Raw genomic sequence first — 288358 nt, forward strand, 5'->3', positions numbered from 1 at the left:
CAAGGTTGTAAACTGAATCGACTGCGCCTGAAAATTGGCCGCGCCAGTCGTGTGTGACCATACATGTTTGTTCTGTTCTAATCTGTCTGCATTGAGCAAAACAGCGACAGACCTGACCTAAACTTTCGCATATTTTAGCCCTCATAACGGGACTAGCCAGATATACTATAAGCACAGATAACAATTCAGTCATTTAAACGATGACGACGCGGCGTCTTTCATCCTTTCTGTTTTGTGGCTCGGTATAGAGCCATGCGATTAAGCTCACTATAGCGCAGTCATCAACCTGCTGTCACGGGTTAAGATATTATTACTGAAAGCCAAAAAGCTAGAAGACGAAAAACGACCGGTGAAAAGCATCGGAGACAGCGCAGCAATGAATCACGCGAGTGGTTTCCCGCCTACATGATAATTATCGAACGTGGGAAAGCAAACACGGAAAACAAAACCGCACTGTCTCTGCTCGCGCTCACGCTTGCTCACGAAGGGGTAGCGAGTCCCCTCTGAAGGACTGACACGCACGCGGTCCTGTCCGGCGTTGGGCATGCAGTGGTGTTACGTGTTTGCCGCATATAATCCTCCGGTGTTTGCCAGTTAGACGTCACCTTCTCCGCGCACGTCGAGAGAGAAAAGAACGTGGCAAACGAGCGGCTGCGAAGTGGCGGGGAAGGTGAACAAAGAGTAGTCGAAAGCGATTACGTCGGGCTCCCGAAAACCGGAAAGTCAGCCGGCCAGCGCGCTGTAGCATGTCCCAGCGGCAGCGTTATCCGGAAGACGCGATGCCGAGCGCGTAGCCCCGATGCTAAACTTAGGTGCGCGCGAGCGAGCGGTGGCAGCAGCCGGCGCGAACACCGCTCCACCCGTTTATTTTTGCGTACTGTTGCTGCTGCTGCGGCGCGGCAGCGGCGGCGTGCTCTTGTTCGATTTCCGTCGGCCTATTAGGCGAGAGCGGCGCGCGGCTCTCTCCGCCGCTCACTTTCTCCTCTCCGTGCTGCTGCTGGCCACCGGCAGCCTCGAGGACAGGCCCGGCGTAGTGACCCAGAAGCCTGGACTCCCTGGCAGTCCCCCCGCCCTCCCCATCCTTTCCCCGCAGCACCAGAGCACGTGGACCCGGGCAGAACGTATAAAAGCCACATCCGGCCGCATCACCGGACACAGACACAGCTTCGCTTCTCCCAGTGGATATACCTCCCTGACCAAAAGTAGACGCCGGGTGAGTCGCGGACGCCGGCCGCACCGCGACTGACGGGCTCTCTCCTGGAGCTCGTGCCCGTCAGGCTCGGTGTTGTGCGCACGCCCCCCAATGCCGCCGCCGTCGCCGCTACAACGGGATGCGCGAGGTGACAGCTCGGGACGCGCAACGTGTGAACGCCGCGAGTGCGCGACGCCTGCGATTACCAAACGGTGGACTATGCAGCCCCAGGAAGCGTCCGAAACCGCTGTGCTAAACAGGAAATCATCGGAGAAGGCTCCGCATCGTCAAGACCCAAAATAACGTGCCTATACGTTGTCTAACTAGACCACCAAACAGAAGTGAATTGGGTCTGCGCCCGACACGCGGTCGATACGCGGTGTTATTTCAAGTGACGACCAATAGGCAATCGCGTTGCGTGATTCGAGAACGTAACAGGACAACAACGTACGCCGAAAGGCTTTCGTTATAGCTCTTTATCACGGTCGTATCAGCCGCGCGTATATATGTATCAAGCCGCTCGCGATGTTACGAGGCCAACTGGTCTGCGAAAGGGTAACGCGCTTGACAGATTCGATGCGATACGAGAGAACGCTCAGCTGAAGCGTCGATATCTCAACTGACCGGGATGCGACGATTCGGCGAGCGCTTCCCGTTCACATACAGGAAGTGTGATTACAATCTTCTGCCTACAAGGCGCTGTCACGTTTCGCAACCGTGATAGGCTAGCATACAATGGCCAGGTTATAGGGCGGAGGTCCCTAAACGCTGGCTCTTACAGGCCGCTGTGCATTGATGCGCTGATCCTTTTTAATACTGTGCTTTCTTATCTTTCCCGTGATCTGACAGCTGATTTATTACAATGTGTTGCATTTCTCTTTTTATCAAAGTGAATAATGGTAAAAATATTTATTGGCTGTGTTAGATGTTTCTAACACTCAACCGTGCTTTTACCTGAATTATGTTCATGTAGTTCATACAATAGGCATCTTGGTTTATCATTGGAATCAAGAGGCGGAATTCCTTCTGAGCGAACTGCCGCACATAATGGCGCGTACGATTAACAACACTCAGCTTCACTACTGCAACAAAACGGGTATTAAGGAGAGGTATGACGAGATCCGCAGTTTACTAGAATTCTTATCATCTCAATCGTTAGCTTGTACAGGCCTTCCGTAATATTAATAAAAGTATTCATTGGGTCGTCTTTCTTTCCCTTGACCCCTCTTTTACCGTTTACCAGAGCTTGTAATTCTGCAGCGTAAGTACGGCAGCCTTGAAGTTATATTTGACCTAGGAACCGCAAATAAGGTGAACAGCCCATGCGATAGCAAAGGTGCAGTTGCGCGAGTGCGCAAATTTAGGTTTCGTCTATAACAGTGACAAAGAATGTTACTAATAGCGTTAAAATTGTTATGGGTTGACGCGGTCATCAGTAGAAGGCCCCCGTTTCTTTTTTTTTTCTGACCCATAACTGAAGCAAAAACAATAGACAAGTATGGTGTTGACGTCCAAGCTAACGCATCCCTTCCATTCCCGCATGCATTTCTGCAAGCATTGTGCGCAGCACTTCTTTCTTGCGCAGGCGTCTTAAGCAGTGCCGCCAGTAGCAGCAGTGGTAGCCTGCTCCGATAATTGCGCACCCTCTTCCGCAGCATGTCTTCGCAGTTACGGCTGGGGGCTGTGGCCCTGACGGTGCTCCTGATGGCCTGCCTCGTGCCACCCACGGAGCAGAGCCATAAGATCAAGAAGCTCAAGCTGGGCGCTGCTGCGGCCGCCGCAGTTGTGGGCAAAGTCACTCCGCTGGTCGCGGCAGCCGGGGTAGCGGGTGCCTCGCTCGTCGGCAGCGCGGCCGTCTCGCACCTCCTCCACTCACACCACCACCACGGCGGCCACCACCACCACCACCACTTCTTGCCCGTCCACCATTCGCACCCGGTCCACATACCCATTCCGTGAGTGCGTCCGTGAGTGCGACCGTGTCGCGCGCCTGCGCTGTGCACGGCACCTTTTGTGGCTTAGCCATTCATATGTATGTCGCTTGCTGAGCTACTGTGTCAAGAGCGTCACTCGACCATGAATTGTTTGTGCCAAGGACACACATTGCGGCTTGCTTCAATGCTCGATGAACGTGTGTGCGCTTGGTGCATTCTAGTATGACGTTGATACAGGCGTTCCTAAAGAGTATTTCAGCAATACTAGCAGGGAGTAAAGTAGTAGTAGTACTTATTATTCAAGCCATTTAGAAGCGTTTAAAGTAAGCTTTAAGGACAGGCTTTTAGAATGTCCTTTTTGAGACCCGCCGTCGGGACGTAGTAGCTTTGGCGTTACGCTTCTAAGCCCGAGGTCGCGGGATCAAATCCCGGCCACGGCGGCCACATTTCTATGGGCGTTAAATGCAAAAATGGCCGTTTACCGTGCGTTGGGTGCACGTTGAAGAACCCCAAATGGTCAAAGTTAATCTGGAGCCCCCACTACTGCGTGACTCATAATCATATAGTAGCTTTCGCATTTAAAAAACCCAAAACTATAGTACTTGACTTTCTGAGTTTTCTAGTAGCCAAGTTAAAACTTAAGGCGCGCCTTTCATTCGTCCCGCTGAAAAGGTCCCAGTTCGAATTAGTTGGGATAGCTAAGCAGTGAATGTTCTCTTGCGCTTTCATGCTTTACTGACTGCATTAACATTATGAATATTATGACAGTGGAAAAAATTCAAAACTGACAGTAGTGAATAAACTTGATCCAAGGGCACCGGAAGCAAAGACTCCGCCTGAAAGATTTTAACGTGGTACCGACCTTACTGAAGGAACAAAACAATTTTGACTAGATATAGATAGATATAATTTATTGATAGGAAAGACAGAGAAGTGTGAGCGGATCAGGCATCCTGCTAAAGCGCTGGAACTAAAGTTTGAGGTAGAAAGAGCTGGCCACTTGCGGCACGATACAAATACAGTAAAACGACTTTATAACGAAGGGCTTGGGGCCTCCAAAATCCTTCGTTATACAGGTCACATAGTTGTAAACGGCGTACCCCGTACTTCCCACACTAGAACAGGCTAAACACGTACAGCAAGAGAAAACCTATATTTGTCATGAACTCAAGAGAGTGAAATAAGCGGTAATCTTTTGTGAACACTTTGTTTGACGGAATGTGCGACTGCAGCCGACCTTATTGCACCGAGGATCATGGCATGCTCCGTGGCGAAACGCAGGAGTGACCGCAAGATAAAGCGGCACATGGCCAAATATCGTTGTCGCCTCTTTTCCGATAAAATTCTTGGTTCGTTTGCAGGTTTTTCATCACTGTTGCTTTCGTTGACATTCGCGTCCGTCCCGCTACAGATAGCTTAGAAGACCTACGCCAGTTACGATTACGTCACCACTTCGTCAGCAACTGCGACGTAATCGCCAAGCGTCGCACCCGCAGCTGTGTAACAAGTAGCGTACTAATTGAGCGATTCCCGGAGCAGTGCAGCAGGACTGTAACTCTCGTTAACATCGGCACACTCGTCCCTTACGTCGCTAGCGCTGCTGTTATCATTGGCGCAGCTCAGTGGCGCCTGGAGAGGGCAGTGACGGCACCGTTAAGTAGCGTTCGTTGTAAAGCAACTAATCAGCCCGTCGGGGACACTAAAATTTCAGTGTCACAATACATACGAAGGATAGTAATTTGGCCGCGACATAATCAATCCATCGGTATACAGGGAATTTTTTTTTTTGTAGAGGCGTTTGAATTATTCACGAAAGTAAGCATTTACTTGAACTGTAACTAGTTATTTTTCCCTGCATAAATTATCATACAACCTCTGAATTAATTGATTACAATTCACCAATTCTTCACATCATTGTCATTTTAAGCGTGTTTTTCAACATGGTAATTGTGCGTCCCACGCATTGACTCACGTACTCGAATACCAAAATACATCCGACGGAATTTCTTCAATGGTGGCTGCTTTATCGTTTTAATTTCCTTCGCTACTTTTGAGCGTAGACGAGTGAAAAGTGACATTGGGATAGCTACGACGGCATGTGCTACGCTAAGCTATCTTCAACACATTATGCACGTTATTCGCTGGCAACGAGGTAACACTGTCGCTATTTGCAGACTCCGAATCGCGAGTACATTTCGGGAAGGATGCCACTTCAGTACCAATAACATAGCCAGTTGTCCGAAAAAGAGAAATTTAAATGATGCTGATATGAAAAGAAAGGCTAAACGATGATATATGTATTGGTGGTTCATCGACAAGTCTCAAAGGAGAGACTGTACTCTTTGAAAACTGCGGCACGCATCTTATGGTTTCACCGCCACGAATATATTAATTCCCCCGTTTAAATGAAAGGAAAACTACCAGGAGAAAGACGGGAAAGTGGGAGACGACGGCGGTCACACCGCGCTGGTGCTCCTGTAAGCTGCTCTCTGCCGTCGGTATAGGTTGCAAGTGGAAAAGCCAGCTTCTCGTGCTCACGGCTAACGGGCTTGTACTCTCTTTTGCGCATTATGAGCACGATGCTCCTTATTCTTTCTTTCTGCTTTCCTTGAGTAATGACGTTCTTCAGTGAGACAGCAAGAGTGGCTGGAAAGAGTGGCATAACACTGCAGTTCCCTCTGAAACTTGTAAGATAAGGCCACCGAGATGGATACAAATATTCCAAGATGAAGTAATTATTCCGGGCAAGTGTTCATGATTAATAATTTATAAAAGCTAAGCGGCAAATGTTCATAAAAAGTGGATACGGAGGTTGTGGGGTCGCATATTGTTCAAGTTATTCCGATATATTTTTTTAATAGTTCTTCGTCATTTGCTCGCACGACGCCGAGTCCCCGCTATCGCCATGATCGGCCACGCAGCAGATCGGATGCTAAGAAATGAAGAGAATCGGTGGAAAAGAATCCTTACAAGCAAAGCCCCTGGTTTCTTCCTTGAAAAGCTAGGAATCACTTAGTTTGCCGCCATTATGTTTAGATGAGTGCAAACAAAGAAATTACTTGTTGGTCATTAAACCACCACGAATGCGGTCTGAGGAAATGAGAGGCAGCTCGGTGTGCTGGACATATCAGTCGGAAGCAATAAATGTGCGGGTAGAAGGAAAGGGGTTCGGAATGATTGGCCATGCACACAGACAATCCTGTCGGTTCAGTCGCGAGCAAGCAACATTTGTTGACTCCCTTCATCTTTCGGTCGCGAAGCGCTTCGAGGTTGTGCATTAAACAGGGTTCGTTCAAAGCTTACCGATATTTTTGTCTATGAGTGAAACACCAGCGGGAAATTAATGATAAAATTGTCTGACCATATGACACCATCTTTGTTCGGCATTCCATTCACCGCAGAGAACATTAGATGGATGCGCCGCAGTTGCAGGCGTTGTGGCAGTGAACTATGTTCAAAATGACTTGTTGCTGTGCAAGTTGGTGCGGTTTAATATACATTCTTTTTATGGCGCAAAGACATACTACATGGTGCCTGTGTGTGTCGTGTTAAAAAAGTATGTATAGGCGAACAATGCGTCGGCGAATGACGGAGGTATATGACGAATGAATTATATGGACACATTCGCTTAAAAAAAAAGAATAAAAGTTACGGTAGAACCCATCTAGAATGATTTTCTATGTTATGCGAGAGCATTCGAACAACACACATACTTTGTGCAGTTACCATTACAACCGATACAACCGTTCGGCTTCATCGCTTTTTGCAACTAAATGTCCTTCGCGTCTCGATTAACTAAACGTCTTGATTAACTAAACGTCTCGATTAACTAAATGCCCGCGTTCGATTTCTTGCTGGGGCTAGATTTTCTTGATTCTTTTTACGCGGTCATCGTATCGAAGCCACATAGAAAGACCAAAGTGGGGTAATGTTTTGCCTTGGGAAGCTATAGTCCTGCGCAGGGCTGCTACAGAAGCACGGGGCCGAATTAACAAAGGTTTTCGTTCGTATGTAACCTTTGCCAATGGTTGGCCGCCTTCACTAATATTATTTCCAGCGTCAGTATTGGCTGAAATTTTATCTTATGAACAATTCTAGCGGAAGAGCATTTTTCTAAATACGGGCTATGGTTCTTTCTGAACCGATGAAAGTTGTCCAAACGGTGCAACTGATGTCAATACGCAAGTCAGGCATGCTTAAAGGCCTGCTAGCGTCCGTATTTCAGCATCGATCTATTTCATTTTCCCTTCTTTTTTTATCATTCATTTCGCCAAGTGGTCGATTACAGCGATAACGGCGGCGCAGCGTTATCCGATGTAATGACAGAGGTCGAAAAGAAGGCAAAATTAAATGAATTATTATAAAATACAGCCCTTTGTTTCATAAAGGTAGCCGATTTTGGATCCATTGTAAAAATAAAAGCCCTTGTCAACCTTGAGCGATCCTCGTATTTACCATGTTATCACCAAGATCTCAAGCTTGACCCTCCGTCCGCGTATGCATCGAGGCCGGTGAGCTCATCGGGTGACAAAGTAAGGCTGATAAATGCATCCAGTCAACTTCAATTTTTTTTCGAATCATCATAGTGATCATCACCATCATCATCATCGCGATTTCGTGCCTATCTTTTTGTTCCCCTCTCTCCTTACCCCAACGCTGAGTAGTTTAAAATAAAAGGCCGAACCCTCAGCTTTTTTTCCTTATAATAAATATTTCTCTCTCTCTCTCTTTCTCTCTCTCTATTTGGACGGTCCTTTCCATCTATTTACGCTAACCATCCAAGCGACGCGTGCGAGGAACAGTCATACTTGTAAAGTGCTCGCTATATACTCCCACACTTCTCCTGCAAAATGTACCTCACCGAACGCAGGAAACAGTTCACGATCTAAATATATCCCACCGCTTCTGACCGAGTGCGGCTTTTCATAAACGGCAGCATAACGATTAGCGGAATGTTATACATAGGCGCTTTTCCTGCTCTACATATTCATTTACCTACTTCCTTTTCCTCCATTATATCAGCCGCATAGGCTGGCTTCCTCAAACAGCTTTCATCGCCCTATTATCACTCGTGCTAATCACGGTTCGGTAATTTCCCCGTTACTCCGTAATTGTTGTGGTATTTTAGCGTATTCCGTGATAACTTCAGGTCTAGCACTGTAAGTCACTAGAGCTCCTAAGCTAGTGACACACATTCAGGACCACGGGCAGATAGATAGCTGAGCTTTCTCGGTAAACCAAGAAATATATATGTGGTTTAATGACACTACGCGTCAAGGCATTCTATGCAGACCAATACAGCGCAGCGGCCGCCTTTGTGGGATGCCCCTTAAACCACCTGTTTATTTTTTATTTTTTTTCGGAAAACTAGATATTCTACGTTTCAACCACTTTAAAGCACTTGCTTCTTGGTTAGCGGTCAAGTAATGTGAAAATTGTCCATTGTAAAAGCACGAGCTATGCCATTCAAAAAACATTGAAATCAGCAATTATTACGTTTTCAGAACATCAAATTTCAAATGGATCGGACAAATACGTGCGGAACGACTGCAGTTAGACACAAATGGGCTGCTTTTGACTAACGATGCAAGCTTCGCGGAGTTTTCACACCTTATGATTTGACACTTGAAGCTGTTGAAACTTAAGTTGTTATATGTTACAACGTTGCGCGAAATGATATCTTCGCGTTGGGGAATGTTGTTGTGGTCGCATCATTTGACGAACGAGAGAATAGAAAGAAAGAACGAAAGAAAGCAAAGAGAAAGAGCGATCTAAAAAGGTAATATACTAGTTAACGAAGAAGACTAGCCTGAGTCTCTGTGCTCTAGTCTAGAAGGGCCTACGAGGATTCATACGTACAAATTTCAAAATATTTCGACATAAGTTACGCAAATCACGCGTAACAAAAGCGCCGTGACAACTTACTTGACATACTACATCCGTCGCTGGTCAGCCTCGTTTATTGGCCTCGCTGGCGCTGCTTACTGTGGTTTGAAAGTTTTTTGTTCTGGTGTGGAAAGGCACACGCCACTATATTCACCTAAATGGGAACAGGAAATTAACAAACAAGCTTCCATATTTTCTGTATGTTGCGAGCGCAATCTCACGTGCATTGAGTTCATGGCATCCTCACAGAACTTGTTCGAATTATATTTTTATTTGTACTGATATTAAAGGGGTAAAAACAATTGCTAGGATTATGGCGGTTATTTCTTCTGCATGTGAGTTTGATTACATTGTACTTCAAGGGGTTCTCGTTAGTTCTGTTTTCATACTCTTTAGGTATGCAGCAAACTTTCGGTTCGAAGTAACTATCACCTGACATCCACTTACCTTTCAATTAATTACAGCCTCGTGCCATTTAGTTCAGTGACCCTCATTGGTGTCTTCTGATTTAGCTTACTCTAACCCAAAAGATGGTCGAGTAAGAACAACTCGCTTTTTGAGAGGATTAGTGGACGCAATCGAGATCTCCATGCGCACATGCTTTCCACTGACATCCTCGAAGGCATTGTGACGCTATTCTTTGTCGACGTGGCATCTAAACACGCTAAACATATGAAAGACATAAAGTAACATCGTACTATCTGTCGCGAAATTTCCCAGACCAACTTGCTCGAAACTAAAGTGTTAACATAAACTCGTCTGCCGCGGAATAGTTAAACTGCCCGCCTTGAGCGAGACGGTTACGTTGTACGCCGCAGAATGTAGTCCCTACCGCCCCCCTCCCCCCCCCCCCCTCCTTCTTCTTGCTTACTCAAACACTTAGCTTGCCAGCCTTGGTCAGCTTTGTGCGTGTTGAGATGTTTCTTGAATGTCCAGAGGTATCTGTATAGTATTTGTGTAAAGCCAGCGCGGGTGACATAGCTTCAGGTCTGCTCTGACCGCGATTTCACTAGCCTCAGAGCTTCCACGGCAGATATAGAATGATTACTATACCACCAACTAGTTAGTCGCGGATGGGTATGAAATACGTGTTACTCGTTTGAATTCCTCTAGGTAATGCTGTTAGTGAAGCGCATCGATCACGCCTTGCTTGCCCCCTTTCTAAAAGGTGACTATACTAAGCATACATGCGGCCCGCAGGTTCCACGTGCACTCGCACAGTGATCACCACCACCACCACCAACACGGCCTGGTTGATTTCGGCTATGCTGATCACGGATTCGGTCATGGTCACGGCCATGGCCACGGTCACGGACACGGCTTCTTCGCTGACTACGGCCACGGTTTCGGCGGTGGCCTCGTGGGTGGATTTGGCTACGGCGGACACGGAGACTACGACGGTTGGTGGTGACCTCCCGGAGGCAACTAAGGGCCTCGACACACGGCCGGCGTCCCGCCCCGGCGCCACACCATAGAGTCGCTGGGAAACGTGTCCAGGGCACCACTAAAAATTGCACAAAAACGCTGCTGAACAATCATCGGGCGTGGTTAAGACGTGGAGCTCTCCAGCTCAAGTGTGTCGACACAACCTTAAGTTATTCTAGAAAAGGCAGAATGATTGGTTAATATAGAGCTAGCAGATGGGGGAAACTGATGAGAAGGGACAGGAATCATGTGGATTCACCCTTGAGCCAGAAGCCTTGAGTGCTTGCTCCAGCCTTTCACCAAGAGCTCAGGCGCGCTCGCTTTTTGATGGTTAAAGTGCCGGCGGTGAAAAACTGAGGTCGAACACAGCTCGGCTGCAACAAGACATAGCCGCGAGACTAGACGCCATTGGTGGTCCCAGCATGTCAGCTGCGACTCTCTGCAAACAACTTCGCAGCGGCTCTAGGCTGCTCCACCCTGGGAGCGGACGCGTGTGGGCGGGATGGGGAGGCAGGTAAGGCTGGAGTTGAGAGATATTGTGTTGGGAATTTTTATTATCCACAAAGGGAGGGAGCTTGGCGGCGTGTCGGTGCCGTTTGGTAATGAGGAATAAGTGTGGTTTTGTGGCAAAGTGCTGAATGTGTCTGTGGTTGTTTGTCTCGTGTGACCCCCTCCGTAACATGCATGTGTCATTGTCACACTGCCACTCAGGTGAATATATTCGTGAGCAACTAGGTTGTAAATACTTGTACATAACACATCTCGTTGGTTTCAGTATAAAGACGGCTCATATACGTATCTTCGCAGCCTTTACATACCTTTTTTTTTTTTCTTCTTAACCAAATAATAAAAGAAAAGGTTGTTAATCTCTCACATCATTTCTGTACCGTTGGGCATGTTTTTTGTCGTTGTTTTCGTGCATTTCGTGTCGTTGTTTAGTGTCTTACAACAATGTTCTCACGGAGTGAGTGCGTACCCTTACCACTTATAGGATTTGTTTTTCTTCTGAATATATAAGCGTTTTCGGCAAGTGTCTAAACATTTCACATTGTCACTGGCAGTTTTTGCGTAATCATGATAAGAGTGGCTGGCATTGTATGCAAACTGGAAAGCTTTATTCACTCCTTGTGTTGTTTTAGCTTTTCTTTGCAATATTTCTGCTACAATAAGGTCTTACAGTTTACAAACGCCCTGCGTTCCCATGCGTAGAAAAAAGAACGGTTTGTCACAAACACTCCTAATCCTCGTTTTGTGATGTGAAGTTTGTGCCACCGTGTAAGCGTTTTTCTGTGTATCATTGACTGTGAAGCCACATCTTTCATGATCGCGTTCAATAGTGACCCTTCTTAGTCAATAAAGGAAGTCTATTTTTTTTTTCACTGTTGTTCAGCGTTTGTTATTTCATGAATGTTTTAAATTACCGCATTGTCTATATACAAAAAAGAAGCTAAAGAATTACGAAGTACTTGTGGTAATTAGCTCCTTAGACGCATGTCACCTTTGAACTGACTTCCACAAGTTGTCTCACATGTGCGACGAGGTTCATGAGGACCGGAATCGGAAAATAAAAGCTTTTGCACAATACGATGGTACAACCAAAGCTACGAGCGAATACGTTGAAACAACCAGACACCACTTTTTTGTTTGCATTTTTGCATAGTCCATAACGAGGGCTGTGTCTTCGCCTATCTTGAATAAACGCTTACAACCTACCTCTAAACCAGAAGTGTGCAATTTCCTTTCAAGCTTTGGTATAACGTATACATTTGTCGTGTATAAAATGTATCAGTTTCTCTTACCAGTTACCTACGTATCAATAGTAAGAGCTTTTATAATGACAGCATGCACAAGTATTGTGTGGTAGATAATAATACTCTGTATAGTGCACAAAAATTTGCGCTATTATAGCAATCATACAGTAGTGATGTAGTAACAATGAAGGAGATGCTCCTGAAGGTGCTGAACACTTCTCAGTAGCCTGTATGATGGCGTGTGTTCAAAGTGAGTTAAGATGAACCACAGACAAATGTTCAATGCAAAGGCCTGGCATGTTTCGGAGAGCGCAACAAATATTTCAGTTTTATACGCTATACTCACAAAGTTGCATGAAAACTTGTATTGAGTGCAAATGTTTATGCGTTGACGTACGCAGTGCAAGTACCTGGCGCTGCTTGAGTCCACCTTGCGAAATGTCACATGCGCTGCATTGATCTTGTAAGGACAGAAATCGTGGTTCATCGCATGGTGACGCAGCCTTACCTATATTTAGAGAGGTAGTTCACTTCACTTGAGCAATAACAGAGTAAGGTGTTGAATTCGAGCGCAATTATTGTTATTTGCGCTATTATGAAAATACAAACTTGAATGTTTTTAAAAACAGACGTAAGGACAAGTTAGTATTGTGAGATTCTGCCAGAGCCTGCTTATCACACACAAAAAAAAAAACTTGTGAAGTGCTGCCGACGAGAATGAAATGGCATGGGCGCCGGGCGAGAAGAACGAGGAACTTCAATAAAATGGACGAACGGCTTTATCTGTCTCCGATGAGTCTCACCATTCGACAGGATGGTGAGAAACGCAGAAGAGATACTGACAACGTATACTGATGACATCTGTGTTGGAGACATCGCCGTTTGCGTCACCTACGATAGCAACTGTGCCTGAGGAGGACGGTACTTTCAGGTTGTGCACAAACTATAGCGATTGATAAACCGACAGACTTAGTTTCATTTTCTGTGTCATGGATCGGTGACATAATCAATGAAACTGGAGGATTTGAGTGGTTTTCGTGAATTGATCTCTACAGAGGCTATTGGCAAATCCCTCTCCAAAAAGAATACAAGAAATTCACAGTTTTCGTTACACCGTTTGATGTGTACGAATTCAACAGACTCCCATTTGACTGGAAGAACGCGGGTGCATGGTTTCAAAAAATGGTGGACAATATGTTATCTGCTTTTACTGGTCAATTTTGCAACGTCTACGGGGACGATATTATTGTCTACTCTAAATCAGAGGTCCAGCGCGTAAGTACTTTATCGCAGGTTTTCGAAGCGCTCACTGAAGCCAACTTGAAGATAAACGTAAGAAAAAGCGAATTATTCAAGTACTTTATGGTATTTCTGGGCAGAGTATTTGACGGTCACACGAAAAGTACCAAAGCCGAGTCTGTCGACAGCATAAAGACCTTGCCTAGCTCGCACGATTCGCATTCTTTGCGAGTCTTTCCAGGTCTCGCTGGACACTTTCGAGCCTTCATACCACACTACGCCGTTTATTTGGAGTGAACATTGCGAATTAACATATCATGAACTTGTCAAAATCATTTCTTCCGACCCAGTCTTGATACTCCTGGACTATGAAATGCGTTTAAAGCTCTTCACGGACGCATTCCTTTAAGGAACTCGGGCTGTTCTCTGCCAACGGGATGGCTCACAACCACCGGGGCGCCACCTCAAGGCTGTGGGTTACTACTCGCACACTCTTACGAAAGCGCAAGAAAACCCCACTACCACTTAAAATAACGTGCTTGCAGTGGTAATGGCTGTCAGGTATGTCAGAACATACCTTGAAGGTCGACAGTTCGAACTGTTTACGGACAACAAAGCCCTTACATATCTTCTCAATATCTCGCAACCCAAAGGTAGAATTGTGAGGTTGACCAACGAATTGCTGCAATCCACATTTGAAGTGACCCACAGACCAGGCGACAAGCTCCCAGAAGCTGATGCATAATCGAGACTGCACATTTCATCAGCAGCAAATACGGAAAACGTGTGCGCCATCGACATCTGGGAGGGCGCAGAGGAACTTCGACCGCAGGGCAAGAAATTCTACGTGCCAGAGACATGCCGGCCAGGAATTTTCGGACATAACCACGACAGCTCCGAATCGAGTGGGCATGACAAAATTTCAAGAGCGTTCAGGAAGATAAACCAGCGTTTTACCTGGGAAATTATGAAACAAGATGTGCATGATAATGTCCGTACTTGCCACTTGTATCAAATGACCAAAGACAAATATAAACCTAGAGAAAACGAGATGGTCATTCCCAAATTGGCGAGGAGGACAAACTGTCCTCCTCGACTTCGCTGAAGTGAAAAAGAAGGGAGAAGGAGTGCAGAAGAGGCAGGTTTTCCTTGTCGCGTTAGACGGATGTACAAGAATGGAAGCATGCAGCTAAATTGGTGAAAGAGGTTGCCAACTCTGTAATTGCCCTAATGGAACAAGACATCTTCAAGGCAACAAATGTTTTAGTCTCCGATAACGGACCTGGGAAAAACTCCGAAAATGGGCACAATAGGGAGGCATCACAGATTTTTCACGCCATACCACCCGGAAGGCAACGCTCTCACAGAAAGGTTAGTTCGCGAACTCAAGAACTATTTTGATTTATACCCTACCTTCCGTGGTGGGTGAAAAGGTGCCTGGAAGCTGCAGTGACTCACCAAGATAACACCTACACAGAGAGCTTGGGCTGCAGTCCGAACTTTTCTGCAATTGGGACACGTCCTTGGCTTCCTGCAGATCATCAGTTAGGAATCGCCGGTCCTGTCACTCTTCTAGAGACACCCAAGACAGCCGAACACCAAATGAAATATAAATTTGGAATCAAGAGGAACTTCGACAATAGGCACTATCACAAGTCGCCTGCGATTGAACCTGGAAATTTCCTACTCGCAAAAAAAGAACTCGGCAGCCCTAAGTGTCAAGATAGTGGTCCGAACACGGTCACTAATAGGGCAAACCAACAAGGAGTCCTCAAGTCAGTTGACTACGAAACTCCGGCCGAGACAATCGAAGCTAGCTCCGTTGGGAACGTCATCCCGTACCATTCCAGGAGGGATGGAGTCGGAGGCCCCGGAGAAGTGCTGCCAAGACTAGGACGAAGTGGCGCGGGTCCCGGGGGAAAAAAAGAGAACGAGCAACTTCAATAGAATGGAGAAACGGCTTGATCCGTCTCCGTTGAGTTTTTTTACAAAGCATATAACTGCCATTACAGTGAAAAGGCGAATGGAGGGCTGGCAAATCTTCTGAGAGGAGCAACTGCTTGTGACGGGTTCAACGTTTTTTTAGAACCCCTTTACTTTCAGAATGAAGTCCACTCATTTTGATTGAGCACAGTAGGAATAAATTTAACGAGCTTCATATGGGAGTGCGAGAACTCATTGAAATAAAGTTAATATATGAGAAATACAGTAACGCAAAAGGATGGATAGATGGGCGAGTTGGTACGGTAACATATTCTTGGTATAAGCGCGAAGAAGACACGGACGGTGGCAGAAGAAGACAGGACAAGCGCTCCCTCACAACTAAATCTTTATTGGAAAGGACAAACATATATAAGTGATTGCAAAAACCGTAGCAAAGAAACATCACATGGTCGAAAGGAAAACAGTTACCAGAAAAAAAAACTAATCAGAAAATGGTAAAGCCGCTAAAATTTTTAACAAGAAAAAGCACTACTTCGCACTGACGCACGGGCTGAGCAAATATTGAAATTAACCTTGTGACAAAGATAATGATGCCTTGCTAACACAAGTTTCTCCTAGTCTTTTTATGTGAAATGCCTCAATTATTTCGCGTGTAGAAATTATTTGTGTCTAGAAAGGACTTTTGTGTCCTCGAACAATGGCCTACAACCGCACGTAAAACAATGTGAGGCTAGATGAGAAGCATTGGGATTGTTTATTTGTTTATTTGTTTATTTGTACATACTGCAGCCCTATCGGGCTATGGCAGGAGTGGGTGTGAAAAGCAGAGGAATGACAAAAAATAAACAATAAAGGCAATACGAACAAAACAAATCAAAACTATTCAATGGCTGCTAAGAATAAGTTTAAAGGAAGAGAACGAGTAGGACCAGGCAAACAATTCCAGTATTCAATTACACGAGGAAATAAACTGTATTTAAAAGTGTCCGTACGGGCAAAATAAGGCGCGATGTTTAGGTGATGGTAACTTAAGAGAATGCTGATGTTCGTTTAGTCTAATATCGAGGCACCTGACGCTCTGCCCAATATAATCTTTACCGCACTTGAGTGGAATGTGATAGACTATGTCTGTGTCACAATGTGCTAAAAGGGACACGTGCCTAGCGCCACAATAATTTTTTTAACACGAAAGTGTTTAATGCCGGGGTCCACCAAGACTTCACTGACGTATTTCCGTCACGGAAATACGTCACACGAACATACACGAACATAATACAAAGAAAGAAACCAGAAGAAAAAGTTCCACAAACATGCAAAATTTGGAAATCGAACCCACGACCTCTCGGTCCGCGACGATAGATCGCCGAGCGTTTAACCCATTGCGCCACAAACGCATTTGCAGAGAGCTACACAGACGCGCCTTATATATCTAACACTCCGTGTACCCGCGCTCTTGTTCGGGGCGGTGCCGCCGCCTACGAGCAGAAAAGAGAAGTACTGCATTATGACACTAACGCGCACCGACAGTGAACGCTTCGGTGTTCTCAGCACTACGACGCCTCGATGCCAGCATTCGAAGGGACGCTGGCATCAAGAAGCACTACCAACGCGTTCTCGCAGAAGCACTACTAGGTGGCGTTCACCGTACTCAGCACAGCGGAGCGTGGCCTCCGCAATTAGCTCTGAAAATGTTTCTGAAGTTGATCGCGGAGGCTGCAATTACGACGCGCTGTACGCGCTGATTTGACTCGGTGACGATTCAGTTACGTGCTTTGTCTTGCGCGTTGTATTAGTGTGTCAGTTACGTGCTTCGTCTTTCGCGTTGTGCTAGCGTGTGCAGCGTAGTGCAGCTTCCATATGCACGACGGTTGCTCATGGTCATCGACGTTGGTAGTCGTGATGGAGGAGACGTGCCACCAGGCGTCAGCGTGGGTGCATCAACGCCTAAGGGCGCTTTAGCCACAAAACACCAATAGACATTATATATCAATGTGCAATAAACATTACACTACTTCTGTGAAGACACGTTTCACTTTCGTGTTCTATACCGATTCCTATATAAGAGGGATCAACCACATTTTTCTTTTTACTCCCCCCCCCCCCGCTCAAGTTTTCTTATTATGATAGGACACATCCTTGACAACTTACAGGGAGCCGAAAAAACCGTATTGACGTCGTATCTACTGGCTACATTCCGTAAACCATCTGACAACCTGTGCACATATAGGGCACCACCGCAAACCGTTCTTTTTTCTGTTTTTCTTGATGTTTTTTTTTTGCAGCATTCTTGACCCATTTTGAAAGCTTCTCACAGGTTAGTGGTAACAAATGTGCCGGGTATCCAGCTTTTTTAGCCTATCTAGCTGTTGTGAAAAACTTTGTTGCATACAGTGTGTACATGACTTAGCGATAGCGGACCTAAGTGCTCTGTAAAATATCCCCTGTTTTACAAGTTTGGAATGGCAAGAAGAAAAATCAAGTAGTGATTTTTTTTTTGCCCTTAGCGAATAACATGACATGACATGACAATGACTTTATTTCCAACAAACATTGTTGGGGGTCCTCCAGGCGAAAAGCTGCGACATACAGCTTGAATCTGCGTGAAGGCCCTCACATGGCAGCAGTAAGTCCCCTATCGGCATACGTACAACATATCAAACACTCATCTGTTAGGATAAACAATTACAGTGTAGCAGAACAAAAATACAACATGTAAAGAAACATTCATATTTTCAGATAGTTATATAGCTTTTATAAAAAAAATAATTACGCTAGTGAACAACAAAGCTAAGACGCATTTTGTATTATACATCCCAAATGATGTCTATCAAATTTAAAAAATAAGCACAACAATCAACATGTCTAGATGCACCACATTATGATACATTGGATTATGAAACACAGTGCAAACGCATATTACATACAGTAAACAATGCAAAAAAGAAATCACTTTTTGCTTTGTTTATTGTGTATTCAGTCCAGTTTACAAAAATATGCTCTAATTTGTTTTCGAGTCAAGGTGCTTACGATAACATTTTCTTTCCCAAATTTATTTAACAGTGCAGGTAGGGTCTGTCTTAGTGACTGCAGGAGATAATTTGAGAATAGTACCAACAGACATGTTCCTGTTGGAACGTAAGGCATAGATCTAAAAACTGCAATGTATTATTCTGGATAAGCTCAAGCGTGAAACCCAGGCCCCCACCACATTCCTTAAACACTTTTAAAATATCGGTAGCTTTTTTGGTGTAGTTATCACTTGAACAAAACACAAGGTAATCATCTAAGTATCGAAATGTACGTACTGTCAAGTCCTTTAGATTGTCCTGTAGCTTCCAATTGACGCGACTTAGGTACAGATCACTCAAAAATGGTGCAACTTTTGAGCCAATGCAAACTTCGGATTTTTGTACATACATAGAACTACCCCATTTTATCATAGCATTGTCTAGGTAAAACAACAAAAGTTCCAAAAAAGTTTCTAACGGTAACTCCCGCACTAAAATGTTGCCCACAGCCCATTGTTTGTAGACTTTTGAAAGCAAACCTAGAAACACGTTTTTATTTCATTAAAATTCCCACATTTTAAGAGTGCATGGGACACCACCCATTTATTTGTGAGAAACAGCATTTTAATACATGAATAATAAAAAAAGACGTTTGCAGACATTATCACGCTGTTTTATACATGTAGGTGAATACGAAAAAAAATATTGAACATGAATCAAATGCAACCAGAGGAATGAATAGCTCCAGTTGAGCCACCCAGTACACGTTGGTTTCGGCCATTTGAGCCCGGTAAAAGAGTATTATTGATCAGGTTTTATGTCCAGTAGTTTGTTTGTAAGAAAGAGTGTATGTGTGTGTGTGTGGGGGGGGGGGGGGGGGAATCGGATTCATTTCGACAATCGGATGTTCATTTGCGTGTACTGGAATCTCAGTACATTTACGCTTCTGCATCCCGCTTCTATCGGATTGGCACTGAAAGGGAACATTATTCGAATTTCGTCATGTAAAGAAAACAGGGGTTAATTTAGTGTCAAATCGAAATAAACTCCGGAGTTTTACGAGAGAAAACCACGATATGCATGATTATGAGGTACGCCGTAGTGGGGAACTCTGGATTAATTTTGACCACCCGGGGTTCTTTAACGTGCGCCCAATGCTCGGTACACGGGCGTTCTTGCATTTAGCCCCCATTGAAATGCGGCCGCCACGGCCGAGATTTGATCCCACGGCTACGGGCTTAGTAGCGCAACGTCAAAGCCTTTACGCCACCACGGAGGGCTGGTTTGAGTGCTCCGACCCTTGACCAGCCCTGTTGCTTACACTGTAAAAAATACGCCGTTGTTTTTACTGGACTTTTCCTGTCAGCATCGGCTGCCAACTATTTCCCGTATAGATGTACAGACGACCGTAATGTCATTCCACATCCCTGCAATCCCTGCAATCCCCAGTCCTTATTTAAAGTATTTTCCCGCAAAGAAAAATGCACAAGTCTGGGATTTCATTCCAGTATAACAGGCCGTTATATTTATAGCATTTGCCCATAAAAAAATACTGGCTTCGGTAATTTCATCGCGCGGCACCACAGTGACATGCCTTCATGTTTACAAGAATTTTAGCAGTCTTTTTCTCTAAACTCTAGCACTTTCCAATGAAAACGAACTACCTTCATTATTCATCATTATTAGAGTATCCCGTTTACTCGAAAAATGTCCTTTATTACCCTTGCTTCAGTCTTCTTGTTTTACCAGGTACCAGTTACATTAGAGTTTACTAGTTATACAGCTCATCTTAAGCGCGAAAAATTTACAACCTGAAAAACATATTTGGTAATAAAACCAAAGCAATAGTTGATGCCAACATAAGAGTATATTAGCCCTTATTTGAAGTAAACTTGAAGTCACTCTAGCTCAAGAAAGAAGACTGGAAGCTGTCTAAGCACATAAACGAGGCAAATCGATAGAACAAATAATGAACAAGTGTTAGTGTTAGGCTACGGTGCAGCACTAAATAACAATATATCTGAATGGCAAGCTACGTTCGAGTATACATATAGAAGGACGTGTAATGTGTCTACCAAACGCCAGAACCACGTAGCACAAAGATGACACAGCTTATTGCTCTTTCATGGCGTGTTTTTACATTTCTTTATGATCCTACAATATACAAAAATTAACGGTAAATTTGGACAGTAATCTTGGTATGTATACGCCCTACATACTAGCTACGATGAAAACATGAATAAGCACCTTATTCTGAAATACTGACGAGTGACGTTTACATCAGCAGAAATTCTGCTTACATAAACTACTATGGAAAATAAATGATAAGGTAGAAAGTAACTGGTTTATTGCACAAAACAAGTTTGCTGGCAGAGTTGAAGCGAAAAAAAATGTATTAGAGGCTATAGTTTCAATATTCGTGAAGTTCCCGCTGGAGAATGGCAGGGTGCTTGAGCTGGGGGGCAGAAAATGAACACAGAGTATAAGTTCTGGAGTGTGGAAATGTTTGCGCAGTGCGCTCTGTATACGCCCCACTTCACTTTAATTTTGTCAGTCGAAGATGCTTGAGGTGGGAAAAAAACGTGGGAAGCTTGCACTAGTGTTGCAAGGCTGGAGTAAACAGCGGAGCTGGTGATCGACCTAGCTTTTTCTTCCAGGTTTTACTACGCTTGGTTAAATTTTGCTAGGAAATGCTAAGTGCTGCTAGGCGCGGTATTCCGAATCGACTCGCCGGCGACGCGCAGATTCTCGCTTGGCCGTGCGACGCGCTTCAAGATGAGCGTCTTCTTCTTCGGGTGTCCGGATCTTCTTTGGTCGTCCCATGTCAAGGCTACATGTACTAGCTCTGCCGCCGTCGCGGTGGCTCTGAGCTTTATCTCCCCGGTGACGTCACAGTCAAGCTGCGCCTCCACACTTGCCGGGGCGTTGCTGGTCGAAACCTGCCGAGCCGACGCCAGGGGCGCCTGCTGCAGTCACGGACACCGCGCGCGTTCAGCGCGAACGCGGGGAAACGCGGACGGCGTCGGCAGCAGCTCTGCGCGTTGCCTCGTTGGTGATGATGATAAGTGGTTCTTGAGGGAAAGGGAAAGGTTGGCGCTATCTTCTGCAGCCCTTGAGGGAGCACGGCTCAGCACCTCGTTGGTGCTGTTACAATTTCTTTCTCTCTCTCGCTCTCATTTCCTCTTTCTCTCTCCCAAGCCTAGCGCGCCCCGCGCGCATGCTCTCCTTCCCTTTCCTTAACGTCCCATGTCAAGGCAACATGTGCACGGCACGGAGAGGAGGCGAAGCACACGCCGCTCCGCGAGGGGGTTGCTAGGCAACCCAGATGACTCAACGCTCGGCGAGGGTTGTTTTTGGATTCAGGAGACACATTACGCCCGGCTTAAACAGCTCCGCTGTTAAAATATATCATACGAAAATGTCCCAGTGGGCTTCTATGATGCGATGCCCCAAGGTTAAACACCTTATTATGACCCGGTGGTCTTGACGTTTATTTTGTGCCAAGGCCTGGTTGAATCCAAACGAGTGCTCTGGAAGGAGTTGAACTAAATAGAATGAAACTTATAGCCGAATGTTCTTACATTTGTTAAATAGGCGGAAATGTGGTAAAATTTCAGCTCTTGCATAGAAAGCCCGATGAAAGAAAACAATGCGCATCAAGATGAAAGACAGACAGCTGATGCTTTGAACAATGCGCTGACCTCTTTGTTGTCAAAAACTGTTACGCTGAACTCTTGGTTAAGCTACACTGAGGGACCTAGTTTACTCCCCATTGATACAGTAAACTTATGATTTCGGATAAGACGAACAAAATTACAAATTTCCTTCAAGTGCAAAAAGTTTCGATAGCATATGCGCTTTATCATTATTCCACAAACTCGAACATTCATGTTAAAGTGTAAACAACTGCATTCGTGAACTTCATTTCTGTGAATGCGAAAAATATAACACGTCAATGCAGCATAAGCCACAATTTCGCGAGAGCAGGGAGCAAAGGTGCAAGGTATTCTTGTAGAACTGCTCTCGTCACCAAACAGACGAGCATATCCCACACATGTGTCTGCCTGAAACTGTCAAGTTCTCGTGATGTTCCCCCGCGTGACATCAACTACAAATACAAAAAAATCATGGATGCATGCTCCGAAGCTAGCTACGCGTAGCGGTGCATAATGCGAAGAAGAAACGGGAGCGAGCACACGTGCTGGTGCAGCTCAACACCACTAAATAAATAAAACAAGAAAGTAACGCAAAATACTTGCGCTGCTCTACGTGAACAATCAATAACGCGGCATGGTATAGTGACATAACGCCTTCCTCACCGCCAGTGATGTCCTCGAGACACGCAACACCAACGCCCAGTTCGGCCTGCACGTGTGTTGTATTATACAAATGCAAAATATAGCTTTTTAAGCTCACTAGCCCCAAGGTGTTTTATGTAAGCGCAGTTCTCAAAACACTATCAAACTAAAAGCTGATTCCCCCAACTGTAGCTGCTTGGCAGACGGAAGACACAATCCTAGATCCAGTCAAGCAGTCAAGTGGCTAAAACAATAGAAATCTCTTTCCGCCACCGCTTGCACGCTCGGTCACTCTCTTTTAACGCGATAGCGTTAAGGGCCCCGTGTCGCAGAAAATCCGGCGTCGGCATCGGTGTCGGCGACGGTGTCGGCTTCGGCGTTAAGCAGCGGCGTCTGGCAGAAATAATCATGCCGAACCACATAATCCCGAACCACCCCGACCACACAGGCCCTCCGCGTGGCGCAAGGCGTTAGTGAACAAAAATTGAATTTCTCAAAGTAAACTTGTCAGAAAAATCGTAAGGTATGACTTAACCACAACCTACAGGCATGATAGGGTCAGATTGTAATTTGAATATATGAGAAAAAAGCCTGATAAGCAGCCAGGGATATTTGAATGCTATCGCGTTCCACTCTTAAAGGCGAAGCTTAAGCGTCCTCCAATTCTGATGGTGTTTCGCGGTACTTTGGTTCTAGGCAACATTGAGGGGAATGTTGAAAACCGAGCCTTTCAAAATTTTGGACACGCGCGTGCCTCGGGGCAACAGCAAACAATTAATAAAATAATAAAAAAAGGTCCTAGGGCCTTCACATTTTCATTTAAGACGGCTTAAATTGCTCCTGTAAAAGTGTCTTCCCGAGCAATGCATTTATGTTTAAAAGTGAAGCCGACTTTAAGGGGATCAGTGTAAGCTTGGTCTTTGTCAGCTGGATTTCCCACGTTGTCTATTGCAGTGAAGCCAACTCATAAAGAAAAATGCGATGCGAACGGGGCCCAATAACGCTATCGTGTTCCCCTCTTAAAGCGAAGCTTAAGTGTCCTCCAATTTTTTCTTACCCATGAGCAGACACTGCAGAACGCTTCCTGCACAGTGCATTTTACAGTGTATATATGCTCTCGGTCGAAGCATTAAGTTCTTGAGAGACACGTCGCACGCTTAAGTGCGGGTGTAAAAATTCGCGGCTCCATTGATCTGGATAAAGTGGCTGTGAATCCATGAGAACTTGTACGTCTTAACACCGCCTGTATTTCATGACTATCTATACGTCCTCTATTCAGCGTTCTTCGAAGTATACCAACATTATCACTAGAAGTCTTAGGCCTGATCGATTCACACAGCCGTCATCCGTCAGGAGAGAGCGTTTGCTCGCCGGTTCCTCCACAAAAATGGGACGCCGGCGACGTTTAGGACATTGGCGAACGTCACCAGCATCCTTAAAAAGAAAAGAAAAAAAGAAAGAAAAAGAAACCGGCGCGAAAACGCTCACTCCTGACGCACGCCGGTGCCGTGATGGTGACGGATGACGGCTGCGTGAATGAAGCCTTACAGACGCGAAATACGCACACGTTATCCGCGAATAATATGTTCTGTGAAATGGAAAGTCCCTAGTTTATATATATATATATATATATATATATATATATATATATATATATATATATATATATATATATATATAAACTAGTGACTGAATTAGTGAATGCATGAAGTCTCGCCAAAATCACTGCACAAAGTGAACAAACACAGCAAACAGCGCAAGCACATTCAAAGAGGCAGCTCTTCTCTATTTATGTAAAGGAATTCAATCGTTCGGCTCACTGTTTTTATCCTGTCGCCTGTTCATTATTCAAAGGAAAAGGCTTCTTAAAGCTCTTCGTATGGATGCTTTGAATTTAAGTGTTTTGGGCTTACTCCCAACCCGCAACGGTAGCTCAGCTGCTATAGCGTGGCACTGCTGAGGTATAGCGGGTTTGATCCCGGCAGCGGCGGCCGCATTTCGATGGGGGCGAAATGCAAAAGCGCTCGTTTACTTAGATTTAGGAGCCCGTTAATGAACCCCAGGTACTCAGACTTAATCCAGAGTCCTCCACAACGGCGTGCCTCATAATCAGATTGCTGTTCTGGCACGTAAAACCTCATAATCTAATTTTTAAGTTTCTTACTTTCACTTGGGGACACGGTATTAATAAGATTTTGCCACAGCAATGCGTTTGAAGCTGTATGCGATTTTCTTTAATATACAAGGTTAATAAATCATGTGAATTTATTTCTTTTTGCTGTCCTTATTCTCTTCCTAATCATTTTTAGTTTGAATCCCTAACCGGATCTTCTCTCTCTTCTTTAAATGTAATTTTCCATTCAATTGGTATCAATTGCGCACTATTCTTATGTTCGTTTTTTTTTTTACTTATGTTCCCTGTTTAATCTTTTCTTACCTCTTTCTTTCATTCCCATTGTTATTAGTATCATTTTATTGTGCACTTCCTAGAACTGCCCGATTCTTACCCATCCCCCCTTTGTGGGTACTAGCCATGTATATAAAGCTCATCATCATCCGCAGCAGCAGCAGCAGCAAGGCTGCACCAGCCATGTCGTCGTCACCGACGTCGCCGTCGCCTCCCTCGTCGCCACCGTTGTCGCCGCTGCCGCCGTTGCTGCTGCGCGCGTCTTCCGATGACACCGGCGCCTGCACCGCAGCGTTCCGGCCCAGCGAGGCGAAAATCGGCGGCGACGCGGTCGCACGCGTGGCGTCCGCGGAAGGGCCCCGGCGCTTCGGCCGCCACTGGCCACTGGCGACGATCGTGCTGGCCGCGCTGCAGGTCTTCTTGCACTGGCAGGCGACGTACCGGCACGACCACAGCCGCTGCGCTAGCCTGGCTACGATCTTCGAGGACGGCCACTGGAGCCGCGTCGTGTCGGCCGCTTTCCACCACGACAACCGATGGCAGCTTGGCGTCAACGTGGTCTCGTTCCTCTGGAAAGGTGCGCTGCTCGAGTCGACCATCGGCACGCCACTATTCGTCGTGGCCATGGCCAAGCTGGTGCTGATGGTGGGTGTGGCCAACACGCTGCTCAACCTCGCGCTCGACCTGGTGCTGAACAGCTCGGCCAGATACGACGACGCCTGCATGTGCACCTTTGCGGGCATTCTGGTGGCGCTCAAGGTCATCAACGAGAAGCGGCCCACCTTCAACGCGTTCCGCTGGTGCATCTTCGAGCTGGAGCTACCACCCCCCCGCATCACCTGGCTCGAGCTGATCGTACTCCACTTGACCACCTCGCGGAGCCTGATAACGCTATTGAGCGGCCTCCTCGTCGGACTCCTTTTTACGGAAAGCATCATCAGGTACCGGAGTCGTATATAGATGAGCTGTCATATTCGGCGTCATGGTGTCATGTGCAGGCCGTAGAAATGAAAGCCTGTGCCCGCGTTTTGAATACTTCTAATTTTTAAGTGTTTCATCAGCGGCAACACTCTCACGAAAAAAAAAGTGTTGCGATTAAGGGCATTTTTAACTACCTATGGAAGGCGCACAATTATTTATTTATTATTATTATTTATTTATTTATTTATTTATTTATTTATTTATTTATTTATTATTGCGATAGCAATTATATGGACACTTCAACCGGATTTCTGCCGTCGGCGTTGCCGTCTCCGTGAGGTTCCGTGTAAAGTCCAAAGCGATAAAATCGTCGCCGCGCTCAGTATGCGCGAGCGAAAGCGCGCGGGGGACGCGCGCTATCACAGAGAGCGAACGCACGGCGGAAAGCAAACGCGACCGTCGCGCGAAAGGCCGTGGGGGTATGGGAGGGAGGGAAGCGGGGCGACGCTGTGCTCCGGCCCCAAAGGCGTATCTTGCAACCGGGCGTAAGGAAAACTTGCCACTCAATCTCCCACGCGAAAGCAAGAAAGCGGGAAGGCAGCGCGCGAGGCAGGGGGGGGGGGGCGCAGCTTCCACTCTGCCAACAACTGCGCTCGTACTTTGCCCGCGGCTGTGGCGGTCGCCCGCACCGTCTGTTATCTCCACACGGCTCTGAGCTTTGTATGCGCTGTGCATTCGCCGCTCAGTTTCCGTTGCAGCGATAGACCGCACGAACCTTCGCCCGCTGCGGCAGCTGCGCTTGCTGCCAGCGTTTTGACAGTCGTTGTCTGCGGTCATTCAGTGTGATCTATTCATGTTTGCTTGTGCACGCTGACACCACGCTTGTTAATTCAGTTAGTAAGCGAATGTGTCCAACTACTATCCCTATTCCGAATAGCTCTCTACTAATTTGCTTATCGCAATTGATGCTTCGCCTTTCGGCGAAACTGTGACATTTTTATTTATTTATTTATTTATTTATTTATTTATTTATTTATTTATTTATTTATTTATTTATTGAAATATTATTACGGCCTAGTAGGGCGTTACAGAAGGGAGTGGGGGCATCAAATACTACAAACAAAAATATCAGGTCACAACAGGTGTGTTCAAATAATTAAGGTCGGCCGGGCATGTTCAGTGAACACATTTAATATGGATGAATTTATTTTTTATTTTGCTGCCTAAATGCCAAGCACAACGAAATATCTTAAGGAGATGCTACTCGGAAAAGTTTTTCTTTAAATATTTGTGACAACTCAATGAAAATTTCACCACTCACAGAGTTTAGGCTCCTCTTTTCAAATCTGCTTTTATTTCTTTGATAGCTAGCTCATTTGGTTAATTTTTTGCACACCATACGTTAGTAAAAACAATGCATTTCTGTGCGAGCTTTGGCGATAACAGTCAGCACAAGAAAAGACTAAGAAATAGCTCATATGGCTCCCAATGAATAGTAGAATTCATTAAAGCAAGAAAATATAGTGTAACGTACATTTGTGTTTTAGTCTAGAAAAAAAATTCCAACGCTGAGTTTCAGTTTTACCATTCTCAACGAAGAAACTTTTGAAATTATCTTGCTGAATATATTTGTGGAAAGCTCTGAAAGTTGTTTCTTTGAATTCTGCACATGTTAAAGCATAAGCATGCCAAATTTCATCATGATCAGACTACATAAAGGGATCAAATTTTAGTGCACAAATTTTAGTGCAGAAACTCTAGAAATGCTACAAAATGAAGAACTGAGGAAAACACGTTTGAAAGTTTTTTTTTGTTTTGTTTTTTTTTTTAAAGGGAAGGAAAAATGTGGATAGCTTGCACTAGTGTTGCAAGGATGGAGTAAACAGCGGAGCTGGTGATCGACCTAGCTTTTCTTCCAGATTTTACAAGGCTTGGCTAAATTTTGCTAGGAAATGCTAAGTGCTGCTAGGCACGGTATTCCGAATCGGCTCACCGGCAACGCGCAGATTCTCGCTTGGCCGTGCGACGCGCTTCAAGGTGAGCGTCTTCTTCTTCGGGTGCCCGGATCTTCTTTGGTCGTCCCATGTCAAGGCTACATTTTTTTCTTCGGAATTTCAGCAAGAATGCGGTGCTGGCGAAGTGTGCTCTGGGAGAAGAGGGTTAGGCGGGCCTGCATCCCCGCGAAAATTCAAGAGCAGGCAACGCCGCGGAGCGAAATGCCGCGCGCGCGAAATTCGGGTAAATTCACACTTTCATGAGCCACCGCGAGTGATCTTTGCATTTTAACTAACTTCTAGTTGATTCTCAGCTTTTATTATTTAATACATAAAAGAGGAGGCCTGGATGAATACAAAACACAACAAAACACAAAATCGACATTTTTGTGAAAAAAGAATCGCGGCATTTCGACCCTCCTCTCCCCTTTATTTTGCGAGAAAAGCATTTGCCTTCATGTAATATATATATATATATATATATATATATATATATATATATATATATATATATATATATATCAGCTCCCAGTCATCCGGAAGCACTTTTTCCGTATTTTCCCGAATCCGCCTTTTGGTTAGCTCATTTGTTTGGTTTGGCTACGGCTCTAAAAATGTTTAAAGAAAACCGAAGGTGCCCTTTAAAAAGAAACTTTAAGTACCCATAATTCATTACCATGCCCGAGTTTGAGTGCTTTTCGTGAACGTTTTGTGCCAATGAAGGCAAAGCTATATGCCTCAAATGTCAGCGACTTTCGTGGCAACAAGCTCACGAAACTTGAAAACCGTACTCCTTATATAGAGACGGAGGAATAAATCTGGACTTTGGCCATCGATATTGTGCAATATTCTGTTTTCGCAATTTTTTTAAATATCATAGTGGTGATAATCCGTGGTAGTTGGCTAGAATCAATGCTATTGACCCGCAGTAGATCTATTGCAAAATATTTTTTGAGCCGTAGCGCAAGTTTTTCTTTGGGCGCTAAACAAAAGGGGGATGCCGCAAAATCCTCAGAAATGGCTTCTGTACGACCGGGTGCTTCTGTATTTTTTTTTCGTGAAGACAATTTTTGTCTTGAGAAACAAAGATTGATTTCGTTGTCCTTGTCACTCATTGCAGCAATATAGAACTTTTTTCCTCAAAATTAAATATGGTCACCGGACATACCCGAGGAACTTATCTAAAGACACCCAACATGCTCTTCAAGAGCATTTTAATGTCACTCGGATCTGTAATAGAAACAATAGAGATAGACAAGTGGTTCCAGTCATTACATGTTTGAGGAATGAAAGAATGAAAGTGTTGGTTTGTAGGAAAACGAGGAACAGACACATTATGATGATGGAAACTAGCTTGGGCTACTGGCCCAACATTTTTCTGCGCACACATTTTATACGCTTTGAAGGAAATAAATGAATTTAAATTAAATTAAATGAACTGGTCACGGTGTAAGATATATACTCTTTAGGTGAGGACACTCGCCAGACTCGATCGACCAGATAAAGTAGCAAAGGCGCGCGCCGATCGGCCCGGTGACGGCAGCGGATACCTATCGGCAGTACGACGCAACTTCAACACAGAAAGCTTTTTATTGGTTTAATCTCCCGTCGTTATAGCAACCGGCGGTTGGCGGGAAATCCGAAATGATTGAGTGACGCACGAAAGTAGGTCACCGGGGAGAGGGCATGCGCGCGTTCCTTGTCGGCGCACGCTCTCGCGTGCGTTCTAACTGAAGTTGCGTCGTTCCGCCGATAGGTATCGGCTGCCGTCACCGCCCCGATAGACGCGCGCCCTTGCTACTTTATCTGGTCGATCGCGTCTAGCAAGCAAGCCGAGAAGTGTCCCCACCTAAAGAGTATATATCTTACACCGTGGAACTGGTCGATACGAGATTATATAAATGAAGGATGGGAAAGTAACTCTTTCTTAAGATGAGGATTTTGATAATAAATGTCATAAAATAAGGCGAGAAGTGATTTTTTTTCTCGTGAAGAAAGCGATGGGAGGTTTAACGCTATTTTCATTGATGAAGCCATTGAAGGACAGGAGTAGTTTAAGGAGCTGAAACGTGCCCTACGATTCTGTACAGTTTCAGTGTTACTAGCGAGACTTTGAATGAATGGATCCCACAGAAGAGGCATATTCTACTTTGGAACGAGCAAAAGCTTTATAAAGGAGGAGTTTAAGAGAAGGGGCCATTGAAAAATTACGGCGAGGTGTCCTAGCATGCGGTTAGCATTATTAACAACATAAATAATGTTCGGCTGCCGAGGGAGGTTAGCGTTAATGTGGACTCCTAAGTATATGTAAGTAGTCACTTTCTCGATAATGGCACCATCAAAGTTATAACTGCAAGCGTTGGCAGTATGTTTACAAGAAATACTCATTAATTCGCACTTCTTGGCATGTTTCATTTTCCATGTTGCCCCAACCAGTAATGTTGGGAAGGTCAGATTGTTGTAGTGACGTGACAGTACTAGAACAACACACGATGTGTACTACACAGTCGTCTGCAAATAGTATAATAAAAGAGATAATACAAATAGGTAAATCGCTTATTTAAATGATAAAAACAAGGTGGCCAAGGACTGAACCCTTGGAGCACACCTGAACTGACAGGAGAGAAAGAAGAATCGTAGCCATTATCAGTTGCAAATTGCTGTCGGTTAAACAAAACGTTTTTTATACATGCAAGTACGTTAGGCTCAAGATTTAGTTACTCAGTTGAAGATACAGTAGTTCATGGTAGACTAAGTAAAAAGCTTCAGAAAAATCTAAAAATGTACAGTCGATATAAATTCCCGAATCCGGGGCTACCATGAGTTCATTAGTAAATGAAACTGGCTGTGTTTCACAGGAAAACGTCTTATGGAAGCCGCGTTGATGAGATGTGAAAGAAGAATTATCTTCAAGAAAGTTAACGAGATAGCAATAAATAACATGTTCAAAGATTGTACACGGAGCACTAGTTAATGATATTGGTCTGTAGTTTAGTGCAAAATGATTTTCACCAGATTTAAACAATGGCACTACTTTGCCCACTTTCCAATCAACTCGTGTTCATCTTCCCAACAACTTGTGTTGAGTGGCGCACTATATAAGTGAAAGCAGCAGCGGCAACAACGGAAAGAAGTCCGTTGCGTTCAAACTACTTTTAAGTGCAATTCGCACGTGCCTAAAGCCTGTTTCACATGAAGCGACTTTACACTGCGTTTTCCGCAGCTGCGATTTCTGTACAGGCGAACTTCGCGATACCGTTTCGCAACCACCAACAGCCGCGTCTAAGATTTTCGCATTTGCGAGCACCTAGTGGAAGACTGAATTATTCGTGCTGTCAGTCCGCTTCGGTGAAAGCAAAGTAAAAACACGAAACATTTTTCGTGCAACGTTTTTCGTATTTGAACTCGTTACTCTACCAAAACAAATATTAAGCATTCGGGCCACCGTGACGTGCCTGACGATCCGCGTTGTCATTAATTGGTTCCCCGTTCACGCCGCATGTGCGATTTTGCAGAGAAGTTCAGCGCTCCGAAACATCGAAAAATCGCATGCACAAGGAGCCCGACGGCTGATTTCCCGCACCAGTGAATAGGCAAGTGCGAAATCACAAGCATCGTCGCACCAAGTGAAACAGGCTTAATGCGAAATTGCAACGACACATTCAGGAAGCAGTTGTACAGAAGTGTCTTAGGGTCAATACCGGGTGTTTTAGCCAGCAGTCGCAGCGATGTAATTCCTAAAAGCAGTGAAATAGAAATTAAGTAAGTTTTTCGGCGAAACATTATTCGCGCCGGTGGACATCAGAAATGGTGCCTTAGTCATTGATTAAATATATAATTAACTAAAATTCACAAAGAAACACTTCAATTAATCACTTTAGGCAAGATGTTGGAATAGTGATCAGTGATCAGTGCTCAATGCATGTTCGTTTAGGAGGCATCCCGAGATTAACACGTTTCGATATATCCACCCGCAAAACATCCGGCGAAACGCACTGGCGTTCTACTCAATATTTTCCCAGAAAGCCTTCCTTACTCACTGTGCGGCAAAACTATGTACGCATTTCGCGAGAAATTTAGGGGATGTATCCCTAGAAATTGCGCGGAGTCAGTCCTAGGGTTCATAAATTCGTGTTAAGTAAAAATGCCTTGAGTTTCGGCCGGTTTCAATTCAGCAGTTGCAACATGTTGCCTGAAGTAATGAATAAAAATGTAATAGGTTTAGTTGAGGTTATTTAAATACTTAATCAGTGGTTATCGTAGAATTTATTACATCTGCCAATAGAACAATGTGTTGCTGGAAAAACTAGGTATAACGTGATACACATATAAACTGTGCAATAAAATCCAAGCCATATAAAGCAATAGAAAATGCGATGACAAGGGTATATTTCGCTGTGAAGCCTAGGAAATGGAACTTATTATTTTCAAAAGACAGCAGTACTATAGTTTCTCAGAACAGAAGCGATCACTGTACCTGAAATTGAATCTGGTAGCTGAGATGATGCCACAATGCAGGCAGTGAGCAAACAATGGCATCACTACTATACGCGCGTAGAGCGTGAATTGCTGCATACAATTTATTTATTTATTTATTTATTTATTTATTTATTTATTTATTTATTTATTTATTTATTTATTTATTTATTTATTTATTTATTTATTTATTTATTTATTTATTTATTTATTTATTTATTTATTTATTTATTTATTTATTTATTTATTTATTTATTTATTTATTTATTTATTTATTTATTTATTTATTTATTTATTTATTTATTTATTTATTTATTTATTTATTTATTTATTATACCCTGAAGATACGTAGGCACCTTACAGAGGGGAGTAGAAGTAAAATAAGCGCATCAAAAGAAAAGTAGGCAGTTTAGACCAAAAAAAAAAAATGAGAACAGTAGTAACATGTAAATAACACTTCAACGAGTCCCGTTGCAGTCTTTGCCTTTGGGACCCTCGTCTGTATGCTATCTTTTACATAATCATTGTATTGCATGGATAAGAAACTGAAAACTGAAACTGAATGTAATGCTGAAGTAGTGCCACACAATAGCAATGCCAATTCTAGAAACAAGGCATAACGTTAATTAACAGGCTAACTCGTTATGAGAACGGGGTCAGTGCATTTTTTAAATCTATGGGGTCTATTATGCTTGTTCTTGGCCTCGCAAGGCAGTTCGAATCTTTGGAGGTCATCTAAAAATTGTTTAAGTTACGTTCACACTGGGGAATCCGGCGTCTATGGTGACCGGAAATCATCTGCCGCCACTTCAGCGTATGTGAACCATCTGCGAATGGTCATGGCGGGTGGAGATCTAAGTGGTGCATGACGAATCCACCGTGAAGGCGAAGTGAAGTTGTGATATAACATAATATATCTTTTTACCATGGGTGAATGACCCAATTGTTTTATGCAACTGGAAAGCGATGGTATATTTGTAGTGACGCCTTCATGGAAGTTACGCTAATGTAAGACGATTAGATCAGGTGAAACCAGCTGCGCGCTTTTTTGTATTCATTAATTTTGAAATGTTTGAAGATTGCTCTCACCTAGGCTAATGAGGATCCCACGTGGATGAGCCGTGTTCAAGTAGCAGAACATGTGGTGTACACTAACAATTTTTCCAATGATGGTAGTATGGAAAAGTTACGGTGTAGCTAGGTGACCTAACGTGTGGTTTCCTTTGGATGCAATATGGTCATTGGGTAGTTTCCAATAATTTTTAATAAATCCACATCAAGGTAGTGGTAAGAGGTTACCGATTCGAAAGATTGATATGAAATACGCGGGAAAAAGTGCATTAGTACTGAAAATTTGCATAACCACATCAATAAATTCACATTTATTGATGATTAGTTTCATAGGTCAAGTACGACACTACTCATGAACTGTATTCAAGTCAGTCTGAAAAAAAAGTGTCAGAAGCATGAGGTATCTTACGGTAAATCATGTAGTCGTCAGCGAATAGATATATCTGAAAGATGTTAACAGGTAATTGAATTATATGTATTACGTTATAAATAATAATGGCCAAAAAACTTACCCCTGCGGTACGTCAAACTGGTTGGATGCCATGGATATGTGGCATCCTTAGCAACAACTTGAACGCGTAAAGTAAGAAAAGCCTTAATCCAGTTAATTATGGCAAGATCGGTGTTTAATACGTTTAATTTATCTGAGAGAGCAGAATGGTTAACTTTATCAAACGCTTTAGCACACCGAAAATAAATGCTGGCAAAAAAAGAAAGATAAAAGTATGCAGAAACTCCACTGGAGTTGTCTAAGCATGAGTAAGCATACCCCCAAATTTCAATTTGTCCCACCAGGAAATTTCAAGTTGGCCCACCCCAAAATTTCAAGTTGGACTAGCCCCAAATTTAAATTGGCCCACCACTACTATAGGCTTCCTCACGCATTTTCTATGGAGCCCTTTGTATCTCTAGGGGTATTCCCTCTGATCAATGTTTTTTTGGTTTCGATTGCTCCTTATCGCTTATAAAACTACCAATCATCTACATCTACAGTATTATAACGATTAAATGTCTTCGCAAATTACGCATTTTTGTGCAGATACAGGGCATTACACCTTTCGCTTGACGGACAGATTTTGCTGGGGTACTCGCCAAAGAATGCTTACGCATGAAAAAACGTTTACCATCATTCGACTTTTGCTCAGGTTACTTTCTTGGTGGTATCGCGCAGCCTTAAGCAAGGCGATGAGGCAGCGTTGTTTTTCAAGGCGCCACTCCTGCCGACCACGTACGGAATCACGGGCCTGCTTCTCGCCACACATTTCTTCTGGCCTGACCTGGACCCGTGCGTCAGCTTCCGGGTGGTCTTCGAGCAACGGCGTTGGAAGCAGCTCTTGTTGCCTTCGCTCTACACCTTCAGCTCGTACCATCTTGTCTACGTGGTGCTGTCGCTTCTCAGCCTCGGTCGCCAGATGGAGCTCCGATACGGCCACTACAATTTCCTCCTGCTCGTGCTGTTCGTGGTGGTGTGCGTAAACACGACGCATTGCCTGCTCGCGTGGATCCTGTCGCGCCACCCAGTGGAGCTGCTCAGGCCGCTGCTCCCGCCTTCCCTGCGCGACACCTGCTTCAGCGGCTTCACGGGCTCCCTGCTCACGCTCAAGATGCTGCGGTACAAAGAGCGGCCCGAAGCCGACTACGACTTCGCCTCATTCCAGATGGCCGTGCCACACTGGTTCGGCCTGGTGACCGAGGTAGCCCACCTTTACATGTACACGGCGCGCGCCTGGCTCCTGGGCCACATAGCCGGCATCGCAGTCGGAATGATGCTGACGCTTGTCCACTTGCCGGTTCTCAGGCCCAACCAGAACATCGGGCAGGCGATTCTGGACTGAATTCTCATAAAGTGAGAAAGACGTAGGCAAAGTTCTTTCAGGGCGAAGAAGCAGCGCTTGAAAGCAACATCTGACCATTACGTTCAGCATGCCATTCAAGCCGAATATATATATATTTTTTGACAATAACTCTCCACATCAAAATCACCGCCCGCTAGGAGTTGGACTCGTCCAGGTGGTGGAAAAAACACGCTGCTGCACAATGCCATCCGCAAGCCAAATTATGCACGCCTTTCAGACGAATCGTCAGCACAATACGCGTTGTATAGCATTCAAATGAGCGCGAATGGCGTAAACATGATTGCTTAGGCTTACCAGAGTGTCATTGTGGGCTTGTACGTGACATCGTAATCCATTCACATGGCGCGAGCAGGAAAACGTAGATACACACACACGGAGCTAACTCCCAGCAACAGCTTATTTTCGCGAACCAGTCGCACATATATCAACTCCCAAAAAGCTTCACAAGCACTTGCACAAGCCTAATGAAAACTCAAAAGAAAAAATGCTGGTTACCAAGATTAATAATGCAGAAACTTCCTTGAGCACCAGTCGAAGGGGGTAGCGATTTAGTGCCTCCGAAAACGATAGCAGGCCAGAATTGACGCGTCTTCTCGCTTTGAGAAATACACTAAAGAAAAACCATAATTAGTTTGCACTGGTACAGTAATCCTTAAAAACATTGAAGGTTGATTATTATAGGAGAAATTGAAGGCCAACCTTCGCTTTAATTTCGCCCCCAAACTGCAGTATGGTTTACGTTGTTGTATAGGCATCAGGGATGCACAGCATTTCTGTGTGCATATACGTTACCCATTTTTAAGCTAGTGTGCTGAGTCTGGTAGCTTGCGAATGTCGTAGAATTTTCATTCTATCTTCTAAAACAATTAACTGGTCCCTAGCGGCCGCTTTCAACACCCATGATGTCACAGAGAGCCGGTGCGGAAATATCAAGGAGTCGCCATCCGGCTTTGCGCTCTTTCTGACATAGCCCCATCAACCCCCCGCTCACTTTAAGATTGACCTATATCGTCAGTGTAACCTAACGACATTTCCCTTCAGTGTCTCTTTAAACGCTGAATTTACTTCAACCAAGATTAGATTTGCCTCGAAGCGTCATTTTGACGTATGTACTGCATTGGTGCCAGAAAACGTTAGCCAAATGTTTAAAAAATTTTTTTTAAGTTGTTCACCAAACACTTGTATGAAACCTACGATGTTCGGTCATCGATCCTCTCCCGCCAGCAGAATAATTTTTGTGTACTAATTATCTGGCTCATTAAGAAAAATTTATCAACATATAGTCTTTAATTAACGGTGCCACTTCCGATGGGAAGGCTGTAATCGTGTCATAATACGTCAAATTCAGTCGTTATTAGAGCGTTGTCGTGCGTATTTAATTTTTCCCTCTTTACTGGTAGTGGAGGAAATTTGTTGACTGGCTGTTCCTTAGTGAAATAGCACTACCCACTCTGGAAACTGCCATCAAACAGGCGGTGCAAGGGTTAATATAATAAATTAAAGTTAGCAACTACAACTTGTGTAATTAAATGTTAACTGATATAGATGTGAATTCAATAGTAACTAAATACTAGTGTAGTAAATAAGAATGTGAAAGAAAAAGTTAAAGGAAATTTTTTATCCTGGAATCCTTTTTGTCATCACACAAAATTGCTGAGGGCGTCACACAGAGGGTTTCGGATGGCAAAAACCAGTTCGGTAGCCAAAGGAAAAGACTACCGGAAGATCGCGTCAAGTTCAAGCCAAGCTTTCGGAAAGTTTCTCGCAAAATTAAGAGCCACGTGATTACGCGCCCGCGCACCGGGACACCGCAGTGGCCCTAAATGTCATTCGAATAAACTATAACTGTCTGGAATCGGCAAGCTGTCGGTGTCGGCGTTGGCTTCCGCTGATTGCGAGCTCCGTGTTTTCGTGTGACGATCGCAGCTGACGCGATGACCAGGCGGTTGCCGAGTCAGGCAATGAGCGGAGTTCGTTGATCCAAATCACCTCTGGTGTCGCTGGTGTCGCGGCGCCAGAGCGTGTAATCACGAGGCCTTATTCGTATTTCGCGCGCCACGAGTAAAGCGCGGAAAAAATCATTACGCCGACTGTGGAAAACGACTGAATGGAAGGTTTTAGAACGCGACAACAGCTTTGTCATCGAAAGTTACGCCCTTATTTCAAAAACTAAAGATGTTCATTGATTAATGTTCTATAACTATCCAGGCAATAGGAACGCAAAAATTATCCTGGGGACGGAAGAGGACTGACAAGCGATTACCGTAGGCCACACACGCACGCACGTACCCCACCCCGACATGTTTGTGTACTAGAGATACCTGGCATAAAACGACAGCACCCGCCATGTCCCGGCCCCATGCCCCGGTCAAGTGCGTATGCGACCCCCCCCCCCCCCCCCCTCACACACACACAAACGCAAAAAAAAGGTCCTGGCTACGCCACTCAAGCCAGATAAATCATTTTTTTTCTTGCGCTAAGTATAGTAGGACGCCACAGGGATGGAACAGACACTGAAATGAAGCGGACACGCAAGTGACACACGGGTGCGCAAACGTGTGTCATTTGCGTGTCCGCTTCATTTCAGTGTCTGTTCCATCCTTGTGGCGTCCTACTATACTTAGCGCAAGAAAAAATGAATGCACACCAACTAGCCCATTTCATAGCTCTTCTAAGCCAGATAAAATATGCCACTGCGTCTGGCCACGTGAAAGGGTCACGGTTAATTGAATACAGAAAGATGTAGCTCAACACTGGAGCACACACAGCCCAATGCATATCCCTTTTAGCTGAACAAACAGCTTGTCATTAAAAGAAATAGAAGTACTGTTGAAATAAAATTCCAGGAGTGATCTAATGTCATGCAGCGAAATTCCTAAATTCTGGAATTCCATATCAGCATTGTATTCAATACAGGCTATGATTCAAAGAATAATTAATTGTGTGGTACGTACCGAATAATATATATATATATATATATATATATATATATATATATATATAGGGAGGCCACGGACCCGAGCACACGGGGGTTGGACCCTCCCACGCGTAGCCGTGCGTGGCTTAGCCGTGTCTGGGGAAAGGGGGATCCTGGGGGTTGAGCCGATGCCGGGTGTTTTGGACCTTTAAGGCCCCCCGGTGGAGGCAACACACCTCTTCGGCCTCTGCTTCACATAGACGGCACCCCCCCGCAGGGGCGTCTGCGCAAGCAGGCGTTTGGTGAGTTGCGCCACCACGTACCCCAGCACACGAGGGTTGGACCCTCCCGCGTCTAACTGTGCGCGGCTGAGCCGTGTCCGGGGAAAAGGGGATCCTGGGGGTTGAGCCGATGCCGAGTGCTTGGACCTTTATGGCCCCTCGGCGGAGGCAACACACCTCTTTGGCCTCTGCTTCACGTAGACGGCACCTCCGGGCTGACCCACCCGGGGGAAATCGGTAGTTGCCTTTTCCCATCTCTCTCTCACTCCAACCTTCGTCTTTCTCTATCACTTTCAATCTTTCCTGTCCTCTCCTCGCTTCCTCTGACTTCTAATTTTTCCAGGCAGCAAGGGTTAACCTGGTGTATTTTATCCAACCTTGGGTATTCTATATTAGGTTATAGTGGCTACGTACAGCTGGCGTCTGCGTTTCCTTCGGGTCTCGTAGCGTCCCCTTGTTGGGCTCGGTGGTGGGCGGCTGGCATAGCTACCGAAATTAGAGTAACTTATATGGCTTTTTCGTCGTTCCCCCGACTCCCCGATCGCCCTCTTTCCAAGAGAGGGCGCACCGATGACTTGCTGAAACTTCTCGTCCAGACCAAAGAGATATACCCAAAGTACCACGTGTTAAGTTGCCAAAACACTGATAAAACTGCCAGAACTCTATCACCATTTGTTGTTGCGAAATGCCTCACTGAGAAATTAGGTCCCGGCTATAAGGTCACAAAAATGGCCAGCGGTGACCTGTTGCTAGAACTAAGTGACAAGAATCAGTTCGAGAAACTGTCTGGACTTGCTGAAATTGGCAATACACCTGTCTCGATGAACCCCCACCGTTCGCTGAACAGTTCACGCGGAGTCATATCGGAACAAGATTTCCTTGACTTGAGTGAAACCGAGCTCCTTGAGGGCTGGAAGGAACAGCACGTGACAAATGTCCAAAGAATTAAGATCAGGCGGGATGACAAAGAGATCCCCACTAAACACTTAATTTTGACGTTTTGCACAAGTACATTACCAGAATATATTGAAACAGGCTATCTGAAAATCAAACTTAGACCCTACATTCCAAACCCGCGCCGCTGCTTTAAGTGTCAGCGATTTGGTCACGGCTCTCAAAGCTGCCGGGGCCGTACCACATGTGCAAAGTGCGCGTCGCACGATCATCCTGCCGACAATTGTACTGAGACACTACACTGCGCAAACTGCGACGGTGACCATCCTGCATACTCTCGCTCATGTCCTTCCTGGAAGAGGGAAAAAGAAATAATAACGTTAAAGATCAAAGAAAATATCTCCTTTCAGGAAGCGCGAAAGCGTATTTCCTTCCTACATATCGCAGGGTATGCTGGTGCGGCGCGTAAGGGGGCAACGCCGCAGCAGACTCCGGCATCGGTCCGGCCTACAAAGAGTGTGGCCGCGGCTGTGCCACCAGCCCCCCAGGCGACAGCAGCAAGCGCTGCTGCGCCATCTATTAAGGAGGGCCCATCAACCTCTGGGTTGGTGGCCTCCAAGGCCCTGCTTTTTGAGGCAAGGCCTACCCTGAAGACACCCCGCTCGAATGAGCGGAAGTCCAGCGGCTCCCAGGAGTCGATGGACGCAACTACAAGCCAGCCGGCGCACCCAGCGCCTCGTGAGCGGCGCGAATCTCGCGACCGCTCCAAGAAAGACAAACCACGGATTACGGGGCCTGGAAAGGCTCCGTAAGCCAACTTGAATCCTCTTGACACACAGCACAAGAACTCAAACAACATGGATACACAAATATTACACTGGAACGTGAGAGGTCTTATGCAAAACCTCGATGACGTTAAAGAGCTTTTACACAAATACAATCCAAAGGTGCTGTGTGTTCAGGAGACACATTTAAAGCAAACGCAAACAAATTTCCTGCGGCAATACGCCATCTTCCGCAAGGATCGTGATAGTGCTAACACTCCGTCGGGCGGTGTAGCAATAATTGTTGACAAGTCAGTAGCTTGTCGGCATTTAGTCCTCCAGACGCCTCTCGAGGCAGTATCAATTCGAGCAATTATTTTCAACAAATTGGTTACTATCTGCTCCATTTACATACCACCAGATTACCACCTCAGCAAGACAGAACTCTACAGCCTAATAAATCAGCTCCCTGAACCCTACGTCGTCGTCGGCGATTTCAATGCGCACAACAGTCTGTGGGGAGACTCCCGGTGTGACTCGAGGGGTCGACTAATAGAAAACTTTCTAGTGACGTCCGGTGCTTGCCTGTTCAATAAGAAAGAGCCGACATACTACAACATACATTACAATTCATATTCTTCAATAGATTTAGCTATTGGCTCTCCAACTCTTTTCCTCGACCTGCAGTGGAGTGTCATAAACAATCTTTTTGGAAGTGACCACTTCCCTGCGACATTAAACTTAGCAAAACAAGAAAACGGTCCTCCGCATCCTCCTAGATGGAAACTACCAGCGGCAGATTGGTCGTGTTTTAAAGAGTTAACATGCATATCGCCAGACTTTATCAGTGACCTTAACATAGACGACGCCGTAGCGTATTTTACTGCTTTTATTGTAGACGCAGCAGAAAATGCATTCCTCAGACAAAGGGCAGCTCATCTAAAAGACGGGTTCCCTGGTGGAACGACGACTGCAAGGAGGCGCGAAAGAAACAAAACAAAGCATGGAGCATATTCCGCAGATTTCCAACTGCTGAAAATCTCGTTGAGTTCAAGCACGTCAAGTCACAGGGAAGGCGGACGCGCAGACAAGCAAAGAGGGCAAGCTGGGAGAGGTTTCTCTCAAGCATAAACTCTTACACGCAGGAAGCGAAAGTCTGGAATGGGTTGAAAAGACTGAACGGCCAGCAAACCCAGCCATTACCTCTGGTCGATGACCAAGGGAATACATTGAAAGACCAAGCTGACGCTCTTGGCGAGCATTTCGAGCGCGTATCCAGTTGAATTCACTATTCCGAGGCATTCTTAAAATATAAAGATATAGCAAACACAACGTAATAAACCGTAGATGCAACATAACTGAACCTTATAACCTCCCCTTCTGTATCGCCGAGCTGAAAGCTTCCCTGACTGCTTGCCTCAGCTCTGCACCCGGACCTGACAGAATCATGTACGACATGATTAAACACTTTCACGAAGACACTCTAATGACACTGCTTGCACTGTACAATGCAATATGGGCTGCAGGACACCTCCCATCTACATGGAAAGAAGCCATTGTCATCCCGGTCTTAAAACAGGGGAAGGACCCATCCGCTGTGACAAGTTATCGCCCAATTGCGCTCACTAGTTGTCTATGTAAGCTATTCGAAAAAATGATCAATCGTCTTCTACATTTCCTGGAATCAAACAGACTGCTTGACCCTTACCAATGCGGTTTCAGAGAAGGCCGGTCTACAACTGACCATCTCGTGCGCATCGAAACAAACATTCGGGATGCTTTCATACATAAACAGTTCTTCTTATCTGTATTCCTGGATATGGAGAAGGCGTATGACACAGCGTGGCGTTACGGAATCTTGCGAGACCTGTCGGCAATGGGCATTCGCGGGAACATGCTAAACGTTATAGAGAGCTACTTGCAGAATCGCACTTTCCGTGTCAAAATAGGTAATGCGCTGTCCCGTTCATTCATACAGGAAACTGGGGTACCTCAGGGAGGCGTGCTCAGCTGTACGCTCTTTATAGTCAAGATGAACTCCCTCCGAACATCATTGCCATCAGCCATATCTTATTCCGTGTACGTCGACGACGTACAGATAGGTTATAAATCTTGTAACCTTACAGTGTGCCAACGACAGGTTCAAGTTGCCCTGAATAAAGTCTCTACATGGGCCACAGAAAATGGCTTTAAAGTAAACCCAAATAAAAGCTCGTGTGTTCTATTCACACGAAAGAGAGGGCTCGTAGCAGACCCTGAAGTGGAACTACACGGACAGCTCATACCGGTAAACAGAGAATATAAATTTTTAGGCACAATTCTAGACTCTAAACTGACTTTCATTCCCCACATAAAGTACCTTAAAACGAAATGCTTAAAAGCAATAAACATTCTTAAAATATTGTCGCACACCACATGGGGCAGCGACAGAAAGTGTTTGTTAAACTTATACAAAAGTCTCATTCGTTCACGCATAGACTACGGTGCAATAGTCTATCAGTCCGCCGCCCCCAGTGCTTTAAAGATGATCGATCCTGTTCACCATTTAGGCATCCGCCTGGCAACCGGAGCCTTCAGAACAAGCCCTGTGCAAAGTCTTTATGTGGAGTCAAATGAGTGGCCCCTATACCTACAAAGGTCCTACTCTAGCTTTATGTATTTCCTGAAAGTAAACTCAGACTGCCGACATCCTTGTTACTCCATCATAAATGACACTACGTGTGCCACACTTTTCCATAACCGACCTACAGCAACGGAACCCTTCTCACTGCGGGTGAGGAAACTTTGCGAAGAAAGCGGTGTTCCACTGCTTCAGCATCATGTAATGCCTCCAGCAAAGCCGTTACCGCCTTGGCAATGGCAACTTATAGAATGCGACACATCCTTTGTTGACGTCTCGAAGTATGCCCCGGAAGTACATATCCGGATGCACTTTCGTGAACTCCAATCGAAATATTCTTGCCCGGAATTCTTTACCGACGCATCAAAGTCACACGCTGGCGTGTCGTATGCGGCAATCGGTCCATCCTTTTCTGAATCCGGTGAAATGCATCCAGAAACAAGCATATTTACGGCTGAGGCTCAAGCCCTATTGTGTGCAGGGAAGCATATAATGAAAACCAAGCTTCAGAAATCTGTTATATTCACCGACTCTTTAAGCGTAGTAAAGGCATTAATGTCTCCTCGTAAACACAAAAACCCTGTGCTCAGTGAGCTCTATTCAGTGCTATGCACAGCATATTCGTCTAACCAACGTGTCACTATATGCTGGGTACCCGGCCACAGAGGTATTGAGGGCAACATGCTTGCAGATGAAACTGCCGTTTCCCTTGTAAGGAAGGGGAACACCTCCTCTATAGCTGTCCCTGCAATAGATATGAAGCATCTCCTGCGCAAAAGCCTTAGGAGCTACTTGGCAGCACTTATGGGATGCGGAAACAAGAAATAAACTTCACGTCATTAAACCAAAATTAGGGAATTGGCCACCCACTACGAAAACACGACAAACCGAAGTCATTCTTTGCCGCCTCCGAATTGGCCACACGTATGGCACGCACTCTCACCTGTTGACTGGTAATGAACCCCCTTCCTGTAGCAAATGTGGCGAGACACTAACTGTAATCCACGTCTTAATAGAGTGCAAGGAATTAGAGCCTCAAAGAAAGAAATACTTCTCCTTAGCATACAAACAACACATCCCTCTACACCCAGCAATGTTTCTGGGCACAGAACCATTTTTTGACTACAGGTTAGTTTTAAAGTTTATTGAAGATGCCTGTACATTGCGAGTCATCAGCCCCCTGCATTCGTAGCACATCCTCTCTTCAGAGGCTGCTGCTGCGACAGCAATATTGTAGAGCACGCGCCTCTCAGGCCTTGCGTTCAAGGGCCCTGTTGAGGCACCGTGCTACTTTCACGTACACATTTTATGACATCATCACTCCAGAACAAACCATCAATGGTCACTGCCCACATCTCTAGTCACTGCCATCATTTTAATAGTTATATATTTTACGCAAGTTACAGCGACTGATTTTAGGCCTATTTACAGCCATTCAACATCGACCATTCACAGTACATTCCTCTATCTCATAAACAATTCATTGAAAACTCATTACCATGTATGTGTATGGCGCTCTTTGGCCATATCTGGCCCTTGCGCCATAAAACCCCATACATCATCATCATCAGGGTGCCCCAGCTCTCACGCAGCACGATTTAAAAAAAAAAAAAAGAAGAACGGCGTTACGCGAAGCAAACCTAGTGCATATTGTTTCCAGTCCAGTGGAGTAGCCGCCAGTAATTCTTTTCGTTACTGAGATTTAATTAGCTAATTGTAATCCTTGTCTAACTCGAAAGTACTGTCCTAATTATCAAAGTGTCAATGAGACAATTGTAGAGCAACATGAAAAACTACCGATACAGCTTTCTGTTGCTCAGCTCGTGCACCATAAAAGTGTTTTTCCGAGCGTGAAAGAAGCCCACGAATACAAGCAAAGTGCCTCCAGCGGCCAGTCGCGGGGCAATTCTGCGTGTATTCGCGGACTCCTTTCACACTCGGAAAAACACTTTTATGTAGCACGTATTGAGCACCAGAAAGCTGTATCGGGAGTTTCTCATGTTGCTCTACAATTTTCTCATTGACACTTTGATAATTAGGACAGTACTTCTCGAGTTAGATCATTAATTACAATTACCTAATTAAATCTCAGTAACAAAAAAATTACCGGCGGCTACTCCAGTACTGGAAACAATACGCACTATAGATTTGCTTCGCGTAACGCCATTCCTCTTTTTTTAAATCGTGTTGCGGGATAGCTGGGACACCCTGTATATATATTGAACGAGAATAAAGGAAACCGAGGGGGTCCGATGTTTATTAGTCATATCACAAGAAGCCTACAAACAAAGACACCAATGACACCAAAGTGCCTCGAGCGGCCAGTCACATGGCAATGTTGCATGTATTCGCGGGCTTCGTCCAGCTCGGAAAATCACTTGTATTGAGCAACAGAAAGCTGTATCGGGAGCTTTTCATCTTGCTCTGCAATTTTCTCATTTACACTTTTCATCAAATTATAATATTTCAGAAGTTGAATAATTAATTATGTATAAATATGTAATTAGGCGAACTGCATAAACTAATCTGAGTATATCTAAGCGACGGCAAACAACATTACCTTGGTTCTGTCTAGCTACGTGGCATTTGCATATTTTTAAATCGTGGTACATGATAGTTGGGACAATCTTTATGATGTAAAGCCAACAGATAATGAAGCCAAGGAAAGCATCGGGGAAATTAAGTGTGGTTGAAATTGAAATCCAGAAAATAATGAAAATGGAAATCTAAGTGGACAAAAAGACAACGTGCCGCTGATGGGAGCCGAACCCACAACCGCCGATTTACGCGTTCGTTGCTCTACCAATTGTGCTACGGACACGGGTATTATTCCGCTGACTAACTAGGTTATCTATGTTTTTTCAAGACCTCGCCATATGATGGTTAGCTAGCGCCACTTGGAGCCGTGGTGGGCGAATGTACATTCCTCCGATGGCATCACGTAACACGCAAACTTAGGAGAGCAGGCACGTGGCTAAAAACCCTCGTATGCTGCCTAATGACATTAGGCCACTTTCATTTCCTTTTTCTTTATTATTTTCTACATTTCAATTTCAACCACAGTTACTTTCCCCGATGCTTTCCTTGGCTTCATTGTCTGTTGGCTTTGTATCGTCATGATTCACAAAAATCGAGTCCTTCGGTTTCCCTTCTTCTCTCGTTCATTCATAGCGAGGGTCTCAATTCGCAAGCCTTGATGGCATTAGGTAGCACGCGAGGACAGACAGACAGACAAAGAACTTTTATTCAGGTCCTGAGGAACTGCGTTTGGACGCCCCCTTTCAGGGGGAGTCGGTAGCAGTCGTGGGCCGCTCCCACGCAGGGACCGGAAGACCGTGGCCCTCCGCCCTCTCGCAGGCCCTCTGGACAGCCCGAAGTTGAAGCGAGAGGTCGCCGCTTTTAAGGGCTTCCTCCCAGACCTCTTCGTTGTTGAACTCTGTGTCGCGTAACGCAGGACATTGCCAGAGCATGTGAGCTAATGAGCAGTACGCCTCTCCGCAGTCCGGACATTGCGGTTCGATGTTGGGCGAGAAGTGACTAAATCTGCCCCTCGAAGGGAAAGACCCCGTTTGGAGCATCCTAAAGGCCGTCGATTGCGATCGAGTGAGTCTAGGGTGAGGAGGTGGAAAAGCCCTCCGCGAAAGATGATAATGAGTCAAGATCTCGTGGAAAGTGAGGAGCGAGTCCCTGTACCTCCCGGCGTCCCCGCCTTCGAATCCGCCGGCACCGCCGCGGTGAGCGAAACCTCGCGCACGGTCATGGGCAAATTCATTGGCGTTGGGAACATCGGGATGTACGTTGGCCCCCATGTGGGCCGGGAACCATTTTATAGTGTGAAACCCGGCAGCCCCCTCGCTGCCGAGGATGGCCGCTGCTTCCCGCGAGATCGAGCCCGAAGCGAAAGCCCTAGCTGCGGACCGCGAGTCCGTGAATATATTTGGACGCGACGGGTCCTTCATTGCTATAGCGATGGCCATTTGCTCGGCCACCGTTGCCGAAACATTTCGAACCGAGGCAGAACATAGGAGTTTGCCAGTATGGTCGACAGAAACCACTGCGAAGCAATCGGAACGCTCGTACTGGGCTGCATCGACAAAGGCTGCGAGATCCCCACTATCTGCAACCGATTTTAATAATGAACGGGCCCGAGCTATGCGGCGCCCTACATTGTATTGCGGGTGGACATTTCTTGGAAGTGGAGCTACCGTAAACGTACCTCTGATTGAGGATGGTAGAGTCACTTTACGCTGGTTAGTCTCCGTAAGACCGCAGCCTATGGATTCCAGGATGCGCCTACCAGCCCGCGAGGACGATAGACGCACGACCTGAGCCATCTGCTGGGCCTCGATCACCTCCGCGAGTGAGTTATGCATGCCTAATTGTATGAGCTTCTCGGTGCTGGTGGTGATAGGCAAGCCTAGAACTCGCTTTATACTTTTGCGCATTAGTGAATCGATTTTTGCCTCTTCCCTTTTGGACCAGTGCAGCACCGAAGCGACGTAATTAATGTGGCTCATGAGAAACGCATGGTAGAGCCGTAGGAGATTGCTCTCGCTCAGCCCTCCCCTGCGGTTCGAGACCCTGAGTATGAGCCTAAGCATGTTCTCCGTCTTGGAGGTGATGCGGGCTATTGTCTGTGAGTTGCCCCCTTTGGACTCCAAGAGGAGTCCGAGGATCCTGATGGAGTCTACCCTGGGGATCATCAGCCCATCCCGTGTGTATAGAGCTATGGGAATCTGCTCTAAAGGAGTGAAGTTCCTCACCCCTTGTCGTGTGGGTCTGTACAGTAATAACTCGGACTTAGCCGGTGACAGGCTCAGGCCCGAACCGACTAGAAAGTTCTCCGTGATGTCTAGTGCCTGTTGAAGCGCCTGCTCTACCCCGGCGTCGGACCCTCCCATGCACCACACGGTGATATCGTCCGCGTAGAGAGCATGGTTAGTCCCGCGCACCATGGCGAGTCGCTCCGAGAGGCCCTTCATGGCAATATTGAAGAGTAGAGGAGATATGACTGCCCCCTGAGGGGTGCCTCTCGCTCCCAAGGCAAATTCCTCGGATTTGACTTGACCGATCTTGATGGTAGCCCTGCGATCCCTCAGAAAGGAGCTAACGTACGCGTGGAAACGTTGTCCCAGCCCCATATCCGAGACCGCCTCAAGCACAAACTTGTGCGAGATATTGTCAAAAGCTTTGGCCAGGTCTAGAGCTAGTATGCCTCTAGTATCCCTGGTGTAGTTGTCAATAATCTGTCTCTTGATAAGGAGCATGACATCCTGTGTGGATAGTGCAGGTCTAAATCCCACCATATTGTGTGGAAATAGCTCTTTGCACTCTATGTACCGGGATACCCGATTGTGAATCGCATGTTCAGCCACCTTGCCCACGCAGGACGTAAGCGAGATGGGCCGCATGTTCTCCGGCGCTAGAGGTTTACCTGGCTTTGGGATGAGCACAACCGAGGCCGTCTTCCAGGATTCGGGGACCAGCCCCGTCTCCCAGATTTTATTGACTTCCTCAGTGAGCTTTTCGATGGATTTACCGTCCAAGTTGCGTAAGAGCTTATTTGAGATTCCATCCGGGCCCGGTGCAGAGCGCCCGTTGAGCTCATGGAGGACCTCCAGAATTTCGGGTTCCGTAAAAGGTGCGTCCAGCTCCTCAACCGGTCCCCCCCGGTAACGAGGATAGTCCGCATCCCCGGAAGGGCCCAGCGGAAGATATCTGTCCGCTAACTCCTGCAGGAGGGCCTTTTCGGACACCCCCTTCGCCTTTTGGCTATGAACGATTCTGTCAATAGCCAATCTCTGATTTCCCTTGGACTGCGACTCATCAAGTAATTGTTTGAGGAGGTTCCACTTGCCTCCCACTCTCATCTGTCCGTCAACCGAAGAACATACTTCGTTCCACTGCTGTTTCGACAGTTCAATAGAGTATGCTTCAATCTCGCGATTCAGCTGCGCAATTTTCTTTCGAAGCCTGCGATTTAATCTTTGCGTCCTCCATCGGGCTAGGATGGAATTCTTGGCCTCTAAGAGGTGCGCGAGACGCGCATCCATCCGATCAACCCTCAGGTCCGTTTTGACAACCTTGGTCGCAGCATTAGCATCCTCCTTGAGCCTTGCAAAGAGGCTGTCTAAGCTGTCATATTCATCCTGGTCCTCCTTTCGCAATTTCCGAAAGGCATCCCAGTCCGTCACTTTAAATTCTTTGAGGGGAGCTGCATTGACTGCTAGGGTAATAGCCAATATGAAGTGGTCGCTACCTAGGTTCTCTTGTAAATTTTGCCACCCTGCCCCTGGGACGTTCTTGACGAACGCCAAGTCCGGAGTTGTGTCTCGAGCCACCGACGTGCCAGTTCTCGTTGGGTATTGCGGATCCGTAATAAGTTCCAGCGAACAGTCCGATACCGCCTTTAGGAGATTTTTACCCTTGGGGGATTGCCTATGGTAGCCCCAAGCGTCGTGCGGAGCATTAAAGTCTCCCGCTACCACGATGGGGGCTCCCTTGGCTAGAGCCACCGCTTTTGCCATGATAGAAGCGAACGCCTGCCGGTTGTCCGACGGCGAGCTGTAGACATTCAGGATGAAAACGCTGTTTTTGAGCCAGCTGTTGGGGATGATTTCGACCATAATCACCTCCGCCCTGGTTTTGCCCAGTTGTAAGATGTGTTCCTGAAAGGAGCATTTTCTTGCGACCAAGGTTGCCAAACCACGCTTCCCCTCCTCGCGCACCGAGACTACTCGATAGCCCGGGAAGGTTAGCACGCGAGGGTTTTTTCTTCATTAGGCAGCATATACGAGGGCTTGTTTTCTTCTTCCTTTACAGTGTTTGGCGCAAGCAATCTTGTGCTTCTAGTAACTGGTGATATCTCGTAAGCTTTGTACGTAAGGCGATTTGAGCCAATTATTTTCCGAGGTCTGTCCCTGCTGTCGTCACTTTCTACATTCTGTGGTTGCTGTGCATGGTCGCGAACGGCGCGCGCGGCGTCCTTTAGGGTAACTACGGGCACCGAAATTTCTCCTCACTGAATGAAATCATGAAATGTAGTAAAACGCCTGATAGCTTTTTTTTAATGTAGAAAAACATCCGCTAAATAATCTGGAAAGGATCAGGTTAATGAAGCTTTGACCGATTTTGTATCATGCTAAGCTTTTCAGGAAGCAGGTGATGACCTCGCTAGTGGTATATATGCTAGTGGGAAGAGAGGGCGCTTTTCTGTGAATGAGTTCAGTAATATTTTTTACAGTTGCTCTTGGTGCTGAGCGCGCACAGGACCCTATTTAATATATATATATATATATATATATATATTATTATATTTATGTCCGCGTCTGATTTCCATTCACAATGATTTGTTTCTCTGCACCATTGTTTTCACAAGCAGCGATGTCAGGTGTAGGTGGCGGAATATCAGGCCGAATTTAGATAAGCACAAACTACGTATTGCATTACGAAAAGCACCTCGCTCGGTAACAAAAAAAATGAAGCAGATGCAAGGCAAGCGTTCGCTGAATTACGCGGTTGATGCGCCGATCAGAATTGGAGTGTATCTATTTTTATACAGCTCTCAGCTAAGCTGTACATTCCAACGACAAATCTATTGACAGTTTCAGCAGCGCTGCCTCGACAGCAACCATATCGATAGCATGCTAATCACTGGAATTGCACGTACCCAATTAACAATTACCATCTGGCCGTAGGGCCGTACGGCCAGATGCTTTTCGCGCGACTAGTACTGCGTCGTAAAATCTCTATGAATAAGTGACAAACACGGGCTCATCACTTTTCTTCCTTGTAGAAGCATACCAACAGCGCGAGAATCGTTTTTCTTTATCACAGACATCGTGCCGTTCAAATCTGGCACTCCCTAAAAGTTTTTTCTGGGACTTTCAGGAAATTTGATCAGTAGGTGCACTTGTTGAGTGCTTCTGCAGCTGTTTTTCGAAGCATTAACGCCAAAACAACGCGGCGCCACCCATTTCTGCCCGTTATTCGGCGTAGTCCCTGCGAAATGTTATGCTTTACGCCTTGCGGCCAGCTTGCTTCGAGACGACCGATTACTACCGCTCCACGACGTCGGTGGCGCCACTTGTTCGCGTTCAAAGCGCGTTTTTTGATCAACACTTGCGCTCGTTCACGAAAAAAAAAGTACCAATCATGGCCGCTCAGTGAAGCCGCGGTACCAACTAGCCCAACATGTCCCAGTAAGAACCATTTTGGCAGAATCATATCGGGGCCTTTCAATAAAAGTATTGAAGGCTTAAAAGGGCCCTGGCAAAGGCACCACCATGTTGCTACGACTCATATTTGCAAACAAGCATTAACACGTAGCACATACCCATGGACAACGTGTAAAGATAATTGCGTATACTTTTTCTGAAGGACCAGATGGCTATTTCGAAAATTTTCAGCTAAAATTTACGGCGCGTGAGCGGATGCGTTTCCAGGCGCCTGAACTAGATGGCGCCACCATACTGAGAGAGGAGGTGTAAAAAAATTCTGAAGTGGTAGCCTTCGCAGATTCTTACCAGCAGAGGAATCTGCGAAGGCTACCACTTCAGAATTTTTTTACACCTCCTCTCTCAGTATGGTGGCGCCATCTAGTTCACGCGCCTGGAAACGCATCCGATTCTTACCAGCAGAGGATTGGCGCTGAGCCGTGCTCCCTCAAGGGCTGCAGAAGATAGCGTCAACCTTTCCCTTTCCACAAGAACCACTTACTACTACCAGCAGAGGTGAAGTCAAAGCTTGCCCCGACTTCACCCTTGAAAGCGGGCTGAACTATAGATGGAGAATAGTTGCAGTTCAACTGGTCTTGTTCTGGTAATATAAATATAAGACTAATTGGAAAATAGCCTCTTGTTTCGGGGTAAAATATTACCATTGGCTGAGTAGTGACATTATGATGTCCCATGCAAGTTGCCAAGACCTTCAAGCTTTATCCTAAAACCAGCGACACAGACAGACACAACGAGAAGCATCTGTACGCAAAATTGGCCTTGTCAAAGCTTTTGGAAGTGAGAAGAAAACCTTCCCTGGGCCGCTATCTTGTCATCATCATCAGCCTATATTGACGTCCACTGCAGGACGAAGGCCTCTCCCTGTGATCTCCAATTACCCTTTGTCTTGCGCTAGCCGATTCCAACTTGCGCCAGCAAATTTCCTAACTTCATCACCCCACCTAGTTTTCTGCCGTCCTCGACTGCGTTTCCCTTCTCTTCGTATCCATCCTGTAACTCTAATGGTCCACCGGTTATCCATCCTACGCATTACATGGCTTGCCCAGCTCCATTTTTTCCTCTTGGTTCTCCACAAGAAAAGTAGAAAGATACCTATCAAGAAAGGGGTCAGGCAAGGAGACACAATCAACTAGATTATCGTCTAACCCCGTTTGCTCTCTGATCCACACCGCTCTCTTCCTGTCTATAACCGTTAGGCCTAACATTTTTCGTTCCATCGCTCTTTGTGCGATCCTTAACTTGTTCTCAAGCTTCTTTGTTAACCTCCAAGTTTCTGCCCCATATGTTAGCACCGGTAAAATGCAATGATTGTACACTTTTCTTTCTTTGTACACGACAGTTGTAAACCCCCAGTCAGGATTTGGCAATGCCTGCCGTATGCACTCCCACCCAATTTTATTCTTCTGTAAATGTCTTTCTCATGATCAGGGTCCCCTGTGAGTAATCGACCTAGATAAACGTACTCCTTTACAGACTCTAGAGGCTGACTGGCGATCCTGAATTCTTGTTCCCTTGCCAGGCTATTGAACGCTATCTTTGTCTTCTGCATATTAATATTCAACCCCACTCTTACACTTTCTCGGTTAAGGTCCTCAATCATTTGCTGTAATTCGTCCCCATTGTTGCTGAATAGGACAATGTCAATTGCAAACCGAAGGTTGCTGATATTCGCTGTTGATTCTCACTCCAAAGCCTTCCCAGTCTAAGAGCTTGAATACTTCTTCTAAGCATGCCGTGAATAGTATTGGAGAGATTGTGTCTCCTTGCCTGACACCTTTCTTGATAGGTATCTTTCTACTTTTCTTGTGGAGAACCAAGGTTGCGGTGCAATCCTTGTAGATATTTGCCATGATATTCACGTATGCCTCCTGCACTCCCTGATTACGCAATGCCTCTATGACCGTTGGTATCTCTACTGAATCAAATGCTTTTTCATAATCTATGAAAGCCATATAGAGAGGTTGATTGTACTCTGCAGATTTCTCTATTACCTGATTGATGACATGGATATGATCCATTGTAGAATATCCCTTCCTGAAGCTAGCCTGTTCTCTTGGTTGGCTGAAGTGAAATGTTGCCCATATTCTATTGGAAATTATCTTGGTGAATATTTTATACAATACTGAAAGCATGCTAATGGGTCTATAATTCTTCAATTCTTTAACGTCTCCCTTCTTATGATTGAGTATAATGTTGACGTACTTTCTTCCAGCCTTCTGGTACATTTGAAGTCTTAAGGCAAGTTTTTCAAGCAGGATATCTCCTCCATCTTTGATTACATCGACTGTTATTCCATCTTCTCCAGCAGCTTTTCCCCTGGTCATGTCTTTCAAGGCCCTTCTAACTTCATGCTTGTTATAGAAGGAGCCTCTGTATCCTGTTCATCACTGCTTCGAATGAAAGTAGCTTGGCAGCTCTGGGAACTGTACAGGTCAGTATAAAATTCTTCCGCTGCTTTTACTATATCATTGAAATTGCTTATGATATTACCCTGCTTATCTTTCAGTGCATACATTTTGCCTTGTCTTATGCCAAGTTTTCTGCTCACTGATTTCATACTGCGTCCATATTTTACTGCTTCCTCAATCTTTTCCACGTTATAATTTCGGGTATCCCTTACTTTCATCTTGTTGATCAGTTTCGACAGTTCAGCGAATTCTATTTGATCTCTCGAGTTTGACGCTTTCATGTTTTGCTGTTTTTTTATTAGGTCTTTTGTTACTTGGGAGAGCTTACCTACTGTTTGCCTTGGTGCCTTACCTCCCACTTCAATTGCTGCTTCTGAGATCAGCCTTACGGTTTCATTCATTACCTCTATGTTGTCTTCATCCTCCTGTTCTAAAGCTGCCTATTTGTTTGCGAGAACCAGCCTGAATTGGTCTGCTTTTACCCTTACTGCGTCTAGGTTGGCCTGTTTCTTCTTGACTAATTTATTCTTTCTATCTTCAAATTGAAAGAAATCCTAGACCTCAGTAACCTATGGTGACTGCACTTTACCCTATTTAACACTTCTACATCCTGCACTATGCTGGGATCGGCAGAGAGTATGGAATCTATTTCATTCCTTGTTTCTCCATTAGGGCTTTTCCAGGTCCACTTCCTGTTGCTGCGCTTCCTGAAGAAGGTATTCATTATTCGGAGCCTATTCCTTTCCGCGAATTCTACCCACATCTCTCCTCTAGTGTTCCTAGAATTGATGCCATAGTTGCCAATTGCGTGCTCACCAGCCTGCTTTTTCCACACTTTTGCATTAAAGTTGCCCCTGAATACAGGTTACTGAGTTTGCACGTTTCACATTGCTAATTCAACTTCTTCATAATACTGTTTTATTTCTTCATCATCGTGACTGGAGGTTGGTGCGTAGGTCTGTACTACCTTCATTTTATACCTCCTATTAAGCTTTATTACGACTGCTACCCTCTCATTATTGCTGTGGAATTCAATAAAGGTTGCCCACTATGTCCTTATGGACTAGAAAGCCTACTCCGAATTCGCTCTTATCTGGAAGACCTCTGTAGCAGAGGACGTGGCCGTTAGTCAGCACTGTATAAGCCTCACCAGTTCTTCTAACCTCACTGAGGCCAATCATATCCCAGGCAATACCTGATAATTCTTCAAATAGCCCTGCTAAGCTAGCCTCACTCGATATAGTGCGCGTGTTGAACATTGTCAGGTTCAGTTTCCAGTGGCGGCCTGTCCGGATCCAGAGATTCTTAGCACCCTCTGCCGCCGCCTTGGTCAGGTGATCCGCAGCCGCTGTGGACTGAGGGCCATGGGCCTGGGCAATCTCACGTGATTGCCCAGGCCGCGCCGATATCTCTGCCTATAGGCCAGGCCAATCGCGGGAGGCGAAACCAAACGTCGGACTTTTCGAACGCGTACAAGATAGCGGCCCTGCTCTCTGCCGCATGCTAATGTTAATCAGTTCCCCTAGTAAGATGGCGGCGGCCGGCCTCGCCTTTAGGACATCATCTCCACTCTAGAATTCTTTTTTTTAAACCTCCTTGTGCTCGGGATCGCGTTGATTGCGCATCCAGCCCTTATAGAATATAGTCGCCTGCGCCTGCGCGCCTGCACAAAGTTGCAACATGGCGGCGCCCTTTTGCTTGCCGATTTATCTAGCATACAAAAATGCTAGATAAAAAACATAGCGCTATTTTTTGTTTACCTACGCTGGCTACACGAGAGTAGCTAGTGTAGGAAGTCAGCATTTTGTTTACTCAGAGTAAAAAAGTTTAGCTCCGCCCACCTACATGAAGCCATTTTTTACAACTGTAGTGTAGCATGAAAACTACGCTTTCTACAGTGCCGTTTCGCTGAGTGTAGGCAGCAGACGACAAACAACAGGCAGGCGTAGCAAATGCATGGCACCATTTTGTCTGCGACTGTCAGCGCTGAAATAGCGACGATAGTGAATATTCCTGCACGGACGGTAGTGAATTGCAGACGTGACCATGTGTCACAGAGGAAGGTGCGCTAGTCTTCCAAGAAGGTAAAATTATCTTGCTCACGGATGGTGCGGGCTGTTTCCAACTCCGCGCTGTATTATACGCATTGAGAAGTTGTCTTCGAGCACTGTGCACTGGCGATGTATTTCGCTGCACTTTGTCTAGATTTGTTGATGAAAGGAAACTCGTACATTGGCATTTAATTTCAGGCAACGGCATATACGCAGCCAGTCATACGGAGTGCGGAGTCAGGCGCTCTTCGTCTGGTGATGCAGAAGACGACGTGCTGTGTTTTATATATTTTATTTATTTAAAAATACCTTACAGGCCTCAATTGAGGCATTGAGTAAGGGAGGCAGTACATAGAAAGCACACAGAAAATACATAGAATATTTGACATACGTAAAACGGAAGCAATTGACATAACACAACCGGATCCTCAACCGGAGTACTAACGCGACACAGTCATATAGCAGTAAACACGGCGACATAACTGTACCATCGCTACAATAAGGTGCAAGAACGTAGTGTAAATACAAGAATGCGTGGTGCGACAATCATAAAATTTCACATTTTATTAGACATATAATCTATCAAGGCGTCACGGAATGAATCATAGTTTGACAGGCATGCGATGGTATCCGGGAGAGAATTCCAAAACCTGACGGCACGAGGAAGGGCAGAGTATTGGAATGCTTGAGTAGTACCGTAAATGCGGGCATAGCTGAAATGATTATGAAGCCTGTGTGACGTGGAGTAGGGTCGTTTCAAGCATGCCGGTGCTCGAGTGGAATGAATGAATTTCTGAAACAGTATTAACAGGGCAATGTCTTGGCGAGTGTTCAGGGATTGTAATGAAAGTTTTATTTGAGTTACACTGGACTGGTAGCTGTAATCGTTTAAGATGAAACGACTTGCCCTATTTTGAATCCGTTCTAGCAGTTCAATTAAGTATTTTTGGTGAGGGGACCAAACGGGAGACGCGTACTCCAGCTGAGACCGAACGAGAGTTACATACTCTAGCTTGCGAACATTGGAAGGGACATTTCTTAAGTTGCGTCGCAGGTATCCCAACGATCGGGAGGCGTTAGCTGAAATGGACGTGATGTGTTCTGACCAAGAGAGATTCGATGTGAATATCACTCCTAGATACTTATATTGATTAGCCGTTGCATACTCTGGATATAGCTCACTGAACCAAGTGCAGCATACGACGTCATAGCCGTCATGTATAGCATAGCTGATTAAATCATGCAGGTTAGGTGACTCTTTCTCACCGAGTACGTTTCAAAGGGGATGCCATTAGATCATCATCATCAGCATTTCAATGCATAGGCGCTATGGGGAGCGTTACCTCTAGAGTTGTTTATATTGTTACGTTGCGGAAGTCACATATAAAGATGTATTTACAATATTTAGAGGAAGGCAACGATATACAAACAAGATGGCTGTCGAGACCGGTTACACCTCGACACGTCAAATCGTCGTCTTCTGACTGTGGCGCCACTCTTGGTTACGCCGTAACATAACCCCCGCCTGTAAAGGCGCCGTCTCGGCGCCAGCTATAAAGTATAAAGCGCATGCAAGCAAGCGCGACAGCTACAAGCGACGCAGTTGAGATGGCTATCGCGTTCGCTCGTCGCCTATAGTCGTACACCGCACGCGAGCGACGACTTTGAGCGGCGTCTCCCGGTGTTGCCGGTATGAGGGCAGCAAATACGCGCCGAAACTGGCGTGACGCGTGCTTTATTAAATTAAGTTGATGTGTTTTACTGTAAAGAGCAGCATAAATATTTCTAAAGGTCTTGCACTAGGTTCTTATCCTTGCACGCATCAAAATTTAGTCGTTTGCTCGTTCCGTGCGACAACCGGTAGTACTTGACTGATGTAGTATCGACCAAAAAAGTTTACGGAACATGGGATCTCAGAAAACGCTAAATATCCGAGCAGCCTTTAAAAGTAGCCAGTAAAACCGTACATCACTATGTGGTTCGCATATACCAGTAGAGGCTGGAAATGGGAATACCAGGCTGCGTTTTGAGGCTGAGGAGATATTCAGCTTTTTGTCAGATCCCTTGGTCCGTAAACTTTTTTAGCTCGATAGTACATTGTGTTCCGGCTTCGCGCTATTGGCTAGTCGCTCATAGCACTTCCGGGCGACGAGCGACGAATTTCAGATTTCCAGAACCGAGCGATCGAGCGACAAGAATTCGCGCGACGGCCCGTTTCGTCGCTAGTCGCCGTCGCGCACAAACTCGCTCTCATGCGGTTTAGGCTTAATGGAGGCGAACTCGCGGCAAAGTAAGGCTTCAGCCGAGACACATGCAAAATGTCAGTGGGGACAGGCGAATATAGTTAACATCGCTAAGCTACAGCAGTATCGTGTGGAGCCCTGTGTAGCTCGGCAGCAGCTTTTCAGAGCCGATGCGGCGACATGGCGTCCATATATGGGAGGACAACGGAGCCAGGGGAAAGCTGAACGTCCCGATGTCGGCTGTCGTAGCGGATCTTCTGCGTGGCCTCAGACTCGGTGAGCCGGGAGCCGGCAATCTGGCGCGCCGTGTGAGCCCGGGCAAAGACGTCTTGAGTATATTCATTGGGAGTGTTCGTCGAGGAAGGAAGCAGTGTGTCAAAGGGCAAAGTAGGGTGGCAGCCGAACAGAAGGTAAAAAGGTGAAAAGCCAGCGGTATCGTGACGGGACTAATTGTAAGCGAAAGTCACGAAGGGTAACAAGTTGTCCCAATCATTGTTTGTCAGAAACGTACATAGACAGCATTTCTGTAAACGTGCGATTTAGCTGCTCCGTGCGTCCGTTTGTCTGCGGGTGGTATAGGCGGTGGAAAGCTTGCGCTCGGCAAAACAGGAACGAAGTAAGTCTTCAACGACGCGTGCAGTAGCGTACCAGCCATTTCTGGAGTGTGTGTGTGTGTGTGTGTGTGGGGGGGGGGGGGGGCAAACCGCAAACGACCGGACTCTCTCTTTCTCTCTCTCTCTCTCTCTCTATATATATATATATATATATATATATATATATATATATATATATGCATTGTGCATAATCAGAACATACATCATATATATATATATATATATATATATATATATATATATATATATATATATATATATATACACCAGAAAAAAGCTATTCTGGGTCCGGGTAAATATTCACAGTGAAGTAGACGCACCTATGAAGCGGTTTATTGACGTTTAGGCTGGAGTCCGTCCTAAACGTCAATAACAATAATACAAGAATACAATGCATGGCGTCAGTACAGTTTATATACATGTGCATATCAACCGAATGAAGATATGTTTACATGAAAAACGATAAAAATGGGCGAACAAAATGTATGTCGATCGTTCAAAGGACAGCTGATACGTGTATAAACAGATGGCGTTTGCAAACACATCATCTAAAAATACAAAGCATAAAAACGCACAGAAATGAAGTGCAAAAACTAATCGTCAGATGACAACAAAAAACGTCACCCAATAAGTGCCGTGTTACCAAGCAAACAGACAAAAAAAAAGTATTAGTGACGTGCTAGTAGAAATTAGAAAGAAGTGACGGGCTACGAAGACAGACAACTCAATTTTCCTACACTTTCATTCAAACCACACGCGACGGTATGAAACTTATAGATAAGGAAGTATTCACGGGCTTCGCTATCGTCTTCTTCTTTCTGGGGTTTTACGTGCCAAAACCAGTTCTGATTATGAGGCACACCGTAGCGGAGGGCTCCGGATTAATTTTGACCACCTGGGGTTCTTTAACGTGCACTTACAACGCAAGCACACGGGCGTTTTTGCATTTCGCCTCCATCGAAATGCGGCCGCCGCGGCCGGGATTCGATCCCGCGATCTCGAGCTCAGCAGCGCAACGCCTTAGCTGACTGAGCTACCGCAGCGGATGCTTCGCTATCATAATTTGAACGAAATCCAGATACAAGTAACGTGGCTTTCAGTTGATCAAATGTGTGGTCAGGGAGGTGCACGTGTCTTGAGATGGGCAGGTTGGGCAACATGTTAGCGTGGGATTTATGATTGTTAAAGCGCAATCTAAAAGGCCCTTCTGTTTGTCCGATGTACCGTTTTTTGCACACCGTACATTCAAGCATATATATTACGTTTTTAGTGTCACGGTCGAAATCGCCTTTGATTTTTAAACGAAAATTTGAAGCCGTACTAGTCACCTGTTGCGATGTGCACATGTGGGGCACACTTTACATCGCGGTCTTCGGCAAGGATGGCATCCGATGGCATCAGGGCAGTCAGTCTTAGATGATGATGATAGCATATCTCGAATATTTCTTGCTTTACGGTATACTGCTTTAGGTGGTTCAGCGAAGATGCTTTTGAGGCGTTCACTTTGCATTAAAATATTGTGGTGTTTCTTCAGTACATGCGAAACACGTGAGACTGACGGCAGTCAACACCGGAAACGTTCGCCAACATTATTAGATGGATTAAATCACCAGCTAACTACTTGGGCGTACCACTCGAATATTACCGTCGTAATGAGGACTACTGGCTCGAAGAAGTTAAGCAAATCAAGGGAAAAAAAAAACAAATTGGAAAGGCACTCATATCTCAATGTTTGCGAGAGCCACTATATGCAACTTGTTTGTAATAAGAAAGATATGGTACGTTATGCAAGTTTTCTGTTGTTCTCGTATAAATGTGCAAAAGATTCACAGAGTTTTTGCTGTGTTCATTTAGGCATCAGAATGGGAGAGATAGCCGTATGAACTTGTTTAAGCGAATCAAAGACAGGGGCCTAGGCTTCTCACATCTTTTTGTGAAACAGCTAGTGAACAGGTTTACTCTCTGTCGAGACGTTCGTGACCCCCTCTGAGCACAATGTGCCAGTTGCGACTAAGCAAGCATCTGCCGGCTTACGTGGTAAGCGATAGTGTCCGTTTTCTGTCCGTACGTTTTTCTAATGATTACCTTTTTTCACTGTCACGGAAGAAATTATACAGAGATACACTTGACATGATCATACCTGTTCCTATATATATATACGCCAGAATAAATCTATGAAATGAACTGCCTATCCATGTAGTTGTACAGGAGGAGGAAAGAGATAGGCAGAAGGCAGGGAGGTTAACCAGAATAACGTCCGCTTGGCTACCCTACACCCGGGAAAAGGGAAAAGGGGAACATAAAGATGACAGGGAGAGAGAGGAGGGAAGGAAAGAAGGAAAGTAGCGGTGAGTTCGCTAATCGGCGTGTTATTGCACTAATAGTCACACACGTTGACAGAAGCCCGTCATCCCCAAGAAGCAAAAAAGTGCCTTAACCACTTTATGGGCCGACGACCGATGGGGGCGGTGTTCCATCAGCACCTGCACGGAAAGTGTCCGATTGTCCAGTCTTTTTTTTTTTTTTTTTTTTTTTTTGCGCCCGTTAGCAAGTTCTTGTCTTTCTGGGGCATACCGTGGAAAGTGGCACAGCAGGTGCTCGATAGTTTCGTCGGTGCCGCAGACCTCGCATACTGCACTGTCGGTCACTCCAATTAATGTAGAGTATGCTTTTGTGAAGGCAACTCATAACCAAGGGCGACAGTGAAGCGAAGCTTCACGTCGAGGAAGTCCGAATGGAGGTCGGAGTTGCAGTGAGGGGTTTAATCGATGCAGTCGTGTAAGTCTTAAGTTTGGCGAGTTCCACTAGGTCAGTGAGAGACTGCGTGCCAGGTGTCGAAGCTGCCTTGCGGCGTCTCTCCTCGAAAGCGGAATTGAAAAGCTGTGCTCTTCTTGGTGTGATGTGCGAGCGCGTTATCTGCGGAATCATTGCCACTGATTCCACAATGACCAGGTACCCATTGAAAAACAACCTCGTGGCCTTTTTGTTGGACGTGATGGTGAAGTTTCGCGGTTTCATATGTCAGCTGTTCATGACATCCGCGTCGGAAAACTGACTGCGTGCACTGTAATGCCGGTTTTGAGTCAGAAAACACAGCCCATTTTCTAGGTCTTTCAAAATCAATGAATTCCAGTCCACGACGCAGAGCCGTTAGTTATGCCGCCGTTGAGGTCGTGACATGCGATGCCTTGAACCGCAGTGTTCTTCCTCGCGTTGGTATAACCACCGCACCACCAGAACTGGACGACGTAGTCGATCCATAGGTATAGATGTGCACGTGGTTGTACTTTTCATGCAAAAGGAGTAAGCTCAGTTGTTTCAGAGCAGGGGCCGGTAGATCTGACTTCTTCTGTAGTCCTGGAATCATTAGATGTACTTGTGGACGGCTCAAACACCACGGAGGAAACACTGGCTTGGCCGCAGGTGCGTATCCTGAAGTAAACGATGCACGATGTGCACTGACAGTAGCGCTAAATGTCGAGCAGGGCCTTTCAGCAGTGAGGCTCGCCAGGTGGTGGGAAGGGGTCCTAGCATAGTGTCCGAGATGCGTACGCATTGTCTCAATGGTAATGTGCGTCGTGATTGGGTAATCTTGCGCAATGGCAATGGTTTCAGCCGTTGACGCATTGCGTGGTAAGCCAAGACATATCTTGAGGGCTTGGGCTTGAATGCTCTGTCTGAATCGTACGCAGGTTAGTCTTGCAGGTGTTGGATATTGCAGGCAGGCTGTACCGCAGGAGTCCAATGAACAACACCATGTACAGCTGTAACATACTATGGATACTCCCCAACTTTTTCCTGCAAGGAACCTGAACAGGTGACAGATAGCAGTCAGCCGCTTTTTCGCGTAATTCACGTGCGGAGTCCAAGACAGGTCTCTGTCAATTACGACTCTCAAGAACCTATGAATTCTGCTGTATAGTATAAGTTGTCCGCTAATTGATATGCCGTAAGCATTGGCTTCCTGGTGAATGCCACCATTGCGCACTTTCCACATGAAATTTCAAGTCCTTGTTGACGAAGGTAGCAAGATGTCATTGTGGCTGCCTTCTGAAGCCGAGTGCGAAGTAGAAATCATGTTACACCTGATGCCCAAATGCAGATGTAGTCCGCATAGATGGAAAGTCGTATGGTGCTTGGCAGGTTGTCAACTAATCCAATGAGGGTTAGATTGAAAAGCATCGGGCTAAGCACCCCGCCTTGAGGCACTCCTCGGCTACTGTAATGCTCGGATGTCGGGCCACTTTCGGTGTGCACGTAGATTGATCTACTCTGTAAGTAGCTGCACACCCACATATATATCTTACCACCAAGTCCTACTACTGCTTCTAACGCGCTAAGGATGGCTTCATGGGTGACATTATCGTAAGCCCCTTTAACGTGTAGAAACAGAGCAGCAGATAGTCGTTTACAGGCCCTCTGGTGTTGCACAAATGTTACCAAGTCAACAGTGTTGTCTGTTGACGAACGGCCACGCCTGAATCCGGCCATAGCATAGTTATACATTCTACACAGTATGGCTGCCGGCCTGAATTTGACAAGTGTCAAGTAGCAGTACGAACTTCAGAAGAGTAGATTTTTGGCCATTTGGTGATGGATATTAGAGTATGTTGAAGCGCAATAGCCCGGACGAGCGCTACCGACAACTGTTCACGTTTATTTGAAAGTTTCGCTGCAGCAGGACAATGTGTGCATGCGCCCAAGACACCCCGAAGCCAGCAACAAACAGAGCAGGAGCAACAAACGAGGAAATATGGCAACCATTGCTAACAACGCGTGCACAATCTCTTCGCGAAACGTGGTGATTAGGAAGCATGTGCATACGCTGTCAACTGCACACAACAGGCACAAGTGTCGAAAAAACATAACAGAAGTAGAACCAGCTTAGCTGTGGCTATACCCATAAATCGCGCTTCTTTGTTTAAAAGAGCCACAGAAGCCACGCTAACGCACATATGAGATCCAGAATTTTCTATTAACACCGCTTCCAAAAGCACATGTTCTAATTTTGCTTTTCCACGGCCTACAACTTCCACATTCTTCAACCGCAGATAGCAACCACAAATGTTGCAGTGCAAGGCAAGATCCCACCCTTCTCCTCATTTCAAACACCTAAAGTGCTGTTGCAGCCTGTCTTTCTGGCACTGGCCAGTCTGTCCCAAGTAAACACGACCGCAGCTTAAAGGAATTCTGTTTACGACAGAACTAGCGCATGGGACATACTGATACTCGTGTTCCCTCGTACAGTATTCCTGTACGTCTCTCGGTGTGCTGTCGGGTGTCGGAGAGGCGTCCGTCCGTCCGTCCGTCCGTCCGTATTCGGTTGTAGCGCCCTCTGTTCACTGAACGGAGCCTATATAAGCATTTTAGCTGGATGGTTGGATGGATGGATGCTATGAGCGTCCCCTTTGAAACGGGGTGGTGGGTTGCGCCACCAAGCTCTTGTTATTATTTTGCCTTAATGCCCTACCTTTAAATTCAGGCATGCGAACCAACAACATTGATTCGCATGCCTTTTGCATATTTTAGGCTCAGCAATAAATTATTTTACGCATAGAAAGGTCGTTACATTTTGTGGTGCGTTTATTCACGGCTGGACTGCAAGCGGTGGCTCCGGCCGTAGTTTATACGCTGTTTTCGCCTAATTATTGTGGGACATTGACTGCACGCTAAGTGATCGTTTTCTTTTGTTTCTTTTTTTCCCTAGGGTATACAGTATATAGCTATATAGTACCACTTTTTTATTATTCGCTTGGGTTGCCACGCGGCAGAACTTTAAGATGGAATTAAATGTAAGCCTGAAGGCCAAGCACGATTGAGTACTTAAGATAAAACAATAGCTATATAGGGAGGTTTATATCAAGACTATCTGGTATGTGACAAGTAGTGGCGTAGCCATATTTTTTTTTTAATTGGAGGAAGCTCGCACTTGACGGGTAGAATGAGGAAGGGTGGTTCGAAGGCACCATTGGCGTAGCCAGAGAGGGAGCGAAACTCCTCCCCCTTTCCCCTTTCTTATGCAACAGAAAATTTCAAGAGGTGAGCTCCGAGAGAGAGAGAGAGAGAGAAGCAACTTTATTGACATAAGGATTGTGCTTGGTTACTGCGGGTGGAGCCCCTCTTCTAGGGCCCCACTGGCTATTGCGGAGCGCAGGGCCTGGTCGAGGGTCGCCAATTGGCTTCCCAAGTGCACTTCGGAGAGTCGCGCCTCCCACGACCAATTACTGAGTGTGTCGTTAAGTAGCGGCGAGACGGCGTCTGCCGGACGCTGCGTGCATTGGTAAATGATGTGTTTTAGTGTCGGGGTGGAATCGCACCACGGACATCGGTCGCTGTGGTTGTCAGGAAACATTTTGTGGAGTATATGTAAGTGTGGGTAGGTGTTTGTCTGTATTCGGTGCCAGTACCTCGCCTGTCGCCTGTTGAGCTTGGGGTGAGGTGGAGCTTTGGTTCGTCTTCCTAGTCGTTGTGCATCAAGTATGTCTCTCGGTGTGCTGTCGGGTGTCGGAGAGGCGTCCGTTCGAGCGGTATGCATCGCGGCATCGCGGATCGTTGCATTCCACTCTGGTGTGCGGGGGACACCAGGTAATACCGTGGTCCATTTGAAGGCTTGGTCCCAGTATGCGGAGAACCCCGGCCGGTAGGACTCCCCGAAGGAAGAGCCGGCAGACGTCTTGCGAGTCTGTGAATATATAAGCCGACTGGCTCTTGGCCTCAGTGTCTCGGATGGCCAGGGCTATGGCCGCGGATTCCGCCGTGGCGCTTCAAGTCGTGCGTACGGACGCTGCTACGATCGGTCTGCCCCAGTTCGTCGCGACCGCTGCATAAGTAGGAGTCGCTGTCTCACCTCGGGGATATAGTAGCCCGCGTCAGTAAGGTAGGTGCCTGCGTCCTCCTGCCTTTTGCGCAAGATGGCTGCTCGGGCTTGTCGCCGCTTCGCGTGGAAGTGAGGGTTCATATGACGTGGCATGGGGTTCACATGGATTCTTGCTCGTAGATCAGGTGGCATAAGTGTGGTCTCGTCTCCGCAGAACTGTGGCGTTAAGGGATATCGTGGTCGTGTTAGCACGGAGTGCCCTGGGGTGTTGCTTTGAGTCTTTCGCGCTGATCCATAAGAGCGACATGAATGAAAGGGAAAGCTTCAATCTAAGAATTTTGAAAGGGAAAGCTTGAAAAAAAAAAAATTTAAGGAGGCGAGTGGGGTGATGGATGTCAGCTGATAATTATGGACATAGAGAGAGCGCGTCTCGTCACTGCCCGATCGCTCAACACCAGACGGCCGTGAACAGTCGCCTAGCTGAGGCTCACCTACCCTGTCGTAATTAACACGTGCTGCTTGATGCGGAGAGCCCATCTTAACTAAACGTCACGGCAATTGTCAGAATAGGCGGATGTCAGAAGCCACGACACTTTCAAATCTCTCAGAGCTACTGGCCCTAATTTTACTGCGAACTACGGATGCCGTAATTTGCACAAAGGCTTTTAAACAGGAAGCAGCCCTGCTTCGGACTGTCTGGCTCATCAATTCCTGAGTGTGATCAAATAACAATATGCGTCGCGTGCTGACTACAATGCCATGATCGCAAGTTATTTCGAAACATCTCTTCAAACAAGTCGGACAGAAGGTCCCCGAAAGTGAGTGAAACTTGCATCATATGATACTATCGAAGTTCTAGCGAAAAGCTTCGTTCCTCCATTTCCAAATCTAGAATAATCTACAAGCGAAACCTTACGCACATATACAGGGTGCCGCAGGGAAGTATGGGGTGGTGGATCCTGCGTTTTCTGCGTCATGCAAGTTGGCACAACTGTGCAAACACGTCACGGATAGTCAAGTAAAGGAATACTGTACGAGGGAACACGAGTATCAGTATGTCCCATGCGCTAGTTCTGTCGTAAACAGAATTCCTTTAAGCTGCGGTCGTGTTTACTTGGGACAGACTGGCCAGTGCCAGAAAGACAGGCTGCAACAGCACTTTAGGTGTTTGAAATGAGGAGAAGGGTGGGATCTTGCCTTGCATTGCAACATTTGTGGTTGCTATCTGCGGTTGAAGAATGCGGAAGTTGTAGGCCGTGGAAAAGCAAAATTAGAACATGTGCTTTTGGAAGCGGTGTTAATAGAAAATTCTGGATCTCATATGTGCGTTAGCGTGGCTTCTGTGGCTCTTTTAAACAAAGAAGCGCGATTTATGGGTATAGCCACAGCTAAGCTGGCTCTACTTCTGTTATGTTTTTTCGACACTTGTGCCTGTTGTGTGCAGTTGACAGCGTATGCACATGCTTCCTAATCACCACGTTTCGCGAAGAGATTGTGCACGCGTTGTTAGCAATGTTTGCCATATTTCCTCGTTTGTTGCTCCTGCTCTGTTTGTTGCTGGCTTCGGGGTGTCTTGGGCGCATGCACACATTGTCCTGCTGCAGCGAAACTTTCAAATAAACGTTAACAGTTGTCGGTGGCGCTTGTCCGGGCTATTGCGCTTCAACATACTCTAATATCCATCACCAAATGGCCAAAAATCTACTCTTCTGAAGTTCGTACTGCTACTTGACACTTGTCAAATTCAGGCCGGCAGCCATACTGTGTACAATGTATAACTATGCTATGGCCGGATTCAGGCGTGGCCGTTCGTCAACAGACAACACTGTTGACTTGGTAACATTTGTGCAACACCAGAGGGCCTGTAAACGACTATCTGCTGCTCTGTTTCTACACGTTAAAGGGGCTTACGATAATGTCACCCATGAAGCCATCCTTAGCGCGTTAGAAGCAGTAGGACTTGGTGGTAAGATATATATGTGGGTGTGCAGCTACTTACAGAGTAGATCAATCTACGTGCACACCGAAAGTGGCCCGACATCCGAGCATTACAGTAGCCGAGGAGTGCCTCAAGGCGGGGTGCTTAGCCCGATGCTTTTCAATCTAACCCTCATTGGATTAGTTGACAACCTGCCAAGCACCATACGACTTTCCATCTATGCGGACAACATCTGCATTTGGGCATCAGGTGTAACATGATTTCTACTTCGCACTCGGCTTCAGAAGGCAGCCACAATGACATCTTGCTACCTTCGTCAACAAGGACTTGAAATTTCATGTGGAAAGTGCGCAATGGTGGCATTCACCAGGAAGCCAATGCTTACGGCATATCAATTAGCGGACAACTTATACTATACAGCAGAATTCATAGGTTCTTGGGAGTCGTAATTGACAGAGACCTGTCTTGGACTCCGCACGTGAATTACGCGAAAAAGCGGCTGACTGCTATCTGTCACCTGTTCAGGTTCCTTGCAGGAAAAAGTTGGGGAGTATCCATAGTATGTTACAGCTGTACATGGTGTTGTTCGTTGGACTCCTGCGGTACAGCCTGCCTGCAATATCCAACACCTGCAAGACTAACCTGCGTACGATTCAGACAGAGCATTCAAGCCCAAGCCCTCAAGATATGTCTTGGCTTACCACGCAATGCGTCAACGGCTGAAACCATTGCCATTGCGCAAGATTACCCAATCACGACGCACATTACCGTTGAGACAATGCGTACGCATCTCGGAAACTATGCTAGGACCCCTTCCCACCACCTGGCGAGCCTCACTGCTGAAAGGCCCTGCTCGACATTTAGCGCTACTGTCAGTGCACATCGTGCATCGTTTACTTCAGGATACGCACCTGCGGCCAAGCCAGTGTTTCCTCCGTGGTGTTTGAGCAGTCCACAAGTACATCTAATGATTCCAGGACTACAGAAGAAGTCAGATCTACCGGCCCCTGCTCTAAAACAACTGAGCTTACTCCTTTTGCATGAAAAGTACAACAACCACGTGCACATCTATACCTATGGATCGACTACGTCGTCCAGTTCTGGTGGTGCGGTGGTTATACCAACGCGAGGAATAACACTGCGGTTCAAGGCATCGCATGTCACGACCTCAACGGCGGCAGAACTAACGGCTCTGCGTCGTGGACTGGAATTCATTGATTTTGAAAGACCTAGAAAATGGGCTGTGTTTTCTGACTCAAAACCGGCATTACAGTGCACGCAGTCAGTTTTCCGACGCGGATGTCATGAACAGCTGACATATGAAACCGTGAAACTTCCCCATCACGTCCAACAAAAAGGCCATGAGGTTGTCTTTCAATGGGTACCTGGTCATTGTGGAATCAGTGGCAATGATTCCGCAGATAACGCGCTCGCACATCACACCAAGAAGAGCACAGCTTTTCAATTCCGCTTTCGAGGAGAGACGCCGCAAGGCAGCTTCGACACCTGGCACGCAGTCTCTCACTGACCTAGTGGAACTCGCCAAACTTAAGACTTACACGACTGCATCGATTAAACCCCTCACTGCAACTCCGACCTCCATTCGGACTTCCTCGACGTGAAGCTTCGCTTCACTGTCGCCTTTGGTTATGAGTTGCCTTCACAAAAGGCATACTCTACATTAATTGGAGTGACCGACAGTGCAGCATGCGAGGTCTGCGGCACCGACGAAACTATCGAGCACCTGCTGTGCCACTTTCCACGGTATGCCCCAGAAAGACAAGAACTTGCTAACGCGCAAAAAAAAAAAAAAAAAAAAAAAACTGGACAATCGGACACTTTCCGTGCAGGTGCTGATGGAACACCGCCCCCATCGCTCGTCGGCCCATAAAGTGGTTAAGGCACTTTTTTGCTTCTTGGGGATGACGGGCTTCTGTCAACGTGTGTGACTATTAGTGCAATAACACGCCGATTAGCGAACTCACCGCTAATTTCCTTCTTTTTCTTCCCTCCTCTCTCTCCTTGTCATCTTTATGTTCCCCTTTTCCCTTTCCCCGGGTGTAGGGTAGCCAAGCGGACGTTATTCTGGTTAACCTCCCTGCCTTCTGCCTATCTCTTTCCTCCTCCTGTACAACTACATGGATAGGCAGTTCATTTCCTAGATTTATTCTGGCGTATATATATAGGAACAGGTATGATCATGTCAAGTGTATCTCTGTATAATTTCTTCCGTGACAGTGAAAAAAGGTAATCATTAGAAAAACGTACGGACAGAAAGAGAGAGAGAGAGAGAGAAAATGATTTAATGAAAGGCAGGGAGGTTAACCAGGACTGAGCCCGGTTGGCTACCCTACACTGGGGGAAGGAAAAAGGGGAGAGAGAGATTAAGAGAAGAATAGAAAGTTCACTCTTGATATCGCCGACGTAGCAACAGATCTCTGTTCTATCACTGATTATCACTCAGTCCGGGTCATAGACGGTCACTCAGTCCTGTCGTTTTTAAAAATCGCAGCAGCGCTTTTGTGGCCTTTTGCAGCTGTGATATTCGAGGCCATGGTCCCAAGATCTTGCTCAAAGTGAACGGTCTTCTATCTAGCCTATTGAGAACGTTGCAGAGGTTATGTCTTTCGCTTTGAAAAGATGGACAGTAGCATAGTAGGTGTTCTATAGTCTCATCGACACCACAGGCATTACACTCGGCGCTATCAGCCATTCCAATCAAACACGTGTAAGCATTGGTGAATGCAACACCCAAGCGTAAGCGGCACAGCACGGACAGAAAACGGACACTATCGCTTACCACGTAAGCCGGCAGATGCTTGCTTAGTCGCAACTGGCACATTGTGCTCAGAGGGGGTCACGAACGTCTCGACAGAGAGTAAACATGTTCACTAGCTGTTTCACAAAAAGATGTGACAAGCCTAGGCCCCTGTCTTTGATTCGCTTAAACAAGTTCATACGGCTATCTCTCCCATTCTGATGCCTAAATGAACACAGCAAAAACTCTGTGAATCTTTTGCACATTTATACGAGAACAACAGAAAACTTGCATAACGTACCATATCTTTCTTATTACAAACAAGTTGCATATAGTGGCTCTCGCAAACATTGAGATATGAGTGCCTTTCCAATTTTTTTTTTTCCTTGATTTGCTTAACTTCTTCGAGCCAGTAGTCCTCATTACGACGGTAATATTCGAGTGGTACGCCCAAGTAGTTAGCTGGTGATTTAATCCATCTAATAATGTTGGCGAACGTTTCCGGTGTTGACTGCCGTTCGCCATGCCAAAAACCCAGACACTTACTCCAATTTGCAGTGCTCCCTGTAGTGTTTCCAAAATGTTTAACAATGGTTGTTACTCCTGTAATGCTTTCTTTCGATGTACAGCCCACCGCTACACAGGGAAGCTAAATTTTCTTCCTTAATAGAGTGGCCACGTAAGTATTGCTTTTCTTTACTACGTGTCCCCTGCTTGGGCAGCGAGGATTGTCTTTTGTGCCTCCTCGTGACGCGCTGTAGCGAACGACGCGCGGGCTTCGCCATAAATGCTTTCACATTGCGGAGAAGGCCTGGCACTAATCAGTTCCCGCACTCACAATATATATATATATATATATATATATATATATATACCACTTGGCTACCACTTGGTTATTTCTACGGACGCTACACAAAATGCAGAGAAGGCCGGAGTGGGCATCTTTTCAAATCAGCTTAACAGGTCTTTTGCTCCTCGTCTAGCAGATTACACCCCAATATTTCTTGCAGAATTTCAGGCCATCATTCCAGCCATTAGAAAATTAGGTACCCAGATATCGAAAGTAATAATTGTTACCGATGCGCTGTCGGTTTGTACACATTTAACTTCTACAAATCATTCACACCTACTGAGTATATTTTCGACTCTTGTTCCAGACAATTTGTCTGAAGTCCGCTTTGTATGGGTCCCCGGTCATAGTGGAATTTCTTTAAATGAATCAGCTGACTCGCTCGCATCATTGTCCCTAAATGGTCCTGTCTTAAATATCCTTCCTGATTTCGCGTTTATAACAGGTGCTAGATTTAAACGCTTTTTATTTCTAAATTGTACTAAATCATCCCTACTTTCCGCAGAGGATTTTCGACATCTAAATTTCCGGTGGAACACGAGCAAATGCCTTTCACGACAATGCGAGGTGACATTATCAAGCTTCCGTTGTAGAGTTCCCCGCCTAAATTTTTACCTTCATAGATCTGGTTTGTCTTTAACTAACCTTTGTTCTTTTTGTAATGAACCAGAAACTATGGACCATTTCTTTCTTTCTTGCCGCCGCTTCTCCTCCCTCCGCAGAATGTTCCTTATATATCCTACAATTAAGCTGGGTTTAGCGCTTACTACACCAAACATTTTGTCCTTTGGTGCGTGTCAATTAGGCACAAGCCATGGGTCAATGATTTCTGCTATCCACAAGTTTATTGAAGCGTCAGGAAGGCTTCACTGCTAGGGTACCGACCGTGGGACACTTCACTTTATTTTTTTCCCCTAAATTTATGAATATGCCCTCTCAAATTTTCTGTTGGCATTGAGTTGAATATTGCTTTGTATTAAATGTGCCTTTCTCCCATTTTGTTTTGTTAGACGCACATTTCAAATCTAATGTGGCCAATCCCCCCTGTGGGTACGAGCCATGTTTTGAGGCAACAACAACAACTGCTCGGGTGCTCTTTGCGCTGGACATAACGGGATTAAACGCCAATAAACCCCATATCATTTGGTGGAAGTGCTGGGTATCCTAACTATCCTAACAACTCGCCCTGGAACTCCGCAGCCGCACTCTGCCCTCCGCTACCCCCACGACCATGCCAGACGACGCCGGTGAGCGACCCACTTCGTCAACTGTGCAAGTCACCTGCGGTGCGGTTCGTGAACGAGACCCGGCTGTGTTCAGTGGCACCGCTGATGCCGACGTCGACGACTGGCTTTCGTGGTACGAACGGGTGAGCAACCATAACAAATGGGACGATCGGACAAAGCTCACCAAGGTTATTTTTTATCTTGCGGGTGTCGCCCACCTATGGTTCCGCAACCATGAAGCAACCATTGCAACCTGGAATGACTTTAAGACTGCATTCGCGGAGGTATTTGGCCGTCCTGCGGTGCGAAAGCTTCGCGCTGAACAGCGCCTTCGCCACCGAGCGCAACAGCCGGGCGAGACTTTCACTAGTTACATCGAGGACGTCTTAGATCTCTGCAACCGCGTGAGCCGAACGATGACTGAGGAAGATAAGATTAAAGAAATCCTCAAGGGCATTGATGACGACGCTTTTCAGATGCTCATGGCCAAGAATCCTACCACCGTTGCAGCCGTAGTCTTGCCAAAGCTTCGATGAATTACGCCGGCAACGAGCGCTCGCCCGCCAAACTGTTCCTCAAGTGGCCTCCCTTTCCAGTTTGGTGACTGCTCACGGACAGGCCGATGACGGGTCTCTGCTGCCTCAGATCAAAGCCTTCATTCGTGAAGAGGTGGCCCGCCAGCTCTCGCTGCTCCCTCTCACCCAGGAGCCTGTCCAACCTTTGTTCTCGGCCGTGCAGCAGGCCATCCGCGAGCAGGTTGCAGAGGCCCTTCCACCAGTCCAACAGATTGCTGCACCAGCTCAGATTGCTGCACCTTTGACGTACGCTGAAGTCGTGTCGCGTCCTAGACCAACGACACTCCCCTACTCGGCGCCGCCACCGCGCCCAGCGCTTCTCCCTGTCCCTCAAATGCCCCCTCAGTACTTCCGGCCGCAAGATCCATGGCGCACGCGGGACAATCGGCCGATATGCTTCTCGTGCGGTATCGCGGGACATGTGGCGCGCTTTTGTCGCCGTCGCCTGCCGCGTCAGGACGTCGTCGTTGAGCCACAGGTACCTGCATCCCACCAGCATGCTGATTCGAACCCATCGCCGAACTTCTGGAGCGGTCGTCAGAATTTCAGCACCCGTCGTTCACCATCACCGCGTCGCCGTTCGATATCGCCGATGAGTCGTCGCCCGCCTTCCAACGAGGGAAACTAAATGCTGCAGCTTCGGAGGCAAGAGCTGCACGCTTGTCGAAATGCCCAAGACCTCCGCTATCGCCGCAAAACATTATAGAAATACAGGTTGAAGGAGCCGCTACATTCGCACTCATCGACACGGGCGCTGCAGTTTCCGTCATACGTGACACCCTTTGCCGTAAGATTAGGAAGGTCACCACATCACTTTCTGGCCTTGTACTTCGTACTGCCACCATGGAGCCCATCGAACCTTCAGCCGCATGCACGGCTAGGATCGTTATTCAGGACGTAGTTTACACAATTGAGTTCCTTGTTCTGCCTTCCTGCTCCCATGATGTCATCCTGGGATGGGACTTTCTGTCGCGCCACCGTGCCGTCATTGACTGTGCCCGCGCCGAAGTTGCTCTGTCTGTCATTAGCACCACTCTGCCTGCCGCCTCTCCCGCCCCCTTAAAGATTATTGTCACCGCCGATACTGATCTGCCACCAAGCACTTCAACACCAGTCGCTTTGTTGTGTCCATCGACGCCCGACGCCTCGGTACTGTTCACGCCTTCATCTGTTTTTCTTCACCGCAAATCTCTACCATTTCCATTCGCCGTTCTTGACGTAGCCGCTGGTACAACAATTATACTAGTGGACAACCCGTTCCAATACCCTCTGACTCTGCTTCGCGACGAGTGCCTCGGCTGTGTCGAACCTATTGACATGTCTGAGTGTTTGGACGTGCCTGGCTTCTCTTCTGGCCTTTCGCTCGACGCCATGACACCATTTCCGAAAAGCTCCCGATTGGCTACCGAAGTCTTTGATTCATGCGTTGACGCCAACCTTTCCCTCGAGCACCGCGAGCAACTCCTGTCTCTCCTAGATACTTTCCGTTCTTCGTTCGACTGTACGGAACACGCCTTGGGTCGTACGAACAGCGTTTCCCACCACATCGACACCGGGTCCCACTCTCCCCTCAGACAACACCCCTATCGCGTTTCAGCGGCGGAGCGTCGTATAATCAACGACCAAGTGAATGACATGCTGGAGCGTGGCGTCGTTCAACCGTCCCAGAGTCCGTGGTCTTCTCCAGTTGTGCTAGTGCGAAAAAAAAGATGGTTCTATTCGTTTCTGTGTCGATTACCGCCGCCTTAACAAAGTCACACGGAAGGACGTCTACCCTTTACACCGAATTGACGATGCACTCGATTGTTTACAAGGCGCTGAGTACTTCTCGTCATTAGACCTACGATCTGGCTACTGGCAGGTTCCCATGGCCGAATGCGATCGACCGAAGACAGCGTTTGTCACCCCTGATGGGCTATATGAATTTACCGTCATGCCATTCGGGCTCTGTAATGCGCCCGCAACTTTCGAGCGCATGATGGATAACATACTTCGCGGTCTCAAATGGAACATAAGCCTATGCTACCTTGATGACGTCGTCGTGTTTTCTTCAGACTTCTCGACGCACCTCTCACGTCTCCACCAAGTTTTGACATGTCTTAAGAACGCTGGTCTTCAGCTGAATATCAAAAAGTGTCGCTTTGCAGCTCGCACCTTGACTATCTTGGGCCACGTTGTGTCCAAAGACGGCGTCCTCCCTGATCCTGCGAAACTTCGAGCTGTCGCCGACTTCCCTAAGCCGACGTCACTGAAGACCCTCCGGAGCTTCATCGGCCTTTGTTCTTATTTTCGTCGCTTTGTGCGCGATTTCGCGACCGTTATCGCACCTTTGACGCCACTTCTCACCGTTGGCACCGACATGTCTCACTGGTCTCGTGAATGTGATGACGCATTCCAGACGCTACGCCAGCTGCTCACAGCTCCTCCGATTCTCCGGCACTACGATCCCCGGGCGCCTACGGAGGTGCACACTGATGCAAGCGGCGTGGGCCTTGGTGCGGTGCTCGCGCAACGGAAGCCTGGCTATCACGAGTATATATATGTTGTCGCCTACGCGAGCCGAACCCTCACAAAGGCCGAGACCAACTATTCAACCACTGAGAAACCAATGATATGGGGTTTATTGGCGTTTAATCCCGTTATGTCCAGCGCAAAGAGCACCCGAGCAGTTCCAGCCAAACGCTAGCGCGAGGCAAAACCAGCGACACCGATCCTTTCGTCTTTCTCTTCTTCACTTCAGGAGCCATGCGACCACAGCGACGCTTGTGCTAACTTCGTCATTACAATATATATATATATATATATATATATATATATATATATATATATATATATATAATAGCGGTCACGTTAAACATTGCAAGTCGAGCGACGAGATGAAGGCCGGACCCCGGCCGAAAGGTCAATAAACCGCTTCATACGCGCGTCTACTCCACTGTGAATATTTACCCGGACCCAGAATCGCTTTTTTCTAGTATATTGAAACAATGGTTCCGGAGAAGACCGCGTTGAAGCACGTCTACTGGAAGTACCCGAAGAGTGCGCCGTCATTGACCGTCGTAGGTGACTCCCAGACGAAACACATTTACCAGTACTTCGATCCTGCGGTGAACGAAACGCCCGCGTTTGTGTCTCAGTGCGGTGCATCAATCAGTGACGTGCCAGCACTATTGAGTTTCGTTCCCCAGAACACCACAACAATCGTTCTTCATGTAGGCACCATCGACCTAGCTCGAGTATCAGCCCGAAAAGCCTTCGACATGCAGTTACTGTGAAGTCATTAACCACATCGCCAAGGAACGTCCTGAAGTCACCAGATTCTATGCCACTCTCATACTACCAAGGACCAGGAATTGCCGACGAGGGTACCCCAGTGCCAATTCGTACGTTGCTTTAACCAAGAAGCGTGTTATTTCAACACCCTGCTGAAAAAATTCTGCAGTCGCTCTCGACTGGTCTTTTTCCTGGACCATGGGTTCGAATGGCTGCCCCCGCACCGCGTGCTGGCAGCTGATGGTTTACACCCGAACTTCGAAGGCGTCTCGCTCATGGTCTGTCACATTCGGCACCTCTGTTACAAGCCGTCCAGTGCTACGTACCATTCTTGGTTAGACAGTGCACCCAGCAATCCGCCTCAGAATTGCACTAAGGAACCATGCGTTGAAGGCCCATCTTCTGACCCGGTGCTATTGATGGGACAGACAACGAATGGTAGTCCCTCTCAAAAGGAATCATCACCCCACAATCGAAAGACACAGGGCCATCGCAAGAAGGCTGCTTCAAAGAATCGCCCAAAGAACACCGCAGCGACAGCTTCGTCAGCTGAACAGTCGCCTTCAGCACAGGACGCTAAGGATGAAGTGGTAAGCTGTGCATGTGTACATGCACATGTTTTCAGCATCATATGCCTTATTTCTGCTTTTCAATATGCATTCACAAATAACTGTACATTCTCAAAAGTCGTTTAGTGCAGGAAGCCTAGGTCGACTGAAATGGGACTAACTTAAAGGCTCACGAATTTATCACACTTATAACAAAATGAAACCTGTAGTGTTGGGCACGAGATTGCAATCCCTAATTGGCGTCCGTTAATTCGTAAATGCTTTTAGAATGTGGCCGAAACTTCCTACATGCATGCACGGAAATCGCTAACTTTTCTGCGATTCTGCTCTGCGATACCGATACGAATGCTTACATGCCGCCGCGGTGGCTCAGCGGTTACGGTGCCCGGTTGCTGACCCGAATGACGCCGTTTGGGTCCTGGCTGTTGCATTTCGATCGAGGCGAAATGCTAGAGGTCCGCGTACTGTGCGATGTCAGTGCACGTTAAAGAACCATAGGTGGTCGAAATTATCCGGAGCCCTCCACGGCGGCGTCCGTCATAGCCTGAGTCGCTTTGGGACGTTAAACATGATAAACCAGTGCGCACATGTACCTAGGTAGTAAACTGCAGAAGAAACCCGCTAAACAATAATTTAAACTCATGTTCGTAGCATGGCGATCCACGCCGGCAAGAAACTGGACGAGCGGGCAAACTCGGGGCGAGAGTCGAGCTGCTCTCGCGCGAGTTACACGACATACGGCCAGACCAATCGCGCAGTAGCACTTTTATTATTCAGCATTATAGCAGTCTGGCGCTACTCCACGTAGTAACGTACCTTGGATGAAGTGAGCAGAGCAAATCTGGGAGCTCTTGGTAGGCTCCCAGATTTGAAAAAACACCGTTGAGGAGTAAACGTAATGAAAACAGTCGATGCTCCAAGAACTACTCGCCGTCACGCAACACACTGAATGCCACAAGTCGCACTTATATCGATATACCCGAAAAATAACACAGAATATGCGCAGGACGAGCGCGCGAGCAAAAACGAGCAAAAGGAACGGCTACCGGCTACCGGAAGGAACGGCTACCTAGGGGCGCCGGATGCCGGCGCACAGCGTTGCCAGAGCGCGGTGGCGCTGGACTAGAGTGTACTAGAATATGGTCGAGTGGGACGAGCGGCTGGGGCGGCGCATGCTTTAAAGTCCCTAGGGACTTTAGCATGCTTTGCAGTGAGGCGCCCGACGTGGAAAAATACTGGGGCGGCGCTGCGGTCGAAGTGGATTGGGCCGCATCAAGGTCGCGCCGTTGGAAACTGCTGGCGATACTGCTCGGTAGGGTTAGGGTGGCTAGAATTGGGAGGTGTCAAAAGCGGCCGCGGAAACCGGTCCCCAAAGCGCGCCGGTGCCGCAAGGGGCGCTGTACGCGGGGGCGCGGGGACACTGTACGCGGGATCTATGGAAAACAGATGCAGACGAAATCAGCACTGGGAACATACAGAACTTTCAAGCACGAAATTACCAAAGAAAATATCTACGATAATTCTAGGCGAAGCTCTTTGTTGTTTGAAGTCAGGACGGGAGTATTGTTGTTGTTGAAGCCAGGACGGGAGTAGAGTGGAGCAGACGGCGTACTGCGTAGCAGTGCTCGTGCCCGACGAATCTCGCTCGTGCTACTTTGTGCGCACCAGTTCTGAGTATTAAGTTTTTTTTCTGAGCTTCTGCACTAACATATGGCACACTCTAATCGCGCAGCTTGTTCTTCTCGGATGCCCGTGAAAGCATGCGCGTCGAGAGGGGACGGAGTGAGACGTGGCGCGCACCAACGAGAAACTGGATTTGATGACGTGGTTCGACACGCACAAGAGCACCTGATTTAGAAGCGAAAGTGTATCAGAGAGCTACACATTCATTCGGATCGTGTTAGGCTCCTCCTTTCAGGTGCAGAAATGTCAGGACACGGATCTTTCTTTGCATTCCGCAATGTAAACATTTAGCCAAGGGTTGAATGCACCACCTTTTTTTTTTTTCTTTGCGGAAACATGTTCCGCTGAAAAAAAAAAAAACACCAATAGTGCAAATGAAAGAATATATTAGCTTATGCATTATAGTTACAGCTATAGAGAAATTAACCAAACTTTTATGTCAGGCAAAAGCTTTATTCCAGACTCTCTATTCAGAACTTTTCCAGATAGCAACTTAGCATTAATTTTAATTCCAATGTACTTTAGTGTCATGCCGTTTTCCCCATTACAATTATGAATCGCTGCAACTAATTCAAACCATGTTTTTAATGTTTAGTCCCATTGTTAAATGCTTGCCTGCTCCTTTGCAGAAACATGTATTTAGACCCGTTACACGCCACTGGTCTCAAAATTGTGTGTACATTTTCTCTGCACACAGGAAAATTGAAATAAAAGAAATCCAGAGCCCTTCCACTATTGTGAAGATGGAAGCCAGCGAAGCTGTGACTATGGTGGGTCTGCTGTAGTGAATATTGCTATAGTGAAATTATATATTATCTTTATTGATTATCTTAATTGTTACGGGGGAAAAGACGTAAGCAATATATTTACAGGATATTTACAATAATTGTAGCGGCTGACAAGATGGTAGTTGTTGGTGTCGCCTAGCTCGCGAAATTAAGCGCATCGTCTTCTTTGGAGTAATCGTACACGTCTTGTTCATCAGCCAGTCACAATATTGAGCGTCTTCGGCATGTTCGTCAAAGAGCAAGGACACCGCGGTGTCTTGTTTTCGCCCGGCGCGATGGCCAAATAGTGCGTTTGCTGCGTCAAGTCCGCCCGCGACGCCGACGAGATCTCTCCCGCTCCTCTTCTCGGCAGCTCATGCCCACATATCCCCAGCAGCGCGGGTATGAGCCACACGTGATTTCTTTCTTAGCTTCCTCCTTTATTTCGTGCTCTCTTTATTTATTGTCCCTGGCTCATACCCGCACATATCCAGTGCGGGTATGCGCCACACGTGATTTTATTATCGTTAATCGTGACGTAACTGACGAGCATGTGATGTTGTTGATCTCATGACCTATCAGTCATGTTACTCACCCGTTTTGAGAACTGTGAGAGCAGCATTCCGGGCAAGTTGGTAATCCATTACTCAAGTATTACTTGAGTAATGGATGTCATGTAACGAAGTAATGGAATGCAAGTATTACTTGTGTCCATTACTCAATAATACTTGAGTAATTTGACACCTGTATTAAGGCACTACTGCGGGGAAACCGCCACGCACATGGAGCCGAAATGCTGATAATGCTAGTTTTCTTTTTCTTTCTTTCTTTCTTTCTTTCTTTCTTTCTTTCTTTCTTTCTTTCTTTCTTTTTTTTTTTTGTTTTTGTTTTTTACAAGCGGACACGATCCCCCCGCGATAGCTTTGCTGTAAAACACATGCATGCAGGAACAAGTTTATTTGAACTTTGCAGAACTTTCCAAGAGAAGTTTACTTTCTTCTCTTGGAGTTGCCTGTCAGATCTCGGTATTGCGCGAGCCCACTTTTGAAACACGTCCTTTGCACGCCGGTATAACGCCGGTGCTGGGAACAAATACTTTTTCGGCGGACGACCGGTACCCAGAATTGCACTCAGGAACGAAGCACCAGCGTTCAGTTTTCTTCTTCGTTTTAGAGTGCATCTTTACTACAGCTCACAAATGCATGACCCACGTAAATAAAAATCACGTAACCGATTAAAAAACAAAAACGACGCAACAGCAACCCCGTGATGCTGTCCTACAGGGAATCTGCGACGGCGGTGGCGGCACGGCCCCGCGCCCCCTGCAGCAGCGCCCCTAGCGGCAGCGGCGCACCGAGGGACCCTGTCTGGCAAGGGAAACGCGCCGCGCTTTTCACACCTCCCAATTCTAGCCACCCTAGTAGGGTCATTCGTACTACTTCGCGCGCTGGTATATGCGTTCAGACCGCTCAAATGGTGTTCATAATTGCATATGACATGAATTTATGCCTTAAGAATAAATTCCTTTGTTTCTCTTTTTTTTATTTTTTATTATTTTTTTAATAGCGCTCGGTGATTGCGCGTGCATTGCGGCCGCAGTGTCGGCTTTCATTCTGCTATGTTATTGTGCGGTTCCCTTCGGAGAACAAATATTTTTCTCGTTGTTCAAGCAGCATGTATCTCTCGTGTGTATTGTTGCGCATAAAGTTTTTGATCAGTAGGTCCTGCGAAACGCAGAAGGAGAAACATATGCAACCTTCCTGCTTGCCACTTCAAACAAATAAAACATAGCTGCCTCATCCGGCGCCTTGTCCTCAGATTTACGGGAAGTATTGTTATAGAAAAAAAAAAAAAGCTGCAGCGCAACATTCCATTCAAATTTCTGCCTTTCTCGCGTAACATAATGCGGAGTAATTGGTACGGGGTCATTTATTGCAGTCGGACCTCGAGCGCCGAAAACGGTTTTAGTTAATTAAACCAAATCAAAGGGGAAGTTTATTACACAATAATATAAAAAATGCATACAAAGATATTTGGTCCCATAGCCTAAAGCGGTCATTCAATGCTAATCTTTGGCCGTAAGCCGTACGTGGAATTTTTTTTTCCAGTCGATACTTCAAAAAAAAAAAAAAAAAGAAAGAAAGAAAGAAAGAAAAGAAAAAGAAAAGAAAGTCTGCGCGGGAGCCTAATTAGTGGCTATATACTGTATAGTGGATACGGTCTTGAGCTCGCGGGTTCAATCCAGGTCGCAGAATTCGATGGGAACGAAATGGAAAAAGACTCGTGTACTTCTATTTAAGTGCGCGTTAAAGAACCCCAGGTGGCAAAAACTATATAAGCCGGGTACCTTAGTCATATCGTGGTTTTGCCACGTAAAACCCAAGAATTTGCTTATATTAAAAAAAGAAAAAAAAAGCAGGTGGCTGCGTTCTTCGGCTTATTTCTGGGGGTGTCAACAACAGAAATTATTCTCGAGTCTGATTTCCGAGAAAAACATGTTACGCTTATCCTACATTTCATGCATAAATGTAATTCCGTTCCCAAATGTATGACCGCTCAACTCAGCAGCTTGTATATTATAAACGGCAGCTTTCAGTTATTCGGTGCGCTATCAAACGATCATAATAAAACAATTAAAGGAACGGCATGTCTCACATACACTTAGAGATATGTCTGCAGATATGTTGCGTTCGTTGAAGAAGATAAATGTGGTACCACACGGGGCACTCAGTTTTAATGGGTTGAAAACATGGTGAGACTGTCAAAAATCCTTGTCTGAATCAAGTTAGCAGATTTACAGGCTGCCCCAAAACAGGGCGTTTATAGTGATTGAGAGCTAGGAACTTGTTAAGCAGGACTTATTACCACCCATCCGTTAATTCTCTCAGGAACTGCGCCTCTGCGCAACAGCCACGACTCTCCGGCAGCAAAATCATTCGGAATAACAGTCCTCACTTGCATGCAGTCACTCACCTTTGAGATTTCAATAGTGCTGTTATGCGTTACATTCGAACGGAAAGGACTATTCGGCGTCGTACACACACACACACACACACACACACACACACACACACACACACACACACCACACACACACACACACACACACACACACTCATATATACACACACACACACACACACACACACACACACACACACACACACACACACACACACACACACACACACACACACACACACACACATATATATATATATATAAAGATGGTTTTGCCTGCTATGAATATTATTTCTGCGAATGCGAGTTTTATCAGCAGTATTCACTAGTAAGTGTGTTTGTTACTGCAAACACGTGCGCTTATATCCCCCCCCCCCCCCCGGTCGGGAGTTCTCACTTTTTCAATTATTGCATTTAGAAGATTTGTTATCTTTTCCTTTACATATATATCGATATATATCGTGAATATATATGTCTATGTACCCTTTGATTTAATTACCTAGAAACACATTGGTCATTCTTCACGCCACGCACTTAATAAACCTGGTTTATTTCACTCTAATATTGTTTTCTTCGATAATTGTCCCTGATCTTATCCAGCAACAAGAAGCGCGCGCAAGATGATACGATTAATAAAATTTTCAACGTATAGCCTTCATGGTGCGGAGATACCAGTTACTCTTAGAGGACAGCAGTTCACCTGGCTAAAACTACATTTGGTACCGGCCGTCAAGAGTCATGGGAACACCGAAGCAACTAAAACATTAAAAAAAAAATGTACTGCACAGAGGTTCTGCGAGAAAAACTGGGCGTCTCGCGCTCGCTAGCAGACGACGCACTTGACAACGACAGCAAAATTGAATACGTCGCGTTGTATAATCCCTGTCTGAAATATATATGTTTGGCAGAATGGTGTAAACATAAATTTGCAGTTCAAATAAAGCACTATTTTAAGAGCGTACTATGCGCAATCGGCCTCGGCGCCCGCAGCGAAAGTACGTTGAATATGCCGCGGAGCGCGTCTCCGCCCCAATCCAGTTCGCTCGCAGCGCTCTCGCACTATTTTTCCACACGCGGCGCCTCAGCGGCAGAGCGCCGTTCGGCCCACTCGACCATATTCTAGTACACTCTACGCTGGACCATAAAGTTTCACACTATAAAATAGTGAGAAACTGTATGCGCTGGACATGGAAACCATCTACTCTTTCCTCCGCCGTCTCCTCTCCTAAAGCGCTTTTTTTTTTTTTTTAACTTTTTGCTTGCGAAAGCAAGTCGACGGTGGCGCCCCTAGAAAGGCCAGGCCGGGCGCGCGCCGCGGCCGCCGCCGGCGACTGCTGCTGCGCAGAGTGACTTTCAACATTGCTTTGAGGCGAAAAAAAAACAAAAACAAACATAAGGAAGTGATAGCGCGCTTTATCATTGTCCAATCGGAGATACAGGAGAGAGAGAGAAGCCGCGTTGATCAAAGGATGGCGGTACTTTTCTTATATATGTACTTATGTAGAATTAGCCGCAGGGGCCTATGGAAGTGTCCTCTCTTATCCTTGTATATGTTACTCTATGAGCTGGTGGCGTCGGAATGACGACGAGGGACTGTTGCAAACAGCAAGAGCGTCATTGTTTGCCTGTTGGGCGTCAAATGAAGGCTGGTAACGACGCGGGCTCTGTTCGGGGCGATAATAACTGGCGAATGGCGGTCGCTGAGGGAGGGAGGCAGTACGGTTGTTACAATGGTGAGCAACGTGACCAATACACCAGCAGGCAAAACAGATTGACCGATCGTCTGCCGTTCACCACTCGGCTGGATTTCGGTAGTGTGCAGGATACCGCTGACCATTGGATGGGCGAGGAGCACTAGACAACTGTGAAGCGGCTACGGCGCATACGGAATGAACTCCAAGATTGGCGAGTTCTTCGCGGACTATTGCCTGCACAAATGGTACTGCAGGTATGTTGTTGGGTTCACTGGGGCGGGAAAGAAAGCCTGCAGTTGCCATTGCTTCAAGTTCTCGCCGTACTATCTTTTATGTCGTCTACGGCGGCCCGGGCGGCGGCGGAGGCGCCGCCTAATGGCACGGAGGCGTCTGTCGTGGCGCACCACGACAGACGCCTCCGGTCGTCTGTCCTGGTGCACCAAGCCAACGGGATCCTCCCATATTCAATGGCACTGACGATCATGACGTAGAGGACTGGCTGTCATCGTACGACCGAGTGAGTACCCACACCATATGGAATGACGCTGACAAGCTTGGTTACCTACCATTCTACCTTTCTCGGGTCGCCCATCTTTGGTTCCGCAACCATGAGGCTGACTTTTCTACCTGGACAGCATTCCGAGCGAAACTTCAAGAAGTATTCGGTCGCCCTGCTGTGCGCAAACTTCGGGCTGAACAACAGCTTCGCTGTCGTGCCCAACAAAAGGGCGAAAACTTTACCTGCTACATTGAAGATGCAGTTGACATTTGCCGGCATATCAACCCAGATATGACCGAAGATGACAAAATCAAGAACATCTTGAAAGGCATAGACGATGACGCTTTCCAAATGCTCTTGGCAAAGCATCCTCAGACGGTCAGCAACCTCGCAACGCTTTGCCAGAGCTATGAAGAGCTACGCAAACAACGACTTTCTACGCGCCGAGCTTCCGCTCCGGACGTCGCGCTTTCAGCTCTGAGTGACGGTGTCAGTGCTACTCCTTCCAGTTCAGCAATATTCGACCAAATCAAGCAATTTGTACGAGAAGAAGTGGCACGCCAACTCTCTCTTCTGCCAGCCAGTCAAGCGTCAGAGTCGCCCTTGTCTGCCGATCTCCGTCAGGTGATACAAGAACACGTCGCTAACGCCGTACCACTTGCTCATCAACCGCCTCCTACGCCTGTTCCACTTACGTACGCTGCCGTTGTCGCGAATCCAAGGCTTCCGTCTGCAGCTATTCAATCCAGACCTACCAGCGCCTTTCCCTCATCTCCGCAAGTTGCTGCAACATATGAACCTACAAGCAGCTACACTCTAATCTTGGTAACCTATAAGTATACCTATAAACATCAGTAACTATAATAAAATAATGGTTACATCGTCCGTGCTTTTGATGTTTTCATTATATTGCTCATACTAAGGGTTACAATGACGAAACTGAGTGCGACGGGAGCTGTTTATTAGTTACATTGATCTGCTGCCAGCATATAACATCTATATTGTAACCTATATAATTTTAAGTAACCTCCGAGACCCCACGGAGACATTATATAGGGAGTGGAAGTAGGCAATTTACACAGTAACAAAGCGCAGGATAAGTAACCTGCGTGCACACGTGGTTGATCCACTTGATAAGCACGTGTACGGGTGTTCAGCCGCAAATTTTGCCTGAGAGCAATTACTCATTGAGCCGGCAGAGCCGCATATCGGAAGTATACGCCGCGGGAAAAGAATGTTCTGCAAGAATAATGACAATTCTTGCCGGAAGTGCAATCACCGAATGAGCAAATATTATATACAATTAGCGCTTTTCACAGGCCCTACATGTGTCCTGCAGAAAGATATCTCATTGCCGCCGCATGCCGCTGCCGACACACGCCGCCGCGACTGTTTTTGTTGTTTGTTATGAGTCTCACATTCACGGATTGGGGAGCACTTTTGACATATGTTTAGTTTATCTCGTGACAAAATAATGCTCCTCTGGCACTTCTGCCTTCTTCATGAGGCGAGAAAAAAAAGAAGCATGATTATTATTATATGGTAGGAACCTGGAAGGCCATTTTGCCGTGTTTACTCAGTGCGAATTTGGTTGGGTGCATTCATGGAGCAAGCTCAATCGCAGACTGATGTACCAACGTTTTCCTCATATTACAACCATCCAGCGCAATGCGTCGTTGCCTAGAAAGCGTCCAAAGAATTTAATGAGTGTTGCCCCAACGGAAGGTATATTAATTGAGCATTTTTTAGCAAACAATCTCTACAGCCGAGGTGCGAAATTGGAGTAAACAAAATGCAATCATTAAAAGGCTTGGCACGTTTCCCCCATTATTATTCGTGTACTCAGCACCGGTACGAGTAAACGTCTGCAACACGCCACATTTCGCTATATTGTACAGCAGCAACACGGTTGGTGCAACGCGCCCGATGCATGTCAGCGCAGCAAACCCAGCACGGAAAAGCCGCACACAGCCGCTCCGGGGTACGCGGAGCCTTATAGACAGATGAAAGATGCAGTTGTCTGAAGTTCCACCACCATGATGGCAACAAAGAATGATTGTGTTCAATGCGGCAATGTTGTTTCCAAGAGCGCACTATGTCCATGAATCTGTGTTTTTGTTTTACCCTCAACGAACATGGTTTTGTTTGAATATGTGCAGCAGGATCTGAAATGTCCGAATCGTGCTTCAGTTACTGTACTTCAGTGCAGAAGCAGCGGCCATGTTCTTATGCCATCTCTCCGCGTTTCGTTATATAGTTCCAGCATTGCATGACGGGACGTAGTTGCAAATGGCGTTATGAGCTGTGCATGTGTGTTTTGTGGCTGTTTTCGCGCCAATTTTGTCGGTGGCAATGACAGTGACGAACCGGAACTTATTTGGGATAGCGCGCGGACGCTGCAAGGAGCAATTTTGTGACTGTGAGCGCTATGTGTTCTCAGTTCGGCGAACATTCGCTGTGTCTACTGATACCACTGCCCCGGATTGCATGGAAAATTAGACGAACTTGGTAAGTGTTCTTGCATTGTGCTGGTTTGTCTGTATTCAGTATATAACTAGGCTGCAGCTTTTCTTTCATTAGAGGGGAGCGACGTGAAAAAGAGATAGCAAAGGGGTAATCAGCGATTTGCGCGAAAACGCATCCGTGTTAGGCTCAAAAAGAAAGCTTTAGGCTCGTCCACGTTACCGGCACGGCAGCCAGCCGCGTGCCGTTCGCGGGCGCCGCCGTTCGATGGCGGTTTTCCTCGCGAACGGCGAGATTTACTTGCCGTAGAGAGGATGTGACCATATGATGTGACCGGGACCCATTTGTGCGGCAGCCGTACAGCGACCGAGGAGTAGTCGTTCTGGCAACGACGGCAGCCTATACCGCCGCTCATCGCTCGGCGGCGCCGATATCGTCGTTAGGCCTTTTCCGGTTCACCTCAAAGCTAAAGCTGATGGCGCTTCGGAATGAATCACCGACGCTCACAAGCCGCAATATTTTATACCATTGCTGTCGCTCTTCGCAATAATTATACACAATGCAGAAAATACGCTAATATTAGCGGCGCCGTTGGTAGCGATGCGAGCACAGCCGCGCCCGTCGTCTGCCGTCGGTAAGCCGTGCAGTGCAGCTGAGCTGGACAAGTATCGGAGCTCTCGTTCGTGTTTAACGTTTGACAGTGGATATCGTTTTTCGTAACGTATACAATGTATGCATCACTTTATGTAGTGGAAATTATTTTGCGGGGATTTGCGTGGAACAGAAGCTGCAGCCGATGTTTGCGTTGCCGGTGGCGGAGGAGCGCAGCTTCGCGGTCGTCGATTGGCCCGTTGGTCGGGCGGCGGCAAGGTGACTTTGGCGGCGGGCGGTGCGCCAGCCGAATTTCCGTCTACATTGGACACCTCTCGCGCGGCAGACGTTCTGCGGCACTGGAGGCCGGTTTGCCGTGAAGGGATATTTACCGCTAGCATGAACGTGCCTTTACTTGATTTTACTCTCAAGCGGCTTGCACGCGATGCTGATGATCGCTGCCTGTCGCTGCCTGTGGCGTTCGCATTTAATGCGTAAACATTGTTAGGCTACTTCCCCAACAAATATGTCCGTAACTTAACGCCTTTCCCATAGGAATACACAGAGCTTCATAGAAAATACATAGGATACATACGAGCACACAACCTACAAAACATGTCGGGGCTCGAACCCTCGACCTTCCAAGTACACAGGCTGTCAAACGTACCCTCGACCTCCGAAGTAAATAAAAACTGGTACCCCAAACGTCCCAAGTATGCAGGGTATCGAACTCTCGACCTCCGATGCATATATTGTTTGAACCCCGATATTTTCCGTGTGGTGTATTGAACCAATGGTCAGTACTGATTAAGCAAAGCTCAAGTGATGGTCAGTTGTGGTTAAGCGATGGTCAGTAGTGCACAATGGAGATGAGCAAGTCATCGTCTGACTTCAGGTAGCCATAGGAGTATTCGTCTTCATGATGTAACCCTTGGAGGTACTTTTCGATCACCTTCTGTCGGTCAGGAGGATCGCTCATCGTTGCATTGCGCGCTTTCACAAGCGAAACAAAACAACGCACGCCGCGAATATGATACGCGCGCCAACTTCTCGCTCACGTGGAATGAGCTGATCCGAACTTAGGCGCCGCATACCGACCGCGCCGCCAAACAGAGAGGGGAAAAAAAGAAAATGGTGATACATCATCGAGGCGAGGCCACGTCATCGAGGCGAGGCCCCGCCCCTGCACGGGTTTGTTGTGAAAACAGTCGCACCCTCAGTAATGTAAAAGTAGCGACACGCTTTGAAGAATGCCGCCTCCTCATCGCACACCCTGTCCGAGGCCGACGCCGCGTCGTTATTGGCCTAATGGCATCACGTGGGCCGTCGCGCCGCCGGGCGCTGGCTGCGTTTGTTTACGATCGCGCTCCATCGCTATTTTCGCCTGATAAGCGTCTACCGACAAGCGAGGAGCACATGTTGGCGCCGTTGCTCTTCCGTGTTTTTCCGCCGGCAAGCGCGAGCACGAAAACTCCTCCAGAGAAGGAACGATCCTGATACTTACTACACCGACGCTAGCCTTTACTCCACAACACCACAAGGCCCCAGAAAAACGGTATACGCAACGGCAGTAACTAACCAAAAGAAAGTGGTGGCCTGCGCATCTACACGCACCAGATCAAGCGCCACCGCAGAGGTAGCTGCCATAGCCCTCGCAATCAAAGAAGCAGAACGAAGAGGTCGCTCCGCATATATCCTGACGGATTCACAGGCCGCCTGTCGGTTATATCTTAGAGGCACACTTACCAGGTGCGTCACCGATATCCTGGGCCCCACGCTGACCGAGGACCATGGGGTCGTCTGGTGCCCAGGGCACACAGGCCTCGAAGGCAACGAGGAGGCCGACTGCGTAGCTCGCGGACTTGCTGGCCGAGCCACAGAAAACTCTTCGAGGCCCCTCACAAACCACCATGAAGCTCCCATCATGAGCAGGCAGATTTTGGAGGACCAACGCCTGACCAGACGGAAGTACGCTCCTCCATATCCCAAGTTAAGCAGCCAACAAGCCAGGGACTGGCGCCGCCTTCAAACCAACACTTACCCGCACATATCAAGGTTGCACGCAATGTTTCCAGAGGTATACACAACCAGTGTATGCCCCTGGTGCAACGACCACACAGCCACACTGACACACATTACATACCAGTGTACGGAACGCCCAGCCGAGGCAGTATCCAGGCTGGTGAGCTCATCACAAACACTCACAACGTGGTCTTGGGAGACACGGCTTTCCGAGCTGGCACTGGGAAGCCAACTGGCGACCCTGGACCAGGCCCGGCGAGCCGCCGCGGCCAGTGGGGCTCTACAAGAGGGCTCCACCCGAGAATAACCACACCAACCACTCTTCGTACAATAAAGTTTATTCATTCATTATTCATTTTTCCGTGTTGCTTTGGTTTGCGAACGCCTGGAACTATGTTTTGCGGCAAGTGCGACGTCGCTTCACGGCAATTTCCATCACCATGACCTGCTGCGACTTCGGATGCCAAATTAGTTTCAGCAAAGGCAAGAAGCTTAATCGTTCTGTACGCGAACAGGCTTGAATTCGCGGGCAAGCTAAACTGCGTGTGAAAACGTGATTACGAAACTTTTACGATTCAGCTCAATCCTTGTGACATTTGAGGCTCGAGCATGAAAAATCATCTTAGGAAAGCAACTCTGCCTTTTGTGGTTACTAGCTTTCTTAAGAGCGAATAGCTTTGTTTGCCTCTTTTGTTCTTGTTCGTCGTTGGCGGCCGCCCGGTTGATTTGCGATACAAAGGCACCGATGAAAAGCGTGCGTGCTCTCCCGAAACCGAGTTACGGGGCGCGTTCGTCGCCGAATGGCAGTACCATAGGTCTTTGAAACGTACAGGCGCTCCCAGAATAATTCGGAACGCAACACACGCGGCCGCTGGACGGCGGAGCGCGCCCGTGGAAAAAGTAGTACCATGGTCAGCGCGTGTGCGGTCTCCCTAGCGAGCAAGGTTGGCTCCCTATAGTGCATCTAGTTTGTGTTGCGCTGCTCCAAAACGGTATACACTAGTAGGTTATAGTGAACTCGTATATCTTCTAGTGGCGCGACCGCCTCCGCTGAAGAGGGCCTCGAGGGGAAGAAAGGTGCGGCGGCGCTGTAGTCGGCCGCACTTGAAAGCGCGTCAGCTTTCGGGCCGTCGCGCCGTTATGACAACCACTTCGTCCGGCGTTTTCGGCGGGTGAAGTTTACCGCCACGAAGTAATGCACGAGTAGCCAGGGACAAATGTTTTTGCTTCTGGTTTTTATTCTTTGTAGCTTCGTTATGCATATGGAAAAATTCAAATACTGTGGCTTGCGCGTGTTGTGGAATCGTCTGGTATATAGAGAAATAGCCGCAATACTTCACATTTCGCAGTGGTATTCGTTGGAGTTTGCCTGGCTTATTATCGACACTGTTTTTTATAAGAACGTGCAAAGCGTAAAATGAGTATTTGCGAACGCTTACCGCGATTTTCGAGAGCGGCTGAGCTGGATAGCCGACTGCAATACATAGCTTGCACGTGACGTCACATCCGCGGGCTCGCTGCCGCAGCCGTCATGCTTGCGAACCGCTTGTCGCTATAGTCTGACGCGCGCGCTCTGCGAGAATCCGTCGAGCAGTTGTTTTCTCTGTGTCGTGACAGGCTTCTATTCGTCTTTTCCTTGGACATGCCAGCATTTCCAACTGCACGGCTCTTTTGCGAGGACTACTTCACACAGTTGATTGGATCTGCGCGTGTACGGTACAAAGAAAAGATTCAACTGTGCGAGAACGTCGATCCCTACAGTACACTGCGCCTGCAGGCGCAGTGTGTAGGGATCGACGTTCTCATGGGAATGTGTCACCGACCCCGTGAACGAGGTGCAGACGCCGGACCAAATTCCAAAGCCGACTTATCAGCTTCCGAAAATAATCCCACGAAAGCAAGGGCAATTAAGAATGGGCCCTCTGGTGCGCCAGCGAACGCCGGTTGTTGTCCAAAGACCGAGTCAGAGCCCAGAGTTGTCAAAACACAACAAAATATATTCTCCACACAAGGCAGTTACACACACACACACTTGCACACTTAGGGTAGACACAACACAAATCAGATGGGTATTCACAAAACACAAGAAAATAATTCACGACAAGCAATAAGAGTCCAACACGTAAATTATAAAACGAATAGGAACACTAAAGGGCAAGATATAGTCCGGCGTAACCGCGCGTCGCGGTTAAGCAACGCCGGTGAAAAGTGCACAATCTAGTCTGGCGTCACGGCGTAGCCGGCGTGCCCAGCTGCGTCGGGCGCGCTCAGCGCCGCCGGCGCGGAGATATTGACCCTTTTCGCGGAGCAGTTTGCTCGAGAGGAACGAGATGGCGCTTTCGGCGGCACGCCATACGTTGTCTCAGCGAATGCGCGCACGAATACGAAACCATTACTGCTTCTGCCCTGCTACTGTGCGATCAGCTGTCGGAAATGCAACTGCGTGTTCGCTAATGCGCTGTGCCCAATTCATGCTGCAAAATGCGTAACGATAAAGAGAAGACGTGCGCGGTAGTTAGCTGCAAAAATAGTGATTCACATATAAAGAATGCGAATATAAGGAATATACAATATATAAGGAACGGAATCAAACTGTATCGCCGCTGCTACATAAGGACTGCCTGCGTTGCCGGCCCTTCGCGATGCACGGCTTTCCTCGTGGATAAAAAAAAAGATAATTCATCCGCCAGCGCTGTATAGCTAACCTCCAAAGAAAGGACTCCAACTCCGGAACGTCGGTACTTAAGAGTGAGTACCGCTCGCTACAAAAGGAAATAGGGCCATGGACTTACTGGCATAGTAAGTTTCTCGCACGTTATCTACACACATCCACCCCTACTCGCACGCAAACTTACGCTCACCCAATCGCCAAAGTATGAATAATAAGTGAATGTGCGCACACTTGAATCAATGTGCCGAAGCATGAGTCGGCGACCACATCCACAAGACACGAATGTTGGAAGCTGAACGTTTCGTGACGGTCAACAGAGTAAGCGAGGGACTAGCGATAATACGTCTTTGCTGCAAGCTATATCACAAAGTACACAAACATAAACATTCCAAGCTTTGTGCGCAACAAGAAGAAATCTATCGCAGCAGAGCACACCCGCAAGCGATTAGGCTGAAAATAAACAATCAGGCAGTACGTGGCCGCACCAAGAAACCGAAGACGTTTACTGAGTCAGAAACATGACAAGCCAATGCTTCAAAATGTTTGCCAAATAAAGAAGGAAGAGCGTACTAATCCTGATTTAATTCATAAGCGGAACGTTTGGACAGCTTGGAATACATTTCTAGCCCCGCTTTTAGTACAAGCACCGTGTACACTGCTCGTACCGTTTGGACAAGGCGTAATGAGCTCTGAGAGCACTTACATGTCCTCGAAAGCTGTGGCCAAAGCTTCGTGTCGTCCACACAGTCACCGTCTACGATATGCGTCGTAACGGAGGTTTACTGCGCCGCACCGGCGTCACGCGCTTGCATTGTAAACACGGAGGCAGCTGAGGCAAGCAATGGACGCGTTACCATGTCATCAAACATGGCAGCGCCCACGGGAGCGCCGGGAAAAGAGTCAATAACATGTTCTATTTCACGCGGCTGCCGCTAGACCAGAATGCACTGCGCGCTGTAGGGGCAGCGGGTAGAAGGCAAAATGGCGGCTTGCGGCGCTCGTGAAAGCGCGGCTGTGGCTTTCTCAACGTTCGTGGACGATGAAAACGCAAGTGAGGATGTATGTACATGTTTCGCTTCCGCTTTTGACGTAGCCGACGCATTAGCACTTGGAGTGCGATCTGGCTGTCAGGACAAGTTAACGCCATGCCATGAAGGCTGTCAAACAGCACACGGCGCGAGACTTGTGTATAAGGTATTTTTTTTTTGTGTGTTTGCGTATGTAAAAAAATCACGATGTGCTTTCTTGTCGAACTTATTATTTTTATGCATGACTGGCCCCTAGGCAACTATGTATGTTGGTTGTCTGAAATAAAGTGTCTTCCCATGCCAAAAAAAAAAAAAAAGCGCGCACAACTCGGACGGCGCGGGCACATTCTGTCAGAAAGTGAGAATGCGCATTGAGGGGCTTTAGCGGCGTGTAGAGTGCCTCGACGGCGGCGCTGGCATCGAGGCACCCTAGCGGCGTGCGCGCCGAACTGTAGAGGAGGCAAATTTCTTCCACAGGCTGGCGTGGCTGGCGTCAACGTTACTAGACCAGGTTGGCTGGCGTAGCGTATCCGACTTCACCTGCCGCGGCCTGGCGCGCCGAAAACGCTGGACTATATCTTGGCCTTAAGTGTCCAATCGTATTCACCCGTGTTGGTCTTGTCAGACGACCTCGGCGTAGCTGGGGCAAATCTCGAAGAAGGAACTTCTTCCGGAAATGCAGACGCTCGAGCCTCGATGAACTGGTCGGTTAGCTTGCCGGGGAATCCTCTTCTTCCGCAGACGGTCAGTCTCCACGTTACATCTCTTTTCCGGAGCGGTTTGAACTGAACCTCGTCTTCTGATTCTCGCACGCCGTTTTTATAGCCTCCGACAGGGTTCCCGAACCTTCCTATCGGAGTCGTGATCCCGTAGCATGGCCAAAGCCTGGGAATTTTCTAGTCTTTTCCCGTACGTTCGACAGCCGCCGTCGGAGCGTCGTCGAGGGGGTGGTGAGTCATCCTGTCGGCGCGCGCTCACGCTGTAGCAATCTCTTTCTCGACTCGCCGGGTGCGAAGGTGTCTCGGCGCGCGCGTGTGCTCTCTCCCTCTCTCCGGTTACCGTCGCTTCGTCGATGTTTTAGACGTCTAGACTTTTAGACGTCTAGACTCCGTTTGTCGAGTCGGCTGTTTGAGGCATATGCGCTTTCCCCCTCGGTTGAAGTTGCCGTGTGGCCGGCGTATTCTTTCGCTGGCTTACGTGACACGCGGCGCGCGCTTTGATTACGCGCTCTTTTGTGACAGAATGGTTGGGTGAACAGTTTGTCGGCTCGGAGAAGACGAAGTGCTCCTATTTGGAGAGGTAAGCGTTGAGTTTCTTTTTTTTTTTTTCGCTTTCAAGGTCTTTCAAATGGTCGGTGGCTCCTGTCGGGTGCGGCGAGAGGGGCCGATCGGCACACGGCTGGAGCCCTGTCGCTGCCGCGTCGGCCTCGGCACGCCGTTCCTGCAATTCGGCTTCCCGCTTTTCGGCGTCCGCTTGCCGCTTTTCGGCGCGTCGTTTTTCGAGGTGTTGGTGTGGTGAGGGATCCGTGTTCATGGCGCTGTAGCCGAGGGGAAGCGACGGAGCCCAGTCAGGGTCCGTCTCGTCGAACAGTTTAGCTGGCTTCCCTAAGAACGCAAAATGAACAAAGTTACAAAACTAACCTTTCGTTATATATCGCCTTTATCACGCTGTCAAAGTCGAAATGAATTATTTAGCTGCAATGAAGTGTGCGCCGCAGACTCGCAGGTTGCGCTTCTCGATGTCTAAGTTTGCACGTTTAATCGCGCCAGCCATAGGCTGCGCCGCTTCGTGCTCAACGCTTTCGTGCGCTGGCACTGGTTCTCCGCGATCATCCGTAATGAAAAGAAGTTGCTGTTAGTCGGTTTTTTTCTCCCGCGGGTGTCACTGCGGTTAGAACAACCAAATATCATGCACATGACCATGGTGACAACACGTCTTGCGGGGCTTGCAACGACTATGGGAGAGTGAGTGGTTCATATGCATGGCGGACGCATATCCCAGAATTTTTTAGTCAAGGTATGTGCACCAAGATTTAAAAATATGCAGATGCCTCGTAGCGGGACAGAACCAATGTAATGTTGTTTGCCGTCGCCTGGAGATGCCCAGATTATTTCTTTTGCATTCCGCCTAATTACATAATTAGTCCTAATTAATCAACTTCTCAAATATTACAATGAGATGAAAAGTGTCAATGAGAACATTGAAGAGCAACATGAAAAACTCCCGAGACAGGTTTCTGTTGCTCAATACGTGCTACATAAAAGTGTTTTTTCGAGCGTGATCGAAGCCCGCGAACACACGCAAAATTGCTGCGCGACTGGCCGCTCGAGGCACTTTGCGTGTATTTGCTGGTAGAGTTATGAACAAATAGTAAACAACGAAGTTGTGATAAAGCACACCAATGCACTTTTATTTACACAATATGCTCGCTTTTCAGTCGACCACTGTCCAACGGCTTGGTATATAATTAGCCTCATAAGCGACTAAGCTTCAAGTGTTGGTGCGACTTTCTCCGCGCTGCATCACGAGACTTGTTTAATAATAATAGTATATGGGGCTATACGTGTCAAAACGACCATCTGATTATGAGACACGCCGTAGTGGGGGACACCGGATTAATTTGGACCACCTGGGGTTCTTTAACATGCACCTAAATCCAAGTACACGGGTGTTTTCTGCATTTCGCCCCCTTCGAAATGGGGCCGCCGTGGCCGGGATTCGATCCCGCGACCTCGTACTCAGCAGCCCAACAACGTAACCACTGAGGAACCACAGCGGGTGAGACTTGTTTACCCTTTAATATAATGGCGTTTTTCACTGGTCGATCTGGAGCAGGATTTTTTGCCCCGCGGCTGCGAATCCGAATTTCACTGGTCGAGCTGGAGCGGGTTCGCGCTTTCAATCAATCAATCAATATTTATTTTGACGACAAAATCAAATACAAGGTGGGTTGTAAGTACACATTCGGAGGTCCCGAAGTAACAACTGTCGGGGGGACTCCTAACAAGACATGAAACGGGGGCTAGTAGGATCGTGGCAAACAGTGAGTCATATATATTATACCATATCTACTTCATCGGAAATGAACGGTAAGAGAGAAAAAAGCTTTTGAAAATATCACAAGTATAATCCCAAGTAAATATATCATAAGTATAATCACACAGTTAAAAAGAAAGAAACAAATTGAATAAATCTTAAAAGATAACTCGCAGAAATTCAAACGAGGATAAATGGCACGTAAAACTAACAACGACGAGAAGTATCAATTATAGTCAAAATTCAGTGACTCGGTAATTTGAACAGTACATTGCATAATAGTAAATCAGAACATCGAATTCATTCTATGTTCGTTAAATTATACTATGTGTCAGATAAAGTGTTCATGAAATGCTCCTTCGTTCTACTCTTGAATAATAATAATGTAGATGACTTCATATCTGATGATATTGAATTCAAAACAGAAATGCCTAAAAACGCGACGGTAAATTTCCCATAATTAGTTCTTGCTTTTGGAAGAAGAAGATTGAGTTGTGCTGAAAATCTTGTGTTTAGTTAAACGATTGTGTATTAGTGTTTCGATCACCTTACTGAAGAAAGACAAAATGCAGATAGGACGATAATTACTCATGCACTTACGGTCACATTTTTTTAAATACTGGGAAAACTTTACCTGTCTTCAGGCGATTAGGAAAGATGCCATCTATAAATAATCTGTTTGCTATATGTGCTAACGCAGGTGATATTTCGTTAGACACAAGCTTAATGCTAGAGGGGCGTGTCAAGTCGAGGATTGGACCGGTTGTTTTAAGAGAATTGATAATATTACATACTTCTAGCGATGTTGTGGGGAACAGGTAAAAGGAATGAGAACAGCGCGGAAAACTAACTAACATTGAATCAAGCTGACTAGCGTCTGCAATACTAAAATGGTCACTGAAAACATTAGCTAAGTCTAGAGGGTCAGTAATATTAGCAGAATCGTGGTTCACACAGGATATGTGATTTTTAGTTGTACTAATGTTCAAGTATTCTTTAATAACCTGCCAGTTTCGTCTACTTCCATTTTTCCTTATTTTATTTTCGTAGTAATTACGCTTGGCATTCTTTAAAGTAGCTGTTAGAACATTTGAATATGTGTGGAAGCGCAGCCGCAACGCATTATTGAATGGCTGGACTTACGAAGATTATCTCTTTTTTTTAATGGACCGTAATAAAGAATCACTAATCCAAGGCTTTCTTGGCGAGCTAAACCATCGCGTCACGGTAGTGTTACTTGTACATAAGTTAGAGCATTCGGATATTTTAGCAAAAAAAAAAAAGATTCAAAAGCCCTTTCGCCACATTGCTCTTTAAGCACGTCAGCCCAGTCAATCGCACGAATCATACGAATGAATTTATTAGAATCAAAGAAAGTCGTGACATATTTTGCTGCTTGAGAAAACGTTACGAAACCTATGCAAAAAAATATAGGGTAATGGTCTGTTACGGCATATTCCACTATTCCAGCTGTGCTAAGATCAGTAGGTATGCTAGACAGTACATGGTCAATTAAAGTATTAGGTCCGCCTATTTCACAGCTGGTTGGAGCTGTAATTAGTGAGGAGAGCCCACAGCTAAGATAAGTACGTAAGTACTCAGAGCAACATTGACTGTCAGGGTTGATAATGTTGATGCTAATGTCGCCACATATCACAATATCCTTGTTTTCATCAGTGACTATGTTTAGTAACTGCTCAAATTCTTTACAAAACTCGATGTAAGAGGAAGAAGGTGAACGATAAATGCATGAAATTATGATGTTATGTTTGGGAGGCAGCTGCAGAGTATTACTCTCTACTTCTAACCACACTGATTCACAGACAATGGCGAAAAAAAAAAAGATCATGGCGACGTTTATATGACAATGTTGATTTTACTAAAATGGCCGAACCGCCACTACGATAACCTTCACGATGACAATATTCAGAAGTGTAGCCAGAAAGACCGTATAGATTCCCGTCATGAAGCGATAACCACGTTTCAGATAGGCACACGAAAGAGAAGGCGTGATCAAGACTGCAAAGAAGAGCGATTAAATCATCATGATGCTTACGAACACTGCGGGTGTTCCAATGTATTAAGGATAAAGTGGGTTGATTTTGCTTAAATAGAGCTTTCGTTTCATCAAGCGTAAAAACTGAGTCAGCCATGATGAATTATACGTTAGTGCAAGCAAGGAAGAAATTATTTGAAGACTGACAAATCATTCGCACTACATGTGCGATGAACACGGCTGTTTTCCGACTTTCTGGCCTTAATGGCACAGTTATCGGTCCACAGAAATTTCCATACTTTAGACTTCTTTAGCTCTAGCGCCTGCGCAAAAAGCCTCTTATTATCGGGTGTGAGGTGATCATTAACAAAAAAAAAAAAGAAGTGGGTGGTTTATGTGACAGTCCTATTGCAGTTGTTGTGAGTCTTGCTTTGCGCGCTTTGGAAGCAAAGTCAGCCTTTTTTGTTCGCGAGCAGAACCGCGCGATAATGTTAATTCCTTGTTCGGTAGGCACGCGGTGAACAATATCAATGTCACCAGCAATGACAGGGCACCCAATCTTGTCACCGAAAGCCTGGACAATTGTTAGGCAGCTTTCTCCTTCAGTTTGTGGAATACCTTTAATTTCTACGTTATTTTGCCTGGAATACTGCTCAAGGTCAGCTACTCGTTGTGAAAGGCTTTTGTTACTCTCAATCAAATACTTATTATCGTCTCTCAAGGATTTGTTTTCTTGGAGAAGGTTGTCGTTTCTTGCTCTCACAGATTCGTACAATTCATTAAACACACTAAGACTTTGACGCATTTCTGCGACTTCAGAACGTAGAAGCTCAAGTTCTTTCGCCAACTCGGAATTAGTGGGCATCTTGTAGAATTACGCAGATCAATACAAAAAGCAAAGAACGGCAGCAGTGGTGGCGGCGAAAACTTATGGGCTATAAGGAAAATTTCAGAAGCACTAACCTGCACAAATATGCAGAGAATGGTTAGGAACGATTCCTATGCCGCAAACCACTGCTGCCAAAGTGATGATCGCCGTTCCAGGGCAGTTGCTTATAAAGGCAGGATCCGTCTGTAGGCGGCGCTGCACTCGATGCAGTGATGACGGTGCTGGGGTCGCCGCCTTTACACGTGTGCGTCTTGAGGCTCTTTTATGGTGGCTAGAACCCCTTCTAGCCACCATAGCTCTATTCTGGACACGCATGGCGGCTGCACGGCCGCCATTATCCGCCATCTTGGCTGTCTCATTGGCTGTCCAGAGGTCACGTGTTTTGAAATTTGTGCCGGGAAATGGAAGTATAGGGCACCCTGCAATGCTGTTTGGCTGTACATGTCGCGCCACCTAGCAGCGGCGGTGAGCACCCGCGAGTAGGCCCTCACCGCCATTTCACCTTGGCCCGTACTGCGCTCAGGCGCGCCTGAAAGCTTCCTTTTCCAATTTTTCAATGGATTCACCGCGACCACTCGGCAGCTCCTCCGTGAGAAGTGTGAACAAAAAGAACATGCGCATATACTGCTGTTTTAGGTATTTTCACAACCGCGAAGGGGATGTCGGCATCAAATTGTGCCGCTTCCCTTCAAGACTCTGGGGAGAAACCCGGCGGCTGAAGGTAGATCGTCGCGGTTCGGCCCGTCAAGTAAGAGTCGCTCTTGCGAATTTCTGTCGAACTAAGACGTAAACGCAAAATTAAAAAAAGGAAAAAAAAAATCAAGGCAGCATCCGTGAAAACGCACAATAAAGCGACAACTGCATAAACACGCGTGATCTGATTCCCGCTGTTGTAAATTGGTTTGCATAGTTGTTTAGCTAGCCTCGCTCCAAAACAAATGCGCAGTGGTTGTTATGTGTCAAATCTAGCTTCGTAATTAAGCGCTCCTCGTTGGACCTTTGTACGCACTGTAGTTCTTGTGCATTAATAAGCCAACGTGCAGCTCCTTTCTGCGCCTGGATCAAGACGCGACTGCTGAAACCGGGCTCATTCATACCGATGTTTTCTCGCGTTTAGAACAACAGAACTAAGGCTGGAGTGCACCGCAGCACACATCGAGTATTCGCAAATTAGCACTTCTCTCGCGCACGCTAGCACACATTTGTTCAGTCTTGGCGTTGCTTAGTGTCAGCTGATTGCTCTCTGTTATGTTTCAGCGGTGATGACCTCTCACACTGAAGCCCGAATGAAAACACCAGAATATGCTCGAGGCACTTTGTCAACGGAGAAAAAAAGCTCCATAAAGAATCATTCAAGTTACCTTCCAACTCGCCAAAACCTCGACAAATGTAATGAGCAAGGCACGCTCGAAGTATACTGAAGCTACAAATGATAGTTGAAAAACGTCTACGTCCGTATTGGCCCACTTAAGCGGAATAAATTATTTATTTGTTAACTTACTTTGAGTTCGACGTCGTAAACGTGTTTTATTTGTTGTGACAAGAACTTTGCTGCGATGTCCGTCCTGTTTACTTTTTTGACACGATATACATAGTTGTCGTAAATTTGACGTCCTTTCTCGAATGTCGGTGGTCGAAAATGGGCCTCGATGTTTTCGATTGCCTTAAAAACCACAGTTTAGAACGCCCGACTTGTTTCAAACGAGCGCCGCAGAAGCATGCCTTCGTAGAAGTGGCCGCCTCGGTGTTTCGCGGAACTGACACGGCCGCGCTGATGGCTGCGCCGATCTCTGCGCCACCTGACCATTGAAGGTGCAAAATGCAATTTGCAAAATGCAATTGCGTTTTCGTCAGAATGACGAAATGTGTCGTGGAGCTGCAAATTTTATCGACTAATACTTTTTTGTGGTCCTTGGCACCTATATTGTGACTTTAGCGCTTTAAAAAGAAAGTAGACGGTAGCGTGCAGAAGCCCGTGCAATGCATCTGCAATTTCGCGAATATGTGGTGGCGTTCCAAGATAGCCGGCATTAGGGTGCCTCGATGTCCTCCCTCGCCCGCCGCTCCGTACAGGGTGGAGACATTCTTTGACGGCGTTGGTGCCGCCAGAACCGGTTCGTTCTAGCCGCCGCCGCCATGTTCATGCCCGCCGAGCACGCTGCCCGGTGCAGGTGGTAGGACATCGCTGCGAAGAGTTCGCTGGGTGTCGTCGGTACAAAATGCCTGGTCTAAGATCTACGAAAGACCTGTGGCAATTGACACCTCCTGACAGCTGACATAATAAAAACCTGCATGGCGACTGAAACGTCATGACAGAAATCACGTGTCTACTCGTCACTTATTGACCTCTTTTCTTTAGCACCGGCATTTTTTTATGTAATAGGAATTTCCAGGGCTGCATAAGAACATGCTGACAAGCAACACAGAAGTAGTTTAATGATTTGAAAATGTAGAGAGGTCGGCCGGAAAATGGAACATCTGGCCTGCTACTCTACGTAAGGGAAGGGGAAGAGGGAAAGAAAGAGGGAAAGGGAAGGGAAAGAAAGAGGATACATTGCATAAATTTTATCACAATCGTGAGTCCAGGCCCGTGTCGCCTAAGAAACGTGAAATAGCACGCATTGTCTCTATCGTCTGCCAAGTCTGTGGCCATGCGCCCAGCAAGAGGTCTTCCGACAGTGGTCCATTGTATAAATGCCTCAAGGTAGCTGCCAGTGTCAGTCTTGCGCGCGCATACTCAGGGCACACCAGGAGCACATGGTCTATAGTCTCTATAACACCACACACTGAACAGTCCGGGGAGTCTGTCCGTCCAATGATGTGCAAGTATTTGCGCGTGAAAGCGACGCCTAATCGCAGTCTGTGTATTAGGCATGTATGAGGACGTAGAATTCCACGCAGAACAGGAAATTGCATATCGGGATCCAGCCTTTTAAGGCGGACGTGACGAGCGTCTGGCTGTGTCGTCGCACTCATTAATTTTGACAGGAGGCATGTGATGTCCGGTCTAGAGAACGGCACTACAGTTCGTAGGCCATTGCTGAGGGCGCGCTTTGCTTCAGCATCAGCCATCTCATTATCATTGAGCCCACAGTGTCCCGGGATCCATTGGAACACTATGCGGTGGTGTTTTTCTTGAGCGCATGAAAGTAGCTCGGTAATCTGTAGTGCCAGAACTTGATATGCGGTGTGGCGCAGGTAGCATCCCAAAATTTGCAGCGCGGGTTTTGAGTCCGTGAAAATGCACCATTCTTGAGGTCTTTCCCCGCAGATGTGGCGAATCGCTTCCCGAATAGCCACAAGCTCTGCAGCGGTTGATGTTCAATTGTGATCTAGAATGAAACCTCGAGTCATCTGCTGGGCTGGTATCACCACAGGTGCTGTCGATGCATTTGGTGACGCGGACCCGTCTGTGTAAACATGAACATAGGTCTGGTATTCTGACCAGATGTATGCCAGAGCAAGTTCTTGTAGTCCGCTAACGGGAACTAATGATTTCTTTAGTATGCCGGGGACGTGCACGCATACCGAAGGTTGAACCATCACCCACGGTGGTTGGACGGGGTGATATGGAAGGGCATAGCCTGTTGTTATGTGGGGTAGATGCCAGCGGAGTGCACTTGTGAAATTGCTGTCCGGCCGCAACACAACAACACAGCAACACAGGTTCACCGCGTAACTGCCCGAAGAACAGCAATGCTGGCAACGTAGCAATTTTTGCATTCCTCTACGAACGCTTGTGTTAAAAGCATTATTTCCCACTCTGAAACAAAGTCAGTGATATCCGCGCAACCTAATTTCTGTATTTACAGTTCGTAAACAAAACACGCCACGCTGATGAGCGGTTGCAACGCGTTTTACGAGGGTATTTCCAGACGACAGCATTAAAGCGCCACTGAACAGAAACTGGAAGTTCAGCTGGAATAAAAGAGGGGTCTTACGGAATCCGCACAGTTTTTGTTCGGTGCAAAACGATGTCTTATTAGTGGAGAAATTCGTAAACGAAGTCCAATTATCTCTTCCTCAAGTTCTGTCGTCCCTGATTCGGTATTGTAGGATCCTTCAGTTTTTTGCTCTTTACTCGCTTATTAAAGCTCTGTTCGCAGTAAGAATGACACGACTGTAATCGTAACAGGACTGCAATCCACCAGTATACAGCTCAACTTCCGGTTTCTCTTAAGTGTCCCTTCAAATAACGTGACGAAGATTATTTAGCTGTTCCGTTAAATCGGATGCCATAAAATATATTGCTACTTTACTGTCGTGACGCGTTAGTGCCTTTTTGAAGTGCTGTCGTCGACAAAAAAAATGTCACAGTTTCGCCCTAAGGGCGAAGCGATGAATGCGATAGCAACACAGCAATGTCATACGAAGTAAGGTGAGCGGCTTTAGTAGCAATTTGAATTGTAGCAAACATGAGCTGGATTAAGTAAGCAGGTGTGCTGCGGCGTAAGTATACCGACATGAAGAGAGACTCGATGCCCACGAGAAGGCGCGTGTGAAACGGTGGTGTTGATGAGAAGCGCTTACCGTGGGCAGCGCGTGCGAAGGGACACACCTGTAGTGCTGCACTGCCGATCTGGGCAGCATTGCATGTGTAGCGTGCGTTGGAAAATGTGGCCCGACTATTACTAACTGAATGAACAAGCGTGGTGTGAGCGCGCACAAACAAACATGAATAGATCACACTGAATGACTGCAGCCAACGACTGTCAAAACGCTGGCAGCGGGCGAAGGTACGTGCGGTCTATCGCTTCAACGGAAACTGAGCGGCGAATGCGCATAAAGGTCAGAGCCGTGTGGAGATAAGAGACGGTGCGGTCGAACGAACGACGAGCGCGGTTGTTGGCAGCGTAGAAGTGCGCCCCCCCCCCCCCCCCCCCCCGCTCCTTCCGGCGCTGGCTTCCCGCTTCCTTGCTTGCGCGTGGGAGAGATAAGAGACTGTGCGGACGAGCGACGAGCGCGGTTGTTGGCAGAGAAGTGCCCCCCCCCCCCCCCCCTGCTCCCTCCGGCGCTGGCTTTCCGCTTCCTTGCTTGCCCGTGGGAGATTGAGTGCGTTTGCTTTCCGTGATAGCGCGCGTCCCCGCACGCTGCCTCTGGGGCATACGGCGCGCGGCGAAGATTTTATCTATACGGAACCTCACGGCGACGGCGACGGCGACGCCGACGGCAGAAATCCGGTTGAAGTGTCCATATAATTGCTATCGCAATAAAACAGCGCATGGCTTCCGTCAAACCGCTCATCACACGCGCGCCTACAACGCGCCGCTCGCAGCGGGCAAGAACATGGCGGACGCCGTAGCAGACGACGCAGTTGTCTCCACCCTGTACGGAGCGGCGGGCTGAGGAGGACATCGAGGCACCCTAGCCGGCATGTCAATTGTTGATTGGCTAAAATAATATCCCGTGAAGAGCGTCACAGGAAGGGCTGTTTCGTAAACGTCAATTTGACGTTGCGTGACGTTGCGCTGGGCCGCCATTGCAGAGATTTTCCGCCATAATTTGTGGTGCGACGAGCCGCGCGAATTATGGTAATGAGCGGCCATATGCAATGGCAGTCGAGAAGCATGCGTATCGCCGCATTTTCCCTGTCATTTGAGGCCATGAAAATCTTTTGTTCACAACGCGTGCTCATAGCATTTGCATCGCTCTCGTGTGGTGCTGACATTTGTGTTTTGAACCATCATTTCTATTAAAAACACGCTTATTTGAAATAATATTGGTTGAAACTAGCAAACTTCTTCCGACTTTTTGCACTTTTCGCTACTGCGTTTGTATTGTAATCGATATTAATGTCTTTTCGCATCATCAAAGGCTATGACAACGGCGACTTTTTAATTTATAAAAAGAAATGTACGCAAGGCGGCGTCTTGAAGTTTCCTCTCGCGCTGCGAGTAAGCAGCGAAGTCAACAAGAGATGGCAGTGCCGGCGCTTGCGTCGCGTAAGCGGATACCTGTGGCGCGCGCAACGCTATCGATGATATTCGGCCGCTTCTCAGCCAGACGAGTCGGGCTGAGTCACTTGCGTTGCACGAGATAGCGATAACGCGGCCTAGAGCGTGCGCTCATCATCACTGGTAGGTCGCGTATGTTGTCTCAAGGTAAAGGACAAGCGCGTGGGCACCAATATACGATGGCTCATTCCGTTTCCAGACAACACGCATCCTAGCTAATCAAGCAGACGACAGCTTGCGCGCATGCAGACGACGGAAGCGAGAAACGATTTTGGTGGAATAATCGTACGCTTTGAGCTAGCAGCTTTATTTTTACTGGGTAGGCAAACTGTTTTCCTTTATCAAGAATGCCTACATTACAGTTTCTTAGGCGAAACGTAAAATTTGCGTCACGTTACGAAAGCAAATTGGCGCTATGGGCGCCATTTTGTAAGCGTCACGCCTACGTCACGCCTCGAAGAAAATGGCGGAATGTCCAGAATAGCGGCTAAATTGACGTTTACGAAACAGCCCTTCCTGTGACGCTATTCACGGGATATTTCTTCAGCCAATTAACAAGCTGACATGCCGGCTATCTTGGAACGCCACCACATATTCGCGGAATTGCAGATGCATTGCACGGGCTTCTGCACGCTACCGTCCACTTTATCTATAAAGCGCTAAAATCGAAATATAGGTGCCAAGAACCATAAGAAAATCGAGTTGATAAAATTTGCAGATGCACGTCACGTTTCGTCATTCTGATGAAAACACAAAATGACATTTTGCAAAACTTCTGTTTCCCGGCACAAATTTCAAAACACGTGACCTCTGGACAGCCAATGAGACAGCCAAGATGGCGGATAATGGCGGCCGTGCAGCCGCCATGCGTGTCCAGAATAGAGCCTCTGGGGTCGCCGGCTTTACACGTGTGCGTCTTGATATCGTATCGTTGTTCACAGAGATGGCGCCGGTAATGTTGTGCACACGAAATCTGCACAAATATGCAGAGAATGGTTAGGAACGATTCCTATGCCGCAAACCACTGCTGCCAAAGTGATGACTGGTCGTTTCGGATCAACTCGCTCCGCGCCGGATCGCTCTCACTTGCTCCGCTGCCGAGGCGCGGATTCGGGCGGAAATAGGACAAGAAGCATACGTCACCTTCGCTCACTGGGGGACGGCGATCTTGGTGTCCATGGTAACATGCAGAGCGGAAGTCGATTTTTGTGACGTTGTGCGCAGACTTCCGGTACGATCCAGCGCTGAGCATTTTCGCTCTCCGCTGGCAGATTAGGGTTGGTGCTCGCTCCAGGATTTCGGCGGCCGCTTCAGATCGACCAGTGAAAAACGCCATAAAAGTGGAGCAAGCGTCAGGAGCAAGCGTTGGGGTCCCCCTCGGAATAGTAACTTGAGTTTCATTGATCATGATCATGTGGACATAATGCCTCAAGATAAAATGCAGCTTGAAGTGCAGTTCACAAACAGCTCAATCAGGGTCCAGCGGCTTTTCAAACCTGTGGAGATTTCGCTGCCAAACAAGCCTGTGTTGTTCATCTTTCGGAGCCTTAAAAAGCGATAACTTGCGCTCCTGGGCTGTTCTTTCAATTGCGCAGCCTGGCGCGTAATGGCACGTACACACTAGCGGCAAAACTAAAGTCCTTATATAAGAAAAGTACCGCCATCTACTCTTTCCTCCTCCGCCGCCTCCTCTCCTAAAGCGCTTGCTTTTTTCTTTACTTTTTGCTTGCGAAAGCCAATGGACGGTGGCGCACCTAGAAAGTCCACCATGAAGCTTTCAGGCTAGGCGCGCGCCGCCGCCGCCGCCGCCGGCGACTGCGGCTGCGCAGAGGACTTTCAACATGGCTCCGAGGCGGAAAAAAAGAAAATATAAAGAAGTGAAAACCGCGCGCTATCATCGTCCAATCGGAGATACAGGAGAGAGGGAAGCGGCGTTTATCAAAGGATGGCGGTACTTTTCTTATATAGGGACTTTAGGCAAAACGCGCGCGGCGCGCCGCCGGCGGCAAAACGCAGCAGCGGCAGGGCGGCCACATCAACCGTAGGCGCGCCGCTGCGGCAATCACGTGACAGACTAGACTCTCTCCCCCCTTCTCGAACTATCCGTCAGCTCAGTCCGGGAGCTGATGCGTGCAGATGATAGTGCGAAACGAGTTTCCTGCTAACAGCGGACGCGAGTGCAAAACGAGCGGTCGGGCGGGTCCGCATGTCACCAGTTTCCCGCGCGCACGTCACGGAAGCGGGCCGCTCTCATTGGTCTCCTTCATCCGCGGCACGCGGCAAACCGCAAAAAATCGGTCCAGGAGCGATCCCTGAGGCCGCGGCAAGAAAAACCTGTTTCGCGGCTGCTTTCGCGGCGCGCGTCTTGCCGCCGGCGGCAAAACGGAGCAGCGGCAGGGCGGCCACACCAACCGGCGGCGCGCCGCTACGGCAATCACGTGACAAACTAGACTCTCTCCCCCTTTCTCGAACTATCCGTCCGCTCGGTCCGGGAGCTGACACGAGCAGATGGTCGTGTGAAACAAGTCTCAGGCTGATACCGGACGTGAGTACGAAACGAACGGTCGGGCGGGTCCGCATGACACCAGTTTCCCGCGCGCACGTCACGGAAGCGGGCCGCTTTCATTGGTCTCCTTCATCCGCGGCACGCGGCAAACCGCAAGAAATCGGTCGAGGAGCGATAGCTGCCGCTGCAAGAAAAACCTGCTTCGCGGCTGCTTTCGCGGCGCGCGTCTTGCCGCCGGCGGCAAACCGCAGCAGCGGCAGGGCGGCCACACTAGGGTGCCTCGATGCCCTGCGCCGCCGTCCAGGGTGGAGACAACCCCGCTGGCGCCGCCATATTGTGTCACACGAGCTGAGACTCAGCTACGCTTGCGTTCATAAAGTGTTACTCGCGGCGCGCTTCCAAGTGCTTTGCCTTGATGAGGATTTTTTTATCGGTGTCCCACCTGCATATCTTTATAACCAATAGCCGTTAACTCGTCGAAGGTGGAAGACGTAAATGTATGGCGCCGGGAACATGCCCCAAGTTGCCTAATTCAATCACATTTAATATGCCGTGTGTATGTTTAAAATACGCACTATTTTTTTTTTTTGCGCTTCGATGCTTGGTATATAAGGTTTGCGACCCCCTGTGTGTGGAAGTTTTTCTTTTTCGCTGTTGTAATTTGGTTTACACGTCACGCCTCCTTTACCGTAGCCAGCCACTCGAGCACGGCGGTTAGTTTCCCTTGCGTTGCGCGTGCTCTTCGCGTTCGTTGCAATTATTTGACGACATCTACGCGCAATTTTTGCTTTTTTTGCCCACAAAACTGTGTGCTGACAGGATTAAGCTGGTGTAAAAATAACTGCGATGTGAAAATAAGGTTTAGTTAGTGCTGTAGAGAAAAATGTTACGTAACTTGTCTGTGTCAATCTTGCGTAGTACACCCAAGAAATCAAACGATGCACAAAATACATTTACTTATAATGTCTAGTACAATCAATCATGAAAGAGATATGTACATGAAAAATTATATGTACTGTGTGGCGCCTGAAGGTTATGTTGAAAGACGAGATAAAAAAATTAATTCGCAAGGTAGGCTCGACACACAATTCGCGATAGAGTTTTTTTTTATTTATTCATTACATGGGGGGGGGGTTCAAGTGAGTACATCAACCTTATTACACAGAATATAAATCGAAAACAAGAATGCAAACAAGAAAACGCAACCGCGGGTAATATTAATCAAGATATCCAGCCAGATATTCATACATACATACATCAGCTACCATCGAATACGTCGCATCAGCCAAACACATCGATGGCGAGTACAGAACATTTCATAAATAACCATTAGAACACTGATAACTACATTGAAAAAATAAACAACACCGCATACATATCACGTACAAAAACCGTAAATGAAACTAAGACAGTCAAATACAGATTAGCAATGTTTTTCACTTCGAAAATATAGTCCATGATGATGTAGGGCTGTTGACTTTAACAGACGGCGCCCATCCTGTCGATTTCCCTCGTACTGGTACTCTTCAAAGTGTTTCTAAGTACAGGTAAAACAACAAAAGTGATTATTGATATGAAAAGTTGCCTTGTAAATACAGAGAACCCATTACAGTGCTTAAAAATAAATTTTCGCAGAAGTAATGCTGTATTACCTCGCTTCACACGTTTCGAAGAAATGCACAGGCTACAACAGACACCATGCCAGAAAGCGCCGAAACATTTTGGTCCCATGATGCCCCTTAACTCTACTACACCTGGGCATACCGTGCACAGGCATTTAAAGACCGTCACAGTACCCACTACGATCGGGAATGAGCACGAATGACCATCGGCTTACGATCACCACGCTACAAATATGTACAAGTCTAAAAAATCAGCTATGTAACGTAACACCCTGAGGTCCGCAAGATATCTCCTGAGAAATCAGAGAAAATCACAATGTTTCGCTTACCACGTACAAAACAGCCGCTCTCCCCAGACGAAGCACTGCGTTCTTTAGTCCCAAATAACCAGTACCGAAAAAAGAAGAAAAAAAAAAGAAAGAAACAAGAGACACACACGATGTGTGCTTCCCGTGAAAAAGGAAAATAGGTGGCTTACGTGACGATTCGTAGCTAATGTAAGACTATTTCGCGGCTAAGCATCTTCGTCAGTCCTTAAAATAAGGGTACAGACTGCGCCCATCAAAACGAAAAAAGCCTATGCGACGCGCGCTCGCAAACCATACGCTACTCAGACAGCATCGGTGCAGTGCTTACTTAGTTCGTGAGCGAACGTAGGTACGTGAGCGAGGATCAGAGAATACTTTCTTATTTAAATGAAAAACACGGTGCGGTAGTCTACACATTCTTGACACTTACCTCGCAAATGCAGGAGTTATCCGTTGCCTTCCAGTGATCGCGCTTTACTTGGACTTCCCATCTCTTCCGTCGCTCTGGGTCCCGGGGGAAGCGAAAACAACGCAGTCCTTTACGCGTCCATCCGGCGCACTTGGGAACACAACAGCCCGTCATGTCGACACGATGCACTTGATAGCTTGTCAGTCATGCGGCTGAACACTGTCTAGCAAGTAGAAGCGTCCGCGAAGCATCCGCGCGCACTGTGCCTCGAACTCAGCACCGGCACCAAGCAATCGCAACGGCTCGCTGTGATACAATATGGCGTCGCAGCGAGAAAGCGGAGGCGCGGGGGCGGTCAAAGGTTGGCACCACCCTGAACGGCGGCGCTGGCATCGAGGCACCCTTAAAGCCCCTATATTTATAAAAGTAGCGCCATCCACTTCCCTCCTCCTCCGTTCGACTATCGCGCTCGGCGCGACCAGCGCGATCGAGGCGCGATATCGACAGTGGCGCCGCCTGCGTCGGGCCTGCCGTGGCAGACGACAGCTAACGCGCTACCAGAGGAAATCCGAGGAAAACTTCGATCGCGCCCTGCGGAGACGTTTTTGAGGCGCGATTTTGCTTCGTCAGTCAGTAACTGGTCTTAATAATGCCGTTTTGGAAGTAGCAACGCTACGTTGCGAGACGGCGCAAATATCAAGTGTGCAGCAAGCGTTTGCGCACGCCGGATGGTAAACAAAAAATGCCTTTTGCCCTCGCCTTGTCGGTTGCGGCAACTTAAGGCGCAGCAGCATGCCATCACAACGAAGTTCTTGTCCATAACACGTTTGATCCGTTTGTGCGTACAGCACTTTCGTCGCACAGGCCCGAGAATGGCAGTCGGAGCGCGCTGGAAAGAAAAAAAATATACAAAAGCGCGACGCGAGCTTCCACGTGACACGAATTGGCCAATGGGGGAGCGGAGGAGGCTGGGGCGACAGGAGGCGGCTAAGAGAGGGCGAGGAGGAAGCGCCGGGGTGAGCGCGGTGGCGGCAAGATCTAAGAATGGCGCTACTTTTATAAATATAGGGGCTTTAGGCACCCTAGGCCACACCAACCGGCGGCGCGCCGCTGCGGCAATCACGTGACAGACTAGACTCCTCTCCCCTTCTCGAACTATCCGCGAGCTCACGCGTGTAGATGATAGTGCGAAACGAGAAACAAGCGGTCGGGCGGGTCCGCATGGCACCAGTTTCCCGCGCGCACGTCACGGAAGCGGGCCGCTCTCATTGGTCTCCTTCATCCGCGGCACGCGGCAAACCGCAAAAAATCGGTCCAGGAGCGATCCCTGCCGCGGCAACAAAAACCCGTTTCGCGGCTGCTTTCGCGGCGCGCGTCTTGCCGCCGGCGGCGCGCCGCGTGCGTTTTTCCGCTAGTGTGTACGTGGCATAACAGTGGTTTAACCTCCGCTTGGGCGGCATCATAAACAATGACGCAGAAAAAGGCGCGAAAGAAGCGACGTTCCGGGATGACGACATCGAAAAATAACGTGCAGACGCAGAAACGGCGCACACTCGCTTCAAGTGCGGGCGACGACAGCGCCGCCGCTACTTTCTTCCAAAGCGGGTACGCGACGCGCAATAGGATGCGCTTCCGCTCGACCCACTGCAAAACATTCTAGTACACTGTACCAACGTTTTGTCAAGGGGGGCTGGGCCGGTGGTGTCTGTGACAAGCTGTGTCTGCGCATGCACGCGCGTAGCATACGCGCTCGTGTCTGCATGTTCGGGTGCTTGGGCGCCTTTTTTTAAAATTTTTCATGTGGGCCGTATTTATCATTTGCTCAAAATATTTATGGTAGGTGACCGTGACAAGCGCTGGCAAAGGGCGGCGTTTTCGTCTGATGCAACCGTGATGATATCGGCGGCTCGATTGATAAAGAGACACGAACACATTTAAACAATGACAGTTTACGCGAATTCCGCCCTATTCCTATCGAGGCAGCATGCCGGAAAGAGTGCCGATAGATGTGCGCAGAAATATAATTAAGCCCAGTTCACAAGGTATACCTCAACGTCAGATATGCCGCCTCACAGGAAAGTCTATAAGTGCGGTCAACCGAATAATCCAAGCATACAGGGATGAAGACGGCCGACCCAAAGATGCAGCACGATCCGGATGACACCAATGCACGTTGGAAGAGTCCGATCTTCTCATTGTTGCTGCAGCCGTTGCCGATCCTTTTCAGAGCACCCACCAGATCAAGACAGCCCTCAACCTGCAAGCCAGTGAGGAAACAATTAGAAGGCGCATGCGAGAGGCTGGTTTTTGTGGATTTGTCGCGGCACAAAAGCCACACCTTACGGTGCGCCAAAACGGCGGCGTCTTGAGTTTGCCAGGGCATATGAGCGCTGGACGATTGAAGAATGGAAGGAAGTAATATTCTCAGATGAATCGACATATTTATCTGATGGGGATCAAGAGCGCCGTGTATGGAGACCATACAACTGCTGGTATTTTCCTTTTCTTTCTGATCTTTTAAGCACACATTCTTCGGACGCGCAAAAAGGTATTTTATCTGAAAAGACCATTATCTATTCCCTTTTCGTGTAGATACGAGCCTGGGTATGTTTCCGAGATCTGCAGCATCGGCTGCTGTGCTGTCAACGTTTGGGGAACAATTAGCAAAGAGGGCCTCGGTCCGCTAATCCGAATGTCCCCATCGTTCACAGATGAAGCTTACTGCGAAATTCTGGACTACCACCTATTGCCATACGCTCTGGATGGGCCATTTTCAAGATGGCTGCTACTTCTTCCAACAAGACCTGAGCCCGGTGCACACCGCCAGAGCTGTGGAAAAACTTCTTCAATAACGTGGTGTTCGCGTTATTGACTGGCCTCCGAAAGGTGCAGACTTCAATGTTATGGAGAACGTATCGGGCACGACTAAGGAAAGTTTATCCAAGCAGAATCTGGGAGGTGCCAGTGCCGACGAGCTCTGGCTCGCCATAACGCGCGAGCGGAAGCGTCTTGGTGAGAGGAGGGATTTCGTATATATAGATGCGCTCTACGAATCAACTCCACGCCGCCTACAAGCTGCGCTTCGCGTGGACGGCGCATTCGCGGTATATTGATAGCGGAACATGCCAACCGCTTTAGACGAAACACAGTTACGTTTCGATGTTTTCTGTGGAAAAAATAAACCTAGTGTCCTTCCTGCTATTTAGATTTACTATGTTCTGCTTACTATATATTTTTTTTTGCATTCAGCTCACACAGCTTACACTTGATTATCATTGTCTATTCCCTCTGAGCAAAAGAAAATGAGTATCTACGCCAACAAACGCCGACACGCGATCACTACGTAAGGATACTCGCTACCAATGGTCCAGATTCCGTGATTGATTGGCGCACAATATATGCGAACCACGTAACGTGGTGTGCAAATAAATGACTGGAGTCGTGAAGAGTTCATTAGAGTGCCCTTTGCATGAACTTCCTGTGCGTGAAATTGGCCTTGATGAACGTGCCGCGTTATTTCATTTTGTAATCTGCATTATTGCCACTATCGCAGATACTCCCGTTAAGGGAGGGGTCATGTAATAGTGGAAATTGTCCTCGTATTACGAAGCTAGTAGTAACACCCGGATCGGGAGATAATTTAATAACTAATACTTTGCAGGACAGGCTAACACGGTTGAAAAATAAGGCAGCGATGCCGTTGTAGCCAAGCCGCCTCACTAGCACGTAATCACGCAAAACATTGCTATCTCCCATACGGGATGCAGATCATGGCGAGAATACGCTGCAAGGAATCCACAAGCCTTTATTTATAGAATACGGTGCATGCTGTACTACAAACATTCATTCGCCCAGCCCCCATTGCACAATGCTAAATGGCACCTAGCGCTACCTTTTTGGAGCAAGACAACGCTAATCTAGATGCACTAGGGAGCGAAACTTGCTCGCAGACCGCGCATGTGCAGATCTTGCCTGTATTTATCCGCCGGCGCGCTCCGCCGAGGAGCAGCTGCGTCAGCGGGGTGAATCTTCCTATACCTCCCATTGGTTCTCCTCTAGCAGACGCTCAGTCGACGCTAGCGCCAAGGCGCACTTCAGTTAGGCCCTAGCGGATGGATGACGGTACTACGGTGGCGAAAAAAAAAAAGAAAAGCGGCGGGATTTTTGTTTACCCTCCCCCTTTAGCTACAGCCTTTTTTTCTTCCTTTTTATGATAACGTTGTTCCACTCGTTTATCCTTTCCCTCTTGACTTTCCTATCCCTCTCCCATGCGTCGCGTCAACCTCCCCTCTCCTCATGCCTCGCGCAATGCTCTTTTTTATTTCTTTAGCTCTCCGCGGCGAACCCTTTTTCTTTTCTTTTATTCTTCTTTCTTTTTTTTTTTTTTGTCGCGGGCGTTACCAGACGCACCGCCGGACAGAAGCGCGCGCTCCTCTCCTGTCCGGCCATGCCATTCGTGCATTCGTGCTGCGTGCTTGTGCGCAGTGGATTATTTTTGCGTTTTCGTGCACGCACTCGCGTTCATTATTACAATCACGCAAGCATGTGCCCAAATTGTATTAAAGAATTAATTCCACTTACAACACAACAGATCTTTGGACTCACTTTATTGTGTTCGTTTGCGAAAACCAGAATTGGAGCAGACGGCGCAACACACTATAGAATGCAACAAAATGCGGATGGTGTTTCATGTACGCACATGTAAAAAACAATTATTGTAACTGCTCTAATGGTCAATGCACAGAATAGCTTCTCATGGCCTGCTTCTCGCTCGGTCGATAAAATCCTCCTCCATGAAGTGCTCCGAGCATATTCTGCGGTTGTTGACCTTGTCTCTGGGCAAACCCATTCGGTCCATCCTTCCAGCGTAGGTTAAAAACGCTTCCATCCTGAAGAACAGTGAAGATCATAAATTAAAAAATTGCAGTTGGAACATACAAAACTTTGCTCGTTTCGCGTCGCGGCAGAGTACTAGTTGTGATATATCAACCTTAATTCTCAGAAACGCATTTTTAAGCAATCGCGACCAATCAGCTAGAAATAAGTACAAAGCGCACACCTACACACGCGTTCCTTGCGATACGCGCAGGTGGTACTATATTTATCAGGAGCTTTATGTTCGCTGCTGTGGCATATTGATTTACTGCATCGTTGGGTTTTCAAATCAGCTAGCTCCTGCCTCACCACCCGACAGCCATGTAAGTACGACTGCGCACAATTACTATCACAAATAAATACCTGGAAGTAAACTGCACAGTGCTCACCTGTTGTTTTCAAGGATGCGGTAGAATTTCAGGTCGCATGGCTCACTTCGTTTTGATGTGTTCTTGCACCATCGAACCGTACACGAACAGTGACAGTTGCGAGACATTGTGGTAAAAAGCCGACAAACGTGCAACGGTAGGGTACCACACGGACCACACTGCTAGCGCGGAAGGCGGAAGCCGCAAAACTGACTGAATAATGCCAGGAAAAAAATTGCTGCAGTTTTGGCCGTTATCAGCACGGCCGACGACGAGCGCGGGCCGCGCCAGCCGCGCCAGCCGCGCCGCCGATAGTTGAAGGCGAGAGAGAAACGACAAAGTTGAGAGAGGGTTGACAAGAAAAAAAAAAAGAAAAGCGATTTTGGTTTCGCATCCATCTCATGGATGGCGCTGCAATTCGCGTGGACAAAAAACCAGAGGAGTTTCCGAGGCCTGGCTGCGTGTCCGGCGTTCCGAATTATTCTGGGAGCACCCGTACGTGCTAATTCGCGTGAGCTTTAAAGTGTGTGAAGGTTACGGTGCGGGGGTGGAGCACTCGCAAAGAAAACATGCGGTCGCCCGCTCGTTCACTGGCTGGTTTAGTCGTCGTTAATTTAGTGGTTAGCTCGTTCGTTTAGTCGTTCGCTTGCTTGTTCGTTCAACTATTAGTTCGTACGGCCGCTGTGTCTCTGAGACGCACTTGCTGTAGGACACTAAGTGCTGGTGGCATGGCATCCCTTAATCATGGCATCCCTTAAGGGCCGCCTTTCCTGCAAGCACACCTGGATGTAATCCTTAAGCACACGGTTAAATCGCTCGATTTGCCCATTCGCTTGGGGATGGTACATAGCGGAAAAAGTATGCTTTATCCCTATATCTTGGAGGAATTGTTCAAGCTCGACTGATGTAAATTGAGGCCCATGGTCGCTAACAAGTTCTTCGGGGTAGCCCTCTCTGCTGAATACACTGTGTAAAAACGATACGTTAGAAGACGTGACTTTCGCTGTGAAGCAGACTTCTGGCCATTTGCTAAAGTAGTCAATTAGCGTAATGGCAAACCGGGTATCCGTGGGTGCATACGCGAATGGGCCAACTATATCAATGCCTATTTTCTTCCAAGGACCTGAAGGAACTCTACCGGCTGTAAAGGCGGCACTACCGGTCGCAGGGTTAAAGCCCCTTGATGTTGGAAAGTAGCGGCACTCTTTGATCTACGCCGCGACACCCTCGCCGGCGCTGTTAGCCTCCTCTTTTTTCCCCCCTCTTTCGTGGAGCCAGCGCATCTGCCACACTGAATGGCTGCGGCGCGCGATACGACCCTGTCAGGTGACCCTGAAGTCACGAAAGTGGCGCGAAACTTTCTTTGGCGCGCTTTTCCTCCTGCCTACCATGCGCCTTCCAAGCGGTGGTCGCCCTGCCGCTCCGAACGTGCGTTTCCTTGTTTTCCCGTCTTTCCGTAAGAATCTGAGCTTCATTCTATGTGGAAATGCCTTGCTGCTGCGCGTTTCAATGCAGTAGCAGGTCAGAGAAAGGGCTACCATTATTTTCTATCCCCCGGGAAGAACGGAATGTCGTGCGCCGGAAGCAGTGGCTCCATAACATCGGGAGAAAGGATTTCGCCCCTTCTGAGCACGTCGTTCTTTGCGGGGTGATTGTTTAAGCTTTCCTTATATTGGTAGGTGAAGTTGCGTGGAGATTTTAATGACCTTTGCATAGCCGGACTTTCAGTTCAATACAGAGCACCTATAACTGTGGATGTAGTTCTTTTTTTTTTTTTTTTTTTTTTTAAGTGAGTCGCTGAACGTTTTGTTGACTCTTCGCGCCGTGACAAAGATTTTGTTCTGTTTTCGCGCGTGCGTTAGTTTCCAAGTGTATGTAATTTATGAGTTAATAGCTGTAACTCCTATTCTGTAATTTCCCCGCAGGGGCGTCTGCGTAAGCAGGCGTTTGGTGTGTTGCGACACCACGGACCCGAGCACATGGGGGTCGGACCCCGCGTCTAACCCTGCGCGGCTTAGCCGTGTCCGGGGAAAAGGGAATCCTGGGGGTTGAGCCGATGCCGGGTGTTTGGACCTTTACGGCCCCTCGGCGGAGGCAACACACCTCTTTGGCCTTCGCTTCACGTAGACGGCACCCCTGGACTTACCCACCCAGGGGAAATCGGTGGTCGCCTTTTCCTGTCCCTCTCCTCAACCTGTTCCTTTCCTATCAACTTACCTTATCTGTCCTGTCATCTTCTTTCTTCCTAATTTTTTCTGTCTCTTCTATGCGGCTTGGGTTAACCTGGTGCTCTATATCCAACCTTGAGTATGGCGCATTGGGTTATAGCAGCGATGCACGGCTGGCGTGTGCAAGTATCTGTCAAACTTGTAGCGTCCCTTGTTGGGCTCCGTGGTGGGTGGCTGCCATTGCTGCCGAAACAACTTCATCAAGCACCTTTGCTTACTGATCGTACCGCTGCAAAGCGCGTGCGCACCGAAGTATCCCTCAACTTTTTCGCCCCACGCAAAGAATCTTTTCCACGCTACCACGTAATCCACAGCGATAAACCTGAGAAACCAGTAAGAGTTATCTCACCTTTCCTCGTCTCGAAATCCCTAACGGACACCATTGGACCAGGCTATAAAGCTAGCAAGATGGCAAGCGGCGACCTCCTCCTTGAGGTTCGTGGCAAGCTGCAACATGAAAAACTCGCAAATCTCACAACCTTTGCAGACATCCCAATAACAGTGACCGCACATCGTTCCCTCAACACAGTCCGAGGCGTGATTTCAGATTCAGACCTCTTAGAACTAACTGAAGCAGAACTGTTAGAAGGCTGGCAAGACCAAAACGTCATTGAGGTAAAAAGAATAAAAATCGGTCGAGACAACAAAGACATTTCCACAAAACATCTGATCATTACATTTGCCTCTAGTGTGCTACCAGAAACCCTTGAGACAGGCTACACAAAAATCCGTGTAAGACCTTACATTCCAAACCCTCGTCGATGTTTTAAGTGTCAGAAGTACGGCCACGGCTCGCAAAGCTGCCGAGGTCAACTCACCTGCGCAAAATGTGGTGACAAAGACCACACTTCGAAAACTGTTCTGGAACACCCCACTGTGTAAACTGCGAAGGTGACCACCCCGCATATTCCCGATCCTGTGAAACCTGGAAAAAAGAAAAGGATGTAATTACATTGAAAATCAAAGAAAACCTATCGTTCCAAGAAGCACGAAAACGTGTTTCTGCTTTTCATACCGCAAGGTATGCTGATGCGTTGCGCAAGGGGGCAGCGTCGCAGCAGACTCCGGCATCGGCCCGGTCCACAAGCAGTGTGGCTGCGGCTGTGTCACCAGCCCCCGTGGCGAAAGCAGCGTCGCCGTCCGCGAAGGGGGGCCCGTCAACTTCCGGGTTGGCGGCCCCAAAGGTCTCGTTCGACGTGTCGAGGCCTTCACGCCCAACACAGCGCTCTCAAGGCCGCATGTCCAGCGCTTCACAAGAGGCGATGGACATAACACCTATTCAGACGGCGCAGCCAGCGCCTATATAAGGAGCGGCGGGATTCTCTCGACCGCTCCAAAAAAGACAAAACCCGAGTCACGGCGCCTGGAAAAGGCCCCGTGAGCTAATATTAGTCTCTTAAACACATAGCACCAACACTTTCTTCATTATGGAGACACAAATACTACAATGGAATGTTAGAGGACTTATTCACAACCTCGACGATATAAGAGAACTCCTACACAAACATAATCCAAAGTTGCTGTGTGTTCAAGAGACACATCTGAAACCTACAAACACAAACTTCCTTCGTCAATACACCATCTTTCGAAAAGACCGCGATGAGGCTAACGTCTCGGCCGGTGGTGTAGCAATAGTAGCAGATAAGTCTGTAGCTTGCCAACATGTTGCCCTCCAGACGCCCCTTGAGGCAGTGTCAGTTCGGGCCATTCTATTTAACAGACTAGTAACTGTTCCATTTATATACCCCCCAATCATCGCCTTGAAAAAAGACTTTTATAACCTCATTGACCAGCTTCCCGAACCTTACATTCTCGTGGGAGATTTTAACGCTCACAAGACGTTGTGGGGAGACTCGCGATGCGACGCGAGAGGTCGACTCATTGAAAATTTTCTCCTGACCTCTGGTGCCTGCCTTTTTAATAAGAAAGAGCCGACCTACTATAACGCCCAACACGATTCGTACTCAGCGATAGACCTAGCAATTTGATCTGCTTCTCTTCTGCCTGACCTCGAATGTAACGTCATTAACAATCCTTTTGAAAGTGACCACTTCCCCGTAACTCTAAACTTAATAACGCAGCATGATAACCCTCCCAGTATTCCTCGATGGAAATTAGCATCGGCTGACTGGGAGCATTTTAAAGAATCAACTTATTTACCACGAGATTTTATAAACAATTTTAGTATCGACGATGCTGTTGCATATTTTACCGCTTTTATTATTGATGCTGCTGAAAAGTGTATCCCACAAACGAATGGTGGTTCACTTAAAAGACGTGTTCCCTGGTGGAACGAAGACTGCAGAGAGGCACGAAAGAAACAAAACAAAGCATGGGGCATATTGCGTCGATTTCCAACTGCTGAAAATCTCGTTGAGTTCAAGCACGTCAAGTCATAGGGAAGGCGGACGCGCAGACAGGCAAAGAGGGCAAGCTGGGAGAGGTTTCTCTCAAGCATAAACTCTTACACACAGGAAGCGAAAGTCTGGAATGGCTTGAAAAGACTTAATGGCCAGCAAACCCAGCCATTACCCCTGGTCGATGACCAAGGGAATGCATTGAAAGACCAAGCTGACGCTCTTGGCGAGCACTTTGAGCGCGTATCCAGTACAATCCACTATTCCGAGGCATTCTTAAAACACAAAAATATAGCAGAGCTCAACGTAATAAACCGCAGATGTAGACATAACGAACCTTATAACATCCCCTTCTGTATCGCCGAGCTGAAAGCTTCCCTGACTGCTTGCCTCAGCTCTGCACCCGGACCTGACGGAATCATGTACGACATGATTAAACACTTTCACGAAGACACTCAAATGACACTGCTCGCACTGTACAGTGTTATATGGGCTGCAGGACACCTCCCATCTACATGGAAAGAAGCCATTGTAATCCCGGTCTTAAAACAGGGCAAGGACCCATCTTCTGTGACAAGTTATCGCCCAATTGCGCTCACTGGTTGTCTATGTAAGCTATTCGAAAAAATGATTAATCGGCGTCTCCTACATTTCCTGGAATCTAACAGACTACTTGACCCTTACCAATGCGGTTTCAGAGAAGGCCGGTCTACAACCGACCATCTCGTGCGCATCGAAATAAACATTCGGGATGCTTTCATACACAAACAGTTCTTCTTATCTGTATTTCTAGATATGGAGAAGGCGTATGACACAACTTGGCGTTACGGAATCCTGCAAGACCTGTCAGCAATGGGCATCCGCGGGAACCTGCTAAATGTTATAGAGAGCTACTTGCAGAATCGTACTTTCCGGGTCAAAATAGGTAATGCGCTGTCCCGTTCATTCATACAGGAAACTGGGGTACCTCAGGGAGGCGTGCTCAGCTGTACGCTCTTCATAGTCAAGATGGACTCACTCCGAACATCATTGCCTTCAGCCATTTCTTATTCCGTGTTCGTCGACGACGTACAGGTAGGTTATAAATCTTGTAACCTTACAATGTGCCAACGACAGGTTCAAGTTGCCCTGAACAATGTCTCTAAATGGGCCACAGAAAATGGCTTTAAAGTAAACCCAAATAAAAGCTCGTGTGTTCTATTCACACGAAAGAGAGGGCTCTTAGCAGACCCTGAAGTGGAACTACACGGTCAGCTCATACCAGTAAATACAGAATATAAATTTTTAGGCACAATTCTAGGCTCTAAACTGACTTTCATTCCCCACATAAAGTACCTTAAAGCCAAATGCTTAAAAGCAATAAACATTCTTAAAATATTGTCGCACACCACATGGGGCAGTGACAGAAAATGCTTGTTAAACTTATACAAAAGCCTCATTCGCTCACGCATAGACTACGGTGCGATAGTCTATCAGTCCGCCGCCCCCAGTTCTTTAAAGATGATCGATCCTGCTGATCATTTAGGCATCCGCCTGGCAACCGGAGCCTTCAGAACCAGCCCTGTGGAAAGTCTTTATGTGGAGTCAAATGAGTGGCCCCTAAACCTTCAAAGGTCCTACTCTAGCTTTATGTATTTTCTGAAAGTGAACTCAGACTGCCGACACCCTTGTTACTACTCCATCATAAATGACACTACGTGTGCCACACTTTTCCATAACCGACCTAGAGCAACGGAACCCTTCTCACTGCGGGTGAGGAAACTGCGAAGAAAGCGGTGTTCCACTGCTTCAGCTTCATGCAATGTCTCCGGCAAAGCCGTTACCGCCGTGGCAATGGCAACTTATAGAATGTGACACATAATTTGTTGAGGTCTCGAAGCATGCTCCGGAAGCACATATCCGGATGCACTGTCGTGAACTCCAATCAAAATACTCTTGCCCGGAATTCTTTACTGACGCATCAAAGTCACATGCTGGCGTGTCCTATGCGGCAATCGGTTCATCCTTTTCTGAATCCGGTGAAATGCATCCAGAAACAAGCATATTTACGGCTGAGGCTCATGCCCTATTGTGTGCAGGGAAGCATATAATGAAAGCAAAGCTAAAAAAATCTGTCATATTCACCGACTCTTTAAGCGTACTAAAGGCATTAATGTCTCCTCGTAAACACAAAAACCCTGTGCTCGGTGAGCTCTATTCAGTGCTGTGCTCAGCATATAAGTCTAACCAACGTGTCACAATATGCTGGGTACCCGGCCACAGAGGTATTGAGGGCAACGTGCTTGCAGATGAAACTGCTGTTTCCCTTGTAAGAAAGGGGAACACCTCCTCTATAGCCGTCCCTGCAAACGACTTGAATCATTTTCTGCGCAAAAGCCTTAGGAGCTATTGCCAGCACTTATGGGATGCGAGAACAGGAAATAAACTCCACGCCATTAAATCACAACTAGGGAATTGGCCACTCACTACGAAAACACGACAAACCGAAGTCATCCTTTGCCGCCTCCGAATTGGCCATATGTATGGCACGCACTCGCACCTGTTGACTGGTAATGAACCCCCTTCCTGTAGCAAATGTGGCGAGACGCTAACTGTAATCCACGTCTTAATAGAGTGCAAGGAATTAGAGCCTCAAAGAAAGAAATATTTCCCCTTAGCATACAAACAACACATTCCTCTACACCCAGCAATGTTTCTGGGCACAGAACCGCTTTTTGACTACAGGTTAGTTTTAAAGTTTTTTGAAGATGCCGGTACATTGCGAGTCATCAGCCCCCTACATTCGTAGCACATCCTCTCTTCAGAGGCTGCTGCTGCGACAGCATTATTGTAGAGCACGTGCCTCTCAGCCCTTGCACTCAAAGGCCCTGTTGAGGCAGCGGTGCTACTCTCACGTACACGTTTTGTGACATCCGCCACGATAGTAGTTTTGCATAGCACGCGCCTCCAAGCCCTTGCGTTTCAAAGAGTCTGTCAAGGCAGTAGTGTTTTCTGAAAAGTTTTATCTGTGATATATTTTCGATTATCTTCATTATCTTGTAATTTGTACCTTCGTGTTCATAGTGCACCTCATTAGCCACTGCCATAATTTCATTACATATATATTTTACGCATTTTACAGCGATTGTTTTTAGGCCCTTTTACAGCCACGACACATCTACCTTTCGCAATTCATTGCTCCCTAGTCAACTCATGAACACTGGCCTGGCTAGGGTGCCTGGCGCTCTTTGGTCATACCTGGCCCTTGCGCCATTAAACACCATACATCATCATCATCATCATCATCATCATCATCATCCTATTCTGTAATTGTGTGTGTGCGCGCGCGTATGTGTGTTTCTGTGTGTGCGTGTGAGTGAGCGCCGAGTTGAAATACTTCGTAGTTAACGTGACACTTTTTTTCGAACCACCTACCGGTCCGGTCCGCAACCTTCGGCGCCGCCTAGATCATTCTATAGTTCAGTGGCTTCAGTTACGAAACACTGGTAGCGATTTTCATCGTGCGAAAAAGCGCGAATAATAATTATTCAGTTGAATTAAACGAAACAATTATCCTCTTAATTTTCTGCGTATAGGCTTATGAACGTGAGTTGATTAAGCGAAAGTAAAGTCAATTAACAACCTCTCAATGATATCTTGGCAGCCGTCGTGAAGAAAATAGCCGTACGCAAGAAAGCGAAGTTATGCCTATCTGGCGTGTGTTATTCGCGGATGCTCATAAAGTACAAGGCACGTGCTTCTGATAATCTCCCTGAACTCTGATAAACTTTTACATCTTGAATGCTGTCAGTTGATTATCAATTGACATATAGTCTTAGAACTTTCCCTGTGAGCAATCAACCTCTTTTTTAGAGATTTAGGGTAGTCCCAGAGGTGATGGAATACAATTTCTCGTCGTTTCATCGTTACGGAATACAGGCGCGTGCGTTAGTTCTATATTGCCTATTTCGCAAACACAGCAAGTATTTTGCACAGTGACATTGGTACAAATGCTTTTGGCCCATGCGAATTCGCTTTGTATAAACTATCACATGTCTTCTTGGTTACCTTTGAGCTTTTTTTAAGAGCCACGATTATGAAACAAATTCTCGTGTATATTCTATAGGCTGCTTACATTATATGCGCTCAATACACCTCCGCGTTATGAACAGCCCAAGTGGCGACGGAGAGGCAAACCGCTCAGCCACTGCTTGGTACTCATTTTTTCTGAGCGCTTCTGTTTGTTTTTATCGAAGCGTCTTCAAAATAAAAATGTCGCGCCGTTCTATTGGAAGCGTACTTTTGTCACGACAGTTTCACAAGGGATAAATTCCCATATAACGCTTCAAAGGGCCGAATAAACAAGCGCGCGCATTGATTCTAATGCGGCTGCAGCGAGCCACTGGAGGGTTCAGCGTGCCGTGCGCACCGCGCCGGCCCGGGAAGAAATCCGAGGAGATTGAGGAGGAAAGTCGCGCGCAGCGGTAGGTAAATTCCCATATAACGCTTCAAAGGCCGAATAAACAAGCGCGCGCATTGATTCTAATGCGGCTGCAGCGAGCCACTGGAGGGTTCAGCGTGCCGTGCGCACCGCGCCGGCCCGGGAAGAAATCCGAGGAGAATTGAGGGGAAAGCGCGCGCGCGGTGGAGAGTGTCGCTACTAAGCAGCGGGGATTGGCAAGAACTAGCCCCGATGCGAAGAAGCGAGCGCGCGCGCCTGTCGAGCCCGGCCGTGGTAGTACTAGCTTGGGTAGTATTGAGCCCTGGCTGTGGCGAAGCACGTTTCTAGCCCGAGCTTTGCGTCGTTTCGCACTTTTTCCTGCCCTGTTGCGAGTGCGAAAAGGCTGGTCACTTCTGACAGACCACGCTGCGAGCTGGCCGCAGCCTAGTATAACGAAAACGGACTCCGTGTGCCGTGGGATGTAATGCTGGAGGCAGAAGGAATCGGTGACGCCGATCCGGAGAGACCAAGCTCAGCCTCGAAAAAGCGTCACCGTCGTTACTGCTGCTTCTTGAGCTGCCACAAGCAAGAAGGCCTGAATTCCAACATCAGATTCTACCGTTTTCCTTCAAGGCCTCACGCAGCAGAGCGTCGGGCGCGCTGGATAACTTTACTACCCCACTACGAGCAGCACAGGTTCGAGAGTTAAATGTGCTCATCCTTGACCTCAAGCCAGCACGTTGAGGCAGCGCAGCAAGGTAGTATTGATTACAGCACATCGATGTTCGAGTGCTGTCATTGAAAGCTACATTAAGCGAGCAGCGCACGAGCTCGCGCTGCAGCGTGATTCGCACGTAGTACGTTACTGCGAGCTCATATACATTGCATCAGTTATCAGTTGCTAAAGGGACAGATGGCCGTTACTACAGCGCAGGCATAACTACTTGTCTAGCGGCATGCAGTCAAAAAAGATTGCAGGAGGCCCGCCATTTCGCGACATGCTGAAAGACCGCTGTCGTCGCGGCGCGTACCATCGTGCGCTCGAATAGTTCCGTACACATGATGTCTGCTTATCGCTGCTGTGAATTGATTTATAGCAAGCATTTCCTCGAGTTTGTGCGCCTGAATCTAGCAGCGTGCAAACCTTACCTGAAGTTCAACTTCGTACGCGACTCGCTTCACTTGCGATTGACACCGCGCTAAAACTTCGCCGCTTATTCTTGAACGGCGTACACGTATTCGGCGTTGCATAATTTCTTGCCTTTACGCAGCGTGCCACCCCTGAAAAAAATCTTCGGCGGCCGATATTCGCTGCTGGCCGTGGTACAACACAACCGAAAGTGGCGGGTCCATATTGTAAACGTGCTTTCCGGAGCAGACCGAGCTTGGTACTACTCAGTTCAGGACAGAGGGCGCTCTTTAGCACCATTTTCGCAGCGGCCCCTGCGCAAAGCAGGAGCCCCATATTACGGGGGCCCGCGGCCGGACTCGACTCCCCGAGTCCGGCCGTGGGGTGCCTTGTTCACAATGAACGAGGTGCATGGCGGTCTTTTCGAATGACGTAATGAAGGGAGGGCTCCGTGTCCGGTCAATCGTGTGTGCCGTAGATTGTATGCAATATGATGCAAGGAACAAGCGGGATAATTACCTCTCCTTTTCGATGACGAAAGCCGATTTCCAATCAATACTGTGACCTGTTTTTACGTGATGCTCTGGCATTGCGTTTGACACAGTGTGCCACTTGGCTACATCATTGCGGTGCTGTTGTAGCCTTCTTTTTAAGTTCCCAGTTTCGATTATATATTTCGCATTCCGCTTATGCTCTACTGCTGTCGCATGAAAACTTAAGCTGAAAAGAGTGAGGAAAGACTTACTTACTCGACAATGGCTATCCCGACCAGCCTATAATGACGGAAAAAAGGTGTGCTGCTAACCCTCCTGCCAGAGCAAGAGCAACAGGGAAGCGGACTTCACTTCCTTATGCACGAGGGGTGGGCGAGTCATATTCAAGGATTTTCAAAGATTACGAAGTGCGAATCTGGCACATCTCTACAAGCAAACGATCGCAGCAACACGTCAGAGTCAAAGACCGCCTCGAAAATGAAAATACCATGGCATCGTCTACAAAATTTAGTGCAAAGATCGACTGCCAGAGGCGTGCTATAAGGCGGAACTGGGCACTTGAAAGAAGAGTACAACAGCACCGCAATTATGTAGCCAAAGGGCACACGGTGTCAAACGCACTGACGGATGGTCTTCTGTCACCGAAATGAAGAAATTAAATTTTGCTTAAGCTGTGTTTTGTTGGAAAGTGTCCGCTTTCAAAAGTGGGGGAGGGGGAGGGGCAAATGGCATACTTTGCCCTCCCCCTGGTAGATACGCCTATGATTTACACTATTTACAAGAAAGGCAACGATATACAATTAAGATGGCTGTCGAGACCGATTACACCTCGACCAGGCACCTCGACACGTCAAATCGTCTTCTGAATTTGGCGCCACTCTTGGTAGCATCGTAGCAATTATGTAGCCAAAGGGCACACGGTGTCAAACGCACTGACGGATGGTCTTCTGTCACCGAAATGAAGAAATTAAATTTTGCTTAAGCTGTGTTTTGTTGGAAAGTGTCCGCTTTCAAAAGTGGGGGAGGGGGAGGGGCAAATGGCATACTTTGCCCTCCCCCTGGTAGATACGCCTATGATTTACACTATTTACAAGAAAGGCAACGATATACAATTAAGATGGCTGTCGAGACCGATTACACCTCGACCAGGCACCTCGACACGTCAAATCGTCTTCTGAATTTGGCGCCACTCTTGGTAGCATCGTAACAATATTAACGCTATGCTTAAAGATATAGTTTTGTTGATCATTGCGTCATCTATAGACAAGTAAACGAACTAATAATGCATCCACAGACGCAACAGGACAACCAGCTGCAGATCTTCGATCCCTGCCCAAGCATGTTCAATGCACAATATTTTTTAAAACATCTTTCAGCTTTGCGCGACACCCGTGAGCAATTAAAAATTACAATTTTTGGGGGGCCTCAGAGTATTTGAAAATATTTTTTTTTCTGCCGCAAGCGGCGCCGCAACTCGTCGGCTTTCAACTTTGCGCTAACTAACGTGCCCGAGTCTAAAACGTGAGGGCCTCAGGGGCCACAACAAGGGTACGTAGAAGTTCCAAAGCGCTGCCAGGCTTGGGAATTGTCGGATTTTAAAGTAGTATTGGCAGTATTTCGCGGCTATGGTCAAAGGACATACTTCAGCGGTCGGCGGCTCCGCCGCCTAGTGTCTCTACACTTGGCTACGGTGACGGCATCTCACGCGCTGTGACATCAACGCCGCTGTTCGTCGAATGTTTTTTAGAGAGCCAGCTCGCTAGGTTGCTTTGTGAACCGCGCTAGTGATTTATTTTTGTTGTTGTAAAGACGTGCAGTGCGAAGAATGGCGAAGTCTTGTGTTCAGAGCACCGTCCTCAGCTTGGATACAACGCAAGACGTGAAAAACGGCGATGTTAGGTAAGTGCACAGCGACGCCTCGTCGACGAGGTCGCGGCGTAAGCGCATAGCTTCGGAGCGATGTTCTTTGGATAATTCCTGTAGTGTTATGCGAAATGAAATATTATTTTTGCCGTCCCAGAAAGCATGAATGGGCGATACAAACTGTAGGAGAAAATCGAACGCACATGTAAAACGTTGTACGATCGTGAACAACGTTCATTGGTGCATTACGCCGCCGCTCACCGCTTGGAAGGTTTTGCACGCGCGTTCGGAACGAGAGTTATATCGTGAACTTTGAGCTTTTAATATGTGGAAGTATAAAAAAGGTCGTAAGCATGATATTCATTCATCCTGTATCTGGCCGATTGCTCGTTCTAATAATTCAGGGCATCCTAGCAACATTGCGTGGAAGAACCCTCTTGTTTTGCTGTTACGGTAGCTGTGCGGAGGCCACGGTACACTAGGATAGAGTGCCGGGGACCTTAGCTATGCAGCTAGGGGACAAATTTTCATGCTGTAAACTGTCGCGACCATTTCATTAGTGGCATTTAGCAGCGCGGCGTTAGTTGCAGCTTGGTGCAATGGTGCCGCTGAAGAAGCAGTTGGAAAGGTAAACAAGCTCGGTGATTTTTTTTTTTTTTTTTTCAGAAGCGATGAGTATATTAGCGCATAACACGGCACGTTCTACTAAGCTTATATAATTAATAATTTTTCCTGCGCGGGGAATTATTTCTTATGCCTTTGCATGGAACACCATTTGATCTTTCGTCACGGTCGAACACACGTATTATGTGGAATTTTTTGTTCTTGAAGGTAACTCGGCTAGTGTTGTTAAATATGTAACTTTTTTTGAATCTATGCATATACTGTATTCATTCTGGGTCAGGCACACTACCGTGTTCTGCTAATAGTTCAGGTCGTCCATTACAAATGTGAATCGCAATGGTGTGTTCCGTACAATTTCGATCGAATGTGCCTGTTTATAGTCGGTTGAAAATGTAGTGTCCGATTATCATTGTTTCTGTGTAGTAATTCCCCTCGTTTATTTGATTTTCCTTGGCTTGCATATTCGCCTAGAAACGCGTTTATGCATTATCGGCTGTATATAATTGTTTTAAAACTTTTATGTGAACTTGAACTACCACCTATGCAGCACATTTGATGGTAAATTGTGTTTGGAACATCATTTCAGATAAATCTTTTAGTATATAATTTGTTCTTTCGAAGTGCTGGGGTATTTAGGAAAATGCTCCTCAAGCAAAAATTTTAGACCAAAATTCAAGCTGGGACCTGACTGTGCTAAATCTAAATGGTTTATGAAAGATGTTTCCGTTTGTAGCTTGGAATAGTTGGCACTGGTCTGGGGACTTCATTTGAGTCTTGTCTACTGGTTCCAGCTGCAAACTGTAACCAATTTTTGCAACTGACGTAGGTCAGCTGGCAGTCAGTGTGTTTAGAGGTTGAAATGCTGAAGTGCATATCAGAAGCCTTTGAACACCACACAAGGGACCGTGAGACCTGCATACCACCGGTTATCACAAAGGAAGGCTGTCAGTTGACAGCAACAAGCTACTCAAATTTTTCTGTGCAATGCATATTGAAGCCATGACAATGTACATCGATACAAACTATGTTGAGAAGACTTGTCTTTGCAAGTTGCCACACAAGCATGCAAAACAGAACTTATTTTATTATGCAGCCTAGTGAGAGTTCAAGTGCAATTAAGAGTTTTTGGCAAACTGCCTTTTTTGCACATTGAAGCAGAAAGAAATGGAAACAAAGCTTTGCTGGCCTACGAACGATGAGCCATCTGCAGTCTCATTGCGGAGCACATAAGGATGTCAGTTCTAAGTTTGTTTCTGTCTACAGAAACCAACTTCGAATTATAGATTGCACCCAGGAAGCATTATGTTCGGTTAGCAACTGGGGGATAGTGGGTCGCAGTCAAATATTTGTTAAACTTCTACCTTGTCAAGCTAGGAGGCCTCGGCTGGAAGTCAACTGGTGCCAGTGATGATGCTGATGGGTCCAGTTGGCTCCCAGCTTTATGTATGTATTTGTTGATGCCCTTTTTGTAGCACAAGGGGCCTAGCAATCTGGGTCTTGTTGCCTTTCTGTGATGTTGCTGCTCTTCATGAGTAAAAGGAACTCCTACCATTAACAAAAGCTGGCTTTGAACTGGCCCAGCTAACACCATTTTATTTGCAGCTAGTCTCGGTAAAAGATTGCCCCTTTTGGCATGGTGTTGAACTGGAAAAAAAAAAAAAAAAAAAAAACTAGCTCTGGGGGGGGGGGGGGTCCAAGCTGCTTCAATTTTATTTTTGTTCAGTTATGGTTTGGAAAAATAAACTTAACAGATTGCTAGCTAGTTCACAGCATCGAACCGGTTCAGAACAATGCTTTCGATCTTCGAATTCCTATGTTCATGTCACGTGGCACAGTGCATGTAGACTATTAACTAACTTGTGTGTACAAGTTTTTACCTCAAATAATTACAAGATGACATTACTGACACATGGGAAACAGGACTTTGTGTTTTACGTGGTTTCAGGGAAGGAAACTTAATTTTAGAGAGCTATATCAAACACGCTTTTTTTAGCAATAACTTCAATTGCCTGGCTGGCTTTATGTATTTTAAATTGAACAAATATACATGTGAACGAGAGAAACAGATATCAAATGTGTTTCACGTGCACAGCAGGAAAACATTCTGTGTAGAGGCAAGCATCATTTAATGCTTTCTTTGTATCATGCTTGAACATAGCTTATTAATGTGTTTGTCGTAATATAAATATGATGTGTTAAAACTGCCTGAAGTTGGATATTTTGTAAACATGAAAAAACAGAAAAAAAAAAACAGTAGGGATGATTAAATTGTATGATCTTGTTTCTATGTAACTTCATAATTACAATTTAGTGACAAAGCACTGCAGGCAATAATCGACATCATGTTCATGGTAACTACATCAACAAATTAAATAAAGAAATATAGAATGCCATGCATTAAACTTGCAATGGGATGACAAGCAGCTATATAGTTATGAAGAAAAAATGCAACTATTTTTGGATGCACCTCGTTTCATGTGTGCATTGCTTCAATTCTACATCACAGAACAGCCTCGCTTTCTACAAATGTCTGATAGCTTGCACTGGCCACCATCAATTTCTACACAGTTCGATTCACATCGTTTCAGGAACTACAGTATCATATGGAAGAGCTGTAAGTGAGCAGTAATGTGAGGGCCACATGGAATTTTCCTTTATGCTCAGAATGATTTTTACTGCTTAATTGGACCTCTCCTCTGTGAATGTGAAAGTTGTTGCTGCTTGCAACAAGTTTCACTTTCACAGAGGAGAAGTCTGTGGTGGTCTGTCCCACACTGCTGGTGACATGCTAACCTTTTCGAGACAGCGACATTCACTGATGCCAGCTGCGTGCTGGTTACTGCTCCTCTTTTTGACTTGCTTCATTGCCCCCATGACCTCGCCTCTTGCTCTTCATATCTCCTAGTGTGCATCCTTCAAGGTTTTTAAACCCTAGTTGCTTCATTCGAGCTGCTTCCCTACTTACAGCTAGTGTTTGAGTTGCATGCGTTAATGTGGCCTGTGTTAAGGTGCAACGCAATTGGCAGTCCTTCAGCGACCCCCCAGAATATTTCTGCCTTGGAGCCTGTAAGCATGGGACGAGTTCAAAACCGCAAGTGTCTCTGCAGCTTTTGGCATACATACAACAACTTTCCCGACTGGTACATACAAACCAACTTGCAGGTAATAACAGGCTGCAAGTAGAGCGGTCCGACTGAAAGCAAAGTTTTTTTGTTTAGCTTAATGAATTTCTTTGCGCACCTTCAAAAACGCTTGATTTGGAATGTGCGCACAGAAAACATTGTTTTCTGAACTGGTAAGCATTGCCGTTTTTTATGCTCATGTTTACTCAAGGTCCAGTTTGGGTGTAGTTTTGGTTCAGGTTAGGTCTGACACCCTGCATTTTAGTAGTCGGTAAAAATGTGACATCGCTGCTAAGCCCGAGCATGCAGATCAAATTCCGGCCTCGGCGGCTGCATTTTGATAGACCATTGAGTGCACATGCAAGAACCCCAGGTGGTAAAAATTAATCCGGAGTCCCCCACTATGGCGTGCCTCCTAATCGTATTGTGGTTTTGGCACGTAAAACCTCAGAAAAAAAAAAGTGACTCCGTGATAAGACAGCCAATTTTTTAGACTTTAGTGGCAGCAAAGAAGAGGGACAAAATTTATCTTATGGACTACAGATTTAAGTGGCCTGGAACACTGTTAAATGTGTATCCTTGCTGTTAGTGTGGGTGAGCAGCTGGTATGCAAAGTATGCAGAAGCAGACAGTTTCATTATTTACAAGCTTGTGGCATTTTGTTAAATTTTTTTTATCATGCTTTAGACGAATTGTTCTTGCAATGATTGACATTTATTTTAGATGATGCTCAATGTTTGGCTCAATTGCATATGACTGTGATCCTCCTACCAAGTCATGGAGTCATATTCTGGAACTTAACGTTTTCAAGAGTATTCTCATAGTGTAACATTTGCTGCCCTTACATCATGATGTTACGTTTATATCCATGCTATGAGTGTTGCTGACTAGGATGCATCGTGAAAGCAAATAATTCCAGAACATGACCCCTATGTGGTGTTTCTTCTGTTCACATCTATGAATGTTTAAAGAAGTCAGTCAGCCAAGGTATACATCTTTCAATGGATTAAAATGCGTGCTAAAGCATTTTCTTCGTGAGAAGAAAGGGCAGTGAAGTTAGTTTCTTTGTTATTATGAAATTGAATGATTGTAGGCAATATGTGTAATTACTACGTAATTGAGAGCTCAGTTGCATTCACTGCACAGACTTCTGTAATAGCCACAGTGCCTACTTGAAAGGAAAATTGTTTGCTATGTACATGTAAACAATGTCGTTAGTTTTGGTGAAAAATGCCACCTTGCAGTGTAGGAAGCAACAAACTGAGCTTAGCGGTCGCAAGTCCTGGCGGTAGATGTATGCCGGTGCATTTTGTGCTTGCCATTGTTGTTCATCTCGGCGTTTTCTCTGCATACATAAAATGTAAGCTTATCCCTTGCAGCCTGCAGCAGTGGAAGGTGTCATCTCATAAATACAAACACAAGAAGTGTTCTGAACAAATGTTTTGCTGAGAAGAAATAACAATAACTTTGCGTATTTATGTCTGTATTAACTGCACATAGAGATTTTATCTAAAATAGAATATAAAAAAGAAAAAAAATGTGTGTGTACTATTTGGGTTTATACAGTAGTACAGTGTGCTTGCTAAGTCATGGTGGGGTTTCAGATTTCTACAGTACCCACAGGAAACAAACTAAGGCAGTGAGATTACACTGCATGAAAGAGCATTTCAATGTTTGGATGTATGGAAGAGACATGAGCAATGTGTGCAGGTATTTGTTACTGTGATGGGAAAGTGAACAATCACTCCATTCAGTCAGTCGAGGTATAGAAATTGACAGACAATGAAACAATGGAAGTAAACTTTTGTTTTTTTTAACTGTGGAATTGCTCGAGTCTTCCTGCACAGTCAAGGTTTGGCTTAGTGCATTTCATGGCTTGAAAATAGTCACATATGTTTGAGTGTTGTTGAATGTTCACTGAAAAGCCTCAGCATTAAAGGCCTGTTTTATGTAGAATGTGTAGTGTCAAGCAGAGCTGTGAAAGACTACAATAGGTTTATTGGCACATTTTTTTTTTTTGATAGCATTAACCTTACAAAAATGCCACTTGCAGAACTTGTGGTGTTACCAGGCATGGCTCAACTGTTTCTGGTGAACATGCTGTTATATCTAAAGTCATTGTATCTCCACCACTCCTGCAACAGACATAACTGAACAGCAGGAAGAGTGCAGGCAACGTTTCGGTGTAAAAGCTTGAATATTGTCACGGGCGAAACAACAGAGCCAGCCAGAAGTCCACGTCTTTACCGGAACCAGACCAAAAAGAAGAATGTTCTCTTCTTCCAACCCCCAAGCGTGTACATGCCACAGCAGATGGCTCATATGGGATGGCATGTGCCATTACCTCCTCTCCTAAAGAAGCATCGTCTCGATGCTGTAAATGAGGGTAAAAAAAATATATAAAAAATGAGGGTGACAATATAAACGAAAAAAATGTGTCGTAACGTGAAATAACAATCTGCTGCTGTGAAAGAAGGAACAAAAGAAAAAAAAGACAGAACACAACCAAAACGAACAAAAAAACAAAAATAGAACGACGCTAAGTTGTCAGTTGTCACGCTAAGTAGTCACTTGACGGTTGAGTCACGGCGCGAAAAATATGGTTTTAGTCTTGAAACATGAACCACTTCAGTTTGAGGAAGCCGACAGGAGTTTCTTGGGGTGCCTTCTGGGAGAACCTCGTAGGTAATGTCACTGAGTCGCCGTACAGTCTTGTAGGGACCGAAGTAGTTACGCAACAACTTTTCTGACCGGCCCCGCTGTCGGATGGGGGTCCACACTTCATCGCCGGCATTGTAGGCAACCTCTCGGTGGCGAAGGTTGTAGCGCCGTGCGTCTGCGGTTTGGCGACACTGAATACGGCATCGCGCGAGTTGACGAGCCTCCTCGGCGCGCTGGGTGAACATGGCTGCATCCGTGTGAAACATTCCCAAGTTGTGGGGAAGGAGCATGGCGTCGAGCATCGTGGTGACCTCTCGACTGTGCACTAAGCGAAAAGGTGTGAAGCCTGTACTTTCTTGAATTGCAGTATTGTACGTAAAAGTGACCTAAGGAAGGATATCGTCCCAGTTTTTGTGGTCAATGGCCACATACATTGACAGCATATCCGCGATTGTCTTGTTCAAGTGTTCAGTCAGTCCATTTGTTTGGGGGTGATAAGCCGTCGTTTTGCGATGTGCAGTGCCACTTAGCCTCAAGACTTCCTGTAACAACTCGGCGGTGAAAGCTGTCCCACTATCGGTAATGACGACCGCGGGCACTCCGTGACTGAGGACAATACTGTGCACGAAAAAATGGGAGATGTCTGCTGCGGTAGCTTTTGGGAGTGCCTTTGTTTCGCAGTACCGTGTTAGGTAATCGGTAGCGACCACAATCCACCGATTGCCGGATGAAGACCTGGGGAATTATCCCAGCAAGTCCATACCAATCTGATGAAATGGCCTCTGCGGTATTGCTATTGGTTGTAGCAGTCCTGCTGGCCGCACAGGTGGAGTCTTACGTCGTTGGCAGTCGCGACATGTGCGAACGTACTGCTTCACAGTCTTTGCGAGACGTGGCCAGTAGTAAGAGCGGCGAATTCATTCCAACGTGCGTGTGTATCCCAGGTGTCCGGACGATGGTTCGTCGTGACAGGCACGTAAAATATCGTCACGAAGCGAGGCCGGCGCAACTAGCAGGTATTTAGCTTGCGTATGGTCAAAGTTCTCATAAAGGACGCCATCCCGGAAACAAAAGGAGGCTAGCGCGCGTGGGAAACTTCGAGGAAGACTTAACGTGCGCCCTTCGAGGTAGTCACGCTGTTGTTGAGCCATGTCTGTTACTGATACGGCAGAAAGAAAACTGTCGTCCTCTTCAAGGTCAGCGGGGGCACTTCCGACTGGCGCACGTGAAAGACAGTCAGCGTCGGTGTGTTTGCGTCCTGACTTGTGAACGATGGTGACGTCAAATTCTTGCAGTCGAAGGCTCCATCGCGCCAGGCGACCTGAGGGATCTTTGAGATTCGCAAGCCAGCAAAGCGAGTGGTGGTCACTGACTACTCTGAATGGGCGATCGTACAAGTATGGCTGAAACTTTGTTATGGCCCAGACAACGGCTAAGCATTCTTTTTCTGTGGCAGAGTAGTTTTTCTTGGCAGCGGATAACATTCGGCTCGCATAGGTAATCACACGCTCTACGCCATTTTGCCACTGAACCAAGACAGCTCCAAGGCCGACGTTGCCGGCGTCTGTGTGCAACTCCGTGTCAGCATTCTCGTCAAAGTGACCGAGTACAGGTGGGGCCTGGAGAAGGTTTCTGAGGGTATTGAATGCGAGGCACTGATCCTGACCCCAAACAAACTGGATGCCTTCCTTTGTACGTTGGTTGAGGGGTTCAGCGATTTTAGAGAAATTTTTGACAAAGCGTCGGTAGTATGCACAGAGCCCCAGAAATAGGCGTAGATCGCGCTTATTTGTTGGCACGGGAAATGCGGCGACGGCGCTCATTTTCTCGTGGTCTGGACGGATGCCGGCATGGCTCACAACGTGACCTAAAAACTTCAGTTCTTCGTATCTAAAATGACATTTTTCGGGTTTTAGAGATAGTCCAGCTGTTCGGATAGCCTGAAGAACTAGTTGTCTGAAGGCACTGGACGTGCTGTGCAAATGTGTCCGAAAAGACCACCACGTCGTCGAGGTAAACGAGACATTGCCATTTCAGGCCAGAGAGAACCGTGTCCATCATTCTTTGAAAAGTAGCTGGCACTGAGCATAACCCAAAAGGAAGCTTTGGGTTATGACAGACATACTTTGTAAATGTTTGCCAGTGTGTGCTTTTGCCACATGTTGCTGGGAAATCTGTTCATCACGATGAATATACGTAAGTAGGCAATAAAATGCTGCCCGTTCCAGGTGTCCACAGCCAAGTCCGGCACTCTGTGGTCTTTGGGTCTTTTGCAGGAGCTGGCAATCTGGGTCGGTATTTTGTAGTGATGCGTTATGCATTATTACTAGTCTTATCATCCACCGCTTACGGCCGGCTGATCCCGTTGATAACGGGAGCGTACCGTCGGTCTGACCACTGACCAAGCACTAAAAGGCATTAGCATCAGAAAGGCATTGCTACAAAATACCGGCCCTCTGTGCATACTGAAAGCATTACTTTGCCAGAGAAAATGAATGCGAGTGATGGCTCTGGAATGCATGTTTACTTCGGATGTTACAGTTGCTCCTGTGTGTCCGTGTCTCCCTTCTTGTGGTCGTCTGTTTGCGCTGTCACCCAAACTTTCAAGATGTACCAACTCGCCCAAAAAGAAGTATTGATGAAGTTGCTCAATGATTTCATAATGGCATCCTTTATGTGTGCTGTATTTGGAGCCTTTATGAATGGTGTATTTTTCTTTGCCAGAAATTTTAATCAGTTGTCGAGCTTTAAAGCAGCATTTGCATTATACCATTTGTTCAAAATGAAGTTTTACAGAATTTTTAAAAATCGCCTGTGGCAGGTAGCATAAATCTTATTGTTGAGCTGGGCTATTCGAAGAGGGCGGACATTAGTAGCACGAGAAATCGAAACACATATTCAACTAATTAACAAAAGTTGACTAATACAAATTGTAGCCGTGAGTTTGCAAGATGTATCCACTTAAAATTAATTTTCAGGATGACACTAGTTTTGAGATATTGTTTCCCTAAGTGTGGGATGAAATACATGGGCGTTCCAGTTACTTTTGTGCTTCAATGTACAAAACAGCATTTTGGTATTAAAGTAAGTGGAATAACAGTGCATTTTTACGGCAAGTTTGATGGTGCAAATCGGCAAACTGGTGTCATTCTGGAAATTCATTCCAAGTGGATACGCCTGACAAGCTCACCGGCTACAATTCGTAAATTGCAATATGTGTCGTAAAGTAATTAAGAAGTTAATTAGTGAATTTGTGTTTCAATTTCTCATGCTACTAATGTCCACCTCATCGAATAACCCAGCTAAATGATAAGAGTTATGCTACCTGCCACAGGCAATTTCTAAAAAATTCCGTAAAACTTAAAGATGAACACCCTGTATATGGTGTAGGTTTTATGTGGAGCCAATAGGGGGTATTAAACAAATGCGGAGTGTAACTTGTTGCTGCCATAACTAAAGAAGGGAGTTGGGTTAGTTAGTGCTGTTGTTTTGGATGTGACAGTTTCCAACGCGAAACAGTTTTTAATGGAAAAAAGAGAGGGGACAAGACAGAGTGTAACAGCAATGTTGTTGCTGCCACTTTATTTGGCCAGTAATAACTTGGGTATCTGTAGTTGCCTTTCTAGGAATGCTAAGGCAAACTTTGTAGAGTCTCTTCATTCACTATTTCTCCTGTTCATCGCGAAGAAAAAGCATGCATAAAACCTCAACATTTGCACTTCTAAGTTTGACTATCAGTTCGTGCTGTGATTTATGCAAACTTTGTGTTTACCTGTGCTATGATACTAATGTCATTATGAGGATGATGGCTGATCCAAGTGCCATATGATGTGTGGTGTCTATTAAGTGTCCTGTTTTATAATAATAGAACCCAGAATAATTATAACTAATTATACGTCTGTATAGTACCGTTTACATAATTATTGTATTGAATGGATAATAAACTGAAACTGAATTAATGAGTTTTTGAATTTCTGACAGAAAAGGCAGTACAAAACAGAGAAGTTGTGTTCTATAGTAACGCTGTCATTAAATGGATACTGTAAAGAAAGATGTCAAGCTGTAAGGTTGGCAGATTACACTTCTGGAATAACACTAGACTACTTTTACCAAAAAGGGAGCTTGGTTTGTCTATAAATGACACAAATATGAAAGACTTTTTTTTTTAAGTACATGTGGCCAGCCCCCCACGATGTTTTGTGTTTTAAGATTGTCTTGAAAAGGTGCTAACAAAAAGGTGATTATGTTGCATTAAAAATGAAAACTCGTCAAGGCAATTCGCATTAGTTTTTAACATGAAATTTGCAGAAATGTTTTAGAAAGTACCATGGAATTTATTGTCTCACAGCAGCAGTGTCATAGCAATGTCTTGTTATGAAGTTCCAAAGCTTGGCCTTTATATGCTCCTTGGATAAAGTTTTCCGCCAAAGAAATGTTTGGTTTAGCAATGGAACTTAATTTAGTGTTTTCCTTTAGTCTCCGTTTAAGCAAACATGCAATAAAGTAGGTACATTATAGTTGATAGCATGCGGCTCTTGTGTTTCCTCATGATTGCCTGCTTTCACTTAAACATGTTTCCCAACTTCAAGAAATTATACGCTGTGTCACTGCCATTGCGGGTTGGCTGCGCAGCCGTCCCTCTTGGCATAAGTGTTACCTGATGTGCTCGAAACCTTAGAGCCCTGGCAATTGTTATGTAGCAGTGGTCATAATTTGTAGAATCAAATAAGGATGCGAAAGCCTCCAGATATAAATTGTTTAAATTGCAGATATAAATTGCGTTCAGCTGGTAATCAGTTCAGGACTAAATAGCTTTAGCAAACAGCTTTTTGCTGGTGTAAAAATCTTTCAGTGTGCTGTTATAAAGTAGTGAGACAGGCACCGCACAAATTGATAGTCCTTTGAGTCAGTGTGTATTAAGCTTTAAACAAGCTTTATAACTATCTTAAACTGTCATTGCAAGGCATCAGTGCTCAGATGCCTGCCTGTTTGGTTTCTTTCTGTAGATCAATATGTGATGCCATGGTTAAAAACAAACTAGAAAAACATACTTTGTGAAATACATGGCCTACGCTTGCTGTCTTGTTTTTCATCTCAGCCATGTTTATTCTGTTTTTCTTGCAGTGATGAGCCGATTACAGAAACCACTCGAAAAGAAGTTAAGGAGGGAGGTAGCAAACACAAAAAACGGAAGCACAAGCACAAGCATAAGCACCATCATAGTTCTAAGGACAAGAAGCGCAAGTCGAGCGGTGACAAAGGAGCCCCACCTTTAGACACGGCGACCGGTCAAGACACCCTTCAAGTTAGCAACATGAACCTTGAAGAGTTGGAAGAGCAGAAGGCAATTTTACAGGCAAAGCTTTATACGCTTGTCCCAAGTGACTATGGAAGCTCAGATGAAGATGTTCACAAAGGCAAGAAGACTAAGTTGTCTAGCAGAAGCCAGGACAGTAGCAGCAAGAAACATACACGAACATCTTCTCTAGACCACAAAGCTGATCGAGAGGGGAAAAATCGAGAACATTCTCATTCTCGCAGTGATCACCATAAAGAAAGGGATGGCTCTCCTCGCTCAAGCAGGTTGGTTTGTTCATCCTTGCTTCCAGTAATTGCTAATTGTGCATAATTTTTTCTTTGTTACTGCTAGGCCAGAGGAAGTGGAAAACAATTTGTCAGGGCTAGACATAATATGTATTTAAGATACAGATACATGCTCAAAAATCCTATTCTGTGTGTATAATTGTATTTCAAGTACTTTCATGAGTAAATCACTTTGCAGCTTTATAATATGCACCACAGTACTAGCTTGTTATGCTGGTCTCTGAGCTTGCAAAGCTATTAGTTTTGTTTGTTGCAAAACACTATATTCACGTTTTTTAAGTAACATGTATTGCCCAACAAGTAACAAGTACCGTTTACATCTAGAGAGAGAGAGAGAGAGAGAAGTAACTTTATTTAGTGTCCAGCAGTTTAGGGGTACAAGTCCCTGCCTAAGTGATGGCCAGTAGCCCTTGGGCTTTGGCGGTGTCCTCGGCGAGCTGGACGGCCCAGAGTTGGGCTTCTGGGGCCGAGCTGAGTAGCACGGGTCTCCCACTGCTTGCTCATCATTAGTTATTGTGCGGCCCTGTCGTGTCGCCTGAGGGCAAGCCCATAGAATGTGTGGCAGGTCCGCCCGTTCCTTACATAGTTCACATTTGTCCAAATACTGGCCTGGGCAGTAGTGGCTATAAGCTACTGGGTTCGGGTACGTATTGGTTTGAAGGAGGTGCCAGGCCACCGTAGTAAGTGTTGGGCCTGCGGGGTGATACCGGACGCTTTCCAATCTGTAATGACTCGTGATCTTGTATGCTCACATTCTGTGTGGTTGTCTGGGGAGCCATTCTGCTATTCAGGCGAGCCTTGCTGAACTATCATCCGCCCGTAGACCTGCGACACTTAAGGAGTGGCTGGCGGACAGACTCCTCCCCCAACTACGTACAAGTCATGATCGAGTTGATCACAACGCTCGGCTTGGCAGACAAGTAGAACAAAGCGGGTGAACCCGGACCAGGGTTCTTGAATAAAGTTTATTCTCTCTCTCTCTCTGTAGCTAACCATGCGGTCCCCTCTCAACCCTAGCGGGGGCGGCTCAGTGGCCTGCCTGTAAGTCCTCGAGCCGTGGCATGAGCCAGGGAGGGAGGCATGCGAGGGCAGCAACATGATTTGGACTGCCCGGTGGTCGCGAAAGTAAGCAGGATCCGTTGTGCTTCTGGCGAGATGCGCCCCCTCGTGAAGTTGTGGACTGCGGCTTTGGAGTCGCTGATTACGCATCTGGATTGTGTGGAAGCTATCACTAATGCAATGGCCGATCCCTCAGCTACTTCGGCATTGTCAGTTCGAATAGAGCTGCTTACTTTGGGGTAACCATCCGCGTCTACTGCCACGATGGACATGCTGCGGTGGGCTATGTACTCTGCCGTGTCGACGTAGGCCACGTCCTATGAGTTTTGGAATCTTTTTCCCATAGCTTTAGCATGTTCTTCCCGTTTTTCCTTGGGGTCTTCGGGATGCATGTTTCTAGGTAGAGCGGGTATCTTAAGATGGTTCCGTATGTCGTGGGGAATGTTCACCTTTGTGTTGTACTTTGATGCGTAGTTTATGTCAAATTTATTGAGTATGTGTCTGCCCATAGGGCTCTGTCTGGGTCTTTTGTATTGTGCTATCTTTCGGGCTTCTATGTGTTCTTCGAGCATGTTGTAGATACCTATGGCTAGGAGTTTGTTGTTTGCCGTGCATAAGGGACATTGATTTTGATCTTTTCCGAAACTTGGAGCTTTAGGTAGGGGATTACATACACTAAGCGGCTAATAACAAAGGCCTGTACTAGGCGTTCCAAGTTGGCCGCCTTCATGCCGGAGTGACAATTGGGTATCCTCGAGATGAGCCTCATTGTTTGTTAGGCACTGTTTTCTAGCATTTTGTTGGTTTCCCCATTACCCTGGTTTGCCGGCACGCGAAGTCCTGGGACATTGATGCTATCGACCACGGGTATTGGGTTGCCATCTGTGTTAAGTGTAATGTTTGGTTTGTCCATGGACCTCGTCAACCCCTGCGCGTCGGACGGTAAAGCAGCAACTCTGATTTCTGCAGTGAACATCGCAGCCCTCTGTCCATTTGCCCACATGCTGTACTTCCTCTCATATGCTGTACTTCCTGCTGTACTTCCATATTTCCATTTGCTAATGGAAATATGGAACGTAGGATGATGGTTTAGTAGACCAGCATTTTCACTTCAGTTTTCAAAAGAAAGCGGGCATAATTGACAGGTCTGATAGATTTATCCTGTATCTTGCGATGCTTGATAAAAATAGCAGCCTAAGTACAGGTATACTGATTCACATCATGCTTGTGTACATTTAAGCAGGTACATGACCCCTGATGGTATTTGATACATTTCTTTGATACTGCCCAGCTCTGCAGTGTAGACTTTAGCAAACGCATACACATTCACATTGTTGTACTCACCGATGGGAGCAACCGACATAGCACAGGCTTCAATGCAAGTAGTTATGTGTCATCAGTGGCGCACCAACGGGGGGGTTTCGGGTGATGTAACCCCCCCCTAAGGCCGAGTTAAACCCCCCTCCCCCCACGCGTCCAGCCCCACCAGTCCATGTACCTTCAGTGCTCTGTTCACATTGTCGGTGCGATTCGCGAAGTGGCTTGAGGTCGAATTTTCCTGATTAACAAAAACACTCTATCACTGTCTTGTATTTATTTATTCATTCACTCTTAAATTACCTTGAGTAAATCGCTGAAGAAATAAGCATCGTCATCATCTTTGGTGTCATTATAATTATTAGGCATTTTATTTGCTGTTGGATTCCTCTGGCTAAAGCAATGAAATTACATATTATGCAAAGCGCTTGCTCCCCCCCGGCAGAGATCCTGGGTGCGCTACTGTGTGTCATGCATTTTCATTAACTGGCTTCGTTTCAGTATTATACCTTTGACAAGTAATAACACATAAAATGCGTTTGTCTTTCAATCTGTCTGTTCACTTTGCTTTCTGGCTCAGTGCTGCATATTGCATACCTAGAATTGAGGTTTATAACCATTTTTAAGTGAAAAGTAGTTTGTTTCTGTGCTTATGCATATGGTGGAACTGCACATAACTTTAATCAACCTCATTATACTTGAAAGGATGATTAAATTGCTTGGAGCTGGCTGGTGTATTTTGCAGGAAGGTTTTCATATTATCATCATTAGCCTATATTTATGTCCACTGCAGGACGAAGGCCTCTCCCAGTGATCTCCAATTATCCCTGTCTTGCGCTAGCTGATTCCAACTTGCGCCTGCAAATTTCCTAACTTCATCATCCCACCCAATTTTCTGCTGTCCTCGACTGCACTTCCTTTCTCTTGCTATCCATTCTGTAACTCTAATGGTCCACCAGTTATCCATCCTATGCATTACGTGGTCTGCCCAGCTTCATTTTTTTCTCTTAATGTCAATTAGAATATCGTCTATCCCCGTTTGCTCTCTGATCTACACTGCTCTCTTCTTGTCTCTTAACGTTAGGCCTAACATTTTTTGTTCCATCGCTCTTTGTGTGGTCCTTAACTTGTTCTCGAGCTATACAATTTAAGCATATATAATTCGAGCATATATAATTCTCAAGCATATACAATTTAAGAATTGTTTATCATTGACCTGCAGCTTCGTTATCACCTTGTGGGCTATCACAGTTGGCTAGTACACTTTGCTATCTGTTCTTTGGCTGAATCTGGCCCTATTTGAAGGGGCAGCTTTCACCATTTCTTCAATGATTTTGTATGCTTTTGGAAAATTGTTCTCATTTAAGCTGATTCTCATACGAGAATGCAGGGCATGAATGTGCAAGAGTGTAGTATATGCACTTGCAAATTTTGATTTCTGATAAGCCCCTGGTAGCCGTTTGGAAATTTGTTGAGTGTCATGTCTTCAAGTCTGTACGGTTGTTGAAGAGTTTAATAACTCGAAGAACAGCCGATGTTAGTGCCCTGTGCTGCTATTGAAGCAGACAGGTGTATCTTAAAAACTAAATTCTACCGAACTGGAATTACGAAATTCTTGTTTCTTTAATGTTGCTCTTGCATATTTTGGAGCTCTTTTTTTTTGTCAGGATCAGGCCTGTCATTTACCGAGATTGCTGTGACCATGGAATATGTAAGTCATAATTTCCATGAGAAAACCTCACTTCATTTTTCATATTTTGGCCTTATTTTTTTAGTAGCTTGGTAGACCCAGAGAAAGTCAAGTAGTCACCAGTCTTGTTAAACTGGAGCATATTGAACATGAGCCATTCTTTCACCAGGAAAGCACACACTGAAAAGGCTCAGCAGGATGCCTCCAGTCCAAACCAAAAACGGTCCATGCAGAGGAAGGAAAGTCCTTCACGGCACCGGAAGAGCCCAAAGAAAAGCCCCTCAAGGCGAAGCTCTCCGTCCCGCAAGTCACCATCACGGAAATTGTCACCGAGTCGGAGAACCTCCCCCAGTCGCAGGGTTTCTCCTGGTCGTAAGGGAATGTCTCCAGTCCGCAGATGCTCTCCAATGCGAAAGGGATCCCCTTCACGGAGAGGTTCATCTCCAAAGAGAGTGTCTCCTTCGCACAGGGTGTCGCCTCGAAAGTTGTCCCCATCACGTAAACTTTCACCTACTCGAAGAACTTCACCATCTCGGAGAATGTCACCAGATCGCAGGGCATCGCCATTTCGAAGATCACTTTCACGAAAAAGATCCCCAGCACGAAAAGTTTCACCTATTCGGAAAAGCTCACCTTGCGTGAAAACTTCACCATTGAAGAAATTGTCACCGCCACGCTATCGAGGACCAGAGCTTGAGCGACGGCGCTCATTATCACCGAGGCGTGCAGGTGATCGACATGTTCCCAGAAGTCCTTCGCCTAGACGTGCAGCTCCTCGGCGGCTATCACCACCCAGGTATGCTGCAGTACTCGGTACTCTTTTGTTGAGCTTTTGTTTCAAAAATGTTGCTGGCACTGTTAGGTTGACTACCCTAAAATTGTTTTCTGTTTGCATTGCTTTATGACTGTGCTATGTACTGCACTTTTCTAATCATGTAAACGAAATAGTTTGGTTTTACTTAAACAGCCTCCTGTCGTATTCAGGCAGCTGTTTTAGTTAGCCTTGCCAGTGCAACTTTCTCCTGCGCAGTTCATTCAGTGGCATGTAATTACAGCTTAATTATGCACAAAAAATTAAGCAGTGCAAACTGTGTGCATATGTATTATGTTGACACCTTCTAATGGCAAATGCGACAAGCTTAGTTACAGTAAAATCTCATTAATACGTAGTTTGCGTAGAACTTGGATCAGGTACGCACTAAAGATGTACTTATTAACTGACAATGGCAGATGAGCGGCTATAGACTTACCGGTCAGAAAAGAACATCCTAATTCTTACTAAACACATGCAGTCAAGTTTTATTTGCGAGCAGGTTGCAACAAATCTGTGATTTTCACTTGTTGCCATGGTGGCCTTGCGTGATGACGGCATCCTCAAACTAAGCATGGCCGCGAGCCAGTTTCTCCACCATGCCCCACTTCTCTGCTAATACCCTCATGATGGTCAATGCACGTGCCGTGTCGGATTTGTGCAGGGGCGTATGCGTCGTCAGGTGTTTTGTGTGTTACGACACCGCGGACCCAATCAGATGGGGGTTAAACCCTCCCATGCTTAACTGTGCCTGGCTTAGCTGTGTCCGGGGACATGGGGATCCTGGGGGTTGAGCTGATGCAAGGTGTTTGGACCTTTATGGCCCCTCGGCGGAGGAGACACTCCTTCTGTCTCAGCTCCACGTAGACGGCACCCCCGGACTGACCCTCCCGGGGGAAATTGGTAGTGGCCCTTTCCTATCCTCCCCTCCAATATTCGTCTTTCTCTCTCACTTTCAATCTTTCCTGTCCTCTTTTTGTAGAACAACCGATCTTGGCTGTACATATTTGGTTATAGCAGAGGCATGCAGTTGATGTCCTCAGGACTTGTTCTTTATAAGTCCTACGGTGTCTCCTTGTTAGGCTCCACGGTCTGTGGCTGGCGTTTCGGCCGAAATCTGTAGAGTACACTCATGGATAGTTCTATCCCTAAACTCCCTGATCGCCCTCAGAAAAGAGGGCGCACCGATGAAGTGTTCCAGTTTTCTGGACAAAAAAAAAACAAAAACTTCCATGTACGAATTCATTCTGATAAACCAAAAAAGACGGTGAGAATGAGCTCACCTTTCCTCATTTCAAAATGTCTGACTGAAGCTCTTGGCACAGGCTACAAAGTATCGAAGATGGTTAGTGGCGATCTCCTTTTGGAACTCCGTGATTTGAAACATACAAGCTGCCTAACCTGGTGTCATTAGGGGACATCCCAATGACAATATCCCCGTACCACACGATGAACAACACCCGTGGTGCTGTATGCGATGATGACCTGATGGAGCTGACAGAAGCTGAACTATTGAAGGCTGGAACGGAGCAAAATGTAATGAATGTTATTATGCTAAGGCAGGATGGCAAAAAGATCAAACGAATTATGCAACCCACCGTGGTTGCTCAGTGCTCAGTGGCTATGGTGTTGGGCTGATGTGCACAAGATTGCGGGATCGAATCCCGGCCACGGCGGCCGCATTTCGATGGGGGTCAAATGCGAAAACACACGTGTGCTTAAATTTAGGTGCACATTAAAGAACCCCAGGTGGTCCAAATTTCCGAAGTCCCCCACTACGGCGTGCCTCATAATGAGATCGTGGTTTTGGCACGTAAAACCCCGTAATTTAATTTAATTTTTAAACTAATTATGCTTAGGCACGACAGCAACGAGATCAAACCCAAGCATCTAATACTAACCTTTGGCTCAAGCATCCTGCCAGAGACAATAGAAGCAGGCTATGTAAAGATCCAGGTCAGGCTCTATGTGCCAAATCCTCTTCAATGCTTTAAATGCCAGCATTCCAGCCATAGTTCGCAGAACTGCCGAGGCTGACAGACACGTGCTAAATGTAGTGCCGGTGAACATTCCTCTGAAACGTGCGAGAATACTCTACACTGCATGATTTGTCATGACGAACATGCCGCATACTCGCAGTCCTGCCCATCCTGGAAGAAAGAGATTGTCACAATCAAAGTCAAAGAAAATATACCATTCAAGGCCGCATGCAGGCGAGTATCATACCTGCCAAAGAACAGCTTTGCCGAAGTGGTGCATCAGGGGGCAGCGCCACAACGGCCCTCCAGCGGCTGTCCGGCCCACACACAGTAAGCCGGTGTTGATGCCATCCACCCCTTTGGCAGCAGCAGTCAGCGCTGCTTTGCCGTCCCAAAAGAAGGGCCCATTGTCCTCCGGGCTGGTGGCCTCAAGGGTCTTGTTCCTTGAAATGAGGCCTTCATGTCAAACACACCGCTCGCAAGAGCATGTGTCTAGCGCCTCGCAAGAGGCAATGGACGCAACACTGAGCGTGATGGCGCAGCCCCTGCGCCTATGGAGCAGCGCGATTCTATCAACCGCTCCAAAAAAGACAAACCTTGTGTCATGGCCCCGTGAGCTAATTTTATTTCTTCAACACACAGCACAAACACTTCTCTTATTATGCAGACACAAATACTACAATGGAATGTCAGAGGACTGCTCCATGAGCTCGACGGTACCAGAGAACTCCTACACAAATATAATCCAAAGTTGCAATATGTTCAAGAGACACATCTGAAACCTACAATCACGAACTTACTTTGTGAATACACCATCTTCCGAAAAGACCGTGATGAGGCTAACGCCACGTCCGATAGTGTAGCAATAGTTGCAGACAAGTCTGTAGCTTGTCAACACGTCGCTGTTCAGACGCCCCTTGAGACAGGGTCAGTTCTGACAGTTCTTTTCAGTGAGTTGGTAACTGTATGTTCCATTTATATGCCCCTAAAACATAATCTCGGAAAAACAGACTTCCATAACCTCATTGATCAGCTTCCTGAGCCCTTGGAGATTATAACGCTCAAAACACGATGTTGGGAGGCTCGTGATGCGACGCAAGAGGTTGATTCATAGAAAACTTCCTAGTAAACTCCGGTGCATGCCTGTTCATTTAGAGCCAATCTATTACAATCTTTATCATAATTCATATTCATCAATAGACTTATTTATTGGCTCTGCTTCTCTTCTTTCCGACTTAGAATGGAATGTAACTGAAAATCTATTTGGAAGGGACCACTTTCCAGTAACTTTAAACATGGTAACACAACATGACTGTGCTTTGCAGGTCCCTAGGTGTAAACTAGCCTCTGCCGATTGGAAACTTTTTAAAGAATCAACTTTTTTATTATGAGAGTTTAACTGCGAATTTAGTATAGACAACGCAGTAGCATATTTTACCGCTTTTATCATTCACGCAGCTGGGAGATGCATTCCACGAACAAGTGGTAGCTCATGCAAAAGACTAGTGCCTTAATGGAATGACGACTGCAAGCAGGTGTGAAAGGAACAAAATAACGCATGGGCCATACTTCGTCTCTCGCCAACTGCAGAAAATATGATTGAGTTCAAACGCATTTAATTACAGGGAAGGAGGACGCGACGGCAAGCTAGGAGGGCAAGCTGGGAGAGGTTCCTCTTGGGCATGGATTCGTATACACAGGAGGCAAAAGTATGGAATGGGTTATGAAGACTTAAGGGCCAGCAAAGCCATCCATTGCCCCTGGTAAACGATGAAGGGAACAGCCTAGAAGACCAAGCTGATGCGCTTGGGGAATATTTCGAATGTGATCTGGCTCTATGCATTATTCCGAATCATTCCTAAATGCAAAGAAATAATAGAACATAAGGCACTCGACCGCTGATGCAGACAAAATGAACCATACAACTATCCCTTCGGCATCGCCGATCTGAGAGCTACCTTGAACGCATGCAAAAGCTGTGCGCCGGGAGTTGACAGGATCATGTACATGCTCAAGTACTTGCACACTGACACGCAAATGATGTTGCTCACACTTTTTAACGCAATTTGGGCCGCCGGATACCTTCCAGCTACATGAAAGGAAGCTATTGTTGTCCAAATTTTGAAGCAAGGCAAAGACCTATCCTTGGTAACAAGTTACCGTCCAAATAGCACTGACCAGCCGCCTATGTGCACTCTTTGAAAAGATTATTAATGGATGTCTGTTTCACTTTCTAGAATCCAACAAGTTGCTCGACCCGCATCAATGTGGTTTCAGAGAATGGCAGTCGACAACCGACCATCTCGTACGCGTCGAGGCTAACATTCGTGACGCATTTGCTCATAAACAGTACTTTTTGTCAGTTTTCCTTGACATGGGAAAAAAGCATACATCACGTGGCGCTGCGGAGTTTTGTGGGATCTGTCGGGAATGGGTATCCGAGGGAACATTTTAAACATTATCAAAAGCTATTTAACAAACTGCACGTTCTGTGTTCGAATGCTTTGTCAAGGTCCTTTATTCAGGAAACTGGGGTGCCACAGCATGGCGTAATTAGTTGTACCCTTTTGAACTCTTTTCGTCCATCAGTTCCACAGAGTATGTTTTATTCTGCATATGTGCATATGTGCAAATTGGATTTAAGTCATGTAACCTTGCAGTCTTCGAATAATTACACGTTCAGCTTTGCCTAAACAAAGTCTCCAAATGGGTTACTGAAAATTGGTTTAAGCTAAATCCCCAGAAAAGCGCCTGTGTCCTCTTTACAAGAGAGGCAGGCCTCGTACCAGAGCCCACTATCGAACTCCATGGACAGCGCTTACCTCTGAAAGTGGAGCAGAAGTTTGTAGGTGTGATACTTCGCACTATACTATCCTTCATTCCTCACATTAAGTATCTCACAATTAAATGCCTAAAAACAATGAACATTCTCAAAATACTGCCACACACAACATGGGGCAGTTACAGAAAGCGTTAATTGAACCTGTACAAGAGCCTCGTACGATCATGTTTAGATTACAACCAACGTGGTGTGTCACTCTGCTGCACCAACTGCGTTGAGGATGCTGGATCTGATTCACCATTTAGGCATCCGATTGGCCACAGGCGCCTTCAGGACAAGTCGTGTACAAAGTCTCTACGTGGAATCGAATGAATGGTCACTTAATTTGCAAAGGTCATACTACAGTTTTAGTTATTTTCTGAAAGTGCATTCAAACACTCAACACCTCTGTTACGTGACCGTAAGCAATACCACATCTGTCACACTGTTTCGTAATCGATCTACAGCAAGAGAGCTCTTCGCACTGCGTCTCAGAAAGCTTTGTAATGAAATGAGTGTCCCATTGCTCGAACGTCACCTAATTCCACCAGCAAAGCTGCTACCTCTGTCGCAGTGGGGGGTGGTAGAATGTGACACATTGTTTATTGAGGTCTCGAAACATGCTTCACAGACACATGCAAATGCACATTTTAGAACTTTAGTCAAAGTATTCTTGCCGCAAATTTTACACGGATGCATCAAAGTCGCATGCTGGCGTATCTTATGTACCTGTTGGTCCCTCTTTCTCTGAGTCCGGCGTTCTGCACCCTTAGACAAGTTATCTTTACAGCAGAAACCTATGCAGTACTGTCTGTGGTAAAACAAACACATCAAGCAGGGTGCGTACAGGTCCTTGAAACCCTTGAAAACCCTTGAAATTGAAAAGTGCGTTTTCAAGGCCCTTGAAAGTCCTGGAATTTTTTTACTTCCTTGAAAATCCTTGAATTTCGTGACCAATGCACTTGACATTGCGATCTCCTTTCTGCGGTAGATCGGCGTCGATCTGACAAACTCCCCATTTCAGAAACAATACACTGGCGCGAGCACACATGGTTCCGTTTTGCAGAACTGCGTGGAAAAAAAATAAAAGGCTTCGCTGCGTCAAACCACGAACGGAGCGAGATACCCGTGCCGCGCTACGATGCTGGCTCGGTCTGGCACGCTGCTTTCCTCACCCTATCATTCGTTCCACTCCTCGCCCGTTGGTCTGCCTTGTCCCACTTTCACTCTTGCGCGTGAGGTGAAGCTAAAGAGGGCTATAGTGGAGCAACTTAACCACTGATGCTCAGTGCCTTTGGATAGAGGTTTGTTATAATATTATTTATGATAATATAAGTACAATAACATTACCGTATTTTCCGGTCTATAATTCGCACCTTTGTATAAGACGCGCCACCCTCAAAACATGTTTTTTTTTTTTTAGAGTATATAAGTCGCATCGGTGTATAAGATGCACTTGTTCTTTCGGTAATCAATTTAAAAAAAGTTTGTGATGTTTCGCTCCGTTAACGCGGGTCACACGCTAGCGTATGGGTGCCATATATTTCCACTCTAGGCGCATTTCTGCCGTCGTGGTTGCTGCTATGTTCTGTATAAAGTTCAAGGGCGATAACATCGTCCCCGCGTGCCATATGCTGTATTGCGCGCGGGGACGATGTATGGATCGACTCGCGGTCGGCCTACCGCTGTTTGCGTTGCTGCTGCATTGTTCTCGCACGGCGCTCGGGAACTTGATCACGAGAACCCGGCACCTCGATAGTGCCGGGTTCGCGTGGCTTCACGTGGCCATAACATCGTATCCGATTTTGACGGCAGTTTTTCCGGAAAAAAAACGTACATATGTTGCACCGTTCTATAAGACGCACCGACGAAAAATTCAGGAAAAAAAACTGCGTCTTATACACCGGAAAATACGGTATGCTGAATGTTTTGGAAATATTTGATGAACCAACCCACCTAATACTGCAGAAGTCTGAGCAGCTGTTGTGAGTGCTTGTTGTGTTAACTTTTATAATGTGGACTTAAGAAATTATCAAGACATGTTTTACAGAATTGGAATATACATCTATTTGTTATAATATAATGGATGTGTAGCAAGACTACACTGAATGGTTTGGAAATGTTCGATAAACTTGCCCAGTTAATACTGGAGAAGTCAGAGTAGCTGTTAGGAGTATTCATTGTTTTTTTTTTTGTTTTTTTGTTTTATGTATTGTTGTGAACTTGCAAAGTGATCCAGGCTAGATATTAACATCATTGGGATATACATTTCTTTTGTAAAGGGTTTATCAGAGTTCCCAGCACTTCCACCAATTGTAAAAGGTTTATTAGAGTTCGGAGCGGCAACAGTCAAACGAGACACAGCTTTCAAGCACGAGCGCCGTTGCCAAGCAAAAGCGCTGGACCCACTATAGCGTCTCTCTTCGCTAGACTTTTATTTTAGTGCGATAACCCTATGCTGAATGTTTTGATCATTTTTGGTGAACTTTACCCAGCCTATACTGGTGAAATCTCAGCCGCTGTAGTAAGCGTTCATTTTGTATTGTGATCATGAGAATTTATTAAGGCTAGACATTTTTATTATAATTGTGATATACAGTTATTTATTGTAATTGCAATAAAACTAGTCATTTTTGGAAATGATAGAGTAAAGAAATCATACTTTGGATGCCGCTTTGAGTCCTTGAAAAATTTATGACAGGTCCTGGAAAGTACTGGAATATCCTTGAATTTTTGCCTTGGAAACCTGTACGAACCCTGATCAAGGAATTGAAACTGCAAAAGGCAAAAATATTTACTGACTCGTTAAGTGTTGTAAAAGCTTTACTGTCTTAAAAAAAAACAAAAAGCACAAGAGTCGTCTATTTATTTAGCTTTATTCATTATTGTGCACTATTTATTAATCTCATCAATATGTTATAGCATGCTGGGTTCCTGGGCATAGAAAAATTTGCTTGCTGACGAAATCGCTACATCAGTTGAATCGCAAGCAGCTAATCCTACCGCGGCTGTCCCTTCTGAAGATCTTTAGCCTTTCTTACATAAGAAACCAAAAAATGGCTGCGGCTTACCTCAGCTAACTCTGGATATGCAAAGCGAAAGCTTGGTTTAGCCTGGTTAAATCTTGGTTTTACTTGGTTAACCTTTGATTTAGCTGTTATTATTATACTTAAATATACACTCATCGTTAAGCCAGGTATAAATTATAAGCAGACAAGTCGAAGTGTTTTGCGAGCCGAACGGTTCGCTCTTCCTCATTCTCCGACGCTAGCTCCGCGTGCTTGGAATTCCGGACCCTTTCCAGTGAGCAGCTCGCCGGGCTATATCCGCGGGGGGGGGGGGTTCAGACGCCGCTTGCCATGACGGCTCAAAGCCTTCCACTCCCGCGCAACGCTCAGAGAAGACGGCCCGGCCTTGCTCTCATCCTGCACCCGCGTTCGAAATAGCGCGAGGGCTTCGAAAGCCCTCGCGCTGAAATCGGCACATCAGCGACGAGCCCTTTTCCGAGCGTGTTAGCAGTGGCGTTGTTCGAACGCGTTAGGACATGTCATTTGCTCATGAATGACTCATACCCCCTTAAGCAATGGCTTATACCCCCGTAAACGCGGCCTCACCATTACGACGAGAGAAGTGAAGTGAAATTTAGTGTCAACACAGCCAGCTGTGGAAGCAGACGATGATGACGAATGCGGGAGCAGGAAGAGAGTAGCGCAGCACTCCTCTTACGCGGTGGGTCATGTGGTCAGGTGGCGACCCAGCTGCGGAGAGCGCATGCGCCAAGCCGGCGGCGGAGCTCGGTGCGGAGAGTCACATGATGCATTGCCAAGGCGACGGCGCAGCTGCTGTCAAATGAAGGTCAAATTGCTGGCAATGGCGAAACTCGGCTCGACTAGGTTAGTAAAGCTTTCGCTTTAAAAACCATTGGCAACGCTTGTGGGATGCTGAAACGAATAATAAGCTCTGCATAATAAAACCACAGTTTGGCATTTATTCCTCTACAACGAAAACACGACACATTGATGTTCTATTCTGTCGACTCGGGAAGGGCACACGTATGGCACCCACAATTTTCTGCTGACTGGTGATGAGTCTCCAACCTGTGGCAGATGTGGTGAGAGGCTCACTGTATATTTTGCTAGAATGACAGGAAGCAGACTTCTACTTAAAAAAGTACTTCCTCTTAGCTTACAGAGAGCATTTTCCTCGCCATCTGAAAATGTTCCTTGGACCTGAGTCGTTTATTGATAGTAAGTCAGTTTGAAGCTTTTTAATTGATTTTGGTTTATTGAAAGTGATAAGCACTAGGAGATTCGTAGCGCATCCTCTTGCAAGAGGCAGCTGCTGCGATAGCATTGCTTTGTATCGCACATGCTGCCAGGCCCTTCTGTTTCAAGGGCTCTGGAAATGCAGTAATGCTTCTTAGAAATTTTCACCAATGACATATTGTAGTTCGTATTATCATCTCTTCGCAATGTTTATAGTACACTTCATTGGTCATTTTTATAATTTTATTACATATACATCTGTTTTTTTAGGCCCCTGTGCAGCCACATCGCAATCAACTGTCATAATTCATTACTCCATTGTCAACTCATTAACTGTGGCCTGGCCCTCTTTGGCCATAATTGGCCCTCACACCACAAGACACCAAATTCATCATCAGCCGCATTGATATGGAAGGGAAATCAGCCACTTCCACGTAGTTGTCGTGGATGACGCAGAAGCGCCAGAAGCTATGGGAGCAGCAAACACATCACAGCCACCATGTTTTGACATAACTATTGGTGGTGACTGCAGTCCGTGAAAGATTTGTGCGCCGCCATTTCTCTATCAATGGTCTACGCACATGACAATTCGATTCCGTGCTTGTACGTACCGAAAAATGAAGTAAATACTCTGCACTAACCATTTGGTATGCGGTAAGTGGCCTAAACGGTCAGCCGATACATAAAGTTCAAAGGCAACAAGGAGGGGGATTCACCGCGGTTATATTTAAACTGGAATTACTTATCAAGCGGGTGCGTATTAACGAGGTTTTACTGTAAATTAGTTTCTTGCTTCACAGACAATAAGACGTGTTCTATTTGTACGCAGTACGTGAAGCATTAGCCCAAGTGTTCTGTAGGATGTCTACTCAATAAATCACTCACTTGTCTTAAAGCACTACAATCCAACTTTGATATAAGGAAGATAGATATAACAAATTATCGGATATAACAAAGTAAATAAAATATGCTTGTTGCCGATATCAGCATGTAACAAACATATGCCTATAACAAATGTTGGATACAACAAAAGTATTTTCATGTCAGATGTGATTTCTGTAATGAGGTTTGACTTTATCATTGTTTTGTTAGTTGTTTAGATATGGCTCACTCAGCAGCAAGTAACATTTTCCTTCTTCACCAGGCTGAGGTCTGGCAGGGAGTTGGGAGTTTTTTATTGTGTTCCCTTATTGTACAGGTGGTGCCAGCTCACTTAGCTTCTAATAAATAATAGGTACGCAGTCTCCTGAAATTATAGACACGGTTTAATTTTGCTGCTACCGCTGCTTTGCCCATTAATCTGCTCCAGCGTTTTGACTATAGGTGGAAATTCTAAGGTGTGCAAAACTATGCTGACTCATGGGATGCCACTACTGTCATCTTAGCACATTTCTTTCCTTCCTACTATAGCCCTGGATATGTTGTTTTTCAGTAGTTGATTTTAGATTAGTGGGCCTAGTGCAGGATTCTGCACCTGCTTACTAGTAAGATGCTGTGATCGAGGTGAATTTATGTGCAGCATAAATGGACTTAAGGTGATGCCACATCCAGCACATGTGGAGCACATTCTGTGCCGCATTACGTGCTGCAAAACTTTGCTTTTGTCAAAGCAAAACAAAAAGCAAAGTAACCAGTAAGCGTCAACCTAATTGCATATTGTAGCAAAGTAAACAGAAAGAAGCCCAGCTCAATCAAGTAAATTTTTTGTGGACTAATGCAAAGCTAGAGGCCAAACAGGTGCAGTAATTTGATCAATTAAACACTCATTTTAGTTGAAACTTCATACGAGACTTGGAAAAGCCCTTTATCTGGACAAAACATTGTCTGAAACAAAACATGGCTCTATAACCCTACAGACCACTGAATATGAGAGAGAGAGACAGAGAGAAAACCTACATATGAGGTAATTATCCTACAGTTAGCAACACTGGTGTTGTCCCCAGGAATTGAACTTGGTACCTTAGGCTTCGCAATAGAACTCCATGGCCATTGTGAAACCAGTGTGGTTTATTTTTCAGTTTTTATTTTTCAGTTTTTATTTTTCAGTTTTTATTTGGAATTTATAATTTGATTCATGCCTGATTTATTTAATGAAAGACATTGTAAATGTCTTTTACACCAAGTACTTGGTTTTGGACTTTGTCATCAGATATTTTCTTGTGATTGTGCATGAAAGTGTAACACCTTGAACATAGTGTTATACTATAAGTCTCTTGATATGTGCTCTTGTGAACTGCGCTATGTATTTTGGCAGGAACAGTGGCCGGGAAGCTAGCAGGGAAGCAAACCGGGATGTCCGGCGGGACAGCCGGGAAGCTGGGCGGGAACGAAGCCCACGACGACCAAGACCCCGCAGCCCAATGCGGCGCAGAACTGGACACTCGCGTAGCCCTCGCAGAGGAGATCCTCGGACATTGACTCGACGAAGCCGCTCTCCTCATGGCATGAGCAGGTAAAACACTTATGGCTCATTATTTGAATGCAAAGAAACTTGTTCCACATAGCAAGCACAGAAGGAACACTGTGCTGATGCAGACAGTTGGGAGTGTTTTCACATGCTGCATTTGAACGCTGTCTAATGGCAACAGTGTGCGAAAAAAATGGGATCTTGTTATGGGGGGGGGGGGGGGGACATTTTGCGTTCTAAGTCACTAGCTGCTGCTCTTTCATGGTTCTTGCTCCTACATTGTTCTCCACATTTTTCTTTGCATGATGTCCAGTAATCTGCGCACACCTTTGCCTCCTGTTTTTTAGGCAGTAGTGTGCATAATTAGAGTGCATTTCTATCTATCAGTGTGTGCCGGTCCTCTTCCGCTTAACATGTGCCATGGTCTCTGCATGAAGTTGTGCCTGCTTCCTGTCATTACTCAGAAAAAATTCTCCAGCATGGAACACAACAGGGAAACAAGCGACTGTGATAACACAAACATATGTATGTTTTTTTGCCCTACTGTCATCTCGCTGCTTTTGTAAGAGTGCAAGACAGAATTAGTGTTCCGAAAGTTTCAGTTGGTGGTGTTGTGAATGTAGTTCCTTTACTCAGATAAAATTATGAAAGACTTTGAGGCAAACGTGGCGCAATGCTTCCCCTTCTACTTCTCTGTGTTTGTGTATTGTGCTGGTTCCCTTTGCGTCGCCATGGACAGTAGGGCCCAACTCTACTTCCTCAGTGCGGTAATGTGAAAAATGTGAGGAAAACATATAATATAGAAGGTGCTGGCAACAAATGTGTTAAGAACAGGTTGTTCTTGTGTCCGCAAATTTATGACTGTCGAGTTGCCAGGATGTGTGGCTGCAAGCACAGCTAGCTGCATGAATTGCAGTGCTGTTTGCCTGCGCTGAATGCTGTTGCCTCACCTCTGCCTCCGTGGCTTGTGTGGAGAGGTCACTGAGTTTTTCCTAGCTTGTCTTTTCCTTGTTCGGTAGTTTGTGCCTTGTATATGTTTCACATTCAATCATCACTGAGGGGATGAGTTAAATTCTACGAGTTTTATATGTACAGTGTAGACCGCTTATAATGTAAGTCGCCGGAGTCGCGAATACTTGCACTATAAGTTGTACCGCACTATAACCAAAACAAAGATTTTATTGCGATAGCAATTATATGGACACTCCAGGCGCATTTCTGTCGTCGCTGTGAGTTACCGTATAAAGTCCAAGGGCTATAAAATTGTCGCCGCTTGCCGTATGCTGTATGTGCAAGTGAAAGCATACGAGGTTGAGCTGGCTATCGTGGCTCAATCTCTGGATCCACCACTACCATCATCATCATCAAGGCCCATCTTACCATTACCAATAAGTCGCGAGGCCAAGGTCACCATGTATAATCAAACGCCATACATTAAAACCTCGTTACAAGAGACACTCAAGGGACCCGGGAAACATGTCTCTTGTAACCAAGGTCTCTTGTAACCAAGGTCTCTTGTAACCAAAAATTATGAAAACATTGAGTAGTCAGACTAGATCACTTTATTACACATCAGCATCAAAGTGTGTTTGAACATATCTACAGGAAATTGCTCAGGATGGCTTAAAGAAGTCATTCATAGTAGTTTGTTTTTTAGTGACTGCAGATTGTATTAGCTTCCTTCCCAACTTCTGGAGGTAAAGCACTTCACTTTGCAAGCCTTCCTGTTGCTCACAATACCGTTAAAGTGCTCTTAGATGTTCGTCAGCCTCAACTGCCGATACTTTCTGCCCTGCAATGTCCTCGTCCTCCTCCTCCTCCTCTGGTTCATCTTATAGGGCACATGCACCATTTACTTGCGCAAGGGTTGCATGATCTATAAGCTCTTCAGAACACACGAGGTCCACATCTGCAGACACAAACGCCTCGAAAGATTCTGGAACATCTGCGGTCTCTTGGATGCAGGCCCAAGCTTTATCTTCAGGGCAGTTTTCCACAGGATCTTCCATCCTAGGTTGGATGGAAGATCTGTGTCTGGTTTGTTTCTCTTCTAAATAGTGAAGAACTTACTCTAGGGACCTGAAAAGTTGTTCTTAGTAACAGAGTGTCTCTTGTAATCATGTCTCTTGTATGCGATGTTAATATGGCAAACATAGGAAAACCAACCAAACTATTTTCAAATGTCTCTTATAAAGTGTTTCTTGTAACCATGTCTCTTTGTAACGAGATTTTACTCTATTTGGTAGAAGTGTGCATGTGAACTGATTGTCCTGATATGTGGAGGCAAGGTGAGTATTGGGATTTAGAGAATAAATTTGGGTTTAAGTGATGGTTTTAAAAATATACGCATGAAATTCTGTCGCCTATACAAAGCCATGTATATATTGAATTCTTTCAATGAAACAAAAATATTGCTTCTTGTAACCTGTACAAAAAAAAATTGTTTTTGTGTAGCATGTGAAGAACAAAAAGCCGCAACAAGTTTGTTCAATGCTATAGTTAAATATAGTGTGAACAGTGATTGTCGTTACCATTTTACAACTTAAGTACTAATTGTTCTTTGCTGTTACTATGAATTAATGTTTTTAAGCCTCTGTAAATTTCTCTTGCTTCTTTAACTTTAACACAGGCAATTTGTTGTAATGTCCTTTCTTGATAATTTATCTTTGTGTTGCGCATTGCAGAAATGATGAACGATCTAGGCACAATCGGGATCACTGGGATCATAGAGATGATAAAGGCCGGCACGCAAACAGCTCAAGAAAGAAGCCGAAATCACCTTCCTCTTCATCTGATGAGTAAGTTGTTGTGAACACATTAATGCAGTTGATGCTGTTTGGTTCCTTGCTCAGTTAACAAGGTGGCACTGCCATTATTAAAGGAAGGAAGCACAAATCCAGATGTTCACTTTTCGCCCTTGAAGAAAAGGCAGTTCTGAACCGAATCTTCTAAAAGATGGTTAAACCACTTTTGCCATGTTGGCTTGGTCTTTCATCATGGGCTCTGCTTACTCCTGGCAAAAGAGATTAGGATGCCTTATTGGCTTGGATGCAGATTAACTGGAAAGCCAGTGAATATTTTTGGCAGTGTTTGCTCGATCTCTCAGTCTCCTACAGCGCCTACAACTTGCGCAGATAACATGATCAAGCTATTTTGGTATTTACACTGCTTCGTATTATCTTGTCTGAAGCCTCTTGTGCGTCATGTGTTTAATCATACAAGGAGCAAAAAGCATTGAAAAGGTGAAAAAGTGATATGATGGCCTGCATTTAAATTTTGGAGGCAACAGCTGTCATTCACCGGATGCATGCTAGGTGGTGCCGCAGTATCACACCACAGTAAATGCAGATGCTTCTCCAAGGTGTGTGGCAGCTGCGACGTGCTAGTGCAAGGTCGTCAGCGTGCAGCTCAAGCAGTAATTGATGAATGAGTGCATGTACAGCAGCATTGTGTGCAAGAGAGACCTGAACTTCAGTCATTCAAAGGGACACTAAACGCAAATATTAAGTCAAGCTAGAGTGATAGATTAGTGGTCGAGAAACTCTAAGGCGTCAATACATTACCATTTGCATTTAGTGCCCCTTTTAGTTAGTTTTATGTGAAGAACCTTTAGATTATTGCATGCTTCAGATTAAGATTACATTTAGTTTCGAAGTTACTAGAAACAGTTCAGCAGTGTTGATTAGAGGTAGTATTTCCCCTGATTTTCTTACTCTGCATATATTTGACTAACGTTATGCTTTACCAAGGTGTGCGAAACATAGTCCTGCTCCAGAACAGAAATTACTCCTTCAACACTGCTCTAGAATAAAGATTTTGCTACTTCCAGATCTGTTACAAAACACATTGCCTCTCGCACCCCTGTATACAGGGGTGCGAGAGAGGGGGAGAGGGTGGGAGAGGGGAAAAAGTGACATGAGATGGCAAGGAAACACGACAGCAGTTGCGGGAAAACTGAGGGTATGGTACGGTATGTTTCTGCTATTTCTGAAAAATCAACACCATGCATATTTCTCAAACGGATAACTGACGAAGGGTGTGCAGACGCAAAGCCGCATTAAATCGCCTTAGGGTCTAGGAAACATTACAGAAGCGGTTGCATGCCATATCAACACTTCTGTGCTCGCCGTGGCAGCTTTGTGGCTACGGCATTGCTTGAGATCGCAGGTTCGATTTCGATCGCGGCAGCCGCATTTCGACGGGACTGAAATATAAAAATGTTCGTGCACTTAGATTTAGGTGCACATTAAAGAATGCCAGGGTGTCAAAATTAATCCGGAGTCCGTCACTATGGCATGCCTCATAATCTGATCATGGTTTTAGCACGTACAGCCCCATAATTCAATTAAACTTTAACGCTTCTGCCACGATGCGATGTGCCATGTGAGGCAATGATAAGGCTCAACCCTCTCGGAGGTTATGAACATTGGCGCACAACAACGCTTCAAGCAAACACGTCTCCCTGTGTCTTATGTGTACTGCGCAGCCAAACAGCAGTGGTGCACGCAAGGTAACGTTTAACATCAACTCACTACCTTAGTATTGGACTAAATACTGAAGAAATTACACATTCGCCATCAACATCACCGCTAATTATTGTCGATCAAAGCAAACAGCATAGAAAGCTTCGCTCGCATCGATTCCCACAGCGTGTGGGATCTGCATATATTTTTCTTGGATATTGTAAAATGAACATATTTTTTGTTTTTGGTTATGCAGAAGGGAATAAATGACATGGAGGGTTGCAAATGTACTCCTACCAGGTTCTTCAAATTCCTAGCTTCGTTTTGTATCTCCTACCCAGGGTTCGCACAGCCCCTTGAAATCCTTGAATATCTTTGATATTGACAGTATAAGTTCAAGGGCCCTTGAAACTACTTGAATACCCGTGAGCTCCTTGTAATCCTTGAAAATCTCATGGGATTTGTTCCACTAGAGAAAATTGACGACGTACCTCCGCAAGTCACGCTGATTTTAAAGGTCCTTTCACTTACAAATGCCCATGAAAACAAGCTGTGTTGACTAAAGGGCAACATCAGGAAGTTTTGGTTTTAAATCCCGTAGTCCCTATGTCATCTGGCAACTAATATGCATTGGAAATCGAATCCAATCCAATGCGAGGCATATCGCTCGGTCGGTTGGCATATAGTGCCTAGAATATACTCTAGTGGTGCCATCCACTGAGCGTCTCCAACTCAGGACGGTGTCACGGGCAGTGATGCCTGCCGCCGCGGGCCACCAGACGGTGATGCCTGTCGGCACCATGCTAAACTGTGCGGCGTTCGACTCGCGTTCGTTTGCGATGCGTTGATTGTTACGCGTCGATTGCAATGCGTTGTTCATTTCGCGCCTTGCTGCCGCTTTCGTTGAGGTCTTTTCTTCTTGTGAGTGGGTGTTTTGCGTCTATGTGTGTGCTCATCTGTCTAAAGAAACTTTAAGCAGGTTGTGAAACCGCGATTTCCCAGACAAATACGCGGGAAGAAACGGCTCGTCTCATTACCCAGTGCGTCCGCAGACCCCGAACGTATCGCGGATTGGGAGAAGACCATAAAAGTAGCAGATCGCCGGGCAAATGGGGAGACTCGCGTCGTGTCTTGCCTGAAGTCCGCCCATGTCTCAGAATGGGGGGGGGGGGTCTGGCAGTCTTGTAGTGCAGCGCACCAAGTGGCCGGCGGCGGCAGGCTTCACACTCTGTGCTACCATGACACCTGCGCTCGGCACCTTAGTAAGTGCTCTTTTAGGCACTATAGTCGGGGGCCGTCTGTCGGCCTCGTGTGCGCCATTTCAGTGAAGTTCGCGTTTGCGTTGTGTGTTTCCTTTGACAAGATACCAGGCGGGAAGTGCAAGTTCCAGCCTGTGTGGCTGCAACATACGGACTATCGTCACTGGGTGAGACCGGAACCAAGCGATCCTTATCGAGCAAAGTGCGCAATATGTCAGAAGACGGTCGACATTGCAACGATGGGGAAATCTGCCTTGGAAGAGCCACCAGAAAGGCACGAAGCACCGATTGAAAGCTGCAGCAGGTGAGGGCTGCTCATCCGTCGCAAGTTTCATGCAAGCGGCAAATCTGACGTCCGAGGCTGCTTGTCAACGTGAAAGCATGGCAACTTCCTCTCGGGCTGCGACACTTGACGAAGACTGCAGAAAGCATCATTCCGTGATCGAAGCCGAGACTTTGTGGACGATGAAAGTTGTGTCGTCACACTACTTCTGCAGCTCCAGTGGATCCATTTCCCAGCTATTACAAAAGAGGTTTCCGAATAGCGAGGTCGCGAGAAGCTTCACTTGCTCTGAGAAAAAATGTGCGTATGTTGCGTGCCACGGTCTGCGCCCATTTTTCACTTCGCAAGTACAAAAAATAATGGAGAAGTCTGACAATATTGTTGTGCTTTTTGACGAAACCTTGAATGAATACCTGCAAAGAAAACAGCTTGATGTTCACGTCAGATTGTGGAACACTTGTGAGGTCACAACCAGATATCTGACTTCGACATTCATGGGTCACAGCACAGCGGACGACCTTATGCAGAAGTTGGCGAAAACACTCTCGTCCTTTCCCCTGAGCAGGATTGTGCAGCTCTCGATGGACGGCCTGAATGTCAACTGGAGTCTTTTCAAGTTGCAGCAGCACCTGAAGAATGACTTCCAAGTTCAGTGCTTGGATATTGGTTCATGTGGCTTGCACACAGTGCATAATGCTTACAAAGCAGGAATGCATGCGACAAGCTGGCCAGTTGACACCTTTCTGTCAAGCTTATTCTCACTCTTCTATGATGCATCAGCCCGCCGTGAAGATTTTGTGGAAGAAACAGGGAGCAAGCTGTTTCCACTTCCTTTCGTACCCCACCGTTGGGTCAAGAATGTGCCAGTACTGGAAAGAGCTCTGGCTATGTGGGAGCATTTGAGGCACTACACCAAAGCAGTGAGCGACCATAGGCTACCCTTGCCGAAATGCGGAGCGTATGAGAACGTCAGTGCTTTTCTAAAGGACCAGCTTGCACTTGCGAAACTGCACTTTTCCCTAAACGTTGCAATGGTTGTGCAGCCTTTCTTGACTGTTTTTTAGAATGATTCTCCAAAGACATTTTTTTTTAGCGAGAGAGCTTGAAACTGTCTTGAGGAGCCTCCTTGCAAGGTTCGTGAAGCGCTCGGTATTGACAGAAGCTACGAGCATCGCGAAACTGCTGCGAATTGATGTTCATGATACTGCCAATTACACATCACTTCAGAAGGTGGACGTTGGTTGTGTGGCTGTGAAGATCTTAAAGAGCGCAAAAGCGAGTACCAAGTGTGTTTTTGAATTTAGGGGCTAGCGTCGGAAGTTCATTTTGAACATGATCCTGAAAATTGTGGAGAGAAAGTCGTCTTGGGTACCCTCTGGTTCGAGGGTTGTGATGTTTCGACCCCAGAGAGATGTTGAAGACAGAAATATGCCTTGGGAAGCTGAAAGTTGTTCTTAACTGTTTAATTGACAGCATGCTTCTTTCTGAGCACAAGAGAGAGATTGTGTCTGTACAGTACATTCAGTTCTGCCAAGAAAAAAGGCATGAACTGCAAAGCTATGAAAGAGACCATGAACGCCTTGACATTTTCTTCGTGCGCCCTTTGAAGCATAACCCGGCGTTCTCGCTGATATGGGAAGTACTGAAGGGCCTTCTCTTGCTTAGCCATGGGCAAGCTTCAGTAGAAAGAGGTTTCAGGGTAAACAAGCAGATCGCGGTCGAAAATATGGCAGAGCTCTTGTATATCTCACAACAAGTCATCTGCGAGGCCGTGAAAACCCACGGTGGGCTGCTTAACGTTCCACTGTCGAAAGAACTGAAGTCATCATTGCGCCAAGCCAGGCATAGGTATGCGTTATACATGGACGAACAGAAGAAGCAAGCTGCAGCACAGCAGGTAACCTTGAAGAGAAAAGAACTCGAGCTAGAGCTACAGAGCAAGCAAGGGAAGAAAACAAAGCACCAAAAAACTCTGAAGTGCTTGCAGGAGTCAGCGGATCGCTTTTCGGAAGACGCCAAAGCAAAAAATGACCTGACTTGTCAAGGCCAACCGTTTCCGTCGAACAGCCAAAGAAAAAGAAGCGGAGATAACAGCTCTTGAAAGAGAAATTAATGCGAAAATAGGGCTCCTTTCCCAAGTCATGTGAGGAAATAAAATTACGTTAACACTCCTTGAATTCTGCCTTTTTGCATCATTGAAATCCTTGAAATGTCCTTGAATTTTCAACCAAATATTGTGTACGAACCCTGCCTGAGTCCTACCTAGTTTTGCTTTGACGCACTCGCTTCCATGGTAGTGCTGTCGTGTCAGGGCAAAAATTAAAGTTGAAAAGACCTAATGTAAACGTACAACAGATAGCAGAAACACTCAAAAGTGGTAGCCTTCTGCTACAGCGCGATATTTGAATGGAGAATTGTCATGGTAGCATTGTACGAAGGCCGGGAGCCATCCCTCCCATCTGCGGTTGTGTGCTCTGCGTGGCACAACCACGGCCACGAAGAGGCATAATGTACAGCACACTGACAAAAACCCAAACTTAGCAAACCCAGGGAGATGAGAAAATATGCTTCTAAAAATACAAAGCAGATGGTGGAACTACCTCGGAGCTCACCAACTTCGTGTTACTGCACACATCCGACTGGAGAGAGTGGAGATTGTATGGGGTACGTCAGTGGCACGGCAGGACATAAATGCCGAAATGCGCCGGTTTGTCGGTGACACTGAAAGGGTCTAGAACGAGACATAAATCCTCGAAATTTGTAAAAATTTTCTCAGTGTGCAAAATACACAGAAAATATGCATGTTCAATGAAAAGAAAAAATATTTTTCTGACACAAGGCAGAACAAGGCAACACAAGGGGCAACACAAGGCAGAAAACTGGGAAGCAGGCTTTACTCCAAGCCACTTATAGCTTCGTTTGGAACTTGTGCAGACAGCTGTCGTCACATGTAAACCATATACATTGCATTTGCTTTACATTACGTGTGTCACACCACTGCAGCCAGATATCTCGTATTGCTCTGTCTCCTTTGACCTTGCTTTCAAAAGAAAACGAGCCGCGTGCCGAACTTCTTTCTCATTCTGTGTTCCTGCTCTAAACCAACAAATGATGCTTGCTGCTCGTCATTCAGTGTTGGCTGAAGACATTTAACCAGGAACTCTGTACTCAATACTGAAACTCTGCAAGAAAATTTTTTTGCCGTTGTCTGTAGCAACACTCGTCCATAAAGGGTTAAAGGCTTTGTAAAGCTCAAAACAGTGGGTGATGGAAAAAGCACTCGGATTGGAAGTAGTGCTCTGTTCAGAATGATGCCAAAAAATATCCGTACACAGTATTGTAACGTGTCATAGTGTGTATAACTAGGTGCTTTCAATACCGTATTTACTCGCATAATGAACGCATCCCCAACTTTTCTAATAAAGAAGTGTTTTTTCTTTTCCTCACATAATGAATGCACCCTGAACTTGCTGCCATGAAGAAGGAGAGACACGGTAAGATTCGCCGACTGATGAGGTGTCCGGCAGGTACGATTGTGTCGGACGCCGTATCGGACACCGAATCGTACCATGTGTCTTTTACTTTTATTGCGATAGCAATTATATGGACACTCCAGGTGAATTTTTGCCATCGGCGTCGACGATCGCGCCTCAATCTCCAGGGAGGAAAGCGGCGAGGAAACTCGCCGTATTCCGTTGTGCGCATGGCACCGGGGGGAGGGAGGGGGGTGGCACAGCAGCTGTGCATTGCGCAGCCAGGCGTGCCCTATCTTGATAGTGCTCTGTGTCGGGGGCTGAGTCTAAGTGCGACGGCGTCTTATACCTTCGTGCGTGCTCTGTTCTTGCCACTCGGTTTGCGTTCAACGATAGACAGCACGAAGGTCACTTCGCTCGCTGTTACTGCCACACTTCCTCACGCCAACGTTTTGACAGCGAGTTTCTGCGGTCATTGAGTGTGATGCGTTCATGTTTGCCTGTGCGCGCTGACACCATGCTTGTTAATTTACATAGTTAGCGAATATTTGCTATTTATAAGGCCGATAAAAGTATTATCCTTACTTCGTGTAGCTGTCTACGCATTTGCTATTGCAATCGATGGTTCGCCTTTCGGGCAAAACTGCAACTTTTTTAGAGGTAACAGTGGAAAAAAAATCACTCAAAATTTTACCCCACATAATGAATGCACCCCCCAACTTTGCGCATATCTTTAGGGGAAAAAAAGTGCGGTAATTATGCGAATAAATATGGTATGATTGTCAGCCTACTTTGACAACTTTTGTAGGGTGTTTATAGCCTGAACTACAGGATGCAAAAAAGAAGGGTCAGGCTGCTGATAAAGCTATTAAAAAGCAGTGTCAATCCTTGTTTATGGAACTTGCTATGTATCAAGTTGCTGCTATGCTCCTGTATACCACTTGATGCCCTAATTCTTGGGTATACTGCTGCCGTAGCTCCTTTTTCATACCTGCCGAGTCTCCCGGATTACCCGGCTGGGAGACTCCCGGATTTCAACTATTTCTCCCGGTTGTACGGTTAACAGGAAAATCTCCCGGAAATCGCACTTGTGTCCCGTTTCTATGCGTGTCCAGCACTTTGTCAGGCCACATTGGCAAAAAGAATCCTACCCAATCCAATCCAGTTGGAAGTTAATCGCGAAAAACATTGTTAAAAAAGTAGTAGGGAAACCCTATACATGTGCTATTTCGTTAACCGGGGAGCCGCTCCTTACGCTGACAGGGTTGTTGAGTGCCCTAGTGGCCCTAGTCGCGAGCGAGCGAGTGAATGCCGCGTTCCCCAGCTAGCAACACTCGACTCTCCATCGTTCTCCTCTGCGTCTGCCGCTCTGGCATTGCGTAGGCCTACGGTCAGTTATGGCTTTAAAAAAGCAAGGAGCGCTAGTGCAAAGTATCTTCAAGTATTTTTAATGGAGTGCTTAGCCGAGGTGAGACTGGGTATTTTGTTGATACCACAGCGCAATGCAGAGTGCGAGCGGCAATTTAACATCAGGAAAAATACGAGGACGCAGTGCCGCTCGTCGATGTGTCGCTTGTCTAAGATGCTGGGAATCTCGTCCTCGCAAAATATGAAAGTTCTCTGAAGAACATTCTCTGAAGAATTTTTGAACACCCGCCGTGGTTGCTTAGTGGCTTTGGCATTGCACTGCTAAGCACGAGTTCGCGGGATCAAATCTCGGTCGTAGCGGCCGCATTTAGTTGGGGCGAAATGCAAAAACGCCCTTGTGCCGTTCATTGGGTGCACGTTAAAGAACCCCAGCTGGTCGAAATTAATCCGGAGTTCCCCACTATGGCGTGCCTCAGAATCAGATGGTGGTTGTGGGACATAAGACCTGATAATTTAATTAAATTTTAAGGAGTTTTTGAAGACAAAATTAGCAACAACGAAATGCTTGCAAAAGTGAGACATTGATGTGCATGTGGTCACTTGCAAATCTGCAAATAAACTGGTAAGGAAGTTATCCTGTCAGTACTTGAAAATATAGACGTCCGGGAGGGGGGGTGTAACTGCCTGACCCCCCCCCCCCCCCTCGGTTGGAAGATCTCCCGGATTTAGTTTCTTAGAACTTGGCAGGCATGCTTTTTAGATGCACCCTGTTTATAGAGAGAAAGAGAGAAGTATTTATTTCATTCCCGCCCGTTGTCTGGGCTGTTTACAGAGGCATTATTGTTCAAGAATGCTTATATTGCTCTATGACGAATGATGAAACTGAAGCGTGCTTACAAATTTCTTGAGGTTAATAATTTGTTTTTCTACAAAATTTAATTTGATGAACATTTGGCATTATCTTCTTTTGATTAAAGGTAAAGGAACTGGATGCAAAAATGTTAAGTATAGGTCAAACAGCAAGTGCATCGTGCACATTAAGCTTTGTGTGTGTTTTTAGCTGTTCGGTACTTGCTGAACCTGTGCATAACAAAACAAAATTATGTGCATCTTCAGCTTGGCAAAAGCACTGGATAAATTACACAAATCTTTTTGCGTTCACATTGTTCTCAAAGGATTTGACTGTAGTTACAATCACTGGCAGCAGTTCATGCTAGTAAAACTTTGCGCGCTGCTTGAAATCTTTTTATTCCAAGTTTGCCAGGATCATCCAAGAGCAATGTATCCTACCTTTAATTTACAACATTGTTCTTTGTATTTTATTTGCTTTGCATTTTTGCAACTTGGCATTTAACATTCTTTGATTTTTAATAGAATTGATGACATCGAAATCGAGGAGGATGAAGATGAAGAGAAGGTGATTGAACGGCAACGGCAGCAACGGCAGGAACTGCTTAAGGTATGGTCAACAGTGGTTTAAAGTTCTGCTTGACATCTTTAATGTGTAAGTCATTGCAGCTGGGCTTTCACATGCAGCTCTGGATATTCATGGTGTGGTACCTTTATGTAGGTATATAAGGCGTTATTTTTTAATGTTAACTCTTTCCCTACCATAGGGAAAATAGGTGTATTTTGTAGGTTAAGCCAGATCTTTTTTCTGAAGGAACTACTGCACTCAGTATTTTATGTAATACATAAACAAAAAGCAGAATAAATGCACTTTTCACGCATAAAAGATTTATTAATGAGATGTATGTCATAAAAAAGATATAAATTGCCAAAGTCATTATTGTGGGATCAAATTGATCAACATTTTTCATTGAACAGGTATTGCGCTACGAAAATTGAAATGCAAGCACTACAGTTGGGCGTGCTGGGCTGTGGCCTTCGATTTTCCAGGCTGATTTGCGTCGTCACTCTCAGAGTCAGTCTAACGAAAAAGCAGCATCCCCAGACTCGCTGCTGCTCGATTCATCGATAAAATCAGCCGCAGACGCAGCGGAATCACGAGATCTGCAATCTTTTGAAGCGCGCGGGCTGCTCTCGGAGGTGGCCGTCGATCGTGAAAATTCAGAGCGTGTTCAAAAATTACCGCCTGGCAGGAAAAAGGCAAACTGCTTAGAAATAAAAATATAGTTCTCCTCCTTCACGCCCGTTGGCGCAGTGTGTCCGTGAGTGGTGCGGAAGGTCTAGAAAGCGGCATTTCAAACCATTGATAGCGGGCGGCCATTTTATTGCGATAGCAATTATATGGACACTCAAAAGCAGATTTCTGCCGTCGGCGTCGCCGTCGCCGTGAGGTTCCGTATGACGTCAATGGAGATGAAATCGTCGCCACGCGCCGCCGAACGCTGTATGTGCGAGTGAAAGGGCGCGAGGGACGCGCGCTTTCACGGGGAGTGAACGCACGGCGGAGAACAAACGCGCGTTCTGCGCTGTGCTCCCTTAAGGGCTGCAGAAGTAGGCGTCTCTTTTTGCTTTCTACTTTGATGATCGCGAAACTTCGGAGTGCGTTCAAAAATCACCGCCTCGCGGGAAAAAAGTGAACTGCTTAGAAAACTAAAATATAGTTCTCCTTCATGCCCGATAGCGCAGTGTGTCTGTGAGTTCCGCAGAAGGTCTCGAAAGTGACGTTTCAAACCAGCAATAGCGGGCTAACAATGCCCAATGCACGCCATACGGAAAGAGTTAACATAATTTTTAAAAATCGCCTAGGGCAAGTAGCACAATTCTACTCTTTCAGTTGGATTAATCTAAGAGGCGGACATTATTTGCACGAGAAATTTAAATGCATAATCAACTATTACGTTCGAGTCCCGCTACAACGAAATTCACGGGACACACGAAAAATTTCGTTGTGGCGGAACTTCGTTGACGCGAAATTAGTATGTATATACGTACGCCAAACGGCAAAGCCGCGAACGAAACTGAAACCATCGTCCGGGAAATCTTCGCGAAGGCGTGGGGGCAAAGGTTGAGACGTACCGAAGGCGGTCAATAAAGTGTCAACTTCAAGAGAGAATGCATTTCGCGTCGCTGTTACAGCATTTTTGTACATTGCGGCCGACGCCTAACTCAAAACGCGTGCCCGGCCGGTCTCGAAACACTCATTTTGCAGCACATGCACCGTTGCAATGAAGTGGTTTGAATTATCACAATTTCATTGCATATTTATGACAAAGTCAGCAAACTTTGCAAGCTTGCGCTTACCGAAAGTTTTATTTCCAGAAGTCTGTCAGCCTGGATTTCTTACGCTTCACGGCAAGCAAAGGCGTTATGCGAGTCTCACAGTCCGTTAAAAGAGCCATCGCAGTGTCATTCTCGTGGGCTCTGATAACTTTTAAGATGAGGTCAAAAGGATCCATTACTTTCAAAGCAGTCTAGCTGGTTGTCGTTTGCCCCGGACGACGAGACGTTAGCATCACCTGAACTTGACACTCGCCATGCTCTCTATTTTGTTGATATCATGTTGACAACAGCGGATGCAGCACGGCCGCCGTATCTTGAAAGCAATCTGCGCCGTGGACGAAGTGCGCTCCCGCGCGGGCCTCATCTTCAAAGTGATCTGCGATGTGGGCAAAGTGCAACTAGTGCCGGTAGAGTCGTGTGCGCTGTGCTTTTGACGTTTAGTTCGCGTTGAAGCGAGAGACGGCATGCAGGTCAATTAGCTCACTGCTATTGCCGCGCGTTCTCATTCCAGTGTGTTGACACCGAGTTTCCGTGGTCATCGAGCGAGATGTGTTCATGTTTACCTGTGCGCACGTGACACCGTGCTTGGTAATTTAGTTAGTAAGTGAATGTTTACAAGTTTATACAGCCGATAAAACTACGATCCTTAGTTCGTATAGCTGTCTAGTAATCTGCTATCGCAATTGATGCTTCGCCTTTCGGGCGAAACTGCGAAATATTTTCCTTCCGCTTTCTGCCTCGGTGACCATTCTGCCTTCTCGAGAGAGAGAAATTTACGCTTCTTCGTTGACGTAGCCATTTTGACCGGACACACACCATAGAAAACAGCAGCAATTGTGGTGATCCCGTGCAGTCTCGTGCAGGCGCGTGATGACCACGCGTGGCTATGGATTGCAGTGGCGTAAATCGGTACTTAGAACTTGATTTCGTTCGTGAAAACCTCGTTTGAGCGGACATACGATTGTCGCAGCTTTGGAAGGGCCTTTAATTTGATTACTCAGCAGTTCCAATTTCAATTCAGTCCCAGTTTCATTTTCGAAAAGTTCGTTGAAGTGGAAATACCGAATAAAATACCTTCGTTATGGAGCTTTTTTTTGTATTACTTTCTATGGGCAGCTGATGGGCAATCAGAAAATCTTCGTTGTGGTGGAAATTGCGGTGTAGCGGCATTCATTGTAGGGGGATTCGACTGTAGTACCAAAATTTTGCTAATTAGCCTTTAAACTAATTGCTTTATGGCACATGCTTAAATTTACAAATTGTGGGTGGTGAGAGTGTGCAAGGCATATTCACTTGGAACAAATTTTGAGAATGACACTAGTTCAGAGTTGTTTCCAAAATGTGCAACAATATTTTTGGATGTTCCAGTTATTTTTGTACTTTATTGCATAAGATGTTTTACAAAAAAAGTATGTGGTTAAACTAATTGCTTTATGGCACATGCTTAAATTTACAAATTGTGGGTGGTGAGAGTGTGCAAGGCATATTCACTTGGAACAAATTTTGAGAATGACACCAGTTCAGAGTTGTTTCCAAAATGTGCAACAATATTTTTGGGTGTTCCAGTTATTTTTGTACTTTATTGCATAAGATGTTTTGCAAAAAAAGTATGTGGAACAGCTGTACATTTTTAATGCGTTTGACGGTGCTTATCTCAAAACTAGTGCTTGTTTCAAAATATCTTCCTAGCCTTGAGAATTCACTGGCCTCAATTTGTAAATGGCAATTTACTATGTGGCTTAAAGTAGTAATTAGTTTGAAAAGTTGATTAGTGAAATTTCTTAAATTTTTCAACTGCATATAATAAGTTCTGCAAAATATACATTAGAAATGCGAAGATAGAATGGAATATACAAATGCGATAAAGGGCAAGAAAGCGTCGCTGGAAACCAAGTTCGCTGCTTGTATACACAAAACCTCGGAACAAGATATTTAAATATATGAATAAATCTGCAATAAATCTATGTATCTAAGGAAACTTCACTGTATATAATGTCAATCAAGACAAATAAACATGTTGCGCAGTCACAGATAGTAAACTTCATGAATACGAGTATAAAGACAGACGATCCAGGCAGGAACAAAACTATGATAACAGAATTCGTGATATGCGTTTAGGCCATGCTGTGGTCGCGGCAGCACAATGTGGCTAGAATAATAGAAAAGGAATGCAGAAATCAATACGAAAATGCGTATTTTAACTGCCTGCACAGCGGCAACGATTATTCTGCACCCAAAATAAAGAAGGGTATTGTTTCGTTTCAAAAAAGAAGTAAAAGCATGTAGCTAAAGAGGAAAGAAAAGGACAAACGAAAGCCGCAGATGATGCTGCAAGTTGATTTACCCAACATCCGAGTGCATTTTTGGGAAACGCCGCGTGTGCCGGGCTTTCAATGAGCAAGGTCGGTCAAAATTGGTTATTGATGTCTCCATAATTTTTGTATTCGCATGATAATTTTGATAACCATGCTGTTACAATAAATGGTGAAAATTTCTGTGGTTTTAAAAGCTAATGAACAGTCATACGTTTTCATAATTATGAGATTATATAGGAACGTCAAGGAACAGATATTTTACATGCATTGGTTTTTGCTGCTTGGCTATCTTCTAAACGATAAACTTCACTCGGCGGGGAAGTTTAGTGAAGCGTTCAGTAACTTCGGACACGTTGATGGCGACGTCTCTGTGGGCGAATAGAAGCGCCAGCATAACCATGCGTTCCTCAGACATTGTAGAGCGCAAGTGGTTTTTTAGTAATCTCATGTTTGAAATTCTCTCTGCGCTGGCAGTGGCACTGGAAGGGTGACTAAAATCTGCAGCAGTTTGTACACATGTACTTATAACCTGCAGTCTCAATGAGGGAGGGCATCTATTCCTGTGCTAAAACCTAAACACACTTCTTTGATATCGTTTCCTCAGCACCACGCTCGACAAGATAGACAGCCGTCCCCTTACGGAAGCCAGAATTCTTGGTCCCTGGTCCCAGCCGACATCAGAACGAACTGCTTTAAAAGCGCTCGTACGCTTTTTAAAATAAGCAAGACTTAGTGAAAAACTATAGAATGTGCGGACTGATACGTTTCTTTTTCTTTTCTTTTTAATCTTCTCTCTTTTTCTAATTTTTTCTGCCCTTACCCCATCCCCCTGTGCAGAGTAGCCAACCGGACACTTAACCTGGTTAACCTCTCTGCCTTTCACCTCTTATTTTCCTTCCTTCCTTCCTTCCTTTCTTCATTCGATATCTTTGACGTCTTTGTTTAGGTACCTTGCACAAACAGTAAGCTGTTCGAATCCAGCAATATCCGTCGTTTCTTCAGCAAGTACGGAGAAGCAGCCTACAGTGTTCACTTTTGCATCTAGGCTTTCTTTGATAATTTCACCACAAATTTCTGTAATTTGGTTTTGTACATCTAGTTTAAATACGAGGCATTACTGGGGCAACTTTCCAAATGGTTCTTCAGATATGTATCTCCACAATCAGCTCACATGCGAAGAAGCGCTCTGGAAATACCAGTATTTTCAGCGGGGGCTTTGCTTAAATCCATAGGACCAGTGTCCCTATCGCCACGGAGAGCCAGACCTTGCCACCCGCAAAAAATAACTGTCTCAAATTTAATAGGCCGTGAAATTTCTTTTGTTTTCTCTTATTTTAATTTGCCTGCCCTGGCCCAGCTGATCGATCACATTGGGCGCGCTTCCTGAAAATGTTTGGAGAAAATTATCAGATGCAAGCTGGCAGCTGACAGTCACGGTGATATTTAATATTTTCGTGTGTGTGGAAGATTGCGAGCGCGTGCTTCCATTTCTGGAACGGCTTAGATACGCGCGTTCGAGTGCGCGTTGGCCCAAGTTTATGAGAACATTAAACCCACAAAGTTCCAGAATTAAAAATCAGAAGCACGCCTTTGGAAGTGTCAGTGCACCTTTCACGTCAAAAGTTTATGAGAACTTCATACCCATCAAGTTTCGGAATTGAAATCCATGCGCTCCGTAGATCCCGGGGCCGCTGCAAGATGCCGCGACGTGCCCGCTCGCTATCGAAAAGCCCTTGAAACTTTATGCTCGGCTGGGGCTCCTTATGTTATGCGACTTCAGGTGCATGGGCGTGCCACGAAATCCAGCCCAAGTTCGCAATTTGCGCGCCGAAATGTCTTTTCGAGCATCAAAAAGACATTGTAGACAAAATCCACAATGATTCCTGGCGCCGGTGGTTGTTTTGGTTGGTGGTGCACGACAGCACGAAAAAATTTCTGGGGGGGCTGAAGCCCCATCAGCCCCCCCCCCCCCTGGCTACGCGCCTGGTTCGCACCCCCCTCTCTTTGTCGGCGTTCCAACTTCTTGCGTGCCTAGTTTCCTGCCGCTCTCCCCTGGGTGGCGGCACCGTTGCGCATGTATATAAGACAACGTTCCATGCTCCATTTTGAATTTCACTTCTCTCATTGTAATGGAGAGGCCGCGTGTAGTGCACACTCCCGGCGACGATTGCATTCTCGCCTCTGTTACTGCTGTTGCTCTTCGTAGGCGCGTTGCTCCTCGGCAGACAGGACTATATGCGGTCTCCCCATTCTGTGTCACCTCTGTGTCGTGTGCTAAACAGCTTCGCTGGTCATCCACCTTCACAGAGTGGAATGGCTCATGATTTTTTTAGGCGTCGACGCTTTGGCCATTCTTAGCACATCCAAACGTGCAGCGCATTGCTCGGGTCTTGGATGCAATGCCATCTTGTTTTCAATAGTGAGGATTGATCGTGTTGATGTTATTTTGGAAATAATGGCTAAAATAACGAATATATACTGTAGCAACTGATTTACCGGTTGACATTGCCATCAATTCTAAGTGACACTTTCCTTTTTCGTCTAGCATCACCACCAAAGTGACACTTACATACTTGTCAATCCTCCAAAATTATTCATAAAGTTTACAAATTTGGGCCTGTTTTACGACTTCATGATTGTTGTGTCAAGGTATATATAAAAAAAAATGTCGCTGTTTCGCCCGAAAGGCGAAGCATCAATTGCGATAGCAAATTAGCAGAGAGCTATTCGGAGTAGGGATAGTAGTTTTATCGGCTGCGTAAAGTTGGACACATTCACTTACTAACTGAATTAAGAAGCGTGGTGTCAGCGCGCACAAGCACACATGAATAGATCACACTCGATGACTGCAGACAACTACAGTGTAGACCGCTTATAACGTTAAGTCGCCGGAGTCGTGAATATCCGCCCTATAAGCGGTGCCGCACTATAACCAAAGCAATAATTTTCAAGGCCCGCACATAGGCAAAACATGTGCACCGCGCCGCCACGCGTGTGCAACAGTCGAGGAATGCAGCTAGAACGCTTGCATTCAATGTACAGTCGAATCTCGTTAATTCGAACCAAATCACGTGGTGGCGCCTCCGACCGGCATTGCTCCGGCACCACCATAGAGTAAAAGCTTAGGAGCTCAATGTCGCGCGGGAACAAAACAAAAAAAAGAAAGAAAAAAAAAACGCGGCGGAAATTGCACCCTCTCTCAAATGGCAAGGTCGCCGATTCTGCGTTGCGCCGGAACATGCGTGTACGTGCTGACGTCTCAGCCACGCTACCGTAGCCACGCGTAGAAAATGGCAGTGAACCCTTCTTTCTCCTTTATGCTTTCTCTGCTTTCTAGTCGCGTGTTGACCTGGCGCGCTGCGGCTACGACGAAGCGGGAAGCAGCGGCGCTGTCCCAGGCCGGCCAACGAAACTGCCCACGCCGGCAAACGCCCGCTTCCCGATAACGGCAGAAAACGAAACTTCAGGGAGCTGGCGCCGGGCCGGCCGGCGGGCGCGCACGGTGACAGTCGAAAGTGAGGGAGCTACGAGGGAGGGCGAGGGGAGCCACCGAAGCGGCGGAGTTGTCGAGGCGAAATACGCTTCCCTGTCGCCCTCCTCCTCACATTCCACGGTGTCCGCGTGCGCCCTTCGCCGTGCTGTGCCGGCGCCGCCCGCTGCCTGAAGTTTCGTTTACTGCCGTTATCGTGAAGCGCGCTTTGGCCGGCGTTGGTAGTTTCGTGGCCCTCGCTCGCTATGCGCGCCGTGATAATTCACGACTCGCACTGAAGATTCTGGTTTCAGCCTCACTGGCTGTTCGTTTGCACCACGTGCCCTTCTCCTCCACTTCGTCTCTCTTTCTTCCTCGAGCACTCCTTGGGGCGGCCGTTTGAGGGGAGCGTTCGCCGTCTCCGTTGACTTCCGTACTCCCAGGCAGCCGCACTGTAACCGGTATTTCGTTTCCCGCAACTGCACTATAAGCGATACGTGTATACATGGAGTGCTGGGAAAATTAATGGGAGTCTGAAAAGACCGCGCTATATCCGGTCCTGCACTATAAGCGGTTACGTTATAAGTGGTCTATACTGTACTGTCAAAACGCTGGCAGCAAGCACAGCCACCGCAGCGAGCGAAGGTTCGTGCAGTCTATCGCTTCAACGGAAGCTGAGCGGCCGAATGCACAGCGCATACAAAGGTCAGAGTCGTGTGGAGATTGCTTGCAAGATACGGCGCGCGGGACAACATCGGCAGCCCGTACCGGCGCAAACAGAATAAAGAACAAAGCGCAAAGTACATCAACGCATTTGTTGGCAGAGTAGAAGCCGCCCCCCCCCCCCCCCCCCCGCCCCCTCCCTCCCGCGCTACCTTCCCGCTTTGCTCCTTTCGTGTGGGAGATTGCGTTGCCAGTTCCCCTTGTGCCCGGTTGCAAGATACGCATTTGGTGCCGCAGCAAAGCGTCGCCCACCACCACGGCATTTCGCGCCACGAAAGTCGCGTTTGCTTTCCGCCGTGCGTTCGCTCTCCGTGATAGTGCGCGCCCCACGCGCGCTTTCAGTCGCACATACGGTGCGCGGCGACGATTTTATCGCCCTTCGACTTTATACGGAACCTCACGCCGACGGCGACGCCGACAGCTGAAATCTGCTTGAAGTGTTCGTATAATTGCTATCGCCATAATAAATTTTGTTTGAAAAATAGATTAGCTCCTCGGTCACCCAACTTTCTGTTGGAAGTTTTCTGATGGGGAAAGTATGTCCGAGGGTTACTTGGTTCAAGTAAGCTACCCAACAAGGTGAAATTAGCTGCAGAAATTTTGCTGGTAATGTTGCTGTTATCTAAATGCAATGTGTTGCTACTAAGTCACTACTGTTCCAAGTTTTCTACTGCTTGTGTGCTGCGTCTCAAGCTAGAAGATTGTGAATGAAATGTGAATGTGTCCCTCAAGAAGTTATCACTAAAAAAAAAAGTTAAAAAAAGTATTTTTCTCTCTCCCTCCCTCTTGATGTGTCCAGGGATTTCACTAATTTTAATGTTCACATGTTGACAGGTATGCACTTGCCACGATGAAATGCACTAGCTTAAAGTGGCACTAAATTTACCCATCCGACTGGGGTATAAGTGTTGGGAACCTAAATGGTTCAGTGCATTGTATGGGGTAATGCCAAAGCAACTGATTGTGACACTTGTTACATTGTTATGTATGTTATCATTGTAAGTGGATTGCACTTATTTGGTGCTTTGAGGTATGTGCTGTGTGCGAAAGCTAACGTGAATGTTAAAGACCACTCTTTTTGTGCTTATTATTAACAGCATTCAGCATTCCCATGTCATCTTTTCCAGAGATTGGGTGTTGAGAACCAAGTTGAAAGCAGTGGATTTTCATCTCCAATGCATTCACGTGGTAGTGGGACCCACACTCCAGATTCTGTGACCATTGATAACATGGTGAGATTTATTAAGTTTGTAACATTATACTCTTATAGCCTGAATTATTTTTTTTTTGCCAAAAGAAGCATTCAAGTTCCATTAGAATTACTTGGATACTAGGTAAGAACATCCATAATTACTTTCACGCTTACTCATGACAATCACAATTATGGAGGACGGACAAACTTCATGTTTGCTAATGCGAGTATGTCTGCAGCATGCAGATGGGCTAAGCAATGGATGCCGCATTCTGGGACTTGCATTGAAAGGATTCCTAATGTAACGAGCTTCGACTATGATGGTGACACACCTCAAGGATGTGCAACTTGGGAAGCAGACTACCTGTTCCTCAGATGTTGGCTCTTGGGCCTTGAGTCATGTCACCTACAGATCCCAACTGAAGTGCGCTATTGTCCTCAGCGAGCCGCAGCAAGCTCAGCGAGTGGGCTCGTTGTGGTATCCCGCAGCGGCTGCGATTTCTACGCTACGCTGCAGACGCAGCTACATGCAACTATAGTGGTTAACTGCACGACAGGGCTGGAGTGCGCACATGCTGTGCACCAGTCTGGCCATGCTATGTGATGTGGACCAGCTCTGTCCTGCACCAGCTTGACCAACAGATAGTGTCCATTGGTCGGATAGTAGCTAAAAACGGATACAGTCGAACCCATTCATAACGACCTCGATAGTTCCACGAAAAGTGGTCGTTATATCCGTAGTTATACAGTCGAACCCGTTTATAACAGACTTGATAGTCCGTGAAAAGTGGTTATATCAATATGATCTCGCTCTTAAAAACGCTCAAAAATTAACTGCATTGAATCCGGCGGCGGCAGTTACAATCGGTAGCACATTGGTCCGAAAACCAGATTTTCAGTGTCATTTTTGTTCCCAGTGCGTTCCCGCACCTAGCTGCAAACTTGCGTTAAAAATGTCCATCTAAAGAACGAAATGCGGCATCGTACATTTCGAAACTGCAAGCACAGCCGCCATTTTTTGAGAGCTTGTGATATATTTTACTACCAGTGGGACATGACTGTATTCTGCACAAGAGAGCGAAGTGTTCTAATTGGCCGGGAGCATAAACTTAAAACTACTGCGGCATTCCGCCATTCTGCGAAGGTATCGGACATGGTGGTCTCAGCATTACGGCTGCGCGTCAGCCACACAAGAGCCGTAAATTTACGTTATCTATGTTGCTTTGGGTGAAAAAAATGCGATGTTTGAAAGCCAAACCGTTATCGGTAATCAGCAACGCCCAAATGAAGCGCCGTTGAACCGTGATCTCCTGATAACGGCATAGTAACCGTTGAGCCTTTACGATGTTGCATGGCAGCAGTGTGTGGTGCAGCGTTCTCGCTGATTCGGGCCGCGTTGACTGGAACGCTTGAGCGGCCGTTGTTTCCATGATGGAAGGGCATAGATGGTCGTTCCAAATCGTTAAAACAGGCGTAATGCACGTGGTGCCAGACGGACAATTGCACAAAAACGAGATTGACGCCATCGTGGCATCCAATATCGCACCGGTGCTCACGTCAGTGCACTCTCCGCGCCATGCTGTTTATGGTGTAGATGCTGTATGCCTGTTCCCTGGAGGCATGCCTTGAAAGCGTGTGACCTTCTTTGCGGCTTCCGAAATTTGTGCGCTTATCTTGAAGGCTGTATCATCGTCACAATTGAACTGAAGCGGGGCGCGCACGGCCGTGTGCCCAGTTTGGTCGTGCTTCCTTGCTTTGGTACTTGCGAGTTATTTTTACTGTAACCAGGTTTGAAGGGTTCGTTGTAACAGTACGGCGATTTAAAAAACGTTCGTTATATCTGGAACCAGCTTCAATAGCAGGGCCTTGTAATCGTAAGTGCACTGAAATGTGTTCTTCATAACCGATAGATTGTTATATCTGGGATCATAAGAAGTGGGTTCGGCTGTAGTAGCCAAATTGTGCATTTTGCGCAATATAGCTCAATACGAAGTGGAGTCTGCCAAGGTGTGTAGCCAGGAACGGCCAGGAGTAAGCGCGCGCTGGCAAGCGTCTGTCTGGTCTGACCTTAAGTTCGCGTGCTTCGATGCTAGTGGAGTGCTCAAAACTAATAGAAATTAGCGAGACTTGACGGCTACGAAACTGATAAGCAGCATGGCCAAAGTTTCATTTCTAGGCAGGTGGGCGTGGCCGAGTTTCAGCAGACGATAGTCAGCGATAGTATGATAGTCATACTACCGGATGTACGTAATTCCTTTTGAAATTCGAAACGCAGGTTTCTTTTAGAGTTAGAATAAAAACGCAGATCACTTAAAACTTGAACACTTAACTTAGAACTTAAAACATTTAAAACACCTTCGATCTTAACAAGTGAAAAGAAAGAAAATGTTGCATAATTATTTAAATTCTTATTTGCGATATTGCCAGTCTCAGCGAGACCTAAGCTGGTGAGCATTGTATTACAGTTTTACACAGACAGCTCATATTGCATGATACAGTAGAAAAGTCGTACATTAGGTATTGCAAAATTCACATGCAATTTGGAGTACAATACTTTTGGTTAGTATAACAACACTAGTCAATAAGAAATATAGTATTACTAAAGATTATTCAAACAGTAACGAATAAATGAGATGTAAAATTACAGAAGTTTTACAGACAACAGCGTACAATTGACAATATTTGGGGATTGAGATGCATAACTATTATGCACAAGAAACGCAAGTATTTCAGCAAAGAAATTAGTGACAAGTTGTCATAGCTAGCAATGACAAATCTATAGCAGCTACAACATTGGTAAGTGAGCTCTTCTGAAATAGTGAAACCTCGTTAATACGTAGTCGGCCGGGAACAACGTTTAGGTACACACTAGACAATGTGCGAATTAACTGCCAGTGCCAGTTTAGCGGCTACTTACCGGCCAGAAAGGAACTCATACAGGCTTTATTTGCGGGTAGGCAGCAAAAAATCGGTGATCTTCACTTGCCACCGTGGTGGCCTTGCTGCGACAACGGCATCTTCGAACTCGAGAATCGAACATCTGCACACATGATATTTTGCCAATTTTGTGCCTGTGCGCGTAGAACAAGAAAGAAAAATAGTACGCCCTAACTGTTTGGTGGGCAATGAGTGACTATGGCTTAAACGGTCAATGGGGTTCAATGGGGGCTGGGTGGGGGAATCTTCGCGACTACGTTTAAACCGCAATTACACATTAAGCGGGTGCGTATTAACGAGGTTTCACTGTTTGGTGGCAGCTAATCATACAATACGCAAAAACTTCCAACAAAAGCAGTTTATTAGCCTTGTATATGAGAGAAGCGCTCAAAATATATCATCATCAGCTTATATTTATGTCCACTGCAGGACGAAGGCCTCTCCCTGCCATCTCCAATTACCCCTGTCTTGCACTAGGTGATTCCAACTTGCGCCTGCGAATTTCCTAAGTTCATCACTCCACCTAGTTTTCTGCCGTCCTCGACTGCGCTTCCCTTCTCTTCGTATTCATTCTGTAACCCTAATGGTCCACCAGTTACATTACATGGCCTGCTCAGCTCCACTTTTTCCGCCTAATGTCAACTAGAATATCGGCTATCTCGTTTGTTCTCTGATGCACACCGCTCTCTTCCTGTCTCTTAACGTTAGGCCTAACATTTTTCGTTCCATCGCTCTTTGTGCGGTCCTTAACTCGTTCTCGAGCTTCTTTGTTAACCTCCAAGTTTCTGCCCCATATGTTAGCACCGGTAAAATGCAATGATTGTACACTTTTCTTTTCAACGACAGTGGTAATCTCCCAGTCAGGATTTGGTAATGCCTACATGCCGTATGCACTCCAACCCAATTTTATTCTTCTGTAAATTTCCTTCTCATGATCAGGACCTGTGAGTAATTGACCTAGATAGACATACTCTTTTGTAGACTCTAGAGGCTGACTGGCGATCCTGAATTCTTGTTCCCTGGCCAGGCTATTCAACATTATCTTTGTCTTCAGCATATTCATCTTCAACCCCACTCTTACACTTTCTCGGTTAAGGTCCTCAATCATTTGCTGTAATTCGTCCCCATTGTTGCTGAATAGGACAATGTCATCTGCAAACCGAAGGTTGCTGATATTCGCTGTTGATTCTCACTCCAAAGCTTTCCCAGTCTAAGGGCTTGAATACTTCTTCTAAGCATGCAGTGAATAGCATTGGAGAGATTGTGTCTCCTTGCCTTACCCCTTTCTTGATAGGTAACTTTCTACTTTTCTTGTGGAGAACCAAGGTTGCTGTGCAATCCTTGTAGATATTTGCCAATATATTCACGTATGCATCCTGTCCTCCTTGGTTGCATAATGCCTCTATGACTGCTGGTATCTCTACTGAATCAAATGCTTTTTCATAATCTATGAAAGCCATATAGAGAGGGTGATTGTACTCCGCAGATTTCTCTATTACCTGGTTGATGACATGGATATGATCCATCGCAGAATATCCCTTCCTGAAGCCAGCCTGTTCTCTTGGTTGGCCGAAGTCAACTGTTGCCCTGATTCTATTGGAAATCATCTTGGTGAATATTTTATACAATACTGAAAGCAAGCTAATGGGTCTATAATTCAATTCTTTAATGTCTCCCTTCTTATGGATGAGTATAATGTTGGCGTATGTTCTTCCAGCTTTCTGGTACACTTGAAACCGTGAGGCAAGTTTTCCAAGCATGATATCTCCTGCATCTTTGATTAAATGGACTGTTATTCCATCTTCTCCAGCAGCTTTTCTCCTGGTCATGTCTTTCAAGGCCTTTCTAACTTCATTGATAGTTATAGAAGTGGCCTATGTATCCTGTTCATCACTACTTCGAATGAAAGTAGCTTGGCTGCTCTGGGTACTGTACAGCTCAGTATAGAATTCTTCTGCTGCTTTTACTATGTCATCGAAATTGCTGATATTACCCTGCTTATCTTTCAGTGCATACATTTTGTCTTGTCCTATGCCCAATTTTCTTCTGATTTCATGCTGCGTCCATGTTTTACATCTTCCTCAATCTTTTCCACGTTTTAATTTCGGATATCCCTTACTTTCTTCTTGTTGATCAGTTTCGACAGTTCAGCGTATTCTATCTGATCTCTCGAGTTTGACACTTTCATGTCTTGCCGTTTCTTTATTCGGTCCTTAGTTACTTGGAAGATCTTGCCTACTGGTTGCCTTGGTACCTTACCTCCCACTTCAATTGCTGCTTCTGAGATCAACCTAGTTACGGTTTCATTCATTACCTCTATGTTGTCTTCATCTTCCTGTTCTAAAGCTGCATATTTGTTTGCAAGTGCCAGCGTTAATTGGTCTGTTTTTACCCTTACTGCGTCTAGGTTGGCCTGTTTCTTCATGACTAACTTTATTCTTTCTCTCTTCAAATTGAGAGAAATCCTAGACCTCACTAGCCTATGGTCACTGCACTTTACCCTACCTAACACTTCTACATCCTGCACTATTCTGGGATCGGCAGAGAGTATGATATAGGCTGTTCTTTTTTTTTTTTTTTTTTTTAATGTCTCCTGTTATATTCTCAACTAGTAAAACTAGGTAACTGTTTGGGGCAAGCATTAATTTCTGTAGGATATGGCACAACATGCAGTTGTGGGCTGTTTTGTGTGGTACAGCACATATCAGTTTCGTTCAGAGAGAACAAGTTTCGTTGCGAAATATGTTTTGACAGGCAGTGCTGGTTTTCAGAACCGCTATTCTGCTGCATATGTAAAAAAAGAGAAAAAAAAATTGGTTCTAGCTGTTAGGGCATGGAGCCCACCATATTCTAAGAGCTAATGCTAACAGCACCACCAAGAAGCTCTCGGACGAAGAATCTATTCTCTATTCCGGTATTCTGTATTAATCATTGCAGAGATGTTGCTCTGGTGTTGCTCGGACACTCAGTGCTGGCTTGCAGCATGTCTCGGGCCAAATTAAAATCTTGTTTCAGTAGTGCATTGTATAATAATAACACTTTACACATTTTTTTCTTCAGGCGTCGGACATTAATGAGAACAGTGAAGACACAACAGATTTCGAGGCAGCCATTATGGCCAAGCGGCAAATGATGGTTCAAGAAGGCAACAATGAATCGGACACAGGTGGGTAAATCCAACTATTTAACTTGGAAATATTTTAGGACCATGTTGTGATGTGTTACATGGCCTGTAAGCTTAATTGACTTTCATGCATTCTGGCATTGTGATAGACTGGCCTTGTCTAGCACCCGCCGTTATAATATTGCCACCTCCTGTTTTGTCACTTTTCACTGAGGGGGCGGCCCTTTTCCTTTACCATTTTTGTGGGTAGTGGCATATCATAGCCAGTTTTAGAGTGCAGCTCTTAGACGCCCATTCCTGGGTTAAGCTTCGGCATCCCACGGCGTAACCATGCGAACGCGCTCGTGCCACGCTCGCACATTCGTTGTCGTCATCATTTTCCACAGCTGGCTCTGATGCCGCTCATAATGCAGCGTTCTCATTCTGCCCCTTGCGCTCGTGCCACTGCTTGCGCCTTTGCCGCTGTCTTCTTCCACAGCTAGATCCAATGCCATTCTCATTACAGCGTTCCCATATTGCCCCTTCCTCTGCAAAGGCGCTGACAGCACTGGCCCACTGCCAGTCAGTGCGATGATTTCGGTCTGAAATTCTTTGCCTCAAGATATTGCGAAAGAGGAAACAGGCCAACCTAGACGCAGTAAGGGTGAAAGCAGACCAATTCAGACTGGTGCTCGCAAACAAATATGCAGCTTTAGAACAGGAAGATGAAGATAACATAGAGCTAATGAATGAAACCGTAACTAGGCTGATCTCAGAAGCAGCAATTGAAGTGGGAGGTAAGGCACCAAAGCAACCTGTAGGGAAGCTCTCCCAAGAAACAAAGGACCTAATAAAGAAACGACAAAACATGAAAGTGTTCAACTCAAGAGATCAGATAGAATTCGCTGAACTGTCAAAACTGATCAACAAGAAGAAAGTAAGGGATATTCGAAATTATAACGTGGGAAAAATTGAGGAAGCCGTAAAATATGGACGCAGCATGAAATCAGTAAAAAGAAAACTAGGCATAGGACAATGCAAGATGTATGCACTGAAAGATAAGCATGGTAATATCATCAGCAATTTCGATGACATAGTAAAAGCAGCAGAAGAATTCTATACTGACCTGTACAGTAGCCAAAACAGCCAAGCTACTTTCATTCGAAATAGTGATGAACCGGATGCAGAAGCTCCTTCTATAACTAGCGATGAAGTTAGAAGGGCCTTGAAAGACATGACCAGGGGAAAAGCGCCCGGAGAAGATGGAATAACAGTAGATTTAATCAAAGATGGAGGAGATCATGCTTGAAAAGCTTGCGGCCCTTTATACGCAATGCCTTAGGACTTGAAGTGCACCAGAAAGCTGGAAGAACGCCAACATTATACTTATCCATAAGAAGGGAGACGTTAAAGAATTGAAGAATTATAGACCCATTAGCTTGCTCTCAGTATTCTATAAAATATTCACCAAGGTAATTTCAAATAGAATCAGGGCAACACTTGACTTCAGTCAACCAAGAGAACAGGCTGGTTTCAGGAAGGGATATTCTACGATGAACCATATCCATGTCATCAATCAGGTAATCGAGAAATCTGCGGAGTACAATCAACCTCTCTATATGGCTTTCATAGATTATGAAAAGGCATTCGATTCAGTAGAGATACCAGCAGTCATAGAGGCATTGCGTAATCAAGGAGTAGAGGAGGCCTACGTGAATATCTTAGCAAATATCTACAAGGATTCCACAGCTACCTTGGTTCTCCACAAGAAAAGTAGAAAGATACCTATCAAGAAAGGGGTCAGGCAAGGAGACACAATCTCTCCAATGCTATTCACTGCATGCTTAGAAGTATTCAAGCTCTTAGACTGGGAAGGATTAGGAGTGAGGATCGACGGCGAATATCTCAGCAACCTTCGGTTTGCAGATGACATTGTCCTATTGAGCAACAATGGAGAGGAATTACAACAAATGATTGAGGACCTTCATCGAGAAAGTGCAAGAATTGGGTTGAAGATGAATATGCAGAAGACAAAGATAATGTTCAATAGCCTGGCAAGGGAACAAGAATTCAGGATCGCCAGTCAGCCTCTAGAGTCTGTAAAGGAATATGTTTATCTAGGTCAATTACTCACAGGGGACCCTGATCATGAGAAAGAAATTTACAGAAGAATAAAATTGGGTTGGAGTGCATACGGCAGGCATTGCCAAATCCTGACTGGGAGCTTACCACTGTCGTTGAAAAGAAAAGTGTACAATCATTGCATACTACCGGTGCTAACATATGGGGCAGAAACTTGGAGGTTAACAAAGAAGCTCGAGGACAAGTTAAGGACCGCACAAAGAGCGATGGAACGAAAAATCCTAGGAGTAACGTTAAGAGACAGGAAGAGAGCGGTGTGGATCAGAGAACAAACGGGGGTAGACGATATTCTAGTTGACATTAAGCGGAAGAAATGGAGCTGGGCAGGCCATGTAATGCGTAGGATGGATAACCGATGGACCATTAGGGTTACAGAATGGATACCAAGAGAAGGGAAGCGCAGTCGAGGACGGCAGAAAGTCAGGTGGGATGATGAGGTTAGTAAATTCGCAGGCGCAAGTTGGAATACGCTAGCGCAAGACAGGGGTAATTGGAGATCGCAGGGAGAGGCCTTCGTCCTGCAGTGGACATAAATATAGGCTGATGATGATGATGATGATGATTGCGAAATTGCTCAGTGGCTAGGGTGTTGGGCTGCTGTGCACGAGGTCATGGGATCGAATCCCGGTCACGGCGGCTGCATTTCGATGGGGGCGAAATGCGAAAACACCCGTGTACTTAGATTTAGGTGCACGTTAAAGAACCCCAGGTGGTCCAAATTTCCGGAGTCCCCCACTACGGCGTGCCTCATAATCAGGTCGTGGTTTTGGCACGTAAAACCCCATAATTAATTTTAATATATTGCGAAATGAAAACGCATATACAGTTGCGCTTAATTTCAGCATTACTGAGTATCGTAATAGACGGCCATGTTTTTTGCTCCATCAATGTGTGCTGCTTACTTCATCGAACCTCACTGTAACAATGTTGCGTATGACACAAAAATAGCTTCATTGTATCCAATATTCGTTATAAACATGCATCTCCTACACTGTAATAGCGAAAAGACAATTGTTTTATTTACTTAGTTATATTTGTTAATTCGTTATATCTGTTTTTGTTATGTTGAGGTTCAACTGTATAAATTTAAAAAACTAGCATGCCTGTGTTCTTACGTGTTGAATTAAAAAGCCAAGCTTGCATTTCATCAGATACAGTGGTGAACGCCGTCATGCACCAAACAATAAATGAAGGATGAATAAACCTGCCTTTTCCACCTGTTCATGGTGGAATATTGTCATCATCGAAGCTATAGTGTATTGCACAGCGCTTGCTATTTTTGAAGAGCGATATTGTAGGCATTCAGAGGCCAGTTAAGTGTGTAGTGTGTGCCAACCCTGATCGTCTGAATCCCTGAGAACAAGTTTAATATGCATAGTGGAATATTCTATTGACCCTTTTCGTGGTGATCCCGTGGCGCTGCCATATTTGATCACGTGGTGACGCGTCCATTGCTTGCTTCAACTGCCTCCGTTGCCTCGTTGTTTACAATAGATGTGTATGACGATGGTGCAGCTTAGCAAACCTCTCTTTCGGGAGATATCGTAGACGGTGACTGGACAGACGACACGAAGCTTTGGCCACAGCTTTAGTGAAGATGCAAAAGCGCTTTCAGAGCTGGTTAAGCTATATCCAAACGGGGCGAGCAGCGTATATTGTGTTTGTTCTAAAAGCGGGGCTAAATATGTATTCTAAGCTATCCAGACATTCTTCTCGTAAATTGAATCAAGATTAGTGTGTTTTGCTCTTCGTTATTTATTTGACAAATATTTTGAAGCAGCAGCTTGTCACGTTTCCGATTCAGTTAAGTTCCTGGGTGCGGTGACTATCTGATTATTTTCTGCCTAATCGCTTGCAGGTGTGCTCAGTTCCGATAGATTCGTTCTTGCTGCGCACAAGGCTTGAAACGTAGTTGTTTTGTACATTGTAATGCCTTGTTTAGACTTGCTTACTGTTGTACTTCAGTGAAATACAGTCAAACATCAATTAACGAAGTCTGTAAAATCGGTAATTTGCTTTGTTATATCGAAATGTCGTTATATTGAAATTCAACCTTTTATGCAGATACGTACAGTTGCCCATGTATTTTTCTTGCACTGGAGGGCCGCAGAATTTTCTGAATTATCGGGCAATTGGAAAAAGAAAATTTGAGTGAGAAAAAGATTTTGTTGAATTTGAGAGGCGGCGACGAAAGATAGGTTTCATGCCATGTCAACGATAGCTTCACATCGGCGGTACAAAGCGAAGCCAGCTACGCTTTCGCGTTCACTCCACCCCTGCAGCTGATAGTGTCACCCGCAGTGGGATGATGCTATCATGAAAAGCGTCAGAAGCTGGGAGCGAATGCTTTGTCTGCTTCTCACTTCACACGTCTCCAAAACTCCAGTATGCAACCTCCAGTACTAAACACGCAGGAAGACAGCGCACATCAAGCCATGATCCCTTCTTTGCTCACCCTCGCATGGTTTCACTCGTACCCTAAGCATACAGTGCATGTGATAACCACATAAAGCCAACAGACAACAAAGCCAAGGAAAGCATCGGGGAAATTAAGTATAGTTGAAAATGGAATGTAGAAAATAATGAAGAAAAGGGAAATGAAAGTGGACGAAAAGATAACTTGTCGCCGGCGGGAGCCGAACCCGCAACCTCCGCATTACGCGTGCGTTGCACTACCCATTGTGCTACAGCAACGGCCATCAATTCGTCCACTAACTTGGGTATTTATGTTTACTAGATCTAGCCCTAGGAGTGTTAGCCAGCGCCACTCAGAACCATGGTGGGCGGATGTGGAACATCCTTTTTAGCCCGATGGCGTCACGATACACGTGAACTTAAGTATTTCAGTGCGTGTGATAGGATTTTATCGCATTTGGACTTCACACGGAACATGATGCTGTTCCACTTCGACAGTCACTGCTGTCGCCCAGCATGGTTTGAAAACGGCCACTTGTAATTCAACCATTTGACTATCTGCATCCACAGAAGTTTCCATTTATTGTTTCGGTATTCCTTCACGGTGGCAGTGAAATTTCGTTATATTGAAATCGTGTATAAACACACTTCGTTGTGTTGCTACACCTTGCAACAGGCGCTGCAGAATTATAAAGCAGACGAAGACGCTTTCTAAATCGACACTTTCTAAAGAAAAAAAGTGTCGTCCCCTAGAGCGCTAGATCGGCTAAGGAAGAGTGGACATGACCTCCAAGACGAGAGGATGGTGCACATGTTAAAGCCCCTCTATCTAAAAAGTAGCGACACTCTCCTCCTGCACCTTCCCTTCTCCTCGTTTCTCCTTTCTTTCGCGCTCCTTTGTCGACCGTGGCGCCACCTACACCGCTTTGGACACGTGCACTTGTTTATATTTCATCATTGACCGCTTTTCACTGGCTAACAAACGTTAAGCGTTATCGCTCGGCGCAGGACGCATCTGCATGTATCGGAAGTTTCCCGAACGTTATCAATGCGTCTATCCGTTGTCTGTTGTCACCGATGCTTATGTAATCTGATTGTTTGAGTGTCGCGAATTGTGTAGTACGTCCTGGAAGACACGCAGGCACTAGGGATAACTGTCGAACCTTCGATGACTCATGTATGAAAGCCGACACGTTTCACCACTATCGTTGTGCTCCTCGCCAGTCGGTAGACGCTTCTCGGGCGAAAATGGCGATGCAGCGCGATCGTAAACAAACGCAGCCAGCGCCTGGCGGCGCGACAGCCCACGTGATGCCATTAGGCCAATACCGACGCGGCGTCCGCCTCGGACAGGGTGTGCGAGGAGGAGGCGGCATTCTTCAAAGTGTGTCGCTACTTTTTATATAGAGGGGCTTTAGCGCGTGTGCATGTCCCATGCTTGGAGGCCATAGAGCAGGCCACTGGAAGCCAAGCCTGGGCAAGTCGGCGAAAATCCAACATGGCGGCCTCCTAAAATGGGTAGCGTGGCTCTGCACGAGCGATTTAGTCCGGAAAATCGAACTTTGGTGCCTAAATTCGTCCGAAAAATTGGTTGCGAAAATGCATAAGCTCTATAGGAACCCCGGACGGTGCATTTATGAAGTCCGGAATATTCAACAAGACCAAATTTTTGGAGTCCAAAAAGTCCGTCGGCAATGGTATTCGAATATTTGAAAATATTGAATATTCATGCACGCCTAGTATATACAGATATGACACATATGCGATGGGAACAAGCATGTGTTGAAACGTTTCATTCTGCTGACCGAGTGCAGTAAAACCTCAATAATTCGAAGGCTGCTGGACCACTAAAATTCTTGAAATTAAGCGGATTTTCTAATTAAGTGAAATGAACAAAAAGAAAAGGAACAAGCAAGAACTTGCTGCAAAAAGAAATCGCCTTTATTTTCCATGTCCAAGAAAGATTACTTGAAGTAATCGCTCATGCGGCATTGCTTGGCGCGGTAGTTCGTCGCTCCAAGCGCGATGTTCCCCAGCTGGCTCACAACAAGTAGCATATAAAAATCGCCACCGCTGCACTCAACAAAGCTGCGGACAACATTCACAGAATCGATAACCGTCGCCAAAGTTGAAGGACTCTGGCACTGCTAAAGCGGTCACGCAGGAGCTTGGCACCAAAAATTCGGACTTGATGGATATTCCGGACTTCATAAATGCACCGTCAGGGTTCTCATTGAGCTAATGTATTTTCGCGACAGATTTTTCGGACGAATTGAGGCCCCAAAGTTCGATATTCTGGACTAAATCGCTTGTTCGGAGCCACAGTACTCGATCACGGAGGCTGCCATGTTGGATTTTCTGCTGGCTTGGTTTCCAGAGGCCTGGTCTATAGCCTCCGATTGGGAGGCGCACGCTATCAATTGAGAGCGCACCTACTCGTCTTGGAGGCCATGCCCGCTCTTCCTTGGCTGACAAAACGCTCTAGGGTACGGCACTTTTTCTTTTTTATTTCTTTTTTCGATCAGAACTGTCTTCATAGTCACTTAATGCGGGATCTGTTTTTTTCTTCTAAAGTTCGGTTGCTATTTTGTACGTGGTGGGCCCACTGAGCACATGTTTCTCGGAGACGTTGCATCTGTGTGGGTGCTTGTGCGGCTTTGCATTTGTGTGATCGGTGCCACCTCCTGTTCCTTCGCGAGAGCCAAGTGGTGCGAAGCTCGTTTCTTCGATCTCCATGGCAAACTCCGTAGGTGGTGATTGTCAACGCGGTGATGCTCTTGTCGACTGTATACAGAGACGTTTACTCTTGTGCAAATCCAAGCAAGTCTGATCGCCTCCTAGCGTAGTATGAGGCAGGGCATTATTAGAGACTTCTTTAAGCCGCTCTAAGCTTAGTAAATTTTATTTTTTTGGCTGAACAAGTTCTTCGGATTATTTCTCAGTCCCCATGAGGTACGAAAAATCGGTCAGCGACAGTTGGTAGCGCCTTAAGGGGGGACGCGGCTTTCGCATCGCGAAAAATGGCTAAAAAATCGATTTTTTGAAAATCACATTTTCAGTTTCTGTAACTCTTATTCTATCTGATTCCGAAATATCATCACTGAAAACCAAGTAGAAGTGCTCTAAAAAAATTCTTGTATCAGCGAAGGTGCCGAAAAATTGCACGGAAATCGCGAAAAAACGGCGTTTTTCAAGCCACGATATCTCCGGAACGGCGCAGCCGAGCGCCGCCATCTTGGTCTCGTTGGAAAGCGCATTTCTCCGTCTTCAAATCTGCCGCTTCAGTTATCTCCTCCATACAGAAACAAGCACACAAAAAGCAAATGATTGAAGGTCGTGCCGGAGCCACCGATTGGCCGCGCCCGCCACGTGACTCCAGCGCAGTTCGCCATTGGTCCGGTGCTCGCTCCGTGATGGCGTCGTCTGCTCCGCTTGTTGCGGTCTCCTCGCGAGCTCCGGACAGTTTCCGTAATCTAGACGAGTGTTAAAGCGGGCGCTACGCGGACATCGCAGTAGCGTGACCGATTCCGCTTTTTGTGGACGTCTCAGACCCGCGGCTAAGCATTCCGAGCATCGGTGACGCGGACTTCGCGACCGAGCTTCGGGCACGGAATGCTCGGACACGCGGCTAAGCCTTTCGCGCGTAGGCGTCTCCGACTCGGCGATGAAGCACATCGCGCGCGGACTTCTCGGATCCTTGCCTAAGCATTTCGTGCGTTGGCGCCTCCGACTGCGCGACTAAGCAAATCGAGCGTCGACTCCTCGAGCCCGCGGCTACGCATTCCGCGCGTCGGCACATCGCTCAACAAGTGTCGACTTCTCGGACTCGCGGCTAGGCACTTCGCGCGTCGGCACCGCAAGCGTCGACTCCTCGAGCCCGCGGTTAGACATTTCGCGCGTCGGCACCTCGGACTGTGCGACTAAGCTAATCGAGCATCGACTCCTCGAGCCCGCGGCTTGGCATTTCGCGCGTCGGCACATCGCTCATCGAGTGTCGACTCCTCGGACCCGCGGCCTAGGCACTTCGCGCGTCGGCACCTCGAGCGTCGACTCCTCGAGCCCGCGGCTAGGCATTTCGCGTGTCGGCACATCGCTCATGGAGTGTCGACACCTCGAGCGTCTATTCCTCGGACCCGCGGCTAGGCATTTCGCGCGTCGGCACCTTGGACTGCGCGATTGAGCTTACCGAGCGTTTGGACCCGCGACCAGGCATTTCGCGCATCGGCACCTCGGACTGCGCGACTAAGCTCGTCGAGCGTCGATTCCGCGGACCCGCGACCAGGCATTTCGCACATCGGTACCTCGGACCCGCGACTTAGCACATCGCGCGCCGACTCTGTTATCGTAATGCTACGATATCTCGTAACAATACCTATCATACCACCCCTTTAATTCATAAAGAGAACCTCATCATGAGCTCTATTCACTAGGCCACTTGGGCTGGCACAGACACCTGGCTGCAGAAGTGAGGCATGATACAAAAGTACAGGCTGGAAAGCACCTAGCAGCTGCATTGCTGCCTATCTATCAGTGGCTCTCCTAACATCCATAGCTATTGTCAATGGAAGATGATCCAGAACGCTGCTGAGAGCCTTCATTCAGTAACATGGTCGATTCTACCAAAAGAAAACAATGCCTCACTGACTGTACTAGAGACTGCTATCAATGAGGCAGTCTGCAGGTACAACGCTAGAACTACTGTATATTTATGCCCACATAGTTCTGCACCTCACTTGGTTTGAAACCCATGCACCATGCTCTTTGTAGAGCAGCAGTAAAGAATGCCATACAAACATGAAAAACGCAGAACAAAGGCACAACAGACCAGAGGCCACATGTCCAAGAAGCCCCACATCACAAAACACATCAAAGATTACAAATTTGGTGCGTTTTAGACAACTGAAGAGAAGGTGAAACTTTGAGAGCCGTTTTCTCAAAACTGTTTTTTTGCCTTTCTGCTGAGTTTCTGGAGCTGATTTCTTCGTTACCGTTTAGCCTATTTTGATTCTGTTTTTTTTGTCACGTTCCTTGGACTACAGTGCAGGTCGAGACAGTCTCACATTTTTATCTTGATTTTTTATAAATTTATGGCATGGCTATTCGTTCACCCCGAAAGTGTACTTGGTGCAAAGGTAACTTGAAAAATGACTCTCTCAAAAATTTGTGTTGCGAAAAAAAAAAAGTAAGACTGTCACGACCTTCAGCACGCATTGAGCTATGCAGTCAATACTCGACGAGCCTTCCATCATGTTTTTTAAGCTCCCCAGGCCCTCCAGAAAGTTCAAGAGAGAAAAATTCTGCTCAATAAAATGTTCTCAAGGTATCACTCTGAAACTTTTATGGAAGTATCAGGGAGACATTCTAAACATTTGTGCCAATTTTCATCAAAATCCATGAAGAAATCAGGAAGTTGATTTTCAAAGCCACGTCCCCCCTTAACCTAAGAGTCGCTCGTTGGTGCCGGCCGGAAGTACGAATTATCCGGATAGAGCCGCGCGGGTTATTCAAATTGTCCGGTAGAATTTGCATTGAAAATAACGGACCACTCAAACTCTTCAAGTTAACCGAAATTTCTAATTAACCGAGTTCGAATTATGAAGGTTTTACTGTACATAATGATAAATATATTGTACACAAAAAAGGTGACCGGTATACCAATTTTTCTTTTTTTTTCAAATACTATCTTAAAAAGTACTGGAAGGGTTGCAGTGGAGGGGTGCGGCGGGAAACTTGTAAAAAGGTGCGATTTAGACACCAAAAATACGATATTGTTATTATTATGTTGCTTATTAATGGCCATCACTACATCTTGTAATATATGTTGGTTCTATTTGAAGCTTCTTGTTTGTTTACTCACATGAGAGCTCTGAGTCAGTTATTGCTACCACAGTTGATCAGTCTTCATTAAATTCTTTCTAGGCCAAGAAAAAAAGAAGCAGTTGGATATGTTCTCGGAGGACATGTTTGCTGAGAATTATTCTGTAAGTGAATTGAGCATTTCAGATCAGCATTCCTGGTGATAAAAGCTTGCGTTTTTTTTTATTTTTTTATTTTTAGTTCTGGATCAATAACCTATCGATCAACATTTCTCCTTCCAGAGTCCCAACTCATTTCAGAAGATATCATCACGAGCTCAAGAAAATCCCAACCTTACAGACAATTGGGATGATGCAGAGGGCTATTATCGTAAGTTTGTCAAATGCTTCAGGGTTTTGTTGTCAATGTTTGTGGCTTAAAAGGAAGTGAAAGAAAGAAGGAGGAAAGAACTTTATTAAGAGAAATTTCAGGGCGTTGCTAACTCGCAACTAATTTTATTTTGTGAGAATATTCTCATAATTTGGCTGCTCGAATTCACAGATCCAAAGAGAGCAAGAAATATATGCAACCCAACTCATTGTCACACAGCCATATCTAGAGAGTGAAACTGAAGGAACACTGATAAATTTGTCGCCCATCTCGGCTACACGAAGCTACAAAAGTGCTAGCGTGAAGCTACAAAGCTTCATGCTACGTTCGGGTGGATTGACAATTTTCCCTTTTAGGAACATTCTCCATCTTGCAGGATTCCGCAGAACTGATTTGCCATATTCAGTGTCCCTGTGCTTCGAGTTCTTAATTCGCCCTCGCGCTGCGATCTGCGGGCCTCCTGGTTAGCTCAGATGGTAGAGTGACCGCCCTGGAAAGGTTTTAGTCCCAGGTTCGAATCCCGGACTAGGAAGAAATTTTCCTCAACTATGAAGCTTTCTTTCTGAAAAGCCCGTATGGGTTTCCTTTGTATCTTCATGCTATGTTTGGGTGGATGACAAATTTCCCTTCGTGAACATTTCTCCACCTTGTGGGGTTCCGCAGAACTGATTTGCCATAATGGTGCTCTTATACCTGGAAATTGGGGATAGAAGCTAATTCAGTGTTCGTTTTTTTCATTTTTCTTTTTTTCATTGTCCAGGTGTCCGTATAGGTGAAGTACTGGACACACGATATACTGTTTATGGCTACACGGGTCAAGGAGTCTTCAGCAATGTGGTGCGAGCAAGGGACATGGCACGAGGAAATCAGGATGTTGCTGTGAAGATTATACGGAACAATGAAGTCATGTGAGTAAAGGCACATTTTACTTGATGAGCATTCTATTTTTATAGTTCTTGATCACTTGTGAACTCCAGTGTGAAATTAAAAAGAACGAGGGGAATTGAGGTGCTCGATTTTTGTTAGTTACAACCATATGAAGCCAACAGATAATGAAGCCAAGGAAAGCACGGGAAAATTATTTGTTGTTTTAATTGGAGTGTAGAAATAAGCTAAAGGGAAATGAAAGTGGATGAAAAAACAACTTGCTGCCACAGGGAGTTGAACCACATCCTCTGCAGAGAGTGTTGGTTTGGCTCCCATCGATGAAGTTGTATCTGACCCAGAAATATTCGTTATATTTGATACAGTTGACTTTCGTTAATGTGACCCTGGCCAGACTGATGAAATTGATCGAATTTCTCGGCCGATCGAATTAAACAAGAGGCAGAAAAAATGTCGGAACACACTGCAGATTTTATTTGGCAGCATTTGTCCAATTCTGACACGCCCCCAAATCGAATGCACTTTCTATGGGTTCAACGTAGAAAACTGCGATAGAAATGACAATACAGTTCATAAACAAAGGAAAATCTAATGATCAACCGATTTTTTAGTGAAATAAAAAGGTAAAACCAGCAAACTTTACCTTATGCAAATTTATTTATGCCTAATGTTCAACGTCATCACTCTCGGACCGCACTTTATCACTGTCTATGAAACACGTCTTCCATACGATCCATTGCATGTTTGATACTCCGCGTTTATCATCCAAGGACTACATAATCAAAAATGGGATGGTGGCCCACACCTAGACTGACCACTTTTGTAATTCCTCCTGCAATGCCTGTAATTCTCTGGAATGCCAAAAACACATGTCATGACTTGTTGCTGCCAGCTTGGCATGTAAAATAACTTACCGTATTTACTCGAATCTAGGCCGACTCCGATTCTAAGCCGACCCCCCAAAAGTTCGAAGCCAGAAAAAAAATAACTTACCTCAAATGTAGGCCGAACAAAAAAGCAAGGACAGCATTCGCAAAATGAAACAGCATTTATTAAATATGAACATTCCAAGCTTATTCTATGTCACCATTGCTGCTAGCCTCGTCGCTATCTTCCTTACTGCTGACATCTTCAAACAGTGCACTATATTCAGTACCATCAAGTGCATTAGAGATGCTGCACTTTTTGAAAGAGCGCACGATCAATGTTTCTGGGTAAATGCCATCCTCGTTGCGGCGCACGCAAAAAGCATCTCCCGTGGCCCCCTCCAATGGCAGACGTTTTTCTTATCGATGCTGAAGTTCTGCCCAGCTTGAACGTTTGACGATGCCTCTACGGCCAGCACAACTACTGTATTTACTCGATTCTCACGCGCCCTCGATTGTAACGCGCACCCGTTTTCCGTGACAAAAAAAAGTCCTTTACAGTACCGCGCATCTCATGCTTTCAAACAGAAATACAACTTTCTGTCATTTGGAAAAATAGATTTCCTCCCGATGCACTGAAGTTGCGATGAATAAAAAAAGTCACAGTTTCGCCTGAAAGGAGATGCTTCCAATGCGATAGCAAATTTGTAGACCGCTGTACGAATTAAGGATAGCAGTTTTATCGGCTGTATAAAGTTTCAAACATTCGCTTATTAAATAAATTAACAAGCACGGTGTCAAGCGCGCACAAGCAAACATGAACACATCTCGCTCGTTCACCGCGGAAATGAGCTGTCAAAACGCTGGAGACGAAGTGCGGCGAGCGAATTGACCTTCGTACTAGCATGCCTCTCGCTTTAACGCGACCTATAAGCGGCGAAAACATGGTGCGTGGCGGACTTTCCCTGTTGCAGATTGCTTTCAAAATAGGGCCAAGGCAATCGCATCGCCGAAGTGGATCGTTGCAGATTACGTCTTGTTTCGGTCCACTGAAACCGCTCCGCATTGCTAGAGTGTACTAGCATTGCTTTGCTGGCGGAAATCCTCTCCTTCTGTTTGTGCCAGTCTCGCTCGCAAGTTTCGGATTCTCCGAACGGCCGTGATGCGGCCCGATTTCCGTCCGTCTCCGCACACATGATCACTTTCCTTTTAAACATGGCATCATGATGAACTCGGTACTTCATGCTGATAGAGCAGACGCAGAGAACATGAAGACAAGACGGTAGACTGCCTAAGCACACGGAGGAAGCTACGACATGCTACGGTAGCTAGCAGCTAGACTCGACGCGCGTGCGAGGCGGCCATTTTAAAATGCCGACGGCTATATGGTAACGCAGATTTAGGGTCGTGTTAAAAGTGCGCGTTAGATTCGAGTAAATACGGTATTTGTTAGAAAGCGGCACTATAGTGGCATCGCCTGTTTGGTGCCATTACGATAACGCCACATCGTGCGCTGATGCTACACCATACCGATACTACCAATACTACGCAGGTAAAAATGGCGACGTCCCTCGTGCACTTCAGTTGGCTACTGGCACGGCTAGTAGCGGCTACAATACTGACTTTTCTAGATGGCGCTAACTATGCACCATATTTATCATTTTCAGTTAAAAACTGGTGCGTTTTTTAAAATCCTCGAATCTAAGCCGACCCTAGAATTTCGTATATGATTATTTGAAAAAAACTATCGGCCTAGATTCGAATAAATATGGTGCCTTTGGAATGAGTTGTCGTAGTCTTCGATTAATCGAAGACTGCCAGTGGCGCATCGTCACCGTCATGCTGCAAGAGAACTACTGTCTCCATCTTGTGGTGGCAACGGCGATGACACTGGCTAGGCTAGCTCTGACAGTAGGCTGAGCAATTTTACAACATCAGAGGTGGAATCCAGCAAGTTGGTGCGATGTCATGGGTGGAGTGCTGCAAACACTTCGACCCTTCCGATTGGCCGGGACAGAGTAATCGAATTCCCTTTCTAGTGACCTAGGGAAAATGAGGGCTTAAAAATTTGATCTTGGGTACAGTGTAGAGTGCTGGCATGTGTGTGCTGGCATGTGTGTGCTGGCATGTGTGTGCTGGCATGTGTGTGCTGAAGTGTGTGTGCTGAAGTGTGTGTGCTGACATTGCTCAAGACATGTCGCTGAAATTATGTGCTCAGACATGGAATGTGCTCCCATATCCATGGAGCCACTTGTGAGTTCTAAATATGTAAAATAAACCTGTGGGATGTAGTGTTGGCTGAAGAACAAATCCCAACATAGAAAAAGGACGGTGGTTTGTTGCCTTAGCAGCAGCAGCAGCAGGGGATTGTACTGGCGCTTCACGGGTCCGGTTGGAAAGTGTCTTTTTCAAGCCTCGCAGCCGGCTTTTGTAGCTTCTCCGTCACCGGCGGTAGGCGGTGACGCTGTGGTGGCGGTGTTTCATATCGGACACGCTGTGCAGCATGCAGCCGTGCTTCGCCGGGGTTGACTATGACGAGGTGGAGGCTGCGCAGAAACGTTGCGGAGAGCACGTCGCCACAAACCTATTCGTTTTCTTTAACTTCCCGACCTCATTTCCTCACCCACAAGCAACTCTTGGCGACAGAGACGGACGACGGCGTGTGTCCGCCTAGTCAGCTTAGTGCGATGCCCCAGAATAGTGCAGGCCAGCTACCATGTTTTAGGCACTCCGGCGTAGGCTGGCGACCCTGTGTTTGATGCCCGAGTCCGAACCACGAACTGCAGAGCCAGATCACAACAGTTCAACGCATTCACTGTCCCCTAAGCTCTGCCGAGAGAGACTCTGCCCTAAAAGGGGTTGCTATTGGGGTCACCATTGGGGTCACCATTGGGGTCAGACATATGCTTGCTGTCCAGTTAAGGTTGAAGTACCCGGCAAAGGCCAATTTAAGGATTGAAATAACAAAAGCTTATGCCCATAAAAATGTATGGACGCCTGCCTGAACCTTCGGTTGGGATCAAAATACTAACTGAAAAATTTAATTAATCGGAGTCAGAATTAACGGAAGTGTACTGTGTTTATGAGCATAAATGCTGATATTGTCAAAGAAAATTTGTGATCACATCTATGTAGAGCAAACATATGACCTTTTGCCAGTGGGTGATCAAAGGTTCTTCTGCTAATTTTGATGGCCTGTCAGCTCCTTGCTGTCTTAATGCGTGACAAGAGAATAGCAAGTTACACACATGCACTTTGCACAGTGGCTAATACAGTGTAGACAGCTTATAACGTAAGTCGCCGGAGTCGCGAATATCCGTACTATAAGTGGTACCGGACTATAACCAAAGCAACAATTTTCAAGGCCCGCACACATGCAAAACATGTGCATCGAGCCGCCACGTGTATGCGACAGTCGAGGAATGCGGCTAGAACATTTGCATTCAATTTACAGTCGAATCTTAATTCGAACCAAATCACGCGGCGGCGCCTCCGACTGGCATTTACTCCGGCATCGCCATAGAGTAAAAGCTTAGGAGAGACCCCTCAATGTCGCGCGCGAACAAAACAAAACAAAAAGAAAAAGAAATAAAAACGCGGCGGGAAATTTCACCCTCTCTCAAATGGCAAGGTCGCCAATTCTGCATTGCGCCGGAACATGCGTGTACGTGCCAACGTCTCAGCCACGCTACCGTAGCCACGCGTAGAAAATGGCAGTGAACCCTTCTTTCTCTTTTATGCTTCCTCTACTTTTTAGTCATGTGTTGACCTTGCACGCTGCGGCTACCGTGCAGAGGGAAGCAGCGGCGCTGTCCCAGGCCGGCCAACAAAGCTGCCCACGCCGGTAAACGCCCGCTTCCCGATAACTGCAGAAAACGAAACTTCGAGGAGCTGGCGCCGGGCCGGCTGGAGTGGCGGCGTGTGCACGGCGGCGGGCGCGCACGGTAACAGTCGAAAGTGAGGGAGCTACGAGGGAGGGCGAGGGGAGCCACCGAAGCGGCGGAGTTGCTGATGCGAAGTCCGCTTCCCTGCCGCCCTCCTCCCTCACATTCCACGGTCTCCGCGTGCGCCCTTCACCGTGCCGTGCCGGCGCCGCCCGTTCCCTCCCTGAAGTTTCGTTTACTGCCGTTATCGTGAAGCGAGCGTCGGCCGGCGTTGGCAGTTTCGTGGCCCTCGCTCACTATGAGTGCCGTGATATTTTCTCGCACTGAAGGTTCTGGTTTCAGCCTCACTGGCTGTTAGTTCGCACCACGTGCCCTTCTCCTCCACTTCGTCTCTCTTTCTTCCTCGAGCACTCCTTGGGGCGCCCGTTTAAGGGGAGCGTTCGCTGTCTCCGCTGACTTCTGTACTCCCAGGCAGCCGCACTGTAACCAGTATTTCGTTTCCCGCAACTGCACTATAAGTGATATGTGTATACATGGAGTGCTATAAGAAAATTAATGGGAGTCTGAAAAGACTGCACTATATCCGGTCCTGCACTATAAGCGGTTACGTTATAAGTGGTCTATACTGTAGTACACAACCGTGTGATTGGTATGATCACATGGGACTGGCATTGGCTTGGCAGCTTGGCATTATGGCTGGCACAGTGGCTGGCACAGTGCCTTTTCAAGTTGCTGAGTACAGTCGCCGACTGCTTTTTCAGACACACAGGAGCCACACGTAGACCTGAATGCTGCTACTTTGGTCATCAGTCTAGCATGTGTGTGTGATCTCGCACTCATAGATATGCAAAACCTGCAAGTGCGCTTCACCACACACCTTTGACGTCGAAGCCTTTGACGCAACCAAGATGGCGGACCTCAAGCTAGAATTGTAATTGAAGTGTCAACATGCGGGATGGTGACATCATTCCTGCCGCCGTTCATTCCCTGCACCGTCCAAGCTTTCAAAACGTGCGTCTCAGCTTTAACAGCGCTGCTATAGCGGGAACGTGGCCATATTGGTTAGGGCAAGGTAGCTGTGTGGGAAAGCGTGATTATGTGATTATGGGTTTTCGCATATCGTCTATTGCCGATAAAACCTGCTGGAAGACCAGAAAGACCAGGATTAGCAGACTAGAGACGATGAAGACGGAGTTGTGTGGTTGCTGCTAGTGATTACCGGTGCAATTGTGAACAGATGAAAAAAATGTTTAATTAAATAGAAAGAAGCAAATCTCTCGGATGTAGATTATTCTCGAAACCATCTCGTAGATTATTCTCGAAACCATGAATATGAGATGGCAAAATGCATTTTTTTTTTACATGTAAATGCACACAAGGCCATCTTAATAGTGTTGGCAATTGTAGCAATTATATCTTTCCTTTTGGCAGAAAAAGAATGAACGATGGCCACTGAGGTTTTCCTGAGACTTTAGAGGCTCGCTACTGTGAATAGCGCTTTGTTGAGCCTAAGTACCCACATATTTTTGTAGTACCAATAACTTGTGAGGCAATAGCAGTGTATTTGGCCATTATTTACTTCAAATTTGAAACTTGAAATTTTGTGCACCCCATAGTAGTGTTTGATGCAGGTAAACTTAGGCATTGACTGACGGATCCGTTTTAAGTAATCTTAGACTGAAAAGATCAGTGCATAGTTGGCTATAGCTTGTTTTAATAAACAAACCATTGAAAGTTTTCCTTTTCAGGCAAAATCTTATGGGACAAAGTCACTACTAAATCATACATAGTACCAATTTAACTGTGTGAAAGAAATAATTTCAGAGCTCTTTATCCATTGTGCATTTCGCATTGTTAGAGATCTTATATAAAATAAAAATGTTTACAGGCACCGTACAGGGCTGAAGGAACTCGAAATGCTGAGACGTCTCAATGATGCTGACCCTGATGACAAGTTCCATTGTCTTCGGCTGTTCAGGCATTTCTTTCACAAACAACATCTGTGCCTTGTTTTTGAGCCACTAAGGTGAGTAGCCTTCTACTTTGTGATTCCTTCTAGAACTAGAAGAATAAATATTCTTGTTAAGCACGTTTTAAAGATGCTGATGACACTTCAGTGCCTACTGTTTTGCAGCTCAATTTTATCTACCACCAGCTGCCATATCCTGAGCACCAGTTTTAATTTCTGCACATCACCATTTAGAAAGGGACAAACCTTTCATATTAATTGCAGCAATACTTGATCTAAGCCAGTATAGATACCGCAGGTGCCAGATAGTTTAGTCCGAAGTACCAACTTGGTGGGTCCTAGTTCGGCTACTACTGGTTGAAGCTCCATTCAAAGCTCATGTGAGAAAGATATTGCTTATGCAAGTTCTTCTTCAAGCTTTTGCCTATGACCTCCACTTCTTGATGATAAAACATGAAAGAATACATGCAGTACTTTTTTTTTTCTTTTTCAAATTCAAGTTCATTGATTCATTGTTGTGTGTGCAAAAAAATGTGTGTATATACACACTGCACATGTCAAGTCATTCAGTTGCGAGGTATTTTTTCAAGAAGTGAAGATTTGGCAAAGACTGGAGTGGGCATGCTTGCTTGATACTGGAAAAATTCCATTAAAGAACGAAAAAAGAGAGAGAAAGAAAAAACAAAGGGTAGGGTGCATCAGTGAGTGACCTTTCTGTTTTGAACTGTTCAATTCGGACATGATTTTTAGATGTGTGCATGATCACCACATGATCTTGTTACTCACATCCTTGTTTACTTCTGGCTTTCTGTTTTTGCAACTGTGCATGCACTTCTTTAGGCTAGATATTTGATGACGCTTTCACAAAATAAACAGTTGAAAGTAATGTTTGCGGGGGTGCAACAGCTGCACCAATTGCGCCATTTTGATACAATTTCATATTTTTGCACCACGCTGCGCCAAAACCGCGATATATGTTGAAATAGCGCCACGCTGTGCCAGAACGCCCAACCGGCCGCAAAATTTCTCGGTTACGGTAGTTTTAGCAGGAAATAAAGGCCGCGTTGGCAACTTGCAGCTTGACACACCATTACAGTACCAGTAGCGCAGACGAGATCTAAAGTGCCCAGACGAGACGTTGGTGTGTTTGATGGTGGGCGCCGAAGAATATTTTCGCTGCTGGTTGCAGTGCGGCGTGTTTATGCAGTACAATCTAGCAGAGACGCGGAGTGCGCGTGGCTTGCAGTAACGAAAGCAGTTCGCCATTGCCGCGTTGGCTCAACGAGATCCTCGCCGTATCTGTGCACGCGGTCACGAGCGGAGCGGGTGCGAATACTCTACGGGAAACTCACTTGTACAGTACAGCAAGCCACTCGGCACTGATGGCGTGAGCTTTGTAGGCGACGCAATGCACAAAACTAGTAAGGGTTCGCGAAGTTCCATGCGGCAACAGGCACCGCGGTAATGAAACGGTGCCGATTTTCGCTGTACACCGCCGAAACGCTAAAAGATTGTCAAGCAGTCGCTGCATGTTTCGACTACTGCTGGAACGTCGCGACTTATCATCACAAAAAAAAAAAAACCAAAGGGAACCACTCGCGAAAAAATGCATGTGTACTTTCCACGTGTTTGGCGGGAAAAGTTGCGTGCAGTGCACTGCTGGGGCGCGATCGAGGTCGTTGTTCGGAGCACGCGTTCAATTTCGCCAGGCGCAGCCTAGGTCAGCCGTGCGCGGCGAAATTTAACGCGCGCTCCGAACGATTTCTGATCGCGCCCTCGCCCTCACCTACACTGCTAATGTGTATTACCGTATATACTTGCTTAACGAACGCACTTCCCCCCCCCCCCCCCCCCCAGAAATCCAATGCAAAGTTGGGGGGTGCGTCTATTATGCGGAGTAAATTTTATGGCATTTTATGAGTAAGCGTTCTTTGTGAAACTCCTCCAAATTGGGGATTTAGTTCTCCAAAACATTTTTTTCCCCGTAACCTGCTCCAAATTTGGATTTTCCTGCTCCAAAAGGAAGATTTTCCTGCTCCAAAAATTGCTCCAAATCCTATTTTGGCTGTTGCACCACTGTGTTTGCCTCGTAATTGCTTACTGCAGTGTTCTGTCACTTTGGATAATTTGTAGTGCTTATGCCTGCTCAACGTATTGCTCACTCTTTCTTTGAGAGTGTATTAATATTCTGCTTTAAGATGAAATGAGTTGATCTTGTTTTCCAGCATGAACCTTAGAGAGGTTCTGAAGAAGTATGGCAAAGATGTTGGTTTGCATATAAAAGCTGTGCGGTCCTATAGTCAACAGCTGTTTTTTGCCCTCAAACTGCTGAAAAGATGCAACATCCTACATGCTGATATCAAGCCTGACAATATTTTGGTAAGTTTTGTGCATATTATCTTATTATTCTTGTGATTTTGTTTATTACAGACTTGTACTGATGACGAAGTATTTTTGCTAAATTAAGACACTTTTTATTTTTTTGTTTTGCTTCAGTATTTGTCTGAACTGATGGTAAGGCCCCATTTTAAACTCTATAAAGGGAGAAATTTTAGACAGTTTAATGTGAAGTACCAGGTGCTTTCACAAGGTGCAAATGATTAGCGTCTTCAGGATTGACGGAAAGTGGGCCAACATTTGCTAAATTTTTGGGATTCGCTTTGTGATGATTGTTCTGATATAGATAATAAGATCTGTAATACTAGCTTATCCACCTTTTGTATGACTATAGCGTGCTGCCCCAGTGTTAAGTGTCAGAAACAATTTGGCAAGTACCAACCATTTGCCAGAGGGCAGTACGCAAATCGGATGAAGCAGGCAGCTCTGGTCACTTGTGCAGCAGGGGGGTTCAAACAATGTTTTGGATGAGAACTTTGTGTCATTGCCATTCTGTCAGTGGGGCCCGTGAGCTAGCATTTCTGAGCAATTCATGGTAGCATGGAATGTGCTTTGAACCATTGTCATTTGATAGCCTGAAGACAGGTGTGTATAAAATGTTTTGCAATTGTTGCTTACCCAGAATAGAATTCTTTACTTAAGGTCTGGCCGTCTTGTTGGCTACTAGGTTCGTTTCAACCGATGCCCAACTGCCTACTTTAATCTAGCATAGATATTAGCAGTGACACTTTAAAGAAGAAACAGTCTGTATAGTATCTGGGTAGTTCAGAGGGCCATAAAATTTTGTTTGGGTAGGCAAACTACAGCTGTTTCTTGAAACAGCACTGCCAATATTGCAGTTAGAGAATGGGCAGCATAGGATCCACCTTTAACAGGGTGGCCAGAAGTACTGCTGAAGTCCTTTGTACAGAGACTGAATGGCAAAATAGAAACTGCCATTGCAAAAATAACCTTTTTAGTCCTTGACTATGTATTTGGTATTCAAATTTCTGATGTGCTAACCACTGTGTGCTAGCTGCTCCTCTTGTCCATAGGCAAGTCTTTTAGTTTGGTTGTTCAGTCATTGTTTACAGAATGAAATTGGGGGCAAAATTCTGTTAATTGAAGCTAAGAGGAAACCGTTCATGTGGCATGGGGCTAATAAACAGAGCACAGATTCAGCATAGCTCGCTTCACTCTGCGTACCTACTTGCTGTTGCTGTGGTCCACTGCCTGTTAGTTGATCACGCCGTCCACAAGGTGGCACCATGGCACAATGCAAGAGGCAGGTGGTTTCATTTTGTAAATGTAGGGACATTGAAAGGCATTTAACAAAGATATGTACGCAGCTGTGATGCATCAAAACCTACATTCATGGAATCGTTCTTCCGTAAACTTATTGATAAATGCCCTTGTAAGCCACTTTGGTCCTGTGGCGAGGCAACCTCAGTTCCTTAGCAGATAGGATGTTTTGCTGCTGAGCATGACATCACAGGTGGGATGTTTGGCTGTTGCCGCCACTGTGGTGGACAAAGCAAGAATAAAGTGTTGATGTTATGACATTCTGGTGCATGTCTAAGAATTCAGTGTGAGATCAGAATGTGGAGCCCTGCATTACGACATTCTTTGTAACTCTTGGTGTCACATTGGGACAAAATTATGCCTAGAAATTTAAGTGAGGGTTGCTTGTGAGGTTTGGGGAAAGGGCTAGGGATTACTATCTTGCATGGCACTGTGTCCGACATCATTGGAAAACATTTAAAATGTCCGGTTGCACAGCAGCTTGCTGTAAGTAGAAGTGACTGTGTTTGGCTCTGACTGTGCAAAGTTATGGGAACTCAACTGTGTCAACTTATGCATACAAAAACTTACCAGCATTAGTGAAAGGCATAGCATAATTATGTGCTTATCAAAGATTTTGCTGGAGCATAGCAGAGAATGAAGGTTGTGCTTTAACACAGATCATGGGTAATGCTTACTACTATATAAAGGGTTCCCAGCTATCATGCACCAAACATTAAAAAAAGTTTGATCATTCTATATGTGAATAAGATCAAGAACATATAGTCCCGAGTCCAGTTGAGAAACCGCCAGTTGGTGGGGAGGTGTGAGGCATGGGATGGTTGGAAGAGTGGGACAGTTCAAAAAGTATTTTGAAAACCATCTAAGCTATTCAGGAAACCCACGACAGATGTCACCGTACATATATACTAGTCTCCTTTGTAATATGTGGCCACATCATCGGGGAAAAGTGGGGTTAAATGGAAAATCGTTTTTTAGACATCACAAAGTAAGTAACTATAGTAGTTTTGTTGTTACAACTCTAAGGCTGAAACAGCATGGTAGATTTATGGATGAAAAAAATCATTAAAGTGTACATTTTTCAGTGACTGTTCCTCATGGAAAGTAAGTTTACTTTTTCCTGTACCCTTGGGGAGGAATGGAACAGTCCAATGTGGGAGGAGTAGGGTACTATCCAACTTCTCTGTGACTCTGCTGCATGCTTTTGTTATTTTAATCGCAGATTTACTCTATATAATGGGCTATTTATTCTTGCATATTTATTGCTTTATGCTATACTGAGCTGTACTGTCCCCAGAGCAGCCAAGCTACTTTCATTCGAAGTAGTGATGAACAGGATATAGAGGCTCGTTCCATAACTAGCGATGAAGTTAAGGGCCTTGAAAGACATGACCAGGGGAAAAGCTGCTGGAGAAGGTGCAATAACAGTTGATTTAATTAAACATGGAGGAGATATCATGCCTGAAAAGCTTGGGGCCCTTTATACGCAATGCTTCAAGACTTCAACTGTACCAGATAGCTGGAAGAACGCCAGCATTATACTCATCCATAAGAAGGGAGACGTTAAAGAACTGAAGAATTATAGACCCATTAGCTTATTTCAGTATTGTATAAAATGTTCACCAAGATAATTTCCAATAGCATCAGGGCAACACTTCAGCCAACCAAGAGAACAGGCTGGCTTCAGGAAGCGATATTCTACTGATGGATCATATCCACGTCATCAACCAGGTAATAGAGAAATCTGCGGAGTACAATCAACCTCTCTATATGGCTTTCATAGATTATGAAAAAGCATTTGATTCAGTAGAGATACCAGCAGTCATAGAGACATTACGCAACCAAGGAGTACAGGATGCATACATGAATATACAGTCAAATCTCGATAATTAGAACTCGAAGGGGCCTGAAAATTTGTTCGAATTAAAAAATGTTCGAATTAACGGAAGGACGTATTTTTGAAGTATTCGAGCACCATAGCAAGATGAACGAACTGGTGCGAGTCGTGAAATTTCGTGGCGCGCAAGCGCATAGCGATTTGTGCCCACGCTGGCCAACGCTCGGTTCCTGATAATGGCAGAAAACGAAACTTCAGGGAGCGGATGGCGCTGACATGGCGACTGGCCCGCGCGCGCGCGGAGACCGTGGAATGTGAGGGAGGAGGGCGGCAGGTAACAGATTTAGCCTCGGCAACTCCGCCGCTTCGGTGGCTCCCCTCGCCCTCTTTCTAAACTTCCTCGCAGCTCCCTCACCTTCGACTGTCTCCGTGCGCACCCACTGGCACTGCCGCGAGTGGCAAATTGCCGCGCGTCAACGCCTTGCCGCGAGGCCACCGTGGCACGCGCGTCTCGCCGTGCGGCAGCACGATAAGATCTCCCGCGCTCTCCGAACGCGCGAGCAACACCGCGACCGCTCGTTGTTTCATGCCAGAGACGACGATCGTTGATTGAAAACCCGGCGCGGACCGGCGGCGGTCCGGTTGTGATGGCTCCGTGACGTCACCCTCGTCACTCTTGGGCACGCGGCATTTGCCGCAGAAATGGGTCTCGAACCCATTTCGCGCGGCACGCTGCAAAACCCCCGATTCCTGCCGCTTTTGCCGCCCGTGGCATGATGCGTTGACGTGCGTTTTTGCCGCTAGCGTGGCCGTACCATTAGGCCGCTCCCTGAAGTTTCGTTTTCTGCTGTTATCGGGAAGCGAGCTTTTGCCGGCATGGGCAGTTCGTTGGCCGGACTGGGCCTCCGCCGCTGCATGAAGAAGTCTCTCCTAAGCTTTTGCTCTATGGCGGTGTCGGAGCAATACTGGTCGGAGGCGCCGCCGCGTTATTCGGCGCGCTGCTCAGAGCATTGTTGGTCCACGATATGTTCGAATTAACCGTCGCAAATGCTCTCACGTTCGAATTACTGAGCGTTTTCGCCCATTGAAATACACATAACTTTGACGGGACCAGAGCGTCAGTTCGAATTAACCGGCAGTTCGAATTAAGCGTGTTCGAATTAACGAGATTCAACTGTATTGGCAAATATCTACCAGGATTGCACAGCAACCTTGGTTCTCCACAAGAAAAGTAGAAAGTTACCTATCAAGAAAGGCGTAAGGCAAGGAGACAGAATCTCTCCAATGCTATTCACTGAATGCTTATTCAAGCTCTTAGACTGGGAACCCGCCGTGGTTGCTCAGTGGCTATGGTGTTGGGCTGCTGAGCACGAGGTCGCGGGATCGAATCCCGGCCACGGCGGCCGCATTTCGATGGGGGCGAAATGCGAAAACACCCGTGTACTTAGATTTAGGTGCACGTTAAAGAACCCCAGGTGGTCCAAATTTCCGGAGTCCCCCACTACGGCGTGCCTCATAATCAGAACTGGTTTTGGCACGTAAAACCCCATAATTATTATTATATCTTAGACTGGGAATCCTTAGGAGTGAGAATCAACGGCGAATATCTCAGCAACCTTCGGTTTGCAGATGCCATTGTCTTATTCAGCAACAATGGGGACAAATTACAGCAAATGATTGAGGACCTTAACCGAGAAAGTGTAAGAGTGGGGATGAAGATGAATATGCTGAAGACAAAGATAATGTTCAATAGCCTTGCAAGGGAACAAGGATTAAGGATCGCCAGTCAGCCTCTAGAGTCTACAAAAGGGTATGTCTATCTAGGTCAATTACTCACAGGGGACCCTGATCATGAGAAGGAAATTTACAGAAGAATAAAATTGGGTTGGAGTGCATACGGCATGTAGGCATTATCAAATCCTGACTGGGAGATTACCACTGTTGTTGAAAAGGAAAGTGTACAATCATTGCATTCTACTGGTGCTAACATAGGGGGCTGAAACTTGGAGGTTAACAAAGAAACTCGAGAACAAGTTAAGGACCGCACAAAAAGCGATGGAACGAAAAATGTTAGGCCTAACGTTAATAGACAGGAAGTCGGCGGTGTGGATCAGAGAGCAAACGGGGATAGCCGATATTCTAGTGGACAATAATAGGATAAAGTGGAGCTGGGCAGGCCATGTAATGCGTAGGATGGATAACCGGTGGATCATTAGGGTTACAGAATGGATACCAAGAGAAGGGAAGCTCAGTCGAGGATGGCAGAAAACTAGGTGGAGTGATGAAGTTAGGAAATTTGCAGGCGTAAGTTGGAATCAGCTAGCGCAAGGCAGGGATAATTGGAGATCGCAGGGAGAGGCCTTCGTCCTGCAGTGGACATAAATATAGGCTGATGATGATGATCATTTATTACTTTCTCCAAAAAGCTCCTTAGGATAGAATTACATGTAAGCACGTGTAGTGCACGTTGAAGGAACTGCACATAAAAGAAAGGCATCGGAAAAACGGGAACGCACCTTCAGGAGACAACTGACATATCAAGTGGTGACAAGTCTGTCACTATAACATCAGAAGAAACTTTAAAGAATGACGTGTCCCTCCCTGACAATGAGCTTCAGAGCCTATCGGCAATCGACAGTTAATAGGCAGCAGTGCTTTCTGCTTGTACGGTTGACAAAAAAATAATCTGTATTTATATTAGCGGGAAAAGCACTCATGGTGGGGATATAGTTGTGTAGCTAATAAAAAGAAAAGTAGAAACATGTACATTTTCTTTTTTCTGCATATCTAGATATGTGTAAAGTGTGCAGCAAATACATTGTGTCAAAACTTCCAGAGCCACAAATGGCTGGAAAACTAACAGACTGCGGTCCTTGTTTGTGTTCAATGTCAACTTGTTCAATGTCAACTTGGCCATGTATAATGTTGAGTAGCCAAATATTTAAGGCCACATGTAATGTGTCCCATTCCTCCATCATGATGTTCCACTCCTCACAAAGGAAAGTGTGGGACATATCGTGTTGTCTGAAATCAGCGCGCCTTGAGCCGCGACTGAGCCTGGCGCGGCTGAGCGTGGCCGTGCATGCCATGTTCACGTTGAACTCAGAAGCAGCACGAAGGAAAATTAGCTCCCCACAGCTGCCGCTCTTCATGACGCCAGTGTTCTGACAGCGAGTGTCCGTGGTCATCGAGTGAGATGTTTGTCTGTGTGCGTGTGGCACTATGCTTGTTAATTTATTTAATAAGGGAATGTTTACAGCACTTCGTACAGCTAATAAAACTACTAACCTTAATGTGCATAGCTGTCTACTAATTTGCTATCGCAATCAGTGCTTTGCCTTTCAGGTGAAACTGCGATTTTTTAATTATTTTTTTTCTATATCTTCGTGAATGTACTTAAAGATAGAGCTTGTGCTTCATTGTAGCCGAACGTCTGGTGTAAATTTAGAGCAGTTTAGCTTGTATCTATGTGACAAATAAAGGAAGCGAAAAAATCTGAACTTGATAACTGTTCTATTCTGCCTTTCCCCTAATTTTTACTTCCTGACATCCAATTAGTTAAAGTGGCCCTGAACCACTTTTTATGGAAGTTGAGAAATGCATTTGAAGTTAAATTTGACCATTTCAGAAATACTTTGCTGCAAAATGTACTTCAATGCGTTCAGCAGAAGTCGAGTTGTTAGCAATCAAACATTGTGGTGCTTTCGTTCCTTCAATGACTTGCATTGCGAAGGTTATGACAGAACGGGGCATGCCCACAACGCTCCGCCTACTGAATCTCACCGTGGCACGCAGTTCAAATTTGATTTTGGGTGTTCACGTAGACACCACTATTTCTGATTTTGATGCCTACGATGCGCCAAACGTGGTTTTCCTCAGCGAGCCGCAGTGCGCTCAACCAGCGGACTCATCGCCGCACCCCGCGGCGGCCGTGATATCTACGTTGCGTAGCAGACCGCAGCTACATGCAACAGCCGTGCATATGCACAGTGTTTGCTTTGTGCACGACAGGGCTTGACTGCCTGCACGTGCTCATATGCTCCGATCTGGCCGTGCTACGTGGGGCGGACTGGCTTTGTCCTGCACTAGCTTTACTGACTGATAGTAGCCACATCAAACTTGTGCATTTTAAAGCGCCATCACTTGTCAATACGAAGCATAGTGTGCTAAGGTGTCTAACACCAGGAGCGGCCAGGAGTGAGCGCGCGCTGGCAAGCGTGTATGTGGTCTGACGTCTGACCTTAAGTTTCATGTACTTATAGGCTAGTTGAGTGTTCGAATTGGCAAGACCCAGCAGCTATGACACCAATAAGCAGGGTAACCAAAGTTTAATTCCTACGCGGACGGCCGCGGCCGAGCGTGATCAGATGATAGTCACCTTCTTCCAGAAGTGCGTAAGTATTATTGAAATTCAAAAGCAGATTTTCACTTACTTCAGCCTGTTTATTATACTGCATCAATAAATATCCACCTTAACAGTGGGAAGAAGCGCACTGATCCAAACACCCTTCATGATTGATGCCAGCTATTGGCCAATAGCAGCCGTGTATTTGAATCGGCTATATATTAGGAAATAAAGTGTCCAGAAAAGAGTGAGCAACAGGCTTCTGTCAAAAACAGAGCGTTCGAGAAAAAAGTGACTTTGCGCTCCACTTGCGAGCTCCATGCGCCACGGACGATTGCAAAACTTGGCTGAGATGTTCACAGCAGCGTATGCTATTCGCGGACTGTGTTTTTTCACTAATTAAGCCCAAGGGGTTGTTCAGGACCCCTTAAATTAAAATTGTTCAGGTAATTTTTTTATTCAAATTGTCAAGATGTCAATTAGAGCGTTGTAGAAAATTGTAAGGGACATGAAAATTAGATGTTTCCACCAAAATACAGATCGCTTGTTTGGTGAAGAAAAATCGATGAAATGTGAAAAATACCGTGTGACTATGCACTTGCGCTCGGGGTATGGCGGTGCCATCAAATATGTAGCCTCAATGGGAAAAAGCCGTTCATGTCAGGCTCATCACTCAGGTAAGCATATTTCCGTAATGTTGATACGCAATAATCACTGGGAGCTGTTGGTGCGTTGTGGAAAGAACAGGCGTGTGTTGCCACTCGGCCCAGTTAACAGATGAACAGCTTGTTTCCCACTGAGGCTGTTTGATGGAGCTACTATCTTGTGCACGCAGGTTGGTAGTCGCATAGTATATTTAAATTTTCACGGGCTTTCTCTCTTGCTGAAAAATTAAACACATAATCTGTACCTTTGGAACCATCTCATTCTCACCTCTTACGATTCTCTACAGCTCCCTAATTGGCATCTCGACAATTCAAAAGGTACTGAATTAATATTAAGTAACTTATCGCATGCCAGGGAGTAAAAATTACTGGTGGTTTCTCAACTGAACTCAAACAACATGCACTTGGTCTTATTCATATAGAATGATTGTATATTTTTGTATATGATAGCTGGGACACCCTGTATATAGCAACCACGTGCAACATTTACAAAGTATTTTCTTGAGTGTGCAGGGGTGGGACTCCTGCGCCAATTGCGCATTTTTGATACAGACGCAAATACCTGCACCAAACTGCGCCAAACACAGAAAATTGACCGTAATTGCGCCACGCTGCGCCTGCACGGCTTCGGCAGTGGCCGCAAACAGCCAGCGGATTCGTTCTCCGAAAATGAGTGCAGCCATTCACATTACACACACCGCGTGATGGCACCTTCTGCAGAGTTTCTCGTAACTTTCGCGCTTATAACACTGGACTTTTCAGCACTTCCGGCAAGTGGCCGACGCGCGTGCGGCCACTGCAGGCTGTTGCTGCTGTCAGAACGGCTAGGGCAGCTGCATTTAGAGTGTACTAGAATACGGTTGAGGGGGCCGAGCGGCGCAGCGCTCCCTAGCTGAGGGGCGAAACAAAAAGTAGACTGCGAGCGAACTGGATATTTTGGAGGCACGTGCTGCAGCGGGTGTAGCGGGCGGGCATCTGCGTCCCCAAGGCTGGTATAACATAAAGCTATTCCAATCTGTTTTTATGCCCATATGGGCGAGGCGTGAGCCATTTTGACCTATCACGAAGGGCTAATGGCGGACTTGGAAAAAAATGTTGCAGTATCGCCCGAAAGGCAAAGCATCGATTGCGATAGCAAATTAGTAGACATCTATAAGAAGCAAGGATAGTATTTTTATCACCCGTATAAACTTGTAAACATGTGTTCACTCACTAAATTAACAAGTATGATGTCACGCGCGCACAAGCATACATGAACACATCTCACTCGATTACCGCTGAAACTCGCTGTTAAAACGCTAGAGTGAGCAAGCGCGGCTGCAGCGGCAAGCGAATTCACCTTTGTGCTGCCTCGCTTCAACGCGAACTAAGCGTCGAAAAACGGCGCACACGAAGCTATCAGCACTCGCACTATGTCCCTGTGGCAGATCGCTCTCAAGATAGGGCCTGCGCGGCCGCGCCACACGCAGCAGCTGCCGGAGTTGAATGACCCTTCCCCCGGTGCCTTGCGCGCGATAGAAGACAGCGCGCTTCCTCCCCGCTTTCCTCCAATGCGCGCTCGAGATTGAGCCACCATCGTAGGCTCACCTTTGTCGGCTCATCCTCAGTATATGGCACGTGACAATGATGTTATGTGCCCCCGGACTCTCTATGGAATATCACGGCGACGGCGACGCCAGAAATGCGCCTGGAGTGTCCATATAATTGCTGTCGCAACAGAAACAGATTGGAATAGTTTTACATTATACCAGCCCAGGGTTGATTACGGCTCTCTTTTGGTCTGCGGTGACATATGGTGACACAGAAATTATGTTACAGCGTCGATTGGACCGGATAATTTGAGAACATTTTCCGCTATCGTCATGAGCGTAGACGCTGAAATTTGATCGTTATGCAACCAATGTTTCCGGCTTTACAAGAAAGCTTCCATATTCTAGTACGCTATAGCTACAAGTTACGCTTCTGCTACGAGCTTCAGATTGGTTTATTCTGTGTTGGGTCGTGGTTTCCAAGTGTGCTGCCGTATTCCATTATTCCACCAAAATTCAGATTGGCGTGCTCCAAACTGCTTCAAATTGAAATTTTACCTGCTCCAAATTGCTCCAAAATGACTGTGGTCAGTCCCACCCCTGAGTGTGGCATTTCCTGCTTTCAGTGTATGCAGCAGGGCAGTGGTGCTGTTATTGCTGAAATGTGTATCATGGAATATTCCACATGGAATTAGTTACCACATGCAGCCATTATACAGCATAATATGAGCATGCTGAAACCTGGCATTGCTGCAGTCATATGTTTTAGAAATGTTCCATGTGTTTGCTATGGTACGTCAAGCCACGGGCAACTTTGGCACTTCTCGGCTTTCAGCTTTTCCTTCGCCATTGCTCTCGCCAGATTGTGCATGATGGTGTTTATGTTGAAGAGCATGACTTGTCTATGAGGGAAATTTGCACTACTGGCAAGTGCATATTCCAGAAAAGCACACAGGCTGCTCAATCAGAAGTGGTCTCTATGTTTGATGACCCGATAAAAGGTGTGTGTACTATAATGGCGGAATAAAACATGAGCAAAAAGAAATAAACTAGAACTTGCGTGAAACACTTTTCTAACATAATAAGAAAACGTTGCCGATTTGTAGATGGGGCTCCTGTGAACATGAGCTAAGTATTATTGCACTACATGCAGCAGGGAGCTTACGATCTGGTGACAAAAACTGCGCGAAAATCGCTTGCTGTCTCCTATGCAATGTCATTCTGCAGCTACTTTACAAGTAGCCAAGTCCATCAACAGCTGTTGGCGGATTTTGTGGCCGTGAGAACATTCTCAGTAAGGCTATAATCGCTAATTTTGAATCAAATAAATGAAAAAAAATACATGTCTGCAATCTCAAAAAAAAAAAAAAAAAGGGATTTCATCTTTGCACTTCCAGTCTACGCATGTCAGTTGTGCATAGTCATATGCGTCTGCTGAGCATGGCCTCCGAGATAGCACCGGTGTGCTGCATAGTGTAGATACTGCAGCTGCCATGTTGCGCTGTGACGAGCCCTCTTGTTGGCGAGCAGATCAGACAACCATGTATGCTGATTGGTCTCTGTAAGTGATGTAGCTCCAGGTGCCAGAGTGCCCATCTTTCGTCGAGAAAGCGCTTTGCATGCCTAAACTGGAAGTAGCGTTGTAAAGAAAAGAAAACTTTGGGGCCTCAATTCTTGCCATCCCCACTGTGTAGCTTCCAGTGTGCTAGTGGAGGTGAAAGGAGAGAGAAAGTCCACGCATTGGTGCAATAACTACCTCTAACTCCACTTATACTTGAAGGTTTTGAGAAATTCTTGCGGCAGGATATTCATGCGGTGACATCCTTCAATAGTGAGGCTATTCTATGATTAGTGTTTCAGGGCCCCTTTAAGGTTACTTCAAATTGTGATGTGGAATCATTGCATAACAAGATACTAAAGGCACCCTAGCCCCAAAGCTAAGCATCTGTAAATGGATCACACTGGTGTAACACATACTGATTAATGCGGAAAGGTTGTGTTCCATTTTAACATGGTGTACATTAGGCAGGGCTGTGATTATTGTTTCATCTTTAATAATCTGTTGGTGTTGATGTGCTTTTCTCATTCTTCTCACTTCAGGTAAATGAGACGAAGCTGGTCTTAAAGCTATGCGATTTTGGCTCCGCTTCTCATGTGGCTGAAAATGACATCACTCCTTACCTTGTCAGCAGGTTTTACCGTGCACCAGAAATAGGTGAGATGACCTTTTAATGGCTTCAGACTTATCCCTCATATTCACAGAATTGCCTTTGAAAGGTAAATAAGGCTTGTAGAGTAGGGAATTAACCATATTAAGAACTCAAGACGGGAGCTTCTATTTTAGGGAACACTTGTGCAGACTGTATGCATTTGCAAGTTCCACTGCCTGTGGTCTGCATGTGGCACCTCTTATTGTAATGTTCCAAATTCGTATTTGTGTTGCATGCTTGTAGTGCTATTATGGCTGACAGACTTAAATTTTAAGGGCTGCAAAAGCAGGAAAATGCTTTGGAAGTTACACTGTTATCATTGCTAAGTGGGGACAGCTTAAAACAAATGGCCCAAATATAACCCTTTATTGTCCAGCTATTTCTGAGAATGAAAGCCTACGAGAGAGACAAGCCTGATTATGTGGTTGCGTTGCCTAGAATTGCCACCCCCTCCCTCCAGAAATAGCATCAACGATCTGTAAAAATAAGCAGGGTGCACGAATGTCCCTGAAGTCCAGTTGTATAAAACATGCAATGATCCCACGCATATTAAGACTCAAAAAGCCACACCAACAAATAAAATATTCATACTGACATGAATATTATCCCCTTTCCACACAAATGAAATCTGTTGAGTGAAATAAGATATTTTAGCACTCTTTCAGGCTCTCCACATTTGAATAAACAGTGTTTAAAAGATAGAAACAAAAATGAAGTTTTCACTGTTTTCTGTGATGTCCCCATTTGTGGACATGGCAACTCAAAGTGGAAAAAAAAATATTGCACCCGCCGTGGTTGCCGTGGCTGTGGTGTTGGGCTGCTAAGCACGAGGTCGCGAGATCGAATCCCGGCAAGGCGGCTGCATTTCGATGGGGGCGAAATGTGAAAACACCTGTGTACTTAGGTTTAGGTGCACGTTGTTTAGGTGCACAGAACCCCAGGTGGTCCAAATTATTCCAGAGTCCCCCACTGCGGCGTGCTTCATAATCAAATCGTGGTTTTGGCACGTAAAACCCCATAATTTAATTTTTTTTAATATTGCATTCAATTAGCGATACCTTTATAAAGTGTCAGCTGGGTATGTGAAACAGAACACTTAGCACATTTTTATTAATACATGCACTTTAGACTACCTCATGTAAAACAGGTAAAAACAGTCAGTTTGAGCAGAGGAGCGCATGCAAACGGCCTACTTTCAGCAGCAAATCTGGCAATTTGCATTGCATCCCTATGTTGACAGTGGTGTGCATTCGGAGTGCTGACATGCTCCCACCTGCAATTGTAGCTGTCGTACATGATAGTGCCTATCGGTAGCGACTGGATTTGGTTCTGGATTTTCATTGCTTGGCTGACAGCATTTTTTTAGCACTGTTTTGCTATAGGTGATTAGGTTATGTACGGTATCTGGAAAGCCATCATGTCCAAAGGAGCTTCTTTGTATTTACAGCTCTCAGGCACCCTAGCCAGCTGTTGTAGAGTGCAAGGGACATCACGAAGTGAGAAATCATCATCGGCCACTTGCTGCTTCTTTACTCTTGGGGGAGCACTAAAGCGACCTTAAGAAATTGTTCATCAACTGCCGCCATGTAGAAATTGTACTGCAGAACAACTTTTGGGCAGTCAATTTCAGTGTGCGGTTTTGTTGCCTCACTCCATCTCCTTGCTTTTCTAGCATTTCCAATTCCAGCTTGTGCTTATGCCATGTTTACTACACCATACTCCAGCCACCTTACGATGGTATTCTGTCCTTTTGCTGAAACTTTTTCATCCATGCTTCCTCATCCTTCCTTCAATTCCTTCTCTATCTTTAGGCAGTTTCATCTGATTTTACTGTGGACAAAATCACATGTTTGCTTCAGCTTAAGCAAGCGTGGTACCATTGGGAAGACGTTGTGCATGAAGCAATTTGATTTTCTGTGTTTTTGATGAGGCATTGTCTTGTCTAGCCACATGACAGTTCAGACACCAAGTCCTAGCTGGGAATGGTGCATCCTCATGCCTGTTCCATTTCCTTGGTACAGCTCTAGGTTATGAGCACAGCTATGAGAACAGCAGTCGAACATCTTTGCTCCTGTGTTAGGTTTCCCCTTCATGAGCAGCATTGCTGGAACATGGCTGATAAATGGTGCCATCTACTTGCCTTACGGTGTTCTGCTCCAAGGGTTTCAGCTCCAAACATCCGACTGTGTCCAGTCTATGTGTCCTGACTGTTTCAGTGACAGGGCATCTTTTGCAGAACTTGTCTTGGTTGCCTGGGTCCCACAGATCATTTGAGTCAGTTGTCCAGCATGACTTTAAATTTAAGAGAAAAAAATCTTTGTTGTCATGGGCTCAACAATAGCAGGAATTCTTGTTGATACTTACAGATACATTACAATTCTTGGGAAATTCACTACTCCCATGAGCTTGAGAATCCCAAAGGAAATCAATTTCTTCTTCAGAAGTTCCTCGTTCAGTTCATCTTTCTGAAGTGCATACACACTTGTGAATGCCACTAGATTGGGAAAACTCGGGGCGGAAAATACTTGTTGCAGTACTGACTCTCCTCATGCACTCGTGCTCCTTCTGATTAATAGCTGCATTTTGTGCCATTTGGGAGGATAGTTTGCATCACTTACTTCACTGAATTCTTCAATGACATTGCTGGCAGCTGCTTGTCTGGTGTGGTTGAAGTTCAGGAGACTCTCCAGTACTCTGCAGCATTAGGAAAGACACCATTTGAAAATTAATTCTAAACCTTGCAAATTCCATACAAATCTCTCTACAGTCGAATCTTGTTAATTTGAACATGCTTAATTGGAACTTACGGTTTATTCGAAGTGACGCTGTGGTCCCGTTGAAGTTATGTGTATTCTAATGGGCAAAAATGCCCGGTAATTCGAATGTGCAAGCATTTACACGAACATACCGCACTCCGACAACGCTCTCAGCAACGCGCCAAATCACGCGGCGGCACCTCCGACCAGACTTGCTCTAACCCTGCCATACAGCAAAAGCTTAGGAGAGACCCCTCAGTGCCGCGCGTGACGAAAAAAAGGGGGGGGAGGGGGGGATTTTGCCCTCTCTGAAATGGTAAGGTCGCCGTTTCTGCATCGCGCTGTAACACATGTGTACATGCCGACGTCTCAGCCACGCGGTGAAAACGGCAGTGAACCCTTCTTCTTTCTGCTTCCTCTATTTTCTGGTCAAGTGTTGACCTTGTATGCTGCAGCTGCCGCGCAGAGGGAAGCAGTGGCATAGGCCCAGTCTGGCCTACAAAACTGCCCACACCGGCCACTGCTCGCTTCCTGATAACGGCAGAAAATTAAACTTCAGGGAGTGGGTTAAGCTGGCGCCGGGCCGGCAGTCGCACACGGACACAGTCGAAGGTGAGGGAGTTGAGAGCCAGGGTGAGGGGAGCCACCGAAGCAGCGGAGTTGCCGAGGCCAAATCCGTTTCCCTCCCACACTCCTCCCTCACCTAGGACAGGCTCCGAGCGCGCGTGCTGCCGTGCCGGCGCCAGCTTAGCCTGCTCCCTGAAGTTTTGTTTTCTGCTGTTATCGAGAAACGAGCATTGGCCGGCGCGGGCAGTTCCGTTGTGCTCACTCGCTGTGTTCCTGCGTGCCGCTATATTTCACGACTTGCACCGTTCGTGCATCGTGCTACTATGGTGCACAAATACTTCCAAGTATAAGTCCTTATAATTTCAACAAATTTTCTGACCCCTTCAAGTTCGAATTATTGAGATTCGACTGTACCATGTTTTCTGTGTCCTGAGGTTCGTTTCTCTCTTTCTGAGGTTCGTGTCTGAAATGTCACCGTTTTGAAGTTAAGAAAAATCTCTTCAGCAGTCTCATTATTGAGTTTTCATCATTCAGCTGCATGCTCAGAAATACATAGAAAAAAAGAAAAGTTTCGGTTATATCTGAGTGAAGGACACTGTGCCCCAAGGAGCTGAGTGTTAGAGAAGGTGACATTGAGGTTCCATTCTACAGTTGTGGATACCAACTCAGTGCTGCATGTAACGCTGCCGCGTATGACACAGATGAAAGCAATTATTTTGCGTCGACTGAATGAATCTTGTTTTTATTAATCAAAGCCAAAATTCTGCTCAGCTTATTTTACTAGAGAAATCTCTTGACAAAAGAAGATTCTTGCTATTCTCTTCATAGAATGTTGCAGCATCCCTTTTCCTGCACATCTTCTAAAACCTTTCATTGAACTTCATGATGATGGCATTATTGCATGAACAGATTACTTGAGGGGACTGTCCCAGCAATTTTGCAACAACTTTTTTCATTTTATTTTTTTATATTGAAAGCATATAAAGCTCACATCCATAAATGTGGATGCCGCATGTCAAGGAATATATAGGAACTGTAGCAAATCAAGTAATTGTTTGCTATTTTCATGTTAGAAGACAAATTAAATTAGGAATATTTCCAGAAGGAGTACGACATGCCTGTTTTAGTTCTGAAGCTTTGTGTTTTTGTATAATCTGAAATAAATAATTTATTATTTCCAGAAGGAGTACGACATGCCTGTTTTAGTTTTGAAGCTTTGTGTTTTTGTATAATCTGAAATAAATAATTTGTGCAGACATGAAACGCGAAAATTTAGTATGAAAGTGAGCATTGACTAGTCATTGTGTGTTTTAAGATTGTTGTCTCTAGTTAACTTATTTGTCAACAGGTATTTCAAGGCTAAACTTTCCACGTAAGCTATGGAATGCCTGCTTGCCACGCTTTCAGCCTCATTTGGCCACAAGAACTGTGTTCGGTATCACTTTTCTAGAAAGGAGGCAGTAAGGTTGAATGAATTATAAGCTCTATTTGAATTAAGCAGTATTAAGGTGCACTGAAAACATAGCGGTTCTGCCAGAATTTCGAAACTTGTTTGGACTAACCATATTATCAAAGTTTGTATAATTGCTGGTCAGTAATTTTTGAGCAGCTGTTTAAAAAAAAATATGCGTTGCCATTACGTGGCTAAACATGTTAAAGCATTTTAGGGATGAGTAATGGAATGTTCCACATGGAATTAGTTACCACATGCAGCCATTATACAGCATAATATGAGCATGCTGAAACCTGGCATTGCTGCAGTCATATGTTTTAGAAATGTTCCATGTGTTTGCTATGGTACGTCAAGCCACGGTACGTCAAGCCATTAAGAAATTTTGATCAAAGATCAAAATTTCTTAATGGAATCATATCAATACATGGAGAACATGGACGTGGAGTAGCACCAAATATTTTTTCATGTAGCGAAATAAAGACAAGGTATAAAAGAAAAAATTGATTTAATAATAATGTTAAAGGATGTATTGTTCAAGCTTAAAAAATGGGTGCAACTCTGTCTCAGCTCACGAAATTTATATTGGCAACTTTTCTTTTCTCCTGTGTGTGGTGAGCTATCGCATACATGGATATTTGCCTGACAACCATACTAACGGTATGGTAACCATACTGCCATACTAACAGCTCTGGTAACCATGCTAACGTGTTGACTGATGTAATATGAAGTAAATAGTCAAATATCGATAACTCGGAACTCAAAAGGGCCTGAAAATTGGTTTGAATTAAACGGAGTTAGAATTAAGCGAAGCTCATTGAATGGAGGACTTGCATGCAGCGCTGTGTTAGGCGGCGCATTTGCATTGAGCTAGATCATAAGCAACGAGTCCCGGAAGTGTGGCTTCACGACAGTGCGGCAGGTGCTGCCATAAAGCCACTTTCAGGCAAAATTTTCACTGCTGCAAAGCTGCACCTCAAGGCAATATTTGCATATAACCCACACCGAAAATTTTTAAAAATTTTGGTGAGGGTTATATGCGCCAAAATATGGTATTTGCAACAGGAGCAGCATCCAATACGCGGGCCGCAGTGCCTGGTCGGAAGGGCCGCCTCGTGAGTTGGCGCACTGTTGAGAACAGTGTGGCGTGGTTCGTTCAAATTAATAGTTGCGAACGTTTACATGTTCCAAAATACCAGACGTTTTCGCACATTGAAATACACACAATTTTGACAGGACCACAGCATCAGTTCGAATAAACTGGAAATTCGAATTAAGCGGACTTGAAATAATGAGATTCTACTGTAGCAAGAACTGTTTGATTTATATTTGGGATCTTGAATATTCGCACATCCCTGGTGATCAGCATTCCTATTGCATTTCAAGTAGCACAGCTGTGGTACAACGCCAACAGTGTTTTTTAAGGGGCCACTAGCATAGATGGCATAACAGATGCTGGGAGAGTGAAAAAAAAAATTATTGAGACGAATTAATGTATAGTTGACTCCGTTAATTCGATCTGGTCGAATTATCCGGTGGTTCGAATTAAACAAAAGGCAGAAAAACGCTGAAACACGCCATTAATTCACTTGGCAGTAGTTGCCTTTAAAGTTAGCTTTGCTGCAATACAGTTGTGTTATGCGGTGAAGCATATTAAGCGAGAAATGGTGCCACTGTTACGGTACATAGCACGTGTTCCTTAATTTACACACGCACATGCACAGTCTCCGGTCACAGTATGAGCACCGAGATACCTAATATGCCTACTGGCAGGCCTTCAGACCCTGCATTTTGTTGGCTTTGAATGTCCCCTCAACGTTCAGAGTCTTCCGAATACATGATGGGAACCAAGACAGATTTGTGCTAAAATTACCAGAATCTGTTTTCTTTAATGGTGTGGTGTTTTATTGCACACTGCAGTGAACAAGCTTGTATAGTTTCCTTTAGAGTTTTAAAATCTTACAATGGCCTTTTATGATGAACAGGTAAGGTTCAATTCAGCTGATTTCACATTGCATCTTTTGTATACATGCAGTTCTTGGCCTGGGCTATGACTTTGGTATTGACATGTGGAGTGTTGGATGCACATTGTACGAGCTTTACACGGGAAAGATCATGTTTCCTGGAAAATCCAACAACCAGATGCTCAAATTCTCTATGGATCTCAAAGGAAAGTTTCCCAATCGTCTTATTCGAAAAGGAATCTTCAGAGACCAGCATTTTGATGCAAACTGCAACTTTCTCTACCATGAAGTTGACAAAGTCACAGAGAGGGTAAGCTTCACTGCATACAATGTTTTTGTTGCCCCCCCCCCCCCCCCCCCCCCTGCTGTAATAGTTTGCTGATGCTCTTACATTTAAACATACTAAAAAAAAAATCGATTAGCCTTTAAAACCTCTGTAGATAGTTTGCCACATGTAGTTGTGTAGCTGCATTTGGGGCTCCATGGGGTTGTGATACATGCTAATCGCTACAATGAATAATAAACCACTTCTAGATATGCGCCTCTGTTCACAAAACTTCTCTTATGCAAGTGCGCTTGTGATGGGTGATTGCCCAATGTGATACCAATCAGAGTGACAGCAAGGCAATAGCCAAGGTGCCAGCTATTCACAAATTATGCACATACAAAGAGAAACCTGTGAGTCCTAGTCTTAATATTACAGTGACAAGACTGGAGCTTCACTTATTTTGCCAAATTTTATGTGCATGTTACAGTATCCTACTGGTAAAACATATTCCGTAGGTCTGTCGGTGTCCATCATATTCTAGGCATAGCTCTGGGACTGTGTGTTCCCATGAAATCAACCTCACTGATTGCTCCATTTGTTGGCTTGGTGTAATAATATAATTGAAGCTTAATATGTGTGTCAAACCAAAATTTTTTTGGCCTTTTTGAAATTGAGAGAAAAAAAAATCAGTTCAGTTTTTACTTAACTCGAGAATAGGAAAGTAACGCTTCAAATTGGTTTGAACTGTTTTGTGTGCATAACTAAAAATATTGACAGGAAAAGAGCGTAAACGTGTTTTTTACAAAGCTCAAATGCTTGAATCAACACACTGAAAAAGCGGTTAAAGCGAGAGTGCTCGTAGTGACTACACATTCCTGCGCTGAAAATTGTAACAGAAGGCTTTGAATGTAACGGAAGGCTTTGAACTTAAAAGGGCTCACAAACAGTGGCTAAAGGCCTTGAGTAGATGTACCTTCACCCTCTTGCTGTTATTTCATTGTAGTCTATGTATTTTTGCAAACTTTGACTTAAGCTCCATATTATTTAGACAGTGCAGTGCTGTAGTACCTATGAGGCACAGTTAAGCTGACACAAAAGTGCTTTTTTTTGTTATTTTATAGCACCTTAGATTTGGTTTGCTCTCAGCAGCTCACAGAAAATTTTCATATTACTCTGTGCGCTGATCTTGCCTCTAAGTGCATTTCGAAAGCTGAGTCATTGGCAGGCTCTTCTCAGCAATTGACGGCTTGGCATATATGTGCAGCATGAAGGTACACAGGCCATTGCTACAGCAGCTCTCCAGTATACCGATGCCACCATTACCTTTCACGCTGCCGCACCATTCTAGTTAAGAAGTGCAGCTGTAGGGGACTGCATCTGCTATGTGGCAAGGTGTCAACATAGAGAGGTGGCTAGGTCTGGGCATCGATGCCATTATGTGGTTTTGCTTTAGCTCTCTTGAAACAAGATAGAGCTGAAGGTGGAGTGAGGACTAAGCAGACAACCCATTGAACTTTCTGTTAAATGTCTTTTGGAAATCCCAGTGGGATCCTCTGTGTTCATGGCACTCATATTGAATTACTGCAATATTTATCTCCTATACGTCCTTGTGCATGGTATGCCATGCTTGTTCCAAATGTAACTGCTGGATGCTTCAAGCATTAACGTTACCCCAACTCACTAAATGCTCAAAATGGCTCGTATGAATTTGGAATAAAATTATATAAATGGTTTCCTTTTGGTTGGTTTAGTTGATTTACTTGATTCACAATTTACTTTTCCATCGTTCATACTTAAAGTTGCATACCAGTGTGATAAAAAGAGACTGCCTAGCTAAAAAGAACTTTTTTTTTTACCACTGAAACGTTTGATGGTGATGAACATTAAATATCACACGCCATAGTTGCTTTGGCAACGCACTGCTAAACCCAATGGGGTGGGATCGAATCCCGGCCGTGGCGGCCGCATTTCGATGGGGGCGAAAAAAATGCCTGTGTACCGTGTATTGAGTGCACATTAAAAAACCCCAAGTGGTCAAAATTAATCCGGATTCCCCCACTGGGGCGTGCCTCATAATCGTATTGTGATTTTGGCATATAAAACCCCAGGATTTTTAAAATCCTAACCATTCACAGGTGTATTAATAACACCCCTGTTTCCTGATGAGCCATGTTGAAAACGACAATGAATGGTGCCGCCATTTCTAAAATAACAGCAGAGCCGTGTGCATTTACAGATGTGATAATATGGTTTTCAGTTCAATTCTCATTTGATGGGCTCCGTCTCAATGGTGGGGTGAGTCTTTAAAATGTGGTATGGAAGAATTGCAGTCAGAGGAGTCACGAATGTGGTTGTGCTTATGAAATTCTTTATATGGTATCTGTTAAAGTTGGGCTGTCCATTGCGGCATTTACATGAATGCAACAAAATTATATCTTATGAATAGAGGCCGGATCTTTAGGCATTAAAAAAGCGTGTTTTAGGCGCCAAAAATAGGCAGGCAAAACAACGTTTTAGGCCTCCAACGTCGTAAATATAGGCACAATAAATTTTTACATAAATGCAAATAATTTCAAACGAAGACGTGCGCGGCCTATATCTACGATAGGAAAACAAGAAATGTTATTGTCTATGATGGGACAAAGGCGCCAACAGTTGAACATAGCCGCTCAATTGTCCCATAAAACTGCTGGACTAATGGCGATCAATTGGCTTCATTCAAGAAGCAAACTGCTCATATTCATGTTCAATGACCACTGTACTCGAGCGCCGCATATAGTGAAACAGGCATGAAAAAGAATACTTGAAAGCTGGGAATACTGATTTAAAAAAAAAAAACGATACTTTATGTCTGTCTGACGCAATTAAATTAATACGCAACAAAAATAGACAAATAACAAATGCAAGAAAGACTACGATTTATTAAGTAATTAGCATGTTCTTACATAAGGACTGTTAGGTACAACTCTTCGAAATTTTCTCATATACAATGACATTATCCGAATTGTACAGGCCAGACGTCCCAACACTGCCAAATACACTTCTGCCCATTTGAAGTGCACGTTTGAAGAAATCTGTTTGGAGAGCACGCGGAACGTAGTCTAAGAATCACTGTGAAGATTCTGGAAACAATAGCAAACTACCACCATCTCCAGATTTTTGGATTCAAAATTGTGCCTCTTGTCACTGAGAATTATCTCGTACGCCAAGAAGGAACGCCCGACGGCGGTGAACACCTTAAAAAGTAAATTAGAAACAAAACAAAAGCCGTGTGCGCATCACATTTTCCTTTCTTCTTTTGCTCTTCACGCTCCTTTCCCCTGACGGCTCTCCGCGGTTTCGCATTCGCCAACCGCTCGCGCAATGTCAGCGCGGCAGAGTATGCTGGCCGGCGTGTCTCATTTCAATGCTGCTAGCAGTTGTTTGCCGGGAGTTGGTTGAACTGAAGGACTAGGTTGAACCCCATAGAGTTCTGCACAGTCAATGTTCCCCGGTAACATGAACAATGGTTTCTAACTGCACTCGAAAGCAAAGCTTGAGGCTAAATAGTGTTCATATAGGCGCCGATATTGAAAATAGGCATTTATAGGGATTTATAGGCATTTATAGGCACTATAAAAACACTATAAAAGCCCTTCTTAACCTCTAATTTATGCTCATATATCAAAGTGGGGCGATAGGAGCGCAAGGAACAAAAAAGGCATTTGCCTAAAATCCGGTCTCTACTTATGAACTTCCAAGCATATCGCATCTCATGTAAATGAGGTAATTCGCTAGGAAGGCATATCACATCTAATGCATCAAACAGGGGCAGTTTGAGATGGAGAATGCTCATTTCAGCGATGCATGTAAACAGAAGCGTATTGTATTAGGAATTAAGGGAAAGCATTCGCTACGAGATGACAGCCAGCCAACCAACCGGCGGCAGCCGTTGCTGCACTGTGGGGCATCAAAACATAAAGGGCAGCTTACTAAGCAGGCCGCATGTGATTTTTCACTAGTGAGTACATCACATGCATTGAGGCTGTGTTGGCTTTGTATATAATAAATGACATTAACATCTGTGAGTTACTTGATTCGCTTAATTAACGTAGGCAAGTCTGCTTTGAGGTAATAGAAGCTGAGATGGCCATGCTCGACTGCCACTGGACATGGCAGCCGCTGCTGACATGCTTGGAAATTTTATTATTCTGATGCACTACTGTACGTTACCGTAAAATAAACATAGTGTAACTTTGTCCATGCGGGCAAATGATGGAGAACCTGAGGAATGTAACCGTCACCCTGCAGGTATTTGCAGTGCATTTCACTACGCAACAGCAAAAGCAGGTTTACCGGAAGTGAGAGCGCTAACTTTCAAATATGACATTAGGTGTCGTGAGTTTGCTGCACAAGAAAATGTGCAATTGTGTAAATGGTGGCATATATATGAGTATATGTAATACAATAAATTAATACGATACGCTTCTACTGTATTCATGTAAATGAGGCTTATTAAGCTGGAAATCCTAACAAAACCATATTTCAGTTCTTTGTTGTATTTGTTTTTGATTTTTCACAAATCAATCAATCAATATTTATTTGACGAAATCAAATACAAGATGGATACAAGTACACATTCAGAGGTCCCGAAGTAACAACTGTCTGGGGGACCTCCTAACAAAACGTAAAAGGGGGTTAGTGGGATCGTGGCAAACAGTGAGTCAAATCATATGTTATACAATTTCTACATCATCGGAATTAAAGGGTAAGTACTGGAAAAAACTGGAAGAAATCAACTGGAAGAAATCTCAAAGATAACTCACAGAAATTCAAACGAGGATAAATGGCATGTAAAACTGACGAGGACGAGTATCAATTATAGGCAAAATTCAATGACTCGGTAATTTGAACAGTACATTGTATAATGGTATTGAGAACAAAATCTAATTCTATGTTCGTTAAATGATACTATGTGTCAGATAAAAAAGTGTTCATGAAATGCTCCTTCGTTCTACGCTTTAATGATAGTAATGTAGATGACTTCATATCAGATGGTATTGAATTCCAAACAGAAATGCCTAAAAACGCGATGCTAAATTTCCCATAATTAGTTCTTGCTTTTGGAAGGAGAAGATTGAGTTGTGCTGGGAAAATCTGGTGTTATTGATGAGGCTGGAGCGAGTAAAACCAGGAATATTAAGCTCGGTATGTATAAGACGAAACATTAGTAGTAACACCTTATGATTGAATAACATGTGCAAAGGTAAAACATTTAGGGAACGGAATATGGGAGCAGAGGGAGATATATGCTATTCGAATGCAACTAATCGTAAAGCCTGCTTTTGCAAAACTTCTAGCTGATGAAGATGTATGGCATATGTATTACCCCAAGATGACAGGCAGTATGAGAGATGACTGTGTATGTACGCGTACTATAAAGACATGAGAATGTTTTGCTGAAAAAATGAGCGAGTTTTTATGATGCAAATACCAAATGAGGTTTTCTGAATAAGTGATTGAATATGGCACTGGAACTTTAGGTTCTCATCTAGGGGGGGGGGGGGGGGGAACTACACCAAGAAATTTAGTAGATGCGGATCTTGCAAATACATTATTATTTAAAGACACTACAATAGAATCAATGTGCACAGTTTTCGAAGAATGGAATACCATAAATGTTGTCTTTGGTGGGTTAATGATTAGCTTGTTTTTTACACACCATGAATGAACATTCGCTAGGTCAGTGTAAGTTTATCCTGCAATATGAATAAACTTTTATCAGATGCGAAAATAGTGGTGTCATCAGAATAAAGAAGGCAGTGCAGATGTGTTAATATTACTGGCAAATCATTAATGAATATGAGAAATAAAAGTGGCCCAAGTATTGATCCTTGAGGGACGCCTGTATTTACAATTTTTGATGAGGAGAAGACACCATTAATTTCGATTATATATGGTCGGTCTGTTAGGTAGTTGCGAATTAATTGTAAAGGCGGCCCAGAAATGCCATAAGATTCAAGTTTACTTAAAAGAATACGATGGTTAACTGTGTCAAACGCCTTAGTGAAATCAATAAAGAGAGCACCGACTAAGAGGCCTTGATCGATGGCTAATTTAACCCTCTCAGTAAAAGTAATTAAGTGCTAGCTCCATCGACAAATTCTCATGAAAACCAAATTGATCAGGGGGTAAAAGATTAAATTTGGGTAAGTATTTAGTTAAGCGATTGCGTATTAGTTTTTCGATCACCTTATTGAAGAAAGACAAAATGCAGATAGGACGATAATTACTCATGCACTTACGGTCACATTTTTTAAATACTGGGATTACTTTACCTGTCTTCAGGTGATTAGGAAAGACGCCATCTATAAATAATCTGTTTGCTATATGTGCTAATGCAGGTGAGATAACGCAGCCTTATTGCAGTTGAGTCTTGCCTCATGTGCTTTGAAAGCAAAGTCAGCCCTTTTTGTTCGCAAGCAGAACTGCGCTATAATGTTGGTTCCTTGTTTGGCCGGCACGCGGTGAACAATGTTAATTAATGTCACCAGCAGCGACAGGGCACCAAATCTTGTCACCTAAAGCCTGGACGATTGTTAGGCAGCTTTCTCCTTCAGTCTTTCGGAAACCTTTAATTTCTACGTTATTTTGCCGCAGTGACTGCTCTAGGTCAGCTACTTGTTGTGAAAGGCTTTTGTTACTCTCAGAGACTTATTAACATCTCTCAACGACTTGTTTTCTTGGAGAAGGTTGTCATTTCTTGCTTTCACAGATTCGTACAATTCATTAAACACACTAAGACTTCGACGTACTTCTGTGACTTCAGAATAGAGAAGCTCAACTTCTTTTGCTAACTCGGAGTGAATGGGCATCTCGTAGAATTATGCAGATCACAATGCAAGAAGTGTGCAAGTGTGCTTTGTGAATACACAAAGCAAGAAGTGTGCCTTTTTTGCCAGAACTATTAGTCTCAAAGCTTTCAGGTGTTGCAAAAGAAAGAACAGTGGTACGCTACACAACTGTAACTAGGAACTATGTTCCTAGTTACAGTTGTGTAACTAGGAACAGTTACTGTAACTAGGAACTATGCTCCTAGTTACAGTAACTGTAACTAGGAACATAGCTAAGAACACTGTAACAGTATCTGTAACTGTTAAAAATAACTGTAACTGTTAACAGATAAAAAAAAAAAAAACTTTTCTATGTACATAGTGCAACAGGCCGCTAGGCCATGGTGTTTATTTGTTTACATAATTACCATTAGCATGCGGGTAATCATTGTAGTTCCACATTTGTACCAGGCACTAACTCAAATGTTCACAAAATTTAATTCACATACACCCAGCCGATTTGTAGAATAAAGTACAAAAGTGTCCCGAAATCGCATTCTGAGAAAAATGCAAAGAAAGTGTTTTCAAACAGCTTGATGTAGTCAAACCCGGATAGATCAAATCTGAAGGGGAATACAAAAAAGTTCAATATATAGGTAATTCAATATATAAAATAAAAGCTATATACAAAAACTTTCAAGGGGTTTTTACTGCTGTTCGTTATACACAATAATTCGTTAATGTTGGTTCGATATATTCGGGTTCGGCTGTATATCAAAACATCCCATGATTAGTCTTTTTTTTTTTGTGTTGAACATAACTGTAGCCTTTCTCTCTGTATATGCGCTCTTTTTTTTTTTTTTGCTGTTTTGCTTAGACTTTAGTTTGAAGTCGCTCTTGTTTCCTGTCGCTAGTTCATAGTGCGCACATACAAGCACACAAATGTCCAGGAGTGACCCTGTATGAGCTACAATGCGAAAGCGCATGGCAAAGTGGTCACACATTGTAGCTCATAGTGAGCGGGATAATACTTTAGAGCACTTGAATTGTAGTGGTTGCCATAAAACCTGCGTTTTCATGTCAGTCTGTGTGTTATCTGCATCAGTAACACCGAAACAGGCATGAAATTAGTCTTTGACCGACCTGATGTACTGTCTGAAGAGCACTCGCCACGATAAACAAACATAAGAGGTGCACACGAGAAATCCAGAGACCTCCCTAATGAATGTAAGATGTGCTACACAGAAAAGAAAGGTGCAAAACCAAAACCAAAACTTCTCTCAAACATAAGTTGTTCTTATGTGATAAAAGCTTCAATTGAAATCGGGACTCCACGACAAGGCATGCCCACTTTCTGGTCAATGCGACAGCTAAAATGAAGCGAATGAGTTTTAGAAGTCATGTATATCCAAGTGTTATATATGTTTTTTGAATCATAAAGATGTGTGTTATCAAAAGAAGGCAAAATCAAAAATCTTTTTTTTTTTTTTTGGACCAAACAGTGTCACCCCACCAAAGGGAGTACTGACGTGATTTTTTCAACTCTCCATTTTTCTACAATAAATGAAGGTCCTAGACTAAACCCTAGAAAAAAATACTGTAAAGCCTTGGAGTTCCCTAAATAATTTAATATAATATCTTTTCTACAGCCAGTTTTGCTTTCACTTCCAGGAGTTGACTGTGTCATGACGTCATGACGACAGAAAGTGGTCACGCATGAACAGGACATCGTGGCATTTTGACGCTCGCTCCAGCTTGTTCGGTCGTCTGCTATGCTGCTACTTCGGGCCTCATGAAGATCAGCAGCATAAGGGGCGACCAAGTAAACTGTAGTGAAGTGACCACCTTCTGCATCATAACATCATGGCACAGTGACCTCTTGGGAAACAGAACTGAAACTGGCAGTAGGAAAGCTATTACTGCATTTTTTTATGGATGAATTGCGTTATTTGCAGTGCATCTTGGACAATGGTGCGACTTACATACAGTACACTTCTATTAATGCGACACAGTTTAATTAGACTTTTCAGTTAATTCGATCCTGACTGAATGTCCTAGCTGGCGCATATGCATTTCTGTCAGCCCAAACTTTCGTTGTTTCGATCCTAAAATTGGCCTTCGCCAAATAATTCGAACTTGACCAGTTAGCATGCACTTGCCTGACCCCTATGGTGACCCCAAAAGCAACCCCTTTATAAAGTGGCAGCATCTGTCTCAGTGGGGCTTAGGAGACAGTGTATGCTTTGAACACACATCATCTCCCGTCAAAAATTCCTATTTTCGGCATGCCCTAGGAAAATTTTCAAGCAATAACTGAAGCTCAAAATGTCTGATTACGCTAGTATTTACTTGATTCTAACGTTTGCCTTTTTTAAAAAGAAAATTGGGCCGAAATTGCCTGCACAGTGCGATTGGATACGAAACCAAAACTGTCTTATGGCATTCATATGCTTTACTGCATAAAGGCTGGGCTTTTATGCAGTAAAGCATGAGGAAACTTTACCCGGCGGCAAAAACCGGATGGCCGGCGTCAGAAAAGTTGACGCCACCGTCCAATCTGTCCCGACAGATATTTTCGTTGGCCGAACTTTGCTGCCGGAAGCAGCATGCATGCGACAGTGCAACTGGTCAGTCAGGAGCCAACATTTCCGGCCGACTTGCCTGACGAGAATGGCTGCCCTCGACGCTTCACTGGTGTCATTCTCGGAGCACCCGCAGTGTTGTTTTTTGTACTGTCTCTGGCAGCTATTCGTGTTTCATCATGTGGTGTTCCGTGGATGAGACTGTGCACACTGGTCTAGGAATGAACACCAAACAGGTCCAAAGTCAGCGAGCACAGGGGTGAAAGAAGCAGTCATCAAAGGCCGCACGACCAGACGACAAAACGTAACGTTCGCTGACGTGCAGCTGGAGCTTCGGCCAAAGTTAACTGCTTGCACGCACTTGTAAAGAAACGGATACGGTGAGGTTACGTATGCAACTTAACAGTACTCGGCCAACTCTCAATCACCCTATTCATCTGAGCGCCCTAGCAAGTATTCACGGGATCCATGATGCTCTACTTATTTTCGATCGCAAATGCCAACACAGCGATCCCCCGCAGTTTTGAAAAGAAAGGAGCTTTTAGTACCGACCACAGGTTATATATTTGTTAGGGAGTCAATGTTTTGCATAATTTACTGAGCGTGGTAGAGCAAAGATGTCTTAACAAGCCAAGGTAAAAAAAAATGTTGCAAAAGTAATCAAACGTGCTTCGCAACGTGCCAAAACATTCTTCTGAACACTGTTCAGCAGGACAAAGGTGTGACTTATAATTTGGAAAATACGGTACATTAAGTTATTTAGGGCGCTCTGAGGCTTGCTAGTATTTTTTCAGTTTTTAGGCCCTGGATAACGCAAAAAATAGTCGAAAATGTCATTGTCAGTACTGATTTAATATAAACAACTCGTCAAAATATTGCATTGTGAATTGTTTTTGTTCTTTTGCTCTGCTTATTGAGACTATGAAAACTATAAAGCCTCTTCCTTTAGTCGCTATTTAATTGTAGAATGTGTCACACAAATGCTTATAGGTCTCTCAAATATGCTATGCCTTGTTTGCTGTGAAAACAAAGTTTGAGATGTGATTACGAATAATTGTATTCTCTGGTTGCCACTCTGTAGGAGAAAGTGGTGGTCATGACAAACATCAATCAGACACGTGACCTATCCAGTGAATTAATTGGACGGCAGCGGCTGCCAGAGGATCAAGTCAAGAAAGTAGGCCAGCTGAAGGATCTTCTGGAGAAGACATTGATGCTTGACCCTGCGAAGCGAATATCGATCAATCATGCCCTCTCCCACCCATTCATACATGACAAGATTTGAGTGTGAGTCTTTATTAAGCACTAGCCACGTATGAAATAATTTTTTTTTCTGGTTATGTTGTGCATCAATCATTTCATTGCATAATCTGAAATCTGAAAGTTTGCCACATGTGCTTTACGTTAAGGTACTGTCATACTAGGCAAACAGTTGATTGATTTGGTGTCAATGCAATTGGCTCTAATGGAAGCATGTGCTGCACTATTTCAATGGGTGCATGCTTTTACAAAGGACTACGATCACCCAATGGTTTGCCAACTTTCTCATCATGCTTGCAGACAACCCATTGCCTGCCAAGTTGTCATGCTCTCTCCAAGGGACATTGCTTCCCTCTGCTCCTTGCTTTTTGGTGTGGGAGCCATTCCATGAAGTCAAGCCTCATGTTGTGCATGCATAACTGCTGCATTCTGTTAGAAATGAAATGAATGACAAGAACTTAGCATGGCTTCATAGCACATCCTGCTAAGGCCAGTGGAAATGAACAAGTTTTAAGCACCGTGGCACACAGGCTGAGCTGCATATGATAAAAATGAAATGCGAAGAGAGAAATATAGCATTGCTTTGTGGCACATAGCTGGCAGCGAAATGAAAACAGAAAAAGCATAGCATGTGGATTCATAGCACCTGCTGTCGGCAGAGTTCCTTTGTCAGTAACCAGGGTTTAATCAGCAAGATGGTATCTTGAGGTGTATTGCCTATGTTTTGTTGGCTTTTGCAGTCACGTAAGAATTTTAGGTCTTTTTTTTTCTTGTAGTCAGCCAGCAGGCACACATCATGATAGGTGCACCTGTGTTGAACACAACTTCATTAACCCAGAACAACACAGTGGTGCTGCTGGCTTAAAAGCTTGTCACTGTGGAAGCACATTTTGCAGTTGCGTGCACCTGCGTGCGTATGTGTGCGTGTGTATTAGCATCAGCCCATTGTTGACAAGCCAGACTGCCACCAGCACCAGTCTTTGCTGATCAGCTGGCAGCAATTGGCATCACCGTCATGTTGGCCTAGTGTGAAGGCACCTTTACAGAGTGTTACTTCAAAATAGGAAGTGTTTTCATTTGATAACAGTAGCTTTGAACAACCTTGGCGACTAGTGTTTGTCACTTAAATGCAGCATTAGTGCCTGCACTCATTTTAATGCACATGGTGTTACCCATCTTGTTACTTGTACATTTTCTTTTATGTCTTGAGCACGATTTACAGAAAAAATATTTTCTACAAAATGGGTAGGGCTTTAAAACTTGTAAAGTACTTAAGTGCCTTTTTTGTTTCAGAGAATGAATTTTTTCTTTCTCAAGATGGGAGCTGTTGCACATGTGGAAGACCTTGATGCTATATATCTAAATATGTATACAATATTTATCTTTGGATTCTTTGGATGCCATATAGCGATAATGAAAGGCAGGTGATGGTATTTCAGCTAGTAAATTTTAGTGTGTTTATTTTTGTACCATGTATTGCTGCTAGTCGTCTTCATTGGTGTGCATCTGCGGATGCAAACTTTTGTGTTGACAAAAGAGAAGAAGCGGTTCCTGAAGCAACCCTTCCACAGAAATAGGTCTACATTGAACAAGGAAAGAAGTAAATCCTGTTCAAGGTACCATATAAGTATGTACATACCTCAAGATGGTTGAATGTTAAATTTTTTCGTTTCTGTGCGCTCTGAAGAACAGTGTGGGGTGTTTAGTAAATGTGCCTCTGCTTTGGTGGACGTGGACCTTTTGAGGAATGCAGTGGTCGAAAGCTTCGTCTGCTGGCTGTGTGGTTGAGACTTACAAGTATTGGACAACAAAGGAGAGCATTCAAGCACATGGCATGCACCAAAATGTCTTCCTCTACTCTGAGATACTTAATAGTGCAACATTTGATGCGGTTATAACTTTTAAGCTTAGCAGCATTCCATGTCTTGATCCCTAGGGCACTATAATTTGCAGAAGCTGAAAGGCATTTATCAATATGGAGTTTACTTTGCCGACTGAAATGCAGAGCAAAGGTCGAAGGAGACAAGGGAAGAAAAAAGACAAGCCAAGATATCTTGGAGGAACATGATTTGGGCAATGGCTACTTGTCTGGTAGCGACTAATTGAATGATTCATAGTGGTAATACTTTATTTGTGCGAGTAACATAAAGTAAAGATGTTTTTGCACTTTTATCTAGAATATGTCAAAACATGTATTATCCTAATGCTTGACTCATTATCTCAAAGATGATAAAAAAAGTTTTTCTTGTGCGTTATCAAAGTACAAGTAGACAATTAGTCAACTAGAATGGTAAGGATTTCTTAAGTTTTTTTCTAGCTGATTAACCATGAAGAGGAGGAAAAGCTTAGTTAAAAAAAATTTTTGAAATATTAAGATTTCATTCAAATTTATAATTATATACTTGACAAATACTGAATAAAATGGTACAAACGTTTTACACCTATGCTAATAGTTCATGAGAAAGTGGGCCTTAGTTCCTTAAACTTTGATTCAAATATGAATTGAATAGGGCCTGAAGCAAATCAAATATTGAATATTTTTCTGATAGCTTTTTAACAATAAACAGCCTTTTTGTTTTACCATTAATATAAAACAATGTTCTCATCCCAGCATTCACTACATTATCAACTTTGTCATTTTACTGCTCATTATGAAGCATGCTTTGTGAAAAGTTCGAATGGAGCATTATAAACGAATAAGCAGGATTTTCAGAGTGCGTGTTCGTGAATGGAGAATGAAGATTTAAAAGGCAGTCTTGTCAGCCCATTAGCATCTGTATATATAGGGTGCGAGTGCCACCACTGAAAGTGCTGGCGCAGCTGTCGTTCTTCCATTGAAAGTTAGGTCTCTTGACACCGCTTTGCCCTGGTAGCACTCGCACGGATTGTAGGGATCCATCACCATTTAGGAGGCATGTTTTAGCATATTCTCTACGATTGCTGAAACCCTTGGAGCACCCCATTTCAGTTGTCATATCAAGGGGCTCATCTCGTGTGGTATGCTTCAATCCTGTTTATCATTGTCAGTGTATCTTGGTGGGTAAAGGCACTGTGCTGCATTAATTATAACTGTCCTATGTTTGTAGTATGTTAAAACAGATCCATAATGATGGCACCGTATTTCAACTGTTCTTTCGAAACAGGATTGAGAGCGCTGCCATCCAGACTTGAAGACTGCAGTTACATAATTTTTTATACTTTGTGGGCTTTCTGCAGAGCTCCGAAAAAAACAGGAAAAAAAAAAACATGTAAAAGATAACGTCAAAAAAACTACTTCATTGTGTGCTTCTGTGAACACTCTACCACTTTTCAAATCCGACATGCAGCATAACCTAAACTGAAAACATTTTTTTTTCTTTTTTCTTGTTTTCACATTCTGGAGTGAAAAAAAAGTAACATTCCTGTTCACATTATAAAGTTTTTCTTTATTTTATTTCTTTTTCTTTTTTTGTTCAGTTCTGGGTAGATACTTGCCTCCAAACTGCTCCAAAATCAGAATTTATCTGCTCTAAGATGTCCCAAAATGAAATTTTACCTTCTCCGAAAATTGCTCCAAAGTGACTTTGTGCTGTCCCATTGATGTATGGCATAAAACGACTATTTAATTTTTTTCAGAATTAAACAGCTAATTAGCTAACTGATTGCAGTTAAAAACTGTGGCAATAAACATTCTATTATAGCCTAACAGTAAAACACGGCCTGCAGGAAGGAGTCTTGTTTAACGGGGATTTTCCTAGCGCATTTATGAATCAGCGATTCAGTGATGGCTGCGAGCTAGTAGCAGTCATTTGCGAAGTGTGTTTTCATCTGGTAATGTTATATAAGATGTAGCTGGCATGAGTGTGGGAGCTGAACATGATGGGCTGTCTTCTTTTCTGTAGGGCATTGGATCTTTCCGAAGTTTGTTGGTCAGAGGACTGAAGGATTTTTCAAGCATCTTATGTGGAAACAAGTGTGTGTGGCAGCTTCCGTTGCTTGCCAATATGTTGAGAACTGATAGACGCTTTGGACTGCCTTCTGACAGGTATTTCTAGCACAGTACAAGTGTCAGCTAACATTGAGCATTTTTTTTTTTTTTTACTTTCCCACGTTCATGGCATCACATTTGGGCACAAGGCATGAAATACATAATGGAAGGTGGGCACATAATTGCCTGCTGCTTTAAAATTTTAAGTGATTTGTAGATAAGTGTTTCCTGAAGGCACTGATGCATCAACTTTATTAATTGTGCTGTCTACACTGGTAATTTTGTCTGAATGAGCTGTTTAATTGTGCTGTCCAGACTAAAACAATTTGTTATCTGTTTTGTTTAGGTTATACAGTTGGACACACACTTTGCATTGTTTGACATACTTCAGCACAAATGGTTGATATTCATTTGTCCACCACGGTCACTCATTAGTGTATGTTGCATAAAAACTGCATATCAAAAACAAAATAAAAATGGTAAAAAAGAGAGATAATAGTAGTTGAGTATTTTATTCACTGAACTTAGATTCATGCAGTGCATCTGCGTGTATCTTGTCGGTGAGATGGGTGTTAACTTTTTTTCTGAATCATCCATCTCCCATGATGCATTGTGTGATTGCCAATAATTACTTGTTCCTGGAATGTACTTACTGGAAAATGCCAATGCATTGAACATTTTTGTTAGTTTGGTTAAGTTTTCAATTATTTTAATTACTACTTTTTATGCTATGTATGTGTGGGCTGTTCTTGAATAAGTCAACTGTTGCATACTGGTTTCAAGCAGGCATGTTCGAATGTACTAAGGCTTTTTAAATCTGCATCTTTATGGTTTGAATGTCCGGCTCGGAGCATAAAAGGAGCTGGGAATTTAAAACAAGCATGCAGTATCAAACTGCCACAACGAGCATTCGTATTGACCTGGATCTAATGACTAAACAAAGTATCATCATCATCAGCAAGCCTATATTTATGTCTACTGCAGGACGAAGGTCTCTCCCTGTGATCTCCAATTACCCCTGTCTTGCGCTATATTGCTAGTCCTGCATCAGGCTTGTAGCTGCATTTGAAAATGACTCAAGAATCTGCATTTACTGCATTCTGCTAATCGGACCTCAATGCTGCAATGTGCGAGTATATTGGAAAGCATTTGTAGATGTGGTGTGTGCAAAGGTACTACTGACCTTGTCATGAGAGTGACAAGGTCAGTAGTATTTGTAGTCAGTAGTATCAGTAGTATTTGGTCAGTAGTAGTTGTTTTTTGCTTTTGAACTTTTTTCTGCACATCAGCAAAGAACGGGGGTCCTCGCTTGTGTGTAGAAGTACTGCTGGAGTACAGCATGTGTGCAAAGTGCAATTTTAGAGCTGCTTTAGATGTTGTGTGCACTCAAGAAATGGAATTTGGTGCCAGAAACAATGATTCTGACATTAAGCATGCTACTTGTAGATTGGCACTCAGTGCACTGACTGTGTGTTATTTGGTCATTGTACCTTATGTGAAAATTCCTTGATCGATATAACAGCTTCACCTGCATGATTTCAACTAAACATTTGCATTGTTTTGCTTGTCATGTATGCATGCACTTCAACGGTTTGTTTGTGATCTCTTAAGTACCTCGTTTTTGTCAGGTATGAATATAGGAAGACAGCAGAGTGATGCTTGTTAAAAACTTCCCACAAAAATCTTCATACAGCAAAAATAAGTGTACAGCAGAAAGGCAGCCTGCGTGTTGCCCTGATGTCCATAGCATTGGTAGATAGATGAGTTGTGTGTATTCATATATATATATACAACAGTATACTTTTCCGTTAGTTTCTCTTTGTTTCTTTCTTTCTCTTTTATTTGAGACAGTTTCATACAAATTGGTTCAGGAGGCACAACAAAAAGCCCGGAGAAAGCCTGGCTAGGCTATGGCACCATGACAGCGTAGTCAGCAAATCTTATTTACAGATGATTACACATCATATGCCAACCCAGATACAATACATCAATGCAAATACAGTGAAATACGCAGTTCGTTTTTCAGAACGAAAATCAATAGGAATCAAACCTAATACATAATGAAATAGATCCACATTATGCACAATGAAATACAACATAATACACAAGAGTAATACCGAGAATTGGCTCAGGGGCGGAAATCTCACACCTGCTCAAATAGGAATAGGGCTTTAACTTGCTTCTTGAATTGTGTTGGAGACTCTAGAATTAAGTTTAATATGTCAGGATACTTATTGAGGAGTTCTGGTATTTGTGACGATAACCTCTGTAAACCATAATTTGTGCGTGATCTGGTCTTAACTATTAAGCCCTGTCGTAGTTCATAAGGGGACTGCTTAACTTGATAGGTTTCTTGAAAATTGATTGTTTGCTCGGTATTGACGTAGGGCTTCCAGAGATAGTTTCTGTTTTAACAATTGTTTTATCTGAAGTATGCTATATCTGGTAAAGTACGATGCAGTGCTTTCAGTGTAGAGGACGTTTCCAATTGCTCATATAGCTCGCTTTTGCAACGATAAAAGATAATTAAGGTTTGTCTAAGTTGCCGTTGACCATCCCAAGGAGCAGAACATTAGACGTGAGTGTACAAGTGCATAGTAGATTTTGCGTTTAGCTTCAGACGGAAGGAGTGATCTTAAGTTTATTTAACATGCCAATGGCTCGAGATACGTCGGTTCTTAACGCATCCACTTGAAGAGACCATGATAAATTTTCTTGGAACACAACACCTAAAAAGCTAATTGTAGATGTGTGTTGAATACGTTCTCCTTGAAACTCCAGTTTGACTGCAGTTAATAAAATTTTTGTTAGTTTGATTCCAACAAAGGTCCCGATGGGCGTCCATGCATTGCTATGGGCCCAAACTTTCATTATTTAGATGCTAAAATTGGCTTTTGCCGAATAATTCAAACTTTGCTGGTTAGCACGCATGCACCTGACCCCAATGGTGACCCCATTAGCAGCCCTTTTAGGGCAGTGGTTCTCTCGGCAGAGCTCAGGGGATGGTGAATGCATTGAGCACACATCTGTGTGTGCATGTGTGTAAGTGCACTTTTCTGTGTGTATTTGTGGCTATGAATGTTGCTACTAGTACATGAGCAGCACTTTAAAGCTGCTAAAGGTGGAAGTTGTTCAATTATAGTGGTGGAAGTTGTTTGATTATGGTGGTATATCACATGGGCCTAACGGGAAATGGCTGTGGATCATGGCTGGCCAGTCTGCATAGAAGTAAATGTCTGTTGAGCTCTCATCATTGCATTAACTTTGTCACCTTTTGGCTGCTGTCGTAAAATTATTGATTTATTACGGTCTCAACAGGTTTTGCTACAGTGACCATTTTTTTTTTGCAGTAAGCAATTGAGTAACATTAATTGCATAATTTGATTGGAGCAGGTGATTTCATTAATGTTTGCAGCATACTCGTATACCCTACTGACACAATAGTTGCTGGTCACTTAATTCTCACTAATTCATTGTGGTTTCACTATTTTTGTGATCTATTTGCAGATGCTCTTCATTTTTTTTCATTAGGATTAGTAGCTGGTTCCGTGGGGCTAAGCTATGAGCTAAAGGGTTTGAAGTGGACAAACACTAGTATGTTGATATTCGCTGTATGCCCCAAGTGCCATGCCACCAAAGGTAACACTAATAGCATAAACGAGGGTGACTTAAATGAAAACCTTAAAAGTGAACTAAAATTCCAAAAAGTTGTACATTTGATTTGGTATTTGGCAGGAGTTATCAGTGTGGTTCAATGAAAGACCACCAAGTGGCAGCACATTGCTGCAACCTAGCAGAAGGAAGCATTGTCGAGGGGAAAATGGCTGCACCCTTTTTGACATGTACCGTGTTAGAGCAGGGATCTTCAATGCGTTTTTTTGAGTGGTCAAGTTGTTGAAGCAGCTAAAAATTCATCATGGGACGAAAACTCAGCATACTGATTCGTGTGTGTTCATGGCTGCATATCTACAAGTGGACTAGAAAGTTTTAACAGAGGTGTAAATTACATGGAGGATGGCCTGCGATCAGGCCTGGCACACTGCATAATGACGGACAAAAGCACTTTACCGACCCACTACCAAGAAAAGTCATGTTGACTAGATTATTGAACGCAAATGCAAAAATTTTGAAACATTACATGGAATAAGGAGTAACCATAACCAGCACTTCTTATTCAGCTCTGCTAAAAAAATCGCCTTGGCACAGCAATCTGGAGTAATTGATGAAGACTTCTGACTCTAGGTGTATTGTTCCAGCATGACAACGCCAGGCTCCATACTGGTTGCTCAAATCTCGCGACAATAAAAAATATAAAATTGAATGTCTTGCACACCCACCTTATTCCCCCCAACTTCACTCCCAGCAACTTTAATGTTGTTTAATGATGGCTCAAAGAAGCGATGGGGGGCAAGCTTTTCCGGAGAGTTGAAAACGCTGGTGCGCGAGTGGCTACAGTCACTACTAAAGTAATTCTTACAAGGCATCCGTGCATATCCGAAGCATTGCAATACGGGCATTTAACATCAAGGGGACTACCTCAAAAAATGTATACTTGTGTAATTATGCTGTATTTCCTCAGTTGCCTCATAATAAATACTAATTGAGGTTTTAATTTGAATCACACTTGTATATTGTGTGATGGGGCATGGTTTAGTACAGCATCTGTTCTGTTCTGATGTTCTTGAAGACCTGCTAAGCTTATGCCATCTAAGCAAAGTAGCTCTTCAGTCTAAAGGAAATTAATGTTCAGTGCAATCTACTCTGTACAGCGAAAAATGTTACTGTTGGTGGCAAGAGCACAATTCTTTTTAACATCCATATGCTTGTTGTGATCTCAAGTGAGCATGAAATATGCAGATAAAGCAGCTTCACATTCATGGAAAGTACAGGAAACTGTAGTTATGAAAAATCTTCATTTATTCAATGTAAACTTCCGCACATTATCGATGTTATAGCCACTGTAGCAAAAAGGAAAAAAAAAAGAATTATTACTGCTACCTTTATGCTGCATCTGCTGGTACTGTTTTACACTACGTGTGAATTAGATGCTGGATTTATGCATTTCTGCACCTTCTGATGGGGACAGTCCAACCACAAAATAAGCTTGACTTGAATAAAGATGTCACAAAAAGTATTTTGTTTGGCAGGGAACTAATAACTGAGCAGTATGAATGGTTGAGGCATGTAATAAAATAAAATAATAAAATAAATAATAATAATAATAATAATAATAATAATAATAATAATAAATAATAAAATTAAATCTAATGCAATAAAGTTGAAATCTACTAGAGCACATCTTTGCTTTTTAAGTTGGCTTTCACTTGTTGAATTGGGGTCCTAGTTCAGGCTCTGCCATATACAGGGTGAGTCATAAATATGGCTGCATGTTTAAGTTATATGCAATATACTATGAAATCCTTAATGAACTTGTGGTGGTAGTGATACTAACTTCTGAACGCAAATGCTGCTTATTCCATTATAGTTGTGCACACCCTCGTGCTACTGTGGTAAAGGAAATTTTGAATTGTGAATTGCTAAACAGAGTGGTAGGAAGGAGAGGGCAGACAAAATGGCCAACCCACTGAGAAGAGTTGTGCTCGAAACTGCGAGATTGACATGCTCAAAACAACACTTGATAAAGGAATTCATGATAAGTTGAGTGTCCATGTATTGGAAAGTAATGTTACAGATGGCAAAGCACTTTGAGGGAATTCAGCAACTTAGTGTTGTTGTATTCTTGTTTATCGTTAGCTGAAGACATTGTCTAAGTGTCTTTATCCATGCTGTCATGCGATGAAAACATGTACAATGAAGCTTGTGGCCTTATTTTTGACTCACCCTGTAGGTTTTGCACTACAGTATGTTTACAAACTCGTTGCTCACTGATCGCACATTACAAGTTGATTTATGTGTAAGCAAATCAAATCATATTCATTCTTCAGGAATGTATGCATGTTTTGATTTTTTCATGTTCTAGTGTTATAGTACTTTTTTTTAACCATTCCATAAAGCAAGCAAAATAATATTATCAATGTGCTTCTGTGTGATACTGCTTAGACAAAGAGTACCAATTCAGTTTTTCTTATGATGATGTTTCTCTGATTAGTGCAAATGCACGGACTTCATTGGGTCAAATCATGCGTGCTGGTTTCATGCGTGCTGGTTTCATCATGCGTGCATTGGGTCAAATCATGTGTGCTGAATTCAGCATGCTGAATTGCGAACTCGGCACAGCGATGTGGCTAAGGAATTTAACTTTTGCTACTAAGAACTTTGGTGGCAATTGCGTGGGGTTCAGCAACAAGAGAAGTTGTTTGTTTGTTTTGTTTGATATAGTAGCAGCTAAAATTTGTCCCCTGCTTTTCTTAGTTTATCTTGAACAAAATAGGGTGAAGCAAGTCTTGGTGAGTAACAAAACATGCTGGCCGGGTAAAATGCTGGCATGTTCTATAAAAGAATCTCTTCTGCCAGTGTGCAAAATAATACTTTTCTTCAGTGTGCAGTTGTTTGTTAATTACAGCTTCTAACGAACCTTTTTTGTCACAACTGTGTAGAGAATATGGTTGATTCTGTTCAGGCTCAGTTGTTGCTGGTGCTGTGTGCCTTGCATAGCATTGACCAAATCTACGGGAAAAGTGTTTGACTGAGTGGTAAAAAATGAGCTGATATGTATAGTTCACTTATTTGGCCTGTAATTTTGTTTTTTCATTATAAAGGTGTCATGCCTGATAACTATGGCCCTTATAAGCATGTGCTAGAATCTCTGCCAACTTGTACATGGTTTTAAAGGAGTGTATATGATTGATCTCCTTTAGGAGAGATATGGTACAGGAGTGTACAGCCGCCCTCAGAATATTTCGGAACACGAAAAATAAGAATAAGTGAAATTTTCTCGAGGCTTCACCACAGAGTGTCAAATGTATGTCAGGAATATGATGATTGTACGTAGAAGTATCAACTCTACCCTTCGGTTGAAGGACGTGTGCCTAGGCTGCAATAAAATTTATATTTTATTGGCATCCCGTGTTCCGAAAACTTTTTTGAGGGAGGGTGTATGTGGTTGGTCTCCTTTAGGGCCATGTGGTGCTTACATGGACATCTATTAAAGATTGACTTGCTGGGTCTGACGTAATACTTCAGCTGATATGAGCAGTACATGTTCCACTACAAATGTTATATGTGTGAGACTCACCTTTTGTTGTCTCTTCTCCATACAGTCTCCGCATTCTTTAATAACATAAAATCACAGGGCTACAAGTTCGGAAAAAGTTTTCTACCCTAGTTGATTATCTTCACATTAAATTACAATTATACAATTTTAAAAATGTTCTGCTCTCTAGTAGATTGTGATGCAATTAGGTGTGGAGAAATAAGTGTATTGCGAGCAGCAGCATTTGCAAGAGTGGGGAAAGCATTTACCATGTTGATAATTAAGCTATCTAAAACTGCAGTGTCAGTAATGTGATGTGGCTCAATAATGTTTCTGTGTAATCGGTGTGTGTGATGCTCATTTTGCTAGCTGCTGTGTAGCATAAGGCTCAGCAAATAGCTTGGCATCTGGTAAAATGTGTTGCTGTTCATAAATTTTGCTGGCTCACTAGCAGGCTATGGCAGCCAGATTTTGCTGGAGGCAAAATGCAAAGATGCCCATGCACTGGCATTTTGGTTCATTTCATAAAAGCAAAGGTGGTGAAAATAGATCTAAAGCTTTCCACCAGTGTCTCTCATAGTTGTAGGTACAGGGTTGCAATATTAGTTATATATTTGTTTTTATTAGGTATATGTTGTTCCTACGTCGCATAATAAGACAGCTAAATTATTTAAAAAGAAACTCCCACTATCTATTTTCTCATGTTATGTGCTTTTCTCCACTACTTAGCCCAAATTCCGTGGCACACATAGCTAGATTGTTTTCTCTGTAGCTGGAACTCACCCCACTTCAAATAGATGTTGCTGTCTTCCTGCTTAAGTATGAGCATTATGAGCATTCCCTATTTGGCGAATGATCACTAGAAGTGGTAAAGTAATAAGCATATTAATAATTTGATATAGCAAAGATTTCCAAAAGAAGTCAAAACATATAAACATCAAATAATCATCAAATATCTGAAGTTCTCTTATAGGAATTTTTATGAACCACAAGAAAAGCAAGATAAAGATGACATGCTAGACACAGTTGATAGTGTGTGTGTGTGTGTGTGTGTGTGTGTGTGTGTGTGTGTGTGTGTGTGTGTGTATATATATATATATAGCACCATCTTTTCTGTTAAATGTTTTACTCTGCTTCCATGGAACACTCTGAAGATGTTTGCATTATTTCTATTTGTTATCTGCAGTGTTCGATGGCCTCATGAGACATTAGATGCATGTAAGGTTCTTGCCATTAGGAGTGAGTTCTGACAACTCACTCACCTCTAAGCTTTTACCTTGCCTTGAAGTTGTCTGAAATGCAGTTGATATGAGCCTTCTGATATGAAAAGCTACTTCAGTACAAGTTTTGGAGGAAGTCTTTGTTCTTCCATGCTGCAGGCTTGTGTTTGACCAAACCTCATGCAGCAGCTTAATTCCCCCAGACTGCTCTGCTTATAAGTCTTTTGAAATTGGTACTTATTTATGTAAAATTCTTTAGGGCCAGTGTTGTGCACAAACCTGGCTGCGTAAGCATTAGGTCAGAAAACGTGACTGGATGGCTGTTGAGCTCATTGAAAATAAGAACTAAAAGAGCAATCTCTACATTGGTGACCCTGCTTTTTGGTTGACCTTTTTCTGGTAAGTCCAAATGGTACACTAGTTGCTTTAGGCCCACTCATCCATTTCTGGGTTCATACACGATATTGATACTTTTTATTTTCCGATGAGATAAACAAGTGCTGATGTTAAGTGTGTTATAAAATGAAATTGATTGTGAAAGCCAAATGGCTATATGTGAGGTTCAGGCAGAAAATAGTCATGGTCATAGTGGAGAGAATGTTTTATCTAAAGTTGTAGGCCGTAATATGAAAGTTCTTGTGCTAGCTTTCTAAGAATTTTTTTTTCAAAGTTATTAGCAGTCTTGTAAATAGGGGAGCTTTTCATTGCTGGTGTTCTATTCAAAATGCAAATAGGCAGTGTGACACAACCAGGACACAAAGAACATTGGAAAGCGGACAGGTTGTGCTATGCTCTTAACAGAGAACTGGGCAAGATTAGTACTGTTGGGAGTACAGTGCACATCCTTGGTGTTTTTTATTCTTCCCTTGTATCCACCCTATTTTAATTATGAATTCGCAGCAATGCTCCTGCCTTTTAATGCTTCTTCAATGTGTTGCATTAAATATTCAATCAAGAGTGAAATGGAGTGGGTCTTGAGGAAAGTCGGAAAGCTTTGGCTGTTGTTTATACACAGCAACTGAATAGTAGCAGTTTATGGTGCGACCGTCTTGGGTGTCCTTCATATTTTAGTGGAGGATGCATAACTCTGTAGAAGGGAATATGCAAACGGCGAGTTGTGTGAATTGAAGCACCTGCATTTTTTTTTTTTTTGCACATTTTAGTTTTTCTTGCGACAAACAGTACACTCGTAATATGTAGGCTTGTGGTCATAGGCTTCACCTGCTCTCGTGTTTATTCCTGTTTATCCTTTCTATCCTGTTCATGTATGTGTGGTTGTTTCTGCTTCAATAATTTGTGATTACTATTTAATATGACAATTTTGATAGTAATATGGTATATGTATGCACAGTCATTGGCAAGTGAAATGCAAACAAGCTAGGCCTAACTCGATTGTGTCCTTTTGTTTCCGCTTTTGCCACTTACTTTGATGTTGACATGACTTTGACTTGTGTACCTAATTTAGAGTCTACATCCTCTTTGATGACTGGTTAAATGGTGGTTCGAAATCACATTTTGGAGTTACTTGTGAGAGGCATTGTACTTCGTACTTTTTGGTTTGTATATTTGTCCATCATAGTTCAGCTGCTCACAAAAGCGGGAAAAAAGGCTGAATTTCTTGACTGCGACTATTGCAGCTAAGAAACAAGGAGTACAGTTTGGACTTGCCTCTGTGACGTAGGCATTGGGCCTATTCATTCTTGGGCTGTGCACAAAGGCCATGAGGAAATCGAGGGTTTTTTTTTGGCATCTCTGTTAAGAAAAAGCTGTCACTGGCTAAACATTCTAAATATTTGCAATGTGTTGATGCGCTGGTTTTGTTGACAGTTCTCAGGCCACAGTGCATTTGACCAGAGGCCACTGTATACCATACACTGGAGATGCTATAGTGTATCCCCAATACTCTATTGCTCAGATGATGTGATGTTTGGGGATGAGGTGGGAAAAGTTCTTATCCTCAGCCTTCCCCAAACATTTGAGTGCTGGGATGTGGCTCAACAGCAGCTCTGGCTGTACCCATGGCGACCTTTGGACTGTTTTAAAAAGATATCGTATACCTGTGAGCTGTAGGAGAAGGAACACTAAATTTGTTCTCGACACGATTGCTCATTACATGTATTTTTATCTGACATGTAAGCATGCACCAAGTAGCTTTCCCATTGAATATTGAGTCTCTTGGAGCACTTTTATTTTTGGTACAAATTTTCGAATGCAAGATTGGGTCCTTCTTTCTGGAGTTTTACGTTCCAAAACCAGTTCTGATTATGAGGCACGCCGTAGTGGAGGGGCTCCGGAATAATTTTGACCACCTGGGGTTCTTTAACGTGCACTACAACACAAGCACGCGGGCGTTTTTGCATTTTGCCTCCATCGAAATGCGGCCGCCGCAGCCAGGATTCGATCCCGCGATCTCGTGCTCAGCAGCTGCAAGGTTGGGTGTTCCCTTTCATGTTTCTCGTGGATGTAATGAGTGTTGCCTAAATAGGAGTGCCAGGTATACATATTTCTTCAAGCTAAATTGCTGGCTCATTTTGCACAGAGGTAGCATTTTGTGGTGGACTCAGTTTAATGCCCCATTTGCATGCGTTACTTGCACTTTGGATTTATCTCAGACGAAACGCGTGTGTCATCTGTGGTGACGCCAATACAAAAATTAAAATTGCGATTTTTCCCCGGTGGAACAGTCATGCCACCTATCATTACTACAGCGAAAGGCACCTTTCAATGCAGCAAATGACATATAGCACCACTTTTCTGTTGCAGTGAAATTAATTGGCGTTAGTATGGTTTACGGACACAATGCACACTTTTAATTTATAGTGTGGACGAAAGAGGCAATTATTTACGCAAATGTGATATTAAACTGAGCCCACCACAAAATGTAGGCTACCTGCATGCTAAATTTCAATTGAAATGAGCCAATGGTTTAGCTGAAGGAGTCATGTATACCTGGCACTTCTCTTTATCCAACACTGGATGCATCATAAACATCACAACCAATGCCTTACAGCTGTTACCGCGTGTCAGAAATTAAGTACCTCCAGGTTATAGGCAACAATGTGAGTGTGCAAAGGTTTTCATTGATCTTGCTTGTAGTATGTGTACAGCTATGTTTTTTTTTCACTAATGCTGCAATATTGCTGGCAACACTAAGTGCTTGCAGTCCATGAAACAAAACTGAAGCTCGTGAAGATTCAAGCAAATGTCTCATTATGATTTAGATATAGTATGGTGGCCTTGTACTGAGTTTTTGGGGCAGTGAAAGACCTGAACATCCATCAGGGCTATAGATTTGATCAACTTGCTGTACTGTAGCGCATATTTAAAGGAGTTGCTCAGCTTGCTCAGTGTAAAAATGGCTTCATGGCACTTCATTGTAGTAGCTACCAGCTTCGACTAGTAGATGCTACTAAAGGCATCACAGTGGCTACACAGCGGAAGAAATTAATGGACATGGAGTGGCCGAGACATGGCAATGTCTGTTCTCTTCCCATCATTTAATGCGCTTTGTAACCACAGCGAACAGCACCTAACTTTCCCCTCTTGCCATCCCTACTTCTGGTGATTGCGTTATGGTTTGACTCTTTTGTCTTGATGTCGCTCTTAGAAATTGAGTGGTACATACCATGTGTCCCACGTTTCTTATGCCAAAACTTGAAAATAGGCAAGTGCCACGTAGCTGGACAGAACCAAGGTAATGTTGTTTCCCGTTGCTTGGAGAAAGCTAGACAATTTTTTGTGTATTTTGCCCAATTCGGTCCAGCTACCTGGCACATGCAAATTTTTAAATTTTGGCACAAGTTATGCGGGAAAAATGGTATGTATAAGTGTTTCAAGCATAACTGATCCTACAAGTCCGTTTTATTGTCTTGCTGCTCCTCTTCTGTGTTTTCTTGCATTGCTTCAGCAGTGCATGGCTGTTTATTTGAGTGTCTCTGCGTGTGTATGTGCATGCACGCACAGTTCTCATCATATTTTTTCATTACTCAATTCTGCATTACATGTGGGCACCTGCAACAGCTGAAAGTTTATGCACAGTATTCTGCTAATCTAATGTAATTTAATTTAATGTACAGTCTTCTAAGCAGAAATGAGCAGAGTGCCTGAAGCCAACTTTTTTTTTTTTTTTAGATCAAAGTGCAGTTGGTTTAAATGTTTTCTTCATTGGCAAAAAGTTAGGTAAGGAAACCTATAATAATAGCATAATGGCTGTGTTGGATGTTCACCATTAGGAGCATGTTAAACAAAGATCTGATACAGTTTTAAGTGACTAGTAGCTTCTTTAGCTGAGAACCAGCATGTTACTATAGAAGTTCATGGTGAATTCAGTTTTGTGGCATCACCTTGTCCAAATTGTACAACATTGTGGTTGCTGGCATTGATCTATTTCTGCTGTTTGTATATAGGTGAAGCCCAAGGTGCAAGGACAGGATTCTCATGCTCCTGGCATGATTGGTTACCGATTGTACTAACTGTGGTAATTCTTTTCTTGATTCTGTTGTATTTAGCCTGTGCTTACTGTATCTGTAGTGCTGTTTGTGCATGACAAGACTTTTGTCAGCATTGATGTCTTTTAAAGTAAGCCTCGTTAAACTTGAAGCTAAGACTTCCAGTGTTTGTCTTCATTTTGTGAATAAACAGTAAAAAGATTAAGTAAATCTCTTGTAATTATTTATAATTTTTAGATGAATGCTGAATGAGTTGTATGTGTTTTGGCGGCTTGACCTATTGTAGTGTAACTACACCTATAATAGTACATTCGTTCTTGTCAGGTATACTCTTGCAACATGTTCCCACAAAATTAAAAAGGCAGCTTTTGTAGCTTTTTGATATACAACCTGGTTATTCTTTTTGCATAAGTGTAGCAGAGTACATAAAGCATGACTCATAATTTTGCTTCGTGTGGTTTCTGGTTTGCTTAGTTTTTGGATATTTTGTCACTGCTAGTCTTTGGCACAGCAATCTTTGTGGGAAAGTGGTTTTTCAGAGTTGGGAAATATTATTTTGTTGTTTTAATATAATAGGCTCTTGGGCACAGTTTCATTGTAATTTTCTACTGAATAGCTACCAAACACTGCCAAGTAGCTGCTGAAAATTGCTTTGGGTGCCAAAGATTAGCATTGACTTTAATAGTGAAGCAGCAGGATGCATAAATTTTTTTTATATTCTTTTTTTGTTCAGTTGACTCTAACTACCATGAGTCCAAAGGCCAGGTTGAGTCTGGGGCATTGGCGAAGGAATTTCCGAAGGCCTCTCAGCGTTTCAGGTAGATGATGTCGTGTACCTCTAGTCTGCATGACAGTCTCATGTTCATATTTGCCAGATGTTGAGAGGGAAAAGGATGAAACATTACATCATGCATTTTCATCATTTGGAGCCTTTATTCTACCCTTGATAAGTTGTGACTATAATGAAAGCGAAGTTTGGGCTTATGTATGGCAATACAAAGCAAAGTCTGAGTGCAGCCAACCCATGCACACATCAAGTCACTTACCTTTCCATGCTGTAACACACACACATGCACCCATACACCAGTGGTACAATGAAGCATTGTTGAATTATGAAACTAAAATTTATTTTGTGAACAGTTTTGAGGGTATAACTACTACATTTAAAGGGGCCTTGAAACACTTTTCTATCATAGAATGGCCTCGAAAGTATGTCGTCCCACGAATCTCATGGCACAAAAATTTTTCTAATCCTTCAACTATAAGTTATCGCACCGATACCTGGCTTTCTCTCTCTTTTCGTCTCTGCTATTGCACTGGAAGCTACGCAGCAGAGAAGCCAAGAGGGCAAAGCCCCAGCCAAAAGTTAAGTGTCACGGCAGTGAAAGGGCTCGTCGCAGCATCCCATGGCGGCCGCGGTAGACTACGCTACGCAGCACGCCGCTGCCATCTCGGAGGCCACGTGCAGCAGACGTAGCTACGCAGAGTGCAAAAGATGAAATGATTTTTCTATCATTTTGAGATCGCAGACATATTTATTTAACTTAAAATTAGCAATTATGTATTACTGAGAATGTTCTCGTGATCACGAAATAAGCCAAATAGCATTGGTCGGCCAACTGCTTTCGATCAGCTTTCGATGACGACATTGCAGATGTGAGAGCAAGCTTATATTTGGCTCGCATGTTCACAGGAGCCTTGTTAACAGATCGGCAATGTTTATTAAATAGGTTCAAAAAAGTGTTTCAGGGCCGTTTTAACCTGCTGAGATGACTAGAGTGTTCTTGAAACTGTTGGTAAAATAACATTTAAAGCTTCATGATTCGACTGTTCTTTATGGTGCCATCATTCTGTTCCAAGTGACAACTGGCTCATTGAACTTCCACCTACTGCATAGTGTGGTGCAGCTGTCTTTACAGGTCTCTGCTGTGTCATGTTGCTGGACACTGCAACTCTTTAATGTGACAGTTCTCTCTTTTTTATTTAGCATTTTTACTTATGAAGGTGACATTCATTTCTGACAAGCCTGTCATGAGACAGCAAAACAGATTGAACCTCTTCCTTTCTTTTTTATATGTGATTTAGAGCAAATGAATTCTAGAAGGCTGAACAAACTTCCAACATATTTAATTGTTTTGGAGGGGAGGACTTGTAAGGTTGCTTTTAATTGGTACTCTGTAGAAATCTTGCGTGGCCTCACCAGCTTATAAAGTATATTCAGTAGGCAGTGTATTGCTAAAAATGTTCCCCAAAGTTTGTTTTTCAACACTTGTAACACTTAACGAGGCCCGAACCACTTTTTATTGAAGTTGAGAAATGCATTTGAAGTTAAAATAGACTTAGTTCGGAAATACTTTGCGGCAAAAAGTACGTCAATGCATTCAGCAGAAGTGGAGTTACTCGCAATCAAAGGTCACCTTTGCAGTGCTTTCACTCCTTCTTCGATGACTTGCACTGCGAAGGCTACAGCAGAGCGGGGCGTGGCCACAACGCGTGATCTACTGAACATCACTGTGGCGCGCAATTCAAATTTGATTTTGGATGTTCACGTAGACACCACCATTTCTGATTTTGGTGCCTACGAAGCGTCAAATGCAGTTTTCCTCAGCGAGCGGACCATGCGCGACGGCCAAGGCGTCTAGCCAGGAGCGATTAGGAGGGAGTGCACGCTGGCAAGCATATGTCTGGTCTGACGTCTGGTTTGAGGCTAGTTGAGTGTTCTAATATCATAAAATTCGAGAGACCGGACAGCAATGACGCCAATAAGCAGTCTGGATAAAGTTTAGTTCATACGTGGCGGCCGCAGCCGAGCATGAGCACAGGATGGTCGGCTTCTTTTGGAAGTATGTAATTCTTATTGAAATTTGAAAGCAGATTTTCACTTACTTCAGTCTGTTTATTAAACTGTGTCAATAAATATACACAGTAACAGTAAGAAGTGCACTGATCCAAAAACCCTTCTTGATTGATGTCAGCTATTGGCCAATAGTAGCCGTGTATGAGAGTATGCTATATGATGAAATATAGCACCCAGAAAGGGTGAGGAAAAGGCTTCTGTTGAAAAAAGAATGTTCGAGAAAAGGGTGACTTCGCTTGCGAGTTCCATGTGCCGCACACGACTGCAAAATTTGGCTGAGATGTTCGCAGCAGCATATGCTATCCGCAGACTGTATTTTTTCACCAAGCCCGAGGGGTGGTTCAAGACCCTTTAATGCTTGTTTTCTTAAAATAAAGCTACTCTTAGTCATTTTTAATATCTCATATGGCATAGACTTTCACTAGTCTTGCATGCACCACATATCAGTAAAGGTGGGTTTCACGAGTCATTTCGTTTTCTAGCAACGTAATTTCACTTGTGAGGCATAAGAGGTGTAGACCAAAAAGGTGAAAAAGTGGCAGCAGACCAAAAACAAGGGTAGGTGGTGAATATTTTCAAGTTCCTTGGTATTATTTTGTCATTGCCTGATGTACTATCGGCGTCAAATTAAACTTGAACAGCGTAACGCGTGGCGCAAGCATAAGTGAAGGTATAGTGCACGCCGTCCAGTCATCACCATTGACAGGCGCGCACATCCGGTTTTGGTGCTGCGCAATCCCCCTCTACTGAGATATTTTCGCTTCTGGTTTGGAAAGGGAGAAAATAATATTGCTCTTTACGGTGCATACTGTTGCACTGCCCGCTGAAACCAGTAGCGCACCCAGGAGCTCTGCCAAGGGTGCGTTGATTGCATAATATGCAATTTCCTTGCTTTAGCCAGAGAAATCCAACAGCAAATAAAATGCCTAATAACTACAATAATATAATGACATCAAGGGTGATAACTATGTTTATTTCTGCAGCATTTAACTCAAAGTAATTTAAGAGTGAATGAATAAATACAAGACAGTGACATAAAGTTTTTCCTAATCAGGAAAATTCGACCTCAAGCCATGTCCTGAAGTGTAATGACAATGTGAACAGAGCACTGAAGGTACACGTTGGACTGGTGGGGCTGGACGCGTGGGGGGGAGGGTTACAACACCCCCCCCCCCCCTCGTCGGTGCGCCACTGACTGAAACTGTAAGTTACGTTGTCAAATGAAACGTGCATGGCGGTGCGTGTGGTGCAGTTTGCATCGTCATCGTTAAAGATATCCTCGCTCATGCGGTTTGCCGCTTGTACGCGGCATTCGTTCTTTCGATGGGCAATGTTGCGCAGCGCGGTATCGCTGGTAGCCGCAATGGTGGTCGGCGTGTGTGTGCTGAGCGAGTTTGGCCGTTTCACTCCCAAACCTGCAGCGCTTCGCTTATATTCCAGCGTTGCAGCGCTTTCGGCGTGTACCGTCGTGCACGTTTCATTTGACGCCGACAGCACTTACGGTTTTGGCGCCCTGTGCGACAGTATGCGCCGTAAAGAGCAATATTATTTTCTCCCTTTCCAGCCCAGAAGCGAAAATATCTCAGTAGAGGGGGATCGCGCAGCGCCAAAACCGGATGTGCGCGCCTGTCAATGGTGATGACTGGATGGCGCGCACTATACCTTCACTTAGACTAGCGCCACACACTCCACTGTTCGTTTCATTTGACGCCGATAGTACAGCATACATGCATTCACGGATCCAATTTTATTTTTGCTTGGGAAAGATATGCAGATTTTAAATAAACATGAGACCACAAGAAGTTCAAGAATCGCATCTGCAAGTTTTGCTAATTTTGTTGTTTGACAATATATTTTGACAAGATGTTTGGAAGTTTTATTATTAAGTCTGTGTACAACCCAATTCAACGAATCACTAAAGGCAGGTGTTGACGCACGTCATATTATGCCAGATATCTCTGGTACATATAAATTTCAGCAGAAGCATGTGCCTGGTGTGCCCCCTACCTAGGTGGCTATGCCTGGTCATTGCTGACACCACATCGGGTCGAAGGCCTTGAAAGCCGCAGGGGAGGGGAGATTGTTGGCTCCTTGCTTCATGCAAAGAAATAATATTGGGCTTGCATGTTCACAGCAGCATTGTGTTCAGATCAGGGGTATTTTCCTCCTGTGTCCAACAAGTGTTTCAGTGCCCCTTTAGTGTGTGGCCTTTTGAATGGGCATACCGGGCACTGCATCTGCCTGAATTGTGTTGCATTCTAAGGCATATGACAGGATTTTTTTTTTCAGGCATCTTGTGTATCTGCTGAACCACCAACATGGTGAAATGCATTTTGTCACTCCCCCAGATTTTCAGCTAGATCAGAATATTTGCACTGCTGAAAAAAAAAAAAAGTATTTAATTTCAAGGACGGACATGGGATCTGGGGAAAAAATCTTTGTTTACTCTAGACACCTAAAGCTTTCAATCAAATATTGAATCCTTTGTACAGATTGTAAATATGCAAATAGCTTTTTTCTAAGTCAATCCTATAAAAGAACTAAACTAATTCTTGAGTTATAAATTTGAGAGATGAGTTGCAAAGTATGTGCTGCAGCAAGAGAGCTAAAATTAAGCAGGTATGTTTCTGAATGTCTAAAGAGTGCAGCTTGACATTTTATGTTTCTATCTATATTTTAGACGAAGTCATGAAATTCTGAAGTTGCAACATTGAAGGTGTGAACTTTTTATCAGTTTTTTTTTCTCGACGTTTTTATCGACTTTATAGATGCGAACTATAAAGGGGGGAAAAAATTGAGAGGCACAGAAAAGACCGTCTCTTGCCCTAACAGGCACAGAAAAGATGCTCTTTTCTATGCTTTACTTGTGCACAGAAAAGCACAAGTAAGGAGCATTTTACTTGTGTGTTCACAAGTAAGATGCTCTTTTCTGTGCCTTTACTTTACTGTGCCCTTTTCTGTGCCTGTCAATTTTTTCCCTTTATATTTCGCGTCCTAAACGTTGATAAAAAATTTGGAGGACGCTTGAGCTTCAAGAGTGGAACGCGATAGCATTGAAAGATCCCTGGCTGCTTATCAGGCTTCCCGGCAACTGAATTGTTTCCTCGTATATTCAAATTACAGTCCGACGTTATCACGTCTGTAGGTTGTGGTTAAGTCGTACTTAGCGATTTTTTTGACAGATTTTACTTTGAGAAATTCAATTTTATTCACTAATGCCTTGGGCCACGCGGAGGGCCTGTGCGGTTCGGGTTGTTCGGGATGATTATTTCCGCCAACGACGCCAGTGTGCCCACACCGACACCGAATTTGCTGCGACACGGGGCCCTTCAAGCTATCGCGTTAAAAGCATGACCCAACTAGCGTAGCAACAAGTAGTGTGAATTTTTGTTTGGGATTTCTAAAAGATTTCAAAATGTTGCCATGTCCTAAAACACTATATTATAGTGGTTCTGCACAAGACTCTAGCATTCAGGAAAAAAAAAATTGGGGTAGTTGAATGAGTAGCAGAGCCAGTGCCACCCCAAAAATTTGCGACTTCCAAGTAAAATTTTTTGAGAAAAACGCAAAAAAACGAAGAGTGCTAAAATATACATTTCAAGTTATATAAACCAGGTAGCTTTCTTCTGAAGCAGCATTTAAGATCGTTTTTAACAGGAAAGCTAGCCAGAAAGATGCTCTTTCAAGATAGCCTGGCTTTGATAAGAGGTTTTGGAATGGCAAATGGTGCAAAAGGGGTGATTTTCAGTGTTTTCATAGTCATATAAAGTATAAATACAGTGTTTTTTCCTCAATGACATGTCGTTTTGAGCTAGTTTATTTCCAACAGGGGCGCCATGGTGTGTAGATGAAGAAATAGCAAATGAAAAGTAGGTTCTTTTGTTTTTATTTCTAAGACATATGTCCCCCCTTAATAAGTGTCAGAAGATGGCAACACCTTTCTTTTACATTCGAATAATCATATCCTAATGCTTGTAACAGATATGAAATGTTTAGGTTATTTGCACTTTCTTGTAGAACATGGAATGCAAAGAACGTGACATGCAAGTTTAAAAACTCTAGTTTGCGTATGTCTGAAGATATGAACATGCAGAGTGTCTGAAAATAATGTTTTTTCTGTGTAAGGCAACCTACAACTTTAGAAATTACTTTTGTTATTGGGATGGATGCAAATAATGTTATTTTAATAAGAGTTCCAAACATCTCATCAGAACAATTGTTTTCAGTCATGTGATGTCAACAAAACTAGCTGCATGCATAAATGCAACACTGCCTTCTAATGGTCTACAAGCTGTTAAAGATTAGCATTTTCTTTAGCATTGGTGAATGTGGATGTGTGCATTCTACACATCAGCCAATGAAATAAAATTATCAAGTTAAAAATGTAGACCTGCCATTCTGTGTTGTGTTATTTATAATCACCCACATGCTTTACTTAGCCTGATTTTTATATAATTTTTTCAGCTAAGTATTTTGCCGACACTGGTGCTTGTGTGGCACTGACAGTAAGTAGTATACAAGGCTAATTGACACCTGCCCAAGGGTATGCTCATTATCGTATACGTAACATTGTTCTAGTTTCTGCCGTCAATTTGCCCAATAACTGTACGATTACATTATTTGGTATTTATAGCTGATTATGAGGAGGGTGACATTCAATAACACTTTTTTTTATATTTCATTTTAGGAAAACTGGCTTTCTTGAGTGGCTCGAGCCAAAGGGTAACATTTGAAATGGTTGGTAGCATTGGATATATTCTCAAATTTCCAAATATCTTAAACAAAATTTTTTGACTTACCATGTGTGTGTCTTTTTTCCATAGATGCCAAGAGGTCTTATATTTTCTGACCATGAGTAGCATTTCAGCTGGAGACACTGGCATTCTTGCAGTCCATTCTTTACCTGCATCACACCTTGTTCACAAAAAAAAAAGGGGGGGGGGGCGGTAAAAAGGAGGACTTGTCTAAGTATAGACAAGTATAGTAGTAAAGTGATTTCCCATACTTTCAGATACATCAATGTGGCCACCTTCAATATACTCCTCATCAGACACAATACACTGGTTGCATCTCTTCTTCCTTTGGGTGAAGCACCCTTGGAAGACCTCTTCTGTTAAGTGCTTTACAATCCATGTCATTGCCTTTTGAATTGTTGTCACATCCCCGAAATGCGACCCTCGGGAGACCAGTTTGCATTTGGGAGGAAAAAAAAAACTCGCAGGGTCTCTTATATTATCCCTAAGATGACTTGAAGGCGAAAGCCCAAGTTCCGAAGCATTACAGAAGGATGCATGATGTACACATCCCCCTTAATTCGTTTAGTCTACTTTGCTTAGTCATTCCTCGTAATTTGTTTACTCATTCTCTTAATTCGTTTACTCATCCTCTTAATTCGCTTGTGCATCCTCTTAATTTGTTAGTCATCCCCCTTCATTTGCTTAGTGTACTTTGCTTAGTCATCCGTCTTAATTCCCAAGGTCACGGGTTCGACTCCCACCCAAGGTCGTGGGTTCGAGTGCCTTAACTCTTAATTAACTGTGCCATAATTAACTTCATTAACATCAAAGGTAGTGGGTTTGAGTGTCTTAATTACCTTCTCTTAATTACGTGTGCCTTAATAACTTGCTTGCTTTAATTACCACCAATGGTGGTCGCTTCAACTCATACTAAAGGTCTAGGGTTTGAGTGCCTTAACTCTATCTGAACTGTGCCTGAATTAGCTTCGCCTAATTACCACTAGAGGTGGTGGGTTCGAGTGCCTTAACTCTGTCTTAACTGTGTCTGAATTCAGCTTCATTCACACCAAAGGTCGTAGGTTCGACTCCCACCAAAGGTCGAGGGTTCGTAGCCTAATTCTCACCAAAGGCCATGGGTTCGATTGCCACTGTAGGTCGAGGGTTCGTAGCCCTTTTTGTACCTTTCGTGTTGCCAATGTGTTTTCGCTCAGTCGACTCGCTAATGAGACATAAGGCTTTCGCCTTAAAAATCGCATGGGGCTAAATTGTGAGTAAGGAGGATGTTCCAGTAAATTGCGCGCAAAAAAATCTCACACTATCAATGCATAGTACACAAGGGCATTATCGTGGTGCAGAATCCAGCGCCCCTCGTTCAATGAATTTGGTCATGCCCGGCACACACAATCTTTCAGACGCTTCAGGACTTGCACATGGGGGAAGAGCGAACGAACTTCTGAACGTAGCTGTACATTCCTCGCCAGTAGTACCGCTGTCGAAGGCGCTGGTAAGTTTTGAAAACTCCCGAGTGTGCACACTCTAGATTGGCATGGAAAGCTGCGCATATTTCGGAACGGAGACTGCGAGGTACTACTAACAACCACTGGCGCCCGTCGGGGTTATAAAAGCGTTGATGAAGCAGGTTGTCGTGAATGGCGAAATGGTGAGCTTGACGACACAACATGGGAGTAGTTGGTTGTGCTGATGAACCAGAAAGCAAGTCTATAAGGGAGGGAATCCAATGGTCTTTGTGCTGCTCAGAAGCGATGGTGGTAAGGTCGAGCGAAGAAACTGCAAACTGGGATAGTGAGCAGCGCAATGAGCAGTGAACAGGCTTAAATTTTTGGGACAGACCTCATATATTCAAGGCAGTGGGGTGAAGTTGTAATCGCTGTGATTTAGCATTAAGATACTTTCTTTGTGTTTAGTAATTTTGTGTATCCATGTGCAATGAGGTCTTTTTTTCCCCTTCCCTTTTCAAAACAAAATGCTGTGAAGTGACAATATTCTATGTTAAAAGGCTGCCATGTAAGGTTCATGCGCTTCATACTTCCTTTGAAGCTTATGTGCCTATGATCACCCACCTGCTTTACTTAGCCTGATTATTATGTAACCTTTCTAGCAAAGTTTTTTGGTGGCACTGTGGCCTGTGTGGCACGGACACCGAGCAGCTTGCATAATCTGTGTGTGGCTTAGTCTGCATTTGAGTAGTGCTATCACTGCTGTTTAAATTTTTTTTATGGTGCCTGCCAAACATGACAGCCTGCAAGATCAAAAGAGTTATTGGAAAATGTTAACTGCTGGATAATTTGTGCACTTCTTCGAAGAATTGTTTGGTAAAGCCTCCAAGACAATCGTAAGGAATATGTAAAGGTGGAGCTACTATGTTGGGTGTTTCTGTGACAGTTATAGACCATCATTTTCCCCCTATTTTTTACTAATTTGTTTGTTGTTTCTGTAAGTACCTCTATATGTAGTAGAGTTGAAGTGCAAATTGACATAGGTGACAGAGAACCAGGCACAGACAAGTGCTTGTCTGTGTCTGGTTCCCTGTACCCTGTGTCAGTTTCGTGCTTCAGCTATACTGATGGATTACCAACTACCCCACTCCCAAGCCTTGCTACCTCCATATAGGTGATCACGTGTGACCACTGATGTCGTGACCATGCTTAGCCTGTGCTACATTGCATTTTTGAAAAGTGGCATTGTGCTGCAGAGAGGGGAGTCAGAGAGGGCAGAAGAGTGGCCGGCATATTTTTATTGGTAAAATATACAGGGTGTCCCAGCTATCACGCAGCACGATTTAAAAACAGAGGTACGGCGTTACGCGAAGCAAACCTAGTGCGTATTGTTTCCAGTACAGTGGAGTAGCCGCCACTATATTTTTCGTTAGTGAGATTTAATTAATTGTAATTATTTATCTAACTCGAGAAGTACTGTCCTAATTATCAAAGCGTCAGTGAGAAAGTTTTAGAGCAACATGAAAAACTCTCGATACAGCTTTCTGTTGCTCAATACGTGCTACATAAGTGTTTTTCCGAGCATGAAAGAAGCCCGCGAATACACGCAAAGTGCCTCGAGCGGCCAGTCGTGCGGCAATTCTGCGTGTATTCGCGGGCTTCTTTCACACTCGGAAGAACACATTTATGTAGCACGTATTGAGCAACAGAAAGCTGTATCGGGAGTTTTTCATGTTGCTCTACAATTTTCTCATTGACGCTTTGATAATTAGGACAGTACTTCTCGAGTTAGATAAATAATCACAATTAATAATTAAATCTCAGTAACGAAAAATTACTGGCGGCTACTCCACTGTACTGGAAACAATAAGCACTAGGTTGGCTTCGCGTAACGCCGTTCCTCTTTCTTTGTTGTTAGAACGTTTATTAAAATAATCATAAAAAGTTTCCGCCCCCAGGAAATGAATCTATCAGGGCGGAGGGAGGGGTAAAAGAGGAGGTTCAAATATTATTCATCATTTTTGAGTCTTGTAAAAATTGTAGTAACGACTGGAATATGAGGCGCCGTCTCTCGGGGGGACCAGTGGGAAGGTGCCAGGCGTCCAAATCCTGAGGCCTCAGCGATAGCCACCCTTCCCCCTACTCTTTCTTTAAATCGTGCTGCGTGATAGCTGGCACACCCTGTATATATATTTGCAGCTTTTTTGTCACTGGGTGCAACTTGAGTGGATGGAAGATTAAAAAGAATGTCAGCTTTGTGTTAGAAAATGTTCTTACATTCATTGCTGTGACGTGCAGCTGAAATATTACAGCAAGCAGTTATACACATTTTCGTTTCGATATATTGAAGGGCCCCATAATTATCCAATTGTCCCAGTAGCCTGATTTCAGGATACTAGGACAGTTCCATATTTTATTAGTGCAGTACCAAGTAATCATTGAAACACCTAGCCAGCTACTGGTTTTCATGAATATATCATGGTACACTGAGACAAATGATACATTCTCTCAATTCCGGCTAACGACCAACAGGAGCCATGCGTCACAAACATAGGGGCGGAGAAATAAAACAATAGAGGTGTGGCAAATATTTGAAATTTTAAATCGAATTGATTAGTATTTGCTATTTGATTTGTACTTCACTGTTCAAAATTGGTGAATATTTGTTTCTATTCGAATATAACAGACAACAGCAGTTAAGTCTCGTGGGAAAATATTGATGCAAGTGAACACTGTGCCGAATAACTAGGCTGCAGCAGACCTGCACTTGCTGCACAGAGGCAGTAGTTCCTGATTGAATGCATGGGAAAATAACTTGCTTGATAATTTCCAGTCATTGAATAAGATCGCTTCTCATTTAGGGAGCCTATATACGAATTTGTTGTTTCAATCTAGGCAAAGTAATTTATTATTTAAATAGTATCACCATATTTGCATCCCTTTAAAGCAATGTATGGTGCTATAGTATCACATATCTCTCCTCCTATTCTGCATCTGGTAACATGCTGTTTGCTTGTTTCTCATTACTGTCATTATCATGGTGTGCCATAACTGAAAGCAGTTGTTTCTCATTTTTAAGTTGACTGAATGTTCAATTGTTAATGGCATAACATGTACATATCAAATAATGTATGTAAGCATCTGTTTTTACCAAATGGACTCTGCACAAACTTCGTTTCACTTTTTTTAATAGTGAGAAAATATTCAGCATTCGATTCAATATTGGAAGGTCATGTTTCTCAAATATTTGTATTCGATTTGATTAGCAAATTTCTTCATTCAACAATAATACTAAACAATAAAAACAAACCAGCACACAGCTGCAATTTCCCAACAGGGCCGGCATTCGAATGTGGAAGGCGCATGAGCATTCGCATTCGATGGCAGCCTTGTAAAAACTTTCACAGGTTGATGAAAGCTGCTAAGTGTCAGCCGGTCGCTGCAAAAATATATGTGAGGCAGCACAGTATAGTTGAGTGTCAAAAAATTTCTTCAAGGTACTTCATGTCATTTTCCATGGTTAGCAGTGTTAAGTTTATATTAGCCAATCTTGGGGTAGAGAGAGAGACGTGATAACAGTTGTGTGTGTATGCTGTGGCTTTGTGGTACGAACACTCCCTTTAGCCTTTAGGAGATGCACAGCACAGCCACTTATTGTTGGGGGAAGCACACCCATTGCAGGGTAGAATGGCACTTTCATGGGGGCGCCACCTACTTAATCGCACTGATAGAAAAAATGTTAGATAAAGTCTCGAGGGCTAAAATTCCTTGCCCTTTAAGTACTGAAAGCACTTTACAACTTCAATTAGTGTAGCAAGGCCCCATTAAGGCTGAATGATGAGTGCGGAAGAACAAAATATTTGTCACCATCGATGATGGAAACCACTCGAACCTGCTGTGGTGGCGCAGTGGCTATGGCGTTCTGCTACTGAGTATGAGGTCGCAGTGGTTGCGGGTTCGATTGCCAGCTGGCTGCGGCGACCACATTCTGATGGGAAGCACATTCCATGTTTCGCAGGTCAATTCATCTGCAGTCTCGTACCATGGCCTCTCTCATAACCCATGTGCTGCCTTGGAACATTAGACCTTATCAATCAGTTAGCGCAAGCAACAACTTGACTAACTGTACTTTATGGAAAATCCCCCTGCATTTGCATCGCACAGCCGTAACTAAGATTTCAAGAGGGGCCTTGTTTCTCGGTACTGTGTATGCATCAAGCTGCCCGACCGATTCTACATACCTCTATTCGTGTAGACCGTTGCTGTCTCTTTGTACAGGTGAAGGGATTCGGCGGTGCAGCTTTAACAGAATGCGGGGAATTTTCTGAGTGGCCTACAGTTCCCAAAATGTTGGCAGCATCCGTGAGAAACAAGGCCGTCAAATGAAACGTTGGTCTGGCGGAAGTCTCAGGTTTTGGTGCACACGTGATATAGGGTTTTCGAAATACGAGAATGCAGCGTCACCTTCTCATCCACGCATGTGTACAGCGTGAAAAGGCACAGAAGGGCTTCGAGTGTAGGCTACCGACGCTTTCGCTAACCTACCCGTTGTCGTCGCCACCTTGAGGACAATCGGTGGCTTTGTCATGGGCCAGGGAGTGACATAGGGAGCTCTGAACCAGTCTTGACTGCTTGAAACGAGATGTTGCCGTATAGTCTCCTCTTGAAGCATTGATAGCTGGCAGAAAATGAATTTCAAGTGAGCTGGCGCTAGTTATATCTTGTGGCAACATCCACTTGCCGGCGCAATGGTGAAGCAGGCTGAATGACAGTGGTGTTATGAAATGATGCATTTCTTTTTCTTACGTTTTCCTCTTGTGACAGCGGTAAAACTCTTTCCGATGAATGAGCAACTCTATGTTATAAAGAGATGGGGGCAGGCAATGTTGTAGCGTAGGGTGCACCTGCACCATATACCGCCTTCTTCCCAGGATTCTGAAAGAGGGAGGGATGTCAAAATCACAGCCTCCTGATTCACTGCCTGCCAATTTGCTTCAAATGCATGAAAGCTAGTGGTCATCTTTAATGGTCCACAGCTTCAGCAGCCACAACATCCCAAACATTCTGTACTGACCTTGCTAGAACATGGGTTTTAGCCTCTCACTGTGTTCTCTTCCGCGTGCAACTATGAACAGGGCCGCTATATTGTAGCGATGCCTTCCGCTCGATTCTATGCCACTCTTATCATCCGGCGCTGACGGCCGGCTGAGCCTGTTGATAATGCGAGCGGAGCATCGCTCTGACCACCGAAGAAACGCGAAAAGGCATTAGCATCGGAAAAAGCATCGCTACAATATCACGGCCCAGGTGTGCAAAAAAAAGTTGACGTCACCCGAACCGCCTCTCCAACTGTTACCAACACCTTGGAAAGTGCCACCCACAGTGAGCTCTTCATTCCTCCCCCTCTTCCGTGCCAGTTTTGGCACCACTGGGCAGGTACAAATATAAAAACACTGGAGGTAATGCTAAAACTCGCCACGCAGCTGACCTTCCTCACAAGGTTGCGGTCAGCCAGAGCTGAGCAGAAAAACAGATGTCTGTCCGCATCACAGTGTCGGCAGGACAGGTGCACATGCACGCTGTTCATATTGTTCAATATGTTGGGGTTAGTATGTTCTTTCTCCCGTGCAAGGCCTTCGGCAGCAGTGGCAGTCACAGCATAACGAAAAGCGCTTTCGATGCCCAATGTGATTGTGCATGACGGGTGCGTGCAGTGCTCATCTTTCTGATATACCTCACGCTTGCGCCAAGCTTCAAGGGACACTGAAGAGAGGTACTAAACCAGTTAAGATTAATCCTTAAATATACATTTCTGATTTTCCAAGCCTCTACATAGACCAGGGCCGTGATTTTGTAGCGATGCTTTCTGCTCGATTCTATGCTACTCTTTATAATCACCGTTCACGGCCAGCTGATCCCATTGATAACGCGGGCAGAGCTGTGCCTCTGACCACTGAAGAAGCGCAAAAAGCGCGAAAAAGAATAGCATCGCAAAGGCATTGTTACAAAAGCGTGGCCCAGTCTATTCACAATTTAAGTGTCTCTTTACATTCTGCAAGTGTGAGCAGCGTCAAGCGCGATGGATTACAATTTCTCCTGCTTTATAACTGACCTTATTCTGGTGCACGGCATAGCTGTTCTGTTGTTACAAAATTAATTGCGGTTGTCTTGTTCGTGTTCTTTGAAACAAATCCCACTCCGAAATACTGCTGCCCATGGAATGAAGGAATTAGTTGCCGATTATGTCAGATCGACAAATAATAAGGAAACCATTTCCCGATTGAGCGTCTCGTAAACAGCTGAGATGTCCAAAGCTGACATCTACTCCTTGGCGCACGAGCGACGCTGGTCAATACGATCGTGCCTTGGTGGTGGTCTTTTATTTGTTGCGGTGAAGTAGTTGCGCAAATGAAGTTATGCTACGTTAATTTTATGGGGTGCACTACTAACCCGTGTTTGTCGGGTCGCTGTGTGCAATTGACCTGCTAGCTCGTTCCCTCCCCCATATCTTGTTTTAGTCGTGATACACGGCGCCAACAGTTGCAGCAAAGCATTCGCACACACTTTTGAGGGGGGAGTGGTTCATTAACCGCATGTTTTTGTTCTCCATGTAGGCTGTGGCACACTAACTTTGGCACGCTGAGCGGCGCGCTATTGCCGTGTTGTCAAGTGCGGATAATCATCTTCCCTACTGTGAAGCAGTGACTGAAATATCCGGGGAATAAGCCGCGCTGCAACGAGATACCCAAAAGAGCAATTAGATGGGCCATAATAGTGCAAGGCACGAACTTTAACTGGTTTGAAATTGTTAGGTCAGGTTCGCTGAAGGCAGTTTCTCACTATATGGCCCACTTGCTTTTGAAAGCTGCGGAATAGATGTTTGAAATAGCAAATTGTTAGTGTGCAACATTTCATTTGGGTAAAGGCAAGCACGTAGGATTATACGAAAAATCAGAGCGTCTGTCCTGTCAACTTCCTCTGCTTCCATCTAATCCCAGCGCTCACCTTTGCCCACACATTTAGAAGTTCCTGTATTGTAATTTATGTTTCTGGTTTCTCATCTGACATATAGTACCCCACTGCAGCACGATTCGCACTACAGTGTTGTCGCCATCTGGTTCAGATGACGGGAAATACTTATATTTGTCTTTAGGGTTCTGTGTTTCGCATTTCGACGGGAGCAAAATGCAAAAACGCCCGTGTACCATACATTGGGTACACGTTAAAGGACCCCAGATGGTCAAAATTAATTTGGAGTTCTCCACTGCGGCGTGCCTCATAGTCATATTGTGCTTATGGCACGCAAGACCCCAGAATTAGAGCCCATGTCACGTTTACGTCATGAGCTTTGCCTCATTTTTTAACCCCCTTGTTTGCTCTACGGCATTTACGGTAGCAGTTTTGCATGATGTGCATTTTGCTGGATTATATAGCAGTGTTTCTGTCGCTGCTGGCTATTTGTGCGCGGCAGACTAGACGTGTAACAGGGTTAGCGAGACCTGTGAAGTCGTCTGCCGATGACGAGAATTGCTACTGGAGAAAAAAAGATGCGCGGGCTTTCATCTCAATTTGCAGATGTTTTGGCGGTGTGCCCCTACTCGCCCGACAGAAAGCTGCAAGTGTTAAAATTGCTACGATATTTCACTTATGCCACTGGCAGTTTTCTAGTTTCCTCATTAAGAGCATTTACCGGGTGTGCGAGGTATTTGAGAAGACTATTCGTTATCGCCGTAGACACCAGCAGGCTCATCATATCTATCTAGGTGTGCGGCTTCTTGTTTGTTGACCCCTTATCATTCAAAGATGGAAGCGTACAGGTTGACGCAGGAAATGAAACGCCATGCAGTCCTAGTCGCCCTGATCGCACACCACAGCTACTTGGAAATTGCCACCTTTCTGAACATAGCGAAGTCTTTCGTTTACAAGGTGCGAATAGAACTGATGTGTTCTGGCGGTGACGTGGCATCTGTGGCGAAAAGGAAAAAGTACAGTCAACGGTCAGATGTGGTCGGAACCCCTGATTTTCTCCAGCGGCTGCAAGTCATCGAGAGATGACCCAGGGAAGTCAATGTGGGCTATTGAAAGGAGCTTCAAGTCGCAGAGTCAACTGTCAGGCTCGCTGTGCACAAGGACTTGAGGTACCATTCATATGTCAGGAGGGGACAATTCATGTCCGATAAAACTGGGAGAATCGTCTGCTCCGGTCCAAGCGCTTGCTAAGCAAGCTGAAGAGACCTGAGGAGCCAGGAATGCTCCGTTTCTTTTTTTTTTCATATCAAAAGAACTTTGACCAAGACCAAAAAGTTAATCGCCGTAACGACACGTGGCATTGCTTAAGCGCTGATGAGGTGCCTACAGTGATGCACACAATTTCCGTCGTCTGTGGTGGTGTTAGCCGCCGTCAGCAACAAGGGTGACGTCATGACGCCACACGTTTTTGCAGAAGGACTCCACGTTAATGCTGCCGCGTACGTGGAAGTGCTTGCCACCATTGTAAAGCCCTGGATAGCGACTGTTTCGAAATGAAGACCTTATGTCTTTCAGCAAGGTTCGGCTCCCACCCACACCGCCTGCGTCACCCAGGAGTGGCTGGCTGACAACTTCTACGACCACGTCACTCCCAACTTCTGGCCTCCTGGTTCTCCACATTTAAATCCGCTTGACTACTATGTCTGGGGCGTCGTTGAGAGAGAGGCCAACAACCAGCCACATAATACAAGACTCGCTGAAGGCCACCATTGCTGACTCAATGGCAAACATCTCTAAGGACCACCTGATCCGTGCATGCAGCCGTTTCCGAAGCCGAATTGAAGCGATTATTGCTACGGATGGCGGATTCATTGAGTAATTGTGGAAATGAACAGTAAGAGAAGTATTTCCCAAAGTTTTGTTAAAATATGTATTTTTGCTGGAGATATTCTTCTCTGGCTGAAGCCAGCATTGTGTTCTCAAAAATACCTCGGGCACCCGGTAGATAGCACATAGCAGAGAATGCGTACACATGGTGGTTCACCAATATGACGCCAATCCCACGCTGGCGCCGCCTAATCGCCGAGGTCATGCTTATACCCATGCCGAGGATCCGCGCTGGTGATCAGCATTCTGGGTTCTGCGTCATTTCCGGCGAGCGGAAATGGCGGCGTTTTGATTGCTATAGCAATTATACGGACACTCCAGGGACGTACGCGCTGTATCCGTCTGTGCTTTAGCGGGTGCGATGGCGCGTGTGCGGCCCACGCGCCGAGTGTTGAGGGTCACGTGATCTTCTGCAAGTGCCGATCATTCTGTGGCGGTCGAAAATGAAGGGGCCTTTATTCCTCCATGCCTTGATGCATGCTGGCTTTCCGCGTGGCCAGTGTTGAAGGTAATGTAATTTGTTGAGTTTCGGAGGTGTGGCATAGCGAAATGGTAAAGGGAGCGGCAGCACTAAACGTTCGTTTTGGGCCAAGCACGCCAGCGTCTCATGCTTCATGCCGCCTTTGACCAAGCGAACTCTGATCGTGTGTGTCTGGGTGCGTGACACCTCGCGTGTTTTATTGCGATAGCAATTATATGGACACCCCAAAGCGGGTTTCTGCCGTCGCCGTGAGGTTCCGTATGACGTCAACGGCGATGAAATCGTCGCCGCGCTCCGGAAGCTGTATGTGCGAGTGAAAGGGCGCGAGGGACGCGCGCTTTCACAGGGAGCGAACGCACGCGGGAGAGCAAACGCGCGTTCTGCGCCGTGCACCCTGAAGGGCTGCAGAATTAAGCGTCTCTTTCCTCCTTTACAATCGCCATATATAGAGAGCAAACGCGACTTCTATCGCGCGAAAGGCCGTGGGGGAGACGGACGGACGGACGGACGGACGGAAGGGAGGGAGGGGAGGCGGCGATGTTTAGCTGCGGCACCAAATGCTTATTTATATAAAAACGTTGCGAGGCGAGAAGGTGGTAAAGACTTCCGACGCTGCTCGACGAGTGTCCCGTTCGCATCTCGTCGAAAACCTCGCAAGCCGCCCCCAAAGGCACCGGCAACAGCCACCAAACGCCGCGTGCGTTCGGTGCGAACGCGGGCAAAACGCCGACGGCGTCGACAACAGTTCTGCGCGTTGCTGGTGCTGCTGCATGTCCAAGTTTATACAGCTGATAAAACCACTATCCTTACTCCGTATAGCTCTCTACTAATTTGCTTTCGCAATTGATGCTTCGCCTTTCGGGCGAAACTGCGACATTTTTTTTTATTAGCAAGCGAATATTTAGTGCAACTTGGGCTGCCCATAGTATTTTGTACGATGGGGTGCGAAATGCGAAGAACGCGTGTACTTAGATTTAGGTGCACTTTAAAGAACCCCCGGTGGTCCAAATTATTCCGACGGACCCCACTACAACGTGCCTCATATCAGATCGCGGTTTTGCCTCGTAAAACCCCAAATTTTAATCTTTAATAGTACTATGTATACGAATCATACATTTCCGTGTAATATTCTGATACTGTGCTATCGCTGTCAATGCTTCGCGCTTCTGGTGATGCTGCAACTTTTTGCCTTTAAAAAAAAAAACAATGTGGCCGGCGCCTGTAGCAGCGAAACGGCACCTAAATTTCCATTGGCATGAGCGCCAGATCATGAGCCAGATCATGAGCGCGCCTCAACGGAGCAGAGCGGACAAATCGGAACACTTGCTGCCCCACTAGCGCGCCAGGTGTTGCGTGAAGGGAGAGGGCATCGCCGCAACGCCATGTTACCAGCGCGCCTCGACGGAGCAGATACGGCGATGCCGTGGGACGTGACGGGTTCAGCGAGGCAGTCGCATGATGCGCTTTCTCGGTCTCGTCGCGCAGGGCGTCGGTGGAATGCGGCGTTGGCACCGCAGGCTGCTTCTGCTTGCTGGCTCGGGCAGCGCGTACCGCTATGGCACATAACTCGCCGCGCAAAACTCGGAAGGACCGCTCAGCGGCTTTCAGTTAACCATTGATGTTTTCACATTCACAACTCGTATAAACGGCTTAGGTGTCCTCGGGTTTTTTTATTTTATTTTATTTTTTTTATTGTGAGGTTTTAAGTGCCAGAACCACGATCTGATTATGAGGCACGCCGTAGTGGAGGACTCGGGAATAACTTGACCACCTGGGGTACTTTTTAAGGTGCACCCAATACGCGGTACACGGGGGTCCTCGCATTTCGCCCCTATCGAAATGCTGCTGTCGCGGCCAGGATTTGACCGCAACACCAAAGTTCTATAGTTGACTGCTGTTGTTTATGTTGTTGGTTAATTGCACTGTCATATGCTTGCTTGTGTGATTGTTTGCTGTTCTGTTACTTTCATTCTGTATTACTCGTCACTCTCTAATGCTTGTCCACTTTGCAATTCTTATGAATGACTGGCCGTCATCCTGCCGCCAACATGTAAGGGGTCGGGACCTTGTGAAGCTGTTTTAGCTTTTAGTCCCGTACTCCTCCTTTTCAAAGGAAATAAAATATGATCGATTGAAAGCCACTGAAAGCCACCACGGCAGGCCTCGCATTTCAAACGTAAAATTTTGCAGGAATGCTGTTATATCTGTAACCACGCTTCTTAAGCTGCCCAAAATTTCTTTGCAGTTAGCCTTTAACGCGGTCTACATTTGCATGTATACGCCAATGTTGTACACGTTCCTCAAAAACAGGAACGAAAGCTCGTTCCTCGTTCCTTCCCAATATTGAAACACGTTCCCGTTACGTACAAGTTCCTTTAGTGCGAAAGGAACGCGTTCCAGTTACACTTCGAACATTGGAACGGGTCGTTACATTAACGTTACATTTGATTTTTTTTATTAAAATATAGTGTCTGGTAATCCTCAGGCTAAATAAAGTGAGCAATTTAAAACCTGCATCGAACTACGTATATTATACGAATTTGAACATCGCTGACAGCAGATTATCTGGAGATAAAAATCCAAAGAAACGCTCCTAGACGAATTGGTTCAGTGAGCACCGCACATACTCCAGGCATGTCTAACTGCAACTTTGGTATTCGTCTATTGCAAGTGCGACACATATGGCACTTTCCACTTCGGTCTTCAAATGCGCAGTCAGGATACTGCGCTTCAGATGTGCAAATAGAAAGTTACTCACATGCATCAAAATCAATTTCTTGCACAAGAAACCGCATCGAAAGGAACAATACATAAGTGCTTAATGAATACTGATTCAATTTTGCAGTATGAGCGGAAGAAAAATGTCCACTATACATATTCGCAACTTAGTAAAGTCCCTTGTTTGAACTCGGCAAGAGTTGCATCTCAATATTGGTGCCCGACAGACGAACCCGTTTCTTCGTCAGCACTTCGTTGGCAATGTCGAAGAGCCATTCCACCGAAGCGCTTGAGGGTACTGCCGTGCTGTACTTGAGGAAAAGTTGGTTCAGTCCCTCGATCTTCATCTGTGACAGCGGGTAGTCAACTCGTACCAGCAGGTACAGCGACAGCTTATCCTGTTCCTCGGCTGGAAGGGTTTGGTGCCCGAACGAGAAGAAATCTTCAAGCGCGGACGAGGTGAAAACATCTGTGCTGGCTGGTTTGGTCTCCGCAGCCATCTCTGTCTTTATGTTTATGGTCTACAGGAGGGAGCGTGACGTGACAATCTTGAAGCCTAGTCATAAAAAAATATAGCGGAGAACTCACGAAAAAAAAAAAAAATGCACCATAGTCACTTGACAGGCAAGCGGCAGTTCTTGGCGCCTCACGCGGTCGCCCATCTGCCCTGCATGATGTGCTGCGTATTTTGCGTGCTTCTGTTTAATGCCGTGGAACGTTTACAGAAGGAACGCCGTGCCCTCTGCCGTTCCTTCGTAAACCTAACAAGTTTACAGTTACAGTTCCACCGACCCTTAATGGAACGGTGGCGTTCCTCCGTCCCTCCCAAAAGGAGTTCCAGGAACTCCTTTTGGGAACGGCGTTGCATACGGAACGGCGTTCCAGGAACGCCGTTCCGTATGCAACACTGGTATACGCGTTGTCATGCTCAGAAGTAATCGAAACGGTTCCGAAACAGTGTCGCGAAGGATGGACGGACGTGCTATCGGCGTCAAATGAAACTCGAACAGAGGAGCGCGTGGCCGAAGCATAACTCAAGGTATATGTGCGCGCCGTCCTGTCTTCACCATTGACAGGCGCGCACATCCGGTTTGACAGCACTGCGAGGTGATGCTGCGTTTCTGTTCTGGTTCTCTTTTACTTGAAAGCGAGAAAATAAAAATCGAAAAATACAGATATTAAAATATCGCAGCATAGGGCGAGTATTATCGCACCGTGCGGCGAAACCGTAAGTGCTATCGGTTTCAAGTGAAACGCGAACAGCGGTGCGCGTGGTACGGTTCGCGCCATCACCATAACTGTGCCAGTATCTTTTCTTGTTTTGATCTAAAAGAGAACCAGAACTAGAGTGTACTAGACAATGGTCGAGTGGGCCGAACGGCGCTCTGCTGCTGAGGCGCCGCGTGTGGAAAAATAGTGCGAGGGCGCTGCGAGCGAACTGGATTGGGGCGGAGACGCGCTCCGCGGCATATTCAACGTACTTTCGCTGCGGGCGCCGAGGCCGATTGCGCATAGTACGCTCTTGAAATACTGCTTTATTTCAACTGCAAATTTATGTTTACACCATTTTGCCAAACATATATATTTGAGGCATGGATTATACAACGCGACGTCTTCAATTTTGCTGTCGTTGTCAAGCGCGTCGTCTGCTAGCGAGCGCGCGTTCGCTACGCGGTCGCTGGCGGACGCCCAGTTTTTCTCGCAGAACCTCTGTGCCGTACATTTTTGTAATGCTTTAGTTGCTTTGTTGCGCCCATGACTCTTGACGGCCGGTACCAAATGTAGCTTTAGCCAGGTGAACTGTTTTTACCACTGTCCTCTAAAAGTAACTGGTATCTCTGCACCATGAAGACGAAGAAAATTTTATTATTGACATCGTGTCATTTTACGCGCGCTTCTTGTTGGTGGATATTGATCAGGGACAATGATTGAAGAAAACAATAGAGTGAAATAAACCAGGTTTATTAACTGTGTGGCGCGAAGAATGACCAATGTATTTCTAGATAATTAAATCAAAGGGTACATAGACACATATATTCACGATATATATGTAAGGGAAAAAATAAAAATATATTCTAAATGCAATAATTAAAAAAGTGAGAATTCCCGACCGGAATAAGCGCACGTGTTTCCAGTAACAAACACACTTATTAGTGAATACTGCAAATAAAACTCTCATTCGCAGAAATATTATTCATAGCAGGCAGAACCATCTTTATATATATATATATATATATATATATATTTGTGTGTGTGCGCGCGCGCGTGTGTGTGCAAGTGTTATTGATATACCCTACGACGCCGAATAGTCGTGTCCGTTCAAATGTAACGCATAACAGCACTATTGAAGTCTCAAAGATGAGTGACTGCATGCAATTGAGGACTGTTATTCCGAATGATTGTGCTGCCGGGGAGTCGAGGCTGTTGCGCAGAGGCGCAGTTCCTGAGAGAATTAACGGATGGGTGTTAATACGTCCTGCTTAACAAGTTCCTAGCTCTCATTCAATATAGACGCCCCGTTTTGGGGCAGCCTGTAAATCTGCTAACTTGATTCACACAAGGAATTTTGACAGTCTCATCATGTTTGCAACCCATTAAAACTGAGTGCCCCATGTGGTACCACACTTCTTCAACGAGTGCAACAGATCTGCACATATATCTACGTGTATGTGAGACATGCCGTTCCTTTAATTGTTTCATTGTGGTCTTTATTAGTGCACCGGATAACTGAGAGCAGCCGTTTATAATATACAAGCTGCTGAGTTGAGCGGTCATACATTTGGGAACGGCATTACATTTATGTATGAAATATAGGATAAGCGTAACATATTTTTCTCGGAAATGAGACTCGAGAATATTTTATTTTCTTCACACCCCTAGAAAAAAGACGGAGAACGCAGCCACCTGCTTTTTAAATTTTTTTTTATTTAAACAAATTCTTCGATTTTACGTGGCAAAACCACGATATGATTATGAGGCATCCGGTTTAGTTTTCGCCACCTGGGGTTCTTTAACGTGCACCTAAATAGAAGTACACGAGTCTTTTTTCATTTCGTTCCCATCGAATTCCGCAACCTGGATTGAACCGCGAGCTCCAGTTTAGCAGCGCAACTGTATCCACTATGTAGCCACTAAGGCTACCGCGCAGGCTTTCTTTCTTTTTTTTTCTTTTTTGAAGTATCGACTGGAAAAAAAATTCCACGTACGGCTTACGGCCAAAGATTAGCATATAGAATGACTGACTAAAACCATTTTCGGCGCTCGAGGTCCGACTGCAATAAATGACCCCGTACCAATTACTCCGCATTCTGTTACGCGAGAAAGGCGGAAACTTGAATGGAATGTTGCGCTGCAGTTTACTCTTTTTATCTATAACAATGCTTCCCGTAAATCTCATTACAAGGCGCCGGATGGGGCAGATATGCTTTACTTGTTTGAAGTGGCAAGCAGGAAGGTTACATATGTTTCTTCGTCTGCGTTTTGCAAGACCTACTGATAGAAAAGTATATGCGCAACAATACACACGAGAGGTAGATGCTGCCTGAAAAACGAGAAAAATATTTTTTCTCCAAAGGGAACCGCACAATGACGTAGTAGAACGAAAGCCGACACTGCGGCCGCAATGCACGCGCAATCACCGAGCGGCATTAAAAATAAAATTAAATAAAGAATAGAAAGAAAGCAGTTAATTCTTAAGGCATAAATACATGTCATATGCAATTACGAATCCCACTTGAGCGGTCTGAACGCAAATACCAGCGCGCGAAGTAGTACGAAGGACCCTGCCGAGTAGTACCGCCAGCAGTTTCCAACGGCGCGACCTTGATGCGGCCCAATCCACTTCGACCGCAGCGCCGCCAAAGTATTTTTCCACGTCGGCCCCTCACTGCAAAGCATGCGCCGCCCCAGCCGCTCGTCCCACTCGACCGTACTCTAGAATACTCTAACCAGAACAGAAACGAAAAGTGGGAGCATAACCTCGCATTGCGGTCAAACCGGATGTACGCGCCTGTCAGTGGTGATGCCTCGCCGCGAGAAGTTGGAGTGGCGCCCTCTACGAGGGACGTCACGGCTAGGACGGCGCTCGCTCGGCTGCTGAGCGCGCTCGTTCCCTTCGTGCATGCTTGGAGTTTTGGTGGCTCGAGCCGTACTTATTGAAGGATATGTCGGCTTCTTTTATTGCGATAGCAATTATATGGACACTTCAACCGGATTTCTGCCGTCGCCGTGAGGTTCCCTATAGATAAAATCTTCGCCGCGCGCCGTATGCCCGAGCAGAAGCGTGCGGGGACGCGCGCTATCACGGAGAGCGAACGCACTCAATCTCCCGCGCGCAAGCAAGGAAGCGGGAAGCCAGCGCCGGAGGGGGCGCGGGGGGGGGGGGGGCGCACTTTTACTCTGCCAACAACCGCGCTCGTCGCTCGTCCGCACCGTCTCTTATCTACACACGGCTCTGACCTTTATGCGCCGTGCATTCGCCGCTCAGTTTCCGTTGAAGCGATAGACCGCACGTACCTTCGCCCGCTGCGGCGTATGGGCTTGCTGCCAGCGTTTTGACAGTCGTTGTCTGCAGTCATTCAGTGTGATCTATTCATGTTTGTTTGTGCGTGCCCACACCCCTCTTGTTCATTCGGTTAGTAATAGTCGGGCCACATTTTCCAACGCACGCTACACATGCAATGCTGGCCGGATCGGCAGTGCAGCGCTACAGGTGTGTCGCTTCGCACGCGCTGCCCACGGGAAGCGCTTCTCATCAACACCACCGTTTCACACGCGCCTTCTCGTGGTCATCGAGTCTCTCTTCATGTCGGTCTACTTACGGCGCAGCACACCTGCTTACTTAATCAGCTCATGTTTACTACAATTCACATTGCTACCAAAGCCGCTCGCCTTACTTCGTATGACATTGCTGTGTTGCTATCGCATTCATTGCTTCGCCCTTAGGGCGAAACTGTGACATTTTTTTACTGTCATGCCTGAACGGCAATTTCTTCAAAAGTGCGAGGCGTGAACATTTGTGGCGTGGATATCGCAAGCTATGTAGCATTGAAGGGGTCTACTGGTTTTGCGATGCGTATATGCGCAGTGTCTGTCCATAAACTTTGCGTAAAAATAATGTCTGCAATTTCTACACACAAGGTATGTATGATGCTCCGCAAAACACTTAAAATTCCCTTAGTGCTTAGCTACGAGAGACATTGCATTTTACAAGAAAAATGTTGGTATTGGTATTTGATGTCAATGTTATAAATGCGTGTTAGAAGGAAACTACACAGCGAATCTTCTGATTCTTATTACCATGGTGAGTTGTTCTAGTCAAATATGGCTACTTTATTAATGCGTAAAAGGAAGAGTTAGGCGCGCATTTTGCATGAAAACGTTTGCTAATACTTTCACCCTTCTCTGAAACAGGCACACAGAAAACGCATTGCTCATGGCGGTTAACACGACGGCGCGTCCGTATAGAGTATGTATACACTTCACGAAACCATAACAGTAATCACCTGAAAGAACAGTTTCGTGGTTAAGATCGAGAGCCTATCAATTGCAAGCGAGAAAATGTTTCATAGTAACCCTCAGTTGCCTTTATCGACATCATGGCACAGCCCTTACGCAACTAAATCTACCGACTGTCGTTATGGCGAGGCACGCATTATTTGCGAAACCCATCAGTTTACTACAACTTCGAATTGAAACCATGAAGCAGTTATTTAAGCGTCAATTGCAATGCCTAAGGTATACTCGGGGCTATACAGCGCAGCTTAGGCTGCGCTGAGGAGGAAAATTCAAACGCCTTCTGCCTCACCATATCTCGATCCTGGATTATTTAACTACACAAACTGAGAACTATTCGCTTCGTGAGTACATGAGAAACTCACATACCCAACTCATATAGAGAAGACACCAGAAGCCTCAAATGAATTCACTTGATTTTTGACCTCCACAGGGGAATAATGATATCTTCAATAAGCCCCATACTGCTAATAAATGAGGCTTCGGCTTTTTTCTTGCTGCAGCCACACTGTCCAAAAGGCATATTTCATTTTAAAATTAGGGCTGAGCAGCCTGTGTCCGTTCGCCAAACAGATTCGTGATGTCTGTTCCTCAAGAAACAAGCAGCAGTAAATTGCACATGTGGGTTGTACGTGTAGTACGGAACACTGAATAAATATTGATACATTCCTTTGCGTATTCTGTAAATAGCTGTAAGTCTCAATTAGCTTTACTTCAAATTACCGCCACTTAAGATTAACCGGTGAAGAACGGCCTAATTTTGAGAAGCAGTTAAAGAAACAAGTGGTGCTGGTTGAACTTAAACTGCATTGTCAGGTCCTCGTGTTACTGCCGAGCGTTTCTGTGAAGAAATGAAAACTTAGATATTTTACCATGAGGTACTCGTCATGAGCAAACACGCTTTAAAGTGTTAAAATCAAGGTAAATGTAGCAGTCATAGTCACATGCTCGTTGCACCTCTGCAGCTATGGTATCCTAACTGGATTCTTATGTGCTATGTTTATGCTTTTATTAAATATTGTGGCGCCAACTACAAACTCGCACTTTTCTTACCCCACGCACTTTGCACTTATTCTTTCCCGACACATACCCGACACCCAAGTGTCGCTTCTGCCCTGTCCAGACAGCAGATCTCTCCCATATAATGTGGAAATGCCCCATCGAATATCCCCCCCGCAACCTCAAACCATTAATTAGTAGCGAGGAGCTGTGGGAGGCTGCCCTGCGCAGCTCCGATCCCACCCTGCAGGACCGAGTCCTGAGGTGGGCTGAGGAGGTAGCGGAGGCCTACCACGACTGGTAGGCGGACGTCTGGCAGCACAAGATGCTAAGACTGGAGCACACAGGCCTCCCTCTCTCCCCCCCCCCGGCCCCTCCCCTTTCTTAAAAAGGGAAATAAAAGTTCATTCATTCATTCATTAGTTACGCGCTATTTATGCTTTTTTATTAGTCCCTCAATCTGCAAAGTCTAGATCCGCGCATGAAAAACACGCAATGGGCTGGTCCGAGTTCCTTCGGCTGGAACTGCAGCGTTGCCCCTGAGAAATAAATTGTCTAGGAAATAAGCTCTTTGAATAAGGTTGCGCAAATGAAGGCGAGGTAAAAGTGTATCTGAGATGACCGTCGTAAGTATACAAGCACAGGGAAATGCAGCGAACAAGCGGAAGCACTGCAGAAGGCACCCAGACAGCGCCCGAACAGCAGCAGACAACAGGCGCGAGTCCTTGCCCTGACGTCACGCGAGCGGCGCTCGCAGCGCCCCTGTAGGTCGTTCTCGGGGCTAATACCTTCAGTTATGCTTCGGCCACGCGCTCCGCTGTTCGCGTTTCATTTGACGCCGATAGTACATTTCTTTTCTAGTCGCCATAACAAAAAAAAAAAAAAAAAAAAAAAAGCGAGCGATTAGCTTTTTTATGGTTTTGTTTTTTCTAGGAAATTTTAACCTTAGAAATTGTAGGTGAGGTACCATTTATTCATCTAGTATTATTATTAGATAGTTTTAGAAAAGGGGTCCAAAAAGTTTGGGGCCCCAAAGAGCTTTGCGGGTGTTAGCGTTGGTACAGTAGCGTTGGAGCATGCACGAGTGAAGAGCTTTAGAATAGGGTTTTGTGTTTGCGAATAGCTGGATGGATGGATGAGGCGAACCCTTTAAATCGGGCGGTGGCATACGCCACCTAGCCATGACTATTAACATATTTTGTACTTTGTGGTGGGTGAAATTTCACCCCTGCCTTGATTTTAGCCACCAATCAAATAACCTCCGTTTGGTTATTTCTACCCGCTTAAAGTCTATTTTGCCTTCACTGTCCCTAAACCCCAATGCTTTGAAAAAATCAGCCCCGTTGCTTTGCACTGTAGGGTTAAGCCCTTTACAGAAAAGCATGAGGTGTTCAGCCGTTTCCTCTTCTTCTCCACACGCACTGCACAACGTGTCTATACCTTGGTACTTGACTCGGTACATCTTAGTCCAAGAGCTTCCCCTAGAATTATCATAGATATTTTCTTTGGCAATTTCTTGCTTGAAAGTTCTGTATGTTCCCAGTGCCGATTTCGTCTGCATCCCTGTTTTCCACAGACCCCTCTCTGTTTCTTTAACCTTTTTCTTAACCGCTGTTTCCTGGTTTGCACCCCTCCTGCAGTCCAAATATTTGATTGACAATTTTCTGGTCAGCTTCCTCCATTTTGTGTCAACATTCCTCATGTACAACTAACTGAAAACTCTCCTTGCCCACTGCTTTTCTGCCATTTCTCTCAATCGCCCCTCAAGTTCTATCTTGCTGCTGGCTTCCCTGCCCTCGAATGACGTCCATCCCATGTCACCCTGTACTCCCTGATTTCGTGTACTTCCGTGTGCTCCCAGAGCAAGCCTACTTACCCCTCGCTGCTTAACTTCCAACCTTACTCGAACCTCTGATCTGATGCACAGGACCGCATTGCCGAAAGTCAAACTAGGGACCATCACCCCTTTCCAAATCCCTCTCACCACTTCGTACCTATTGTAATTCCACAGTGCCCTATTTTTCATCACAGCTGCATTTCTGCTACCTTTAGCCGTAACATATTTTTCATGTTCCATTAGGTACTCAGCCCCATTGCTTATCCACACTCCAAGATATTTGTACTTATCCACCACCTCCAGCGTAACCTCCTGTATCCTATGCTCACTGCCTTGATTATCATTAAAAATCATGACTGCCGATTTTTCTTTACTAAACTTCAAACCTAAGCTATCTTCCTCTTTACCACCGATGTCCATTAATCTCTGCAAGTCTTCCTTGCTGTCAGCCATAAGTACAATGTCGTGTCATGCGCTTGCAGCGCCACTATGGTGTCAAATAAAAACTTATAAGTATTAGAATAAACTATACCATTTTATGATAAGAGTAATTTTGACGTTCATGTTTTTGCGTTTAATTACTATTTAGATGTTATTCTATCAGCAGCAAGCGATTTGTTGCGCTTAATTTTGAGTAACCAACTTTACGTGCCTTCTCCAGCCAAGCTAATCCATGTTAGGCCTACGAGCCATGAAATTGACAATGGAATTCAGAATCAGTGGTGTCTAATGAGTCAATCTTCATTACGCACGATAGTTGAAAGCGATAACCACACTCACTTCTAGCTTACGAACTTCACGCGTTACCACGAATCGAGTACCACGAATCGAGCCCAGTTTGGTGCTCGGTTCGAGCCGTCGCTTCGATGGGCGCCGCCATGTTTGTTGACGCAAAGCTTTTGGGGCTCCCGATAAATCAGTGAAATAGCGTGCCCGACACAAAACCCAAACGCAGTTTGCGTGTCGCGCGTGCGCAGTGGCTTCGAAGCTATTTCTTTGGGCCCCAAAACGTTTGGGGCCCCTATTCTAAAACTCTATTATTACTACTACTATTGTGTGTTTTCCGTTGCTTTTGTTTGTAGTTAGGACTTTCAGATAATGATATATACTAAAGGAGGAAACAAAGGTTAAACAGATTATGTACTTTGGGTGGACTGCGGTATGGTCTGCAAAGGGCCGGGAAGCAAATAATAAGAATGAATGCGAAGGGGAAGAGGGTGCAGCTGCAGACAATGTGAGATGGAAGCGAAGGTAGAAGAATTGGTTGGTGAGCAGGCGAAGCTTATGGAGTGCCTTGAACGATTAGCGAAAGCTGCGGATAGAGGTGGCGGAGAAACCGTGAAGAAAAAGCGAACTGTGGCGGACGCGCTAGCAACTGCTGCCATTAAAAACGAAAACCGTGGACATATCGGAGGTGACGAGAAATCAACACTCAGACGTGGGACAAAAGAAAAATGTCGCTGTTTCGCCCGAAAGGCGAAGCGTCAATTGCGATAGCAAACTAGTAGAGAGCTATTCGGAGTAGGGATAGTAGTTTTATCGGCTGCATAAACGTGGGCACATTCGCTTACTAACTGAATTAACAAGCGTGGTGTCAGCGCGCACAAACAAACATGAGTAGATCACACTGAATGACCGCAGACAACGACTGTCAAAACGCTGGCAGCAAGCGCAGCCGCCGCAGCGGGCGAAGGTTCGTGCGGTGTATCGCTTCAACGGAAACTGAGCGGCGAATGCACAGCGCATACAAAGGTCAGAGCGGTGTAGAGATAAGAGACAGTGTGGGCGACCGCCACAAGCGGGCAAAGTACAAGCCCAGTTGTTGGCAGAGCAGAAGCCGCTCCCTTCCCTCCCGCGCTGCCTTCCCGCTTTCTTGCTTTCGCGTTGAAGATTGAGTGGCCGGTTCCCCTTGCGCCCGGTTGCAAGATACGCATTTGGTGCCTCAGCATAGCGTCGCCCCGCCTCCCTCCCTCCCTGCCATACCCCCACGGCTTTTCGCGCGACGGTCGCATTTGCTTTCCGCCGTGCGTTCGCTCTCCGTGATAGCGCGCGTCGCCCGCGCGCTTTCTGTCGCGCATACGGCGCGCGGCGACGATTTTATCGCCCTTGGACTTTATACGGCACCTCACGGCGACGACGACGGCAGAAATCCGGTTAAAGTGAATAGCTCGCCCTCGAGCTATTATTGCTATCGCAATAATAGCTCGAGGGCGAGCTGCGCACTTGTAGGCCAGATAGAAAATAATGTCGCGTACACGTGTGGGGAACCGGAAGTGTAGGAGAGCTCAGTGGTCAGGAAAGAAGTAGGGACAGTGTGATCGCACTTGGAGACCCATGTGAATGAGCCATAGATAGGTTGACGGGGGACACGATTGAAGGTCAAAGCGCTGCCTAGAGGGATGGTAGATGCTTTAGGGGACGAAGCCATGAATCGGCTAGCAGATGGCAGGAAAGGGCGAAAACTGTGGTTATTTGAACAACGTGCTTATGAGTAAAGGGGGAGAAGTTGCTTAGCAGGTAGTAGAAGGTGTGAAGCGCTTACGAAGCAAAGTCGCCACATGCGCATATTGTGGGCGTTTATTACGCTCTTCTTCATCTGTATATTATCATCATCCTACGTTTCTCGATCCTCATCTACAGTTCTGTGTGATCATCGTCATCGGGTGTCTGCCTTTGCTGGTTCGCTGCCGAGTACTCGGGCCGAATAAACGTCGTGCCAACAGAGACGTCATAAGTGGTGGAGGTGGCTCTTCGATTCTCAGTCCTCTGCCAGCTCAGTCTAGCCCCTGGAGCTTCGTTCAGGCTGCCGCTTGCGCCCACTGTCAGCTAGCATGTGTCAGGCCGACCCACCCTCCACTTCTACCGCTACCGTTCTGACACGTACCACCAGCAACCCCTTACATCCTAAGCAGCCACCAGTGTGACCCCCATCTCTTCGCTGGTCTTCGTGGAGAAGATGTGGAGGACTGGCTGGACGACTACGAGCGAGTAAGTTCCGCTAATTGTTGGGACGACCCCCACAAGCTCCGCCACGTCTCCTTCTACCTGACGGGTGTGACGAAGACATGGTTCTTCAACCACGAGATAGACTTTACTGACTGGGCTGCCTTCAAGCAGCCAAGTATTTGATACACCGGCGGTTCGTTCTACCATCGCAAAGAAAACCCTCGATATTCGCCAATAGCAGCCAGGCGAGTCTTACATATCGTATATCGAGGATGTTCTTGCGCTTTGCCGCCGTGTGAGTTTCTCTATGTCAGAGTCAGACAAAGTGCGCCACATTCTGCAACGCATTAGATCAGTCGCCTTCAATGCCCTTGCCATCAAGAACCCCGCTACAATCGCTGACATCGTCACCACGTGTCAGCGCCTGTACGAACTTGAGTCTGTTCGCCTTCAGCCGGAAGTTGGCGACTATTCTTCTACGGCGGACCCACATCTGCGTCTCATGATACAAGCTATGATACGCGAAGAATTACTATCAGGGGGCTTGTCGTCGCCGTCGGTGTGCCCAAGTCTGCCTTCAAGCGCGGCCTTGGTGACGACCTCAGGGATGAACTGGCATCCTTGACCTGCTCTGCGTGCGTGCAACCCTCCGTCTCTCGTCCCCTATAATATATAATAATAACTGATCGGGAGGAATGCAACCTAATTAATAAGCTTATCTCCGAATTAGAAATTTTGCACTACTGGTGCACATTGAATGCCCTTCACCTCAACCCAACGATGACAGTTTTTATCTTATTTCACTCTGAACAAAAGAAAACGACTATTCATTCAGATGTCATTTACAATAACCATCCTATAAAACAATCTAGTGAGACAAAATTTCTTGGTGTTATTATCGATAACCATATAAAAATCCGTCTTCATGTGCGCTCTGTAGTTCATAAGGCTTCATATGACTTGCATGTGCTGTCATATACTTGGGGAATACACTTACATGCCGTTGCGCCTCATCGCTGCGGAAGATACCGAACTGCCTCTCGGCCGACAGCGAGTTATTACCATTATGTCGAACGATATCGACCATGGTGACGTCTTGGTCTTGCCCTCTTCCGGTTGCCTTCATAAAGGCATCGCTTTTTCACCAGGTGTGGTTGGATTTCACAATGGCTCGGCGCTTGTCACCGCCACGAACGCTACATCAGAGAAAATTATCCTTCGGCAAAGCACCACAATGGCTTGCGCCGCCGACCCAGGGCCTGTATGCGTTTTGCCCCTTAAGCTTATGTCTTCCAAAGACCCTTCTTGTGATACTGCTTCTCCCTCCGCCCTTACTGCAGCCATCAGCAGTGACTTGCCACCTTGACATATGCAGCAGGTGCTTGCTTTGTTGAACAACCACGCAAATTCTTTTGATGTCCATTCGTGGACTCTGGGCCAAACCACAGCTGCAGCGCATCGCATTCAGACAGACGACGCTCCATAGTGCGCCGACGCCCTTACCGCGTGTCCCTAGCCCAGCGGAAAATCATAGAAAATGTCGCGGATATGCTACAACAGAGGGTCATCCGGCCCTCAGCTAGCCCTTGATCATCTCCAGTTGTTTTGGTCTGAAAAAAGGCGGTTCCGTGCCCTTTTGCGTTGATTACCGGGCGCTCAAAAAGATGACTCGAAAGGACGTATACCCTATGCCTCGTATTGACGAAGCCTTTGATTCACTGCAAGGTGCAGAATACTTTTCCAAGCCTCGATCTGCGTTCCAGCTATTGGAAAATTTCCATGCACGAAGACGATAAAGAAAAAAACAGCGTTTGCCACCCCTGATGGACTTTACGAATTCAACGTCGTGTCTTTCGAGTTATGCAATTCATTCATTCATTCACAAAACTTTATTAGAGTCCTGAAGCTCGGTTCTCTCAGACCGAGGCGGGCCGCGTCCACGTCGGCACCGTCAGGCCGAGCCTTATGGCGCAGTCGTGGACCCTCTGGACAGCCCGTAGTTGATCTTGATAAGAAGAGCTTGACATCGTCTTGTGCCAGTAAAGCCATTTTTTGTCGCGGTCGGCGAGAGTCGCGGGACAGCCCGCCAGCATGTGTCTGATTTCAATGATGCCTTCGCACACGTTACATTCTTTCCTAACTTCTCTTTCGGGGTGAATTTTATTTACGAAATAGGGAGTTGGGTACGTCCCGGTTTGCAGTAAACGTAGCGTGACTGCCTGAGCCCTGTTCAACTTTACGTGTGGCAGTGGGAATTGCCTACGCCCCAAGTAGTAGTACTTAGTTATGTCGTAAGTTAGTAAATGATCTCTATGATACCCGGAATGGTAGTGGGCGTCGGTTCGGTTCTGACCGGCACGGCAAGCAAGTCCTCGTGCCAGGTCATTCGTCACCTCGTTGAGGTTGAGCCGAGCCTCGTCCACTTGTCCCATATGTGCAGGAAACCAGCGGATTTCAGTTTTGATAGTTTCTACCTTGTCGATAATTTTAGCTGCAGTCCCAGCGACATAGCCTTTGTCAAAGCTCTTAATGCTGCTTTTGAATCGCTATAAATGAAAGACCATTTACGGTTCCTGATGGCTAGAGCAATCGCGGCTTGCTCCGCTACCGTGGAATCCTTAGTGAAGATCGTGACGGCGTCCCGTACCTCTCCCTGGCTGTCGACCACCACGGCTGTGTAGGCCTCTTTGCCTTTGACCCAGGCAGCGTCTACGAGGGCCGCCTGTTGTCCTAGCTGTTCAATTTCTTTCAACAAAGCTTTCGCTCTCGCTTTTCTCCTGTTAACATTGTGTTCTGGGTGCATGTTTCTCGGGAGGGGGGTGGTTCTGATCCCGTCTCTAAGGTCCGCGCTCAACTCTACCTCGGCCTCCTTCAGGTTCCTCGATCTATTGGGGTCTGTCCCTATTGCTTTGAGTATAAGCCTGCCCGCTCGCGTTTTCGTCAGTTATTCCTGCTGCGCCATCTGTTGCGCTTCCGCCATCTCTTCTATCGTATTGTGTACGCCTAGGTTCATGAGCTTCACGTTCGAGGTGCTGTTGGGTATACCTAGGGTAGCCTTGACTAACTTCCTGATCATAGTGTTGAGCTTGTTCAGCTCGGCCTGCGACCATTTGAGTAGACCTGCCACGTAGGTGAAGTGACAGAGAGCGAAGGCGTGCAATAGCCTTAGAGCGCTGTCCTCACCCAGGCCCCTGTATCTGTTGGTGATTCTCCTTAGTAACCTGATGACTTGGTCCGTTTTGTTTGAAATGTGTTGAATGGCATTGAGGTTGGTACCTCCCGCTGCTATGTGGAAGCCTAAAACTCTAATCTTTTCGACCTGCTTGATCGCGGATTCGTCGTGACAGCGTAAGATAATCTTGGGTTCCTCCCCGGGGACGTAGCCCCTGGGTCTTCGACCCCTGCCTCGATGTTTTAGGACCAAAAGCTCCAATTTTGCCGCCGAATAGTTTAGTCCCATCTCGCCTAGTGTGCTTTCCACGGTGTATATGCTCTCCTGCAGTCTAGTCTCCGTTTGGCCTACGTTACCTTTGGCGCTCCATATGGTTATGTCATCGGCGTATATGGCAAAGTGTATACCTTCTATACGCTCCAGTTTCCTCGCGACTCTGGTCATTGCTAGATTAAATAACATGGGCGAGAGCACGGCCCCCTGCGGGGTGCCCCTGTTTCCCAGATTCATCACCTTCGAATTTAGTTCTCCTAGCGTGAGGCTCGCTTGCCTACCGCCGAGAAACGCCTTGACTACGCTGAAAAGCCTCTCGCCCAACCCCAGCTCGGAGAGGACCTCGAGGATGGCCTTGTGCTCTATGCGATCAAAAACTTTTTCGACGTCTAGTCCCAGGAGCGCTATCGCGTGCACCGGGCTAACTTGTATGAACTGGAGTTTGATCAGGAGCATGGCGTCTTGAGTCGATAGACCGGGGCGGAAAGCGATCAGGTTATACGGGAGTATGTCGTTTTGCTCGACGTATCTAGTGAGTCTGTTGAGAATAACGTGCTCCATAGCTTTACCTAGGCACGATGTAAGAGATATTGGACGGAGGTTGTCCAGATGGAGCGGTTTGTTCGGTTTGGGTATGAGAATGGTGTTGGCCATCTTCCATTCCTCTGGATAGTCACCATTTCTCCACAACTCGTTGAAATGACCCGTCAAGAAAGTGATCGAGGCGTCGTCTAGATTCATTAAGAGCTTATTGGTAATACCGTCGGGTCCGGCTGCCGATCTACTAAAGAGACCATGGAGTGCGGCCCGTACTTCACCCTCGGTGAAATCGCGGTCCATTTCCTCGCACGGTCCTCCCAAGTACTCTACGCGTTCGTCGCTATCGCCCGGTTGTTTGAGAGGGAGATATTTTTCCGCTAGCTGTCTCATGACTACCTCTTGAGTACTGTACTGGCTGACCTGATGTACTAGTTTTGCAATTGCCGTTCGCTTGTTTGACTTAGTTTCGCTTTCGTTCAATAGGTGTTTGAGGAGGTTCCAACTGCCCCCATGTTTGAGTCTGCCGTCTGCCAAATGGCAAACTTCGTCCCACTGTTGTTTCGTGAGTGTTCTCGAATGCTCCTCGATCTGTCTGTTTAGCAAAGCTATCTTTTTCCTGAGCCTTCGGTTCAGTCTTTGCGTTTTCCATCTTTGCAGGATGGATTGTTTGGCCTCGATCAGATGCGCGAGCCTACTGTCTATGCTCTCTATGTTTTCTTCGGTCTTAATTTCTTTAGTGGCCTCCCTGAGGTCCTCTTCGAGCTGGTTGACCCAGGTCTGGAAGGACTGTCTGCCCGCTTCTATCGGTTTCGATTCTAGTCTCTTCGCTCTAACTATCCTAAAAAGGTCCCAGTCTGTGCACCGAAAGGTTCTAGTCTCTTGTTTCGGCATGCCTATACCTATGTGTATTATATAGTGGTCGCTGCCTAGATCGGTGCCAGAGTTTTCCCAACTAGCTTGTTTCGAGTTGTTGACAAAAGTGAGGTCGGGTGTAGAGTCCCTGCACGTGGACGTACCACAGCGGGTGGGCAAAGCCGGATCGGTGATCAGGCACAGAGATCAGGAGTTATGCAATGCACCTGCGACTTTTGAACGCATGATTGACACCGTGCTGCGTGGCCTGAAATAGAAAACTTGCCTCTGTTACCTGGATGACATTGTCGTATTTTCATCAACATTTCCTCGGCACCTGCAACGCTTGGATGAAGTTCTGAAGTGCCTTGCCGACGCTGCTCTTCAGCTCAACACGAAGAAATTCCGTTTCGCCAGCAGATCTATTAAGGTCCTGGGGCATGTCGTGAGCAAGCAGGGCATACATCCTGACCATGACGAGATTGCTGCGGTCCTTCGCTTCCCTCGCCCAGAAAGGCCTAAAAACTTACGAAGCTTCCTTGGCCTCGCTTCTTGTTTCCGTCGCTTTATACGGAACTTTGCCTCCATCGCTGTGCCACTGCACAAGCTACTTGCTTCCGGTGTGCCGTTTCTCTGGTCTCAAGAATGTGAAGCAGC

At 45.4% G+C, this 288358-nt stretch overlaps 4 protein-coding genes and 1 long non-coding RNA gene across 7 annotated transcripts; 4 read left to right on the forward strand and 1 right to left on the reverse strand.

Annotated features, from left to right (window-relative positions):
• Positions 1 to 826: 826 nt before the first annotated feature.
• LOC119431996 (zinc transporter 5-like) lies at positions 827 to 11812 on the forward strand. Its single transcript, XM_037699441.2, has 3 exons — positions 827 to 1213; positions 2848 to 3147; positions 10213 to 11812. Exons 2-3 carry the CDS (start codon positions 2849 to 2851, stop codon positions 10421 to 10423), a joined length of 510 nt encoding a protein of 169 aa, XP_037555369.1. The 5' UTR covers positions 827 to 1213; position 2848; the 3' UTR covers positions 10424 to 11812.
• Positions 11813 to 25251: 13439 nt separating this feature from the next.
• On the forward strand, positions 25252 to 35624 carry LOC125946760 (uncharacterized). Its single transcript, XM_049670729.1, has 2 exons — positions 25252 to 26025; positions 34718 to 35624. The coding sequence occupies exons 1-2, from the start codon at positions 25268 to 25270 to the stop codon at positions 35379 to 35381; spliced, it is 1422 nt and encodes a 473-aa protein (XP_049526686.1). The 5' UTR covers positions 25252 to 25267; the 3' UTR covers positions 35382 to 35624.
• Positions 35625 to 126891: 91267 nt separating this feature from the next.
• Positions 126892 to 238815, forward strand: LOC119432000 (serine/threonine-protein kinase PRP4 homolog). Of its 2 annotated transcripts, none has more exons than XM_037699455.2 (17): positions 126892 to 127307; positions 138803 to 139261; positions 143518 to 144144; positions 155479 to 155676; positions 158316 to 158429; positions 167852 to 167936; positions 177301 to 177405; positions 183363 to 183468; positions 193882 to 193943; positions 194061 to 194148; positions 194909 to 195056; positions 201672 to 201809; positions 203978 to 204131; positions 215907 to 216021; positions 222825 to 223063; positions 233497 to 233702; positions 237557 to 238814. In XM_037699455.2, the coding sequence occupies exons 1-16, from the start codon at positions 127234 to 127236 to the stop codon at positions 233698 to 233700; spliced, it is 2916 nt and encodes a 971-aa protein (XP_037555383.1). In that variant the 5' UTR covers positions 126892 to 127233; the 3' UTR covers positions 233701 to 233702; positions 237557 to 238814. The 2 variants fall into 2 exon arrangements, with proteins under 2 accessions (XP_037555383.1, XP_037555397.1); XM_037699469.2 differs by lacking the exon at positions 126892 to 127307 and adding an exon at positions 127752 to 127899 and having other exon boundaries at positions 237557 to 238815.
• A 10087-nt stretch (positions 238816 to 248902) lies between these two features.
• Positions 248903 to 259084, forward strand: LOC125946792 (uncharacterized). Of its 2 annotated transcripts, XR_007467886.1 has the most exons (5): positions 248903 to 250194; positions 250422 to 250492; positions 251197 to 251281; positions 258008 to 258057; positions 258144 to 259084. It is a non-coding gene; the product is annotated as an uncharacterized LOC125946792 (long non-coding RNA). The 2 variants fall into 2 exon arrangements; XR_007467885.1 differs by lacking the exon at positions 248903 to 250194 and having other exon boundaries at positions 250211 to 250492.
• A 26724-nt stretch (positions 259085 to 285808) lies between these two features.
• Positions 285809 to 286765, reverse strand: LOC119450166 (uncharacterized). The gene has a single exon (XM_037713577.1). It carries the CDS (start codon positions 286763 to 286765, stop codon positions 285809 to 285811), a length of 957 nt encoding a protein of 318 aa, XP_037569505.1.
• Between the last annotated feature and the right edge of the window lie 1593 nt (positions 286766 to 288358).

Source organism: Dermacentor silvarum, chromosome 1 (assembly GCF_013339745.2).
Source record: "Dermacentor silvarum isolate Dsil-2018 chromosome 1, BIME_Dsil_1.4, whole genome shotgun sequence".
NCBI classification, from domain to species: domain Eukaryota; kingdom Metazoa; phylum Arthropoda; class Arachnida; order Ixodida; family Ixodidae; genus Dermacentor; species Dermacentor silvarum.

What these genes read in the sequence shown, in the direction of transcription:
- LOC119431996 (XM_037699441.2), top strand. Translation starts at nt 2,849, where the DNA reads ATGTCTTCGCAGTTACGGCTGGGGGCTGTGGCCCTGACGGTGCTCCTG. An exon ending in CCGGTCCACATACCCATTCC is followed by an intron (nt 3,148 to 10,212) that starts GTGAGTGCGTCC and finishes TGCGGCCCGCAG; the next exon opens with GTTCCACGTGCACTCGCACA.
- LOC125946760 (XM_049670729.1), top strand. Translation starts at nt 25,268, where the DNA reads ATGTCGTCGTCACCGACGTCGCCGTCGCCTCCCTCGTCGCCACCGTTG. An exon ending in TTTACGGAAAGCATCATCAG is followed by an intron (nt 26,026 to 34,717) that starts GTACCGGAGTCG and finishes GGTATCGCGCAG; the next exon opens with CCTTAAGCAAGGCGATGAGG.
- LOC119432000 (XM_037699455.2), top strand. Translation starts at nt 127,234, where the DNA reads ATGGCGAAGTCTTGTGTTCAGAGCACCGTCCTCAGCTTGGATACAACG. An exon ending in ATACGGAACAATGAAGTCAT is followed by an intron (nt 195,057 to 201,671) that starts GTGAGTAAAGGC and finishes AAATGTTTACAG; the next exon opens with GCACCGTACAGGGCTGAAGG. An exon ending in TTGACAAAGTCACAGAGAGG is followed by an intron (nt 223,064 to 233,496) that starts GTAAGCTTCACT and finishes GCCACTCTGTAG; the next exon opens with GAGAAAGTGGTGGTCATGAC.
- LOC119450166 (XM_037713577.1), bottom strand. Translation starts at nt 286,765, where the DNA reads ATGCTCCTGATCAAACTCCAGTTCATACAAGTTAGCCCGGTGCACGCG.